This window comes from Amblyraja radiata, chromosome 2 (assembly GCF_010909765.2).
Source record: "Amblyraja radiata isolate CabotCenter1 chromosome 2, sAmbRad1.1.pri, whole genome shotgun sequence".
NCBI lineage: Eukaryota > Metazoa > Chordata > Chondrichthyes > Rajiformes > Rajidae > Amblyraja > Amblyraja radiata.
In genome coordinates, this window is record NC_045957.1 from 106,816,574 (window position 1) to 107,060,366 (window position 243,793).

General features: G+C 42.3%; 3 protein-coding genes across 10 annotated transcripts; 2 read left to right on the plus strand and 1 right to left on the minus strand.

The window, feature by feature from the left end:
• The first annotated feature begins 22,138 nt into the window (after positions 1–22,138).
• rundc3b (RUN domain containing 3B) lies at positions 22,139–118,280 on the plus strand. 6 transcript variants are annotated; one of them, XM_033012946.1, is made up of 11 exons: positions 22,139–22,856; positions 55,564–55,679; positions 83,370–83,503; positions 88,111–88,196; positions 88,471–88,560; positions 90,168–90,248; positions 92,894–93,059; positions 98,237–98,394; positions 111,040–111,186; positions 113,949–114,067; positions 116,444–118,280. In XM_033012946.1, exons 1-11 carry the CDS (start codon positions 22,807–22,809, stop codon positions 116,587–116,589), a joined length of 1,293 nt encoding a protein of 430 aa, XP_032868837.1. In that variant the 5' UTR covers positions 22,139–22,806; the 3' UTR covers positions 116,590–118,280. The 6 variants fall into 6 exon arrangements, with proteins under 6 accessions (XP_032868837.1, XP_032868847.1, XP_032868854.1 ...); XM_033012956.1 differs by having other exon boundaries at positions 113,949–114,061; XM_033012963.1 differs by having other exon boundaries at positions 113,949–114,034.
• A 7,833-nt stretch (positions 118,281–126,113) lies between these two features.
• slc25a40 (solute carrier family 25 member 40) lies at positions 126,114–179,153 on the minus strand. 2 transcript variants are annotated; one of them, XM_033012996.1, is made up of 11 exons: positions 178,864–179,153; positions 174,248–174,355; positions 171,006–171,065; positions 170,519–170,625; positions 162,717–162,784; positions 161,267–161,391; positions 159,677–159,850; positions 134,386–134,495; positions 133,642–133,720; positions 131,785–131,865; positions 126,114–127,012 (listed from the first exon to the last, which is right to left on the minus strand). In XM_033012996.1, the coding sequence occupies exons 2-11, from the start codon at positions 174,342–174,344 to the stop codon at positions 126,858–126,860; spliced, it is 1,056 nt and encodes a 351-aa protein (XP_032868887.1). In that variant the 5' UTR covers positions 174,345–174,355; positions 178,864–179,153; the 3' UTR covers positions 126,114–126,857. The 2 variants fall into 2 exon arrangements, with proteins under 2 accessions (XP_032868887.1, XP_032868888.1); XM_033012997.1 differs by lacking the exon at positions 174,248–174,355.
• An 83-nt stretch (positions 179,154–179,236) lies between these two features.
• Positions 179,237–241,611, plus strand: dbf4 (DBF4 zinc finger). Of its 2 annotated transcripts, none has more exons than XM_033012994.1 (13): positions 179,237–179,845; positions 188,788–188,870; positions 195,682–195,854; positions 198,422–198,616; positions 202,223–202,267; positions 206,980–207,049; positions 212,805–212,875; positions 215,224–215,269; positions 216,230–216,275; positions 218,653–218,784; positions 223,951–224,083; positions 231,374–231,492; positions 240,286–241,611. In XM_033012994.1, exons 2-13 carry the CDS (start codon positions 188,837–188,839, stop codon positions 241,430–241,432), a joined length of 2,211 nt encoding a protein of 736 aa, XP_032868885.1. In that variant the 5' UTR covers positions 179,237–179,845; positions 188,788–188,836; the 3' UTR covers positions 241,433–241,611. The 2 variants fall into 2 exon arrangements, with proteins under 2 accessions (XP_032868885.1, XP_032868886.1); XM_033012995.1 differs by having other exon boundaries at positions 179,726–179,845; positions 195,685–195,854; positions 240,286–241,606.
• Positions 241,612–243,793: the final 2,182 nt, after the last annotated feature.

The window sequence follows — 243,793 nt, forward strand, 5'->3', positions numbered from 1 at the left end:
ATATAAAAAGCTGGAGTAACTCAGCAGGTCAGACGGCATCTCTGGAGAAAAGGAATAGGTGACGTTTCGTGTCAAGACCATTCTTCAGACGGAGAGGGGAAAGGGAATCAAGAGATATAGACGATGATGTAGAGAGATACAGGCAAATGAACGACGCTGATATTACTCACAGTAACAATGAAACTCACCAGGCCGACAGTGAAACTAGTACAATGACAAGCGAAATACGAGGTGTTGTTCCTCCAACTTGCATTGGCCTTATTCTGACAATGGAGGAACCCCAGGACAGAAAGGTCAGAATGGGAATGGGATGGGAGTTAAAGTGTTTGGCAACCAGGAGATCATGTAGGCCCAGGCGAACTGAGCGATATTTCTCATATTTCACTTGTGCAGCTTACAACCCAGCGGTATGGATATTGATTTCTCTAACTTCAAGTAACCCATGCATCCCCTCTCTCTCCATCCCTCCCCCACCCTAGTCGTACTAGTTTCACTGCCATCCTGCTAAGTTTCACTGTTTGTATAAGTCGTTTTGATCCAAGAGTCATAGAGTGATACAGCATGGAAACTTACCCACATTGGCCAACAATGTCCCAGCTACACTAGTCCCACCTGCCTGCGTTTGGTCCATATCCCTCCAAACCTGTCCTATCTATGTACCTGCCGAACTGTTTCTTAAACATTGGGATAGTTCCTGCCTCAACTACCTACTCTGGCAGCTTTTTCCATGCACCCACCACCCTTTGTGTGAAAAAGTTACCCCTCAAATTCCTATTCAATCTTTTCCCCTTCACCTTAAACCTATTGTCCTCTGGTCCTCAATTCTCCTACTCTGGACAAGAGACTCTGTGCATCTACCCAATCTGTACCCTTTCCTGCTTGACATCACTCCTATAACATGGTGCCCAGAACTGAACACAATACTCTAAATGCGGTCTCACCACAGCAAAATATAACTGCACCATGACCTCCCAACTTCTATACTCAATATTCTGACTGATGGAGGCCAATGTACCAAAAGGCTTTTTGACCACTTTATCTACCTAGGACTCGACCAAGGAACCATGCACCTGCACTGCTAGATGCCTCTGCTCTACATCACTTCCAAGAGGCCTACCATTCACTGTGTAGGTCCTGCCCGTGTTAGACTTCCCAAAATGCAACACCTCACACTTCTCTGTATTAAATACCATCAACCATTCTTCAGTCCACCTGGCCAATGATCACGATCCTGCTGCAATTTTTCACAACCATCTTCACTATCTGCAAAACCACTCACTTTTTTTATCATCAGCAAACTTGCTAATCTTGCCATGTATGTTCTCATCCAAATCATTGATGTAGATGACAAATGGTAACGGGGCTCAGCACCAAAGCATGAGGCACACCACTAGTCACAGGCCTTCAGTCCAAGAAGCAACCTTCCACCATCGACCTCTGCTTCCTTCTATGAAGCCAATTTTCTATCCATTCAGCTATCTCCCATTGGATCCCATGCGATCTAACATTCCAGAGCAGCCTACCATGCGGAACCTTGTCGAATGCCTTACTGAAATCCATGTGTACATCTATAGCTCTGCCGTCATCGACCTCTTTGGTCACGTCTTCAAAAAACTCAAATCAGATTTGTGAGACACGACCTCCCATGTACAAAACCATGCTGACTATCCCTAATCTGCCCTTGTCCATCCAAATGCCCAGCCACAACTAACAATGGATCGTTTTCTTTATTATCGTTACTTTTTTGCAGATCTTTAATTCATTTGTTCTATATCTCTACTTCACCGTCTGTATCTCCATTTCCCTTTCCCAACTCTTAGTCTGAAGAAGGGTCTCAACCCGAAACATCACCTATTCCTTTTCTCCAGAGATGCTGTCTGACCCGCAGAGTTACTCCAACGTTTTGTGTTTATCTTTGGTTTAAACCAGCATCTGCAGTTCCTTTCTACACAAATATGCAGATGTTTGCCATGTGCTGCAGATATAAACATCCAACCACCCCCCCCCCCCCCCCCACCCCCTGCAAATGTTTAAATCTTGAGCAAATCACAATGCTGGAGGTCCTCTGCAGGTTAGGCTGCATCTGTGGAGGGCATGGACAGACGGCATTTCAGGTTGTGATGTTCATGGAAGGATCTGAAAAAGGATTCCGATCCAAAAAGTAATCTGTCCATTCCCTTCACAGATGCCGAGTTACTCCAGCACTTTGCAGTTGAACAATTTCTGTACATTTTCTGTACATTTCTCACAGAGAGTGGTGAGTCTATGGAATTCTCTGCCTCAGAGGGCGGTGGAGGCAGGTTCTCTGGATGCTTTCAAGAGAGAGCTAGATAGGGCTCTTTTGGGGATATGGGGAGAAGGCAGGAATGGGGTACTGATTGGGGGTGATCAGCCATGATCACATAGAATGGCGGTGCTGGCTCGAAGGGCCAAATGGCCTACTCCTGCACCTATTGTCTATTGTCTATTGTCTATTTTAAAATGTTTTTGGATGACAGCACCCATCTTTACTGCCATTCGTTTTTTAAGAAGGAACAAGAGCTTTTATGATGATTTATTTACAACATGCTAAAATTTGTAGCTTTCGAGTCATCTGAATTGAATGAGCAGTTACTAATTCCTCAACCCATTAACAGCAAAATGGCAGAATTAGCTACTTTTCACTGTATGTCATGAGTTACTTTTGCATTTGATGCACTTTTGTCAATTTAACATGGTGTTTCTTCTTTTGATGACTCGATAACTTCTAATGTGCGTTCTTATCTAAATAGGTGGAATATGTCAATATACGTTGCGTTTGATCTGACAGCTGCTTTAAAGCGATAAATTGACTTTATATTAATTAAAGAATATGGTTGCATTTCTGTTTTCAGGAATGACTCTGACCAGTAAAGGGGAAACAAAACCACTGCAGTTCCTGGAGATAAACTACTGGAAATAATCAGTAGTTAAGCATGCAGGTACAGCAGGCAGTGAAGAAAGCGAATGGCATGTTGGCCTTTATAACAAGAGGAGTATAGGAGCAAAGAGGTCCTTCTGCAGTTGTACAGAGCCCTAGTGAGACCACACCTGGAGTATTATGTGCAGTTTTGGTCCCCTAATTTGAGGAAGGACATTCTTGCTATTGAGGGAGTGCAGCGTAGGTTTACAAGGTTAATTCCCGGGATGGCGGCACTGTCATATGCTGAGAGAATGGAGCGGCTGGGCTTGTACACTCCCAGTAGGAAGTGTAGAAGGAGTTTAGAAGGATGAGAGGATATCTTATTTGAAACATATAAGATTGTTAAGGGTTTGGACACGCTAGAGGCAGGAAACATGTACCCAATGTTGGGAGAGTCCAGAACCAGGGGCCACAGTTTAAGAATAAGGGGTAAGCCATTTAGAATGGAGAGGCGAATGGCCTACTCCTGACAATTGTCTATTGTCTATTGTCAGTATGTGTAGAAAGGGACTGCAGATGTTGTTATATACCGAAGAAGAGACAAAGTAACACAGCAGGTCTGGCAGCATCTCTAGAGAAAAAGGATGAGTGACGTTTCTGAAGAAGGAGTCCAAGCCGAAAAATCCCCCAGTATCTTTTCTCCTGAGATACTGCCTGACACATCGAGTTACTCCAATTTCAGGTAGTCCTTGCTTTCTCCCTCTTTCCCCTCCCCTTCCCAGCTGTCCCACAGCCCACTGTCTCTGTCTCTGCCTCTTCCTTTCTTGTTCCTGCCCCCATCACTCCCACATCACTCTGAAGAAGGGTCTCGACCCGAAACGTCACCTTTTCCTTCGCTCCATAGATGCTGCCTCACCCGCTGAGTTTCTCCAGCATTTTTATCTTGAGTTACCATTTTACCATTGAGTTACTTCTGCACTTAGAAATAGTCAATAAATTGGACAGAATCTGGGGAGAAAAAAGCATGTCTGATAATCTTTCATCAGAACTTGATAAAATTCATTAAAATGTAAAGTCTTAACTTGTCTCCAAAGTCCGCTGTCTTGGCAGCAGCACTGGGCCAGGCCAACCCCCTGGGCGGGGGTCGGTCTGGCGATGACGTCGGTGTCCTCCACTCGTGCTCTATGCTACTGCAGGCTACGTCCAATCCGCAACTCATTTGACCACTGTGGGTCCTCCAGCAGCGCCTGACCCAAGTGATTACCCTCCCCCCCATCCCCACCCTCCAGCAGCCCAGCCCAAGGACACATAGGTGAGTGGGGGCGCCGTTGAGTATGGCTGCCCAGCCTGCAGCTATCCGTCCTTTCACACTTAAAAAGTGTTGTTTTGGAGGTCTAGTCTTTTTATATAGGGAGTGTGGGGGGGGGGGGGAAGGGGGAAACTGTATTTTTCAGTCCCTACCTGGTCGGAGATGAGGCTTTCCTCCGAGCTGCATCTTCGCCCCTTCCTCACGGCCTACCATCGGGACTGGAACGGCGTTTCCTGCCGGGACAGGCCAGAACTTCAGCTCGGGCGGCGGCGCAGGGTCGCCGTGTGGTATGCTCCGGAGTGCTGCCACCGCCGACTCCCACGTCGCGGAGCTGTGGTCATGGAGCTTCCAGCTGCGGGGCGGCACTGACTCTGAACACCGAGGAGCCTGGGATCTCTCGCCGAGATCGCCAGTAGTGGAGCTCCGTCCAGCGAGGCCTGTGGACTTCGGGAGCCGCGGTCTCGGGTAGGAAGCGGCCGTTCCAGACACTCCAAGCCGCTGAGAGTGTTCTCCCGACGCCGGAGCTCCATCATCGGGCGAGAGGGCCTGGAACATTGGCGACTGCGGCGACTGCAGAGGCCTCAATAGGCCCAACCATGGGTGAACAAGGGGAGAAGACTGGACTTTGTTGCCTTCCCTCACAGTGGGAACCATTGTGGGGGGATGTTTTTATGTTTAATGTTAAATTCTTTAATGTTGTGTTTTACTTTTATTGATGCTGCAAATGGCAACTCAAATTTCATTACACCAATTGGTGTATGTGACAATAAATGTCCTTTGTCCTTGTCCTTGTCAACCTGGACATGCCAATCTGTGACCGTGTCATCCCTTGCCTCTTATTATTACCACTCTGACACCATGCCCTGGGCTACCCCTTGCAGCTGATCTCAGAACACACAGAACACCTCTGAGGGTGTGGGAGGTCAACCCCCAGCCTGCTCACTTACACTGTTCCACTCCTTCATCTGCGCCGCCGCCATTTTGAATATCATACTTTCAGACTACAAGAGACACAAGAGACAGCACATGCTGGAATCTTGAACTCCTGGTGGAATTCAGCATCATCAGCGAAGGGAATGGATGGATGACATTTCTGGTTGGGACCCTTTTTCAGACAATCTGAAGGAAGGCCCTGACCTGAAATATTGTCTATCCATTCCCTCCACAGATGCTGATTGACCTGCTGAATTGCTCCAGCATTTTTTTTTTGCTCAAAGTAACATTATGCCTTGAATCGGAAATATTTTTGACATTCTTTTAGATTTTATAATTACACTGAAATGTTCTGATTCTTTACTTTTATCCTTAACTAGACTAAGTTGGACCTGTTGGGACCCTGACACACTGGAGGCCTGGTCCCCCAACGCAACCCGTTCCCCAAAGCATATTCCACCACTCACCTGCTCTCCCAACGCAAACTGTTCCCCAACGCAATATTTCACCACTCACCCATAGCTCTCAACTGCACAGGCGTGGTTTATTTCCCCTCGTCCCCAGCACTTCTTCCCCCTCCTCTTCATCCTCCCTCTTCTTTCCCCTATCCTCCTCCCCTCCCCAATCCCTCCCTCCCTCCATAACCCCTCTCCCCTCCTATCCCTCTTTCACCCACTCCACACCTTCCCCTATCCCCCCCACTATCCCTCCTCACCTCCCCCAATGCCCTCCTCTCCCTCTATTCCCCACTCCCTACCTCCCCACTCTTATCTATTCCCCCTCCTCCCTCACTCTCCCTCCTCACCTCTCCCACCCCCCCCCCCCCCCCACCTCCCTACCCCCTTCTCTTCCTCAATCCACCCGCTCTTCCTCCTCACCTCCCCAGGATCTCGAGGTTGCTGGTCCTTTCCATCGGAGCAGCAGCTGCTCTGGCTGTGGGCCGCGGCGGCCCTGGCTGTGGCCCACGGCAGCTGTGGCCGTCCCCTCCGGCCGACTGGCTGTATAGCTGTGGCAGTGCAATGCCGGGCAATGCTGGGTGAGGCGGGCAACACCGTTGAATGACAGGACAGGAGACCAATCTGCGTACTTGTCAATGACAGGAGAAGAGATCAATCTGCACATGCACGGTCTTTAAGATATTCAAACCTTAATGACTTTGAAATTATACCATCGATTGGAACAAAACTTGGTGCACTTGAGCACAGGAGGATGGTGAGTAAGGTGGCTAAATATCGTAGTGCTATCGTGTGCCATTTTTGCGCAAAGAGAAAAAAAATGCAAACCGGAAAAGCATAAAATCAGAGTTTTAGTTATGTGTAGAAGATAGATAGATGGATGGGGATACAATATAGGTCATAAGCTTTGGATATCCTCACTGGGTCTGGTAGTCTGCAAGGATGAAGTTAAATAACTTTAACGTTTTCTGATGCATCAAGCTTGATATGATTACTTGGTCTATTATGTAATGTTTGGAATATCTTGAAGTTAAGATTTTCTGTGGCATAATATTCCTTCAGAGCATGGATGGCATAGAGAGAGAAAAAGTGTGGAAAAGACAATGTGCTGGAGGAACTCAGAGGGTCAGGCAGCATCAGACATGATTGAATGGCAGAATAGACTTGATGGGTCGAATGGCGTAATTCTGCTCTTATCACTTATGAACAGATGAATTTATCTGTGGAGAAATGAACAGACAATATTTTGGGTCAGGACCCTTTCTCAAACTGAAGGGTCCTGACCTGAAATGCTGTCTACAGGGGCTTGCAAATTATTGACGGGGTTAGTTTATTTTAAAAAGACTCTTAACAAGCAGTTTGTGAACTCGAGGTTGCAACTGATAAGAACCTAGACAGAACAGATCCCTTAATGGTGCATGCAAGGGTGCTTGGCACATCCTAATCACCCTATATAGATAAGGGGCCTTGTTTTTCAACAGTGTGTTCTGTGTGAAAGTTGTGCGTTGAATGCCCAGTGTCTTTTGTCTGCTAGTTATGTTCAGTCTTTAGTTTTTTAGTTGCAATTCCATGGTATTTTTTGTTTTATTAGTTAGGATATGTTCAGTTTTTCGTTATTCAGCAGATATTTTAATGCTTTGCTCTGATGCCATATAACCATTGTGCCGGGATAAAAAGTTTTTAAGAAAATGCTTGAGAATTCATGATCTTACGCCGCCTATTCATTCCCACCACAGATGCTGTCCACAGTTCTGAGGACTGAGTTTCTCCAGCACTATGATTCTGACAACTGTAGCCTTTTGCATCTTCACTCTTTAAAATAAATTGTACAGTATTTTTTGAACAGCTTGGTGCTTCAAGCTGTACACCACAGAGGTCTCAAACTTGAAATCTTGTGTAGAGTTCCCATTCAGAAAGCAAGGGCTACATAATAGCTTGATATCAATAGTAGGGAAAATATTGAATTCTTTCAAACAGACATAGGAGCAGAATTAGGCCATTCGGGTCACCAAGCCTATTCCACCATGCAATCATAGTTTATCTATTCTCATTTATTTTTGAGTATTTTGAATCCAGTATTTTTGAGCCCTAGCTCCATTCTCCCACCTTCTCCCTGTAACCTTTGATGTTTTTCCTAATCAAGAAGCTATCAATCTCAGCCTTAAAAATACCTGATGACTTGCCCTCCATTAAGAACCTTTCATTACAAAAGTGCTAATAGGGCACTCAGAACATAATAATATTCAGATTAGGCAGTGTCAACATGGATTCATGAATGATATACTTTGGGATCTTGAGGTCATGAAAGTGGAAACACAAGTAGATAAAGTGTTAAAGAAGACATTTGATGGGGAGGGGATCCACCTATTTCCTGGCCAGGCTTTATCCTGTCCCTCCTCTATTACAGGGGAGGGGCGTAAATAGATCTTTAATCTTTAACTGGTCTCTTGTAATATGCCAGTTTAGATAAAGCTGCTCTAGTTCCTTCACTCATACCAATGAGTGGTACATGGAGGAATTCAGCTGCCAGAAGAAGTGGTTGATGCCGTTACACTAACAACATTTAAGAGATAGTTTTCAATTTTAAAATAAACAAAATTCAAAATAAATATGTCCACGAAGAAAAATTCCAAATAAACTATTCCTACATTCTCAGTGTCTATACATTCAATAGGGTCATACTCTGTAGTGTTCATGCCTGTCTTTAAACAAAACACTGTCACGCATGTGCCCCCCCCTCCCCCCGGTGTGATATCCCTTCCCTTGATTGAGGGGTGGCCCCACCAAACTCTACCCCTCAATTTACAACAGTGGAAGGACTCTAGGCTGTGGTCCTCCCCCACAAAGCCTTGGCATTGACTGCACCAAGCTTCAGAGAGTCATAAAGTGATACAGTGTGGAAACAGGCATTTCGGCCCAACTCGCCCACACTGGCCAACAATGTCCCGGCCAACAATCTCCCCTCATCCTCCTGCGCTCCATGGAATAGAGACCCAGCCTACTCAACCTCTCCCTACAGCTCACACCCTCTTGTCCTAGCAACATCCTCATAAATCTTTTCTGAACCCCAAGATTGACAATATCTTTCCTATAACATGGTGCCCAAAACTGAACACAATATTCTAAATGCGGTCTCACCAATATCTTATACAACTGCAACATGACCTCCCAACTCAATACTCTGGCTGATGAAGGCCAAGATGCCAAAAGCCTTTTTGACCACCTTATTTACTCTACTGTTAGAGTGCTTGGATGAACCATGATGAGGATACTTGCATCCTTCTCCAAATGTCCTCCACAAATCCACACTCTACGAAGAGGTGGGAAATAGCCATAGCAGCTGTTCCGAGGGCAGTGTACATTGGTAGTAAGCCACTTGACAGTACAGGAAGGATCTGACTGGGAGGGCTCCTCTCACTGCCAGCCAACGAGGCCTTGTTGCTTTTTAGTGAGATGTACTGTGAAATATTTTGCCAGAAACTAGACAGTCTGCTCATGGACCCATCCTACAGGATATATTAAGTTCTTGTCTTGCAAAGCTTATAGGATGTTCCGTGCTGACCACTGCCCATTGCACTTGTGGTCAAGGCTGTTGGTGTGAAAAATAACTTTTTCACAAAGGACGGATGGTGCGGCAATGCCTGGCTGACTGGCATGAATCACGGCAAGGGTGCCAGGCTCATCCTTCACAACACTGGGGACAAGTAAAACCTCAGTGGTAATAACTCTTGGTGCCCACATGCTTTTCGCTCTCCACACAACCTAATGCAGCCACACACGAAGGTGGCCAGATTTGGACATATACATGTTTAGGAAAGGTTTAGAAGGATATGGGACAAATTTCACAGCCTTTTTTTTAGCGTAACTGGCAGAATAGATAGTGGAGAATTAATGCGTATGGTGTAGTTTGATTTTTGGGCAGTCTTTGATAAGATACCACAAGAGACTGTATTATTGAACAAAGTTAGAGAACAAGCATTTTGAGCAGAACAGATGATATCGATGTTGGGGAAGTCCAGAACAAGGGGTCACAGTTTAAGGATAAGGGGGAAATCTTTTAGGACCGAGATGAGGAAAACTTTTTTCACACAGAGAGTGGTGAATCTCTGGAATTCTCTGCCGCAGAAGGTAGTTGAGGCCAGTTCATTGGCTATATTTAAGAGGGAGTTAGATGTGGCCCTTGTGGCTAAAGGGATCAGGGGGTATGGAGAGAAGGCAGGTACAGGATACTGAGTTGGATGATCAGCCATGATCATATTGAATGGCGGTGCAGGCTCGAAGGGCCGAATGGCCTACTCCTGCACCTATTTTCTATTTTTCTATGTTTCTATCTTATGTTTGGCACTTCATTCAGCACCTCGTTTTCTCACACGACACATAGACATTAATCCAGCAGCAACTCTGAGTGAACTCTCAAGTCAATGCCAAGTGATAAATGACTATAGGTTCTCCATGAAAGCAAATGCATTAGTTATCACTATCCTTGTCTACAAGTGACATTTCCTTGCAGCTTCACGAATGTTCTTCCTGCTATTATTCACATAATGAAAAAAGTAATGGGCTGGAAATTATGTTGCAGACAAGATTTTTCAAGATCAGCATTGCCTGATGGCTGATCTTTATAGTTGTAGGGCTACAATTGATCTTGGTTTAAGGCACTGGTGTAGATGGGTTTTCATGAAAGTTAATTATCTTTGAAACAGAAAAATATCAGTGATGTCATAAGATCAGGCCTTTGGTTGTAATTAGAAAGCTCCAAATCCAAACAAAATTTAGTCTCGTATTACAGCGACATGTACAGGCTCAAAATACTTTTGGGTCAAAGAATAGAGAACAAACAGAAGTACAATTGCTCTCCAACTCTTGCACACTAATTGAATATCAAGAAAAAAAAATAGATAGTTCAATGAGCCTAAATAGCCAGCACCATTTTAAATAACCTTCAGTCTATCCAAACCTCTGCTGCTTGTATCCTACTCTGTACCCTGTCTCGCAACCTTTATTGGCTTACCTTGTACAAACTGTTCACCTTTGTGCTCTGTTGTGCTCCTCGATTCCACAGCCAATAATCACGAGATGGACATGAGGAACTATTCAACGTCAAAAATAATATATAAACAGATTACTGCAGATGCTGGAAATCTTTCATGTGAATAGAAAATAGACCAGGGCAGGTGGCCTCTTTGGAGCTAATATTTATGATTGGTGAGCTTCTGTCAGAACTGTCAAAAGTTGGAGATAAACATGTCTTAACTTACTGGGAATGGAAGAGAGGGGCAGGGAGAAAGAAAAGGCCTTTGACAGGTAGTAACAGGATTGATAGTGGCAGCATTTTTGGTCCCAAAATGTTTGCTTTATTAAGTACCCTTTTTGATCATCAATTTGGACTTTATTGTTTGCGACCCTTTAAATGGGGGGAAATGTCAATTTTAAAGAGAGTAGCAGTGCGATCAAAAGATAGAGTCAGGAAATTGGAAAAATGATTCCAATCTGCATCAAGGAAACCTCTATCAGATCAGTCCCCAAGACAAATAAAGTAACCTTTCTCAATGACTGCTGCCCAGTGGCTCCAATATTGACAATAATAAAGTGCTTTGAAAGACCTTTCAGTTATTATAGATTGAAGCATTCTGAAACAAATATGAAACAATCTTACTTAGATGACTTGAAATTAAAGCATATAATTAGTTAGTTACCTAATTGTAGCTAATTACAAAATTCAATTACTAGATCTAAACATCTATCAATTTCTTAAGAATAGATTAACATTTTTAAATAGCTTGGAAAGTACCTGCTCCAGTTTTTCAAATAATCTAAACCACTTGCAATTTGTGTACAGGAAAAATGTGGCTGAGGAGGATGATGTCCATCTTGCACTCCATTCACTCCTGGATCACCTTGACAATATGAACACCCAAACCACCCCCTCCCCGGGTACTTTCCCCTACAACCGCAGGAAATGCAACACTTGTCCCTACACCTCCCCCCTCAACTCCATCCAAGGACCCAATCAGTAGGTATGTTACAATACTTACCTTCAACGGCGCTGCAATTCTGCCACTGGCTGTGTGCGCGATTTTGGCGCCTTTGAGGGGGGGGGGGGGGGGGGGGGGCGGGGTTAAAACGCGTTTTTTTCTTACCTTGTCCTGGATTATATTTGGTTAAAGTGCAAAGTTTTGCTGAAGAATCGTTCCGACGGGCATTCTGTGTATTTTTTTTTTTTTTAATCGCCCGACTAGTTCAGCGCTGGAGTCATTTTTAAATCAGCTTCTAAAGCCTTCAACGCCGACAATGGGGACGGATTTCAGGTAGGGGACAGGTAAACGAAAGCCGTTTATTTTATGTATAAAAGTGGTCCTTAAGATGCCTTTAGTTCACATTTTAAGTTGCGAAACGGTGATTTAGTCCCCATACGAACCGGCAGTGTTTTTCATGCCGATATGGGACTAAATCACCGCAAACCGCAACGTTCCAAATGATCGCGTTCCAGAAAAACCCACTCGCAAGTTGATTTAAATGGCCATTAATTTACAGACATTAAATTCCTTCCAATTGGCCTATAAATCCATGACAATGAGATTTAAATATTATGTTATATTTTGAATTCTTGTGTGAATGTTATTTGGACACTTAGGCTATTTTAAAATGTTCATCTATTCTTAAGAAATTGATAGATGTTTAGATCTAGTAATTGAATTTTGTAATTAGCTACAATTAGGTAACTAACTAATTATATGCTTTAATTTCAAGTCATCTAAGTAAGATTGTTTCATATTTGTTTCAGAATGCTTCAATCTATAATAACTGAAAATTTCTTTCAGTTCTCTTAATTTTTAAGAAAGATGGCCATTTGACTGTCCTCGATCACAGCTTTTGTGTTAAGTCAATGGAAAAGCAATAGGGAACAAGATGCTAATTGTCGAGTATGAAAATGGCCATAACTTTTTTAATACTGAAGATATGAAAGTGAATTAGGTGTCAAATTAAACTTCTTTGTATGCTTTATCTGATGTAATAAATTACAGACTTGATTTTTAAAATCTCAAAATGTTGTAACATTGCTACAATCAGTCTTTCCAGGTGAGGCAGAGGTTCACCTGCACCTCCTCCAGCCCCATCTACTGCATCCGTTGTTCTACGTGTCAACTTCTCTACATCAGTGAGACCAAGCTTGGCGATCACTTCGCTGAACACCTCCGCTCAGTCCGTGTTAACCAAGCTGATCACCCAGTTACTCAGCACTTCAACACCCCCTCCCATTCCCAATCTGACCTTTCTGTCCTAGTCTCCTCCATTGCCAGAGTGAGGCCCAGAGCAGATTGGAGGAACAACACCTCATATTTTGCTTGGGTAGTTTGCACTCCAGCGGTATGAACGTTGACTTCTCTAATTTTAGATAGCCCTTGCTTTCTCCCTCCTTCCCGTCCCCCTTCCCAGTTCTCCCACTAGTCCTACTGCCTCCGCCTACTTCCTTTCTCTTTCCCGCCGCCCCCCCCCCCGACATCAGTCTGCAGAAGAGTCTCAACCCGAAACGTCGCCTATTCCTCTCCATAGATGCTGCCTCACCCGCTGAGTTTCTCCAGCATTTTTTGTCTACCTTTAATTGTTCCAGCATCTGCAGTTCTTTCTTAAACAACCATGTCATGATGCTATTCATTGACTGCTGTTCAGCTTTCAACATCTTAAAACCAAATAAGCTCATCCCTAAACTTCTGGACCTTGGCCTTGGGATCACCATCTTTAATTGACTTCTAGACCTCTTCACTGGCAGACCAGTCACTTAGAATTGGTCATAATGGTCCTCCATCCTGACCCTTAACATTGGTGCTCTTCAGGGTTGTGCGCTCAGTCCCCTGCTCTACCAGTACACTAATGATTGTGGTCAAGTACAACACCAATTCCATCCTTAAGTTCTCCAATTATACCACCTATGTATAGAAGTTGGGATGTTACAGAACAGTTGTACAAGACTTTGGTGAGACCGCATTTGGAGTACCTTTTGCAGTTTTTGTCATTCTGCTATAGGAAAGATGTTGTTAAGTTGGAAAGAGTGCAGAGAAGACTTTCGGGAATGTTGCCAGGACTTGAGGGCCTGAGCAATTGGGAGAGGTTGGACAGGCAAGGACTTCATTCCTTGGAGCGCAAGATCCTGAGGAGTGATCATATAGAGATGTATGAGATCATGAGGGGAATAGCTAGAGTGAATACACAGAGTAATTTACCCAGAACAAGGGAATCAAAAACCATAGGTTTAAGATGAGAAAGGAAAGATTAATAGGAACCAGAGGGGAAAATATTGTGCGCAGAAGCTGGTGGGTATATGGAACTGCTGCCAGATTAGGTAGTTGAGGGAGGTGCTATAACAACATTTGAAAGATATCTGGATAAGTACATTTTGTAAAAGATTTAGAGGGATACCTGTATAGGCCTAAGATGGACAGGTAGGACTAGTGTAGATGGGGCATCTTGTTTGGCTTATGCAAGTTGGGCCAAAGAGCCTGTTTGCATGCTGTATGGCTCTATTTTTCAGCCAGATCTACAACAACAAGGAAAGTGTGGGAAAGAGATCAAGAATTTGGTATCAGGCCATTAACCTCGCCCTTAGTGTTAGCGAGACAAAGGAGTTAGTTGTTGATTTAAGAAAGCAAGGGGTGAACATAAACCCATCCTCATCGACTGAGCTGCTGTAGATATGGTCAACAACTTCATATTCCAAGGTATCCGTATTACCATCAACAGCCTAGGAGCACAGGAGAATGAGGGGTGATCTTATAGGGGTGTATAAAATCATGAGAGGAATAAATCGGGTAAATGCACAAAGTCTGTTGCCAGATTAAGGGAATCGAGAACTGGAGGACATAGGTTTAAAGTGACGGGAGAAAGATTTAATAGGAACCTGAGAGGTAACTTTTTACACAAAGGGTGGTGGGGAACAAGCTGCCAGAGGGGGTAATTAAGGCAGATACTATCGCAATGTTTAAGAAACATTTATACTGGCACATGGATAGGATAGATTTAACGGGACATGGGCCAAATGAAGCAGGTGGGACTAGTGTAGAAAGGGCGTGTTGTTTGGCGTGGCCAAGTTGGGCCAAAGGGCCTGTTTCCACACTATGACTCCACGTCTCTATAATCTGATTACTTCTACAGATGCACTATAGAAAATATTCTGATGGGAGGCACCTCAGCCTGCGATGACAACTGCGCTGCTCTTGACTGTTTGAACCTGTAGAGAGTGGTGGGCACAGCTCAGTCCATCATAGGCGCATCGTACCCTTCAACCCAGTCCATCCTCATGGTGTGTTGCATCCAGAAGGCTGGAAGTGTCATCAAAGATGCCTGCCATCCTAGTCTCTCCCTTTTCTCTCTTCTACCTTCTGGGAGAAGATCGAGGGTTTTGGCTGCCCAGAAATCCAGATTTAAGAACAGCTTCTTCTCTACTGCAAGCAGAGTCCTTATACAATCACCTCTTTCCTCTTCCTGGAGGCGCTGCCATATACTCATGCTCTTAAATCTATCTGATTGATTATTCTATATAGCATTTCAAATTATTTTAACATTACTTTGTATTTGTCCTACAATCTTGCAGAATTCTGCTGTTTTGCATTTGTTTCTATTGTTGTATTTATCTATATCACTAAATCTCTGATCTTGACCGCTTTTGGCCGACTGTGCTGCAATTTCAGAGAGAACGCCGCCACCTACGGCCGTCATTTTTGACCACCTCGCTCAGAGCCCCCCTCCGCCGTATGAGTGTGGAGGATTTGTTCAGTCGATGAAAAATGAGAGAGATATTAATGTTTTTACAAAATCCCCCATTCTCTCTGCTGCCCCCGCTGGCGGCAGGGGGAGGGACTATAAAACCAGGAAGTGTCGTGCCTCTCTCAGTCTCTGCCAGACCAGGAAGCGAGAAGGTCACGGCTCTCTGAGCTGCGAATAATACTGAACGCACGTCTACTCCACGGTGAGTCCCCTCGATGCGGCTGTAAAGTGGCTGCAGCCCTTTTTAACAAGTTTGTGTTCACAAAATGAATTTTGGTTGTCGGTGTCTGCAGCCCAATTGTTTGCCTTGCCTTTTTTAACAAGTTTGTGTTCACAAAATGAATTTTGGTTGTCGGGTGTCTGCAGCCCAATTGTTTGCCTCGCCTTTTTTTAACAAGTTTGTGTTCACAAAATGAATTTTGGTTGTCGGGTGTCGGGTGTCCTTGGGGGAGTGTTTGCTAGTGCTGTCGGGGAGGATTTAAACTAATGTGGCTGGGGGATGGGTACAAGAGCAGAGAGGCAGGGGGTGTAAAATGAGGGTAGAAGCAATAGGTAGCAAGGTGAAAAGTAAAAGTGGCAGGCAGACAAAACCAGGGCAAAAATCAAAAAGGGCCACTTTTCAACATAATTGTATAAGGGGTAAGAGCATTGTAAAAACAAGCCTGAAGGCTTTGTGTCTCAATGCAAGGAGTATTCGTAATAAGGTGGATGAGTTGAACGTGCAGATAGCCATTAATGATTATGATATAGTTGGGATCACGGAGATATGGCTCCAGGGTGACCAAGGCTGGGAGCTGAACATCCAGGGATATTCAATATTCAGGAGGGATAGAGAGAAAGGAAAAGGTGGGGTAGCGTTGCTGGTTAGAGAGGTGATTAACGCAATGGAAAGGAAGGACATTAGTTTGGAGAATGTGGAATCGGTGTGGGTAGAGCTGCGAAACACTAAGGGGCAGAAAACGCTGGTGGGTGTTGTGTACAGGCCACCTAACAGTAGTAGTGAAGTTGGAGATGGTATCAAACAGGAAATTAGAAATGCGTGTGACAAAGGCAAAACAGTTATAATGGGTGACTTCAATCGACATATAGATTGGGTGAATCAAATTGGCAGGGGTGCTGAAGAAGAGGATTTCTTGGAATGTATGTGGGATAGTTTTCTAAATCAACATGTAGAGGAACCAACGAGAGAGCAGGCTATTTTAGACTGGGTATTGAGTAACGAGGAAGGGTTAGTTTGCAGCCTTGTTGTACGTGCCCCCTTGAGCAAGAGTGACCATAATATGGTTGAGTTCTTCATTAGGATGGAGAGTGACATTGTTAATTCAGAAACAATGGTTCTGAACTTAAAGAAAGGTGACTTTGAGGGTATGAGACGTGAATTGGCCAAGATTGACTGGCAATTAATTCTAAAAGGGTTGACGGTGGATATGCAATGGAAGACATTTAAAGACTGCATGGATGAACTACAAAAATTGTTCATCCCAGTTTGGCAAAAGAATAAATCAGGGAAGGTAGTGCATCCGTGGATAACAAGGGAAATCAGGGATAGTATCAAAGCGAAGGATGATGCGTACAAATTAGCCAGAAAAAGCAGCATACCAGAGGACTGGGAGAAATTCAGAGACCAGCAGAGGAGGACAAAGGGCTTAATTAGGAAAGGAAAAATAGATTATGAAAGAAAACTGGCAGGGAACATAAAAACTGACTGCAAAAGTTTTTATAGATATGTGAAAAGAAAGAGATTAGTTAAAACAAATGTAGGTCCCTTGCAGTCAGAAACAGGTGAGTTGATCATGGGGAACAAGGATATGGCGGACCAATTGAATAACTACTTTGGTTCCATCTTCACTAAGGAAGACATAAATAATCTGCCGGAAATAGCAGGGGACCGCGGGTCAAAGGAGTTGGAGGAATTGAGTGAAATCCAGGTTAATCGGGAAGTGGTGTTGGGTAAATTGAATGGATTAAAGACCGATAAATCCCCAGGGCCAGATAGGCTGCATCCCAGAGTACTTAAGGAAGTAGCTCCAGAAATAGTGGATGCATTAGTAATAATCTTTCAAAACTCTTTAGATTCTGGAGTAGTTCCTGAGGATTGGCAGGTAGCAAATGTGACCCCACTTTTTAAGAAGGGAGGGAGAGGGAAAACGGGGAATTACAGACCAGTTAGTCTAACATCGGTAGTGGGGAAACTGCTAGAGTCAGTTATTAAAGATGGGATAGCAGCACATTTGGAAAGTGGTGAAATCATTGGACAAAGTCAGCATGGATTTACGAAAGGTAAATCATGTCTGACGAATCTTATAGAATTTTTCGAGGATGTAACTAGTAGCGTGGATAGGGGAGAACCAGTGGATGTGGTGTATCTAGACTTCCAGAAGGCTTTCGACAAGGTCCCACATAAGAGATTAGTATACAAACTTAAAGCACACGGCATTGGGGGTTCAGTATTGATGTGGATAGAGAACTGGCTGGCAAGCAGGAAGCAAAGAGTATGAGTAAACGGGTCCTTTTCACAATGGCGGGCAGTGACTAGTGGGGTACCGCAAGGCTCAGTGCTGGGACCCCAGATATTTACAATATATATCAATGATCTGGATGAGGGAATTGAAGGCAATATCTCCAAGTTTGCGGATGACAGTAAGCTGGGGGGCGGTGTTAGCTGTGAGGAGGATGCTAGGAGACTGCAAGGTGACTTGGATAGGCTGGGTGAGTGGGCAAATGTTTGGCAGATGCAGTATAATGTGGATAAATGTGAGGTTATCCATTTTGGTGGCAAAAACAGGAAAGCAGACTATTATCTAAATGGTGGCCGATTAGGAAAAGGGGAGATGCAGCGAGACCTGGGTGTCATGGTACACCAGTCATTGAAAGTAGGCATGCAGGTGCAGCAGGCAGTGAAGAAAGCGAATGGTATGTTAGCATTCATAGCAAAAGGATTTGAGTATAGGAGCAGTGAGGTTGTACAGGGTCTTGGTGAGACCACACCTGGAGTATTGCGTACAGTTTTGGTCTCCAAATCTGAGGAAGGACATTATTGCCATAGAGGGAGTGCAGAGAAGGTTCACCAGACTGATTCCTGGGATGTCAGGACTGTCTTATGAAGAAAGACTGGATAGACTTGGTTTATACTCTCTAGAATTTAGGAGATTGAGAGGGGATCTTATAGAAACTTACAAAATTCTTAAGGGGTTGGACAGGCTAGATGCAGGAAGATTGTTCCCGATGTTGGGGAAGTCCAGGACAAGGGGTCACAGCTTAAGGATAAGGGGGAAATCCTTTAAAACCGAGATGAGAAAAACTTTTTTCACACAAAGTGGTGAATCTCTGGAACGATCTGCCACAGAGGATAGTTGAGGCCAGTTCTTTGGCTATATTTAAGAGGGAGTTAGATGTGGCCCTTGTGGCTAAGGGGATCAGAGGGTATGGAGAGAAGGCAGGTACGGGATACTGGGTTGGATGATCAGCCATGATCATATTGAATGGCGGTGCAGGCTCGAAGGGCCGAATGGCCTACTCCTGCACCTAATTTCTATGTTTCTATGTTTCTATGTCTGCAGCCCAATTGTTTGCCTCGCCTTTTTTTTAACAAGTTTGTGTTCACAAAATGAATTTTGGTTGCCGGGTGTCTGCGGCCCAATTGTTTGCCTCTCCTTTTTGACAAGTTTGTGTTCTCAAAATGAATTTTGGTTGTCGGGTGTCTGAAGCCCAATTGTTTGCCTGTACTTTTTGACAAGTTTGTGTTCTCAAAATGAATTTTGGTTGTCGGGTGGCTGCAGCCCAATTGTTTGCCTTGGCTTGGATTTTAAAATCGTTGCAACAGTTGGATGCCTGCCCAAGCATCCATACGGCCCACAATGTCTATACTAGCCCTCTGGAAACCAGTACCTTCAACCCGCAACACCTATACTAGCGCAACAGACAGCCCCACACCCCCCCCCCCCTCCCGTGTGATGCCGGGACACAACGGGTCCCACTTAGTCTAGTAATTACTGTATGTTCACTTTGTGAGCTTCATGTGAACTGTCCTTGCACACTGACAATAAATGACCTGAATCTGAAATGGGACAACATTTAAATTTGCAATTAGTAGGAGAGAGAGAATAAAAGAAACACAGCTGGAACTATGGTGAGATTCAACAGCCCCTTCATTCCTGCCATCTGGGCCCCAAAAGATTTCAAGTGAAGGTGCAATTTATTTGCACTGCTTCCCACTTAATTAATGGGATTCGGTTTCCACGTTGTCAAATTCTACCCATCCCCCTTTCCCTCCAGATTTAAAGGCCAAGCATTTTTCCTTGTTTTAAAGATTGTTGACTCAAAGCATTAACCCAGTTTCTCCCACCATAATCTGCTATTTCCACCAATTTTTGTTTGACAAAATTAATTCTGATGAATTCATTATTCGTCATTTGGATTTTATTGGTAAAGCGATTCTAATGAGAAATGTATTTGAAATTATGATGTATTATATAATATATAATTCTCATAATTTGACCATATACATTAATATATAAAATCTTAATTTATATATAAGCTTATATATATATATATTAAAACATTATATTAACATTATAATTGTGTGTGTTTAGCCTCACCACTCCCTGACACTCCCTAGAAGCCCCAGTGAACTTCACCTTGACACAAGTCTGTTGTGATTAATTAATGATTTGGTTTCCGAGGTGACCAAGGAGAACATTGTTTTCATCTTAATCCCCACAATATCAGCGTTAGAAAAGAAAACTTTATACACGTGACAATAAGGAACACTTAACGCTGAAGTTGCTGGTTGAATGTGCAACAAAAGAGTGTTGTAAATTGTAAAGTCGGTACAAATAGGAAACAAATAATGAGATGTGGTGTTAATGTGTAATGTGAAGCCAGGCGATCATTTAACACCAGGAGTTGTCAACACTACACCCTCCGCCCCTTCCCCTTCCCCTCCCCCCCTTAACAGAGCGATGTATAAAGATAAAATGCTACACCAACTCAGAGTCGCTGCTTCGCTCACAGAACACTTGCGGCATTTTCTCATTTAACATAGAAACATAGAAACTAGGTGCAGGAGGAGGCCATTCGGCCCTTTGAGCCAGCACCACCATTCTTTGTGATCATGGCTGATCGTCCCCTATCAATAACCCGTGCCTGCCTTCTCCCCATATCCCTTGACTCCACCAGCCCCTAGAGCTCTAGCTAACTCTCTCTTAAATTCATCCAGTGACTTGGCCTCCACTGCCCTCTGTGGCAGGGAATTCCATAAATTCACAACTCTCTGGGTGAAAACATTTTTTCTCACTTCAGTCTTAAATGACCTCCCCTTTATTCTAAGACTGTGGCCCCTGATTCTGGACTCGCCCAACATTGGGAACATTTTTCCTGCATCTAGCTTGTCCAGTCCTTTTATAATTTTATGTTTCTATAAGATCCCCCCTCATCCCAGGGATCAATCTTGTGAACCTACGCTGCACTGCTTCAATCACAAGGATGTCCTTCCTCAAATTAGGAGACCAAAACTGTACACAATACTCCAGATGTGGTCTCACCAGAGCCCTATACAACTGCAGAAGAACCTCTTTACTCCTATACTGAAATCTTCTTGTTATGAAGGCCAACAGAGCTTTCTTCACTGCCTGCTGTACCTGTAAGCCAACTTTCAGTGACCGGTGTACAAGGACGCCCAGGCCTCGCTGCACCTCCCCCTTACCTAACCTAACCCCATTGAGATAATAATCTGCCCCCTTGTTTTTGCCGCCAAAGTGGATAACCTCACATTTATCTATATTATACTGCATCTGCCACGCATCTGCCCATTCACTCAACCTGTCCAGGTCACCCTGAAACCTCCTAACATCCTCTTCACAGTTCACACTGCCACCCAGTTTTGTGTCATCCGCAAACTTGCTAGTGTTGCTCCTAATTCCCTCTTCCAAATCATTAATAGATATGGTAAACAGTTGCGGCCCCAACACCGAGCTTTGCGGCACTCCACTCGCCACTGCCTGCCATTCTGAAAAGGACCCGTTCACTCCTACTCTTTGCTTCCAGTCTGCCAACCAATTTTCTATCCATGTCAACACCCTACCCCCAATACCATGTGCTCTAATTTTAGTCACCAATCTCCCGTGCGGGACCTTATCAAAGGCTTTCCAAAAGTCTAGATACACTACATCCACTGACACCCCTTCATCCATCTTACTTGTCACATCCTCAAAAATTTCAAGAAGATTAGTCAAGCATGATTTCCCTTTTATAAATCCATGTTGACTTGGACTAATCCTTTTACTGCTATCCAAATGCCCCCTTATTACCTATTTAATAAGTGACTCCAGCATCTTTCCCACCACCGAAGTCAGGCTAACTGGTCTGTAATTCCCCATTTTCTCTCTCGCTCCTTTCTTGAAAAGTGGAATAACATTAGCTATCCCAATCCACAGGAACTGATCCTGAATATATTGAACATTGAAAAATGATCACCAATGCGTCCACTATTTCTAGAGCCACCTCCCTGAGGACCCTGGGATGCAGACCATCAGGCCCAGGGGATTTATCATCCTTCAGTCCCAGCATCCGCAGCATTTGATTTTGACATCCACTAACATGAAGCCAATTGTGCGTTTCAGAGCGGATTCATTGCCAATGCCACCGCTGCCCCCGGCTTTCGATTGGGGTTTCCAATTTGCTGAGCTGCAGAAAGTTGGCAGATGGAGGGTGTACGTGCGTGTGTGAACCCGCAGTTCTCCAAGAATGAGGTCATGCTGGCGGGGTCCCTTTAAAGGGAATACAAGCCATAAGCTTCCGGTCCCGTGGTGTGACAGAAGGGAACTGGATGAAGCGGAGCCCGTGACTGTGTTGTTAGCTAGATGTATATGTGCGAGCTGAGTCTTACACGGACCGAGCCGGCTTCACCTCCACTGCAATTCACGACTGCAAGACCACTACACGTCAAACGGAATTAGGAATAAAACTTGTCTTTTACAACAACAACAAAAGGAGGAAATGCAGCAGTTAGCTCCCTCTACATAGATCGCCACAGTATACAACACTGACAGCTACAGATCTGGTGGAAATACGAGCCGACACCAGGACCCGAAAGCACAAGTGCATTTCATCTGGCGACTTCGTTGTCAAGCTCAATTATTGCCCTCTCTGCTGCTGCTGCTGCTGCTGCTGCTGCATGATGTGTGTGCCCGTGTTCGCGTGTGTTTGCAAAACGCCGGTGCTTTTTGTTTCTCGGGAATCCCAGCTGGTTGCGGCTGCTCCCGGCCCACAGCTACACTGATGAGCCGCCAGCGGGGTCCCACAGCCGAGCTGCAGCAGAGATATCCAACACCTTCATACAAACGCCCAGCGTCCCTCCCCACACGCTTCCTCTCCCCGAGCACCTCACTCTGCACGATATTCCGGTTTAAAGACACGGACATGGCATCTCTGAGCCTGTGACTTATTTTTTTCCCCGCAAGAAGACCATGGCGAGGAACGCTGCGGTGGAGCGGAAAAACCTCATTACCGTCTGCAGGTAATTGTTGTCGGACCCAGGAGACGGGGAGCTGCTGCTCTTTGTGTGGCGTCACTTGCTGTCCTTTGATTCCCCGGCACATTAAGGAGAGAATGTGCCTTGTAATCGTCTTCCTTCGCCAATAGTTGTGTCTGTGTAACCGGAAATAGCATTTTAAAATATCTGTGTTATCGGTCAAAGGCAGAACATGCGTGTTTTTAAGAGGGAGTTAGATTTAGCTCTTAGGGTTAAAAGAATCAAGGGATATGGGGGATAAGCCGGAACGGGGTACTGATTTTGGATGATCTGCCATAATCATATTGAATGGCGGCGCTGGTTCGAAGGGCCGAATGGCCTACTGCACCTATTTTCTATGTTTCTATGACTGAGCTGCACGCATTTCTTTTTCGCAGTTTGTTTATTGTTGCAACCTGGTCTTTATTGTCGGGTGCCCGTTGTTTTTGCTGGACGGGGGGGATAGAAACATAGAAAGTAGGTGCGAGAGTAGACCACCAGGTCCGTCGAGCCCGCACCGCCATTCGCTCATGGCTGAACACTAAACAGACACACTTACCCACAAACAGTAGACACAAGACACAGAACACAAGACACTACCCTCCCCTTTATACCGCTATCACCCCTCTCCACCCCAAGAACCTCGTGATCTCCTGGGGGAGGCAAAAAAACGGATAAAAACCCAGGTCCAATTCGGGAAAAAAATCCGGGAAATTCCTCTCCGACCCCAATCCAGGCGATCGACACTTGTCCAGGAGATCACTCAGGTCTTACTATACTAACCATACCTAGGTCCATATCCCTGCCCAACTCGTGTTCCCGGGATGGAGGGGACCGGGAACACGAGTTGTCCCATTGTACTTGTGTCGTGTGCACTCTGTCCAGTGTACCGTTGTCTCGTCTCTTTGTTGTATTTTTGCGATGGGACGCAAGCTTCATCGCTTGTCTCTCTTCCCACTCTCTGATTAAGGTCACCGGGAATGGGATGGTGGGAGTGGACCTACCAGTTTTCACAATTATCTGTAAATCCTCACCAATGTGTTCTACCAAAGAGACTGAATGACTGGCGATGCGGGACATCAGAGCCTCAGTGGGACAATGGACCCTCCCCCCGGGATGGAACAGGGAGATGGGTACAAAATGTTGTACCCAGGGAGATGGGTACAAAATGTTGGAGTAACTCAGCGGGACAGGAAGCATCTCTGGATGGAGGGGGTAGGTGACGTTTCGGGTTCAGACCATTCTTCTCGACCCGAGAAACACCACCCATTCCTTCCATCCAGAGATGTTGCCTGTATCTCTGAGTTACTCCAGCTATATTTAAGAGGGAGTTAGATGTGGCCCTTGTGGTTAAGGGGATCAGAGGGTATGGAGAGAAGGCAGGTACAGGATACTGAGTTGGATGATCAGCCATGATCATATTGAATGGCGGTGCAGGCTCGAAGGGCCGAATGGCCTACTCCTGCACCTAATTTCTATGTTTCTATCTGCAGTTCCTCCACACAGCGAACTGGGAGCATTGACTCCCCGGTTTAATCAAATCCAATCGCATTCAATGGCTGGAAGCGAATGTAGTCCAGTCTGCTCTACATTGGACTGATAATACAGACAGACATCAAAGGATGATATTCCCAGTTACACACAAACGCACGCTGAGCGGTTGTCATAGACGAAGAGATAAATACCGTGTTTTATTTACCGGTAAATATTGCTCTTCTACTGCAAGTGAGATATGTATTATTTTGCGGTCGAGATCGAGTGCATGTTGCCAGGGCTGTACCGATGTTCTTGTTGTAAAGTTGCTTATCGGGAGGTGTAGGGACGAAGCTTCCTGACACATTGAACCACAGCCGACCTCTGGACGCTGTCCTTCGCTGCGGTAGCGAACTACAACTGCCGCTCGATGCACTGCCACTGCTGCCGCGCATCCTTATTATGTATTATTATTATTATTATCTTTTTTTTGTGTGGTTAAAATCATCTGCCGCGGTTCTTTGAATATCAGACCGGTTTCGCACTAACCAAAACGTGAAACGGTCTTCCTATTTGCACAATGCCTGAGGACCGATGATAATGCTCTGCAGGATGAGAAGCGACTTCTGCGGCGGGGAACGATTGAAAAACTGCTGTTTGCCTCCGTGTTTGAACCTCGCCGATCAGATGTCCATCCCGCTAGGCACTAGAAAGGTCAAAAATAAATCTATTCCGAAATAAAACTGTCGGTGTTCTCGGAATTGTGCAAGATTCTCTCCAGACCATGCAGACCTTGTTAGGGAGGGTGAAATGGCCTTAAGTTCACACTGTTCCTTTCTATACCACCCAACCATAGGCGGAGATTTAACAAAGGCACTTTTAACCTTTGCTTTTAACTCGCCACATTTGCTTCTGGGTGGCGAGTTAAAAGTACTTGCAATGTTGCTGTACAGTGGAACACGCAGGACTTTTGACCCATTCTATCCGTTCCGACCATCAAATGCTTATCTATGTTAATCGCATTTGCCAGCAACTGTCCTGTGGTTTTCTATGCCTCAAGTGATATAGATACTTCCTAAAACAGACACAAAAAGCTAGAGTAATTCAGCGGGACAGGCAGTATCTCTGCAGAGAACGAATGGGTGACATTTCGGGTCGAGACCCTTCTTCAGTTTCTCTGTCCTTCTGAGTTACTCCAGTTTTTTGTGTCTATCTTCGGATTAAACCAGCATCTGCAGTTCCCTCCTACACTTCCTAAATGTTTGATGAGCCTCTGCCTCCACCACCCAGATTGCAGCCACCTTCTGGATGGGAAAATCCTACCTACCAATTCCTCTAAATCTTACCTATGCCCACAACTTGTGCCCTTACCTATTAGATGCCCAATGGTCTACCGTTAGTGGCTTCTAGTTCCTTGTTCTACCAGAGATATTATCTATCAATACTACATCATATTCCATTGTATGAAGATGACATCCAGCTCTTGGTCTCTGATAATTCTCTCAATGCCTTGAATTCTCTTTCTGCATATCTATGGTAGTTCTGGTTGAATTGCAGAATCCCTTTGGAAGATTTTGAAGTCATTGAATTTGACATGCACCTCCTTCCTGCCTCATCTCACAAACTCATTTTTCTCTTGAGTGATCTTGTTCCCTCCCTAACAAATGTTTTGGACTCTTGGCAACCTATGTGTCTCATTTGATTGAGTTGACCTTTTCATTGCCTTGGTCCTTTTTATCACAATGACTATTTCTGCCTCCCAAAGTTTCACTGCACTTGTCCTTTAAGGAAGTGTTATTAGGCCATGGTTCTGTCACCGTTGGACTTGATAATGGGACTTGTGAAGCCAGAAAGGGACTCATAAATTTTGCCACATGTAGGACAGTAAGTGCTCAGTCTGGCAAGTAGGTGATTTGGGAGGTGCTGTACCTCCACCATCCACCCTGCCCATAAATGGTCATTGGATCCCAGTGTTATTCCAAATGCCTGTCTAAATTTCTGCTCTTACAAAATTGCTAACTCTTTTCTAATCCTAAAGTTTTGCTTGCAGTTACCTAGTTCATCTGAACCTCTGTTTTAAATGTCTGTTGAATTCAAATCTATCAATAGTCTTGTTTCCTTCTACTCCTCTCACTTCCACAGGCACTGGTGCGTTTGTCCAACTTTGGTCTCTTTATAAATTCTTGGCATCCTTTCTGATCTGCATTGACATCATTATCTGCTTTCAAGATATGGCATTCTTTCCTTAAATATATCCTCTTCTGATACCTTTTAAAGTCATTTCTAAAACCTGCCTTGAACTATGTTTGAATCACCCCATTAGATAATTCCAACCTTAGCACTGTCAGTTTATGCCTGATTACAGGTGTTATGACTGAACATGTTACTGCAATCAGGTGTAAATTGACACTGAAGTAAAGCTTAACAGAAGTGTCATCAAAGCAAATATAATGTTCATTGAGATTTTTTCCGGTGTTTTAAAATTGTGAATTTAATACCCTCTAACATGTTCACAAAAATAAATTATTCTTTTTCACCTTTTACATTGTGGTCATCACAAATTATAAACCAGCAGGAAAAGACAATTCTAAAGTTGTATCCAGACAGACTAAAAAGATCCAAGACCTGATCCTTCATCTCGCTGGATTAACAGATCCCAGCTGAAATAGTGGCAGAAGGCTTCCCTCTACATCAAGTGCGGCACGTTTTCCATTTTGTTAATCATTATTCAGCAACAAACAGTTGGATCTGTCGAATGAGTTGAAGGTGGTGGGGTCAGAATTAATCTTGCATCTGAGGAGGACAGTGAGCCAGCGGTGCACAATACTTGTGTTTAGAGCAAATTGCTTTTTGGATGAGGAATGGACGATTGGCAGCAGCTGACAATGGGGCATAAATCATAGGAAAAGTAGCTGGCCACTTACCCCTTCATGCCTTTCAATTATATCATTGTTGATCTGTGACCTAACTCTCTGTACCTTTTGCCTTTATTTCTTAGCTTTCAATTGCAAAAAAACCCAATAAGTGTTATGACGAGGAGCATCAATTCAGATTTCTAGAAGCAAGTTCAAACTTTCTATTATCCTTCCGTTATGAAAGGCTTTGCTCCACTGTAATATGTAATTATAACTCCTGGGGCCAGCACAAATGAACAGAATGCTGCTTTTTATGTTGATGTTTTTATGTTTTCTCCCATACTAAAAAAAATCACGTTGTTTCTTAAATGCCAAAATTCTAGTGAATGCATACTTTGTTTCCGTAATTCTTGCGGGGACAGTGGACATCAAGAAAACAGTGTATTTCTATATACTCGGAGGCCCTATCGTTCATTATGTATATAAAAAAGAGAGACACAAAGTGCTGGAGTAATTCAACGGGTCAGGCAGCATCTCTGGAGAATATCTATAGGTGACGAATGGCCCTGGGATCTGCAAAAGATGCTGTCGGTCCACGCTCTTCAGAGATGCTGCCTGAAAGACACTGAGATACTCCGGCACTTTGTCTCATTTTGTAAAGCCAGCATCAGCAGCTCCTGGTGTCTACATTTGTTGCTCTTTCAGTTTGTGTGTGATTCTGGCAATGGAGGAGGCCAAGGAACAAAAGGACAGGCAACCAGGAGCTTCAGAGGGTCTTGGCAGACAGAGGCGCAAGTGTTTGGCAAAATGATTGCCGAGTTTATACTTGCATTTACTAATGTAACCGAGGCCACATTGGAGGCACCGACACTTCATCTTACTGATATAAAGAATTCCAGATTGGGAGCACCAAATGGAATATAATGTCCCCTCTATTTCAATCTGGATGAAGGGTCTTGATCCAAAACCTTGACTATCCTAGACAATTTGAGTTTATTGGCATATACACAAATACGGTGAAGTACAGGTGCACTGAAAATCTTTCTTCCTGCAGCCTCTCAGACGCAGTCAAGCGACAGGCAAAACATGTTATGTATAAATTATACATATTACACATGAATTCTGAAAAACAGTAAAAGAAAAAACAAAGACAGACATTATCACGAATCACAATTAGGAACAAAAAAATTCCATGGCAGTGCAAGAGGTAGTCCATAGTGTTCCATTGTCAAGGTAGGATGAGGGTTGTGTGGGTTTGTTCAAGAATCTGATAGCTGATAGAAAAATAGATGTTCCTGAGTATGGTGGTGTTGGTCTTCAGCACCTCCTGCATGATGGAAGCAGCGAGAATAGGACATGGCCCAGATGGTGGGGATTCTTGATGATCGATTTCCCCTTCTTGAGGCAGTGCCTCTTTGGTGGGGAGGGTTGTGCCTGTGGTTATGTTATCTCCAAGTTTGCAGATGACACGAAGCTGGGGGGCAGTGTTAGCTGTGTGGAGGATGCTAGGAGGCTGCAAGGTGACTTGGATAGGCTGGGTGAGTGGGCAAATGCATGGCAGATGCAGTATAATGTGGATAAATGCGAGGTTATCCACTTTGGTGGCAAAAACAGGAAAGTAGATTATTATCTGAATGGTGGCCGATTAGGAAAGGGGGAGATGCAACGAGACCTGGGTGTCATGGTACACCAGTCATTAAAAGTAGGCATGCAGGTGCAGCAGGCAGTGAAGAAGGCGAATGGTATGTTAGCATTCATAGCAAAAGGATTTGAGTATAGGAGCAGGGAGGTTCTACTGCAGTTGTACAGGGTCTTGGTGAGACCACACCTGGAGTATTGCGTACAGTTTTGGTCTCCTAATCTGAGGAAAGACATTCTTGCCATAGAGGGAGTACAGAGAAGGCTCACCAGACTGATTCCTGGGATGTCAGGACTTTCATATGAAGAAAGACTGGATAGACTCGGTTTGTACTCGCTAGAATTTAGAAGATTGAGGGGAGATCTTATAGAAAATTACAAAATTCTTAAGGGGTTGGACAGGCTAGATACAGGAAGATTGTTTCCGATGTTGGGGAAGTCCAGAACAAGGGGTCACAGTTTAAGGATAAGGGGGAAATCTTTTAGGACCGAGATGAGGAAAATATTTTTCACACAGAGAGTGGTGAATCTCTGGAATTCTCTGCCACAGAAGGTAGTTGAGGCCAGTTCATTGGCTATATTTAAGAGGGGGTTAGATGTGGCCCTTGTGGCTAAAGGGATCAGGGGGTATGGAGAGAAGGCAGGTACAGGATACTGAGTTGGATGATCAGCCATGATCATATTGAATGGCGGTGCAGGCTCGAAGGGCCGAATGGCCTACTCCTGCACCTATTTCCTATGTTTCTATGTTGAGGTCACCACTCTCAGCAGCCTCTTGTGTTTGACTTACTGTACCAATTCATGATGCAACCAGTCGGAATACTGTCAACTATACATCTGGAGAAGTTTGTCAGAGTATTTGGTAACATGCTGAATATATTTAAACTTATAAGTAGAGGTGCTATGTATTTGCATCTATGTTCCTAGCCCAGGTCAGGGCATACAAGATATTAATGGCCAGGAATTTGAAGCTGCTAACTGTCTCCATCTTTAACCAACTAATGAAAAATTGGCAGAAAACAAGCTGCTGAAGTAACTCGTGTTCAAGAAGGAACTGCAGATGCTGGAAGATCGAAGGTACACAAAATTGCTGGAGAAACTCAGCGGGTGCAGCAGCATCTATGGAGCGAAGGAAATAGGCGACGTTTCGGGCCGAAACCCTTCTTCAGACTGCTGCTGAAGTAACTCAATGGGTCGGGCAGCATCTCTGGAGGATAGGGATAGGCAATGTTTTGGGTCAGGAACATTCTTCAGTCTGAAGAAGGATCCTGACCCGAAGGGATTAAGTGATATTTAACTAACTTGTCATTCCTAATGCTTTCAATGAAGCTCGGTTAAACTCGTCCTTTGTTACCCAGAGTTGCCAAGGTTCTCATTCTCCAGCAAGATTTTACCAGCTTTTTGCTCTTGTTACAAGGTCATTTGCTCCCATTCCAACTTATTTCATACATCCTTGTAATGTCAATTGTCATCTTTTAGGGAATTGAAACTGTCAGTCTCATCTGCCTGAGGAAATGCAATGAATTGTAGAACTTGCTCCTTGCAGGATCACTGCCACTGCTAAATGCGTAAAACCCTTGCACTTGTCTCCCAAGGATCTCCATAGAGAGACTTTTGTCTGGGCATTCATTTGCTACATTCTACTTTGTCACATAATCCTGAAATATACAGGGGTGGCAGTACAGTTGCTGCCTTGCAGTGGCAGAGAACCATGTCTGATCCAGACTACGGTGGCTGTCTGTATGGAGTTTGTACATTCTCTTTGTGACAGCATGGGTTTTCTCCGGGTGGTCTGTTTTCCTCCCACATTCCAAAGACGTGCAGGCTTGTAGGTTCATTGGCTTCTGTAAATTGTCCCTTATGTGTTCAGTCATCCCTGTTACGTAGGATAGGGTGGCATTGTGGCGAAGCAGTAGTGTTGCTGCCTTACAGTGTCAGAGACCGGGTTCAAATCTGACTATGGGTGCTTGTCTGTATGGAGTTTGTATGTTCTCCCCCTGACCTGTGTGGATTTTCTCTGGGGTCTCTGGTTTCCTTCCACACTCCAAAGATGTACAGGTTTGTGGGCTAATTGGCTTGGTATAATTGTAAATTGTCCCTAATGTGTAGGATAGTGTTGGTGTAATGGGCTTGGGACTGGGCTTGGTAGGCTGATGGGCCTGTTTCTGAGCTGTATCTCTAAACTAAACTAGTGTACAGGTGATCGTGGTTGGTGTGAACTCGATGGGCTAAAGGGCTTTTTTCCACACTGTATCTCTTAAAAACAAAAAAAAAACATCTCACACAGACAGTTATTCAACCACGACAGTAAATAATGATGAAGATTAATCATTAAGATTAATAATCAATTGGTAAATTTATGCAGCACACCTATTGAGGCACAAATATACATTCCATCCAAAATTGTTTGCATTACCACGGCATGCATCCACATTTTTAAAAAAATGAGCGAAAAAATGTGTTTTGATTTTATCCATAAAAATATGGATTTGGAAGGGAATCCTTAATTTAGTTTGAAATGTTGTTTGTAACTATTGAACAATTAAATAAGCTATCAGGTTGCCCAAAACAATCTCACTTCTCCAAAACCTGTTCTTGTTTGCATCGCAGCAATTAAAGCAAACGGAAAAAGGAAGTAAGAAAAAGTAATATGCCCAAGTGTAATCATGTGATGGTGGTAAATGTTGCCCAATCTTTTCGATGTGACATATTTGACCATGATGTAAAAAATATGCAATACAACTCCCTTAAATAGTTTTGCAATAGCTTTAACTGCTCCTTTAATGTCGTGCAATGTGACATCGAGAACACTATGAATGGATCCATATCATCTTCCAAAAATTAACTAAAATGATTGCAGTCAAAAGTCAGTTTCAAAAATTGATTGCATCTTGTGTTGACATTGTCCCAGTTGGGTAGGTATAGTCAGATTGCTTTCTGGAATTTATCCAAACTGAGGACTGGTTCTGGGTCCCAATATTTATGCTATCCAAACTTTATTGGAATTTACTGAGGTCAAATTACCTAGTTTGGAGGTAGATACAAATGCTGGAATAACTCAGCGGGACAGGTAGCATCTCTGGAGAGAAGGAATGGGTGACATTTCGGGTCGAGACTCTTCTTCTAGTTTGAAAATGTTTGTGGGAGTTCATAAGTTCTAGGAGCCGATCGGCCCACCAATCACGGCTCTTTCCCTCTCAACCCTATTCTCCTGCCTTCTCCCGATAACCCCTGACACCCTTACTAATCAATAGAGCCAATAAAATCATGGGAGACCCCTTCCACCCATGCAATGGACTGTTCCAGCTGCTACGGTCAGGCAAACGCCTCCGTTGCCATGCTGTGAGAACGGAGAGGTTGAGAAGGAGTTTCTTCCCAGAGGCCATTCGGACTGTAAACTCCTATCTCACCAGGGACTAACTTTATTGAACGTTTTTCCTTCCAATATTTAATATGTAAAAGAATATGTGTGTGTTTATGATTGTGTTTATAGTTTGTTTGGTTGTTTGTTTGTTTGTCTTTTTGCGCAAAGTCCGCGAGCATTGCCACTTTTCATTTCACTGCACATCTCGTATGTGTATGTGACGAATAAACTTGACTTGACTTGACTAATCAAGTATCTGTCAATATGCACTTTAAAAATACCAATGACTTGGCCTCCAGCCATCTGTGGCAATGGATTCCACAGATTCACTACCCTTTGACGAAAGAAATTCTTCCTCGTATCCTTTCTAAAGGTGTGTCCTTTTATTTTGAGGCTATGTCCTGTGGTCCTAGACTCCCCCACTGGTGGAAACAGCCTATCCACATCCACTCTATGCAGGCCTTTAACTATTCAGTAAATTTCATTGAGGTCTCCTCTCAAGAGTCAAGAGTGTTTTATTGTCATATGTCCCAGATAGAACAATGAAATTCTTACTTGCTGCAACACAACAGAATATGTGAACATAGTACACTGTAAACAATATGATAAACGAGAGAGAAAACAAATCCAGTGTGTATATATACACACACACACACACACGTGTATATATATATGTATATAACAGGCATTCAATGGGTACAGGCATTCAATTTGCTCACTTGTTGACTGAAATTGCAGATGCCTGTTCAAGATTACTTGGCCTTCTGAGCTGCAGCTATTTGCATTTATGTATTGATATTTAATTAAATAAAAAGGACCCATAGTTTTCATCTGGATCTAATATGACAAAATTAACATCAAACTGCATAAGAACAATTGTCAACGAGATAGATTTTGAGAAAGAGAGAAAGGTGAAGAGTTGTTCAGATTTAATGAGGAGATTCTTGAGCTAGTGGTCTAGCCATTAAAGGCAATGTGAAGGAAGAAATCTTGCATAAAATGTCAGGCATGAAAAATGAAGAGTTGCTGGATGTTGTAAGCTTGGTTGAACATAGAACGATACAGACAAGCAAGGTCATGAAATTATTTCCTTGTAAGCATTCGACATTCCGAAAAAATTCAGTCGAGTCTGTGAGACGATCCCTCTTAATAAATTATGGTTGTAATTTAAACTTGGCAAGCTGTGTTCATCATACAGGCTTTAACTCATCTGCGGTTGATTGAGTCTACTGTCCTATTAGCTGATAAACCCTCCATTAGTCATTACGTTCAGTTATAATTAAATGGCTTAACTGTGCATCTTGGTGACTACAGGAAAATTGCTTTGTGCATTCGTTTTTATTTTAAGTCAATCAATTTTGTACCTAGTGTGGGAAAAAATTTTGAATTTATAATGCAAAACATAATGGTGCTGGAAGAAATCAACAGGTCAGGCAACATCCAGATAGGGATTGGACAGGCAACATTTTGAGTCAGGACCCTTCTTCAGACTGAAGAAGGGTTTCGACCCGAAACGTTGCCTATTTCCTTCGCTCCATAGATGCTGCCTCACCCGCTGAGTTTCTCCAGCATTTTTGTCTCCCTTCTTCAGAATGTCTTTTTTGTGCGGTTTTCCCACAAGATCACTCAAGGAAACACGTTAACACAGATAGATAGATTCTTGATTAGTAAGGGTGTCAGGGGTCATGGGGAGAAGGCAGGAGAATGGGGATAGGAGAAAGAGATAGCTCGGCCTTGATTGAATGGCAGTGGACTTGATGGGCCAAATGGCCTAATTCTGCTTCTATCACAAGAACACGTATCGCAAGCACAGGAGACCATTCATTCCGTTGAACTATTCTGCCACATCGTAGCTCATCTGCTAACTCCTTCTGCTTCAGGCCTTTATGGTAGAGTGGCCAGGCAGAAGCCACTCCTCAGTAAATGGCACATGATAGCTTGCTTGGAGTTTGCCAAAAGGCATGAGAAACAAGATTCTCTGGTCTGATGAAACCAAGATTGAACTCTTTGGCCTGCATGCTAAGCATCACATCTGGAGGAAACCAGGCACTGCTCAGCACCGGGCCAATACCATACCTACGGTGAAGAATGATGGTGGCAGCATCATGCCAAGGGGATGTTTTTCAGCGGCAGGAACTGGGAGACTAGTCAGGATCGAGGGAAAGATGAACGGAGCAAAGTACAGAGACACGCTTGATGAAAACCTGCTCCAGAGCATTCTGGACCTCAGACTTGGGCAGAGGTTCACCTTCCATCCGGACAATGACCCTAAGCACACAGCCAAGAGAACACAGGAGTGGCTTCGTGACAAGTCTGTGAAAATCCTTGAGTGGCCCAGCCAGAGGTCGGACTTGAACCCAATCGAACATCTCTGGAGGGACCTAAAAAGTGTGCATCAACGCTCCCCATCCAACCTGACAGAGCTCGAGGGAGAAATTACCCAAATACAGGTGCGCCAAGCTTGTAGCGTCATACCCAAGAAGACTTGAGGCTATAATTGCTGCCAAAGTACTGAATAAAGGGTCTGAATACTTATGTAAATGTGATATTTAAGTTATTTCTTTATAATTACTTTTCAAAAATATCTAAACACTTGTTTTCACTTTTATTATGGGGTATTGTGTGTAGATTGATGATAAAAAAATTAGTTTAATCCATTTTAGAATAAGGCTGTAATGTAACAAAATGTGGGGAAAGTGAAGGTGTCTGAATACTTTCTGAATGCACTGTAGGTTCAGCCTGTCCTCATGTTAAACTGTTCAACCTAGGATTTACTCAATGCATTTTCTCTATAAGTATATCGCTCCTTAAATAAGAAAAAAACAAAACTGTGTGCAGTGCTCAAGGTATGTGCTTGTCAGTCCCCTATAATGTTGTATCAAAGTTTCCATACTTTTGTCCTTCATGCCTCTTTCCAGAAAGACCATTAGTCTTTCCATTAGTCTTCCGAATTACTTACTATATCTGTAGGCCAGTTCCATTTATGTTCAATGCAATGGGATCCCCAGAATCTTTTTATTGCAATATTTTACTTTGCAATTTTCCTGCAATATATTCCATCTCTCATCTTGCAGCCCATTCACTTAGCCTGTATCTGTTCCTTTGTGTCTTTCTCATAATTTGCAAAACTCTTAATTTTTTTTTTATAGCATCAGCAAACTTGGCTGCGATCAGTCTTTTCGACCAAGTCAGACTTGGGGATTATAAATAGTTGTGATCCCAACACTGTCCTTGTGGTGTCCAATAGTTACATTGTCAATCCAAAAATGACCCACTTATTTCGACTGTTAATGGATGCTTTCTGGAAACCCATGTACAATAATTTTCACATCACCCTTTATCCACCCATTTGTTACATCCTCCAGGAACACTGGCAAATTTGTCAGACATATTTTTCCCTTTCATAAAACTGTTTAGTTTATTATTGTCACATGTACCAAGTTACAGCGATAAGGTTTTGGTTATGTGCTATCCAGTCCAAGGAAATACTATACATGATTACAATCAAGCAGTTCACCGGGCACAGATAAAGGATAACGTGCACAATATTTAGTGCAAGTTAAAGTCTGATTAAAGGTTTCCCATGAGGTAGATGGGAGGTCAGGACAGCACTTTAGCTGCTGAGAGGACCATTCTGTTGTCAAATAATGGCTGGGAAGAAACTGTCCCTGAAACTCTTAACTTTGCATGATTATTTCATAATTTTCTAAATGACCTATTATAACCTTTTTAATTTATTTATTATAATGGATTCTGTTATTCTTCAAATGGCAGATGTTTGGTCACCTGGCCTATAGTCTCTCATTGTATTTTATTATTGTGGTTTTCCATTCTCTGGGACCTTTACAAGATCCTCCACTAACTCTGCAGCCACTTCCATCAACATCCGAAGATGCGGTCCACCATGCCCTGGAGATGTGTTTAAACTTTAGTCCTATTAATTCTCCGAGGACTTTTCTCTTAGGGTAGAGACTTTTCAAGATTCCCCTACAGCACGTTCATCTGTTTTTATTATTGGGAGATTCTTAAGTTCTTGTTACATGAAGATTGATCGGGCTGGATCCCAAATGCACTCTTGTAATTTTGTCTGGATTAAAGGAGGTGCCGGATCACCAGATGCTGGAAAATCAGTGGTGGATCTGTACCACACTTCTTTCCCTGTGTATTCCAGTATTTTGGTAATAGAATCCACCATAAACCTAATGGGCCAAATGGCCTTCTGTGCTTTAATAATTCGATGAGATAATCTCCAGGCTTAGATCATTAAATGATTTAATTTTGTGCCTGTACCAGCTTTTAATGATTTAAATTTAAATCACTAAAGGCTGGTAGGCAGGCAGAAAATTACATTTAATCACTTGAAATAAATCCCTGCTCTCCACAGCTCCCAGCATCCAATCTCTCATCAATTAAAATAATAATCACAATATATATTTCTCTGATTCAAATTAATTTACTTCACATTAATATCAGTCTGTCATTATTTTGTCAGCTATATAATTCCTTTGTAAATTTCACTTTTCATCAATGCAAAGTCTAGCGCATCAGAAAGATTTGTAGGTAGCCACAAAATGCTGGAGTAACTCAGCGGGTGAGGCAGCATGTCTGGAGAGAAGAAATGGGCAACACTTTGGGTCGAGACCCTTCTTCAGACATATTAGAACTGAAAGTATACTACAAATGCGGCGGTGTGCGGTTTTCTTGATATATTTTCTGGATTTCACTTGTGTTGGGATGCAATAAATGCCATAGCATTTTATGTGTTGCAAAACAAAATTGGCAACCAGAAAAGCATAACTAAAAAAATTGAGGGAGTTCTAACAAAGGGTCTTCAATTTGAAACATGAATTGGGTTTCTCTTCCCACATGCAGCCAGACCTTCTGAGAATTTTTCAGGATTTTCTATATTTTATTTTAGATTTCCAACATCAAGTTCTTTTTGATTTTCATAATTGTTTTATATTAGATCATTGCAAATGGTTGTGCAGCACAGAAAGAGGCACATTGACCCACCACATCCATCAGGTACCTATCTCTATCGGTATTAATACTACTTACCTGCTCTTTATCCATAGCCTTCCTTTCCTTGTCAATGAAAGTGCTCGTCCAGATACTTTTCAAATGGTGTGAGAGTTTTTGCTTCCACCAGTCATCACTTACCCTTTCTCTAAATCCATCCACTCTAGCCTTAGACAGCTCTGCTCTAGAAACATATAAACATAGAAAATGGGTGCAGGAGGAGGCCATTCGGCCCTTCGAGCCAGCACCACCATCCATTGTGATCATGGCTGATCATCCCCTCTCAATAACCCGTGCCTGGCTTCTCCCCATATCCCTTCTTCACGGGATTCCTATGATCTATCTCATTTAAGCCCCAGGGGAGCGTCTCTCAATCTGAGCTGTGAATACACTGAACACATGTCTACTAAACTGTGAGTGGTTTTACTGACCTTTCAGTGCCCTTAATGTGGTTTGAAAATATAGTTTGGAAATGCTAAAGCTGTGTTGCCTTTGGTTTGGAAATGCTAAAGCTGTGTTGCCTAATTAAAGTTGCCGTGCCTAATTAAAGTTGCCTTGCCTTCTATATAATTAAAAGTCTAATCTTGACCACTTCCTGTTTGCGCTTTATATTGATTTTAGAAAAAACGCTACCACGTAGGGCTGTGATTTTTGGCCATCTTACTCAGTCCCCCTCCGCTCATCAGGCGCCAAGGATTTTTCCCATCGATGAACAATAAAAGAGTTATTAGTGTTTAAAAAATGTTGAGATTCTCTCTCCTTCATGCCATGAAGGAGAGAGAATCTCAACATTTGGTGGGAGGGGGGAGGGACTATAAAACCTTCAACATTTGGTGGGCGTGGCTCAGTCTCTGCAAGATGGAGGAGGGAGAGGTCACGACTCGCAGTCTTTAGTGGCCTTGCACCCTGCTTGAAATGGTCTGAAACTGCACTTGAATTTAATGGCCTTGCACCCTGCTTGAAATGGAATTTCAAGGAATAGCTGTGAGTCAACTGCCAGCCTACTAGCCGTGAGTGAGTGAGCCGCCAGCCCAAGAATCCATTCAGCCCACAATGTCCATACTAGCCCTCTGGAAGACAGTCCCTTCAGCCCTCAACACCCATACTAGTGCTCCAGAAAGCGCCCCCCACCCCCCTCACTGGCCACCAATATTGGAATTGGTGGAGAGGTGGAATATTGCGTTGGGGGACCAGCCCTCCCGTGTGATGCGGGGACCCAACGGGTCCCACTTCATCTAGTAACCTAATAAAAGTCTGATGAAGGAACCCAACCTGAAATATCACCTATCTGTTCTCCAGAGATACTGCCTGACCCGCTGAGTTACTCCTCTTGTGTCCTTTTGTATCAACCAGCATCTGCAGTTCCTTGTTTCTACATATTAAAAGTCCACAGTAATTTGGTGCTGAGATAGGGTTATGCTGGTTGGTTCAAGAGCCTGATAGTTGATGGGAAGAAGCTGTAACATACAGTAAGGATTACGCTAAAATCACCTGGTGTACACCATGGATCACCGGCTTTCTGTCACCTTTCACTGTTTTCTTAAGTCCACTGAGGAAAATAGATAATTTTTGTTGTTTGCTCGTTCTGCATTGGGAGGAAGCCAACGGGAACTATGAAAAGTAACAGGGCCAGCCTACTGGGAAAGCTGATCTCATGAATGAATATCCCACTAAACATGACACTCCATCTGAATTGAAGATAGACACAAAAAGCTGAAGTAACTTAGCGACTCAGACAGCATCTCTGGAGAAAAGAAACAGGCGACGTATCGAATTGAGACCCTTCTTCAGACAGAGACAGGAGAAAGGGAACTTCTGAAGAAGGCTCTTGACCCAAAACTTCACATATTTTACCTCTGATAAATGTTTATTGTACTCTATCTATCCCACCCCATAATTTTATATACCTCAATCGTGTCCTTTCTTAGCATCCAGGGCTCCAGAGAGCTCCAGTCTCCTCTTGTAACTGCTCTATTCCTGGCAATAACTTGATGAATGTATCTTACCCAGCACCATCATCCTTTTGTTTGGTGACCACGACTTCATACAGTACCTCTGCTGCGGTCTGACCGAGATTTTATGAAGTTGAAACATAACCTCCCCACTCCTGTACTCAGTGCCCCAACTAATGAAGGGACATTACCCTCCTGTGATGGACACTAGGGTGCTAATTGCCTCAGTGGCTTTTAACAATGAAATGTATTTTCACAATAATGGAATTGTGCTCTATTGGAATGAATAAACTCGTGATGCAGTGTCTACTGAATAACAGCTGCCATTGTTTTGTTTGCTACTGCCTGATATTTTGCTGGCAGCTATTAGCTGTGTGGTAGGCACTCAGACTATTGTGCTCAGAGTAATGGAATTCAATTTTTCGGATATTCACCAGGAGTCGATTAGAGTTGAACTCTATCCTCTACCTCCGCGTTGCACGCTCTTATGAACGGCCAGTTGTACTATGGGTGCAGTTTATATGTAACATGAGTTTATTGAATATTCAGTAGTCCTTCTGATTTAATGAATACTCTAAACTGAAGCTTTAGGTTTTGAGAACTCCAATCACATGCTCAACCCTATGCACATTATACAGATAACGTGCATTTACCAATTTATTTTACTCTTAATTTGAATTATTTATCTCTCCTGTGCCACTTTTGAAAACTCTATGCTTCATGTACCTGTGCCAAACAGTTTTTATTTTGGAGTGGCAGTGGGCAGATGCATGGCAGATGCAGTTTAATGTGGATAAGTGTGAGGTTATCCACTTTGGTGCAAGTGAAACTTGCATTTTATCCACATAAAGTGCAAGTGAAATGAATTTGCCAGCAGCGGTACAATAAAAAAAGAACACACAAAAACACAATAAAAATGTAACACAAACATCCACCACAGCATTCATCACTGTGGTGGAAGGCTTTATTATCTAAATGGAGTCAAGTTGGGAAAAGGGGAAGTACAACGGGATTTGGAGGTCCTTGTTCATCAGTAAATGAAAGTAAGCATGCAGGTACAGCAGGCAGTGAAGAAAGTGAATGGCATGTTGGCCTTCATAACAAGAGATGTTGAGCATAGGAGTAAAGAGCAGTTATACAGGGCCCTAGTGAGACCACACCTGGAGTATTGTGTGCAGTTTTGTTCTCACAATTTGAGGAAGGACATTCTTGCTATTGAGGGAGTGCAGCGTAGGTTCACCAGGTTAATTCCCGGGATGGCGGGACTGTAATTTGTTGATAGAATAGTGCGGCTGGGCTTGTATACTCTGGAATTTAGAAGGATGAGAGGAAATTTTATTGAAACATAAGATTATTAAAAGTTTGGACACGCTAGAGGCAGGAAACATGTTCCCGATGTTGGGGGTCCGGAACCAGGGGCCGCAGTTTAAGAATAAGGGGTAAGCAATTTAGAATGGAGATGAGGAAAAACTTTTTCACACAGAGTTGTGAGTCTGGGGAATTCTCTGCCTCAGAGGGCAGTGGAGACTGGTTCTATGAATGCTTTCAAGAGAGAGCTAGACAGAGCTCTTAAAGATAGTGGAATCAAGGGATATGGGGAGAAGGCAGGAACAGGGTACTGATTGTGGATGATCAGCCATGATCACATTGAATGGAGGTGCTGGCTCGAAAGGCCGAATGGCCTACTTCTGCACCTATAGTCTATTAAACACATTCTTTATGTGCCTCAGTTTCTTTCTAGAATATTAGAAGCTGTGAGCATTGTGAACTTTTTATCTGACTCCATCAGGTTTATAGAATGCAGAACAAAACAGCACAGGACAGGCCCTTTAGTCTGTGCCGAACATGATGCCAAATGAAACTCGTCCCATCTGCTTGCATGTGAACTATATCCTTTCATTCCCTGCATGTTCATGTGCCTATCTGCAAGCCTCTTTATAAACTCCTACCATATCTGCTTTCACCACCAGCAAGTTCCAGCCAACTACCTCTCTATGTGTAATTCAAAAAGCTACCATGCCCTTCTCCTTTAATTGTTCCCCTCTGACCTTAAAACTATGCTCTCTAGTATTTGACATTTCCACACTGGGGGAAAAAGATTCTGACTGCCCATCAGTGCCTCTCAAAATTTTACAAACTTCTATCAGATCTCTGTTCAGCCTCTGGGGGCTCCAGCAAAAACAATCCAAGTGTGTTGAATTCTCCTTATAGTTAAAGCCCTCTAATCCAGATAGTATACTTGAAAATTTAATGTGTACCCTCTCTAAAGCCTCCACATCTTTCCTGTAATGGGGTGACCAGAACAATACACCATGCTCCAAATGCGGTCTAGCCAAATTTTTATAAAGCTGCAATTTGACCTACTCGCTCTACTGCACAATGCTCCAACCAATGAAGTGGTATTTTGCACAAATTACGGATTGTCATTTTAGAAGTTGCTTTCAAAAGTTCTTATGGTTTCTAATATTACATTGGGAAGGTGCTTTGGTCAGTGTTGGTCAATTAGATGCTACATGTCTGCATTCTTGAAGGTACCTGCTCACGTCCCAAAGCCATTTTGGACACTTCCTGGGCTTTATTTCTATTGAATAATGTGTGAATACAGATACTATGAAATATAAATTACCATGTTAATACTTTAAAACCTCAAATTTAAGTCCATAAAGTTATTGTAATTGGACGTTTGATGTGAAATTGATTATTTTTTGTAAATCCTATTGCTTTTCCCCTCCCCCCTTTTTAAAAAATAATTTCCAAAGGTTGTGTGAAAGTGATCCACAGAGCTTGCTACATCGGTTCTTTGCCTGATATCCTTGTGGTTATATAGATCTGTCACACAGCTCTTTGATATATTAAGCAGCCAAGATTAATGAAGCAAAAATCTTCCTGCGTTGGAATTTGGTCCTGTCATCACTACAAGAAAAGATGTGTTTAAGAATTTCTAGTCAGCTATTTTATTTTGCCCAAATAGTTGAAATATTCTTTAACAACCACTGTGTTTTAGTCTCTTATCTGTTTTAGAAGAGGCACACTTTTATTGCATCAGAAGTGAGATTCATTTGTTTAAAAAAAATTATTACATGTTGATGTTCATGTTAAAAGATTTATCCATTGGTTGTGATAATTGCTCGTTTCTAAGCTTCACCCCAATCTAGTTTCAGTAAATCAACTGAATCAAGCACTTGAAACAACAACATTTTATTTTACAAAAAGCGAGTTACAGATCAACTACTGTACCTATCCCACCGCGGATTTGATCCTCGTGTCTGCCTGTTCAAGCCCTCTAGGCCTCACTCAGACAGAGACACTCCAGATGTTCACGCAGTCCCAAGCGTTCTCCCAGAAGATCGACGCTGAGCCTCATGATCGCGGACTTTTATATGTCCTGGGACCTCGAGGGGCCGAACCACACGGGGGTGGTCTCTTAATAACCCAATTACAGATATCGATTAACCCCATACATAACAGACATTTCCCTGACCCAATGATACAACTGTTCAATACGTTGTATTCAAAACGGACTTTGAGAGGAAGCCAACTTAGAAACATTTACCCTGATTTACAGAAAACCCAGACAAGGCTCAACACCTCATCCAATCAACACTTGGCAAAGTCAAACTCTGCAACATTTCTTACAATTATTTACAAGGTGTATGTCTGGTTTGCAGCCATCCAATCCATTCTATACATTTTGCACCAAATTGACAGGGTTTGCAGATATTCCCATTCTTTGCTTGCAAATTGTATCTAAGCTCCAGACACACTGGCACCTCTTCACAGCTTGTCCCAGCTCTGCAGAGAGCAATTCCAAATTGACCAAATCTCCCAGCAACCCTGAAACTTTACCCCATTTTGAAGTCATAGCTGCTCCAATTTAGCCAGAATTAACATTCTTTCCTTTTATCATAATGATAACCCATCATTAGTGATAACCAAAATGGCTCAATAATCAAGTAACCAATATACATAAGTGTGCTTTACATTTCCCATCTATCAGTAACACAAGATGATGTATCTTCTCAGAATCTTGTCAAGCGTCCCGAGTTTTCATGGGCATAACTTCTCAAGTTCTGTCTGAGGAGTCTTCACCTCCCGAGTTTTCGTGGGTGTGTGTTCCATCCATCCGTGTTCCTGCCCAGTCTTCCATCACCTTCCACAGTCAAGTCTAAACCCTAGAAAATCCTAAGAAGCTTGGGACAAAGCAAGTTACCATCATGCACTCATGCTTTCCCACACATCTGCTATTTCTATTTCACTTGAACCTATTCCTATTCTATTATCTATTGAACCTATTACATTGTGTCCTATTACGATATCACTATTCCTATTCTGTTCCCTAATATATTCTAGGATCGACAGTAATTAGCCTTCTTCATACTCACACAATGTTATATGTATATCTGATGATGGGTAATCATATAAATTTAAGCTGGGTTCAGTCCAGATTCCCCTGCAGGCGTGACTTTAATTTAAACCATGATAAATGTTCCAATTTAACCAAATTCAGCCTTCAATTTACTATTTCAAATTTTAATGCCCATTTCCTCTTTCTCATTCCACAGCATTGTAGCCGATAATACAATTCCATTCCAGTTCCTGTGGAATTCCCAACTGTTCAAGAATAAAAAATCAATTTCCTTTGCTATTAATTTTATCCTAAATCCAATCAAAAATGCCAAATCCAGGGACAATTTCGTTCCACCTTGATAATATGCCTCTTTACCATCAAGGGTTAAACAATTCAAATCCATCGGGCAAATATGCATCGGCTCTGCTATTCTCAATACAATACATGTTTCCCCTACAGTTAACCAAGTCTTTCCTCCAGCATCTCTTCTTATTTATGTATGCACTCCTCACTATGGTAACTCGTAACTATGTTGATTCTCTACTATGCTGGTTCTTTACTCTATTAGTAATAGACAGATGGCACAATGGGCTAAGTGTTCGGCTGGCACCCGGAAGGTAGCCGGTTCGAATCTCGCTTGGAGTGCATACTGTCGTTGTGTCCTTGGGCAAGACACTTCACCGACCTTTGCCTGTATGTGAATGTGTGTGAGTGATTGGTGGTGGTCGGAGGGGCCGTAGGCGCAGATTGGCAGCCACGCTTCCGTCAGTCTGCCCCAGGGCAGCTGTGGCTACAGAAGTAGCTTACCACCACCGAGTGTGACTGAGGAGTGAATGAATAATGCGATGTAAAGCGCCTTGAGTATTAGAAAGGCGCTATATAAATCCCATCCATTATTATTATTATTAGTTCTTACTATGTTGGCTTTTCACTATGTTGGCTTCGTTCTCTGTCTAGGGTTTCTCGCTTTTATTCTATTGGCTTTGTTCTCTAAGTAACTTTTTTAGATGGTTAGTATTGATTTTCCGAGGGGAACTTATAAATTTCAGTCTACCTCATCATTTTATACTACCACCATGCGTTTCCAGGGTATGTCTTAATTCCTAATATCCGCTATGGTCTGTCCCTTCCTTGATGGTAACTTAATAGTCCAGTCCTATTTTTGACTATCTCCTTTGGAGCTCCTTGATTTACAATCTTCTTTGCTCCAAGGGATTTTCTGGGGTAGTCATGAGAGGGTTTATAATTTTCTTCCATAAGATTTTCAGTTTTTACTACAATAGTATATCCATTCACTCATTCTGGTAAATTACTTGAGGGGGATCTAGAGTAGGGGTCATGTCTCCACGCCCATAATTCCAGGGCGGGTTGGTGAGTCAGGACTGAGAAAATGGGTTAGCTTGAGTAAACGGTGTGTGACTCCTCAGTTCCTTACATTTGGACCATCTCTCTCTTTGGTTTCTTGGGTCCTAGTAGTCTCTTGAATTAAAGGACCTCCCATAATTCCTTGGATTTCAGATGTCTCTATATTCTCTAGGATCTCTAAATTCTTCATAATCCTGGAAATCCCTTCTTTGACCCCTCTCTTTCATTATTTCCTTTGTTGGACAGGTCCTATTCCAATGCCCCATCCCTCCACAAGTATAGCATTGGTTAGGCAGCATTGTTGGTTTTATTCTACCCCTGGGTTCCATTGAAATTGGCTCAAAATTGGGAGGATAGCAGTGATAGTAATCTGAATAATCTGAGACCCTAATTTCTCCCAATCCGTAATTTGCTGGTACTCTGGGGATCCATAGTTCAGAGTTAGATTTTAGTAATTCTTCCTTCACTGTGCATTCACTTTCTCTCCAAGTTACAGGATAATGTTTCTGGCTCCTACCTTCCTTTCAATAATATAGTACTAATATTAATATTAATAATTCCAATAATAGCACTCTGGCTATTTGACTGGCTCGGCTCTCAGCTCAATTCCTGTAATTAATTTTAATTAAATCCGCTATTTTAGTGGGGAGGCAATTCAACAAGACAGCACAATATTGAGGGGAATTTATTCCATTCTGATAGTCTAATTCACCTGATTGGTCTATATATAATTTTGAAAAGCGGTCAAGAAATTGATCTGCACCTTCACCCTTCTCTGGTTTTATTTCCAGGACTCGACTTAAATTGCCTAGTTTCTGAAACGTTTTTGCAAGGCCCGTTAAAACGGCCTCTTCTCTTGCACTGTCATCCATGACTGCGTTTGCCAATGTTTCATAAATCGGGTGTCCTAGGGCTACTAGAAATTTGGTATTCTCAGCTGGAGTAATTATGTGTTGTATGGTCTAACACAAATCCCGTGACTCTGCATGATATACACGCATTGTGGTTTGCAAGTACTCTATAAAACCCTCGTTATTACTATGCTGCCAAATGATTAGTTCCATGTATTTTATACCTTTTACTGTTTTAATTCCCCCCCGGCGGCCATAGCTTATTTCCTAATTTCTTATTTAATGCTCCTGATAAATTTCTTAATTTCTCTGCCTAGTGAGGAAACTCATTACACATTAGTTGCAATGGGCTTTTCTCTTCTTCTGTTACATCTGTCTACATTATTCCCCATGCTTCCGAACACCTAAAGCAGAATTTATTTAAATCCTTCCTTTTTATCACTAAATTTACCAAGCTCGCTCCTAGACAATGGCTAATGGTTTAGAGCGATCGCAGCCTTGCAACTCATTACTTCTTCGTTCCACCAGTCCTGTTCTCTTATTCAAATTCCTCTCCTATCTCCTACAAGTCCACACTCTTTCAACCTTATAACTTTCTCAATCAAAACATCTAAAAATGATCTTCGAACACGTAAGTAACACAGTCCACAAACAGGATAACACGCTACCTATCACTATCAGGCACAACCACACTCCTAAATAAACCACAAACATACGTCTATTATAAATCATGCACTCTAAGAAATGTTCCTCATGGCGCAATCAATCGGTGGGATGACTCCTCCCCCAACGCAGCGATTGAAGGAGTACAACCCCTGATCGAACCACCTCGATTCAGATTCATACCAAACAATCTTAAACAAATATGAATATCATAACTTAAACACACTCTCACTTCAAGTTTTAAATCTGTAAACACTTGCACAAGCAGCAACACAAATAACCATATAACAATTACAGCACGGAAACAGGCCATCTCGGCCATACAAGTCCGTGACGAGTACTTATTCTCCCCTAGTCCCATCTACCTGCACTCAGACCATAACCCTCCATTCCTTTCCCATCCATATACCTATCCAATTTATTTTTAAATGATAAAATCGAACCTGCCTCCACCACTTCAACTGGAAGCTCATTCCACACCGCTACCACTCTCTGAGTAAAGAAGTTCCCCCTCATGTTACCCCTAAACTTCTGTCCCTTAATTCTGAAGTCATGTCCACTTGTTTGAATCTTCCCTACTCTCAATGGGATGGTCCGCGGACTTAACACGATCTAAATCTTAACTTTTAATTACTCTTAAGTTTATTTACATACAGAGAATATTTACAAAATCCGGATCCTATGACAATACGGAAAGCTAGATTTTTACAATTTATAAAATGATTTAAACCACTAGCGCACAATTCATGAACACTCGACCTCGAGGCCGCGTCACGCTGTTATCACGCAGTGAACCTCTCCCTCTGTTACTGAACATTTCCCCCTTCCTAGTTTACTCTTTGCTGAGGGGTACTATTCCTTAAATGATTACGTTTCCTCCCGAATGTTACTATCCCTCTGCTAAGATTGGACTTATATAGGGGGACCTCTATCCCTCCTCTCTAAGTTCGACAGAATTAGGGGCACCCTTCGCTATTTGGATTACTTTTCGTCAAGTAGGGAGGCTCCTGTCTCTCAGGTACTCTTCGCTATCAGGTACTAGTCAACAATCGACCAGAGTGTTACTATTCACTGTTGATCAGCCGCTATTCTGAATAGATCACGGACATGCACCAACTTCTAAGTTCTATATACAGGAATTCAAATTCCACCTTACTGGCAGAACACCAATATGAAATCCAGTATTTGAAAATTTGGCTGCAAATATAGACTCAGACTCGAACCCGATCTCCTAATTTTTAGTGCGTATCTACTTACTATGCGGACTCTCGAATCAGCTAATATTGCCCAGTTAAATTCTTGAACAAATTGGAGTATTATACTCTATCTGTCCAAGGCCAGTACCTTCCTGAGACTCTTCGTCCGTTACTTCAGGGAGAGATTCAGATACCTACACACCTCTCCACTAAGTACCGAGGATCCAGTGCCTAACCGCTTCATGCTGTGAATTATCGATGCCGTTTTTCGAAGAGCACCTTTTCAATTCGCGCTCCCAGCAATGATCTGGACAAAGGCGAGATCTGTCTTTTAATACCCCACCGATTCGGATTCGGTAGTCAAAACCTGGGCCACTCCTCGCCCGATGAAGCTCGTTTAGCTCTCGTTAAGGCAGCTGCAGTCTGCCTAACTACGACCAGTTTTGGGCCTCTAACCCAGGAAAGGGCGTCTAACCCAACCCCACCAGGGCCTCTAACCCCAGTCTGATGTTATGGGGGCCCCCCAACCCAAAGGCGTGCTAACCACTCCCCCGTGCTTGCTAGACTGTTCTAATGATCTCGATTAGACACTTTCCCAAGCCCATGAATGATCCATCCGCTCCGACTCATGAAGTGCCGAAAATCAATACGAAAACTGCACCGTGGGCTCGATTTCTGCACTCGTGATCGAAACAGCTCAACACCCTTGATCGCAAACTAGTGTTTGGGGGTCTTTTGAGATCCTGGACGAGCCACCAATGATAATTGCTCGTTTCTAAGCTTCACCCCAGTCTAGTTTCAGTAAAAACACTGAATCAAGCACTTGAAACAACAAATGTTATTTTACCAAAAGCGCATTACAGTTCAACGACTGTACCTATCCCACTGCGGGTTCGATCCTCGTGTCTGCCTGTTCAAGCCCTCTAGTCCTCGCTCAGACAGAGACACTCCAGAAGTTCACGCAGTCCCAAGCGTTCTCCCAGAAGATCGACGCTGAGCCTCATGATCGTGGACTTTTATATATCCTGGGACCTCGCGGGGCCGAAACACATGGGGGTGGTCTCTTAATAACCCAATTACAGATATCGATTTACCCCATACATAACAGGCATTTCCCTAACCCAATGATACAACAGTTCAATACATTTAGAAACAAACTTAGAAACATTTACCCTGATTTACAGAAAACCCATACAAGGCTCATCACCTCATCCAATCAACACTTGGCAAAGTCAAACTCTGCAACATTTCTTACAATTATTTACAAGGTCTAGTTTTCAGCCATCCAATCCATTCTATACATTTTGCACCAAATTGACAGGATTTTCAGATATTCTCATTCTTTCCTTGCAAATTGTATCTAAGCTCCAGACACTCTGGCACCTCCTCGCAGCTTGTCCCAGCTCTGCAGAGAGCAATTCCAAATTGACCAAATCTCCCAGCAACCCTGAAATCCAAAGAAGCGATTTATTTGGATATTTATGAAGTTCATAGTTCATAGGTCATTGAAACAGAATTAGGCTATGCAGCCAATCAAGTTTATTCTGTCATTCAATCATGGCTGATCTATATTTCCCTCTCAACCCCTCTCTATCCCATTGTCTTGCCTTCTTCCCATAACCCCTGACACCTATACTAATCCAGAATTTGTCAGTCTCCGCTTTAAAAATATCCATTGATTTGGCCTCCAGTGAATTCCACATTCACCACCCTCTGACTAACAAAATTCCTTCTTTTCTAAAGGTATGTCCTTTTATTCTGAGTCTTTGATCTCTGATCCTAGACTCTCCCACTAGTGGAATTAAAATGAAATACAAAAGCTTTTTGAATGGGCTGATGATACTATCAGATGTCATAGTTTGATTCAAACAAAAGAAAAAAATGGGAAATAAAACAAAACAAAGTAAAATCAAAAGTGCTCTAGATATGAAACCAAAATCAAAGTTGTAAGAAAAAACCTTATTTTTATGTCCAGTTAAACACTCCTCATTGATAACAGATTGGTATCACACTAATAACATGTGGCAACTAAAAGTAGGATTTAAAACACCTTTAGATTTTATTCTTAGAGCTGATGCATGCAACAAATGCTAAAACAAGGATTTAACCTGCAAATTCCTGCTAAGATTCTCTTTGCTCGAGACTAGTAAGTAAGCAAATTATTTGTTAGATTACAATAAGTAAGCAAATTATTTCCATTCTTAATAACTATTTTTGCTAATGTTTGCTTATCCATTGGATATTGAGTGTACTCTGCAATTCCATTTTGTTGGAATTGGAAACTAGTTTATTTATTCATTTTTCAGGAGATGGGTATTGTTGGCCAAACCATCGCTTATTGCCCATTCCAAATTGCTGTAGGGGTGATTGGCTATTGTAGGGCAATTTTGTGGTGTGATTGTTACTCATCAAGTCTCACTCTATGTAGGCACTACCTGCCCCATTTCCTGAGGAGTTGCAAATGCAACTGAACGTTGAGCAATCAATAGTAAACACCCCACCCCACTTCACATCTTATGAGAGAAGGAATCTCATTAATGAAGTAGCTGGCTATAGTGTCCAGGAACCCGGTTGGGGCTTTATCCTGCCCTGGGTAACTCCTACAATGATGTCTGAAATTTGATGCAAAACCTTCAACAACCACAAATGTTTATCTATGTGAGGTATGATTCTAACCATTGAAGTATCCTCACCTTGACTTCAGTTTTCTCAAGGTTTCTTACTGCCAAAGTCAATAAAGTTTTTTTTGTTTGCCTGGAAGTCGAGGACAATTGCTCTCACCTGAACCAAGGAATTCAGTCTTTGGTCCATATTTGGTTCACTCGATGACTCTATGACTGATTGGATGGTAATTCACCAGATTAATTTGTCTGTTTTTATTTGGGGTTTTTTGTGAACAGCACACCCAGGCAAATTTCCACATCACTGGATATATGTCAGGGTCTGGACCCTTCTTAGTTTTCTTATTTTTTTCAGTTTATCTTCCTCTAGACCTGCTTCACTGCAAATGTTTTTCTGTTGTCCTTATCCCACACCCTGACTCAAACTCCAGTTGGTCGTTCCCTCTGTTCCTAACTTAAGTTTAAAAAAAACACACAGGCATTCACTTTCCTCTTTCTGTTTCCTGCTCTTGTCATTTCCTTGGGCAAGGAGACTGACCACCTGTCCTGTCATCCACCACAGACACCAAGGGCCAGATTTGATTACTTCATTGGCCAACGATTCATTCTGCTGACAATCTGCTACATGAAAATGTTTCAAGCTAAAAGGTGAAGGGAAAATCAGTTTACGGGCTCACCATAAAAGTTCCCATTCTTAATACAGAATCAGCTACAAATAAATATACATTGAATGAAAGAAAAAGCCCAAATGTTCAAACTTGCAAAAATTGTGATTTTAATCAAAGTTACAGCACAGAAACATGCAATAAGGCCCCGCCAGTTTGTACCAACTTTATGTTCTACTTTGGTCTCCTCAACTCTAGATTGCCCTCACCAAAAGGACCACACAAGTTCAAGGTAACTGCTCACAACTGCCTTGTTCAGGGTCATTTGAGATGGATAATAAATACTGACCTTCCCAGATCCTGAAAATTGACTGAAAACAAAAACATTTTTTATTTATTTCACCTTTGGACTTGCAATCAATATTTTTAGCATCCTTTATTACTTTCTTGAAATGTATGTGGCACTCTCTAGAATGGGTGGTATGGGATGCAGTGGTAGGGGCTGCTTGTGCAGTGGTGCCTGTATTTTATCTTCTCCCTGCACCCTGTGTGTTTCTGATAGCTCCAGTCTCTTCCCACATCCAAACATGTGCTGTCTATTACACTAGTTAGCTACTGTGAATTACCCATTGTGTTGGTTAATGTAACAATTTGAGGTTGATGGACATGACAAACTGTTGTGGTGCAGGAAAGGGAGAATGTATCTGAGGGATTATGCTGCTGGCAGCCAGCAGAAATCCAATGGGCCAAATACCCGCCTCCTATGTAATAATCCAAACCAATACGGAACCTCTCCGAATTAACACAGCAATTAACACTTAAAAAAATGCCTAATAATAAAAAAAAAATCCCTGAACTGCTTCATTTTGGCCAGCCACTAACAACACAGTTCCCACTATCATTAAATGAGAGAGATGGCCCCATGCCATAGAGCAAAGGCAAATAGAACATTGTACTGCAAACAGCAATTTTAATCTATTTAAATAAAGTCCCCAAACAAAAGCATCAGCTGGGTTTTTCTGATTCAAATTGCAACGAATCTGTTCTCTGGTCTCCATGGCCTCTTCTCCCATTCCTACCATTAAATTCACCATAGAACATTCATTGAATTTGTCAAAGACATCAATTAGAAGCAAATTATTTCCTAAAGTCAGAAGCTTTAAGTAGTAAAATGCTTTTATTAAATTTGTAAAATTAGTCCCATGGTTTGTTAATTACATTGAGCCAGAAAATCCACGATTTTCCAAAATCAACAGTAAATATATCAACAGTAAATATATCACCAGTAATACTATATCAACAGTAAATACAAATATAAAATGGCAGCCTTTAAGCGTTGGGAAGTAATGACATAGAAAGTGCATTTATTTATAGCCTTTCATCTCCCTTTCAGATATCCTGAAATGCTTTCCAGGAAATAACTCTTGTCAATGTTAATAGAACATAGCACAGCACAAAAACAGGCCCTTCTCCCTGAACATGACGGCAAGTTAAATAATCTGCTCGTCCTGCATGTGATCCCTATCCCTCCATTCCCTGCATATCCAAATGTTGCAAACAGGGGATCAAGAGAGCCAATTTGTTCAGAGCAAGTTGCTACAAACAGTCACATGATAATGACAAGATAATCCGTTTTTACCTTTCCAGAGCAAGAGACAAATGTTGGTCAGGAAACCCATTGGAACCAATTGCTTCTGCAAAATACTGTCAGAGAATCTTTTATATTTACCTAAGAATGCATGTCGGTTATCAAAGAGTTACTTTCAAACAGTGCACCACTCTCTCAACACTGCATTGGAGTACCAGCCTAGTCTTCTGAGTTAAGAACAACTTGTTCAACTATACCACAGGGATGATTGTTACTTTGAAGTGGTGAATTAAAAGTAACAATTTCTGTTATTAGCCCCAACTTTCAAAATCTTTAAATACACAATTGATAAAACTGGTGCAATTCTTTTGGCAAACATGCCCATGTTTCTCTGAAGACCTTGAGAAAACTAAATAATTTAAATCAGTTAATTTTATTCACAATGAAGTTCAAATTATCATTCTGAACATAACCGTAAAACTTGAATTAAAATAATCAGGATTTATCTGCCAAAAACGTTCCTAGATGTTGGAGAACATGTCACATTCACTTGGACAATTCCGCAGTTGCTGGAGGGAATATGGATGACCTTCTGTCAGAATAACGTTGAGGGAATATGTTTGTTGGCTTCAGTAGTTAAGGACGGGCTTAACTCATCAATGAGAAATCTAAGAAATACCATCCAGTTGAAAGAACAGCAATTTAACATGCTTATTGTGAAATATTATCCTCGTGTTCCTTTTAGTTTTTCTGTGACTGTTATTTACTTACTAATTTAAAAGATGTTATTGACTTTTTAAACAGCAATCCAATATTGACCCACCATTGGTGAAAGACAAGGGACATAGCCAGATTAAGTGAAGTAGATAAAATAATCAAAAATGTTTTCTATCTTTGTTGGTCAACCAGAGCTGGCCCAGATAGCAGAGTTGATATTGTTAATGTTACCAGCATCTGCGAATTATGTACAAGAGGTGCACAAAATAATGGTATCCATTCATTCAGAAGTGGTGTGAGGAGGCTGAGGGTCTATCTCGGATCTGCTTTGAATCAGTGGCCTGAAACTTGTTCAAGGCTACTTTGTCCAGCCTGAATGTGTACACCTCGCTTATCATTGGTTTCATCATGAGATGCATTGACGACTGTGTTCCAAGAGTCAAGAGTGTTTAATTGGCATACACACCAAAACTGATCAATTAAATTCTTACTTGCAGCAGCATAACAGATCTGTAAACACAGTATCCACAGAGAGCAAAATGTACAAGCAAAAAAAAGTTTAATAAATTAAAAAAACTAATAATAGTGGCAAAACAAAATAAATGCACAAAGTCTCGAATGCAACCAAAATAGTTCCAAATTTAGTCAGTGTTTGTAGTGTTCAATAGCCTGATGGTTGTTGGGAAGAAGCTGTTCCTGAACCTGGCTGTCATGGTTTTTTAGACTCGTATACATGCTACACTGTGGCAAGGGTGAAATGAGTGGTGTTGGGGCTCTTGCAGGGCATTAGGGTGGATAAATCCCCACAGATAGATCTATCACAAGTTATTGACATGGACCCAAGATCCCTCTGCATATTAATGCTATTAAGGGGTCGTATCATGAACTATATATTTTCCTAATACATTTGTCCCCCCAAAATGCAACAACTAACACTTCCTTGGATTAAACTCCACTTTCCATTTTTCATCAGTTTACTGTAGCCAATCCATATCTGACTGACCACAACCCTCTGACTTCCACTAGTAAGCAAGTTCTGAATCCATATGAAATCACTATGGATCCCATGCATCCTAATCTTTTGGATCAGCCCACCATGAGGGACTTTATCAAATATGTTACTAAAATCCATTGCCCTACCCTCTGCTCACCTTCTCAAAACAATCAATCAAGTTCACAAGATATGACCTACAGACAAAGCCATGCTGACTGTCCCTAACTAGCCCATTCTCTTCCAAATCCTAGTCTATCCTAAAAAGATGCAAGGGAGAATACAGGGGCCTTGATGGAGATCTTTGTAATTTATCTTGCCTGGGGCAATCTCCTTGAGAGTAGCCAATTGTTCCTTTCTTTAAGACAAGAAGTAAAACTAATCCCAATAGTCTATAGTCAATAGTGCTTTATTTGTCAAATATGCAACTACACAGTGAAATTATTTTTGCATATATAACATATGCGGGCGTATAACAAAATGGAGCAATTTTTGTCACCATTATTCAAAGTCCAAAGTCTGGTTGGCTTGCGTGCTCGATGTACTGGAGCAGTTCCCACAAACCAAAGTCCCTCTCCTCACCTGGCCATTTTTGTGCCTCGGGGGCACCTCCTGCAGACAACCTGAAGGCACTGGAGGCAATACCCAGGTCCTTGCTCCTCGCATCTGACTTCTCCAGCTTCCTCCCATTTACACCGTCTGCTGAGCCTTCGGGTGGGTTCCCGAACCCCTGGACCAGTGAGCCTTTGGACGAGAACTTGCCCACTGTGAGCCTACGGGCAGACTCTATCGAGCCTTCGGGTGGGTTCCCGGTCCCACAGGAGACCACGACAGGCGAGCTGGGTCTGCCAGGTGGGCCCTCCGAGTGGGGTTTATGTGTGAGGTGTTGCATTTTGGGAGATTAAACATAAGGGGAAAGTGTACAGTTCAGCATATGACCTCTTAACAACATTGATGTGTAGAGGGATTTTGGTTCCCTGTCCATAACTCCATGAAGGTGGCAACACAAGTTAGAGTGGTAAAGAAGGCATATGGTATGCTTGCTTTCATTGAATCGGTGAATTGAGTGTAAGAGTCAGGATGTTCAGATTTCGAAGACTTTGGTTAGCTGCATTTGGAGTACCCTGTCGGAATCTTCTTTCCCCAGGGTGAAAATGTCAACGACTAGAGGGCATAGCTTTAAAATGAGAAAGGACAAAATTTAAAGCGGATGTGCGGAACAATATTTGAACACACAGTGGTGAGTGCCTGGATCATGCTGCCAGGGGTGGTGTTGAAAACACTGACATTTAAGAGGCTTTTGTGCAGCTAATGGAGGTACATCGATCACATATATGCAGAGGAGGTTTGGTTAACTTGGCATCATGTTCAGCCAGGGCATTGTGGGCCGATGGGCCTAATCCTAATCCTGTGCTCTACTGTTCCATATTCAATGTGTACCTTACTTGCCTAATTTGTATTTTACAGGTTTTCTGTTAAGACTCTAATTGATCGCTCCTGTTTTGAGACCATTGATGATTCGTGCTCGGAATTTACAAATTTTGCAGCCATTTTGGAACAAGTCTTGACACATCGCCTCAAAGGTAATATATAACGTGCTCTGTGATAATTGTGTGAATTCTGCAACTGGTGGACAGATGCATTGCTTTCAACAGAAATAGGGTCAGAACCTAATGCAGAAATCAATACATTTACAAGATATTGTTACGGGGAATATAAATGAAAATTCAAATTTGTGGTGTACAATGCATTGAAAACAATACTGTAATATTGAAAAATTTTTGGGGGGGGGGGGATATTTGAATGATTTTACAGAAATAATGTCAGCAACTTTTGTGAATGTCAGTGAGATCAATGGCACAAGGCAAATAAACATTTAAAAAGCTGAATACTCAATGTTCCATCGGGGAAGTAAAAATGTAAAATTTGGGAATTTATTTCAATTCTACTTTGTGAGTAATGGCATTGATATTTTTTTTTTTGTTTTTTGTGTGTACATCATTGGAACAATACATCCGTCAATAAATTCCCAGTATTGTAAAGTGATTAAGCTGGAAAGAGTAGAGAGTCGTGGAATTATACAGTGCAGTACAGGCCCTTGAGCCCAACTCATCCACCCTGACCAAGATGACCATGTAAGCAGGTACCATTTGCCTGTGTTTGGCCCATATCCCTGTACACCTTTCCTATCCATGAACCAGTCAAACATATTTTACATGTTGTTATCATAGCTCCCTCAATTACTTTCTGTGGCAACTCTGTAAAGAAATTGCCCCTTGGTCCCCATTAAATATTTCTGCTTTCACATTAAAACTCTGCCCTCAAGTTTTTGATTTCCCATATGAAAAATATTGTATGCATTTATCTTATCTCTGGCCCTTGAGATTTTATATATCTCTTTAAGGTCACCCCTCAGTCTCCGATGCTCCTGGCTTGCCGAACCTCTCCGAATAAACTCCTATGTTTGAGTCCTGGCAACACCTTTGCACTTTCCAACTTAATGATTTTTCTATAGCAAAATTGTTCGCGATAGTCCAAGTGCGAAATCACCAAAATCATAAGAGTCGTAGAGCATGGAAACAGGCCTTTTGGCCCAACTTGCCCATGCCAACCACTATGTCCAATCTACATTAGTCCCACCTGCCCATGTTTGGCCCATATTCCTCTAAACCTTTTCTATCCATGTACCTTTCAAATGTCTTTTAAATGTTGTTATAGTACATGCCATAACTACCTCCTGGCAGCTCATTGCATATACTCGCCACTCTCTGTGTATGGGGAAAAAAGTTGCCCCTCAGGTTTCTATTAAATCTTTTCCCTCTACGTCCCTTGGTTTGTGATTCCCCTGCTCTGGGTAAATGATTCTGCATTCACCCCATCTATTCCCCTCATGATCGTATACACATCTATAAGATCATCTTTCATCCTCTTGCGCGCCAAGGAATAAAGTCCTAGCCTACTCAACCATACTCCCGAAAGCTCAAGCCCTCGCATCCTGGCAGCATCCTCATAAATCTTCGCTTTCCAACTTAACTACATCCTTTCTATAGAAGTATGACCTTATCTTTATAGAATACGCACAATGCAGCCTAACCTACATAGCTACACAACTTGTACACTCAATACCCTGGCTGATGAAAGCCAGTGTACCAAAAGCCTTCATGACCACACTTTCCTTGTGAAGACAGTTTCAAGAAACACTGTACCTGCACTCCTAGATCCCTCTACTCTACAACACTTCCCTGATCCCTGTCATACACTGTAAAGGTCCGCCTTGGTTTGACTTCCCTTGCAGTTATCTGCATTAAACTCCATTCACCCATTCTTCGGCCCACTTGTCCAACTGATCATGATCATGCTGTAATTACTGATAACTATCTTCACTATCCACTTATGGTCATCAGCAAACTTACTAATCATGCCTTCTACATTTTCATCCAAATCGTTGATATAAATGACAAACAACAATGGGCTCAGCACAGATCCCTGAGGCACACCACGAGTCACAAGGCTCCAGTGTGAAAAACACCCTTCCACCATCATTTTCTGCTTCCTTCCATGAAATCAATTCCAGTCAGCCAGCTCTCCCTGGAGGTTTCCATAATGACCATAGCATTCCAGTCACACTTGCCTATTGATGCCCTTAGACCTGTCAGGCCTCTAGCATTAAAATAAATATAACATTTAATCCAACAATCTTTTCTCTCTCCCTGCTCATTCTGTCCACTAAACCTGCCTGCCAGTACGTCCATCATCCTCCAGATAAGGTGTAACCCATCCCTTTTGTCCAGGTCACCCCTACCCCAGAAGAGATCCCAGTGGTCAAGAAATCTAAATCCTTGCTCTCTGTACCAGCCCCTCAGTTACACATTCAGATCCCCTATCTCCCTGTTCCTGTGCTCACTAGCACAAGGTACTGGAAGCAATCCAGAGATAACCACCCTAGAAGTCCTGCTTTTCTGTCTTCTTCCCAACTCTCTGAACTCACATTGCAGAACCTCCTTCCTCTTCTTCCCTATGTTGTTTGTGCCCACGTGCACAACTACTGCCGACTGTTCACCTTCCCTCTCGAGGATGTTCTGAATTAGGTGTGTGCCATCTTGCACCCTGGCACCAGGGAGGCAACAGACCATCCTCGTGTCTCGCTTGCCTCCACAGAATCTCCAGTCCGCTCCTTGGACAATGGAGTCACCCACCACTATGGCTCTGCCCGATGTTGATCTCGCCGGTCGAATCCCATCTGTAGGGTTGGAGCCACCAACGTGTCCGCCGCTCGGACTGGAAGCGTCGTCTCCCCCGACAGTTCCCAAGATGGTGTACCTGTTTTCATTAGGCACAGCCACCTGAGTCTTCTGCACTCCACGATTTCCACCCTTTCTCTCAATCTCACACCTTCGTTCTTCCCGAATCCTCGGCGTGACTACCTCACTATAGGTCCTGTCCAGGAAACTCTCATTTTCCTGGATGGCCCTGAGGTCATCCAGCTGCTTCTCCAGTGCCCCAACATGGTCCTTCAGGAGCTGAACCTGGACACACTTGCCATAGTTGTGGCATCCAGAAGCTCCATCCTTGTTCCTGTCCTCCCACATTCTGCAAGGAGAATGTGGAGAACATTTGATTCTGTAAACTGGACTGCTGTTTGTAAGGTAGTTTCTCTAGTGGACCTGACATTTAATTTAACTTTTAACTCTAAATATGTTCTTTTCACAATTAATTCTTGCTGACTGACACCACTGACACTGATTGAATCCATTGATGGATTTAAAAAAGATGAAGCACATATTTATTTTGCACACATTTCCAGGTATGAAAAGTGACATGCATATCAAGAATTGTGTTGACACGTATCCATTCTGTTTTGCCGTCATTCTATTGGCAACAATGTCCCTAAAACTCTGATGTAACAAATGATCATATAATGATTTTTGGTGACAAGGAATATAAAATGATGGAAATACTCAGCAGGTCAGGCAGCATCTGAAGAGAGGACCAGTGTCTGTGAAAGGTGATAAACAATTCTGAAGGGTTAGCTATGTTCCACTCACCACAGATGCTGCTTACTTGTGCAGTATTTCCAACATTTAGTTTCTTTTTCAGCTTTCTTGTATCTGGTATTTTTGGCTTTTAATTAATTTTTTTGTTATCATTGCCACAGGAAGGTTATCTTTCAAGGGATTATATCATCTTATTGTGTCTTTACAATTCACATGCACTTTATCAGAGGTTTTAATCCAAACATCAGATTTGGAGTTGTGTAAACTTTGTGGAAAGGTCTTGTACATTTTGATTACTTCACACCTACAGTCCGATCATCAAAGATGGTGTTTCTGACACTGGAACAATGTACTGTCTTAAATGTGTCAACTTAACGTTCACATTCTAGTGTTTGTCCATACAGTATGTGCCTGTAAGTGTGGACATGATGCACTCCTTCAACTTCGAAAGAACAATTTCTCAATGTGTGGATGAACACACAAAAAAAAGAGGGATGTATCATTTATTTAATCAATCATTAAATGAATTTCAAAATAGATGTGATTTAAAATATGGTTCAGAAGGTTTGTCCAAAAGAAAAATCTATCGCATCCTGTTTTGACATTTTTAAATGATCTAGAAGTATCAGATTTTTGAGGAAATGTCCAGATTATCATTAGCTGTTGTGTGGCAATGAGCTACCTGATATCACTTCTGAACAACATTGTTCCATTTGTAATGTGCCCTGCTTCTTGTTTCCCAGCTGAGGTATTGGATTAACTCCAGCTATCCTATTGATTGATTTAATGTTCCTAAACATCGCAATTAAAGCACCCCTTAATCTTCTATGCATCAGGATACAAGCCTATGCTATCTGTCTTTGTAATGTAATTCATTTAACCTTGGTTATGTTCCAATATAATTGTGTGTCTCACTCTGATTGGATTTGCTGAATGTTCACAGCATCACCACAAATAAGAACAAGAGGAAAGACTGAAAAGACTCAAAATGTCACCTATCCATTTTCTCCGGGGATGATAACCCACTGAGTTATTCCGGCACTTTGTGTCTATATTTTTATAGAGCGTCATATTCAGAACCATAGGTATATTCAAATTGCCTAATTCTGCTTTAATGTCTTATTGTTTTATCGTCTACAAGTTTTTAAGAAGGTCAGAACATCTTGTAAGCTGCAAGTATGTAAAGTGGGAAATGTAAGCCTGAGTCAAATCTTGCATCAATAGCCAATGTGTAACCTTGTTCTGTTTTCTCTCTCAAATTATTCTACACTATTCCACTTAAATTCCACTTAAATTAATTATTTAAACAGTGAGCTGCTGCTTACCACCAAACCACATCATCGCATACATCTATTTTAAAATACATTTGATGATTGATTAAATAAATGATAAATCCCTCAATTTTTTTCTCAACGTCCACAAATTTTGAAATTGTTCTTTGATCCTAGGGTCGAAATTATTAGTACAAATTGTGAAGATCTGTGATCTCAGCATCAAACCCTGTGTGTCACCACTTGTCGCCTTCTGGCAGTTCTTTGATGTGGCAAAAGACTGTGTGTCACCAGGAAGCATAGAATATATTAAAGCATGAAACAGTTTCTTACGTTCTAGACTTCACACAACCCGCAGCTCCGCTCTTGCTCCCCCTCTCCCCAGATAGAGTCCACCGAGTCCTCACCTTTCACCCCATCAGCCCTTGCATACAGCACATAATCCAGTGACATTTTCGCCATCTCCAACGGGATCCCACCACGTCACATCTTCCCATTTCCACCCTTTTCTGCTTTATACAGCGTATGTTCCCTCCGCAACTCCCTGGTTAACTCATCCCTTCCCACCCAAACCATCACCTCCCCAGGTACCTTCCCCTGCAATCTCAGGGGATGCAACACCTATCCTTATACTTCCTGCCTCGACTCTGTCCAGAGACCCCAACAGTCTTTTATTGATACATAGATACATAGACAATAGGTGCAGGAGTAGGCTATTCGGCCCTTTGAACCAGCACTGCCATTCAAAGTGATCATAGCTGATCATTCACAATCAGTGCCCTGTTCTTGCCTTCTCCCCATAGCCCTTGATTCCCGCTTACCCTAAGGAGCTCTAGCTAACTCGTCAAAATGCATCCAGTGAAATGGCCTACACTGCCTTCCCTCTCATCCTTCTAAATTCATTGAATACAAGCCAGTCTTTACCATTCTTTCATCAGATGACAGTCCTTCAATCCAGGAATTCACCTCGTGAACCTACTCTGCACTCACTCAAACAATGTCTCCTCAAATCAAGGTAGGTCAGAGGTTCACTTGCATATCTCCAACCTCATCTACTATATCCGCTGTTACAGGTGTGAACTCTTATTGTCCTGGGCCTCCTCTGTTGTCAGAATGAGACAAAACGCGAATAGGAGGAACAGCACCTTGTGTTTTGCTTGGACAGCTTATAACCCAGCGGTATGAATATATAAATCAGTATCTATGTTCCTTCCTTCACACACTGGCCCGCTGAGTTACTCCAGCATTTTGTGTCTATCTTCAGTATGAATATTGATTTCTCTAACTTCAAATGCATCCACCTCACTCTCCATCCCTCCCCCACCCTTATCATCGTACTAGTTTCACTGTCACCCTGTTGAGTTTGACTCTCTGTATAACTTGTTATCACATAGCCCACAGCCAATAATGGACCATTGTGGGCTCCACCTTTCTTTGATCATCATTCCTTTTTGCATATCTTTCATTCATTTATTCTATATTTCTCTATATCACCGTCTATATCTCTTGTTTCCCTTTCCACCCGCCTCTCAGTCTGAAGAAGAGTCTCGACCCAAAACGTCACCTATTCCTTTTCTCCTGGGATGCTGCCTGACCCGCTGAGTTACTCCAGCTTTTTGTGTCTATCTTCACTTTAAACCTGAATCTGCAGTTCCTTCCTACGCAACTATTAATTTCATTGACCCGGTAAAAACTGACATGCAATGTTTCTATGACATCCAGTAAGTTGTTGTGGGAAATTGAGCAAAGTAATGTGAGTTCACTCGAATCTGGTAGAGCATGTAATTGGACCTTGTTGGGTATTAGTTTAGCATTGGTTTTTTTCTCAATGCTAACATACTCGCTTGATAATGCTGGTATTGAAGCCTCGGGCTAGATTATATTCCCAAGAATTTGGCGTCTGTTTGCCAACTGCTTTTAATTGTTAGTGTCGCTGATAACTGGGGACTGAGATGATAGGAGAGAAGCTACTGCTTATCATGTTGCAAAAGATATGGCTGGATGTCAATATTTATGCTGTCGTGCACTGTTGGCAGTAGTAAGAAAATATCTTGTTAGTTAATACCCTCCACAATATCTCTCTCATATGGAGGATGTAGATCTGCGATTTCTTGGATAGTTTGGTTAATGTAGGAGATTAACTTTGAAAGAGTGGTTCATAGTTGGTGTAATATAAGACCAACGCTGGTTCAAGTTTATTTCAGAACTAGAAAAGAATGCAGGACATTGTGGGCCATAGGGTCTGTTCCTGTGCTGCATTGTTCTATGATCTACATGACAAGTAAAGCATGTAGTGCATATCAGCAAACGGAGATAAAATGTGAAGGTGCCTGCTGAAAGACATGCAATATACTGTAAATTGTAGACTCACATTTAGGATTCCCACAGAGTTGTGCAGCATGGAAACGGGCCCTTTGATCCATCGTGTTTTTACTGGCCATCGAATACGTATTTAGTTTAGTTTAGTGATACCGTGTGGAAACAGGCCCTTCGGCCCAAAGGGGTCTGCGCCGACCAGCGATCTCCACATATTAACACTATCCTTCACGAGGGACAATTTTTACATTTACCAAGCTAAGTAATTTTACATTTACCGTACCAAACCTGTACGTCTTTGGAGTGTGGGAGGAAACAGAAGAACTCAGAAAAAACCCACGCAGGTCACGGGGAGAACGTACAAAATCTGTACAGGCAGCACCCGTAGTCAGGATCGAACCCCGGGTCTCCGGCGCTGCATTCGCTGTAAGGCAGCAACTCTACCGCTGCGCCACCGTGCCGCCCATACCTATCTATAGGGATCCCATTTTCCAACACTCAGCAGTAGCCTTCTATGCCTTGGAGTTTCAATTTCTCATCTAAACACAATGTAAATATATCACGAGAGTACCTACCTACAATACTTTCTCAGAAAGTGGGCAAACACTCTGAATCTTAAATTAATTCTGTCCCTCATTTATTTATTTTTTCCCCAAAATATTTCTCCACCACTGATTTTAGACTCGCTGGCCTGAAATTTCTTGGCTTATTCAAAGATGTGTGTTTGCTGCCCTCCAGTCATCTGGCACTTCGTGGCCAGATGTGATTTGAAAATGTCAATCATTGCCCCTGCATATCCCCTGCATTGTCTCTCAAAGAACCTGGGTTATATTTCATCAGGCTATGAGGATTTATTCCATTTTATACTCACTAAGATATTTAATATCCTCTATCAATAAAAAATATACAAGTTGCTATGGGTTCTTTGTTCATAGGGCAAATGATCAAGATAGATTGCAATGCTGACCTTGAGTGTTCTGTTTGTGCAATTTATGTTCCATCCAAGCTATTGTCTGCACTCCTGTCTCACTCTCAATGGTTGTCCCAATGATCGTTTCTGTAAATTGAAAAGTTGAAGTAAATTAGTCAGTGCTATAATTATGTACATTGATTTTAGTCCCAAAATAACTGCACCAATTTGATTTTTGCTTTCCTTGCTTCTGTCCAGTTCTCGACTGAAGTGAGATGATTTCTGATAACCATAGAACTATCTTTTGAGATGTTTGTCTGATTTTTGTCCCTCAATGCCAGTGCCAGTAGGCGGCTTGGTAGCACAATGGTAGAGTTGCTGCCTTGCAGCACCAGAGATCCGGATTTGATCCTGACTGTGTGTGTTGTCTGTAGGGTTTGTACGTTCTCCACGTGACTGCGTGGGTTTTCTCCAGATGCTTGGGTTTCCTCCCACACTCCAAAGACATACAGGTTTGTGGGGTAATTGGCTTCGGTAAAGATTGTAATTTTTTTTCTAGTTTGTAGGATAGTGGTAGTATATGGGGATAGCTGGTTGGCGTAGACTCGGTGGGTCGAAGGCCTGTTTCCGCACTCTATCTCTAAACTAATCCGAAGGGTCTCCACACCAAGACGAAGGTATTCTGTACTTTTATTTGAACTACTGTTTTATTAATTTTATTAATTGGTGGACAAGGTGACTAACAGAACAATTTTTCAGAATGCATGGGGGGGGGGGCAAGCTTGCTCGAAGAAAACTGATAGTGTGGTTGGATTGCATGACTCAGACTCAGAACTGCTGTAGCTTTGGGAGCAACAACAGCAGCAGCAGGAGGAGATTAGCAAGAGATACGACTGATTGGCTCTAGCCCAAGTGGGAGGAGAGAAGTGAAAACAGTTTAAGTACAGGTCAAGGACAGGCAGACTTGACTCAGAACTGCTGTAGCTTTGGGAGCAACAACAGCAGCAGCAGGAGGAGATTAGCAGGAGATACGACTGATTGGCTCTAGCCCAAGTGGGAGGAGAGAAGTGAGACAGTGCTGGGAAAACAGTTGAAAACTGAGGAATTTGGTTTGTAAATTGGTAAATCAGGCAATTTATCAGTCAATTTAAGTAAGACTGCTCTTAGGGAGCGGCAGTGAGTGAGCGGCCTTGTGAGTGAAGTGCCCTGTGAGAAAAGTGTGAGTCTTTGGCTCGAGAGTCCCTGTGAGAAAAGTGTGAGTCTTTGGCTCGAGAGTCCCTGTGAGTAAAGTGTGAGTCTTTGGCTCGAGAGTCTTCGGAGAGGAGGCTGAGGAGAGGAGACTACGCAAAACACTGCAGAGGGAGAGACGAAAGAAGGAGATGTCAGGCAAGCTGATTCAGTGTGATGCTTGCAGTATGTGGGAGGTCAAGGACACCACTGGTGCCTCTGGCTACTACAAATGCGAAAAGTGCATCCAGGTAGAGCTCCTGAAGGGCCGTGTTGGGGAACTGGAGAAGCAAGTGGATGACCTCCGGTTCGTCCGAGAAACGGAGTCGTTCCTCGACAAGTCTTACAGTACGATTGTTACACCTAAGGTACTGGAAGAGAGAAGGTGGGAGACAGTGAGAACGGGAGGGAAGCATGGAATGCCAACATCCCCGGGTGGTTGTACCTCTTGTGAACAGGTTCACCCACTTAGAAGCTGTCGGGACAGAAGAGGTGTTTACACTGGGCGGCGGACTGGATTGTGATGCGAATAGGGCTGTTGAGCCAAAACCAAAAAGGCCTAAGGCAGGCAACGCCATTGTAGTAGGAGACTCCATTGTGAGAGGTACGGACAGGGGTTTCTGCGGCAACAGACGGGATGCGAGGATGGTGTGCTGCCTTCCTGGTGCCAGGATCCAGGATGTCACGGACAGAGTGCAGAAAATCCTCAAGGGCGAAGGTGAACATCCGGAAGTGGTAGTGCATGTCGGCACAAACGATGTCGGAAAGAAGGGGATGAATATTCTGCAGCGTGACTTTAGAGAGCTCGGAAAAATGCTGAAAAGCAGGACCTCCAGGGTTGTTATCTCCGGTTTGCTTCCAGTTCCTCGTGCTGGCGAGAGCAGGAACAGGGAGATACGGGACCTGAACGTGTGGCTGAGGAACTGGTGCACGGGGCAGGGATTTAGATTCTTAGATCACTGGGATCTGTTTTGGGGTAAGGGGGAACTGTACAAAAGGGACGGATTGCATCTTAACAGGTGTGGGACCAGCATTCTGGCAGGCAGGTTTGCCACTGCTACACGGGTGGTTTTAAACTGAATAAGGGGGGTGGGGTGTCGAATGGGCTAGTGGAGGATGGAGTTAAAGGGAAAGGGTTTCTTAAATGTGTGAGCATAGAGACAGAGGGGTGTAAAATGAGGGTAGAAGCAATAGGTAGCAAGGCGAAAAGTAAAAGTGGCAGGCAGACAAAACCAGGGCAAAAATCAAAAAGGGCCACTTTTCAACAAAATTGTATAAGGGGTAAGAGTGTTGTAAAAACAAGCCTGAAGGCTTTGTGTCTCAATGCAAGGAGCATTCGTAATAAGGTGGATGAGTTGAATGTGCAGATAGCTATTAATGACTATGATATAGTTGGGATCACGGAGACATGGCTCCAGGGTGACCAAGGCTGGGAGCTGAACATCCAGGGATATTCAATATTCAGGAGGGATAGAGAGAAAGGAAAAGGAGGTGGGGTAGCGTTGCTGATTAGAGAGGAGATTAACGCAATGGAAAGGAAGGACATTAGTTTGCAGGATGTGTAATCGGTATGGGTAGAGCTGCGAAACACTAAGGGGCAGAAAACGCTGGTGGGTGTTGTGTACAGGCCACCTAACAGTAGTAGTGAAGTTGGAGATGGTATCAAACAGGAAATTAGAAATGCATGCGACAAAGGCAAAACCGTTATAATGGGTGACTTCAATCTACATATAGATTGGGTGAATCAAATTGGCAGGGGTGCTGAGGAAGAGGATTTTTTGGAATGTATGCGGGATAGTTATCTAAATCAACATGTAGAGGAACCAACGAGAGAGCAGGCTATTTTAGACTGGGTATTGAGTAATGAGGAAGGGTTAGTTAGTAGTCTTGTTGTACGTGCCCCCTTGGGCAAGAGTGACCATAATATGGTTGAGTTCTTCATTAGGATGGAGAGTGACATTGTTAATTCAGAAACAATGGTTCTGAACTTAAAGAAAGGTAACTTTGAGGGTATGAGACGTGAATTGGCCAAGATTGACTGGCAATTAATTCTAAAAGGGTTGACGGTGGATATGCAATGGAAGACATTTAAAGACTGCATGGATGAACTACAAAAATTGCTCATCCCAGTTTGGCAAAAGAATAAATCAGGGAAGGTAGTGCATCCGTGGATAACAAGGGAAATCAGGGATAGTATCAAAGCGAAGGATGATGCGTACAAATTAGCCAGAAAAAGCAGCATACCGGAGGACTGGGAGAAATTCAGAGACCAGCAGAGGAGGACAAAGGGCTTAATTAGGAAAGGAAAAATAGATTATGAAAGAAAACTGGCAGGGAACATAAAAACTGACTGCAAAAGTTTTTATAGATATGTGAAAAGAAAGAGATTAGTTAAAACAAATGTAGGTCCCTTGCAGTCAGAAACGGGTGAGTTGATCATGGGGAACAAGGATATGGCGGACCAATTGAATAACTACTTTGGTTCCGTCTTCACTAAGGAAGACATAAATAATCTGCCGGAAATAGCAGGGGACCGCGGGTCAAAGGAGTTGGAGGAATTGAGTGAAATCCAGGTTAGCCGGGAAGTGGTGTTGGGTAAATTAAATGGATTAAAGGCCGATAAATCCCCAGGGCCAGATAGGCTGCATCCCAGAGTACTTAAGGAAGTAGCTCCAGAAATAGTGGATGCATTAGTAATAATCTTTCAAAACTCTTTAGATTCTGGAGTAGTTCCTGAGGATTGGCGGGTAGCAAACGTAACCCCACTTTTTAAGAAGGGAGGGAGAGAGAAAACGGGGAATTACAGACCAGTTAGTCTAACATCGGTAGTGGGGAAACTGCTAGAGTCAGTTATTAAAGATGGGATAGCAGCACATTTGGAAAGTGGTGAAATCATTGGACAAAGTCAGCATGGATTTACAAAAGGTAAATCATGTCTGACGAATCTTATAGAATATTTCGAGGATGTAACTAGTAGCGTGGATAGGGGAGAACCAGTGGATGTGGTGTATCTGGACTTCCAGAAGGCTTTCGACAAGGTCCCACATAAGAGATTAGTTTACAAACTTAAAGCACACGGCATTGGGGGTTCAGTATTGATGTGGATAGAGAACTGGCTGGCAAACAGGAAGCAAAGAGTAGGAGTAAACGGGTCCTTTTCACAATGGCAGGCAGTGACTAGTGGGGTACCGCAAGGCTCAATGCTGGGACCCCAGCTATTTACAATATATATTAATGATCTGGATGAGGGAATTGAAGGCAATATCTCCAAGTTTGCGGATGACACTAAGCTGGGGGGCAGTGTTAGCTGTGAGGAGGATGCTAGGAGACTGCAAGGTGACTTGGATAGGCTGGGTGAGTGGGCAAATGTTTGGCAGATGCAGTATAATGTGGATAAATGTGAGGTTATCCATTTTGGTGGCAAAAACAGGAAAGCAGACTATTATCTAAATGGTGGCCGACTAGGAAAAGGGGAGATGCAGCGAGACCTGGGTGTCATGGTACACCAGTCATTGAAAGTAGGCATGCAGGTGCAGCAGGCAGTGAAAAAAGCGAATGGTATGTTAGCTTTCATAGCAAAAGGATTTGAGTATAGGAGCAGGGAGGTTCTACTGCAGTTGTACAGGGTCTTGGTGAGACCACACCTGGAGTATTGCGTACAGTTTTGGTCTCCAAATCTGAGGAAGGACATTATTGCCATAGAGGGAGTGCAGAGAAGGTTCACCAGACTGATTCCTGGGATGTCAGGACTGTCTTATGAAGAAAGACAGGATAGACTTGGTTTATACTCTCTAGAATTTAGGAGATTGAGAGGGGATCTTATAGAAACTTACAAAATTCTTAAGGGGTTGGACAGGTTAGATGCAGGAAGATTGCTCCCGATGTTGGGGAAGTCCAGGACAAGGGGTCACAGCTTAAGGATAAGGGGGAAATCCTTTAAAACCGAGATGAGAAGAACTTTTTTCACACAGAGAGTGGTGAATCTCTGGAACTCCCTGCCACAGAGGGTAGTCGAGGCCAGTTCATTGGCTATATTTAAGAGGGAGTTAGATGTGGCCCTTGTGGCTAAGGGGATCAGAGGGTATGGAGAGAAGGCAGGTACGGGATACTGAGTTGGATGATCAGCCATAATCATATTGAATGGCGGTGCAGGCTCGAAGGGCCGAATGGCCTACTCCTGCACCTAATTTCTATGTTTCTATGTTTCTATATGCTTCAACATGGGGTAACATTATTTAATACCACTGGCAAAGATCTTTGTACTGTAATCAAAGAAGTATCATATGACAAGAATCACTAGGTTATGGCCAGGTTTGCTAAATCTAAATGAGTTAATTTCAGCAGGACTCCCATGATGAAAATGATATCTATTTAGGTATAAAAATCTATTATGCTACTTTACTGATGTCCAGGTATATCCTCGGTATCTCCCTCTCTCCTGACTCAGTCTGAAGAAGGGTCTCGACCCGAAACGTCACCCATTCCTTCTATCCAGAGATGTTGCCTGTCCTGCTCAGTTACTCCAGCATTTTTTGTCTATTTACTGATGAATCTGCAAGATGTTTTTTTCAAAACTATAGTTACCCTTTGTATATAGTAGTTACATGAATTCTAGTTACATTATAATTTCCATTGTCTTCTGGAGAGATGGTCCTCTGCATTTATATTTCTGTGCTTTCTAAAATCTGTTAATCATTTGGCAGCTCCAAAGCCAAGTTGTTCTGCCCATCACACTACATCTCTTACCATCTGACCTCCCTTTCCAAACAACATCCAATAGCCCTTTATAATCTGTTTTCATTACTGGAATGGAGGAAGACCATGATTATGATCTAGCCTGGCTTAGAACATAGAACATAGAACATAGACAAATACTGCACAGGAACAGACCTTTTGCCCACAATTTCTGTGCCGAACATCCATCCATTCCCTAAATATCCATGTGTCGATCTCATTGCCTCTTAAACACCACTATCGTATTTGCCTCCACCACCACCCTTGGCAGCATGTTCCAGGCACTCACCACCCTCTGTGTAAAATAATTTGCCTGGCACATCTCCTTTAAACCTGCCCTAACCAATGAAGGCAAGCATACCGTATGCCATTCTTCACCACTCTATCTACTTGTGTTGCCATCTTCAGGGAGTTACGGACTTAGACGTCCAAGATCCCTCTGCATGTCTATGCTGTTAAAGGTCTTGCCATCATTGGATACCTTCTCCTTGCACTTGCCTTTCCAAAGTGCAAGACCTCACAATAGCTCTGATTAAATACTATCTGCCTTTTCTCTGCCTACTTCTGCAGTTGATCTATATCCTGCTGTATATTTTAACAGCCTTACTCACCCTCCACAACTCTAGTAATCTGAGTGTCACCTACAAAGTTACTAATATTTGTATCCGAATCATTTCCATGCAATGGAGACAAACAACAGAGGTCACAGCACAAGTCTCTGCAGAACTTGTGCAGGGACAGGTTCCTCCAGCTAGAATGATGCCTTTCCACTACTTCTAGACTTCAGTCTTCTATCAGCAAACAGTTATGAATCCATAACACCGAGTCATTGTTAAAGACCAAGGCTGACCCCAAACCCATTCTGCTTTCAATTAGGGGTAGCTTGTGTGACTAAGTCTGGAGATGGGTTCCGACACAAGACATCACCCATCCTTTTTCTCTAGAGATGCTGCCCGAACCGCTGAGTTACTCCAGCACTTTGTGTCCAGCTTGTGTGACTAATGAGCCCTCAAAGATTTAAGGAATGAAGCAAATGGGTTTATGGTTGGCAAACCCTGATGCTAGAAGTAGGTGTAGAGGGCCAAAAACCTACGGTGTGTGCAGAAATCTTTACTGCAAGCCCAGAAGACACCGCCTTCCACTACATCAAGTAGTCCCCATCCCAACTCCCCACAGGCAATCTCAAACTTCAGATAGCCCTTGCTTTCTCTCTCTATCCCCTTCCCGGTTCTCCCACTAGTCTTACTGTCTCCCACTACATTCTATCTTTGACCCGCCCCTCTCCTGACATCAATCTGAAGAAGGGTCTCGACCTGAAACTTCGCCATTTCTTCTCTCCAGAGATGCTGCCTCACCCGCTGAGTTACTCCAGCATTATGTGTCTACCAATCTCAAACTCACCTTGCTTTGACCAGTTGCCTTGCTCTCCTGTGTCAGAGTGGCTATCCAGCAGGATTTGGATCTAAAATAACACAATAACGCACCTTGTGATTAATTTCAACTGAGCATTAGGGAAATGCATCCTTTCCATTGTAATTTTACACCAGCCAAATTTCTGGGATGGTGTGAAATGATCAAAATGGTTTACATAACATATCTCTTGAGTGTTCACATAATACAAAAAAAAGTGGTCATGCGGTAGAATGTTGAGGTTGGTGTGCTTTCAATGATCTAATGATGTTATGATTGATCGGAAAATCTCTACTGCAGTGGCTGCAGTCTGACAGAAATAGTACTGTTGATCAAAGTGTACGAAGAAACTGCAGGTGCTGGTTTTTACTGAAGGTAGACACAAAATTCTGGAGCAACTCGGCCGGTCATGTAGCATCTCTGGTGGAAAAGAAACGGGTGACGTATCAGGTCGGAACCTTTCTTCGTGTTTGTATTGGTGCATTTGAGAGTGTTGGTGCAGTAGTGGGTAACCTAGACATGAATATTAAAGGGAGCAGGACACAGGGTACAAACACTGGCCTTTGACTTAGTCAAACAGCACGGAAACTGACCTTTGGTCCAACTCGCCCATGCCAACCAAAATGTCCCATATAAGCTGCATTTGCCCCATCTATGCTCCATTTACCCACATTTGGCCCATATCCTCACAACCTTTTCCTACCCATGTAAATGTCAAAATCAATATCTACACATATCTAAAGCTCAGATCTTGTTATCTTCCGGTTTGCGCGGTCATTGTATTTGCACAAACACGGTACGCGATAGAGCTACGATTTTTCGCCAGCTTACTCACCGTTCTCATGAGCTGCAATTGCACCAAGTTTTATTCCGATCAATGGTCTAATGTAAAAGTTAGCGAGGTTTGAAAAATCGTAAAAACTGCGTGTGCGCAGATCGATCTCATCTCCTGCCGTTCAGAGCCGCATGGATTTCTCTTTTCTCCTGTCACTTCCGCCCCTTCCTGCACCATCGGGTTAGTGGCGGCGCCTAATGGCAGCGGCTCGACTACAGTCATCTGTCTTTTTTTATTTTTGTCTTGTTAAATGTATGTCTTGAGATAGTTTTTATTATTTTTTTTAGCTGTGTATATGTGGGGGGTGGTGGGGGGGCTGTGGGGGAAACCGTTTTAAATCTCTTCCCTGTGCGGGGACCCGACTATTCCCTGTCGGGTCTCGGATGTCGTTGGGCCTAACATCGTGGAGCCGGCGTCAACCTCCAGCCAGGACTAACCTGAGGGCTCCAGTTGCAGAGCCTGCGGAACTGACATCGCGGAGCTGGCCAACTTCGGAGCGGGAAGAGCTGTGGTGGCGCGCGGCTGCGACCCGACTTTTGGAGTTCGGAGGCACCGGCCGCAGACCCGGTGGACGGGAACATCAGGAGCTCGCAGGTCCCTGGTGGGAGACCGCTTTTCTGAGCTCCGCAACGGCGACTTCTCCCGCTGGAATCGCGGGTTTAAGGACATGGAGCCGGGGCCTAACATCGCCCGGCGTGGCTTAAACGGCCTCAGGACTTACCATCGCCCGCCGGGGGCTTTAACATCGGAGCCCCAGTTCGCCTCGACACTGCAGTTGGACTGCTGGACCACGGGAGAAGGAACAAAGGGAAGAGATAAAGACTTTGCCTTCCATCACAGTGAGGAGATGTTGGAGACTCACTGTGATGGATGTTTATGTAAACTATGTTAAGTGTGGGTCTTGGATTGTGTTTGTAATGTAAAAAACTGTAGAAATGATATTTCGTTCAAACCTAGGTTTGAATGACAATAAATTGCATTCTATTCTATTCTATTCTACCATCGCGTCTTTACTGGAGCTTAGGGAGGCTCTGGATGGCCGGCAGATGTCTCCAACCAGACACAATTTTCAGAGGGAGATTGGGTCGGAGACCCGACCCGAAGCAGCCCAGCGTCGGAGACCCAGCCCAGCCCGGAATCGGAGACCCATCCCAGCCCGGAGTCGGAGACCCAGCCCAGCCCAGCGTCGGAGACCCAGCCCGGCCAAGCGTCAGAGACCCAGCCCAGCCCAGCATCAGAGACCCAGCCCAGCCCGGAGTCAGAGATGTCGCCAAACGGAAATCGGAGACTCTGATCCCGGCGGAGGAGCTCCCGCTGTGAGTCCCCATCGCAACGCAAATTCTCTGCCTCAGAAAGCAGTGGAGGCCAATTCTTTGGATGCTTTCAAGAGAGAGTTAGATAGAGCTCTTGAAGATAGTGGAGGCAAGGGATATGGGGAGAAGGCTGGAACAGGGTACTGATTGTGGATGATTAGGCATGACCACAGTGAATGGCGGTGCTGGTTCAAAGGGCCGAATGGCCTACTCCTGCACCCATTGTCTATTGAGACCTGACAACATCCTCATAAACCTTCTCTATGCTCTTTCCAGTTTAATGGATTTTTTCCTGTAGCAGTGACCAAATCTAAACTTAATTCTCCAACTGCGGCATCGCCAACACCTGTACAACTGTCACATAATGTCCCAACTTCCACACTCAATTCCAAGACTGATGAATGCCAGCATTACTTTTATTAGACCCATTATTGTTTAATTTCTTGCATGGCTGGTGCATGCGAATCTGATTGCTTTTATGTTCTCTTGTGGTTTTTATTAGATCATTGTCCCTAAACGAACAGCTATCTGATCTTTGTGTTATAGACCCATAAAAATCAATGTGATTTTGAGGAGCAAATATGTAAGGAGATCGTAGATAGCTATAGATATAATGAGCTAATATATACATATACACACAGTCTGAAGAAGGGTTTCGGTCCGAAACGTTGCCTATTTCCTTCGCTCCATAGATGCTGCTGCACCCGCTGAGTTTCTCCAGCATTTTTGTGTACCTAATATATACATATATGTGATTTTAGCTTCCTGCATATCAACTGGGACTGCCATAGCAATAAGGATTCAAGTGTGTCAATTTTAGGTAACTAACTACAAACATACACCTGCACCTGTGGCCCACCTGGATGAATACCTATTTCTGCTCCCCCCCTTCCACCTGTATTCCTTCCTCTGGCTTCACAATTCATGCCTCATCTCCTTATCTCACACTATTGTTTATTCACCTCTGGCCTTTGTCCAACCGTCTGCCAACCAAAAACCTCCACTCACCATATTCACCTGGAACTTGCCAGACTTTGTCCCACCCCACCTATCTTCCAGCTTTTTTTCCTCTTCTCCCTCCCCTCCCTCACTATAATCAGTCTGAAGACGGGTCCTGAGCCAAAGCGTTGCCAATCCACATAATCCAAAGATGCTGCCTGCCCTGTTAGTTACTCCAGCACTTATTTTGTAAACCAGCATCTGCAGTTCCTTGTCTCTACATTAACTGGTAAAGTGGTTCAAGGAATGGCAAATGGAATTTGACCCAGATAAATGTGAATTAATATATTTTGGGAAGTTGAATCAAGGTTGGACATACAGTGGCTTGCAAAAGTATTCATACCCCTTGAACTTTTCCACATTTTGTCACATTACAACCACAAACGTAAATGTGGTCATTGGGATTTTATGTGATAGTCCAACACAAAGTGGTGCATAATTGTGAAGTGGAAGGAAAATGATACATGGTTTTCACATTTTTTTACAAATAAAAAACTGAAAAGTGTGGCGTGCAACAGCCCCCCCTGAGTCAATACTTTGTAGAACCACCTTTCGCTGCAATTACAGCTGCAAGTCTTTTGGGGTATGTCTCTACCAGCTTTGCACATCTAGAGACTGAAATTTTTGCCCATTCTTCTTTGCAAAATAGCTCAAGCTCAGTCAGATTGGATGGAGAGCGTCTGTGAACAGCAATTTTCAAGTCTTGCCAGAGATTCTCAATTGGATTTAGGTCTGGACTTTGACTGGGCCATTCTAACACATGAATATGCTTTGATCTAAACCATTCCACTGTAGCTCTGGCTGTATGTTTAGGGTCGTTGTCCTGCTGGAAGGTGAACCTCCGCCCCAGTCTCAAGTCTTTTGCAGACTCTAACAGGTTTTCTTCCAAGATTGCCCTGTATTTGGCTCCATCCATCTTCGCATCAACTCTGACCAGCTTCCCTGTCCCTGCTGAAGAAAAGCATCCCCACAGCATGATGCTGCCACCACCATGTTTCACAGTGGGGATGGTGTGTCCAGGGTGATGTGCAGTGTTAGTTTTCCGCCACACATAGCGTTTTGCATTTAGGCCAAAAACATCAATTTTGGTCTCATCTGACCAGAGCACCTTCCTCCACATGTTTGCTGTGTCCCCCACATGGCTTGTGGCAAACTGCAAACGGGACTTCTTATGGCTTTTTTTCAACAATGGCTTTCTTCTTGCCACTCTTCCATAAAGTCCCGATTTGTGGAGTGCACGACTAATAGTTGTCCTGTGGACAGATTCTCCCACCTGAACTGTGGATCTCTGCAGCTCCTCCAGAGTTACCATGGGCCTCTTGGCTGCTTCTCTGATCAATGCTCTCCTTGCCCGGCCTGTCAGTTTAGGTGGACGGCCATGTCTTGGTAGGTTTGCAGTTGTGCCATACTCTTTCCATTTTCGGATGATGGATTGAACAGTGCTCCGTGAGATGTTCAAAGTTTGGGATATTTTTTTATAACCTAACCCTGCTTTAAACTTCTCCACAACTTTATCCCTGACCTGTCTGGTGTGTTCCTTGGGCTTCATGATGCTGTTTGTTCACTAATGTTCTCTAACAAACCTCTGAGGCCTTCACAGAACAGCTGTATTTCTACTGAGATTAGATTACACACAAGTGGACTCTATTTACTAATTAGGTGACTTCTGAAGGCAATTGGTAGCACTGGATTTTATTTAGGGGTATCAGAATAAAGGTGGCTGAATACTTTTGCACGCCACACTTTTCAGTTTTTTATTTGTAAAACAATTTGAAAACCATGTATCATTTTCCTTCCACTTCACAATTATGCGCCACTTTGTGTTGGTCTATCACATAAAATCCCAATAAAATACAGTTACGTTTGTGGTTGTTACGTGACAAAATGTGGAAATGTTCAAGGGGTATGAATACTTTTGCAAGCCATTGTATACAGTGAATGACAGGGACCTGTGAAGTGTTGTAGAACAGAAAGTGGGTAAAGATATTCCTTAAAATTGGTGGCACAGGTAGACAAGGTGGTGAAGAAGATGTATGGCATACTTGCCTTCATCAGACATGGCATTGAGTACAATAGTTTGATGATATGTAACAAGACATTGGTATGCCTGCACCTGAAATATTGTGTGCAGTTCTGATCACCATAGAATCAGAATCAGATTTTATTTGCCAAGTATATTTTGCAGCATATGAGGAATTTCATTGGCCAGGTCAGTCATACAATTAAAAGCAACAGATCATCAAAAAATACATTTTAACATGAACATCCACCACAGTGACCCCTACACATTCCTCACTGTGATGGAAGGCGAAATAAAGTTCAAGTCCTTTCCCTTAACTCTTCCTCTGTTGTGGGCCTCGAGCCCCCGTTGATGGGAATGTCTTGACTCCCGTAGCCGGCAGCGTTCGGGCCCTCCGGGTTGAGGCAATCTGCTCCCGCATCGGGGGGATTTCAGCTCCCCGCGCCGGGCGATCGAACCGCGCGTCGGGGCTGGACGAACCTTCTGCGGCGTTGGAGCTCCCTACTCGGCCTCACCTGAGACTGCGAGCCCTTGATGTTGGTTCTACGGTGGGAGCGAACCAAGGCAAGGGATCAGCTCCGACGGTAAGTCCCGTCCCCCCCCCCCCCCCCACAGTGGGGATCACGACAGTCCGAGGAGGCTTCCAGCTCCATCGATCGAAGGCCGCACAGCCCGGAGAATGTGATCCGAAAATTGATCACATCTCCGGGAAGGTAAGAATTTGAAAAAATGTTTCCCCCGACCCTCTCCCTCCACACAAATCAAACCGAGCAACATTAAAACAACTTTCAACAAACGCTAAAAATAAAAACTGGTAATATAATTAAGCTGGAGAGGGTGCAAAATATTCCAGATGATGTTGCAGGGACTGGAAGGCATGAGTTGTAAGGAGAGAATAGATACGCTGAGACTTTTTTTCCCTGGAGTGAAGGAAGCTGACGGTTGACCTTGGAGAGATTTATAAAATCATGGAGGGTAATGGGTTTTCAGTCTTTTTTCAGAGTAGGGGTCTAAAACGGGAGAGTGTAGGTTTATAGTGAGAGGTGTATGATTTGAAGGGACCTGAGAGGCAATTTTGTTTTACACGGAGGGTCGTGGGTATTTGGATCAAGCTGCCAGGTGAAGTAGGTTTAAGTTTATTATTGTTGCATATACAGCAGTACAGTGAAAAGCTCATGTTTGCATGTTATCCAATCAAATCAGATGATACTACATACCAGTGCAATCAATCAAACTCAGGTACAAAAGGTAAAGCGAAGAGAAAAATGCCAGGGTGTAGAATATACTGTAGTTTCTTGGCAACAGAGGCGAATACAATGACAACGTTTAAAAGTTGTTAAAAAAATGGGTACTTGTATAGGAAAGGTTTAGTGATATGGGCCAAGTACAGGCAAATAGGACTATCAAAAGACATGGACAGGTTGGGCCAAAGGCTTTTTAACTCTAACATCACAAGAACTGTCCGTCAATCTCTCAATTGGCTTTAGATAGACACAACATGCTGGAGGAACTCAGCGGGTCAGACAGCATCTCGGGAGAAAAGGAATAGGTTATGTTTCAGGTCCATACCCTTCTTCACGAGACCCTGATCCAAAACGTCACCTATTCCTTTTCTCCAGAGATGCTGTCAGACCCACTGAGTTACTTCACTTTTTGTGTCTATCTTTGCTTTAAACCAGCGTCTGCAGTTCCTTCCTGCACGCTTCTCAATTGCTTTTGTTTCATGGCTTTAACCAATTAACCCATCTCTGAAATGAATTTTCCAGGTATGCATGTCACATTTTAAATAGTATTTAAATGTTACAATTGTTACATTGATAGAAACATAGTAACATAGAAAATAGGTGCAGGAGTAGGCCATTCGGCCCTTCGAGCCTGCACCGCCATTCAATATGATCATGGCTGATCATTCAACTCAGTATCCTGTACCTGCCTTCTCTCCATACCCCCTGATCCCTTTCGCCACAAGGGCCACATCTAATTCCCTCTTAAATATAGCCAATGAACTGGCCTCAACTACCTTCTGTGGCAGAGAATTCCAGAGATTCATCACTCTCTGTGTGAAAAATGTTTTCCTCATTGATGTGATATAAACTTAGGCTACTCACTTTTTTTTTAACCATGAATGAAAATGTCAATCATGCAGTGGAAGGCTGCCATCTGTGGCCATGACTGGGATTTAATTCCAATAACATTTGAGCACATGCCAAGCATTATGACCAGTATTGAGAGCAGTCGCTGTATGGGGAAAAAACAGCAGCAGGTTCAATAAGAAGCTGCAGAAATCAGACTGCACTGCACAGCACACGAATCAAATGTGTGGAGCAGTGTACAAGCAACTTTGTTTCCTCAGATTTTCAGCACAAGGTTTATGGCTGCTTGTGTTAAACTTTCTTTTCTTCGGTTCAGTTTAGTTTATTGTCACGTGTACTGAGGTACAGTGAAAAGCTTTTGTTGCATGCATGTTTCGTTCTGTCAGCGTGACTTATGAATAAAGTCTTCATAGGTTCTTCTGTACAATTATGTCTCAAATCATGGATCATGGAAGCGGCAAGCACAGGCCCTGTCTACTGGGTGAATAACTATCGTCAATACTTACAATGGCAGCCTTTATTTGTTGAAGATACTGTAACTCAGCAGAATGACTCTACTAATGTAAGCTAGAGAGCAGTCGCTATTTGATTCAGCAATTTGTTCAACTGCAGCCAGTATGATATTGAGCGAGGGAGGTTGAAAAATAAATGGTATTCTCAGTCATCAGCTCATTCCAAAACATACATTTAATATAATGACTTTGATCAATTTATAACGAGAGAAGAAAACGAGAGGTGATAAGCAGAGCAGTTGAGATTGTCTGCTGTTTTCACTTTTCTCCATTGGATAACATTTTGTACATTAAGTGCCAAATTCAATCTTGCTCCTGACTTGCACTCTTATCGATGTGATCCTCACCAGTCATTTCTACATTTGTAATTATCTCAATGGTCTGTTAGAAGATATTTTTGTGCATGATGTATTAAATGTGGAATTAAAAAACAACTTTTCAGAAGCAGTGTAACAGTTAGATTTAGCTCTTAGGGCCAAAGGAATTAAGGGATATGGGGGAAAAGCAGGAATTTAGATGATTTTAGATGATCTACCATGATCATATTGAATGGCTCCAAGGGCCGAAAGGCCTACTCTTGCACCTATTTTTCTATGTTTCTATCTTTCTAAACCATCAATTTGAAAAGAAGAACAAACTAACGTGTATGGCGAAAAGTAACTCCCCCCTGAATGAGTGGGGTTTTGGAGATTAAAAAATAAGTAGGGTTTTGGAGATTAAAAAAATACTGCAATGATTCATAGTATAATGGAAGTGTGAAGATCCTGATTAATATCCATGATCCATTTGGCATTTATTTATCCCATTGCATAATTTCAATAATTTGTGTGGCAGATTAAACATGTTAAATGGTCAGCTCGACATAGATTACAAGACCTACACCAGACCCAAACCAATTAGGAGCAGACGAGGGCATTCGATCCAATTTGTGATCCCAGCTACAAAGACAGATGTGTACAGCAATTTGTTCTTCCCACACACAATTAAAGCATGGAATAATCTCCACCCAACTATAGTTACCCAACCAGATGCAACTAAATTTAAAGTAGCTCTTTCTTCCCAATAATCCTTTCTGGCTTAATCCCTCCCTTCACCACCTCCAGTTTAAATTCCATTTGGAATATTTTGGAGGACCAAGAAACCAAGAACCAAGAACAGTGTAGCATTTTGTTTGAAACACCTCATTCCTACCATATCAGCAGATTAAACATTTATTGTAAAAGAAATAAGATGTCATAACATAGCTGGAAGAAAAGTTTCAGAAAACTGATGAACAACAATATATCATTAGGATAACTTCAGTGCTTCACAAACCAATGTTCTTTCATTTCAGCCTCTGTAAAGTAAATTAATCAGTTAGGATTTCTGAAATTATAACCAAACATCTACAACAATCAATTGCCTGGTCTCCTCTTAATAACTTGTAGGAAGGAACTGCAGATGCTGGTTTAAACCGAAGATAGACACAAAATGCTGGAGTGTCTCAGCGGGACAGGCAGAATCTCTGGATAGAAGGAATGGGTGATATTTCGGACCAAGACCCTTCCTCAGACTGCCAGTCTCCAGTCTGAGAAAGTCTGAGGAAGGGTCTTGTGTATTTGGGTGCTTGGAACAGACTTACAATAACACTCGGACACTGGAGTACACTAACAAGCTTCTTTATTCCAGGACGCCACCTTGAGTCTCCCTTGCGCATGCGTACTTGCCAAAATCATCACATATGCCAATTACTGATTTTTTTTTTTTTTTTAATTTTGCTGTCACATTCTGTTTAAATGCTTTTGCTGCAATCTAATTTCAATTTGTCCAGTTAATTTGAATATTACGGTGAACTTGCTTTACATTGTGCATTTTGCTTTCACCTCTAGCATCAGGATCAAACATAAATTAAAATTGAATACTTGATCTCTGGGTCATAATGTTTTCACATAAAACATTGAGTAAAATTAGTAAAAATTGAGTTAAATTATTTTCTATTTTGCAGAAGAATATGCAGTAAAATTAAATTATCTGCACCCGTCAAAAACAATTTTATACCCAGCTATTTTGATAGCTGGAATCCCGAGGCACTGGATACTAATGAAATGTAATCGTTAAACAAAGTCTGTATTGGTTTGGATCATGATATGCTTCTAATAAAAATATTATTCAAAAAAACAATTTTATTGCTCCTTTCTTGCACTCTACTAACCATTTCATCGACACCAGTATTCTCATATTCTTCTGCATCACGTTTGCAATTTGAGGTTTACTCATCCTCCTTGATGGAATTGAATGTTGTTCTCTGTATTTTCACCATGTACACAGGTATTCTAGGGAACAGTGTTATGTATTGTAATTGATATCCCACCGCAAAATTACACCAGAGCTAAGACTGGATAATCTGAAGTATAAAGCTACCAACATGCAACTCAGACTCCTGCCATGCATTGCTTGATCAGAGTGGAAGGAAAATAAAGAGGCTAATGTAAAATTCTCATCAGTTTTATAGTAGGTTCAGCAGATAACAATTTTGTGGGAAGGACATTGCAGCTAGCTTTCAGGTAAAATAATAGATAACATGAGGAAAATAATCTGCAAAAGGATGGCTAACAATTTTCATTTTGTGTTAGACATTTGAACAAGAGAAAGCTGCCAGGGGAAATAGTGCTTCTTTATAGTGATGCAATTTAATCATCTTAAATTAAATGAATAGATCGGGTAGATGTACAGAATTTCTTGCCCAGAGTAGGGAAATCGAGGGCCAGAGGACATGGGTCCAAGATTTAATAGGAATCTGAGGGGTAGCTTTTTCACACAAAGGGTGGTGGGTGTGTGGAACAAGCTTCCAGAGGAGGTAATTGAGGCTAGAACTATCCCAACATTTAAGAAACAGTTATGGGCCTGTCCCACTTGGCCGACTTTTTAGGTGACTGCAGGAGACTATGCAGTCGCCACATGTTCGCGGGTGGTTGCCGGGGAGTCGCCTTCATGGTCGTAAGGAGTTCCCGCATTCTGGGAACTAGTCGTGGCCTCATTATGGTCATCGTAAATTTTTCAACTGTGGAAAAATTAGCGGCGACTAGAATGAAGCCGCCATGGAGAGTAGCGAGAATTCTCGAGCCGTAGGTGGGTTGCCAGGAGGTCCTAATGGGTTGACAGGAGGTCGAAGGTTCTCGGAGGTTCTCGTAGGTTGTAGCCGGTGCTGACCGTTGAATTTCATTGGCTCATTGGCAAAAAAAAAAAGTAAGCAGTCGTTTTCTGAACCAAGGATAACCGACTGGTAATGTTAAATGTCCGCCGAGCTTCACAGCCGCGTATCTCTGGCTTCTTAAAAGTTCTCTCTTAAAAAAAATTTCAGCGGGTCAGGCAATCTTGCTCTGTGGAATGAGAAACCATTAATGTTTCAGATCAATAATCCTACTGAGGCAAGAAGACTGAAGGCAATAATCCTACTGAGGCAAGATGCCAAGAGCCGCCGTGGCGGTTCTTGGCATACCAGTTCCAGAAGATAAAAAGATTTGGAATTCATTTGGATTTAGTTAAACTAGTAATTTAAGTCGGAACTAGTCAAGTAATGGTCAGGACAGTTCCTAACAGTTTCTTGTCATTAATTGATGCTTTCTTCCAGAGGCTTCAGTATTATATTCCATGCCCTGTGAATGCAGTGATTGGATGTCAATTCAATTGTGATTGTTGGAAGGGAGTGCTACAATTAATTATCTAATCTTGGATTCATTTTGCTATTTGCCACTCCGTAACTAAGAAATCTACTCCCAAACTGCACTCTCAACTTCATGTATAAGGCAGCGACCCGACTTCGGAGCCTCGGGCCCAGTGGATGACAACGTCGGGAGCTCACAGGTCCCAGGTTGGTGACCAGTTTTCTGGAGCTCCCGCAACGACAGCTTCGTCCGCTGAACTGGAGGGTGGCAGCTTCGACCGCCCCGGGTCGCGGAGTTTGAACCAGCCCGTTCGCGGAGCTCGGATGGGGCCCCTACATCGAAAGCTGGATCGCCTCAAAGCAGAGGGATACGAGGAGGGAAGAGACAAGGACTTTAAGACAGTGAGGAGGTGCCTGGTAGACTCACTGTGGTGGATGTTCAACTGTGTTAAGTGTGTGTTTTGTTATCTTATTCTATGTTATGACTGCAAGGTATACCATTTCATTCAGAATGAAATGTCTGAATAACAATAAAGGATACTTTACTTTACTTATAAATCAAAATTGTTTGGAAAGAGTGTACTATTTTGTGAGTTGGATGAAACTGTTAATTGGCCAGCATCTGTTTCTGCACAATTATTATATTGCTGCATCAAGTAGCCGAAGCAATCCACTTTTCCACCTTCCAGACGAGATGTGATCATTGGTGGAGATTTAGAGGATGGGGTAAAAATAATGGGAAGTTCTAAATGATGAGAGAGAACTGATCTTTCGCTTTTACAAGTCTGAAGAAGGGTCTCAACCCGAAACGTTGCCTATTTCCTTCGCTCCATAGATGCTGCCTTACCCGCTGAGTTTCTCCAGGATTTTTGTCTACTTTCACTTTTAAAGAGTCGAGTTTGACATGAAGTCACTCTCAAGTGTGCAAGTTTTACTCAAGAGAGAAGCAACTAATTTTGGAGATTAGTATTATTATTTGCTTTGTTTATGCTGCAGGTCAAGTAAATTGGTTTGGTTTTGAAAGCCCTCGAAGCTTCTGGGACTTCATACGTGTGGCCTGCAGCAAGGTACCCCATAACTGCATCAGCAGCATTGAAAACATGGAGAACGTAAGCTCGTCAAGGGCAAAGGTTAGAAACCAGCTGAATTCCAGATACTGGTTGCAAATGTTAATATTCTACGTTGGCAAAAGCTGCATTTATGTTACACAAGCTCAGGATAATGTTGCAGATTTACTACAGGACATGGGAGCCGGGATATACGTGCAGACGGGAGACATGAAAGCTGGTGGGAGGATGTCCTGGAGGAATTTTAATGAGGGAAAGAATTTTGGACCCCATTTTATGGGGCAAGATAAACCTGATATTCTGGACACTTTAACCAGAGTATTGCATTGAGATTTACGAACCACCCAAGCAATTGAAAATGGTGTCAAGGTTACTGGGAGAGAGATAAAGTAATTGTATCCAGACATCTTCAAAGACGTGTATATGCTCATGTGTCTCGGTATGGAAGGGCATCAATAATCATGTTAGTGTGGCGTTGGACTCATTGGACAGTGATTTTCATGTGTAGGTTTGTGCTGGAGGAGCTGTGTTGTAATTTGCTTTGCTAAATTTTAATGTGAGTCTAGAACTGGTGATCAGCCAGAGAAGGGATAATGTATATTGACGATTTAATTTTAGGCAAAATAAGAGTAGCTGCAAACTTGCCGTTTGTGAAAGAAGAAAGATGGGACACCAAGAAGGAAGAATGCATTCAAAAGAGAGTTAGATAGAGCTCTTAAGGCTCTATGAATGCTTTCAAGAGAGAGCTAGACAGAGCTCTTAAAGATAGTGGAGTCAAGGGATATGGGGAGAAGGCAATAACGGGGTACTGATTGTGGATGATCAGCTATGATCACATTGAATGGCGGTGCTGGTTCAAAGGGCCGAATGGCCTTCTCCTGAATCTATTGTCTATGTAAATCCTGTTTCACTGTACCTCGGTACACATGACAATAAACTAAACTGAACTGTTTCTGGGTGGAAATACAAGAGATAAAAATGTCACTATTGCTCACCTGTCTAGTTTAGCCTAGGTGAATTGTCTGAGAATCAGAAGGGAACAGATACATCATCAATACAAATGTATTGGTGGGTGCTAAAAACAATGGCTTACATCCCTAAATCCAATTGTTATACTTTCATAGAAACATAGAAAATAGGTGCAGGAGGAGGCCATTCAGCCCTTCGAGCCAGCACTGCCATTCATTGTGATCATGGCTGATCGTCCCCAATCAATAACCCGTACCTGCCGTCTCCCCACATCCCTTGATTCCACTAGTCCCTAGAGCTCTATCTAACTCTCTCTTAAATCCATCCAGTGATTTGGCCTCCACTGCCTTCTGTGGCAGGGAATTCCACAAATTCACAACTCTCTGGGTGAAAAAGTTTTGTCTCACCTCAGTCTTAAATGGCCTCCCCTTTATTCTAAGAATGTGGCCCCTGGTTCTGGACTCGTCCAACATTGGGAACATCATGACTTAATGATAGGCAGAATTAAGGCAGAAAAGCATCAGATACCGTCCCATGTCAACTGAATTATTCTAACATTGTACTTTTGCAATGCTCAAGTTTTCTGCTTCCTTTGTTGTCATATAAATGAATTAATCAAATAGCCAAATACTTCAACAGGACTTCATTACAAAATATTGTTTGCCTAGTTCTACATTGAATATATAGCATATCAGTTTTATGGCACAGAAACAAGCCCTTTGGCTCAACTTGTCCATGCCAACCAAAGTGTCTTCCTCAGCTAATCCCAGTTGCCTGCACTTGGGATCTGTAAACCTTATCTTTCCATGTAACTGAACAAATGTCTTTTAATGTGGTAATTGGACCTGGCTCCACAGCTTCCTCTGGCAGCTCACGCCAGAGGAAGATGTTGGTAAGGCTGCATTTAGAGCATTGTGTTCAGTTCTGGGCACCATGTTAAGGGAAAGATGTTGCCAAGCTGGAAAGGGTACAGAGAAGATTTACAAGGATGTTGCCAGGGCTAGAGAGTCTGAGCTATAGGGAGAAGTTGAGTAGGCTGGGAATATATTTCTTGGAGTGCAGGAGGATGGGGGGGGGGGTGATCTTATCGAGGTGTATAAAATCATGAGAGGAATAGATGCACAGTCTCTTGCCCAGAGTAGGTGAATCGAGAACCAGAGGCCATAGGTTTAAGGTGAAGGGGAAAAGATTCAATAGTAATCTGAGGGGTCACTTTTTCACACAAAGGGAGGTGAGTGTATGAAACAAGCTGCCAGAGGAGGTAGTTGAGGCAGGGACTATCCCAACATTTAAGAAACAGTAAGACAGGTACATGGATAGGACAGGTTTGGAGGGACATGGACCAAACACAGGCAGGTCGGACTAGTGTATCTGGGATATGTTGGCCGGTGTGGGCGAGTTGGACCGAAGGACCTGTTTCCACACTGTATGACTCTTTTTCCACACAGAAGGTGGTGGATCATACTTGCATCTCAGGTTTCCTGTATATCTTTCCCCTCTCACATTAAACCTCTTTTAAGGAAGTAATTTTCTTTCCCTTGGGAAATAACTGTGATAATTCATTTTATTCATGCCACATGATTGTATAAACTTACATAAGGTCTCCCCTCAGTCTCCTTCACTCCAGAGAAAGCAATCCCAGCCTATCCAGTTTGTCCTTCTAACTCAAGCCTTCCATTCCAGCAACATCCCTATGAATCTTTTCTGCACCCTTGCTAACTTAATGACATCCTTCCTATACATTGGCACCCAGAACATCACAGACAGGTACATGGGTAGGATGGATTTGGAGGGATATGGGCCAAATGCAGGCTGGTGGGACTAGTATAGATGGGACATGTTGGTCGGTGTGGACAAGTTGGGTCGAAGGGCCTGTTCCCACGCTGCATGACTCTATGACAATATTCCTGAGTTTATCATTTCAGTCAAGATCGACTTCATTAAATGGGTGGGGTTATACTAAAGTTAGTAACGTTGAGAGGCTAGGTATGAGGTTCAGGGGCCAGCACTGGAACAGGCCGGCCATATGCAGTGGGATCCGACTTCTAACTCATCTATGCGTTCCAAATCATTCTGATTTCCATGTTGCAATGATCGGGAATGAAGTTCAGTGATGAGGTTACCCGTAAGAAGAATGTTACCTAGAAATGGTGACAAATGGTAATTATATAGAGGTCCAATGTCACATGCATACACACTCAATCTCCCAGCTTTATCTCACACCAGTTCTCAACCACTCTGCTGTCTCTGATTTGTTCCACTGCTTTGCCCATGTTCAGTGTTAGTTGACCAAAGGTTAACCTCCAAGAAAATACTGGGAAGACTTTATCATTCTCCAACTTCCAAGTGGCAAGTTCTTTTACACAGAGTGGTGGGTGGCTGGAACATGCTGCCAGGGGATGGTGTGGCGACTAATATGATAATGGCATTTAAGAGGCTTTTGGATAGGCATATGGATATGGAGGGTGGTGGATCAAATGCAGGCAGAGGAGATTAGTTGAACTTGGCATCATGATTGGCACAGGCATTGTGGGCTGTAGGGCCTGTTCCAGCACTACTGATCTATGCTTATGAACATGTTTATGTTCGATGTCCCAGGACATGGATAGGGACGATGTCCCAGGTCCCAGGTCACAGGAAACCATGCAAACTCCCCACAGACACCATCCAAGGACAGGATTGAACCCGGGTTTCTGGCACTGAGGTAGCAGCTCTATCTGCTGTGCCACTGTGCTACCCACTATGACACAATGCTGAAGAAGATTTCCAGTTTATCTGTAGCTGGAAACACTCAAGGCTACCTTATTTTTAAGCTCAACATGGCGATTTGAACAGTCTCATCCTGTCCATCATTATCCAGGTATATCCGAACCTCCACTGTCCCCAACTTCTTTCACCAGACACTTGCTCTTTGCCCTAGAATGCGCTGATGAGATGAGATCAGAATACAATTGCTGGTCTCGCTTCGTAAAAAATTCTTATGTTTAGTACTGAGGCCTCCATAACATCACCCTTCCATGTTAATGCTTGCCCTCCAATCATTCAACATCTTTGCACCTCATCCTGACCTCTTGGATATATCCAATTCATATCACGTCAGCACTGCCTGCAGGATCTTTATCTGCGACTTCCTCCCTAAACTTCAGCCTTCTATAGAAAATCTTTGTAAAGATGATCTACAAAACACAGCTCCTTGACTAAGCTTTTGGTCATCTATCCCAATAACTTCTTATTGGCTTTGGTATCAAATTTATTTTGGTGTTGATCCTGCAGAGCATAATGGCCTGTTTGTTAGGTTATATAACCTATGCAAATAGGAGTTTGTTGAAAATATTTAGCAAGTGCATGCACTTTGCTCAAGTTCCTGCAGGTTGATGAAATTTGCATTCAAATGTAATCTGAATCTCTGCCTGAGCATCCACTTGTCATCACAGAAAATGGCAAAAGACACTCCTTACCTCACATTGTGAGAAACCACAAAGAATGTCACGAGGGGCATATTTTTACAGATGCGGTTGTACAATTTGTCAGCAAGCCATAGGAACTGTTTAAATATTTATATACAACAGCAGCTCATTTGAATGAGACTTGCCTTGTAACCATATGCAGCTGTCAGCACTGTAAAAGGGGGATTGGTGTAGCTGTTTGTCTAATGCATTTTAATACAGTGATGCTTCTGTTCTGGTCTTGTAACTTGACAGGGAAGAGCATGGATCCGAGTAGCACTCATGGAAAAGCGTCTGTCCGAGTACATCTCCACTTCTCTAAGGGACATCAAAACAACCAGGTCATAACAAATTATTCAAATCTTGTGACTCAATTCAAAAGCATTAGCAAATGAGATTAAACGTAACATTGTGGTTTTGGGGTAAAAAAAAAACTGTGTGTTAGCAATAGATTTTGCTTTGTGAACTAGAGTTTGATTTGCTCAACGACAATACTGTTCATTGACCAACATGTTTAAGTTAACACAACCAAACTGATTGAGACTATGATAAGTCATATTTTCCCCCCAGTATATTTGAAGCCCTAATTCATTTTTGTTCTTATTTCTCTTGCAGGAGATATTATGAGGATGGGGCCATTGTGCTGGGGGAAGAAGCTAATATGCTTGCTGGAATGTTGCTTGGACTCAATGCTATTGACTTCAGGTCAGTGATCCACTTATATTTTAATGAATTTGATCAAAGTTCAAATATGTACATATTATTCGATTACGACAATTATAGCCTAGCAGGTGAGATGGGCACACATTATTATACTAATCACATACTGCTTATGAGAAATTTATAGCTATTAAATAAAATGGAAAACAACCCAGACATTTGGCAATCACTGAGTGAAAAGCATTTTTTCCCATCCTCTCTTTTCCTTAATTACTTTAACTTGATATCTTCTGATATTTGATCTTCCAGTTACGTGTAATAGATCTTTCCTGGTTCCTTTGTCGAGGACCTAATAATTTTAATCACCTCAATTAACTCTTCACTCAGCTGCTTGTCCTAAAGCCTATCCAATCTTTCCTTACACTAAACATTTTCCAGTGCTCACAACATCCTTATAAATCTCCTTTATGATTTCTCCAATGTAATTGCATCTTTCTTCTGATGTGGTGTCTAGAAATGTACATTTTCTCAAGATTGGCCTCACATGCAGATGCAATTTTAGATTTCCCACAATCATTTTACTTACGCAGTCATTACCTGATGACTGTCTGAAGAAGGGTCTCAATCCAAAATGTTGCCTATACATGTCTTCCAGAGATGCTGCCTGACCTAAGTAACTCCAGCATTTTGTGTCCTTTTTGTATATTAACCAGCATCTGCAGTTCTTTGTTTCTACATTACTCTATCCTGCGACAGGTTGATGGGTCAGCACAATGGCCTCTACTAGTCCTTGTCCAGCTCAGTTTATTCATTTACTCTTTGGTTTCATTCTTGGTTCCTGTGATTGACTACAGTAAAACAATTGTATATGTTTTTGACGATTGCCTTTGGACTACTCTTGGGTTCTGCATTGCTCAAGCTTTCCCTTTCTTGAAACTATATGGATCTATAAAGATCCCTACTTTTAAATCTCCTTTTAAACAGCTGTCAAGACATTCATCATTGGAAAGGGGAAAATATTGCATGTCTTGGTGGGCATAAAGGTGAAAAAATCCGCAGGACCTGATATTATGCATCTGGATAAAAAGACAGAGCTTGAGTAACTCACAAGGTCAGGCAATATCTTTGGAGAACCTGAGAACATTTCGGATTGTGACCCTTCAAACTGATTGCAGTAGGGGCTGAGGGAGAATCTGAAGTTCTTCAGCAGACAATGGTTCAGCAGACAAGCATTTCAGGGTGGTTGGAATCTGGGGCCCATTTCCTGAGATGATAATGGAGGACAAGTACTCTCTCAAAATTTAAGTTGTATTTAGATGAGAATTTGTAACTCCAAGGCATAGAAGCTATGGTTGAGTGCTGGAAAATGGGATTAGTACAGATAGGTACTTGATGGCCAGCACAAATACTGTGGACCCAAAGAGCCTGTTTCCATTCTGTACAATCCTATAGGGGACCTATTTTAGTGGTAAGTTTAAGTGCAACATTTATAGCGCATATATTTCAGCATACAGAAATAAATTATTTACATGGAGGATAAGGCACCTAAGCCTTATAACTTAAACCCAAGAATTAATTATTGAAAAGCTGTATGAGTTGTGATATGTTGAATAACTGGATCAAAAGTAGGAAATAAATGATTTATCTTTCAGCTTCTGTTTAAAGGGTGAGAGTTTGGATGGCAATAGTCATGCTGTTATTGACTATACCCCATATCTGAAGTTCACACAAAGGTAAATTCATATGATATTTGTGTCGTTTTCTCCTTTATGAAAATATTGCCATGAAAAGATATGTTTAAAATTATTTAACATTGGCTTTACTAAAATTCTCAATTTCAGTTTATTCATATTACATAATTTGCCCGAGGGGAGGGGGGGAGGGAATAAAAGTACATACAAAATAATATTTTAGTTTGCTTTCAGACTATAAGCTGTTGTTTCCTTGGAAATTACATGCAATATCTGAGAAAATTCCTCAATAATCCTGGATAGCTGAATACTGAGACAGGATATGCACAAAGCCAACTGTGGGTATTTCTACCGCTTATAGGGTTTCTGACCTGATATGTGGCATGCATGTTTTTAGATATACAGTGTGGAAATGGGCCATTTGGCCCACTGAGTCCGACCAACGATCCCCATACACTAGTTCCATCCTACAGACTAGAGACAATTTACAGAGGCCAATTAACCTGCATGTCTTTGGAAAGTGGGAGGAAATTAGAGCCCCTGGAGAAAACCCACGGGGTCACAGGGAGAATGTACAAACTCCGTCTAGACAGCACCCGTAGTCAGGATTGAACCCGGGTCTCTGGCGCTATAAGGCAGACAATTCTACCGCTGCGCCATTGTGTTGCCTCAGATTTAGATGGACTTGGGTGAACTAATCTGCCATATACTGGCTTCAGCAGAGCCAGTGAGTGAGCTGAGCTGTTTTGAAGAATGCCCTAATGTAATGTCCTAACTTCTGCTGTCATTATGTTAGAGAACAGTTGTGTTGAATTTAACTGTCTAATCAACCTTGAGTTGTAGGAACTGATATGTAATTGAGAACCCCAACTACAACAAACTGAAATTAGGCATTTTAATCTTATTTGCGGTATCAACAATGTTTATGAAAACTAAGAAAAGATTAGGCCATTCAGCTGTGACGAATGTTCCACCATTCAATTAGATCATGGCTACTCTCCATTTTAACTCTGATTGCAATTGTATTCGCTTTCTGTACTCAACTTGCAATTTTTTTTTAAAAGCCTCATTATCGTCAAATCCCTTCACATCCCTGGTTTATTTGTCCATACCTGCATCCACTCTAAAACAGCACCTAGGTCTGTTCACATCACCTCTAAATCTATCGCTGTCTATTCTCTGCAGAACCCATCTTTGTTGAGCATTTCCTCCAGTTACTACCTGCAAACTCTGTGTGTATTTCACTACTGAATGAAAATGAAATTGCTGTTACATGGAAGTGCAAATATTGAAATTTGAATCCACATGCAGCCACATGGCAGCCATTTGAGCAAAGATTTACCATTTGATGCTGATTTGATTTCCACTCATTGCCACTGTAACTGGGACCTGTCTTGAAAGGAAGCAAGAATAGATTTAATCTTGGTAGCTTGGTGTTATTGTGACCCAAAACAGAGTATAACAACCAGCAGAGCTGAGTATCCATTGCAGACATATTGCTCAGTAACAGCCAACATGGAACAACAGACCAGATTTAGATTTTTTTAGATATAGAAATACAGCACGGAAAAGGGCCCTTTGACCCACCGAGTCTGCGTCGACCAGTGATCCCTGTACACTAACGCTATCCTACACACGGGACAATTTACAATATTTTTAACTGAAGCCAATTAACCCATAAACATATACACCTTTGGAATGTGGGAGGAAACCGGAGCTCCCGGAGAAAGCCCATTCAGTCACGGAGAGAACATACAAATTCCATACAGACAGCACCCGTAGTCAGGATCAAACCCGGGTCTCTGGTGCTGTAAGGCAGCAACTCTACCACTGCACAACTGTGTCACACACAGACTAGTTGAAACCATTTGTTGTTGTCTGCCTTGGTTCTGATTAGCATTCAGTTGACTCTGCTCATTTTAAACAAGCATTTGGAAGGCCCAATACAAGCACTGTCTAGGATTACCACAAAATTGATGATATCAGTCTGGTTTGGCACTGGCCCAGCCACCTGGCTAGCTACAAATCTTGCACTTAGTTCAAATTCCCGGTCCAAGCTGCTTTTTTGGCAAACTCAGTATTTCAACTCAGTCCTTCAATTTCAACTAATTTAAATTAATTAAAGTTCATGCTTATTATTTGAACATTTTAAACTTGTAATGAAGTGGTGCAGTGCTAGAGTTGTTGCCTTACCACCCCAGAGACACGGATTCGATCCTGACTACGGGTGCTGTCTGTACGCGTTTGTATTTTCTCCCTATGACCGCGTGCATTTTATCTAGGTGTTCCGGATTTCTCCCACCTCCCAAAGATGTGCAGGTTTGTAGGTTAATTGGGTTCTATAAATTGTCCCTCGTGTGTAGGATAGAACTAGTGCATGGGGTGATCGCTTGTCCTTGCAGACTCAGTGGGCTAATGGCCCTGTTTCCATACTGTTTCTCTAAACTAAAACTAAACTGAAACCACAATGACAGCCATCCTGAAGTGCACCAACTATTTGAATTTGCTGCATATAAACTCAGAGCTTGTCTGGTAATGTGCTCTGCAGGTAATTTGATGCAGGCGTCAGACTGATGTTTTTTCTTTTCTTTTCCCATTCCTGTCTCAGCAGACTGTTAGCTGCAGGATAAATGTATCTCTACCGTTTCAGCTAAATCTAATTCATGAAATGTCCTATTTCATCCAAGCTCTGAGAGTATTAGCAGTGATGAAGAGGAGTTACGGACTCTAGGAAGCGGTAGTGAAGGCAGCACGCCCGAGAATCTTGGTCCACAGTTTATTACTGATGAGCACAGCTGGTACAACAAGTGCAAACGAGTGGAGCAGAAATTCAGACTGGCATTGGAGCAGAAGGTAATTGCAACGGTTTATGTAGTAAGCAGCAGTGTTCTACAGTGGGGAGAAGACCACTGCTGAAAGGGCATTGACTTGAAACGTTAACCTTGTTCCACTCTCCACACATGCTGCCTTGTATTTGCAACATTTCTATTTTTGTTTCATATTTGTAGCATCTGCAGTTCTGCTTTTAAATAATTTTCCATTTTATCATATGGAGATTTCAAATGGTCCTGATCTGGGCGATGGAGAGAGGAATAAGCATTTTCTTCCTCAGTGATAGTACCATCTCACTTTTACTAGTCCCTATACTTTAATCTGCCCCCACTCTGAATTTGAGCTCTTAGAAACATAGAAAAATGGTGCAGGAGGAGGCCATTTGGCCCTTCGAGCCAGCACCGCCATTCATTGTGATCATGGCTGATCATCCACAATTAGTAATCCGTGCCTGCCTTCTCCCCATATCCCTTAATTCCGCTAGCCCCTAGAGCTCTATTTAACTTTTAAACTCATCCAGTGAATTGGCCATTCTACTGCCTTATGTGGCAGAGAATTCCACAAATTCACAACTCTCTGGGTGAAAAAGTTTTTTCTCATCTCAGTTTTAAATGGCTGGAATTCCCTCTCATCCTTCTAAATTCCAGTGAATACAAGCCCAGTCTTTCCAATCTTTCCTCATATGACAGTCCCGCCATCCCAGGGATTAACCTCGTGAACCTACGCTGCACTCCCTCAATAGCAAGGATGTCCTTCCTCAAATGTTATAACAATGTTGTTATACAATGTGCAGGAAGGAGTATTGTTCATGCTATCCTTGTGGAGGCTAAACAATAAGACTTTGAAGCTATCTCATTCTCAGCAAGCCACATGACTCCATCATAAACATATTGCCATCACTTCCCGGGCTTTCTTTGCTTTCCCCTTCTCAGGATTTCCTGTGGTCTCTACGATGTAATTCCTCAACCCAGCATCTACCTCCTTCTAAAGATTCACAAAGAGGACTGCCACAATGGACCCTACATTTCAGGACATTCACACCCTTGGAGCATTTATCATACAGTGTACACTCTTTTTTTGTCCTATCCCATTCCAGATTATTCTCATCTAAACCTAAACTCTTTTGACCTATCCCCTACTTTATTTCATAACACTTTCTACCACCAATGCTGTGAACCTCTAACCTTACCACATCTTCATTCCTGAAGAACAGAGGCACAACCAGTCCCCATTATAAAACAAAACACATGCTGTACTTTTCAAGTACCTTTTTTAATAGTCGAAGATGGTTCAGAGGGTTGTTATAAACACGGGATAGTTGGGAATCTAGGCCAAATCTTCAAAAAGATAGGCTCTCAAGATTATTTTGTTAGAAAATAGAGCGAGAGGCTTGGGGTCTAGACAATTGAAGACAAGATGGTAGAATTTGGGGATGGCCAATAGGCCAGATTTGGAGGAAGAACGAGAGGTGAGATGGGTAGGGGCAGGACCACTTTGAAATTTGGAGAAAAAAAGATGAGGTTTGCATAACTGAGAATCAATATAGATCTACAAGCACAAGTATTGGTGAGAGAATAAGGGTTCAGTGTAAGTTACAGTGTGAGAAACAGTGTTCAATGGCTTGCGTTTGTGGAGGGTCAAATGATTCAGGGCAGGCAGGATCATTAGACAATTTGAATCTCCAGGTGAAAACGTCAGCAGGAGATGAACTAAAATGTGGGTGGAATCTGGCAATAGTGCTGTGGTGGGAATAGGTTGTTAATTGTAGCTCGGGTGTGATGTGCAAAGCTTGTCTCTGGGTAAAATAAATGAATTTTGACCAGTCTTGTTCAGTTTCACATATCTGGGTTTGTTGATCACAGAATAACTTGGATTGAAGGCAATGGCTTCAATTGATCTAATGTTTAAGTGGAGAAAGATTCTGTGTCATTTAAGTGCTCTATTACATCGGACACAATGGGGTTTCTACTTCAGAAAAAAAAATTTGAATTTATTTTTTAAATTAAGGGAAATTTCAAAACTTTTCTCTGAGTTCAGTCAGTGTGAATGCGGGCGATGAGCTCATCACTGAATTGTAGCACTACTTTTGCCAGATTGTAGCCTCTACATAGATTTACCAATAAGTCATTTGAGCAGTTCGTTGAAATGAAACGGTAGAAGATGACATTCGATACAACCACTTGAGTTGTCCCTTTTTTACTCCTCTTCCTCCTCCGTTGTAGGGGGCGTTCTTGACTGTGATCGTCCTATTTCTTGCATTCTTCAGTTTAGTTTAGTTTAGTTTAGAGATACAGCTCGGAAACAGGCCCGTCGGCCTGTTTCCGAGCTGTCGATCCCCGCACATTAACACTGCCCTACACACACTAGGGACAATTTTACATTTATACCAAGCCAATTAACCTACAAATCTGTACGCCTTTGGAGTGTGGGAGGAAACCGAAGATCTCGGAGAAAACCCACACAACTCTGCAATATTTGTTGTGGTCTTGGGCAGATTAGGCATTTTGGTTGGCATGGACAAGTGGGGCCGAAGGGCCTGTTTCCATGCTCTATAATACTATGACTCTAATTGTACATATCCTTCTTCACTGTCTATTACACTAGTCATCCCCAGACCTACTGACCATTCCACCTGCATTCACATCCAAGATATTAATACAAATAATTAACAACTGTGGACCCAGCACATCCTGCCGGCCTGTGCCTTTTGGAGACAAAAGTGTGCCAGTACACTCCCTTTATGTCACATTGCTGTAAAATGAAATAATGACGATTGACTTTAGAGCAGGGCCAGTATGCTGTACCAGTGTGTACCGTCACAAAAGAAGCACTGCCTGTAGCACACCATTTATTGGAGGCCTTCAGCACGAAAAATAACCTGTCTCCAACTTCCAAGCCAATTTTGTGTCCAATTGACTAACTTGCCCTGGATCCCATGCAATCTAACCTTCCAGACCAGCTATGATGTGCTATGTTGCCAAAGGCTCTGTAGTCTTCCTCTACTGCATGGCCTTTAACAATCTTCTTGCTCACCTCTTCAAAAACTCCAATCAAACTTGTGAGACACTATTTCCCAAGCACAAAGCCATACTGACTATCCCTAATCAGATCTAGCCTTTCAAAATGCACGTAGTCTCTTCCTCCCAGGATCCCCTCTAATAAATTGTACACCATTTATGTAAGCCTCACCAGTCTGTTGTTCTTGGACTTTTCCATATAGCATTTCTGTGACAATAGACAATAGGATCAGGAGCAGGCCATTCAGCCCTTCGAGCCAGCACCGTCATTCAATGTGATCATGGCTGATCATCCACAATCAGTACCCCGTTCCTGCCTTCTCTCCATATCCCTTAACTCCGCTATCCTTAAGAGCTCTATCTAACTCTCCTGAAAGCATCCAGAGAACCGGCCTCCACCATCCTCTGAGGCAGATAATTCCACACACTCACAACTCTCTGTGTGGAAAAAGAGGCACAATGCCCATTAAAACTTCTTTTCATGTGGAGATTATAAACCCCCCCAGCAATTTCTTACAAAAGATAGACACTAAATGTTGGAGTTATTCAGTGGATCAGGCAGCATCTCCAGAGGAAATGGATAGGCAACGTTTCTAGTCAGGGCCCTTCTTCAGCAATTTTTTTAATATTCTTGCTTGCATAAATGATATTTAAGTCAAATATTATTGAGGGAAGTTATTACAATTGTAGGTTAATTTAAAGTTATTAGTTATTACTTGGAAATATTTTACTGCTTTGAAATGAACATATGCCAGTAAAAGTGTGGTACCCTTCTTTATCAGTATATATGTCACAAAATATATACTGGTTGTGCTTTTGTTAAGCTTCTTTTATAAATCATTTGATCTATGTTGAAAACTAATGATTCCATCATATTCTTCATATCTTTAACTCTGTACAAATATTTATTAGAGTAAGGGTGAGGAAATTGATTTTATGAAAACGTCAACATTGAACAGTACAGCAGAGAAACTGGCCCTTCAGCCCATGATGAAATGAGCTTCCAAATTTATATATGTCAAGAGTCAAGAGTGTTTTATTGTCATATGTCCCAGATAGAACAATGAAAATCTTACTTGATGCCGCACAACAGAATATGTTAACATAGTACACTGTAAACAATATACGATAAACGTGAGAGGAAAAAAAGTTCAGTATGTATATATACACCTACTCACAAGTACACACACACTCAAAAAAACAAACAATAGTAGTACAATAATAATAATAATAATAATATCTATTGTAGTTCAGAGCTTATTTGAGGTTGGCTGATGGCTGAGGAGAAGAAGCTGTTCCTGAACCTGGATGTTACAGTTTTCAGGCCCCTGTACCTTCTTCCCGATGGCAGGGATGACATGAGTGTGTGACAAGGATGGTGTGGGCCACTGATGATGCTGGCTGCCTTTTTGAGGCAGCGACTCTGATAAATCCCTTTGATGGTGAGGAGGTCAGAGCCAGTGATGGACTGGGCAGTGTTCACAACTTTTTGCAGTCCTTTCCTCGCCTGGGCATTCAAGTTGCCGAATCAGGCCATGGTGCAACCAGTCAAAATGCTCTCTACTGTACACCTGTCAAAGTTCAAGAGAATCCTCTCTGATATACCGAATCTCCATAATCTTCTCAGGAAGTACTTTATTTATTATTGCGTCCAGGAAAGATCTTTGGAAATATGCATTCCCAGGAATTTAAAGTTTTTGACTCTCTCCACCATCGCACTGTTGATATAAACAGGATTGTGGGTCCTCATCCTTCCTCTTCCAAAGTCCACAATCAGTTCATTGGTTTTACTGATATTGAGAGCTACGTTGTTGTGTTGGTACCATTTGGTCAATCGGTCGATCTCAATTCTATACTCTGACTCGTCCAAATTTGTATATACTGCTTGGCTCACTTACAAGTTGGTTTATATTATTGAGAGTGGATGTATTTGTAGCACCTTAAGAAGTTGGAAGAGCTGTACCAGTTTTTTGGTGACGTTTGCTATGTATCAGTATCATACTAAACCAATCACACTCAAAATTTAGCAGTTTTGAGGATGTGTGTTGTCTAAATTCATATTTTCTGTACTGGCAGATTGAAAATAAACAATTGGGCAGCTTGATCTGAAGGTGTGAGCGGGATCGGTATTTGCAATACTTAAAAAACAAGCATTATGATTTATCTTTGATTACTTTCCAGGGCTATTTGGAAGAGTTGGTACGTTTGCGAGAAGCGCAGCTTGCGGAGTCAGTAGCTCAAAACAAAATTGTCCGACAGAGAATGGAGGAGATGGACCTGAACCACAAACTGGAGAAAGAGCAACTGGAGTTTATCATCCTTGAACTGCAGGATCAGCTGTGAGTATCCTAATTGTGCACCAGGGAAGTCTATTTATTAAGCTGAACACATTGAAGCATTATAACCATTGCTGCATTTTATTAATGCAGCATTTAGTGAAGACAGACAGTGCATAAAAAAGATGGCTTACTGCTAGAATTGGGGATTTTGTTAAGCTTCGAACAATAATCAGCAGATTCGGCAGTGGAGAGAAAAATGGTTAATGATTAAGGTTGATCTTTCATTGGAACTGAAATATTAACTGCATAGATGCCACCTGATCAATTGCATAAAGCCAGCATTATTTGGTTTAGGTTTTTTATTGTCATGTGTACTGAGGTAGTGAAAACCTGGTTTTGCATGCAATCCAAACAGATCAGATATACTATACAATCAAGTCAAACTCCAGTACAATAGAGAGAACAAAGGGGAAGAGACGGATTGCAGAATATAATTCTCAGCATTGTAGCACATAGTACCATCGACAAAGTCCAATGTCCAGAATGCGGTAGAGATGAATCGAATAGTACCCTCGCTTATTGAAGGACTGTTTGGAAGCCTGATTATAGACAGAAAGCTGTTCCTGAGTCTGGTGGTGAATGCTTTCAAGTTTCTGTACCTTCTGACGGATGGGATCAGGGAGAAGAAAGAATGACCAGAGTGGGACTGCTTTTCTGAGGCAGTGTGAAGTGTAGATGGAGTTAATGCTGGGAAGTCTGGTCCGTGTGATGGACTGGGTTATATCTACAACTCTGCAATATTTGTTGTGGTCTTGGGCAGAGCTGTTCCTAAACCAAGCTATGATGCAACCCAACAGTATGCTTTCTATGGTACATCTGTAGATGTTAGCAAGTCAATGCAGACATGTCGGATATACTCCGGTCTCCTCAGGAAGTAGAAGCATTAATGTGCCTTCATGGCATCAATTGATCCATGACAAATCGATGATAATGTTAACACCAAGGAACTTGAAGCTCTCAACCATTTTTACTTCAGCACCTTTGATGCTGATTGGAGCATGTGGCCCATCACGCTTCCTGAAGTCAATAACCTGGAGTTTGGAGATGAATTGGATTTAGTTTTCTTCCTCCCAGTTTTCCAGCAATATCAGATTTTTTTATTTTGTATCATCTGTGCAGGTAGATTTATGAGGGTTGGAGATATCTGAAGCTGAGGCACTTTGGAAGTGAACGTGGAGTTTAAACGCAACAGTTAAGGAAATGAAAAATGTAATCTCAGGATTCTCTAAATAATTTAGAAGACGGACAAATGAATATCTCTAAACAATATAGTTAAAAGGCAATTTGTAATTGATCTTGAGGCAAAGAATAGATTTACAAATCGATTAGCGGGGGGAGAAACTTAGAATAATTTAAAATATAATTAAATAATGTATAAGATAATGGGTCACAAAGCAAAAATTGTTTTTGGACAGGTTGATTTATTCTGCTGAATGGTTTTCCTTGGTCAGATCATGTAATCTTCTTCATATAAGAACAAAGTTGCACATCACAATGACTTGGGAATAAATTGCCAGATCTTGATTATCAAAGTTTGCAGCAGGATTTTGATCAGGTGGGCTAAGGAATGTTTGATGGAATTTAATATTTGTGAGGTGTTGCATTTTGGGAAGTCTTACACGGGCAGGACCTACACAGTGAATGGTAGGGAGTGTTGTGGAGCAGAGGGATTTCCAAGAGGTTAGCAATATGTCAAGATAAATATTGTACTTCCAAAAGGTGGGGTGACATTCTTATTTTAAGAAAGTACAGGAGCATTGCTGACTCAAGATAATGGATGGTGATGTGCAATCGGTTTGGGTTGAAATCATGAATTAGAGGGTACAACCAGTTTGAGCAAACTTGGATTATTTTCTCTTGAGTATTTAAAGTTGAGGGGAGTCCTGATAGAAGTATATAAAATTAGAAGAGGCATAGACAAGTTAGGCAGTCAGAACCTTTTCCAAGGTGGAAATGTCAAAGACTAGAGGGTATAGCTTTAAGGCAAAATGGATTAAAGGAGATGTGTGGGTCAAATGTTTTACACCGAGAGTGGTTGGTGCCTGTAACATGCTCCAGGGGTGGTGGTGGCAGCAGATATGATAATGGCATTCATGAGGTTGTTGGATTGGCACACGGAAAGGGAAGGATATGAATTGTGGGCAAGCAGATGAGGTTAGTTTAACTTGGCGTCATGTTCGGCATGGACATCATGGGAAGAAGCGCCTGTTCCTGTGTTAAACTGGTCTATGTTCTTTCCTCTGGCATATCATGGCCTGTCTTGGGAGGTTGGCAGGCAGATGCAAGTTTTTGCAGTGTTAGAATATTAATTTACTGACATACTGTGGAAATGTCCTGTTGCTACATCCATTGATTTGCCATCACTGTTTCTTGTGAAATTGAGCATCATAATGGCGCCAATACAGGAAAGAACGATCAGAATGCAGTGTGCATTGTTACTGGTTACGTCCACTTCTCCAGCAGTGTGACAGCTAACTTTCAGTGTCTTTGGAATTGTTTTTTTCTGTATGGAACCAATGAGGCTGGATGTTGCACTTTCAATATATTCACAGTGATAACTGAGCAAAAAGATTCTGTGATATGATGGTAGAAATTGCTGTACCTGACTCACTGAAGATTGAAGCATGACATTGAGTACAAAGCAATTATTTCTATTTTCTGCAACCCCTTTTCGTACTTAGGGTTTTTAAAAGTGTGTTCAATTAAGTCTGATGTATGAGTGCACATGTTGGAGAGGTCTGCCAGCTACTTTTCTTTTTGAAATGTATAATTTTGATCTGTACTGATGGGAAGAAGCCATGACAACGGATATAAAAAAGACATACACAATAAATTCCCTGAGTGTTATTATAGCCAGAAATACTCTTCATATTATACTCATCTTGTATGAAGTGGATACAGATACCCGCACTTATCATTTCCTTAATTAAAATTCTGGTTTGAAGCATCCATTTATGAAATCCCTGTCGTCTCTCCCCTTTACTTACTTACTGGCATGAAGGGCAGCAACAAAGGTCCTTAACTCCTGTTGATGCCTTCAGTTGCTGTTTCTGTAACATATTTCTTTTACGAGACAGGGTTGTTAGCCCTGTGCCCAACCTCCAACCTGGAGGACCAGTGGATCGCTCTTCGTCTCGCCTCTACCCTTCGACCTGTCCAGCATGGGAGACCCTAACAGGAGACGAATCTCCCACTGGCATAGCTCTAGGGGTCACTGAGCCACACAAGCTCCCTGACCACGACAAGGTTCTCCCCTGTGCAAAAGGTTAATTTTGTAATTTTGAATATTGCAGTTTTCTCAAAAGCAAGTGTCAGCATCCCAGGAGAAGCTGAGGTTTTCAGTTCTACATTTAATTAGTCACAGACATCAACTTGTTTAAGTATTGGTGTGAATGAGCTCGTACTTATTAATGTTGCATGGGTGAGGGAGGAATGGCTAAATGATGTGAGTTGTCAAAATGCATGCAATTGGATATTCTGATTATCGTTTAAGGAAATTGGTTCAATGGTACTTTCAATGGTTCAAATTGGGATTCAAACATCAAATGTGTCATAGAGTCATAGAGTCATAGAGCTGCATGGCATGGAAGCGGGCCTTGTGTCCACTGTGTCCATGTCTATCAAGTTGACATATTGGGCTTGTCCCATTTGCCTGCATTTGGCCCTGAGCCTTGTAAAACCTTCCTGTCCACTAATCTGTCCATATATCTATTGACTGTATCCACTTCTGTACCTTCCTCTGGCAGCTTATTCCAGATATGGACTGAATGAAAAAGTTGTCCTTGACATCCCTCTTAAATCTCTCTCCTCTAACATTAAGGCTATGTCCCCTTGTTTTTGAATCCTTTAATCCTGGATAGTGACCATGCTCCAGTGTCAGACTCTAGGTTTTCTGAATTTCGTGTCTCCAGTATTCTTAAATGCAAAGGGAGGATGGGACAAATGTATAAAAATGGCCTTTAATCAAATCTGACCATGTGTGCTTTACCCACATGTGATTTTTTTTCTATCACAAATCTCAAATTGGGGAGTACAGAGGCAAATAAATAAATGATGGGTCTTTGTCCCAAACATTATGGAGGGCACTGGATGTGGTTTAGCTTTTTAAGGACAGATTCACAAAATGATTATAGCATGGAAAGAGATCATTTGGCCCATCGAGTTGACTTAATGTACAATCAATCTAACTAATCGCATTTTGCTGCCCATTCCCCATAATCTTGCAAATTATTTCTCTTCAGATACTTAGCCAGTTTACGTTTTACTCTTTAAAATAAAATCTGCCTGCACTACCACCACTGATAGTTCACTCCACTCTCGTCACTTTCTGCATTAAAACTATTATACTTGTGCCACCTTGGGCTATTTTGCTATTTACTCTATGTCGCCAGGTTCATAATCTGTAATTGAAAATGCTTTCACTCTTTTCACAGCTTTCAGGATTTTATACATCTCTGATAAGATCTCCTTGCAACTCTGCTGTTCTAACTTCTGTGATCAAACCTCATAATTAAAGTTTATTATCCCTGAAATCATATCAGTAAATATTCTCCTCTCTTAATATTCTTATGTAGACCTTTTTAATACTACAAAGCTGTGCATTTTGTCCCTGAGGATGAAAGTGATGTGTTTCCTCAGTTTTACACGAGGTTTTCAACCTAGTTAATGTCCTGATCAATGTGATTGTACTCTGTCAATGCAGGAAATGGAGAGAGAATGAATGGTGCCAAATATACAATATGGAGTATTGAGTTCAGTATTAATACTGCATTCAATACTTCACAGAGCTCTCCCTGCCCATCCCTGGGGCAATCCGATCACCTCTCACTGTTTCTACTGCCTGCATACAAACCCCTCATCCGCAAGACCAAACCTGCAATAAGGACGGTCAAAATATGGCCCGAGGACGCCACTCTACAACTCCAGGACTACTTTGATCGCACCGACTGGGACCTGTTTGCACAACAGGCTACCAGTGGTACAGAGGTAGACTTGGAGGAGTACACATCCACTGTGCTCTCCTACATCAACTGCTGTGTGGAGACTGTCACAGTGGACAAGCAAATAAAGATCTTCCCAAACCGGAAACCCGGGATGAACAAGGAGGTTCAGGATCTACTAAGGGCACGCAACAATGCCTTTAAATCCAGGGACACTTCTGCCTACAGTGCGGCCAGGTCGAACCTGAACAAAGGTATAAAAAAGGGCAAAGACATCCACAGGCAAAGGGTAGAAGACCACTTCAATACCGCGGACACCAGAAGCATGTGGCAGGGTGTCAGGGACATCACTGACTACAAGAGCAGCCCCGCCTGCCCCCACGGTGATATCACACTGGCCAACGAATTGAACACCTTCTTTGCCCGCTTCGAAACTGGCAACACCACCAGGAGTGGAATAACCCCGGCCATGGCGGAGGGACAGGCCTTAACACTGAGCACTCAGGAGGTACAGTGCGCTCTGCGTAGGATCAATCCACGCAAGGCTGCAGGCCCGGATGGAGTCCAGGGAAGGGTACTAAAGGACTGTGCTGCACAGCTGGCGGAGGTATTCACGAGAATCTTTAATCTATCTCTATCTCTGGCAACGGTCCCCAAGTGCCTGAAAACAGTCACCATAGTGCTGGTGCCGAAAAAGTCCAAAGTCACCAACCTGAACGACTACCGCCCAGTTGCCCTAACTCCAATCCCAATGAAGTGCTTCGAAAGGCTGGTCCTCTCCCATATCAAATCCAGCATCCCTGCCTCACTGGACTCTCATCAATTTGCATACAGGGCAAATAGATCAACAGAGGATGCCATCTCTCTGGCTCTTCACACTGTCCTGACTCACCTGGACAGACAGGGCATGTACGTGAGGATGCCCTTCGTTGACTATAGCTCTGCATTCAATACGGTCGTCCCCACAAAGCTCACCACCAAACTCCACCAGCTAGGCCTCAGCTCACCGATATGCGATTGGATCCTGAACTTTCTGACGGAGTGACCGCAGGCAGTGAGACTGGGCCCGCACCTGTCCTCCACTATCACCCTGAGCACTGGCACACCACAGGGTTGTGTACTAAGCCCCATGCTCTACTCCCTCTTCACTCACGACTGTGTTCCTGCATTCGACACCAACACCATCGTGAAGTTTGCAGACGACACAACAGTGATTGGGCTGATCACCAACGGTGATGAAACAAAATACAGGGCGGAGGTACATAACCTGGCGGACTGGTGCACACGTAACAACTTGTCACTAAATACCTCCAAGACCAAGGAGCTGATTATTGACTTCAGGAGGTCCCATAATGGAGAATACGCCCCAATCTCCATTTACGGGGAAAGTGTGGAGAGAGTGTCCAGCTTTAAGTTTCTGGGCACTCACATTTCAGAGGACCTCACATGGTCCACCAACACCGCTGCGCTGGTCAAGAAGGCACAGCAACGACTGTTCTTCCTGAGGACATTAAAAAAGACTGGTCTGCCCCAACAGCTGCTGACAACGTTCTACCGCTGCACCACAGAGAGCATATTAACGTATGGCATCTCTGTATGGTATCTCAGCTGCACGGAGGCGGAGAGGAGAGCTCTTCAGCGCGTCGTCCACAGAGCGCAGAGGATCATTGGGACAGAGCTACCAGCCTTGGAGGGCATCTACCACACACGGTGCCTCAGGAAGGCCGTCAGCATCCATAAAGACTCCTCACACCCTTGTAACGGACTGTTTGAACTACTTCCCTCCGGCAGACGTTACAAGGCCTTCTACGCCCGTACCTCCAGACTCAGAAACAGCTTTATTCCAAGATCTATAGCAGCTCTGAACCGGCCCTGCTGAGTGCCCCCCATCACACCTGGACTGTCTCCCACGGATGGTCACGTCACACAGCTTATTTTTTTATTTTACTTTTATTTTTCATTGGTTGGAGCTGCATACTAAATCTCGTTGCACTGACGTGCAATGACAATAAGCGATATTATTATTATTATTATTATATGTGGAGCATTGAGTACAGTATTAATCTCCTTATATAAGGAAGGATATGAATGTGATGTCATGATTACTCAATTGTATTAACTGAAAAGAAAACTGCAAAGATTTTTGACTTCTGATCTTCATAATTCATATTAATAGAGATGTTTAGCATGGAAACGGATGTCTTGGCCCAACTTGTTCATACAAACCAAAATGCACTATTTATGCTCATCTGATTTACTTACATTTGGCCGATGCTGCTCTGAACCTTTCCTATCCATATATTTATCCATATGTATTTTGTACTTTGTAATTGTAGCTGCCTCTCCCACCTCATCTTAGCTTGTCCACCAACCTTAACCCGTAGATCCCCTTAAGTCTTTCTCCTCCCAACTTAAATCTATGTCCGCTAGTTTTAATAACAAATATGGACAATGTTTAATGAATAAAACTGCTGACAGAAGAGTATTTCATTTCATTTTTAAGATGTACTATTTTCATTTCTAAAGCCCCTGTCCCACTTTCACAACCTAATTGGCGACCTCTGCCGAGTTTGCCCTTGACTCATACTCGCAGCATGGTCGCCACGAGGTTGTAGGAGGTCTTCGTAACTCTTCCTCGTGCTCGTGAGTGGTCTCCGCGAACACGTGGCCTCAAGTAGGTCTCGGCGTTTTTTTCCAACTTGATAAAAAATATCCACGAGTAAAAAAAAGTCGACATGGAAAAAATTGACCCTTTTTACTCGTAGGTAGGTCGTAGGTACGTCGTAGTAGGTCGTGATGGTAGTCATAGATAGTCGTAGGTTGGTAACTGGCCCGAGAAAAAAAATGCAAACATGACATCATTTTATCATGTGATCATTTTCCACTCGTGGCTAGTCATAGTTGGTCTTAGGTGTGGAAGACTGATGTCGAGGAGCATTGTAGACATAGTCGTAGGAGGTCGTAGATATAGTCGTAGGAGGTCGTAGACATAGTCGTAGGAGGTCTTTTACTTCGGCGAGTCAACACGACCTTGACATTTTTTTGAACTCGTCTACGGTCTTCTAAACTCGTGGATTAGGTCGTCCAAGTGGGACAGGCCCTTAAAGATGTGTAGGAGGTAATGTCATTTGCATCGAGTGAAGATTGACTGGTTGACAGGACACTAAGTGTTGGCATCAATGGAACTCTATCTGATGGGCATGATGCAATAAATGGAGTGCTGCCAGGATCAGTGCAGGGATCTCAACTTTTTACAATTCATTGACCTTGATGAGGGCACCAAAGCCAGGGTTGCTAAGTTTGTTGATAACACAAAGATTGGTCGAGAGGTAACATAGAAACATAGAAAATAGGTGCAGGAGTAGCCCATTTGGCCCTTCGAGGCAGCACCGACATTCAATATGATCATGGCTGATCATCCAAAATCAGTACCCCGTCCCTGCTTTTTCCCCATATCCCTTGATTCTGTTAGCCCTAAGAGCTAAATCTAACTCTCTCTTGAAAACATCCAGTGAATTGGCCTCCACTGCCTTCTGTGGCAGAGAATTCCACAGATTCACAACTCTCTGGTTGAAAATGTTTTTCCTCATCTCAGTCCTAAATGGCCTGCCAATAATTCTTAATAGGTTGTAGCTTGTGATGAGGGCATACGGAAGTTACAAAGGGATGTTAGTAGTTTGTGAGCAGATAAATATCTGACATAAGGAGTTTTAATGTGGGGAAATGTGCTTTTTGGCAGGAAAAACAAGTGCATTATCCAGGTCACATGGTGGCACGGCAGTGGAGATGCTGCTTTGCAGCACTTAAGTCCCGGGTTCAATTCTGACTACGGGTGCTGTCTGTACGGAGTTAGTACATTACCCGTGAACATGTGGGTTTTCCCTGGATGCTCCGGTTTCCCCCAACACACCAAAGACGTACGGGTTTGTAGGTTAATTGGCTTCGGTAAAAATTGTAAATTATCCCTAGTGTGTACGATAGTGCTAGTGTATGGGGATCGTTGGTTAGCACAGACTCGATGGGCTGAAGGGCCTGTTTTACGTTGTAACTCTAAAACTAAACTAAAGTGGTAGAAGATGGCAGATCACTGAAATGTAGTGATCAGTTTGCTCTACTGTATGACTTGCAAATAAGATAGTATGCAGGCAGAACAAGCAGGCAGGGAGGCTAATCATTTATTGGTAAAAGAATTGAATACAAAAGTGGGGAGAATTTTTTATGGGGCATTGTTGTGACCATATCTGGAGTAATAGATACAGTAAGTAGTCTATTTGTCTAAGGAAACATAGAAACATAGAAAATAAGTGCAGGAGTAGGCCATTTGGCTTTTCGAGCCAGCACCACCATTCAATATGATTGTGGCTGATCATCCAAAATCAGTACCCCGTTCTGGCTTTTCCCCATATCCCTTGATTCCCTTAGGCCTAAGAGCTAAATCTAACTCTCTCTTGAAAGGATACAAATGGATTGGAAACAGGTCAGAGAAGGTTAACTAGCGAGATGTAGAACATAGAACAGTACAGCACAAGAACAGATCGGGACTCACAATATCTGTGCCGTCCATGATGTCGTTAAACCTATTTAATTTGTCTGCATGTGGTTCACGCCCATGCATTCGGCCTGTTGATATGCCTGTAATGGGGAGTTTTTTTTAAATGAAAGGTTGAAGAAGCTAAGCTTGTATCTGGTGGGTTTGGAAAAATGTTTGGGGGAGGGGAATCTTTTTTTGAATGCCACGTAAGAAATTGGGGATCTTGATGGGGTCGATATGAGGAGGATCCTTCATCTTGTGAGGAAAATCTAGATCAAGGGACTGCATTTTAAGGCAAAGAGGAAATTAAATCTTTCCTTAGAGGGAGGTATAGCTTTAAATCGCTTTCTCAGAGGGAGATGGAAATGGTCTTTCAATATTGTTAAGGCAGAGGTAGATGGAGATCTGGTAAGCAAGGGAGGAGAAAGGTCACCATCACAAGACAGGAATGCATGTTACAATCAGAATCAACAACTATCTTATTAAACAGCAGAACAAGCCAGAGAGACCCACTCCTGCTTATGAAATGTAATAAGAGGTGTGAGTATTTTCTTTAATACTTTGTTATATTGCCATCTTATTAGAAAATGTTGAAATATTGTTTTATGATGGACCATCCTTAATTTTAGCTGCTTTATGCTTTAAGGCAATTTTGTCTCAATTCACAATATTGTCCTGAATGATTGCAATTAAGCAGCTTGCAGTAAATTGTAAGATCAATTCCATCTGTGACCAAACTCTTCTTTAATGATTTAATGGATCTTTATTATCACGAGTACCAAGTTACAGTGAAATTCTTTTTTTTGCATACAAATCAATAAGATTATTGCCATATACGAGTACAATGTGCATAGAAACAGCTCACTGAATCCATATGCAAGGGTCGTCAGATTTAGGCACCATTTTCTAAGTCCCAGCTGCAGTTGGCCATAAAGGCCCATTGCAGCCGTCGCCGTGATCGGGATTGTCTTGTAGACCTTTGTCCCTCTCCTCGCCTGGCCACCTTCAGCCTTCATGCCCCAGGGGGGGCTCCCGCAGTCAATTTTGAGGGTGCAGAAGATAAGACCACCAGTTGTTTGTTTTTTTTCTGGCCCTTTGTCCAGTGTCCACTGCCATTGCCGACTTCCTGCACCCTCCTCTCTGTTTCCCAGTCTTCGGGGACGAGCACGAGATGACCTCTAGACGAGCCTCCCACTCCATGCAGGTTCCAGTTCCGTGGGGGGGGGGGGGGGTGTGAGCCATTCCTGCTGCCGGGGTATGGCACGGCCCTTCAGGAGCTTCTGTCACGCATGGCCTTTCGGGAGCTGTATAACGGAAGCACGGTAAATAGCAGTTCCATAATTGATTGAGGCTTCCGGTGGTGTTTCCTGTCTGTTAGATTGAGTCTGTGGGCCAGATTTATGGAGCAGCGGTACAAATACAGCCTTCCACATTAGCTTTCCTGAAGTTGCTGAAAGCAAGTTCGTGGAAACGGCAGGTATAGCTCAACATAGACCTATGCAGGCAGACAATTATTCACATCTCCTCACAACCTCCTCTGTTCCAAGGAGGTTAGCACCAACATTCTTTTTTCTCACTTGGATCCATTTGTGTTACTAGTTCCGAAGAACATGAGAAAATAGGGCCAACTGGCCCCTCAAATCAAGACAATTTGCCATTCATTATGATCATGGTTGAGTTACCTCAGATCTCAACTCATGCACAGTGCCAAATTAGCCTCTCAGCCTACAAACCCTGACCTTTCAGAAATTTAAAGAAAAAATACATTACTTTAAATACAGAAAATGAGCTAAGAATTCCAGAGATTTACTGTTTAGGACGAGTCCGCTATTCAGGATAGTATGATTATCATACAATCCTCAGAGACATAGCATTATACAGCATGAAAACAGGTCATTTGGCCCAACTTATCCATGCTGACCATGTTGCCTACCTGAGCTTAGTTCCATTGACTACATTTGGCCATATTGCCCCAAGCCATGTACCTGTCTAAATGTATTTTAAACATCACCATTCTACTTGCTCTCTGTCTCTTTTAAATATTTCCCCTCTCATCTTAAACCTATGCCTTCTAGTTTTAGACTCCCCTACCCTTAGAAAAAGACTGATCAATCAGCTTGGCTTTGCCTCTTGTGATTTTATATATCTCTATAAGGTCATCCCTCAGCCTCCTATACTCCAAGAAAAAATGTTGGTCTATCCAGCATCCTTCTATTATTCAAGCCCTTCAGTCTCAGTGCAGTTGCATCAATGAATTGTGCAGTTATATCATGACATACCAACTCCAATACTCAATGTCCTGACCAAGGATTGCACGTGTGCCAAACACCACCATCAACATCCTGCCTACTTGTGTCGCTACTTTCAGTGCTATGTACTTCTACAACACTCTCCAGGACTACACTATTTAGTTTATTGGCCATTTATTTGATGTGGCTAGTCCAGGACAAATTGCGGGTTATATTTATTCCTAAGAACTTGAAGCTTTCAACCATCTCTACTTCGGTGCCCTCAATGCATATGGAGCCCTTCGCTTCCTGAAGTCAATTACAATTTCCTTTGTCTTGCTGACATTGAGGGTGAGGTTGTTGTCTTGAACCAAAGTACAACAACCAAAGTATTTGTTCACCTGGCCAGCCATTTTCTTTTCCCCACCATTATAAATTCACCTGTTTCTGACTGTAAGGGACCTACATTTGTCTTCACTAATCTTTTCCTCATCACATATCTATAGATTCCTCTTCACATATCTATATGTACCTCTTCGCTTAACTAAGATGAAATAAAACAAGGGTGCTAAGTTAATTGGACATTGTAAATTATCCCAGATAAGTGTTACAATCTGGAGGGAGTTTACAGGAATGTGGGAAGAACATAATGTGATTGATTTAGGATTGTTGTGTGGAAGTGGACTCTGAGGTGAATAGTTTGTTTCCATGCTGTCTGATTATAACCCCAGTTATTTGACTGTTTCAATGTATTGTTGCAGCAATGTTAATGGAAATTATCGGTCTGTGTAAAACCATGTCTGTATCTTTTTTTCCTCATTTAGGCACAGAAGCGGTATTACTGAATATAACACAATAGAATTGAATAATGGGTGCTACTCACCGCTGGGCATAACGATTGGCGGATTTGTTTTGTTACTATCACACTGCACACCTTTTCTTACAGAGCAGTTTTAAAAAATAATGATTTGAGATCACGACAAGAATTAACAGCACACCTTACGAATCAGTGGCCTTCCCCAGGAGCATTGGATGCAGACGCTGTTGCTTTAGATACACTTCTGTACAGAAAGCATTGTGGACAGTGGGATGAGTAGGTTCACATTTCAATTATTTTACAAGTTATGGTTGTCCTATAATACCAGGTTGTGATTTATCCTTCTATCTGCCTTGTGAGTACTTGAATCGCCTGGGCATAGGTTGCGGAGTAGGGGCTGATGAGTGGAATGAGTATAGATGGGTTAATGGACATAGTGGGCCAAAGGGCTTTTTTCTGTACTGTACAACTCGTATCCTGGTCCACTTGAGTTTTTATTTGTTATTAATGTTGGAAAGGTGAGCAGATGGATTATTTTTGTATTTAGATATTTCAGGATTGGATATTGGGTAAGAAAGTATTTTTCTTCCCGTTCAGCATTATCATATACTGGCGGACACAAGGTGAGAGGGAGCAAGTTTAAAGGAGATTTGAGAGGCAAGTTTTTTTTTTTTAGAGTGAGTGGCAGATACATGGAATACACTGCCAAGAAAGGTGGAAGAAGCAGACACGACAGCAACACTTAACAGGCATTTAGACAGACACATGAACGGGAAAGAAATGGAATAATAATCTATATGCAAGCAGATAGGATTACTTTAGATTAGCATCATGGTCGGTGCAGACAAGGTGGGTCAAAGGGCCTCTTCCTATGTTGTACTGTTCAATGTTCTCTATGACCTGAGAAGGATTAAACAAATGTGGGAGAATGGAACAAATTTAAGGAGACGTGGAGAGAACATTTCATTTTATTTGAGAGTTTGTAGCGATTGTGCAGGCAAGCACTTAATGAGTGGAGTGACAGAAGGAGAGCAGAAACAATATCCAAGGAGAATTATTAATATTATCAGCTAAGACGGGGCTAGGGAGAGAAATTGGGTGATCATTGGAGCATTGGTGATTTTTGAATAATCACCTTTGGCAGAGAGGAGAATTTTGCGGATCAGCTCTGGCGGGGAATGGCTAAATTGGTTGTTTGTCACACCCTTGCAAGCCTGTGTCCTTTGGATTTAAACGTGTAGAGTTTTATGCTGTGTTTGAATTTAATGCTGTGTTTGGGGAGCAGTGAGAGAGGGTAATGATTTTAGTGTGGAGCTTAATACAGTAAAAATGGAGCGAGGAAATAGCTAATCAACTCCGTAGCAGAGAAGCATCATGCAAATTGGGCACTTACGGTTAGACATGAAGTATTGACGTGCAGATGTAAGTGAATTGGAAAAGAGCATTTTCCATGGGTGGAGGTTTTGGGAAAGGAAGAGTGCAGAGAATGGTACATTAAGTGATCAGATTGGTCAGGTGGGCAGAGGAATGGTTGATGGAATTTAATACAGAGAAGTCTGAGGTGTTGCATTTTGGGACGTCGAACAAGGGCAGGACCTACACAGTAAATGGTAGGCCTCTAAGTATTGTTGTAGAGCAGAGGGATCTAGGGGTACAAGTGCACGGTTCCATGAAGGCCGAGTCGCAAGTAGATAAGGTGGTCAAAAAGGCTTTTGGCACTTTGACCATCAGTCAGAGTATTGAGTATAGAAATTGGGAGGTCATGTTGCAGTTGTATAAGACATTGGTGAGACAGGCATTTCGAATATTGTGTTCAGTTCTGGGCACCATGATATAGGAAAGATATTGTCAAGTTTGAAAGGGTTCAGAAAAGGTTTATGAGGATGTTGCCAGGACTGGAGGGTGTGAGCTATGGGGAGAGGTTGAGTAGGCTGGGTCTCTATTCCATGGAGCGTAGGGGGATGAGATCTTATAGAAGTATACAAAATCATGAGAGGAATAGATCGGGTAGATGCACAGAGTCTTTTGCCCAGAGTAGGGGAATCGAGGACATAGGTTCAAGGTGAAGGAGGAAAGATTTAATAGGAATCAGAGGAGTAACTTTTTCACACAGAGGTGTATGGAACAAGCTGCCAGAGGAGGTAGTTGAGGCTGGGACTATCTCATTGTTTAAGAAACAGTTGGACAGGTACATGAATAGGACAGGTTTGGAGGCTTATGGACCAAGCGCAGGCAAGTGAGATTTGGGGTAGCTGGGACATTGTTGGCCAGTGTGGGCGAGTTGTGCCGAAGGGCCTGTTTCCACACTGCATTACTCTACGACTCTATGAGAGGGTCCTATCCATCAGTTAGTTGAAGAGATGCCATATGAATGACAAGATCAGGGAGGCAGGATCGTGAATATGGTAGTGAATTTAATATGGGAGAAGGAAGAACAGGCAGGAAATGAACTCCACATGGTTAATTAGGATGAACGTTGATACCACTGAAGATTAGTTTGGTATGGAAGCTGAGGGAGGAAAGCTATGAAGATAGCCGTGAGAATCTATATTTCCAACGTGTTTATTAGTCAGAAGTAATTTATTATATTTGAGTTCAAATAATGTATATTTATTATTATGTGACCAAATCATTGTTTAATGTTTCAGTCACAAATGGCCATTTTCTATCCAATCCAATCATTATTTTTAATCACTGCTTTTTGGAATTTGTTAATAATTGCTAAATCGTCTGATGATTTTGTAACATGAACTTCATTGCATTATGCAATTAACTAAAGATAACCATGTAAAAAAGGGTAGCAGTGTTTGAAGGAGGAAACTAACATTTTAAAAACCAGCGTCATTGCTTCCAAATGCAATTCATCTGGTCATGACTATTGAGCTTTTGAAATCTGCGCATTCATTTGCAATGTATTTTAGTGTTGAAGAGCTGTAATCAGCAGTAATTGTAACAATGTCTGGATCATGTATGCTTTGCACCTACTTTTACAAAGGGTCGTTCAGTTTCCAACAGTTGCAGTGATTTTATTTTTGCAGGCACAGTTTTCAAAGCTTGGAGCAGCTCTCAGCAGAGATCAGTCTTTCTTCAACATCATTAGATCCATTGCACCCACAGAAAGAGGGTGAGGGAAGACATGAAAACTCAAAAAGTGATGGTAACATTTTTACATTTAAAAGCGATGTGCGGACACATGATCAATGTTGTGTGCTGCATTCTGTGCAGTAGTTGTATGGGTATGAGTCTGCTAGCATTCTGTGCAGTAGTTGTATGGGTATGAGTCTGCTAGCATTCAGTTTGTACAGGATGTCATCTGTTCAAAATTTTGTTCCTGAGGAGCAAATATTGGATTAAGTGAAACATGAACTGAAACATAAGTAGTTAGCCTTGTTGATTTATTGGGACTATTGTATGACGATCCCATCACATTCTCTTGATATTTCTTCCCCATTATTTGCAATTGGTGTCAACATGGATGGTATTACCCAGAGCATCAATGTTGGGTTGACAGATATTGGAAAGACCTAAGCACCTCCGCCACAAACTTTGTTTGGATCAGTTCCGATATTTGAAGTTCCGCCACATCTAGTTATGAATGGTGATGGACAATTAAACAACTCCCGGAAGAAGGAGGCTCCACAAGAGTCTCCATTCTCAACGATGGGAATCCAGCATGCCAGAGCAAAACAAAACAGAAAACTCTGCCTACAGCGCCAGAGACCCGGGTTCGATCCTGATTACGGGTGCTTGTCTGTATGGAGTTTGTACGTTCTCCCCGTGACCTGTGGGGTTTTTCTCCGAGATCTTGGTTTTCTCCCACATCCCAGACATACAGGTTTGTAGGTTAATTGGCTTGGTATAAATGCAAAAATTGTCCCTAATGTGTGTAGGGCAGTGTTAATGAGCGGGGATCGGTGCAGACTGGGGATTGAAGGGGCGGTTTCCACGCAGTATCTCTAAATTAAACATTCCAGCAATAGTATTGAAGACTTGTGCTCCTGAAGTTGGCAGACGCTGTTCCAGTATAGCCACAATGCTGGTATCTATGTAACAATATGGAAATTGTTCAGACATAACCCATCCAAAAGAGGCAGAAAAACTCCAAACCAAACAATTGCCATCCCTTCAGAGTACACTCGGGCAAGGTGACGGAAGGGTTAATGAAACCTATCAAGCGGCACTTGCATACTAACCTGCTCATAGAATCTCAGTTTGTGTTCTGGCAAAATCTGCTCCTGATCTCATTACGGCCTTAGTTTAAATAAGGACAAAAGAGCTGAACATTTGAGGTGAAGGGAAAGTAATTGCTGTTGATATCAAGGCAGCATTTGATCGAATATGGCATCAAGGAACTCTGGCTAAACTGGAGTCAATGGAAACTCTGGGGGTGGGAAAGAGGGAATCCTCTGCTGGTTGGAACCTAGCACAAAAGGAGATGGTTGAGGTGGTTGGAGATCAATCATCTCAGCAACAGGAAATCTCTGCAAGTTTCTCAAAGTAATGTCCTGGGCCCTACCATCTTCATATGCTTCATTAATGATCCTCTTCAAATTGTAAGATCAGAAGCAGGGATGTTTGCTGATAATTGCACGATGTTGAGCACTATTTGGATAATGAGGCACTCTACAAACAAATGCAGCAAGACCTGAACAGATAGGTGGCAAGTAACATTCATATCAAACAAGTGCCAGGCAATTATGATATCTAACTAGAGAAAATTCACCAACACCCCCTGACGTTATTGTATTACTATCACTGAATTCCCCCGCTATCAATATCCTGGGAGTTACCATTGACCAGAAACTGCACTGGAATAGCCATGTTTCCAAGAGCAGGTCAAAGGCTAGTAATCCTGCAGTGAAAAACTCACCTACAAACCTCCCAAAGCTTGTCCAGCATCGACAAGGTTCAGGTCAGGACTGTGATGGTGTCACAGTGACACAGCGGTAGAGTTGCTGCCTTACAGCAAAATGTGGCGCCAGAGACCCGGGTTTGATCCCGACTACGGGTGCTGTCTGTATGGAGTTTGTACGTTCTCCCCGTGAGTTTTCTCCAAGATCTTCGGTTTCCTCCCACACTCCAAAGACGTACAGGTTTGTAGTTTAATTGGCTTGATAAAAATGTTAAATTGTCCAAGTTGACGATATGCAGAGTACTGCCCTGCCGACTACAAAATTCAGAAGGTTCAGAAGGTGATGAGATATTCTCCATTTGTCTGGGTGAGTGGAGCCTGATCAACTGTCAGGAAGCTCAATGCTCTACAGGACATAGCAGCCCAATTGACAGGGTGTCCCATCCATAACCTTTCACTCACTCAATCACCAATGCAATGTTGACCCTGTTCCTCTTCCCATAAAAGTGGCGGCTGAGTTTTTCCAGCATTTGTGGATTATTAAAATTTTCATCTCCTGTGCTGTATTTGTTCTCTGGTTGAGATTTAGTTATGATTTATCTATTTTATGTGAATAAAATGGTTTAATTTCCTTCAGGATGTGCTTGAATTTTACGTTATTGTAAAAGATCTTTCTTGTAGGGAAGGAGGACACGCCCTCGTTACTTGGACTCTGTGGATCCCTGACCTCCATGACAAGCTACAAATCTCTTACAAGCTTGAAATCCAGTGAATGTCTTGCAAGTCCAAATGCAGAGATTAACAGCCCGGGGCTCACTCCATTTTAGGAATGGCATCATCTAAGACCGAGTGAACCTGGTATCTTGGTATGCACTAAAATGACATTGCAATCATTCAACGAATCCTGATAACTTGAGACTTTACTAATCGGTTCAACAAGATTTGTAGAAAAATCAACTAAAATGCATTGCTGCTCTGTTTTGTGATAACGTAACCATCTCCAAATGATTATGGCCATTTCATGCAGTACTTTTACTTGAATGCGTTTGCTTTGGGAATTGTTTCAGGCATACAAAATGTCAAATCTACTGGTTGTCTTGTTTATTTTCCCAAACTGCCTGCTTCAAGCTGTCTTTACTTCTGTAAAAGTGTTACTTGTCCACTGCTTATGTCATTTTTCAAAAGGCCCAAACAACTGGTTTATGTACTTTTGGATTGAAGAGGATGTTCAAATGTCAAATTAATTTCTTTACTTAAAATATTGTTACTTTTACTGGAAACGTTTAAGTGCAATTATTCTGTTTTTGTTCTTAATTAAGTTTGCAGATTTCTGGGTATATTTCATTTGATGATGCACTTTAATTTTAAATAATTTCCATCTAGCTGCTTGCATTCTAACTGCTTGGATCAAAGCCATTTTCCACAGATGCAAGTGCAGATGATGTCTAATTGTTGGAACTTGATTAAATTGAAATTAGATATCTTTGACATTACTCCAGGGCTGAATGTATCAATGTTAATTTAAAAGTTTTAGATGCCTACTTCAAAAGAAAGTAAATGGCAGCAAACATATTTGATGGTATTCGTTTTTTTTAATGTAGCGGTCAGATGATGGTGTGTTCACATTGTGACAGGATCTGTCCATTTATTCACATTGGGGAAATCAGTACTGGTTTCCCCAATCAATCTTGCACTGGTTCTAATGCCATATTTCATATTGTAATTATCTAATTTCAGTGTAACAACATCAGACACATGCCGTTTCTGACACATTTCCTTGCACCATAGACAGAAAAAGAACCTGAATTTGGCTACCCCATTAATGGCAATGTTCTGCAGCAAATCGAAGCAAATCACCAATTAAACACATTAGGAATTGGCAGGTAGAATTTGTTTTGATCCATTTAAACATACAGTATAGCAAAAAGAACATTGTCATAAATGAAAGGTACACTGTTGAAATTAAAATTGTGTACCCCAGCTTATTTGTTACCTGTAACCAGGAATTATCCTCAGATTTTCAATTTTAAAGTGAAAGTTCCACTGCAGTCTTTAACCCCATTGCATTTGCAATAATGTCAATGTATTTGACCTTCTGACATGTATGTTCACTGTCGATGTTTTATTCTACATGGCTTAAAATCACAATCATTCCTCACTTTTACTTTGAACTGTTTACACACAAGACTAATCACTGAAGCTTATGGTGAACATGATCCTTTTGCTTATTTTTAAAATTGGCACTCTATTTTTAATGTTTACATTTCAATACAATCTCTGTTTATCAGTAGGCATTTTATTCTGTACTGAACTAGTATTAAACTAGTATTAAGCTGCTGGTAATGTGTACATAGTGCATGATAAGTTTTTCTTTTAGCACCAATGTGCATTCACATATTTACTTTGTTCAGTCTTATCTAAATGAGGAAAAGGCAATGCCAAAATTATATTCTTAATTTTTGGCTTGATAAGTTATGTGAGTCTTAACAACTGCATGTGTAATAAAAGTGAACAAAAATCTGCTGTTTGGTCTTTCCATAGAAGTTGATGACTCTTCTGACTTCAAGTGTAACGTGAAAATTATTCATCCTTGATTTCATCATCTTGAAATATGAACTAATTGGCCTAGGCTTGGAAATAAACAGTAAATGAATTACATTTATTGTTTATTGGAGCTGCCCATGAACATTTGTGGGCTATTTAGCCAGGTGGTGGTGAATATGTGGAATTTATTGCCACAGATTGCTGTGGAGGCCCTCTTTGGGTATTTTTAACGTGGAAATTGACAGATACTTGATTAGTAACGGTGTCAAAGGTTACGGGGGGAAAGCAGCAGAATGAGGTTGAGAGGGAACGATAGATCAGCCATGATTGAATGGCAGAGTAGACTTGATGCATCGAATGGCCTAATTTTGATCCTATGAACATGAACAAAGAGAGGGAGGACAAACATAGAAAATAGGTGCAGGAGTAGGCCATTCGGCCCTTCGAGCCTGCACCGCCATTCAATATGATCATGGCTGATCATCCAACTCAGTATCCTGTACCTGCCTTCTTCTCTCCATACCCCCTGAACCCTTTAGCCACAAGGGCCACATCTAACGCCCTCTTAAATATAGCCAATGAACTGGCCTCAACTACCTTCTGTGGCAGAGAATTCCAGAGATTCACCACTCTCTGTGTGAAAAATGTTTTCCCCATCTCAGTCCTAAAAGATTTCCACCTTATCCTTAAACTGTGACCCCTTGTTCTGGACTTCCCCAACACCGGGAACAATCTTCCTGCATCTAGCCTGTCCAACCCCTTAAGAATTTTGTAAGCTTCTATAAGATCCCCCCTCAATCTTCTAAATTCTAGCGAGTACAAGCCGAGTCTATCCAGTCTTTCTTCATATGAAAGTCCGGACATCCCAGGAATCAGTCTGGTGAACCTTCTCTGTACTACCTATATGGCAAGAATGTCCTTCCTCAGATTAGGAGACCAAAACTGTACGCAATATTCCAGGTGTGGTCTCACCAAGACCCTGTACAACTGCAGTAGAATCTCCCTGCTCCTATACTCAAATCCTTTTGCTATGAATGCTAACATACCATTCGCTTTCTTCACTGCCTGCTGCACCTGCATGCCTACTTTCAATGACTGGTGTACCATGACACCCAGGTCTCGTTGCATCTCCCCTTTTCCTAATCGGCCACCATTCAGATAATACTCTACTTTCCTGTTTTTGCCACCAGTGGATAACCTCACATTTATCCACATTATACTGCATCTGCCATGAATTTGCCCACTCACCCATCCTATCCAAGTCGCCTTGCAGCCTCCTAGCATCCTCCTCACAGCTAACACTGCCCCCCAGCTTTGTGTCATCCGCAAACTTGGAGATGTTGCATTCAATTCCATCGTCCAAATCATTAATATATATTATAAATAGCTGGGGTCCTAGCACTGAGCCTTGCGGTACCCGACTAGTCACTGCCTGCCATTCTGAAAAGGACCCGTTTACTCCTACTCTTTGCTTCCTGTCTGCCAGCCAGTTCTCTATCCACATCAATACTGAACCCCCAAAGATGGAGTAAGATACAGAACTGATGGGCAACTGGAAACCCAGGGTCGCTCTTGCAAAAGGAAAATGGATATTTTACAATGTAATTAGTCACTCTATCCTTGGCTCCTCCAAATAGAGACGACATTGCACGTTAGTAAGTTTGCAGATAATGCTAAGTTTGGTGGTATAATGGACGGTGAAGAAGGCCATCCAAGATTACAATAGAAGTTTGATCAACCAGGTTAATGAGCCGAAGAATAGCAGACAAGAGTTTAATTCAGACATATGTGAGGTGTTGCACTTTAGCAAGACTAAGCAGGGCAGGACTTTCATAGTGAATAGTAAGACCCTGGGGTGTTTTGTGGACGGAGAGACCTAGAGGTGCAGATATACAGATCCATGAAGATGGTGTTTGGCACACTTGCCTTAATCAGACCATGTACTGAGTGCAGGAGTTGGAATGTCATGTTACAGCTGCACAATATATTGGTACGTTCATATTTAGAATACTGTAATGCAGTTCTGCTACAGAACCCTGCTATAAGAAGGATATAATTAAACTGGAAAGGATTAGACAATAGGTGCAGGAGTAGGTCATTTAGCCCTTCGAGCCAGTACCGCCATTCAATGTGATCATGGCTGATCATCCACAATCAGTACCCTGTTCCTGCCTTCGCCCCATATCCCCTAACTCTGCTATCTTTAAGAGCCCTATCTAGCTCTCTCTTGAAAGTATCCTGAGAACCGGCCTCCATCGCCCTCTGAGACAGAGAATTCCACAGACTCACAACTCTGTGTGAAAAAGTGTTTCCTCATCTCAGTTCTAAATGGCTTACCCCTTATTCTTGAACTGTGGCCCCTGGTTCTGGACTCCCCCAACATATAAGGATGTTGCCAGGTTTGAATTATAAAGAAACATTGGCTAGGCTGGGTCTTTTTTTTACCCCCCGTAGCTTAAGAGGCTGAGAAGTGACCTTATGGAGATATATAAAATCTTTAGTGTCAAAAAATGAACAGACTCTAAAGATAGGCGAGTCTAAAACTAGGGGATAGGTTTACAGTAAGAGGGGAAAGATTTACAAGGAACCCAAGGGGCTTTTTTTCCCCCATAGAGCAGATGATAGGTATATGGAACTGCCAGAGGAAGTGGTAAAGATGGGTATAATCGAGACATTTAAAAGACATTTGTATAAGTAAATGGAGAGGAAAGTTTTGAAGGGACATCGGCAAGATGTGGAAATGTGTGTGTAAAGTACCGTTAACACTGAGTCATAGAACTTCATAATGTACTTTAATAAGAATACATACAGAGACCATAACAACCGGTGCTGTAGGCTCAAGGTCGTAGCACAAAACTGAAAGTATAATTGCTTACATTCCACAGGAAGGCATGGTGGAAACCCGACATGGATTAGAGATCGGGTCCTAAATAGCAAAACCAGATGTGGATCAAATCAGCAATAGTGATTGATCTACATCCTCCTTCTTAGGCTTTTGCCCATGGGTTAAATACAAAGCATGCAAAGACATAATATATAAGGATATAAAGTTAACTATCATCTACAGCGAAGCAGCGGAGGATGCAGTATGAGCAATGTCAGTTGTAGTTAGAGTCCACGATCTGCCTCTAGCCAAAGTCTGTATCTTATCACAGGCTTGCAGACCCGTCCTACATGTGTTTGGTACAGCCCCATAGCAATACTCTTTACAAGTGATGCCGCCATAGGAACAACCTTCACAGGGAGTTTCTTAGCAGGCGATGACTCAATCAGCACAGGTTTCACAGCGGACTTCGTCACGGGCCTCACGGGAGATTTTACCATCAGCACATTGCCGGTTTTTTCTCAGGTGTCGAGACAGAGTCCTAATCCCAGGACTGCTCACGGTCTGTTGTCACATGTCCATCGTTTAAACAATCGTATCCATGCTCTGTCCATAGCACATCACCTGGGTCATGCGTACAATTGTATCGAACTTGCTGCGATGGCACCGGCTCGATCACCGGTAGAATATGTTTTTGGGTACGTCTGTAGAGACCTCCATCCGATTGAATCAAATAGAACCTCTTTGACAGTGCCCATCCAGTCATATCCTTTTTGGGGATGTAGTTGGACAGGCTGACCCTCCATCAACGGTTGGAGTGGGCAACTGGAGGCGTGGGTTCATATCCCACTTCTGACACCATGTGTAAAGTACCGTTAACACAGAGTCATAGAACTTCATAATACGCACTTTAACAAGAATACATACAGAGACCATAACGACAGGTACTGTAGGGTCAAAGTCATAGCTCAAAACGGAAAGTGTGATTGCTTACATTCCACAAGATGGGGGAAACCGACATGGATTAGGGATCGGGTCCTAATTAGCAAAACCAGACATGGATCAAATCAGCAATAGTGATTGATCTACAAAGTGCAGTCAGCAAGGCTAGGCAACTTGGTCAGCATGGCCAAGTGTACCGAAGGGGCTGTTTCTGTGCTATTTAGCCCAATGACTATACAATTGAATCATTGCTTCGCTCAGGAATAGCAATAAGTGGTAAAAGTAAGCTGCTACATCTCCAGTTGTGTTCATAATGGTAGGGCGAAAAATCCATTTCAATTAAATGCATTAAATAAAATGAAACTTTATGGTTTTAGCTGATTTATATAATTTTTATGGTTTTGAATGATTAATTTTTATAAATACCGTGACAATTTTCAGCTTGCAAATGCGAGGATATGATTTTATTAGTTTTCAGGAGGACTTCAGGGAACAGAGCATCTCCTGTCCGCTACTCAAGGCTCTGCTATCACTCAGACATTGCTACTGAAAAGGAAGTGGTTCAGGCTAGTCAGAAAGGGCTGCGCTAAGTTCAGCAGGGCACCGGCCTATACCGGCTGAGTTTTTCCAGTAATTTCTCACACTATTGGACAGTATAGCACAAGAACAGCGCTTCGGTCCACCATGTGTGAGCTGACCATGATACCAATTTAAACCGGTCCTATCAGGCTACACATAGTGCACATCCCTCCATCCTCTGACTGCTTATATGCCTGTCTAAATGTGCCTGAAATGGGACTATTGTATCTGCTTCTACCACATACTATGACAGTGCGTTCCAGGCATGTACCACTCTGTGACCTCTCTCACCATAAATTTATGCTCTCTAGGGTTTGACATTTCCATCCTGGGAAAGACTGTCTACCTTATCTATGCCACATTTTAAAATACTTTATCTTTTAAGTTCCTGGAAACCATCATCTTCAAGGACCTTAAATGGGGGGCCACCATCGACTCCACAGTCAAAAAGGCATAACAGAGGATGTGCTTCGTGCGGCAGCTGAGGAAGCACAATCTGCCACAGGCAATGATGGTCCAATTCTACATGGCCATTGTAGAGTCTGTCCTCACTTTCTCCATCATGGTCTAATTTGGCTCGGCCACCAAGTACGACATCCGGAGGCTGCAGCGAATCGTCCGATCAGCTGAGAAGGTTATTGGCTGCAACCCTTCCTCAATTGACGAACTGTACACTGCAAGGGCCAGGAAGCGAGCGGGTAAGATAATCTCTGACCCCTCTCACCCTGGCTACAAACTCTTTGAAACACTTCCCTCTGGAAGGCGACTCCGGACTGTCAAAGCTGCCAGGCATAAAAACAGCTTTTTTTCCCCACAAGTAGTAGCTCTACTCAATAACCAAAAATCTGTAGCCTTCTTTTGCTATGGTATTTTATTTAATTCACATGTTTAATCAATAATGTTTTATAATAATAATAATAATAATACATTTTATTTATGGGCGCCTTTCAAGAGTCTCAAGGACACCTTACAAAAATTTAGCAGGTAGAGGAAAAACATGTAAGGGGAATGAAATAAATAGTAGAGACATGACTAGTACACAAAGTAAAGACAGAATACAGTTCAAAACACAATATGAGGCAATTAATGCACAGATGAAGAGGGAGGGGGACGTGGGGCTAAGGATAGGCAGAGGTGAAGAGATGGGTCTTGAGGCGGGACTGGAAGATGGTGAGGGACACGGAATTGCGGATCAGTTGGGGGAGGGAGTTCCAGAGCCTGGGAGCTGCCCTGGAGAAGGCTCTGTCCCCAAAACTGTGGAGGTTGGACTTGTGGATGGAGAGGAGACCGGCTGATGTGGATCTGAGGGACCGTGAGGGTTGGTAGGGGGAGAGGAGGTCAGTGAGATATGGGGGGGGCCAGATGGTGGAGGGCTTTGTAGGTGAGGATCAGGATTTTGTAGGTGATCCAGTGGGAGATGGGAAGCCAGTGAAGTTGTTTGAGGACTGGAGTGATGTGATGCCAGGATTTGGTGTGGGTGATGAGTCGGGCGGCTGCGTTCTGGACCAGTTGGAGTCGGTTGATGTAGGTGGAGCTGATGCCAAGGAGAAGTGAGTTGCAATAGTCCAGTCGGGAGGAGATGAAGGCATGGATGAGTCTTTCAGCAACGGGAGGTGTGAGAGAGGGTCTGAGTTTGGCGATGTTGCGGAGATGAAAGAAGGAGGTTTTAATGACATGGCGGATGTGAGGCTCAAGGGAGAGGGTGGAATCAAAGATCACGCCAAGGTTGCGGGCCTTGGGAGATGGGGAGACAGTGGTGCCGTCGATGGTGAGAGGGGTTATTGATTTTGCTGAGTGTGGCTTTGGAGCCTATGAGGAGGAATTCTGTCTTATCGCTGTTGAGTTTGAGGAAGTTATGTTGCATCCAGGTTTTTATAGCTGACAAACAGGAGTTGATATGGGAGAGTGGGGGGGGGGTTGTGGGGGGATTTGGTGCCGAGGTAGATCTGGGTGTCATCGGCGTAACAGTGGAAGTCCAGGTTGAAGTGGCGGAGTATCTGACCAAGGGGGAGGATGTAGATGATGAAGAGGAGGGGGCCGAGTACGGAGCCTTGGGGAACGCCTTGAGTGACTGTGGCTGTAGCAGAGGTGTGGTTGTGGAGAGAGATGAAGTGGGATCTGTTGGAAAGGTAGGAACGGAGCCAGCTGAGTGCAGAGCCTTCAATGCCGAGGTCTTTGAGTCTGGTGAGCAGGATGTTGTGGTTCACTGTATCGAAGGCTGCGCTCAGGTCGAGGAGGATGAGGATGTTGAGGGAACCAGTGTCAGCAGAGGTGAGGAGGTCGTTGAGGACTTTGAGGAGAGCAGTTTCTGTGCTATGGAGGGGGCGAAAGCCAGATTGGAGGGGTTCAAGTAGGTTATACGCAAGGAGGTGGGAATGAAGTTGCGACGCAACGATACGCTCCAGGGTTTTTGAAAGAAAGGGGAGGTTTGAGATTGGGCGATAGTTAATGAGAGGAGGGATCAAGACCAGGTTTCTTTAAGATTGGTGTGACAGCAGCAGTTTTGAAAGCGGAGGGGACAATTCCTTGGGACAATGAGGAGTTGAAGAGATTAGTGAGGTAGGGGCAGAGAACGGGGAGGCAGGACTTCAGCAGGGGAGTGGGGAGAGGGTTGAGGGAGCAGGTAGTGGGTTTGGAAGAGCTGATGAGTGATTCATGTGTGATTCATAATTGTCACTGTATGTCATGTTGTCACTTGCGGGCGGAGCACCAAGGCAAATTCCTTGTATGTGAATAGTTGGCCAATAAACTTATTCATTCATTCATTCAAGTCGCCTCTCAGCCACCAACACAACAAAAACAATTCAAGTTTGTCCAACTGCTCTTTATGGGTAATGTTCTCTAATGCAGGTGACATCCTGGTGAATCACTATTGTATCTTCTCCAATACCTCCACATCTTTTCTGATATACGGTGATCAAAGCTACACACCAATACTCTAATTGTGGCCTAACAAAGTTTTATACAGCTACAACTTAACTTGCCATTTTCAATATTCAATGCTGCGATCGATAAAAATGTGCCATACAAATTATTTACCATCTATCTGTGTGTGTTGCAACTTTAAGTGAGCTTTGGACTTGCATCCCAAGATCTCTCTTTAGCATATGTGTAAGTGTCCTGCCATTTAATTTAACACTTTCCTCTAACATTTGACATTACGGTATACAACACCTCAGCCTTGTGCAGATTCAACTCTATCTGCCATTTTTCTACCCACATTGCCAACCTTTGTTTTAATTTCTGATTTCTAGCCCTGTACTTTTTTGTACATTATTATAATTTTGTGATCATTGTTCACTGACTTGTGTACATCCTGTTTACATCTCAACCAGGCAGCAGATTTGATTTAGAAAAAACACAAATCAATCGGGGCTTATGTAAAAGTGACTTTGTTTGACTATATGGAAAATCAAAACTGGCAAATGGTTTCAGATAAAATACTTCCATTCCACACCTCAATAGCTTAATAAAATCAGTTTATTAAGTGTGCACTGCTTGTTTATTTGACATCTAAAGGAGAGAAAAAATCCCACAAACAGAATTTCACAAATTTAAGCTTTACTCAACCCTATTTTCAGGAAATAATCTTCATTGCAATAAATTGAGTGTTCAGATAAACAATCACAACAAATCCGACCAGCCCATTTCATGTTTATTAACTGCACTGGTCTTTCAGTTTGCTGTCATTTTTGTGTAAAATAAAATATAACATTACTATGCATATGGTTAATTAGGACTTCAAAATAATTAACTAAAATACTTTTCAGATTATTTAGCAGTTTATTTTATTTCTAAATATTGGCATTGCGCTTTCAATTTCTACAGCTGCTTTAAACATTAATTATGATGGGATGCAACTTCAGCATTCAATTTATTCCCTTTTTAGGACTGAAGATTTGTTGGTACAATCTACTATATTCGCAATACTAAACAAGTAAATTTTACTCTTGAACTAATTTCCATCTCATCTTTCATGTTATTATATCCAGACTTGGTAAAACACTGACTTTTGAGGCTCAAATTTCAGCAAGTCTAAGCACTTGTACTCACAACTGAACTTGTAAATTCATCTCTGATAATATACGTCCATTTACAAGAAGTTTGTTTTTCCAAGGCTTCACCTCTAATGGTCTTGGTCACATGAGGATATTTGTTCACAGGTTTGGCAAGTAATGAGTCACCATGTTTAGTTTCTTCCACGGCTCAACCTGTATGCATTTTCTCAGATGATGTCTGACTTGGAGCCTTTTTTCTTTCCCGCTCTTTGTTCATTTTACGAAAAAAGGATTTTCCATATTCATAGGAACTGATCATTATCGCACAAGCTGGTGCTACCTTCATTAATCGAGGCAACAAACCTAGGGGTTAAGGCAGTACAAAATTTAGATTAGAAATGTATTCCTGCTTGTTCATTATTTTATGCATACCTTAAAACAATGAATCTGCTTGCAACTGCAGCAGCAACTAAATCACTTTAGTATGTTCTAATCTAAAATTCACATTTACAAATCTGCATAATAAAACACTTAAAGGTATTATTGATGATTGGAAAATATTAAGAGAAACTAGTTCAATTGATTTTTTTTCAGTTGATGCAGGTTTGATTTAGGATTAGATTAGGATGTTGTTTTAGGATTGTGCTAATAAGGAAGGAGACTTTTTTCTGCATGTTTCATTGACATAATGTCAGCCAAGTGCTGAGGCACGTTAAATTGTTGATATATAAAAGACACATCGCCGTAGTTCTTTATTATATAGTATGAAAGTTTATAGATGCAATGCAAGTCTCAATCTAACTCATGGCCCAGATTATGGTATTAACATGTACCAATTGAAGAGGCTGTTGCAGGTTCCACCCTGGACCAAGTGTATATTTTATTTAGTTGCAGAAACTCCCCCAGCAAATGTTAGGTTCTGAGAAGAAATAATAATGAGGGTTGAATGCATTTACTTATGTGCACCATAAACTTACAACATAAAATAAGGTTGGGGAACTGCACCAAATGCAGGTGCAATGAACCAGGTGGGATAAAATGCCTTTGGCAATGACAGGGAAACAAAGGGAAGGAACATGTTCTCAGAATAAGAGTAACAAAAAGTAATGAATTCAAAATATTCCTGCATGCATGAAATTCAGAAAAGATGGAGATGGAAGAAAGAGGGCCAGTGGCAGTTTTGATTAAGGAAAGACAGTGTTCTGCATGGTCAGAATGGGTCGTTGGAAAAACAAAATTCAGTTACAATTCTGGGGTTATTTTGCAGGCTGCCAGCTAGTCAAAGATATTGAGGAACAGATTTGCAGGTAGTGCCAATGCAAATACCACAACAGATGATTGGCAATAAAGTAATATTGGAAATCCACATAACGGGAAGAAGTGGGTGTGGGGAGATTTAAAATAAAAAGTTATTAGTTTAGTCGTTTCTGGACCAACAAGGAAGGCAATATTGGTGCACTTGATTGTTGGAAATGAGTCAAGCCAAGAGAAGCAAATATCAGTGAAGAATCTAGGAAAGTGCGTTTATATTATAAGATTTAAAATGATTGTGGATAAAAATTCTGCTCACTTCGAGTTAAAAAAAAATCAAAATCTTTTTAATTTAGTTTTCAGGACATAACAAAGTGCAAAGTTGTCTATTTGTTACAGACAGAGTGTACGAAAAGAATAAATAAAAAACAACTTATGCTAACATATAACAAGACAACAACAATAAAAGAAAAATGAGATACCAAAAATAACCCCTCCCCAGTCACTGCCAGTGAGCATATGCAAATATCAGCCTGTCACCACAATAATCCACGATAAATGAATGGGTAGACTGTTAAACTGTTAAACTGTGCTTGATGATCAAGCATTTATAAAGTCTGGAATGCATTTCAAAAAGGTCCCTTCAAGTTTTTAAACAAAAACAAGATTCAGTTGGAGAAATGACCATTTCAACGCGATAAGAAGAGACCTGCACCTGGCAAGATGTAATCAAACCTTAGCAGACAATGCTGTTACTCTCCAGTGGATTACCTTTAATGAGGACATTTAGTTGCTGGCTAGGTACATTTACATGAGGGAGAAGAATGAGGAAATAAAAACCAGAGCTCCACCAATAGCCATAGAGCAAGTAAACAGAAATAAAACAAAAATAATGCAAGTGGTATACATCAGGGCTGCCAACTCTCACGCATTGAGCGTGAGACTCACACATTTCATGAAATTCTCATGCACTCACGCTGATGACAGAAGTTCTCGCGCTCAAAAAAATGTCACTTCCACACTCACCAATGAGAATAGTTTTCTGTTGGCGGGTTTCCAGTGAAGAACGACAATTTGATTGGCTTAATCCCATCGCACACTATTTATAATGGCAATGTAGACAAAAATGCTGGAGAAACTCAGCGGGTGAGGCAGCATCTATGTCCGAGTTTGACCCTTCTTCAGACGCAAGCATTTCTGCAGCATTTTTATCTACCGCTCCAGATGCTGCCTCACCTGCATTCACATTCCCGTGCAGATCGTGTGATAGGTGAGACACGGCGGTGGTCCCAGCACCGTCCCCCGAGGCACCGCTCACACCTCCCACCCTCACCTCCGGTGGCCGCTCTGTCCACACCCCATGGAGTTTTAACTCTGGCCCGGAGCCAGGAGCGGACCAGGTGAGTGGGGGCGTCGGTGCCACCTCCGGAGCCGCGGGGATGAATCTCGGGCTAAGGCTCCGCTCCGATGCCCGACCCCTGGGTCACTGTCTCTCAACTCTCCCGGACCCCAGCTGGACACAGACCGCCTGGGCTGGCCCGTATTCCCAGGGGGGGGGGGGGGGGGAAGAGGGAAATGCTCCCCGGACATCACCAAGTCTCCGCTCCGGTGTTGTCGTCGCTTCACTGACACACACAATCTCACACACAACCTAACACGCACCCTTACACACACAAGGTTTAAAGGGATATGGGCAAAATGCAGATAGATCTGCATGGACAAGTTGGGATGAAGGGCCTGTTTCCATGCTGTACGTCTATGACACATTGTAGATAGGGTGCAATTGCTCTGGAGAGGATCTAGGGGCGATTTGTGAACATATTGGTAGGGCTGGATATTTTTTTTCACTTTGAAGAAAGATTTGATAACTGGGATTGTATTCTCTGCAGGAACAGAGGTGAAGAAAATACTTAGTTGATGTGAATAATATAATGAGAATAGGACCTGTTTCGCTTAACAACGAGTGTAGGAAGGAACTACAGATGGTGGTTTAAACTGAAGATAGACACAAAAAGCTGGAATAACTCGGCAGAACAGGCAGCATCTCTGGAGAGAAAGAACAGGTGATGTTTCGGGTCGAGACCTTCAGACTGAAGAGGTTGTAAACCAGCCATAAAACACAATGACTGGAGATGTGTGTTATCCAACTAAGGGCAGAAATCAGAATCATGTGTTCATCTTTATTGACGTGACACCATAATAAATATTACAGACAAAATAATATAACGGGGTGGCACGGTGGCGCAGCCTTACAGCACCACAGACCCAGATTTGATCCTGACTACGGGTGCTGTCTGTACAGTATTTGTACATTCTCCCTATGACCACATGGGTTTTCTCCGGATATTCCGGTTTCTCCCACATCCAAAATAAGTGCAGGTTTGTAGGTTAATTGGCTTCTGTAAATTGTCCCTGGCGTGTAGGATTGAACTGGTGTATGGTACATTGCTGGCCAGTGTGGTCTTGATGGGTATATATATATATTTATATATATATATAATTTTATTGAATCATATACGGTTGAATATGTGGCATTATTTGTGGCAACACCCTTCCATACCCTCCCCCCCTCTGTCGCTACGCTCCCTCGTAATTTCTCACTCTCAACTCTCACCAAATGTTGGCAGCCCTGTATACATTGGAGTGAAAACAAAAGCGAAAACACAGTTGATTACATAAAGTTCAGAGGGCATGTCAAAAATTAAAGAAAAGTGGCACTGATGGTATAAGGAAAGACCGGGAACAAATATAAAAGGAAATCCAAAGATATTCCATGGGGATTGTAAAACAGACAGTAGCCCTGATCAGAGGAGTTTGCAATGCCATCTGGTATATGTATTTAAAACTAGATACATCACAGAAAACGGTGATTCTCCTGTACATCGGCGAGACCACTCGCAAGCTTGGCGATTGTTTCGCTGAACACCTCTGCTCAGTCTGCCTTAACCTACCTGATCTCCCGGTTGCTCAGCACTTTAACTCCCCCTCCCATTCACTATCTGACCTTTCTGTCCTGGGCCTCCTCCATTGTCAGAGTGAGGCCCAGCGCAAATTGGAGGAACAGCACCTTATATTTCACTTGGGTAGCTTTCACCCCAGCGATATGAACATTGACTTCTCTAACTTCAAATAGCCCTTGCTTCCTCTCTCTCCATCCCCTCCCAGTTCTCCCACCTGTCTTATTGTCTCCGACTACATTCTATATCTGTCCCACCCACTCCCCTGACATCAGTCTGAAGAAGGGTCTCGACCCAAAACCTCTCCCATTCCTTCTCTCCAGAGATGCTGCCTGTCCCTCTGAGTTACTCCAGCATTTTGTGTCTACCTTCGATTTAAACCAGCATCTGCAGTTCTTTCCCACACAGAAACCAGTGCTTTTGCCTATTGCATCCACACAAAAACATCAGCTGCTAATGTACACTAACCTAACTGTTGTTCCAACTTTTATTTGTGCTTTCCATAGGTTCTATCATTTATTAGGGATATATTATAGCAGCTTATTAACCTACGCATCCATTTTTGGAATGTGGTAGGAAACTGGAACACTTCGGAAAACCCACGCAAAGTCCACACCGACATGATGCAAAGTGAAGTTTGAATGCAGGTCTCCAGCTGTGAAGCAATGGCTCTACCAGTTGCACCACATATAGCCTCATTCATGCTATAACCATTCTGTGAAACTTATACAGGAGTCCTTTCCAATGAAGATGACAAAATTATAAAATAAATTAAAACAAGAATGAAAATTGAAGTTTCTTTTCTGCACTGTGAAACCACAGGAATTTATCTCCAAGTGGTAAAATGAATTATAAAGGCACACTGTAAGTTGATATTGTCAAGAATCTGGTGGAAAGCAAGTGGAATTTTAAAATGGTTTTACTTACCAACAAATAAACCTCTAAATCCTGATTGTCTAACAATTCTCTCCATTATTATCCATGTAGAGGACAATTTCTTTGGTGACCCTAGAAAATAGTCACAGGACATGTTGATTGTCAATTAAGTCAAGAGTGTTTTATTGTCATATGTACTTAAATGGAATAACAAAATTCTTACTTGCAGCAACATAACAGACTTGTAAACACAATACTTAATAGATAATATAATAAACAAAAATAAAGAGTTCAATATATAATAATATAGTGGAAAAAAACTAAACAAGACCTCAAGGCCTTAGTGCCTCCAACAAAGGCAATTCATAGTTCGGAGTTTAGTCGAAGTTTGTAGTGTTCAATAGCATGATGGATATTGGAAAAAGCTGTTCCTGACGTTAGTTTTCAGACTCTCATACCTTATTTCCAAAGGCAGGAGTGAAACGAGATGGTGGTCAGGGTGGTATGGGTCCTTGATGATGCTGGCTGACTATGAGACAGCGCCACATATAGATCCCATTGGTGGTGAGGTCAGTATCTGTGATGGACTGGGCAGTGTTCATCACTTTTTATACAGTACAATCAGTTATTAATGCTATAAGATACATATATGTCCCCCCCATAGTAAGAAAATCAATAGATTCCAGCTATGTGATAGTAACATGAGAATATTGCAAGCCATGGTAGCAACAGAAGTGTAGTCGCAGAGTACAAAATTGAAGCTATTAGCAATAAGTATATTTGCATGATACAATTGAGAGCATGCCTCCAAGTTATATAATTTCAAACCGCCCTAGTTAATTTGGGCCTGTAGTCGAGAATTGAATGTAAATGCAAGTGTCATCTCTCCAATAAGAAACAAAACAAAATATTTCTCATTGCTCTTGTAATTCAGATTTCAACAACTTTTCTTGGCAAACATTTTCCGGATCATATCACCAAAATAATTACCAAGACCTACTGATTAAGATAGGCGAGGGGTGAAAACCAGGGAATTATAAAACAGTTACCCCAAGTTCTATAGTTGGAAAAATAAAACCTAGAAATGATGTCTCAACCACTTCTGGCGCATTAAACCTTTGTTATGAAGGGTAGGTAAAACACTTAGAAATATGCACTAAATCAGGTTCAATATTAAGGAAGTAAAAAACTCCCACTGATACTATATTGTTTTTACAAATACCCTTCAAATCTGCTTCTCCAATTTATGACGACTATCGGATTTACATGGATACAGCCCCAAAGTGATAATTTCCGTCCTGTTTTCAAGTTCTACCCATTGAGCCTCAGTTGTGAATGGCTTGATTGTACTCATGTATAATATGATCTGATTTAATTGGATAGCACACAAACAAAAGCTTTTCACTGTATCTTGATACACATGCCCGACCCGTCTGCTAATCTTGCTCTCTTTGACTACTTTGTATTTGCCTCCAACTTTTCATCTGCCTCCTTTCTGCTCCGGGACCTCTCTCCCCATGTTGTCCTGTTTAAACCCTCCCATTTAAATAAAAATGCAGGCTATAAGAAGAATTATGCCAAAAGTATCATCTGCACAACTTCGCAGGCACAGGGTCTTCTGGTGCTTGATCTTTTAATTCTTTCACGCAAAGTAAATGAAACTAGAAATCGATCGCGAAACAGGGTGAAGAGCTTCTACATAGTGACTCAATTCTCAATTTTCTGGGATAGCTTTTTCAAAGATACAGGGAGAATGGGATGAATGAGGGCCTCCTCTGCTACATCATCCATGATTGATATGTCAAGACTGCCCCAAAGTCTGCTTTGGCATATAGTGTAATGAGCATTTATAACATTTGTTGAACATTAATCACTACAATTTTAAATACAATTCTAAAAAATACATACTCATTGCATCCAGCTCTCCAATTTCAATTTGTCTGCGAGTTTTCACAACATCAAATGGCAAAGTCAATACAGCTGCAATCTGAAAGTAATGGCACAACAAAATTGCACTTTAGTGTTTTTATTCACCTCAAACAATATTTAAATTATTTTACGGAGAAAACCCAAGAAAAATCTTTATTTATCCAAATATATATTATTCTCATTTACTGATGGTAAATGGTGTTGAGCCATTTTTCCCCCAATGGTCTAATTCCTTTTGTACATAATCATATACTATGAGAAAATGCACTCAGATTCAAGAAGGGTCTCAACCCGAAATGTCGCCTATTCCTTCTCTCCATAGATGGTGCCTCACCCACTGAGTTTCTCCTGCATTTTTGTCTACCTCTGCTCAGTTTGCAATAACCATCCTGATCTCCCGGTGGCTCAGCACTTCAACTTCCCCTCCCATTACGAATCCGATCTTTCTGTCCTGTGCCTCCTCCATTGACAGAGTGAGGCCAATCCCAAATTGGAGGAACAGCACCTCATATTTTGCTTGGGTAGTTTACACCCCAGCGGTATGAACATTGACTTCTCCAATTTCAGATAGTCCTTGCTTTCTCCCTCCTTCCCCTCCCCAGCTCTCCCACAAGCCTAATGTCTCCGCCCCTTCCTTGCTATAATACATTTGGTTTCAATGTGCTACCTAGAATCACCCATTTTAGTCAGTAGAATTACTTACAAAACTAGAGTCAAACTTACTGTGCCCGATGATGCTCCTGAGGAAAAACTGATCAGCAATGTGGGTTCGCTGACATTGTACTTCTTGCACAACAGCTTCTTCAACAGTTCATAGTTGTACCAGTAAATTGCTGTGAGATAGATAGCTGAATTAAAACCCTGTTGTATAACTCTTACAGTTCCAAGCAAAATGCCTCATTGCAAACCAAGAAATATACAAGTAGGACAATGAGGACCAATTGCCTTTGATTCAGCAGCTAGATTTTCAAAATCCTACTCTATTCAGCTTAATTGTTAAAGACAAACTAAAACGTTCCTGTGTCTTTCTATACATGACTACGAATTGGTTGGTTACACAGATTTATTGGTCTAATCCTCAACTCTCTTAGCTAAAGTGGACATCTCATCATGTAATGAAATTAATGCAGCAGTTTATAGTCAAGAGTTATACAGCACAAACCCCTTCAGTCCACCTCATATGTGTCGGCCAAGTTGTATAATGGAACTAGTCCCGCTTGCCTGCACCTGGCCGATATCCCTCCAAATCTTTCCTATCCAAAAACTTGTCTAATAATGTTTTAGATGTCATAATAGAACCCACCTCTATCATTCTCTGACAGTATGTTCTTTATACACTACCATCTGTGTGAAAACACTGCCTCAGGTCCCTTTTAAATCTTTCCCCTCACCTTAAATCAATGTCCCCTAGTCTTAAGGGCCTATCCCACCAGCATGCGCGGCAAGCGCGATCTAACGTGGTCGCTTGAGCTGTACGGCCTCGCGGGGCCGGTCCCACTTCGATCGCCGGAGCCGTATGGAGTTGTGCGGGGCTGGTCCCGACATCGCGCGGGGCTCCGAAAAACTGACACTGTCCAGAAATTCCGCGCGGCAACGGCCTACCGGCCCGCAGCCGCATTGAGGCCGTACGCAGTGCCTCGACGGGCGTACTCAGCGTCTCGACGCCGTACTCAGCGTCTTGACGGCATACGCCTAGCGGGTGGCGTTGTGCGATGACATCACCGCCCGGCGTGCCGTTGCGTGATGTATTAACCGCCCGACGCCGTGCGACGTCCAAATTCAGTCGGCCCGCGTCCTGCCCAGCTGATTGGCGAGTATGATGTCGGGACCAGCCCCGCACAACTCCAGACGGCTCCGCGGGTCGAAGTGGAACCGGCCCCGCGAGGCCGTACGCCTCAAGCCACCACGTTTGGTCGCACTAGACGCATGCAATCGCATGCTAGTGGGACGGGCCCTTTAAACTCTCCCATCTCTGGTTAAAGAGTGGCTATTCACCTTAGCTATGCCCTTCATGAGTTTATATATCTCTACAAGGTGCTAAGCCAGGGAAAATAGATGCAGCCTGTCTTTGTAACTCTCCAGACCTGGTACCATCCTCGTTATCTCTTTGTTTTTTTTACACCTTTCCAGTTTTAAATGACATCTTAAAACCGATCAACTCCAAACCATTCTAAAGGGGCTGTCCCACTTGGGCGACCTAATCTGCGAGTTTAGAAGAGTGTCTTCGACCTTCAAACTCGCAGCACGGTCGACACGTGGACCTAGGAGGTCCAATGAGGTCGCTGGAACTCTCCTTCATGCTCGAGGGAAGTTCCCGAATACTCGTGGTCTCAGCCAGGTCGCAGAAAATTTATCAGCATGTTGAAATTTGGACGGCGTGGTTCTTTTTTACTCTTAGTGCAGTGGAGTGGGGTCGCTATTTAGTTACAGGCAGTCGAGGGCAGCCATGGGCAATCTCCTTCGCTGACCTGGCATTTTGTTTGACTCATTGGAGTTTTCAGGACCAAGGAAAACTTACCGGTAGGTAAAATGCCCGCTAAACTTTATTTTTATCATATTATCATATCTATATCTATACACTTTTAAAACTGTATGTGTGTGTGTGTCATTTTGCCTTTGAAACGTATTTCTTCGAAAACCAGACGCAAAACCGCGGAGATTATTACACATTTCGCTAGGGATTTACCTTATGAGTTCAGAAATCCACTCCTTGGTTAATTATTTCCCCAGATTTTGAAAAAAATTGTTCACAAAACTCACTTAAAAAAAAAAAAAATCGCCGCTTGCCAGCGGCTGACGTCACAATGCCCACCAATCGAGGCCAAGTACTTGGTCAAGTACTTCTTAAAAGTGTCTCCATGCCTTCTCTCGCCCATCTCCACCCCCTTCTCTCTCCCTCTCTCCCCCCCCCCCCCTCAGCGCTCTCTAAAGGACTTACCGTACACTGTGGCAGTTGTTTACCTTCCTCTCCATCGCGCAGACAGCGCTCCCCCGCTTTCCCTGGCTGTGTGTGTGTGTGTGTGTGTGTGTGTGCGCGCGCGCGCGGTCGATCCGGTCGCGGTTTCAACGCGGACGGTCGATGCAGCTCGAGACTATCCAGGCGAGTGCCCTCGAGCTTGAAGGTCGAAGACACTCTTCTTAACGCGCAGATTAGGTCGCCCAAGTGGGACAGCCCCTTTATGCAATCAGACATTTTCTTATACATTATGAAAAGCATTGTCAGTATCTTATGGTGATACAGATGAATCAATTATAAAGCAATGGAGGCACAAAATAGAGATTGGACGTTTTTGCACCGAAGATAACAAGCAAATGAATGACACTGACTGCAGCAAACACCAGAATGAAAGGACAGAAAAAAGAAAGAATATCAGAGCCCGAGGCAGCTGTCAGGGAAGCTGAAAGCAGTGCATGAATGTGCCTCCAAGCCAAGTTTTGCTTACATGACCACTGATACCATGTGGGAGTAATGCAACAATGTATTAGTGTCTTCATACTGGTTAGAGAAGGCGGTAACAGTGGTTGAATCAAAAGTACAAGACAAAAATCTATTTATATCAACATACACATGGAATGGATTCCCATACCAATAATTAAGGATAAAAGCTTCAACCTATTGAATAAATACTAATGAATTGGGCTTAGTAATCTCATCATGATAGTTAGGTCCAGATGAGGTTGATTCATGTTGAGTATTTTTGCAAACAATATCAGTTTGAGAGGGATGGATTTAGTCAAATAGGTCAAATCCAAGACAACAAATACAGTGTAGACATTTTTTTAAATAGTGAACTTCTTTTTGTTGTTTATTATGTTGTCTATTGAGTACTATGCTTACATATCTGTTGTGCTGCTGCAAGTAAGAATTTAATTGTTCCTTTTCAGGACATAAGGCAATAAAATATACTTGAACTTGTGCCACGTGGTACCACAGACTCAATGCTGATATTTCTTTCACTCAAGCTCTTTCCCTGTTCACATCATTATGTCTTTGGCCATGATAACATTGACTGAGTGGCTATAGCAGAAGATTTCAGCATTCAATTCATAAACTGTCACTAGATTCTAGACCAAAAGGGCACGTACAAGAAAATAGAAAGGTAGAAGAGTAGACTGAAAGTGGAATCTTTGGAAGGGAAGGGAACAGAGAATAGTAAATTAGAAAAAACAAATTGACTTTAGCACATAAGATGCTGAAGAAAGACAGTTTGGGTATGATACCTGGGTCCCGATGATGGGAGGGGAAGAGCAGGCTAAGGAGAAATGCTGAGTGATAGTTCTCATATTTCCAAAAACTTTTTTTCCACAAAGGAACAAATTTATTCTTTTTGAGTTAGCAGGCGGTAACTAGCCAGTACCACTAGGATTGGTGCTCAGATGTTATTTCAAAACATCTGTGGCAATGACTTCCAAATGTTAATGTAAAATTGGAAAGAACAAGGAACACAAAGAGGCTAATAAGGTATCTAATAAATTATACAGACAAGTCATTACAGATTGGATATATTGTGTCAAAGTCTGAAGGTATATAGAGAAGGTGACCTGGAAATTTTGCTATTTAAGTCATCTGGTTTTCCTTGCATGCATAATGGGGCTGTTGGGCATGTTGCAAGAAGAACAAATTATTCAAGACAGATAATCGTGAAATTCCGTGATATCTCTTCAGTGGAATTTATATTGAGAAAGATTACCCATGGGAAGAAGCTGTCATACCGTGTGGATAATCTTCCGCGATTACCCACCCAAGGTTGTCCGGAGAATGAGATTGTTCACACCGGCAAGACACACTCTGAAGGATGTCCCCGGAATTAGATATGTGGTAATTTTTCCCGGAAGAATGAAGGTATCTTATAACAGCACTGAACGCTCATTTACAGATCCCGGAAAAGCTTTAAAGTATGCAGAGGATATCGTTAAGAAAACATCGGGGGGAAGCTGTCGACGAGGAAGAAGATTGAACTTTTTAATTCTTATGATAGTTTTGAACTGGTTAAAATGGCCAAGCTTTCCAGACAATTATAAAGCTTATCTCTCTGGAATGTGTTTTTGGAGAGCCAGGGCCATATTTCACCTTGAACGAAAAGCTCAAAGTTTAACCCCTTGGTACCTGCTTGTATGGTAGTTAACCCTTTGGTACCTGCTTGTACGGTGTTGGTACCTGCTTGTATGGTAGTTAAAGGCGAAGTGGATAGGCCAAACATACTACTCCTCATTTACTTCTAAATCTAGGGGTACGGCTATTCTTATTCGAAAAGGTATTTTAAATTAAAGAATGCTATATCAGATAAAGAGGGAAGATATATTATAGTTTCGGGAGAAATTTATGCAACCCCACTAACTATGATAAATATTTACGCTCCGAATTTTGACAACCCCCAATTTTTTGATAAAATTATTGATATAATATCAGAGTTTAATTACCAAAATGTGATAATAGGGGGGGGGGGGGGGGGGGGGGGGGGACACTTCAACTGTGTTTTAGATTCATATCTAGATAAATCAGCAAAACAAAGGAGGAGTAATTTAAAATCTAAGACTAGTGAACTTCTAAATACATATATAAAAAATACTGATATAATCGATGTATGGAGATCTGCTAATTCAGTTGGAAGGGAATACTCGTTTTACTCTTCGGTACATAAAACTTATTCAAGAATTTATTATTTTTTAGTGGATATGAAATTAATGCCATATACAAACAATCCAACATACCACATTAGTAGTATCTCAGATCACTCTCCGTTGACATTTTCAGAAAAATCTGAGGGAATGCCAGGTAAAAAATCTTTTTGGAGGTTTAATACACATATTTTAAATGACTTGCAATATTTAAAACAACAAATGAAACTTTTTTTTGATACAAATGATACACCAGGTACTTCGCCTTCTTTATTATGGGAAACTTTTAAGGCATTTATTAGAGGAATTATAATTTCATATCAAAGTTTTCAAAATAAAAAGAAGACAGAACAAATGTTGTTAGAACAAGAAATCGGACAGTTAGTTAGATAATGCTAAAGATTCCACGACAGATAAACACAATAAGATAATATTACTGAAATTTAAGCTTAATCGAATTTTATCGGCAAGCGTAATAAGACTATTCCAAATTACAAAACAGGAACATTTTGAGTTCGGTGACAAACCACATAAGCTTTTAGCTCGCCAATTGAAAAAACAAGAAAAGGAAAATACTATAACTAAAATTAAATCAGAGAAAGGTGAATTATTAATACTACCTAAAGATATTAATAATAGATTTGCTCAATTTTACCAAAATGTATACACATCTAAAATTAAAATCGAAGATAGTAAAATTAAAAAATGTTTAGATAACTGTAATCTTCCAAAACTGGACCTTTTGCAACAAGAGGAACTTTGAGCTCAAATTACAATTAAAGAAATAGGTGAAACAATAAAATCGTTGAAAAATGGTAGGACACCGGGACCAGATGGTTTTAGTAATGAATTTTATAAAAGATTTCATGAGATAACGACCCCTTATTTATTTAATTTATACTCCCATGCTTTTAAAGAAAACAAACTACCTGAAACACTAACAGAATAAACTATTACGCTTATTCCAAAAAAAGATAAAGATTTAGAAGATCCGGGCTCATACAGAGCTATATCACTTTTAAATACAGATCAGAAAATCTTAGCAAAGACTTTAGCAAGAAGATTAAGCAAATATATTAGTAAATTGATAAACCCTGATCAAACGGGGTTTATACCCAAAAGATACTCATTTAATAATTTGAGACACCTGTTTAATATAATGTACTCGCATAAAGTAGAGGAAGAAAATATATCAATTATTTCTTTGGATGCAGAGAAAGCATTTGATCAGGTAGAGTGGCAATACTTATATAAAGTACTGCAAAAATTTAATATGGGAGAGAATTTTATAACATGGTTAAAATTATTGTATGATAAACCAATGGCAAGAATTTTAACTAACAACATGTTATCTCAAAATTTTCAACTATCAAGGGGTAATAGGCAGGGATGTGCGTTACCACCCCTGCTATTTGCCCTCATGATAGAACCCCTGGCTGAAAGTATAAGAATTCATCCAAATATTCAGGGGTATAATACCAGGGACTCAAAGAATAAAATCTCATTATATGCAGACGATATACTTTTATATATTGCAAAGTCACAAACGAGCATACCAAATTTATTAAATTTAATAGAGGAATTTGGGTCTTTTTCTGGATATAGAATAAACTGGAATAAAAGTGAAATCATGACATTAAAACCTCAAGAACCTACACATTTATTGAAGTTCCCCTTTAAAATCGCAACAGAAAAATTTAAATATTTGGGTATTCAGATTACCAGAAAATATAAAGCATTATTCAACGCTAATTTTAAACCTTTATTAAATAAACTTAATACGCTGATTACATTTTGGAAAACACTTCCTTTATCATTATTAGGTAGAATAAATGCAATAAAAATGATCTTCCTACCACAATTACTATACCTATTTCAGTCTATACCGGTATATATACCAAAATACTAAAAAAAAAAATTAGACTCTAATATTACTAATTTTATTTGGAACTATAGATCACATAGAATTACAAAAAAACACTTATGTAAACCAAAAGAGGTCGGGGGACTTTCACTTCCGAATTTTATGTATTATTACTGGGCAGTGCATATTAAAAATATAATTTATTGGCTGGATAGTTCTACCCAACAGACAGAATGGATAAAAATGGAGAAAGAGGATTGTCATCCTTGTAATATAGGAACGATCCTCTTCTCCCCGAAAAAACTGAATAACACAATATATAAGAAGAACCCAATTATATATGGTACAATAAGAATTTGGAAACAAATAAAATTATCTTTAAAATTAAGAAATTTATCATTGTTAATGCCAATAGCGAATAACCCTTTAATTAAACCATCTCTTATTGATAAGTCATATAACCAATGGGAAAATCTCAGAATTAGGATCGGGGATATGTACGAAAAGGGAAACCTATTATCATTCCAACAATTACAATTAAAGTTTAAACTGAAAAACAACCAATATTTTAAATATCTTCAGATTTGCGATTTCATGAAAAAATATATACCTGTACAAGGATAACAAAAAATAACTCCAGAATTATTGGAAGAAGCAATGAATATTGAAGCTGACTCACAAAAATTAATATCATATTTATATAATAGTATTCTAAATATAGACCTACCATCGACAGAGGTACTTAGAGAAGAGTGGGAACGGGAACTAATGATAAAAATTACGAAGATTACATGGGAAAAGTACTTGATATATATTCACAAATGTTCGATTATGTAAGATATAATCTAATTCAATGTAAGATTTTACATAGATTATATTATTCAAAAACAAGATTGAACAAATTTTATCCAAATATATCCGCCATTTGTGATAAATGTCTATCCCAAAATGCAACTATAATGCACTCTTTTGTTTCCTGCATAAAACTTTATAGATTTTGGAGTGATATTTTCGAAATATTTACAAAATTATTTAAGATAAGAATGGAACCTAATACTGAAATGATTATATTTGGCGTAATGGAAGATGGGAATAAATTGAACACATCTCAAATTTTATTTTTTAACTATGGTTTAATAATAGCAAAAAAATTAATACTTAAATATTGGAAAAATACATCAATACCAACGCTTAAAATGTGGATTGCAAGTATGTTGGACACCGCACATCTTGAGGAAATGCGATTCCTCCTAATGGATAAATCAGACCAATTCATAACGAGTTGATCTCCATTTGTCGTCTTTTTAGAATCATATGGTGTAACACAATTGTAAAAAATAACTGTTTCAGGACTGGACGAGGGATGGTCAAGATTATAAACAATGATCTCCTTACTTTTTTTTTTTTTTTTTTTAAATGTTTTATTCTCTTTTTTCTATTTTCTTTCTCTCAACTTTCTTCACTCATTCGTCTTTTATCTTTTTCTTCACACATTATATATGTCACGTCTTTCTATCCTTTACTATCTAATTTATTTTTATTATTCTAATCCTTCTTTAATATAACACAAAAAAAAAGCTGTACATAAAATGTATTATGAAAATATATATTAGGCACTTTGCCATATGATTGTACTTCTAATAAAATAAAATATTAAAAAAAATAATGGGGCTGTCCCACTGTACGAGCTAATTCAAGAGTTCTCCCGAGTTTCCCCTGATTCGAACACGGAGAATTACGGTAATAGCCGCTCGTAGGTACTCGGGGCTCTCGTGGACATTTTTCAACATGTTGAAAAATCTTCCCGAGTCTTCCCGAGCTTACCGTGTACCTGCTGTTAGTGTTACGAGCGTTCTCCCAAGCTCCGACGTACCCGCAACGTATTTTCTACGTCCTTACCATGGGTTTGATTTTTTTTTTTAACTCGGGGGAGCACTTGAATTAGCTCATACAGTGGGACAAACCCATTAAGCTAACAGTAGGCACAAGCAATCATAAAATCAAATAATGTGTTAGCCTTTATTGCTAGAAGTACAGTTGGATTAATAGCAGTTCATTTGCACAAAAGGGAAAGCAGTAAAAATGTAACATTTTCAGGTAATTCCACCCCCTACTCCACAAATATATCTGTACCTTTGTTTCAATTTATCTCCATCATTTAGACAATAGAAAATAGGTGCAGGAGTAGGTCATTCGGCCCTTCGAGCCAGCACCGCCATTCAATGTGACCATGGCTGATCACCCACCATCAGTACCCCGTTCCTGCCTTCTCCCCACATCCCTTGACTCCGTTATCTCCGCTCAAAGGCTGCGAAAAAGCTGGCGGGGGAGAACCGCGGAGTTGCGGGCAGCCAGCAGCGGCCAACGGTACACCAATCTCCCGTAATGGGAACAGCTGTGCCCGCGGCCAAATCAACACCACGGCCGGGCGGTAAATCGAAGCAAAAAACTGACAGAGTCGTTGACTCCGATGAGTCTGACTTTGAACAGCCGCGAGCGGCCAGCGCCCGTGAGCATTGGGGCCGGTTGGAGCGGCTTGAGGAGCAGCCGCGAGCGGCCAGTGCCCGAGAGCATTGGAGTCGGTTGGAGCGGCTTGAGGAACAGGAGCAGCTGCGAGCGGCCAGTGCCCGAGAGCATTGGAGCCGGTTGGAGCGGCTTGAGGAACAGGAGCAGCCGCGAGTGGCCAGTGCCCGAGAGCATTGGAGCCAGTTGGAGCGGCTGTTGGAGCAAATACTCCAAAGTGGCAGGCTCCGGGAGATGGAGACTAGTCACAGTGGGCAGCTAGTAAGTCCTACAGCAGTACCTCTTGTAGGGCTGCACAGTGCTTCTCCCTCATCAGAGAGGAGTACGGGGGGTCAATTCTGGGCTGATCCTGAAGAGGAGTGTGCAGAACATACTCCTCTGTGTGCATGGGGTGCAAGAAAACCTATTGGATATGGTGTCCCAGTTCATTCAACCGGACCAAACTGGCCAAAACCTGGAACCTAAAATAGCTGCAAGTATCGACTACATGTCATTCAATCAGCTACAAGGACAGGCATTATTGGACACCACAGCAAGACACTTACCACCAGGGAACTGCAAATCACTGAATGTTCCCAGTGTCAACCAGTGTATTTAGAAATATGTCGGAGCATCAATCAGAGCCAGGGACTTGAAACTACAGAAAGTTCTGAAAGTCCTAACAGCGGGAATTACGGCTTTCGCCCGCACAATCAACGAAAAAGACATGACACAAGATCACCAGGATGCACTGGCTTTATTTTGCAACTCCCAATACGAGTTAAATAGTATTAGGAAGAGTGCCATCCAACCGGCTTTAGACCCCAAAATTTGCAGGCCTGTGCAAACCTGGAACCTCCAAACCACCAATATTACTATTTGGAGGTGACTTATCCAAACAGGTAAAAGAACTTGACGCAGAGACTAAAACCCTGGGGCTCATTAAAGCAACGTCTAAAAACTACTTCGGCCAGAAACAGCACCCCTACGCACCCACCAGTCGGACAAGACAAACTGGTGAAAGCTCGAAGGCCAGGTACACTCAACATCGGTCTTTTTTAGGCCATGGCCCAGACCGGCCTTCCTGGAAAATGCACAAACCCCCAACACCGACTACAGACCCAGACACCGACGCCTCAACGTCCACGGAGGATACCGAAAAAGTAATAAACCTACCACTGGTAACCATGGAGGTAGGTGGGTCTGGTTCCTTACGAATTGAAGGGAGCATGGAGGTTGGTGGGAGATTACACTTCTATCTGGATGCATGGAATAAGTTAACTACCGACACTTATATTTTAAGCAGTGTCCAGGGTTATACCATAGAATTTATACAAAAACATAACCCTCCAGTTCAGCATGTTCGTAACCGAATGTTCGTGCTTACAGGCAAAGAAAAATCAAAACCACACGCTGAACTAAAGCGGCTTTATAAAAAAGGAGTAATTGAGAAAACCCAACACGAATCACAGGAATTTGTGTCCAATATCTTTATCAAAAACAAGAAAGATGGTGGTTGCCGCATCATCATAGATTTGACTAATTTGAATACTTTCGTACAATATATTCATTTCAAGATGGAAACCTTTGTTACTGCTAAGCAATTGATTTCCAAAGGTTACTACATGGCAAGCATCGATTTAAAAGATGCTTACTATACAGTACCCATAAGAGGTGACCACAGATGTTATTTAAAATTCAACTGGATGGGTCAGCTCTGACAGTACAGGGCACTATCTAATGGGCTAACATCAGCTCCCAGGCTGTTCACTAAAATTTTGAAACCAGCCCCTAGCGTTTCTGCGGAAACAAAAACACATGGTAATGGCATATCTAGATGACATACTTATTGTGGGCAAAACTTTGGAATTGGCTACACAAACGGTAACAGCCACAAAACAATTATTTGAAAAACTGGGGTTTATCATCCATCCAGTTAAATCTAAATTAACGCCTTCAACCACAATGGATTATCTGGGATTCACCATTAACTCAGTTCACATGTCAGTGACTTTGCCGAAAGAAAAGGTTACAGCCTTAATAGAGGCTTGCAGCAAAATCATTGACATCACTAAACCATCCATCAGACTGGTAGCAAGGATAATTGGCAAAATAGTGGCTGCGTTTCCAGCCACACAATTCGGACCTTTACATCATCAAAATTTACAAAGGGCTAAAATACGAGCTCTCAAAATTAATGGTGGTCATTTTGACAGACCAATGAAGCTACCAACAGAGGCCATAATGGAACTAAAATGGTGGAACTAAAATTGTTCCAATCCAATCATTATCAGCAAACCGTCTATGGTACTACAAACTGATGCCAGTACACTTGGTTGGGGTGCTACCAATTCCATCTCCAGCTGTGGAGGGAGATGGAATGCACAGGAGGCATCATTATTACAAACACTGGGCATAAACTACCTGGAAATGTTAAATTAAATTTCTTTATTTATATAGCACATTTTTAGTCAACTTGCATTGACCCCAAAGTGCTTCACATAATTACATCCACACACAGGCAAAGGTGGGTGAAGTGTCTTTCCCAAGGACACACACAGGCAAAGGTGGGTGAAGTGTCTTGCCCAAGGACACAACGACAGTATGCACTCCAAGCGGGATTCGAACCAGCTACCTTCCGGTTGCCAGCCGAACACTTAGCCCATTGTGCCATCTGTCGTCCCTGACTTAAGGCATTCCATGGCCTTAAGTCATATTGTTCTGGGTTATATCACCAGCATGTTAGACTACAAATTGACAACACCACTGTGGTAGCATATATCAACCGTATGGGTGGAAACAAATCGACATCATGTGACAATCTGGCCAACACAATTTGGCAATGGTGTATCCAGAGAGATATTTGATCCTGGTGGCGGCGCGACTCGTTGCAGCGGCTCCTACAGCCTGTCTGTCTTTTTTTTATTTTTTGTCTAGTTAAATGTAGTGTTTGGTGTTTATTTGTTTTTTTTAATACTGGTTTTTAAATGTGTATATGTGGGGGGCGGGGGAGGGGGAAACCGTTTAAAATCTCTTCCCTGTCCGGGAGACCCGACCTTTTCCCTGTCGGGTCTCCGTTGTCGTTGGGGCCTAGCACCGTGGAGCGGCCTCCAACCTGAACGACCCGGGGGCTCGGGAGACTGCGGAGGTGCGGACTACTCACCATCGTGGGGCTGGCCGGCCTCGGACCGTGGGGAGCGGTGGTGACTCGCTGCTGCGACTCGACTCCTGGGGCTCGGAGGCTCCAGCAACGCAGCCGCAGGTCCGGTGAACTGGGACATCGGGAGCCCGCGGGTCCGGGGGGAGAGAGAGACCACTTCCCGGAGCTCCTGCAACGCGACTTCTCCAGCCCGTGTCGCGGGGTTGGAACGACCCGGAGCGGGGACGTACATAGTCCGGCGCGGCTTCGTGGCCGTGGGACATTCCAGCGCCCGCCGGGGGCTCCAACTTCGAGACTTCTAGACCGGGAGCGGGGCCGTAAATCGCCCGGCACTGCCTAAAATTGCCGTGGGACTTATCATCGCCCGCCTGGGGCTTGGACATCGGGAGAGACATGGAGAGCAGGGGAGAGAAAAGACTTTTGCCTTCCATCACAGTGGGTTCACTGTGATGGATGTTTGTGTGAACTTAATTGTGTGTATGTCTGTAGGACATTGTTTTTGTTTGTATGGCTGTGGAAACAAAATTTCGTTTGAGTCTCACTGGGGCTCAAATGACAATAAATTTGTATTGTATTGTATTGTATTTGGATATCAGCTACCTACTTACCAGATAAACTAAATTTAGTGGCAGACACCAGGTCACACAAATTCAATGAAAACACCGAATGGATGTTGGATAAAAATGTATTTGCTGAAATTACAGCACAGTATGGAACACCAGATATCGATCTATTCGCATCCAGGCTCAATCACCAGTTATCGAACTATGTTTCATGGGAACCAGACCCTGCGGCAGCGGCAACAGATGCATTTTCGCTGCATTGGGGGAAATTGTTTATTTATGCATTCCCTCCTTTCTGCCTCATCAGTCGGGTATTAAGGAAAATACAGCAAGACTCTGCGTCTGGTATTTTGATAGTACCCGATTGGCCTACTCAACCATGGTTCCCGGTGATACTCAACATGGTATTAGAACCATGCATCACCATCCATCATAGACCTAATTTACTGGTTCATCCCGTAACAAGGGAAAGTCACCCATGTCATAATTATATAAACCTATTAATTTGTAGAGTTTGAAAGCACCTCTACTACACCTGGGACTGACGGACCGAACAGTGGATATTATTTCAGCGGCCCACAGACAGTCCACCAAAAAACAGTACTTGGTGTACATCAAGAAATGGGAAATGTACTGTCACAACAATAACATCACCCTCAGATCTATGAACATCCCGTCTGTTCTGGAATTCCTGGCAAGCCTCCATTACGATGAGGGGCTCAGTTATAGTGTCATCAACTGCGCCAGAAGTGCTCTGTCAACATACCTGTGGCAAGGAACAGAGCGGCATTCTGTTGGGACACACCCCCTGGTAACTAAACTCATGAGGGGCATTTTTAATGTTAATCCCCCAAGAACCAAGTACTCCCAAATATGGGATGTGAGCATTGTACTGACCATGTTAAGAAACTGGTCTCCAGCTACAGCTCTGTCCCTACAGAAACTGACTATGAAAACAGTCATGCTGATGGCCTTGGTCACGGCACAAAGGGTCCAGTCGCTACAGAAACTAAGGCTGGACAACATGACTACTTCATCTGGAAATTTAACTTTTCACATCAATGAATTAGTCAAACAGAACAGACAGGGGTCAGCAGGCCTAAAAATAGAATTCAGGGCCTACCCGACAGATGATCGTCTCTGTATTGTAACACACTTACTATTATATATGGAGTATACCAAGATCATCAGAGGCAAAGAAATGGCACTTTTAATCAGCTACAAACAGCCACACAAAAAGGTGACAGTCAGACCATCTCGAGATGGCTAAAACAGGTCCTAATAAAGGCTGGAGTAGACACTAACATTTTAAAATCTCACTCCACCAGGGCTGCAGCTACATCGGCAGCTATGAAGTTGGATGTTCCTATGGACCAAATCCTCAAGACAGCAGGATGGTCAACGGAGAAAACTTTCCAACGATTTTATAACAAACCAGTAATTGAACCTGGAACATTTGCAGAAACAATTTTAAGTTCTGTAATATAATTTTACCCCATAAATAGGGGCTATAATTTTGTGTTAATAAATTTATCGTTGGTTTTTCAATATCGTATTGATGTCTAATGATGTTAACACTATTCTCCCCATAATCAAGGCAGATGTGATGCATGGACTCATTTCCACGGCATGGAATCACAGAGCTTTAAAATCTTCACGTAGTCACTCACGTGACTCCGAAGTAAAATAGTAAGATTAAACGAGAACTTACCAGTTCGAAGTTTGATCGTTATTTTATGAGGAGTAACGTTGAGGGAATACGTGCCCTCCGCTCCCACCCTTGATCATATACTCAACTAGTATCTTCTTCTCTAATCTTACTATGTTTAGTCATTACAGTTATCTGTGATTTCACACCGCTGCTTTGAAGAATGACACGCATGCGTCCTGGCGGGGTTCTTCTTCACGTATTCCCTCAACGTTACTCCTCATAAAATAACGATCAAACTTCGAACTGGTAAGTTCTCGTTTAATCTTACTATTTCTGTTCACACTGCTGCATTTTAAAATAATTGTTACCTTGACAACTCTGATTATACAGAAATTACCCATTCTCTCCACTTCAGCCTTTAAACAGAGAGTTCTTGACCCGAAAATGTCAGCTGCTTCCCTCCCAACTGGGGCTGCCTGACTAATTGTGTGCTTCCTGCAACCTCTGTTTTTGCTTTAGATTTATGCATTTGTAGTTGTTTACACCAAATAAAGTTTTAGATATTGGATGAGGTCAATGATATGCTATAATTTTCTAGTGACAAAGCAGTCTCAAGGGAAAACATGGCCTATTGCTGCTCTGTCTTTTGTTAGGAGAATACAAATTGGTCCCATTAAAATTATCTATTCTTGGCATTCTAGGGAAAAATACTTACTACAAGCTAACAAAATACAAAAACTATTGAATCACAAAAGTATAATCTGAAAAGTATCATTTGGTGCTCTAGGCACCAAACTACTTGCTTATTGTTTTTAATTTTCTAAAAGTAGAAAGATTGCATGGAAAAACATGTGCATATAATTTAATGCTTCAGCATATTTAAAAAAAAGATTTGTTAAAAGATGCACCTTAACATTATTTCCATAGTCAGAAAAGCCTTCAGCTTAAAGCTGGATTTGCATGCAGAAATCGGAGGTTTAGAGGCACTTGGGAGTGCTAGTGCAGGATTTCCATGAGTTAATTTGCAAGTTGAATTGGTAGTAAGGAAGGCAAATGCAATGTTAGCATTCATTTTGAGAGGACTAGGGTATAAAAACAGGGATATAATGCTGATGCTTTATAAGGCACTGGTCAAACTGCATTTGTAGTATTGTGAGCAGTTTTGGGGCCCATATCTGAGGAAGAATGTGCTGGCATTGGAGAGGCTCCAGAGGAAGTTTACGAGAATAATCCCGGGGACTATTGGGTATATTGGACGTATGATGACCCTTTGAAGGCACTGGGTCTGTACTTGCTAGAAGATGAGGAGGGACCTCATTGAAACTTACCGAATAGTGAAAGGCCTGGATAGAGTAGATGCGGAGAGGATGTTTTCACTAGAGTCTAGGACCAGAGGGCATAGCGTCACAATAAAAGGCCGTACCTTTTGAAAGGAGGTGAGAAGGAATTTCTTTAGTCAGAGGGTGGTGAATCTGTGGTATTTAGTGCCAAGTCAATGGGTATTATTAAGGTGGAGATTGACAGATTCTTGATTAGTAAGGGTATCAAGGGCTATGGGGAAAAGGCAAGAGAATGGGGTTGCCAGGAATAGATCGATCAGCCATGATTGAATGGCGGAGAAGACTTGATCGGCCGAATAACTCAATTCTGCCCCTATGACATAACATATGAACCGAGTTATGGTAGCATAATGACACATAAAAGAGGATTCATTTTAGAATGAACAATAGCATGCTTTTATTCAAATTGAGGACAAAGTTTGTAAATAATTAAACTGAAGGAATTAATTACTGCTAAATAAGTCTGTTGATTAATGGTCCAATAGTATATCCAACTAAAATGGAGACATTTGAGCAACAATCTAGGTTTTCCAGCATGATTGAACAAGTAAAGTTTTAATATCTGCATCTACCTAAACATTGGAACAATTAAGAGCAGATTTGTGCGAGCAGAGAAATGATACTGAAGCAGATTCCAGAATATCTGCTATGAAAAACAGAAACGGAATAAAAGTCTTCTGTCATATAACACAGTTATTTTTACTGTAAGAGTTGTCAGGGAATTGTGGTATATAATGAAAACAATAAATTGCTTAAAATTCAAAGGTTAAACAATATATTTGGCCTCTTGAGTGATAGACTCTTTCTCCTGCCATGGAAGCTTAATTGTAAAGAGTTGTGTCCAACAATTGAAATACCCTAATCACAGTTACACCAACCACATTAATTATCAAACTTGCAACACTTTTACCCTGCTGTTTTGTAATTTTGGGACATAACTGCTATCAATAGATAATAGACAATAGGTGCAGGGGTAGGCCATTTGGCCCTTCAATGTGATCATGGCTGATCATCCCCAATCAGTACCCCGTTCCTGCCTTCTCCCCAAATCCCCTGACTCCGCTATTTTTAAGAACCCTATCTAGCTCTCTCTCTCTTGAAAGCATCCAGAGAACCTGCCTCCACCGCCCTCTGAGGCAGAGAATTCCAGAGAGAAAAAGTGTTTCCCAGTCTCCGTTCTAAATGGCTTACTCCTTATTCTTAAACTGTGACCCCTGGTTCTGGACTCCCCCAACATCGGGAACATGTTTCCTGCCTCTAGTGTGTCCAAGCCCTTAACAATCTTATATGTTTCAATGAGATGCCCTCTCATCCTTCTAAACTCCAGAGAGTACACGCCCAGCTGCTCCATTCTCTCAGCATGACAATTAACCTTGTAAACCTACACTGCACTCCCTCAATAGCAAGAATGTCCTTCCTCAAATTAGGGGACCAAAACTGCACACAATACTCCAGGTGTGGTCTCACTAGGGCTCTGTACAACTGCAGAAGGACCTCTTTGCTCCTATATTCGATTCCTCTTGTTATAAAGGCCAACATGCCATTCGCTTTCTTCACTGCCTGCTGTACCTGCATGCTTGCTTTCATAGAATGATGTACAAGGACCCCCAGATCCCGTTGTAATTCCCCTTTTCCCAACGACGCCATTTAGATAGTAATCTGCCTTCCTGTTTTTGCTACCAAGTGGATAACCTCACATTTATCTGCATTAAACTTCATCTGCCATGCATCTGCCCACTCCCCCAACCTGTCCAAGTCACCCTGCATTATCATCTAAAATGAAAAGGACATGCTATTAAGGCAATATGTACATGTAGTCAAACACTCAAGAATCTCATTAACACAATTTTTCTTGTAAGAAGAGGTTGGACACAACTCATTACAATAAAGCTTCCACGACAAAAGAGTCTATCACTTCATCTACTGCCCGAACCATCATAAAGGGCAGAATAGAAGTTGTGGCCACTGAAGATGTTGAAATATATCAAGGCTAAACATCCAATGGACATCCCCAATGGCACAGAACGGGTAAGAATTTCAAAGACTGAGAGACAGCCAGCTCCTGCTGGGAGAACTTTGAAGAACTCCACAACTGTAAATGTCTTGACAAGTGTCCTGAGCTCCATCTCAGTGCCACTACAGGCAGACAAGCCAAAAGGTCTTTGTGGGCTGAAAAACAAGAACTTGGAAGCCGATGGTATCATTACCCATGTCCTTGAAGAGGAAATTTCAGACATTCACTTCCCAAATCTGTGTGTGAGGAACATGCAGACTTGATGATCATAACCATCTTCAAGAAAGGAGGCAGGTCTATCTGCAGGAGGCAGGACTGCTGCATTAACCACAGCTTTTTCCAAGTTGTCTATCTCATCATTTAATGCTAGGAACATTGTAAGAAAGGTGGATGAACTTAGAGCCTGGATTGACACCTGGAAGTATGATGTTGTGGCGATCAGTGAAACATGGTTGCAGGAGGGCTGTGATTGGAAACTAAATATTCCAGGATTTTGTTGCTTCAGGTGTGATAGAATTGGAGGGGCAAGAGGTGGAGGTGTTGCATTGCTTATCAGGGAAGATATTACAGCAGTGCTTTGGCAGGATAGATTAGAGGGCTCGTCTAGGGAGGCTATTTGGGTGGAACTGAGAAATGGGAAAGGTGTAGCAACACTTATAGGGGTGTATCATAGACCGCCAAATGGGGAACAAGAATTGGAAGAGCAAATATGTAAGGAGATTGCAGATATTAGTAGTAAGCACAAGGTAGTGATTGTGGGAGATTTCAATTTTCCACACATAGACTGGGAAACACATTCTGTAAATGGGCTGGATGGGTTGGAGTTTGTAAAATGTGTGCAGGATAGTTTTTTGCAGCAATACATACAAGTACCTACTAGAGAAGGGGCGGTGCTGGACCTGCTGTTAGGAAATGAGACGGGCCAGGTGGGAGAGGTATGCGTTGGGGAGCACTTCTGGTCCAGTGATCACAATACCATTAGTTTCAATATAATTATGGAGACGGTCAGAACTGGACCTAGGGTTGAGATTTTTGATTGGAGAAAGGCTAACTTTGAGGAGATGCGAAAGGATTTAAAAGGAGTAAATTGGGACAGTTTGTTTTATGGGAAAGATGTGGTAGAGAAATGGAGGACATTTAAAGGTGACATTTTAAGAGTACAGAATCTTTATGTCCCTGTTCGGTTGAAAGGAAATAGTAAAAATTGGAAAGAGCCATGGTTTTCAAGGGAAATTGGACACTTGGTTCGGAAAAAGAGAGAGATCTACAATAATTATAGGCAGCATGGAGTAAATGAGGTGCTTGAGGAGTATAAAGAATGTAAAAAGAATCTTAAGAAAGAAATTAGAAAAGCTAAAAGAAGATATGAGGTTGCTTTGGCAAGTAAGGTGAAAGTAAATCCAAAGGGTTTCTACAGCTATATTAATAGCAAAAGGATAACAAGGGATAAAATTGGTCCATTAGAGAGTCAGAGTGGACAGCTATCTGCAGAGCCAAAAGAGATGGGGGAGACATTGAACAATTTATTTTCTTCGGTATTCACCAAGGAGAAGGATATTGAATTATGTGAGGTAAGAGAAACAAGTAGGGTAGCTATGGAAACTATGAGATTCAAAGAAGAGGAAGTACTGACACTTTTGAGAAATATAAAAGTGGATAAGTCTCCAGGTCCGGACAGGATATTCCCTAGGACATTGAGGGAAGTTAGTGTAGAAATAGCAGGGGCTATGACAGAAATATTTCAAATGTCATTAGAAACGGGAATAGTACCTGAGGATTGGCGTACTGCGCATGTTGTTCCATTGTTTAAAAAGGGGTCTAAGAGTAAACCTAGCAATTATAGACCTGTTAGTTTGATGTCAGTGGTGGGCAAATTAATGGAAAGGATACTTAGAGATAATATATATATATAAGCATCTGGATAAACAGGGGCTGATTAGGAACAGTCAACATGGATTTGTGCCTGGAAGGTCATGTTTGACTAATCTTCTTGAATTTTTTGAAGAGGTTACTCGGGAAATTGATAAGGGTAAAGCAGTGGATGTTGTATATATGGACTTCAGTAAGGCCTTTGACAAGGTTCCTCACGGAAGGTTGGTTAAGAAGGTTCAATGGTTGGGTATTAATGGTGGAGTAGCAAGATGGATTCAACAGTGGCTGAATGGGAGATGCCAGAGAGTAATGGTGGATGGTTGTTTGTCAGGTTGGAGGCCAGTGACTAGTGGGGTGCCACAGGGATCTGTGTTGGGTCCACTGTTGTTTGTCATGTACATCAATGATCTGGATGGTGGTGTGGTAAATTGGATTAGTAAGTATGCAGATGATACTAAAATAGGTGGGGTTGTGGATAATGAAGTAGATTTTCAAAGTCTAGAGAGATTTATGCCAGTTGGAAGAGTGGGCTGCAAGATGGCAGATGGAGTTTAATGCTGATAAGTGTGAGGTGCTACATCTTGGCAGGACAAATCAAAATAGGACATACATGGTAAATGGTAGGGAATTGAAGAATGCAGGTGAATAGAGGGATCTGGGAATAACTGTGCACAGTTCCCTGAAAGTGGAATCTCATGTGGATAGGTTGGTGAAGAAGGCTTTTGGTGTGCTGGCCTTTATAAATCAGAGCATTGAGTATAGAAGTTGTGATGCAATGTTAAAATTGTACAAGGCATTGGTGAGGCCAATTCTGGAGTATGGTGTACAATTTTGGTCGCCTAATTATAGGAAGGATGTCAACAAAATAGAAAGAGTACAGAGGAGATTTACTAGAATGTTGCCTGGGTTTCAGCAACTAAGTTACAGAGAAAGGTTGAACAAGTTAGGGCTTTATTCTTTGGAGCGCAGAAGGTTAAGGAGGGACTTGATAGAGGTCTTTAAAATGATGAGAGGGATAGACAGAGTTGACGTGGATAAGCTTTTCCCCACTGAGAGTAGGGAAGATTCAAACAAGGGGACATGACTTGAGAATTAAGGGACAGAAGTTTAGGGGTAACATGAGGGGGAACTTCTTTACTCAGAGTGGTGGCTGTGTGGAATGAGCTTCCAGTGAAGGTGGTGGTTTGTTTTTATCATTTAAAAATAAATGGGATAGTTATATGGACGGGAAAGGAATGGAGGGTTATGGTCTGAGCGCAGGTATATGGGACTAGGGGAGAATACGTGTTCGGCACGGACTAGAAGGGTCGAGATGGCCTGTTTCCGTGCTGTAATTGTTATATGGTTATATGGTTATCACAAGGATTCATCTTGATTGCCTCTTCTCACCAGTCAAACATTTGTTCCCTAACCGTGGCATGGATTCATTCTATCCATCTAGAACCACAATAGGCATTATTTCTGGCTCACAGCAACTTCATAAGCATTTCAGAAAGCCATATCATTATACACATCCTATTTAAATATAAAACCTTTGATTATCAACTAAGAGACACCGTAATGTATTCTGATTTGGCTACCCTCAGTAATTTATCACCATACTACTTTGCTGCAAGAATACGATAATGTTACCCAATAGGTCCACAACGGGCCTAATCTCAGTGCAGCCTAAATATCAAGCGAGGCTATGTCTGCCCCCAGATTTCCTCATTTCCTTGAACCTCATCCCCCACAGAAAGAAATATCCTCAGAAAAAGCCTTCCACCATCCTCTTCTACTGTGTAACGCTGCTATGACAGCAAACGTCCAGGATGAGATAACAAAAGTCCATGGTGAGACAGCAAAAATGTGCATAATCTCAGGAGACACCCAACACACCATGAAAGCAGATAACGATGACATTTACTTTGGGACGACAGCTTTTGGCAGTCTGAGAAAACAGGTTTAAAGATCAAGACCTCAAAGACAGCACAAAGCTCACGTCATGTGACAACAGTGAACACTAGCTCCTGTATCTTTTGGAGACAGGAACAATCTCCAGCAAGCACTTTAAAGCAGTGGAGAGGTACCATCAACCCATATCACAGAACCCTGCAAATCCAGAAAAAAAACAATGTTAGCATTCTTTCCCAAGCCCAACATACCCAGCTCTAATTGCACGCAGCTGGGTCAGTCAGGCGAGCCCCAAAATTTGCATGCCTAATATCAGAATTGCAAAGCACTCAACGGCGAGTCTGTCTTACCAAATTACCAGGAGATACTCAAAGCCTTCTTGAAAAAAGTAACATTCCTCAAATTGCTGGGATTCTCTCACCTTTGTCCATTCTAAACAAATTTCAGAACCTTGATTCACTTTACAAGAACGTTGATGCCCAATAGAAACACTGTTAATATACCACTCTTAACTACCTGCCTCCCAGTTCAGTCAAGTGCTTCCTGCCTCATCTGTGGTAAAATCTACTTGTCGCATATTAATCTTATCAGCCACCTCAGAACCCACAGATTGGAGCAGACGTTATCCTTGAATCAAGGCACTGCCTAATAAGAGGTTTACCTCAACCAACATTACAAACTGTAAATATATATCCTTGATAGCTCATTTGTCAATACTCTAATATGTGTAACTAACCACTGTTTGTTCCTTTTATCTCAGTTATTGTGAATATTAACCTCAGCTAATGGAGGAAGAAGACCAGTTTTCCTGTCCGGAAACAATCTCCGAATTGGAGTCAAAACCAAACATCAGCGTAGAGACCACCATCACATAGACATTAGAAGCTCAAATTAGATGACCAATTAGTCATCAGGGCATGGAGATAGAAATGTGAAGTCTGCTGCAGAGAACTTAGATGTTAGCTTTGAAGGAATAGATTATTTTAAAAGTGTCATTAACATATTGCTATATGCACTGGAAAGTTCTGCCAGAGAATATGTACACAATTTCATGGAGCAAAGAAGGCAAACTCACCGTAAGGTTTTGTGCAGAGCACAAGCGACCATTCAGTTTAATATAAAGTATGGTGACCGTAATTCTATTAGCTTTAAAAAAAATTATAGAAAAGGATAGGATTATGGCAAGTCTATTTTTGATGGTATCAGACAGGAACTTTCATAGAAACATAGAAAATAGGTGCAGGAGTAGGCCATTCGAGCCTGCACCGCCATTTAATATAATCATGGCTGATCATCCAACTCAGTATCCTGTACCTGCCTTCTCTCCACAAGGGCCACATCTAACTCCTTCTTAAATATAGCCAATGAATTAGCCTCAACTACATTCTGTGGCAGAGAATTCCAGAGATTCACCACTCTCTGTGTGAAAAATGTTTTTCTCATCTCAGTCCTAAAAGACTTCCCCCTTATCCTTAAACTGTGACCCCGTGTTCTGTACTTCCCCAACATCGGGAACAATCTTCCTGCATCTAGCCTGTCCAACACCTTAAGAATTTTGTAAGTTTCTATAAGATCCCCCCTCAATCATAAGTGGGAGACTACAGGTAAAGGAACATCTGGGTAAGTGGGAGGCTTGTAAAAGAGAGAGAGAGAGAGAGTTCAGGGCTATCATGTTCCTGTTAGAGTGAAGAACAAGGCTTGCAGAAGTATGGATCCTTGGATGTCAAGAGATCAGGAAATCTAGAGGGCAAAATGGGGGCATTAGATGTCCTTGGCAGAAAGGTGAAGGAGACTCCAAAGAGATTCTACAGGTAAATCAAGAACAAAAGAGTAACTAGTGAGAGAACAGGGCCCCGTAAAGATCACAAGATTGCCTACATCTGGAATCAAGAGATGTGCGATGTCCAAATCAAATATTTCTAAATGTTGTGGCCATATTTCAAGACAAACACTGCCTCTGTAATCATAGAAAAGTGCCATCATCAAAAATTAAATCTATATTCATTGTGGGATCCAAGACTACTTTGTATAAATGACATTTACTTCCATCAGATTTGACCTTGTTGATTTAAAGCATCTTAGAATAATTTACAGACATCATCGATATTTGCAAACTATTTTTAATGCTCTCAAAATAACCCTAAGCATAAATGGATAATTTAATGAGAGTCTTCCTTCTTGCCAACTGAATGCTGTGGTTGCCTGACAAACAACAAAATGTAAGTGTAATTTCCTAGCTTCAAAGCCAGTGTTCTTTAACAAAATAAGAACTGGGTCTCTGCTCTGCAATTGGATCCTCGACTTCCTCATCCACAAACCAGTCTGTTCAAATTGGCAGAAATACTTCATCCTTGAAGGCCTGTGTGCTCAGCTCTATACCCATGACTGTGTAGCCGGACATAGTACGAACTCCATCATCAAGTTCACCGACGACACTACTGTTGTTGGGCGAATTACAGATGGTGATGAGTCAGAGTATAGAAGTGAGATCGACCAATTAACCAAATGGTGCCAGCACAACAACCTGGCTCTCAACATCAATAAAACCATGGAACTGATTGTGGACCTTGGAAGGGGAAGGATGAGGACCCACAATCCTGTTTATATCAATGGGACGATGGTGAAGAAGGTCAAAAACTTCAAATTCCTGGGCGTGCATAGTTCCGAAGATCTTTCCTGGACCCAGCACACTGATGCAATTATAAAGAAGGCACATCAGCACCTCTACTTCCTGAGAAGATTACGGAGAGTCGGTATGTCAAAGAGGATTCTCTTGAACTTCTACAGGTGCACAGTAGAGAGCATACTGACTGGCTGCATCGTGGCCTGGTTCGGCAACTTGAACGCCCAGGAGCGGAAAAGACAGCAAAATGTTGTGCCCACTGCCCAGTCCATCACCGGCTCTGACCTCCCAACCATCGAAGGGATCAATCGACATCGCTGCCTCAAAAAAGGCAGCCAACATCATCAAAGACCCACACCATCCTGGCCGCACACTCATTTCACCATTGCCATCGGGAAGAAGGTACAGGAGCCTGAAAACTGTAACGTCCAGGTTCAGGAACAGCTTCTTCCCTACAGCCATCAGGCTATGAAACACGACAACAAATAAGCTCTCAACTACAACAGACTATTATTATTATTGCACTACATTTGTTTATTTATTATGTGAGCACGCGTATATATACACACACACTGAACTTTTTACTCCCGTTATGTACTATGTTTACATATTCTGTTGTGCTGCAGCAAGCAAGAATTTCATTGTCCTGGGACATAGGACACTCTTGAAGACCATTGAGCTTTTTTTGGAAGTAGTGGATCATGATGTAATGTAGAACTATTTACTTTAACATCACCGTATTCTGGTTGTAACTTGCTTTTTAATTCTAACATTACCCAATTTCTACTTTCTTAAGATAATTTATTTTATGATTCCAAAGCTTATACAAAATTTAAAGCATTCAATCTACCACTTCATTAAACAGATCTACTTAGAAAAAAATTGAAGATATATACACTTTAAACTGACTAACCTGAGAATGGCACATCTCGAAGCACTGATGGACCCCAGCCTCTCCAAAGAGATAGCCAACCGCCGTGAGCTACTGCAGTCCGAATCACAACTCTCAGTTCTCTATATGTCAGCCTACGAGACTGACTCTTTGTTCTGATAAGTTCCAAAGGGCTTATGACAGTAACTGCGCCCACTGAAACAGAAAAAAATGTGAAAGCTACAACAAAACTGGAGATGCTGGAAACCTGATATAAAAATGGCAACAAAGCAGGCAGCAACTATGGAGAGAAACAGACTTACTTCGATGTTCACGTCATGGGAACAGAATTTGGACAGTTGGTTCAGAGTCTACTCCGCTATTCAATCATGGCTAATCTGTCTTTTGCTCTGTCACATTTTCCTGACTTCTTTCTGTAACCTTTGACACCCTTAGTAATCAAGAACTTGTCAATCTCTGCAGCCAGCCTGTTTCTCTCTGTGACCTACTTTCTCAATCAAGTACACATTTGTTTCCTTTTATTTGCTACTCTGCTTCTTGCTCAGCCAATCTGACGTCTGCTTCTCTCTATGTTCCGCCTTCTCAATCAAGTACACACCAAATGATTCGGATACTTCATTAACTCATGTTCCTAGGTACACTGAAATGATTTATTTTGGGCAGGGCCTTCAGACTAAATGTCACCTATCCATGTTCTCCAAAGATGCTGCCTGACCCACTAAGTTACTCCGGCACTTTTGTGTCCTTTTATGTTTTGCTACAAGCTGCCTCTGATGTCTAGTGGGAACAATGGGAAACCATAGTAGCCAATTCTCTTTTGGGGCAAGGAGGATTTCATGCTTAGCACTGTAATAAAAAGAGGAAGAAGATTGGACTTTATTGCTTTCCATCAGTGAGGAACGCGGGGAATCCGCTGTAGTGGTTGTTTATGTTAACTTTTATGTAGTTTTGTGTCTTGTTATACATGTATGGCAATTCAAATTTCACTATACCTTAATTGGTACACGACAATAAACTGACCTTGAAACCTTTTCCTTAATTGGAGTTCAACTCAATGTATATTTGACAACAATGCACAACGTGAACTTCTGGACTAGACTTTATTTGGTATATAAATCTAACAGCTATCAAAACTGTCAGCTTTACTGTTCAGTAAAAGAATCCTACAGTTAATTGACTTGCACAAAAGGGAAGCGATGTTATGGTCAGACTATGCCAATTTCTGTCCAATCATAGGTGGTAAACACAGAGATATAAACAGAACTTCAGGAATGGCCATCAGAGTCTGCAAATGCTGGAAACTTAAGCAAGAAACAAAGTGCTGGAGGAACTCAGCAGGATAGGTAGCATCTGTGGAGGGAATGGATGGGTGACATTTCAGGTCAGGATTCTTCTTCAGACTGATGGGGTAGGAGAAAGCTCGATAAGAGAAGTAGAGGTGGGGCGAAGCCCAGGAAGTGGTCGGCAGAAGGGTGGAGATAGTGACAAAGACTAGAGGTGAAAGGGAGATAAAACGGTATTGGATAAGGAAAGAAGAGGAGGAATAAAATGAAGTGCTAGAGGGAGGAATATAGGTGGAGGGCACAGGAGGGAGGGGAGAGAGAGGGGTACCTCGAGCTGTAGCACCGGCTATCATTGGAATAAAGCTGTGATCGTATCCTAGATAAGACCTCATGAGATTCCGCAACTGATCATAACTCGTGAAATAAATAACTGTCGCAGGCACTGCCATTATTCTGTAAAAAAAAAACACCATAAGGAATTTAAAGCACATTGATTTGAGGTAGGGTAATGTAATACATGTTGCAGTTCTAATTTCATGTTGCAATATTAGGTTGCACCTTTTTGTTAATTAGAGAAATAAAGTTTTCTAATTGCAGCATTTTAAAATAGTTGCAGTCTGCAATAATTCCAAGAGGCTACTAGTCAGCTCTTAGACTGAGACTGCCCTTTATATCTAAGATGAAGTGACCCGTTTATTGAGAAAAGCTTAATTCTCCTACTTCCCCAGTGCTAATAAAGGGTCTTCTACCAAAAATATTTACTCTGTTTCTCCTCCTAGATATGGCCTGGCTTACTGAGTTTTGCAAGCATGGCAGTTTTTAAAATCACAGGAAAGGTTTGTGTGTATTTCATAAAATTGTTTCTGGTTACAAATGCCTTATAAACATAAGCTAAGTGAGTCATTAATTATGTTTCATGTACTGATGTTTTCCCCAAAGTGATGTGTATGAATAATACAAGACGCGTATGAATTTCTGAGCTCATGATTACAATGACTTTACAATCAAACCAGCACATGAAACATAATGAATGAGTTTATTGAAGTGTATCAATTTATAAGGCAACTAGAAACAAACATGCAAGCGAGTTGGGAACCTTTTCTATGATAAAAGCAGAAAATGCTGGAAATTTTCTGTCTCTATCTCCACCCTTCCAAGCAGGCCATATCTATGGGAGGAGAATCAAAGGTGACATTTTGGGTAGTGAACCTTCAACAGAACTGCGAAGGAGAATACAAAAAATCACGTTACATTGCAGGTAGGGTGGTGTTGTCGATTTTCATCTCTGGAAGTGGAAGTTATGCCAGATCTTAACCTGCTGATCAAGTCTTCGCAACTGTTAAAGTATTTAATCTATGTTCTTACTCTCTAACTGCACCCAGTCACTTACTGAGCAGATAACAATATTTACTTATCCTCATGGACACCCCAGTTTTACAACACCACCAGACAACCCCACCCACCCCAAGCAATGCTGCTTTCCAAGATATTTCTGCCTCCTTCCCAGGTTCTGGCAAAGGTTCCTTGGCCTAACATATCTGTTCCCCTCCCACAGATGCAGCCTTAATATTTCCAGTTTTTATTTTAGATTTACAGCATCTAGATTAAAAAAAATCATTTTTCTGATCTGGAAATACACTTGTAACTTGTTGAAGAATTGGAAAAGTGACAAAGGTCTTAATTGCCCAAACAAAAATGTTTTGATTTTTTTAATGCAGAATGACAGATCAATATTGGAAGTTTCTAACCTTAAGGCAGCATTATTTAAATGATCTTACAATGTTGGAGGAAGTCCACTCCAGAGTGATCTTATACCCTCATTACGAGAAATTTGAAAAAATGCATCCTGGAATATAGAAATGGAAAAATTATTGCATTATTTCATTATTCTTACATTATTTCAATGATGTAAAACCACCACTTTCAAAAGGGCAGATCCATTACAGCAAATGGGAGTTTACTGTCCTTCCAGAAGTTTGATGTGCTGCAGTACACTTTCAACATATAGATGCACAACTTGTATATTGTTAAACTAAAACAAAACCATGACATTCAGATGTATAAATAATTGTTTATAGTTACGATAAATTGTGATTCAGGACATTGCAAAGCACTTTAGAGATAATGAAGCGCAGAACTTAAAAAACCCAACAGAAAACGCTGAAAAATCCTACATCTGAAATATGAAGATAAAATATTAATTTGATCTGATGAGTTTTCCAGCATTTTCTGTTTTTATTTCAGGTTACCAGTGGATGCTGTTTCTTTAAAAAAAAAAAGGCACTAAATTTGTTTTCACAATGTACAGTAGCAAATTGTTTGCAGAATGGTACAACAATCAGTAATTCAACAGCAAGATCAAATATTTCAGCTTTGCAGCCTTCAAATAATCGGATTTTATGTTCTCCAAGGATGTTCATGGCTTTAGAGCCACAATCTCACAATTTAGAAACTTGCTCTAACCCCCATTGTATCCATGTCTGCACTAATCCACGGCAGCATTTCTCTATGCCTTGCTGAGCATAACAATCAAGTACCCATCTACATGTTTATTAACATAAGGGTCTGATGAAGGGTCTCGACACAAAACGTCACCCATTCCTTTGCTCTGTAGATGCTGCTTCGCCCACTCTTTCTCCAGCTTTGTCTAGCTTCGATTTTTCCAGCATCTGCAGTTCTTTCTTAAACATACATGTTTATTAAAACATCATTATTGTTCCCGCCTCCACCGGCAGCTCATTCCAAATACTAACCACTCTGTGAAAAAGTTACCCATCAGATTCCCGTTAAACCACTCCCCCCTCACAGATAGTCCCTAGTTTTATACTCCCCTACCATGGAAAACAGCCATAAGCTATCTATCCTACTTTTCTATACCACAATCATGGAGTTCCAATTCCAGAAACAATGCGCAAGTACCTGTAGTACTAGTACTTCAGCAGAGGCCTTGCCTTTGTTCCCCTCCGCCCCAACCTCAACAAGTTCTAGGTCCGACACGATGTAGAGCTCTTCTTCCGTCGCCTCCACCTACGTGCCTTTTTCCTATGGGAAGGAGTCCTCACCACCCCTTCTCCCGTCTCCACTGGACCCCCTGCTCTTGGACTCCCCCGGATGGCCCTCTACATTCTTTAGACCTTTTCATTTCCAACTCCCGGCAGGCCATCAACCACCTCAACTTTTCCACTCCCTTACTTACTCTAACCCAGGGGTGGGGAACCTTCTAGGCCATTAAGTGCGGCCTTTTGAATGAATCGAAATTTTGTAGAACAAATCCTTTTATTTTTTATTAAGATGTTTTTGTTCATCTTTTATTATTTTTATTTTAATCTTAAAATGAACGTATTTAAAATACCAAAGAGTAAAAGAAGATTCATCTAAATAATCCTCCCCGACTGACGGCCACAATGAAAACATTATTAAGCCATGAGGGCTATTTTAACACCTGTTATGCTCATGATTTAGTGCTAATGTGACTCTAGAATGTATGTTAACCTCCCTGCCTGACTGAGGTACACCACTGCCTGAAGCTGGTTGACGAGAGGGAATATGTCGGGGAGAAGTCCACGGGCCATCCATCAACTTTTGATAGCAGTGCACATGGCTTTCCATTTGAAGTTGAATTTGAGAATAGTTAAACAGTGTATTTGTTTGACTTTTTTTTATTTTGTCTGCTTAACAGCCCATCATGTCACAAAATAATATACATTTTGAAGTACAGGTACACAACCTTTTATCCGAAAGCCTTGGGACCAGACACTTCTCGGATTTCGGAATTTTTCGGATTTCGTAATGGAAGATTTTTAGCATAGATTAGGTAGGTAGCGCGGGCGGCTTGGAAAGTCTGGAGCGGCTGCCTCCTCCCCGGAGACCGAGGAATCATTGTAAATCATTGCTTAAATGTTAGTCAGTTAGTTTGGAGGGCTTTTATGTGGGGGGGGGGTGAAGAGGGTGGAGGGGGTGAAGAGGGAAACTTTAATTCTTAGTCCCCTACCTGGTCGGAGAGGCGGGGAGCGGGCGATGCCTTACCGGGTCGCTGTGCGGTAAGCTCCGGAGCGCTGTGGCCGCCGACTCCCAACATCGCGGAGCTGGGGCTGCGGGCATCCGACCGCGGGCGGTACCGATTGGAGCTCCGACCCCGGCGAACTCGATCCCTGACTCCGCGGCGCTCCAAATCCAAATCCAGCGCCGCCCGCGGCCGGACGCCCGCAGCCCCAGCTCCGCGATGTTGGGAGTCGGCGGCGACGCAGCGCTGGGATACCAGCGGGGTGCGGGCAATGCCTTACCGGGTCGCCGTGCGGTAAAGCTCCGGAGCGCTGTGGCCGTCGACTCCCAACATTGCGGAGCTGGGGCTGCGGGCGTCCGGCCGCGGGCGGCGCTGGATTTGGATTTGGAGCGCCGCGGAGTCAGGGATCGAGTTTGCCAGGGTCGGAGCTTCAACCGGCGCCGCCCGCGGCCCCAGCTCCGCGATGTTGGGAGTCGGCGGCCACAGCGCTCCGGAGCTTTACCGCACGGCGACCCGGTAAGGCATTGCCCGCTCCCCGCCTCTCCGACCAGGTAAGGGACTAAGAATTAAAGTTTCCCCCTTCACCCCCCCCCCCCCTCACATAAAAGCCCTCCAAACTAACTGACTAACATTTAAGCAATGATTTACAGATGTTTAAGTGTCTCCCCGGTCTCCGGGGAGGAGGCAGCCGCTACAGTAGTACAGACCTGGGTTGACCGTGGGTCGTTTCGGGTCAAGTTTGGCGCCAAACGCAAGCTTTGGTGTGCAGACGACATCCTGGAAAAAATGTCCGGTTTTCGGAGCTTTTTGGTTTCCGGAATTTCGGATAAAAGGTTGTGTACCTGTATATCTAATTGCAGTTTCTTGGATGCGGCCTTATTCTATTACAGCTAACTTAATGCGGCATTCCAACATGAAAAGGTTCCCCACCCCTGCTCTAACCTCTCTCCCCACCGAATGTACAGCCCTCCTCTTACTCTGTAGCAACCCCACTTGATAATCAAACCCGCGACAAGGGAGGTGCCGTGGTAGTCTGGAACGCTGACAACTATCAGCCACCTCCTCCTATTTATCCTTGGACCATGACCCCACAGACGAGCATCAGACTGTAATATCACACACCATTTCTGATTCTATTACTTCCGGCTGTCTGCCTTCCAAAGCCTCCAACCTTATTGTTCCCCAGCCTCACATGGCCCGATTTTATCTTCTCCCCAAAATCCAAACAGAACTGTCCTGGCAGACAGTTGTTTCTGCTTGTTCAAGTCCCTAATTAGTTTTCCAAGCCCCCACTTCCTCATCTTTACAATGGATGTCCAGTCACTCTACACCTCCATTCCCCACCAGGAAGGTCTTAAAGCCCTCCGTTTGTTCTTCGACCGCAGAAGCAGCCAATTTCCATCTACTAATACTCTCCTCCGCCCAGCAGAGCTGATCCTTACACTCAACAACTTCTTCGACTCCTCCTGCTTCCTTCAAATCCAAGGCGTCGCTTTTGGCACTGGCATGGGCCCCAGCTATGCCTGCCTCTTTGTAGGGTACGTCGAACAATCCTCGTTCCAGGCATACGCTGGCCCATATCCCCGAACTCTACTTCTGCTACATTGACAACTGCATCAGTGCTACCTCCTGCACCCATGCAGAACTCACTGACCTCATCTTCACGATTAATTTCCATCCTGCACTCAAATTCACTTGGACCATTTCCGACATCTCCCTAGTTTCTAGATCTCACAGTCTCCATCACAGGAGACCGACTATTGACCGACATCTATTACAAACCCACTGACTCCCATAGCTATCTGCACTACACTTCTTCCCACCCTGCTTCCTGTAAAGACTCTATCCCCTATTCCCAATTCCTCCATCTACGCCGCATCTGTGCCCAGGATGAAGTGTTCCATACCAGGTCATCGGAGATGTCCTCATTCTTTAGCAAACAGGGGTTCCCCTCTTCCATTATAGACGAGGCTCTCACTAGGGTTTCCTCGATATCCCGCAAGTCCACTCTTGCTCCCCCTCCCCCCATTCTTAACAAGGACAGAGTCCCCCTTGTCCTCACCTTCCACCCTATCTGCCATCGCATACAGCATTTAATCCTCCAACATTTTCGCCACCTCCAACGGATCCCACTAGTGGCCACATCTTCCCATCTCCACCCTTTTCTGCTTTTCGCAGAGACTGGTCCCTCTGCAACTCCTGGGCAACTCGTCCCTTTCCACCCAAACCCAGGTACTGTCCCCTGCAAGGACCATGACAATCTTTCCAGGTGAGGCAGAGTTTCACTTGCACCTCCTCCAACCTCATCTACTGTATCCGATTTGCCAGGTGTCAACTCCTGTACATCGGCGAGACCAAGCACTGGCTCGGCGATCGTTTCGCTAAATTCCTCCGCTCAGTCCGCCTTAACCCAACTGATCTCCCGGTTGCTCAGCACTTTAACTCCTCCCATTCCCAATCTGACCTTTCTGTCCTGGGCCTCCTCCATTATCAGTGAGGCCCAGTGCAAATTAGAGGAACTGTATCTCATAAGGTAGCTTACACCCCAGCGGTATGGGTAGTACCCATAGGGTAGCTTACACCCCAGCGGTATGAACATTAACTTATCTAACCCCTGCTTTCCCTCTCTCTCCTTCCCCTCGCCCTTCCCAGTTCTCCCACCAGTCTTACTGTCTCCGACTACATTCTATCTCTGTCCCGCCCACTCCCCTGACATCAGTCTGAAGAAGGGTCTTGAACTAAAACGTCACCCATTCCTTCTCTCCAGAGATGCTGCCTGTCCCGCTGAGTTACTCCAGCATTTTGTGTCTACCCACTAACCTATAGGTCTCTCTGTTAAATATCACCACCCTGGTCCCTGCTGTTCACTCTGTACTCCCTACATTGGTTTACTTCGCAAAAATACATCACCTCGTGCTTGGTTTACCATCTTATCAAATGGATGGATTCATCATCACCATAGCAGTTTTATAATAATCCATAAGACTGTCAGTCTAGATGATGTTCAAAATTCCAGTTACATGGCTGTCTTGAATCATAGTCACTAGATGCAGCTTCGAAACAGGTCCGTATGTCCAAGTCCATATAAAGAAACCATCAAGAATCAGGTTTTGTTTTACATTAACTCTATTCTAACCAATATTATCCTCCCCAGGATAGGCAATAGTTAACAGCCAAAGTGATGTTGCATCACTTTTGATTAAGTGAGAAAATCTAGGATTACGATCCAGTGATTATTCCAACTGTTTGCTGATTCCCCTTTCTGAAGGTCACAATTTGGGAGATTTTGTCAAAAGTACATGAGGAATAATAGGAGAAGCTCGCTTTGTGTTTAAGATCTTCAACTTCAAGGATACACTTTTTTCTGGGTTAGGGGTGTATAAACAAGAGGACATAGGTTTAGGGTGAGAGGGGAAAGATTAGAGGCTCTTGGGAAACCTGTTCCACAGAGGGTGGTGGGTATATGGAATGAGCTGCCAAAGGTAGCTGTAGAGGTTTGCAAATTACAATGTTTAAAATACATTTAGACAGGTACATGGAAAGGAATATGGACCTAACACAGGCAAACGTGATTCACTCCATCAGACAACGTGACGGCATGTATAAGTTGGCCTGAAGAACCTGTTTGTGCAACAATAACTATAACGGAATGATATTTTCCAAAACTATCACATCTCTTGATTCTCTTAAATATCTAAAAATCTATTGATCTAAGCTGAGCATTCATGATCGTCTGCAATTGAAAATGACAAAGATTCACCACCCTCTGCATGAAGAAATTAGTCCTCATCTCAGTCCCCAATAATCTATCCTATTTTAATACCATGTCTCCTAGTCTGAGATTCATCAGAAAGGGGAAAGATAATTCTAGAACCTTGCTTGCCAATGCCGTTAAGAATGTTGTTTCGATGCTATTTCATTCAACACAATTCAAGCCTCCTCAAACTTTACTGTAAACCAACCATCCCTGGAACCTGCAGTTCACACTGCAATATTATTGCAGCAAATACATCGTTTTCAAGGCAAAAAATACACCATATAATACTCTAGGTGCAATGCAAAGCCCCTCAAATTAACAAAGTGACTTCCTTACTTGTGTATTCTAATCCTCTAACATTAAGGACCAACATACTATTTGCCCTCTTAATCATTTGCTGCACCTACATTTAGTCTTTCAGAAACATGTGTACAGCTACACCTAGATCTCTTTAAGAGAGGTTAATCACAACCTGCCAACCCAAGGGATTCCCTTATACCACCTGTTGCTTGCTGTATGATAGCCAATTCTCAATCGACGTCCATGTTACCCCAAAATCCGTAGTCTCTGATCTTGTTGATAAATAAATGTATCAAATGCCTTCTAAAAGATATTAAATTATTTTTCTAAAATATTTTTCTGTGTTTTTAAAATTTAGATGCTTAAAATAAAAATTTCAATTAAAATGACAAAGTATATTTTACTTAAATGCATCTTCACATTGAGGATAAATATTCCATTGTTGCATTTATTGTTAATTTCTACATTGAGGAATTAATAATCCCCCCCCCCCCCCCCCCCGAGTGCTCCCATTTTCTCCCACATTCCAAGAACTGCTGGTAAATCACAATCAATCACAATAATACTTTATTAACCAAGTATGTTTTGCAACATACGAGGAATTTCATTTGCCAAGTCAGTCATACAAATAAAAAGCAACAGAACACACAAAACACATTTTAACATAAACATCCATCACAGAGACTCCACATCCCTCTCTGTGATGGAAGGTAAAATAGTTCAATCTCCTTCCTTTGCTCTCCTGTGGTCGGGGGCCTCGAGCCCTCTGTTGACGGGATGATCTTGACTCCAGTAGCCGGCGGCAGGCCCTCAGCGTCAAGGCGATCAGCTCCTGCATCGAGCGAATGTCAGCTCCCCCGCGCTGGACAATCGAACCCCGCTTCGGGGCTGGTCGAACCTTCCGCGACATTGGAGCTCCCAACACCCACGCCTCTCCGGAGACTGCGAGCTCCCGATGTAAAGTCCGCAGGCCACAGTTGGAGCGACCCCAGGCAAGGGATTGACTCCGATGCAAGTCCACGCCCCGCGATGAGGCCCAAGTTCAGTCCGAGGAGGCCTCCAGCTCCATCAATGGTAGGCCGCAGAGTACCCGATGGATGCGATCCAAAAATTAATCGCATCTCTGGCAAGGTATGAAACTGCAAGAAAAGTTTCCCCCGACCTCTGCCCACATAAAACAAACCAGAGAACATTTACACAAACTTTTAACATACACTAAAAATTTAAAAGAAGACGAAAATAAATAGACTGTTGGCGGGGCTGCCAATCATGGGGTGCCCCTGGTGGTACATGTAATGACTACTATAAATTATCCCTTATGTGCTTTAATGGCAAAATAATATCCAAGTGAGTTAGTATCTCTGGAAGGGAATATGTTCGGGAAAATAAAAAGGGCAATGGCACAAATGGGACCTGATAAATCAAATGAACTATTTATAATAGAATATCAATAAGTAATTATTAACAAGCAGGCAAATCTGTTTCAGAAGTGAATTCCAAAAAGTTAATCAGGTTCTTACCACCGTTCCTCTAAATTGTCCAGGGGCTTTATACCAAGCACGGGTATTTCCATTCACGCAGACACATAAATGGTCCATCAGGCCATTGCAATACAGAAAGCATTTTCCTAGAATTTAAATAATTGAAATCATGATGAACAAAAACAAGCACAAACTATTTGTGATAGTTTTGTGACTATTTGTAATAAGAGAAAATAAGGATTAGTGAACACCAAACAGAAAATCAAAATCAAATTGGGAAGTTGGTGTAAACAAAAAACTATGGAGACAAATGTTATTCTCTCGGCAGAATACACATTTCAACAACTTGCTACATTAAATATTATTTTGGTTACAGACATTGAATTATGCCTCACTCTGCCACTCAACAGAATTAAATGGCAAATGGTTACCAGCTGAGATCTTTGAAGTTTATATTTTGATGTGGAAAATAATCACATTGGTTTGCCTCAAGTCACATATCTCTTGCAGTTATTTTAGTAATCACCTTTATGAAATGGAGTCTTCTGTGCTTGTAGTCGTATTTTCACAACATCAAATGGAGTAACTGAAAAAGCAGAACATTTTCAAAGTATGCCCTGTTAATTAATGCTAAACATATTTCAAAGTGTAAAGGTCTAATTTTAGATGTTATTTAAATAAGGGAAGGCTCACAGCCATATTCAACCAATTATTTGGCAGAAAATCCTGTTTACACAATACAATTGTTTACTTGATATGTTACCATATTACAATACCATATTTCCTTAGAACAGAGAAGACCTTCTCATCCCATTGAATTTAGAGGGATATGGGCCTTATGCAAGCAGGTGGGACTAGTGTTAAGGGGGCATCTTGTTAGGCATGGGCAAGTTGGGATGAAGGGCCTGTTTGCATACTGTGAGGTGTTGCACTTTGGGACGTCAAATGGAAGGGGGAAAATATATAATTAACAGCATAGATTGTGGTAAAGAGGCATATTTGCATTCGTAGATTGGAGCATTGTATTAGAGTAATGAAGTCATGATACAGGTTCATGGGACTTTGATTAAGCTGCATATGGAAAGTTGCTTGCAGTTCTGGTCGCCCCTTTACAGGATGGGTCTGGAGGCTTTGGATAGAGTGCAAAGAAAATTACCAGAATTACAGTGCATTCAGAAAGCATTTAGACCCCTTCACTTTTTCCATTTTGTTACGTTAGCCTTATTTTAAAATTGATTAAATTCAATTTTTTTAAATCATCAATCTACACACAATACCTCAGAATTAAGAAGCGAAACCAGGTGTTTAGAAATTTTTGCAAAGTAATTAAAAAGAAATAACTGAAATATCACATTTACAAGTATTCAGACCCTTTGCTATGACACTCAAAATTGAGCTTCGGTTCATCCTGTTTCCATTGATTATCCTCGAGATGTTTCTACAACTTTATTGGAGTCCACCAGTGCTAAATTAATTAATTGGACATGACTTGGCACATCTGTCTATACAAGGTTCTTTAGTTGACAGTGCATGTCAGAGCAAAAACCAAGCCATGAAGATAAAGGAATTGGGCAGAGACCTCCGAGACAGGATTGTGTCGAAACACAGATCTAGGGAAGGGTATAAAACAATTTCTGCAGCATTGCAGGTCCCGAAGAGCACAGTGGCCTCCGTCATTCTTAAATGGAAGAACTTTGGAAGCACCAGGACTCTTCATAGAGCTGGCCGCCCAGGCAGAAGGGCTTTGGTCAGGGAGGTGACCAAGAACCCGATGGTCACTCTGACAGAGCTCCTATGTGGAGATGGGAGAACCTTCCAGAAGGACAATTGTATCTGCAGCACTCCACCAATCACTCCACCAGTGGCCAGACAGTGACAAGGTTAATTCCCCGGATGGCGGGACTGTCATATGCTGAGAGAATGGAGCAGCTGGGCTTGTACACTCTGGAGTTTAGAAGGATGAGAGGGAATCTCTTTGAAACATATAAGATTGTTAAGGGCTTGGACACACTAGAGGCAGGAAACATGTTCCCAATGTTTGGGGAGTCCAGAACCAGGGGACACAGTTTAAGAATAAGGAGTAAGCCATTTAGAACGGAGACGATGAAACACTTTCTCACAGAGAGTGGTGAGTCTGTGGAATTCTCAGAGGTTCTCTGGATGCTTTCAAGAGAGAGCTAGATCGGGCTCTTAAAAATAGCGGAGTCAGGGGATATGGGGAGAAGGCAGGAACGGGGTACTGATTGGGGATAATCAGCCATGATCACATTGAATGGCAGTGCTGGCTCGAAGGGCCAAATGGCCTACTCCTGCACCTATTGTCTAAGCCACTCCTCAGTAAAAGGCAAATGACAGCCTGCTTGGAGTTTGCCAAAAGGCACCTAAAGGACTCTCAGACCATGAGAAACAAGATTCTCTGGTCTGACGAAACCAAGATTGAACTCTTTGGCCTGAATGCCAAGCGTCACGTCTGGAGGAAACCAGGCCATCACCTAGCCAATACCATACCTACGGTGAAGCATGGTGGTGGCATCATGCTGTGGGGATGCTTTTCAGCAGCAGGAACTGGGAGACTAGTCAGGATTGAGGGAAAGATGAATGGAGCAAAGTACAAGAGATCCATGATAAAAAACCTGCTCCAGAGCTTCAGACTGGGGCAGAGGTTCACCTTCCAACAGGACAACGACCCTAAGCACACAGCCAAGACATTGCAGGAGTGGCTTTGTGACAAGTCTGTGAATGTCCTCGAGTGGCCCAGTCAGAGCCCGGACTTGAACCCGATCGAACATCTCTGGAGGGACCTGAAAATAGCTGTGCATCAATGCTCCCCATCGAACCTTACAGAGCTTGAGAAGATCTGCAGAGAAGAATGGGAGAAATTACCCAATACAGGTGTGCCAAGCTTGTAGCATCATACCCAAGAAGACTTGAGGCAGTAATCGCTGCCAAAGGTGCCTCGACAAAGTACTGAGTAAAGGGTCTGAATACATATGTAAATGTGATATTTCAGTTATTTATTTTTAATTACTTTATAAAAATTTCTAAACACCTGTTTTCACTTTTTTATTATGCGGTATTGTGTGTAGATTGATGATAAAAAAAATAATTTAATCCATTTTAGAATAAGGCTGTAACGTAACAAAATGTGGAAAAAGTGAAGGGGTCTGAATACTTCCTGAATGCACCGTATGCCTAGAATAGGGGGTATTATCTACGGGGTGAGGTTGGATATACTTGGATTGTTTTCTCTGGAATGCTGGAGATTGCAGGGGGATTTCATAAAAGTACATAAAATGAGGCATAAAAAAAGTGTAGACAGTCAGAACCTTTTTCCCCAGAATGGAAAAATCAAATACTCGAGGGCATAGCTTTATGGTGAGAGGGGCAAAGTTTAAAGGAGATGTGTGGGACAATTTATTTTTAAAACAGGATGGTGGGTGCCTGGAACATGCTGCTGTGGTGGTGGTAGAAGCATTTAAAGACTTTTGGATGGGCTTATGCATGAGAATGGAGGGATATGGATTATGTGTACGTATAAGAGATGGTCTTGTCATCATGTTTGGCGCGGACATTGGGGGCCAAAGGGACGGTTGCTGTGCTGTATTTCTGTGTTCCATGTTGTAATATAATCAAGCCAAACTAAAGTACAATAGATGGGAAGAAAAAGATAAGAGTGCAGAACATAGTTCTCAGCATTACAGCGTAACAATTCCAGAGAAAAAGGCCCAAAGATTCCCCAATTTCCTTTTTAAAAAGGCATGTTCATACCAATCAGTGAAGTCAAAAGTGCACCAGAACACGATGCCATCATTTGTTGGGTAGGTGTGATTCCATTCAACCTAGTGATCGTCTGAGCGCCTGGCATTTTGTTTTATTCTATAGTAGACAAGATATTGAATTAATACTTTAAAGAAAATAGTAATTCCAATTTTAAAAATTACATTTGAAAGCAAATTATTTACGATCGTTATGTCAATGTCTTGCAATTAATGGCATTCATATATTACAAGACGTGCCAAAAACCGTTTAGTATTTCTGGTGGGGACAAAAAAATTGTGATTCTTTCATTTTCTTTAACATAACTCCCATGCGCCACACAAAGTCACCACACAGATAGTGGAATGTGGCTGAGCAAGATAAACAAAAATCTAATTACTCCTGCACAAAATATTTTTTTCTAGTTAAACAGCAAGGTGCAGCTCCGAGTTATACGTCACATTAACTGTAAAGGCAAATTAATGTGACCTTGTTGATAGGAAGCTATCTGTATCATACCATATGCACATCACCATACATCTCCCCCCCCCCCAATGAAATTATTCTGCTCCATTGCTCTTAAGGGAATTTAAAAAAACCCAATATGGTTAAGGTATGTGACTCCAGCTGAAATTATGTTTTCTTATTTCCATTGATATCAGGGCAGGGGGATGGAACCCAATGTAAGGAGAGAGAGCCATAAAAAAAGGAGGACAGAATCAAAAGCTAGAAGGGAGATAAGAAAAACAAACCCGAAAGCTTTGTGCCTTAACGCGATGAGGATTCGAAATAAGGTGGATGAATTGAATGCGCAGTTAGTAGTTAAGGGATATGATATAGTTGGAATTACAGAGACATGGCTCCAGGGTGACCAAGGCTCGGAGCTAAACATGCAGGGGTATTCAATATTCAGGAAGGATACAGAAAGGAGAGGTGGGGTGGCATTGCTAATTAAAGAGGAGATTAATACAATAGCAAGGAGAGACATTAGCCTGGATGCTAAAGAATTGGTATGGGTAGAACTGCGAAATAGCCAAGGGCAGAAAACGCTTGTAGGAGTTGTATACATACCACCAAACAGCAGTAGGGAGGTTGGGGATAGCATCAAGCCGGAAATTAGGGATGTGTGTAGCAAAGGTACAGCAGTTATCATGGTTGACTTTCATCTACATATAGATTGGGCCAACCAAATTGGTAAGGTGCAGTGCCGAGTCGGAGAATTTCCTGGAATGTATACGGGATGTGTTTTTAAACCAATATGTAGAGGAATCAACTAAAGGACAGACCGTCCTAGACTGGGTATCATGTAATGAGGAAGGATTAGTTAGCGATCTTGTTGTGCAAGGCCCGTTGGGCAACAGTGACAATAATATGGTGGAATTCTGCATTAGGATGGAGAGTGACACAGTTAATTCAGAGTCTAGGGTCCTACACTTGAATAAAGGAGACTTAAGGTATGAGACGGGAATTGGCTAGGAGAGGGGTGGGGGAGGAGAGGGGGTGGGGGGGCACAAACGGCAACCTATTTTTAGTCGAGGCCGGTTTTGATTATGTTGAAATAATCGAAGCAACCTAGAAGAAGCCTCGACCACGCGGAAACCACTTTCGACCATTAAGGAGAGTAACCAAAACCTCCGGCGACCTCATGGAAACCTTGGGTCGCAGGCAAGGCCACCAGAGGTTTCTGTTCAGGTTTCCTAACTGGGACAGGGGCATTAGCCAAACCTTAGGCTTACCAAAATCAACTGTTCGGGACATCATTAAGAAGAGAGCACTGGTGAGCTTACTAATCGCAAAGGGACTGGCAGGCCAAGGAAGACCTCCACAGCTGATGACAGAAGAATTCTATAATAAAGAAAAAAACCCAAACACCTTGTTAGGTATGTAATAGAAATGGTGTTGCCTTCCTCCAAGTTAAAGGGGGAGGAGTGTTAGGTATGTGATATAATTAGCATATATAATTAGTATATGTGATGTCTTGTGCAAGTACGCATGTGCGGGGGAGACTGAAGGTGGCGTCCTGGAATAAAGAAGCTTGTTAGTGTACTCCCGTGTCCGAGCCTTATTTAAGTCTGTTCCAAGCATCCAAATACACAACACACCTGTCCAACAGATCAGAAACACTCTTCAGGAGTCAGTTGCGAATTTGTCAATGACCACTGTCCGCAGAAGACTTCATGAACAGAAATACAGAGGCTACACTGCAAGATGAAAATCACTGGTTAGCCGCAAAAATAGGATGGCCAGGTTACAGTTTGCCAAGAAGTACTTAAAAGAGCAACCACAGTTCTGGAAAAAGGTCTTATGGACAGATGAGATGAAGATTAACTTATATCAGATTGATAGCAAGAGCAGAGTATTGAGGAGAAAAGGAATTGCCCAAGATCCAAAACATACCACCTCATCTGTGAAACACGGTGGTAGGGGTGTTATGGCCTGGACATGTATGGCTGCTGAAGGTACTGGCTCACTTATCTTAATTGATGATGCAACTGCTGATGGTAGTAGCATAATGAATTCTGAAGTGTATAGACACATCCTATCTGCTCAAGTTCAAACAAATGCCTCAAAACTCATTGGTCAGCAGTTCATTCTACAGCAAAACAATGATCCCAAACATACAGCATCAAAGGAGTTTTTCAAAGCTAAAAAATTGTCAATTCTTGAGTGGTCGTTAATCACCTCATCTGAACCCAATTGAGCGGGACTGACATGATGAAAGAATGGGTCGACTGGGCTTGAATCCACTGGAATTTAGAAGGATAGAAACATAGAAAATAGGTGCGGGAGTAGGCCATTCGGCCCTTCGAGCCTGCACCGCCATTCAATATGATCATGGCTGATCATCCAACAGTATCCTGTACCTGCCTTCTCTCCATACCCCCTGATCCCTTTAGCCACATCTAACTCCCTCTTAAATATAGCCAATGAACTGGCCTCAACTACCTTCTGTGGCAGAGAATTCCAGAGATTCACCACTCTCTGTGTGAAAAATGTTTTCCTCATCTCGGTTCTAAAAGATTTCCCCCTTATCCTTAAACTGTGACCCCTTGTTCTGGACTTCCCCAACATCGGGAACAATCTTCCTGCATCTAGCCTGTCCAACCCCTTAAGAATTTTGCAAGTTTCTATAAGATACCCCCTCAATCTTCTAAATTCTAGCGAGTACAAGTCAAGTCTATCCAGTCTTTCTTCATATGAAAGTCCTGACACCCCAGAAATCAGTCTGGTGAACCTTCTCTGTACTCCCTCTATGGCAAGAATGTCTTTCCTCAGAGAGACATAAGATGAGAGGCGATCTTACAATTCTTAGAGGGAGATTCTTACAGGGTAGATGCAGGAAAAATGTTCCCGATGTTGGGGGAGTCCAGAACCAGGGGTTACAGTTTAAGAATAAGGGGTAGGCCATTTAGGACTGTTTTCCCCCAGTGAGTTGTGAATCTGTGGAATTCTCTGCCACAGAAGGCAGTGGAGGCCAATTCACTGGATGTTTTCAAGAGAGTTAGATTTAGCTCTTAGGGCTAAGGGGATCAAGGGATATGGGGTAAAAGCCAGGACGGGGTACTGATTTTGGATGATCAGCCATGATCGTATTGAATGGCGGTGCTGGCTCAAAGGACTCCTGTACTTATTTTCTATGTTACTAATTTCAACTCTCCAGATCAGCCCCGGATTTCGAAATTCTCTCCCATTCCTTCCTTTCTGCTTGGTTAAAATTTCACAACATTCCAAAACATACCCCTGCACCTCCTCAAAAAAAAACCTGATCATTAATCAGTTTTATTCGAGCACCCGTCCACAGTCCAAGCTTTAAGCTGTAGATTGCTACACCGTTGGGACAGTCAAGGTGTTGCAACAATTGGTTCGCCTTCGTGCAAAGAATCATTCACCAAATGGCTCCAAAAAAATATAATTAATTAACATTACACAGCGCCTGATATACCATATACTACACAATGTACATGTAATAAACTGCCATGTTCTGAACGAAGTGATCACTCGCTCAACAAGAGTACGTTTTTTCCACAATATCGAAGTGCTCCATCTATTACACTCGAAACACCCAAGGTAAAATTCGCAGTTACCACGCAAAAATAATTGGTGACATTTCGAATTGAGACCCTTATTCAGAAGGTCACCCATTCGTTCTCTCCAGAGATGCTACCTGTCCCGCTGAGTTACTCCAGCTTTTTGCATGTTTCATTATAATACATTCACTAATCACACGCTCAATTTCGCATTTCTAGGTATCCTAGTCTCTGTTCAGTGAAACAATGTATTCACAATGATTTTAATTATGATTGTAGAACTACATATATAATTCATTGAAATATAAGGAACACAAAAGGCATTTACACCATTCAATACTGTATCTAAAACTACTGTGAAGCAAATATACTAATTTCAATACAGCTACATATCAGCGTTACGTTATTAATATTATTCAGATTGAAAGGTATGAGTTTAAAAGGCATAGATGTGAGATGGAGTGTCCTCATAAGAAAGACACAAAAGTAACGTCATTAATATTATCCAAGTAGAATTTTGTAAGACAGATTTCGCAAATTCTTAATTGTAATTAAATGTTTACGGTCAACAACCTTGAGGAAAAAGTTTGCTGCACTCACTTTTAACTGCTGAAACGTTTGAACCAGTTATCAAGGCACGTCTCTTTAGTCAGATAATTAACTTGAATAATCCACTGAACGATCTAGAAATTTTACGAGTTGCGTGGAGTTTTGAAAACTCAAAATGTCATAAGCTTGCACAACAGCTGAGTGCTCTTGCTTTCACGTGGGCCGCCGAGTTAGTTTTCAATGACTCCTGGAGGCCAAGATGGTTGTGAGGGGGCGGCGGGTGCAACGTGCGGAGTTACCAGAGGAGGTTGAACATCGCCCGCCGCAGGGGAAGGGGAGGGGGCGACGGGGCGACGGGGCGACGGGGCGACCGGCCGGGGTGAGGGGGTGAGGGGGTGAGGTGGCGACGGATCGACCGGGCGACCGACCCTCCCTTTCCTCTCTCTCGCCCTCTATCGCCTGGCGTGGCAGCTCTTACTCCGTTTCAAACGCCCCACGCTTTCTTTTAGCAGCGCCCTTCTCCACACAGTTTCTAATCTCGGCACACGCACGTTTAAATTGGCTCATCGTGAGTGTAGTTTTATTCCCATAACGACACGACGTGGGTGAAGAAGCTAAAGCGTCTTTCCTCCCGCGACGCTGTCACTGTCACCGTCACCGCCACCACCATCTCAGCGCCAGGCGGCCGCAACCAACGCTCGCAGCTACTCGGCACATTCGTCATGTGTAGCCGGGGAGAAACCCTCTTTAGGCAGCGTTAATAATACAGTTAATATGCATCATTCATTTTTATTCCGAATTAGGTTGTTCTAAAATTTTAAAAAAAACCAACGTCGGAGATCACAGTTCGTCAGCTGTGCGGAAAGTGCGGGAGCCAGGTTAGTTTTGCCTCAGCGGTGAGGACCTGCGCGAGAGGCGGGAAAAAAGAAAAGAAAGAAAGGAGAAAAAGTGGAAAAAGTGAAGGTGAGGGAACGACTAGGACCACGGACACGGACACGGACACGGCCGGCTGCAGGGAGGGGGACACAGAGAGGTAGGGGCCCGGCGCATCAGCGACAGAGAGAAGGGAAGAGGGGTGAGCAAGTCGTGGGCTCGGGCCGGCAGCGGCAGCGGCGGTTTCCAAACAACCAGCGCGGTCTCGGTTTAAATGGCCGGGAGAGCCTCCGCTCAATTCCGGCCCTCGCACATTTAGGAGCATTTTAGATGTGTGTTTATTGGTATTTGCTTTAAAGTGATCAGAAGGTCATGTGATAGGAGCAGAACTAGCCCATTCGGCCCATCAAGTCCACTCCGCCATTCAGTCATGGCTGATCTATCTCTACCTCCCAATCCCATTCTCCTGCTTTCTCCCCATTACCCCTGACACCCGACAAGGGTGATGGCGGGGAATTGGGATATCCTGTGGAGGACAGTCGGCCCAGCGGGCCTGTACCAGCTCCGGTCACCATCCATTTAATCTGACACCCCCACATTTCCTTGCACTTTTATTGTATTTGAACATTATTCTGTGAAAATACCTTCTGAATCTGCGTCCACTGTTACCTTTATTGCTACTCGTCGTACCTTTTGTGTTTAATTTGGTATGGCAAATCAGGTCAGCACTTGCACAGTAAATCATAGGCCCGGGTATAGGAACATGGTTTCATGAAAGTGGTGACACAGGTGAAGCAGGGTCTCGACTCGAAACGTCGTCCAAACATTTTTCACACAGTGGTGGATCTGTGGAATTCTCTGACACAGAAGGTAGTTAAGGCCAGTTCATTGGCTATATTTAAGAGGGAGTTAGATGTGGCTAAAGGGATCAAGGGGTATGGAGAGAAGCAGGTACAGGATACTGAGTTGGATGATCAGCCATGATCATATTGAATGGCGGTGCAGGCTCGAAGGGCCGAATGGGCTACTCCTGCACCTATTTTCTATGTTTCTATGGTTCTCTCCAAAGTCCCGCTGAGTTACTCCAACTTATTGTGTCTATCTTTGGTGAAGAAGATGTTTGGCTTGATTGCCTTCATTGATCAGGCATTGAGTAGGAGTTTGTATGTCGTATTACAGATGTATGAAATGTTCATAAGGCCACATTTGAGTACTGTGTCGCTTTACAATGGGAAGGATATCATTAAACTGTAGAGGGTTTAAAAAAGATTTGTGAGGCAATTACTGGGTCTGCATGTTTTGAGTTATAAGGTGAGGCAGGAGAGGCTGAGTCTTTTTTTTACCCTGGGGCATTGGAGGCTGAGGGTAAAGATGTTTAAATCAGTAGGAGCATAGATAAGGTGAATAGCCACAGTCTTTTCCCAGGATAAGGCAGGGGCATAGGTTTAAGATGAGAGGGTAAAGATTTCAAAGGGACTTGAGGGGTAACATTTTAACATAAAGGGTGGGGCATATAATAACGAGCTGCCAGAGGAAATGGTAGATGCGGGTAAAAATATGACATTTACTTATGATCTATCACATGACCTTAAGTGTATACATCCTGAGGTTTGCAGAGATGGGGCCAGGCATATGCATGAGGGACCATCTTGTTTGGCATGGATGAGTTGGTCCAAATGGCATGTTTCCCAGCTCTATGACCACAAATACACAAATTTACTCATGCAGCCTCGATTATTTGCTGATCAATGATAAACATGATCAATGCCATTGAATCTTAAGCCAATGGTCTTAAGACTGGTCATTGAATCTTAAGCCAATGGAGATAATTTGTCATTAGTGAAACCTTTCAAACACTCTAAGCAAATTTCCTTTTCCCCTTCTCGCAATGGAGTGAACAATTCCAAGTTCTAACGCCACAACATTGCAAAAGGGGATTAATCTAGATAGCTCTTTTTGAGTAGCATGGTCATATGCCTCCCTGTATCTGGTGTTTATGAAAACTGAAATCCCATATGTTTCGATCAGTCAAGTAACTATAGAAGGTCTTTACTGTGTTGTACATGAAGCATTTATTGGTAGCACAGTGGTGCAGCCAATGAAGCTGCTAACAGTGCTGATGACCCCTCACAGTCCTGACATCAAGTGCTGTGTGTGTAGCGTTTGTACATTCCTCCTGTGTCCACGTGGGTTTTCTCCGGGTGTTGCTCTTTCCTCCCACATCCTGAAGGGCCTGTCCCACTTGGGAGACCTAATCTGCGAGTTCTGGCGAGTTTGCCCTCGACTCGTACTCGCAGCATGGTGGACACGAGGTCGTAGGAGGTCTTCGTAACTCTCCTTCATGCTCGAGAGTGGTCTTCAAGTACTCGAGGCCTTAGCTAGGTCGCGGCGTTTTTTTCAATATGTTAAAAAAAATGCCCTAGAGTAAAAAAAGGTCGCCATGGAAAAAATCAATACTTTTTTTACTCGTAGTAGGTCGGCATGTTAGTCGTAGGTTGTCAAAAGTAGTTGTAGATAGTCTAAATCATAGTTGAAGGGAGATCAAAGGAGGTCGCCTTCCCTCTCCGCTATTCGGTGTCCAATTTTCCCGAAGTTAGTCGCAGCTAGTTGTAGCTAGTCGAAGGAGGTCTTCAACATGTCATTTTTTCAAACTCTTCTAAACTCGCCAATTAGGTCACCCAAGTGGGACAGCTCCTTAAAACGTGTGAGATGGTTGTTGCAAATTGGCCCTTATGTGTAAGTGAGTGGTAAAATTTTGGAAAATGGGACAAATAAGAGATGGGTTATTAGTGTAGCTGCTCAGTGGGTCGAAAACTGTTCTATACTCGCGTCTCTTAAGAAATTTTAGTCTAATTCCTTACTTTTGTGCTTTTTGTTTCTATAAATCTGATGTATACATGTATACTTTTCCCATTCTCTTCTATCACTTCAAATAGAGTCATACAGTTTGGAATCAGGGCCTATGGAACAACCTGCTCACACTGACCAACATGTCCCATCTAAACTAGTCCCACTTGCCTGCGTTTGGTCCATATCCCACTAAACCTGTCCTATCCATGTACCTGTCTAACTGCTTCTTAGACATTGTGATAGTCCCTGCCCCCAGCTACCTCCTCCATACATTGCTTGTTCCATACATCCACCACCCTTTGTGTGAAAAAGTTACCCCTCAGATTCCCCTAATATCTTTCCCCCTTCACCTTAAACATATGCCCTCTGGCTCTCTATTTCCCTACTCTGGGCAGGCGACTGTGTGTTTACCCGATCTATTCTTATGATTTTATACACATCTTTAAGATCATCCCTCGCTTTCTTGCGCTTCAGAGAATAGAGTCCCAGCCTGCTCAGCCTCTCCCTATAACTCAGACTCTTGAGTGCTGGCAACATCCTTGTACATCCTTGTAGATAGATACAGAATGCTGGAGTAACTCAGCAGGACAGGCAGCATCTCTGGATAGAAGGAATGGGTGACGTTTTTGGTCAAGATCCTTCTTCAGACTGAAGAGTCAGGGGAGAGGGAGACACAGAGATCGGGAAGGGTAAAGTGTGTTAAAACAAGACATCAAAAGAGATGGAGTTCAAGGAAATTGTTAGCTTGGAGAAGGTGACAACAAAACAAATTTTCTCTGCATCCTTTCCAACTTAACATCTTTCACAATTACCCTCTGCTTTTTTCTATGAAGCCAATTTTCAATCCATTCATATGCGGGGAAAAAACTGCAGATGCTGGTTTAAATTGAAGGTAGACACAAAATGCTGGTGGAGTAACTGAGCAGGACAGGCAGCATCTCTGGAGAGAAGGAATGGGTGACGGTTTGGGTTGAGACCCATCGAGACAGTTCGAAGAAGGATCTTGACCCAAAACATAATCCATTCCTTCTCTCCAGAGATGCTGGCTGTCCCTCTGAGTTTCAATCCATTCAGCTATCTCCTTTGATCCCATGCGATCTAATCTTCCGGCCTACCTTTGCTGAAATACATATATGCAACATCTACAGCTTTGCCCTCGATCTTTGTGGTCACATCTTCAAAACAACGCAATCGGATTTGTGAGACACGACCTCCCACGTACAAAACTATGCTGGCATATTCCATGTTGGGTTATTTCACCTAGCATTCTTCTCCCTCCGTTAATATTTGTACATTGCCTTTGAAACTGCACCATTAAATCAATATTTTAATGAAAACATTTTACCACAAATGATTACCACCAGTACTAATTTCATCAGTTCAGCAAAGTTTTCCTATTGTTTCCTTTTGTTGACTTCTTACATTTTGAGTTTAGTGTTGATGATTATAAACTTTGGAAATTATACATTGTTAACATTATAGATTTCTGTTGACCCTTGACACTTATTTGCACTGCATTTCTTGTATCTTTTACTTTACAAGGAGATAATATTTTTAGCCTTTAGTGCTGCAATTCTCCTAGTGTCTACAGCCTTTAGGGGGAAAAAAAATCCAGATTTCTATTGTTCCTAATTGAAGGAAAAACTGCCTTTTCATTTTCTTCCTGAATGGCCTTGCCTCAATATTGAGATTATTCCCCCTCATTTCTCCTTCTGATTTCAAATCTTCATGTTGATCATGCATGCATAACTATTTTGGCTTGTTCTAAATGTATACATGGTTTCTCATTCAAAATCAAATGTATGTTGTCATCAGGCTGACTCATTTCATTTCTCCCCGTTATTTTCCGATATTAAAGTAGTCAATATTGTTTGAGTATTAGAATGTATTTGGCCATTAAAACACTAAAAAGTACAAATGGCTCTTCTTGAAAATCAGAAGAAATGGTTGCAGGTCAGTGGAAATGGATCAAGTGAAAATTGGTCCTGAGACCTGATTACCCTGCCTTCTCTTTCCCTACTTTGTTAACCATTGGGTTACATTTACAACCTTTCAGTCTGTGGTAACTGGGCTGATTCCAGTGGAGACGGTGTAATGTTCAAGAAGTAATTGCAGATGCTGGAGAATCAGTCTGAAGAAGGGTTTCGGCACGAAACGTTGCCTCTTTCCTTCGCGCCAGAGATGCTGCCGCACCCGCTGAGTTTCTCCAGCAATTTTGTCTACCTGAGAAGGTGTAATCCTGTGAGGAAACACTTTGAGAGATTGGTTTAAATCTGTTGAAATTTTAAAGAAGTTGAAAAATTCTACAGCAAGATAATTATCCCAAACATACTGCTAAAGCAACAAAGGAGTTTTTCAAAGCTAAAAATGGTCAGTTCTTAAGTGGCCAAGTCAATCATCCGATCTGAACTCAAATGAGCATGCCTTATATATGCTGAATAGAAAACTGAAGGGGACTAGCTTCCAAAACAAGCATAAGCTAAATATGACTGCAATACAGGCCTGGCAGAGCATCACCAGAGAAGTCACCCAGCAACTGATGATGCCCATGAATTGCAGACTTCAAGCTGTCATTGCATGCAAAGGATATGCAACAAAATACTAAACATGACTACTTTCATTTACATGACATTGCTGTGTCCCAAACATTATGGTGCCCTGAAAGGGGGGTCTATGTATAAACACTGCTGTAATTTCTACATGGTGAAACCAAAGTTGAGGAGGGATCTTATAAAAAAACTTACAAAATTCTTAAGGGGTTGGACAGGCTAGATGCAGGAAGATTATTCCCGATGTTGGGGAAGTCCAGAACAAGGGGTCACAGTTTAAGCATAAGGGGGAAGTCTTTTAGGACCGAGATGAGAAAATCATTTTTTACACAGAGAGTGGTGAATCTATGGAATTCTCTGCTACAGAAGGTAGTTGAGGCCGGTTCATTGGCTATATTTAAGAGGGAGTTAGATGTGGCCCTTGTGGCTAAAGGGATCAGGGGGTATGGAGAGAAGGCAGGTACAGGATACTGAGTTGAATGATCAGCCATGATCATATTGAATGGCGGTGCAGGCTCGAAGGGCCGAATGGCCTACTCCTGCACCTATTTTCTGTGTTTCTATGTTTCTAAAATGTATTAAAATGGCCTTTATTAAAATCTGACAATGTGCACTTTCACCACATGTGATCTTTTTCTATTACAAATCTCAAATTGTTGAGGCAAATAAATAAATGATGGTTTTTTGTCCCAAACATTATGGAGGGTACTGTACTACACTGCTGTCAGGGATGTGTGCTGCAGGTTCACCATTCTCTCAACTTTGTTTATTCAGTATTAAAAAAAATATTGGTACATTGGATAATCTAAATATATTCCCCATCCAACAACCACTCTTGCCCTAATTTATAGACCAATACATTTTCTTTGTAATAGCATTTACACTTTTTCACCGTAGGTTTGAATATTGAGACGCACAATTAACTTTTTTTATTTCCCAACCAACATTTGTTTATTTAGTAACTGGCTGATACTCGCATGATCCAACAAAAAATAAACATCTGAGTGAATAAACAATCTGAATTTGCTTTCTTTCATATCCATGAGCACAGCAGATTTATTTTTAGGCATTGACATGAACTAAAGAATAAATATGGGTGTGACTAAATTCACCCAATCTTAATTGCACATTAGTTAATATTTAATCTGTATCTTGGTCCTGTGCATATGCTGTGTTGGAGCTGGATTTTAAATGCAACATGTTTAAAAATATGACTTCTGGGATTTGGCCATCACAACTAAGATTGCATTTTTTCTCGTGGTCAGTTGCTGTGAGAGGGTGAGGGTCAGCCACCACTTTGAACTAAAAGTGGATTGATTCAACTAAGTATGTTAGGCTATTTTAGGGGGAATTTTACAGAGACAGGTTAACCTACAAAGTCTTTGAGATGTGGGAGGAAACCCACACGCTTGCAGAGAGAATGGGCAAATTCAACACAGACAGTGCCCGAGGACAGGATCGAACACAAATCTCTGGCTTGTGAGGCCCTAACCTGTAAGTTGCACTCCAAATCGCCCATCAACCTGTCTTGGAAATATATTGCCATTTCTTCATTGTTGCTGAGTCAAAATCTAGGAAAACACTTCCTTAGAGCATAACAGTTGTGCCCACTCCTCATGGATTGCAGCTCTCTCGTTCTTCTCAAGAACAATTAGGGATGGGAATTTGAAGAAGGGTCTTGACCCGAAACTTCCCCATTACTTCTATCTGGAGATGATGCCTGTCCCACTGAGTTACTCCAGTTTTTTTGTGTCTACTGTTCCTTCCCATACATGGAAATTTAAATCTTGGATCAGCAAGCCAACCCTATAAACCTTTATGAAAAAAATATTTGCAACCTAGCTGACTTTCGAAGTCTTCCTTACAAACATCTGGATACGAGTGTCTAAATTGATATTATTGCCCCCATTGTTTGGTCTAACTAGTTAAGCATTGATCTGATGTGGTTTCTTCATAGAATTATTTGCACACAATGTATTTTACGACTCCATTATAAACCCTGGATACACTGTGCCACAGCAGCTGGACAGGCCCACCAGAAACATTGGCATAATGGTATAAAGGTAGAAGAAAGTGTCATTGGAAGATCGAAACATTGACTCATGACCTCATGAAACGTTATGATAAACATTGACAAGGATACCTCCTCCTGAAGGCGGCAAACTATCCTCCGTCAGTCAGACTAATTTATTCTCCATTTTCAAACTTTTGTTGCTCTCTCTCAAACCGTATCATTAAACTATGTGTTTCATTTCCAGTATGGCTCTTCTCCCTTTTGAGTCAAGACAAGAAAGTTTTATGGTCATGTGTCCCAGATAATATCACCTCTTTGCAAACCCTCCTAAACAGCACAAGCAAACCTGCGGGTGAGTATATTTTGAGTTGCAACTTATCTGTATTATCCAAGTTTAATTTACCCTACGATTGGATGTGGTGCTTCAAGAATCAAAAGCCCACTTTTGGTTGACATCTCTTCAGCACTCATCTGCAACATCACTCTATTTCTGTACTCACAAAGCATATGGAATAACCCAAAGATTACTACCTTTGAGGTTCTTATTCTTGAATTATTTTATAACTACTTTTCTACCAGGTCATTGGTAACTCCTTGCCAGTGTTCTGCAGCCACATAATTATATCCTCGACTGGCGACAGAGGCAATACGTCATTCTGAAATCACATAGGCAATTACAGAATTTATAAAATCTATAGTTTAGTTTAGAGATACAGCGTGGAAACAGGCCCTTCGGCCCACCGAGTTTACTCCGACCAGCGATCCCTGCACATTAACACTATCCTACACACACTAGGGACAATTTATACTAACACCAAGACAACCCACGCAGGTCACAAGGAGAACGTAAAGCTCCGTGCAGACAGCACCCGTAGTCAGGATCGAACCCGGGTTCTGGCGCTACATGCGTGGTAAGGCAAAACTCTACCGCTGCGCCACCGTGCTGCCACAATCTTTTACAACAATTATTTACTTCACCCTCCGTGAACTACTGATGCATCGTTGATGGTCTTTACTCTAGCTACATTGCTCAGAGCACCTCTTTGATGCCAACTGTTGTTCAAGCTCAAATTCCGAGGGTATCCTTCAATTTCTGTCAAAGTCTACTGCACCTGTGATTGTTCCATACATAGAATGGACTTAGAGTGTCTGCCTGGACATATTGATGCACAAGGCGAGAATGAGATTTAGTATACATTTGTAATGTGGAGATTTTATATTTAGAAAGATTTTAATTTCAGTTGGCAAGATAAAAGACTGAAGAGACAAGGCACAATAAATGTATTTACATTTATTAAATAATGAGAAGTTTTCCTATACATTTCCTTTGAGTTGTGATAAAGATTATGTGCAAAGAAAATGTAGATAATTTTTCAAAGTAGGGTAATAGATAAAGCGTATTGGACGAGTCGATCACTGAGCAGATAAAAAGGGCCAGATGATGGATTTCTAAGTTGAGATCCTGCAGCTCTGCCATTAAAAAGTCAGTACTACTTGACTTTTTAATTCTATTAGCATTCGGACTGCCATTAGAATTAATTTCTGCTCAATGGGATGTTGTGTGTGGTCATTACTAAAATAAGAACTGATCTGTTATTAACTACTATTGAATGTTAAGTGCTCTGTAGTTAATTGCAAGAATAATATATCAAATATATTTGAATTAGCTTCCTTGTTAATCCTTTTCAGATACTTCATGAGCGGAGATGGTATAGGAAGAATGTGATTTTTCTTGAAAATGAAACCTCGCACCAACAAATTATTATTAAACCGTAAGTTTACCACCGGGTGGCGCTAGCAATGGTTGCCTCGCCAACAGTCTGTCTGTCCTTTCCTTCTTTGTGTTTTAATTGTATGTGTTAAATGTAAGTTTTTAGTGTTCTTTAGCTTGTTTTATGTAGGGGGTGGGTGAAACATTTTCTAATCTCTTACCTCGACTGAGATGCAATTATTTTCGGTATTGTATCTTCGTCCTAACCGAGGAGTTGGTGGCCTTTGCTCAAGACCGATTTTGCGAGCTCCACCGGGGTCGCCTGCGGACTAAAGGGCCTGTCCCACTGTATGAGGTAATTCAAGAGTTCTCCCGAGTTTCCCCTGATTCGAACTCGGAGAATTACGGTAATAACCGCTCGTAGGTACCCGGGGCTCTTGTGGACATTTTAAAACATGTTTCAACAGCAGGTTCACAAGCTTTCCGCGTTTCCCGAGTACCTGCCGTTAGCGTTACGAGCAGCTAAGAGACGTCCCGAGCTCCGACGTACCCGCTACGTACATTCTACGTGCTTACCACAAGTTTGATTTTTTTTTTAACGCGGGAGAGCTCTTGAATTACCTTGTACAGTGGGACAGGCCCTTTACCAGCTCGCAATCTCTTTGCCAGGAGTTGACCTCGGAGTTCCAACTGTGGGTGCTTGCGGACTTAACGTCACGGGGCCCGCAGTCTGGTCAGAGACCGACTTCGGGAACTCCAAGCCGCGGGAGTTTGGATCGCCCTGATGTGGGGGTTTTGACTGCCAGCTGCGGGAGCTTTGATCGCCCCAACGGATGGTTCGACTGCCCCGACCGTGGGAGAATAACGAGGAAGATGATTGGACTTTTTTGCCTTCCATCACAGTGAGGAATGTGGGGAATCCGCTGTGGTAGATGTTTATGTTAACTTTTATGTAGTTGTGTGCCTTACTTTTTTTATCGTATTGCTGTATGGTAATTCACATATCACGGTACCTTAATTGGTTCATGTGACAATAAATGACCTTTGAAACCTTTTATACAGTTTAGATGGGAAAATCAGAATTCAAATGTGCGACATTTAGATATTACTAGACTAAGTGGGACCCGTTGGGTCCCAGCATCACACAGGAGAGCTGGTCTCCAAACGCAATATTCCACCTCTCCACCAATTCCAATATTGGTGGCCAGTAGGGGGGGGGGGGGGGGCTTTCTGGAGCGCTAGTATGTGTGTTGTGGGCTGAAGGGACTGGTTTCCAAAGGGCTATTTGGATTCTTGGGCTGGCAGCTCAGTCACTCAAGCCTGTTGTGCTAGCAGCTCACTCACTCACGGCTAGTGGGCTGGCAGTTGACTCACAGCTATTCCTTGAAATTCCATTTCAAGAAAGGTGCAAGGTCACCAAATTCAAGTGCAGTTTCTTATCACTTCAAGCAGGGTGCAAGGCCACCAAATTCAAGTGCAGTTTCATACCATTTCAAGCAGGGTGCAAGGCCTCTAAAGATAGCGAGTCGTGACCTCTCCCTCCTCCATCTTGTAGAGACTGAGCCACACCCACACTTCTGGGTTTTATAGTCCCTCCCCCCCCCCCCCCCCCCCCCCCACTCCCTCCCACCAGAAGCGGCATGGCCTTCATGCAGTGATTGACAGGAGAGAGAATCTCAACTTTTTAAAACACTAATAACTCTTTTATTTTTCATCGATGAGCGGCACCTGATGAGCGGAGGGGGACTCTGAGTGAGATGGCCAAAAATCACAGCCGTACGTGGTAGCATTTCTTCTAAAATCATTATAAAGCGCAAACAGGAAGTGATCAAGATTAGACTTTTAATTGTGTAGAAGGCAAGGCAACTTTAATTGGGCAAGGCAACTTTAATTGGGCAAGGCAACTTTAATTAGGCAACACAGCTTTAGCATTTCCAAAACAAAGGCCAACACAGCTTTGGCATTTCCAAACCAAAGGCAACTCAGCTTTAGCATTTCCAAACTATTATTTTAAACCACATTAAGGGCACTGACAGGTCAGTAAAACCACTGACAGTTTAGTAGACATGTGTTCAGTGTTATTCACAGCTCAGACTGAGAGACGTGACCCTCTCGCTCCCCATCTTGCAGAGACTGACTAAGGCACTCACACGTCCGGGTTTTATAGTCCCTCTGGAAGGGGCGTGGCCTTCAGGAGAGAGAATCAACATTTTTTAAAACACTAATAACTCTTTTATTTTTCGTCGATGGGATATCCTCTTGTCCTGCACAGCGGAGGGGAACTCTGAGTAAGATGGCCAAAAATCACAGCCGTAAGTGGCAGCGTTCTTTCTAAAAATCAATACATAGTACAATAGGAAGTGGTCAAGATCAGACTTTTACTAACATAGATTGGGTTTTTTTGGGTGGCTAGGTAGGTGGAAAATGAACAATATGAACATGTTATTACTAATAATATGCAAAAGTGTGTGTCAATGTAAAGCTCGATTTAATCTGTTGAACTGTTTACAAAGATATAACCTTAAAAAGTGATAGGTCGATTTAATAATAATAATAATAATACATTTTATTTATGGGCGCCTTTCAAGAGTCTCAAGGACACCTTACAAAAATTTAGCAGGTAGAGGAAAAACATGTAAGGGGAATGAAATAAATAGTAGAGACATGACTAGTACACAAAGTAAAGACAGAATTCAATACAAAACACAATATGAGGCAATTAATGCACAGATGAAAAGGGAGGGGGACGTGGGGCTAAGGATAGGCAGAGGTGAAGAGATGGGTCTTGAGGCGGGACTGGAAGATGGTGAGGGACACAGAATTGCGGATCAGTTGGGGGAGGAAGTTCCAGAGCCTGGGAGCTGCCCTGGAGAAGGCTCTGTCCCCAAAACTGCGGAGGTTGGACTTGTGGATGGAGAGGAGACCGGCTGATGTGGATCTGAGGGACCGTGAGGGTTGATAGGGGGAGAGGAGGTCAGTGAGATATGGGGGGGCCAGATGGTGGAGGGCTTTGTAGGTGAGGATCAGGATTTTGTAGTTGATCCGGTGGGAGATGGGAAGCCAGTGAAGTTGTTTGAGGACTGAAGTGATGTGATGCCAGGATTTGGTGTGGGTAATGAGTCGGGCGGCTGCGTTCTGGACCAGTTGGAGTCAGTTGATGTAGGTGGAGCTGATGCCAAGGAGAAGTGAGTTGCAGTCGTCCAGTCGGGAGGAGATGAAGGCATGGATGAGTCTTTCAGCAGTGGGAGGTGTGAGAGAGGGTCTGAGTTTGGCGATGTTGCGGAGATGAAAGAAGGAGGTTTTAATGACATGGCGGATGTGAGGCTCATGGGAGAGGGTGGAATCAAAGATCACGCCAAGGTTGCGGGCCTGGGGAGATGGGGAGACAGTGGTGCGTCGATGGTGAGAGTGGGGTTATTGATTTTGCTGAGTGTGGCTTTGGAGCCTATGAGGAGGAATTCTGTCTTATCGCTGTTGAGTTTGAGGAAATTATGTTGCATCCAGGTTTTTATAGATGACAAACAGGAGTGCTTTAGTGCTTTGGTGTCAGTTTATATAGGCAAATCCCTTGACTGATTCACACCAACCAGTCTCCAAGCAATCAACAAGTCTAACAGCATCCTAAAAATGAGGCATTTAGTCATTAATAAAACGCTTGATTTTGGTTTTTGAGAAAATTATTTCATTTCCTAGCTTATTAGCAACTTTAATAATTTTCAACAATTTTTGAAACCCTAATGTTCAATTACGAAATGTTTTCCATGGTAAAATGTTTTTTTTTTTAAATGTGCCAGGTCGGGGTAAAATGTTTTTTTTTAATGTGCCAGGTCGGGGTAAAATGTTTTTTTTTAATGTGCCAGGTCAGCATGGGTGAATTTGGACAAAGGGATTCCAATTCAGAGATGTCAGTGCTGTTTGATTTTATGACTATTTTCCTTCACCAACATACCAGTGGTAGAATTGCTTTTCGTTTTCCATCTCTTTATCAAACTATGACATTTTAGATAATTTTGTTCATCATAAATTCAAAATAATCATGCTCTCATTTGAAATGTATAAGCCATTCTACCCTTCAAGTCTATACCAACATTCAGTTAGTATTGTTAATATGTGCCTTAATTCTTTTATAAAATCACGGGACGCTTAGCATCGCTGCCTGGGTAATCATTTATTGTTCATCCCTAATTTTCCCCACTGAATCAACGGTTGAGCAAATTCAGAGGACAACTAAAAGCAGTCACTCTGCCCTCTTCAATCCTCTTGGTCGTCTCTTCAAAAAGTTAATTCACATTTGTGAGATATCCATAAAGCCATGCTGACTATCTGTAATCCGTTATTGCATTTCCAAATACAAATAAATCCTGTCTCTCAGTATCCCTTCCAATAACTTTCTCATCACTGATATGAAGCTCACTGGCTCGTAGTTCCTTAGCTTGTCCTTGCAGCTATCCTCCAGTCTCACCTGTGGCAAAGAAAGATACCTAAGATCTCCCCTAAGGAATCTTCTCTCTTGTTTCTCATACTTTCCTGGGATATACCTGGCCTGGCATCGGAGATTTATTGACCGTGATGCATTTCGTCCTCCAGCATCTTCAGTGTAATGTTGATATGCTCCAAGATGTCACAGGTCCCTCTCCTGAACTCATCAGATTTTGTGTCCTTCTCTATGGTAAATATAGATAAGCATTAATTTAAGGCCACCTGCTTCCTGTCGTTCGACCCATTGTTTTGTTTACTATTGTCTCGAGTACCGAGGTTCAGTGAAAGGATTTGTTGTCTGCTATCCAGTATAAAAAAACTTTACAAGATTACAATCAAGCCACTCGCAGTGTACAGATAAAGAATAAAAGGTACAAGTTAGTGCAAGGTAAAGTCCACTAAAAAATTGTTCAAAGGTCCAATGAGATAGATGGGAGGTTAGGATTGCACATTAGCTGGTGAAAGGATGGTCAGTTGGCTGATAACAGCTAGGAAAAGACTGTTCCTGAATCAGAAAGTATGTACTTTCAAACTTCTGTATCTCTTGCCTGATGGGTGAGGGGAGTAAAGGGAGTGACCAAGGTGAGACTAGTCCTTGATTGTGCTGACAGCCTTGCCAAGGCAGTGTGAATTATACATGGAGTCAATGGAAGGAAGGTTAGTTTGTGTGATGTTCTGGACTACGTCCACAACTATCTGCAATGTCTTGTGTTCATGGATCGAACTGTTCCCAAACCATGCCATGACATACTGATGAAATGCCTTCTACAGACTGATTCCTGGGATGGCAGGACTTTCATATGAAGAAAGACTGGATAGACTTGGTTTGTACTCGCTAGAATTTAGAAGATTGAGGGGGGATTGAGGGGAGGCAGGCTCGAAGGGCCGAATGGCCTACTCCTGCACCTATTTTCTATGTTTCTACAGTGTAACTGAACAAGATGTGAGGATTGTTGGGGACATGCTGAACTTCCAAAGTCTTCTAAGGAAGTAGAGATGCTAGCGTGCTTCGATTTGGCTGGTCCAGGACAAATTGCTGGTGTTATTTATCTCTATATACCTAAAAGTTTTTGTCTTGTTTGTACCCACGATGTGTCACTGTGTCAATCTGTTGTTTCTATCTTCTTCCAAACACTAGGCCACAGCCTTCCCATTTTCACACACCTAACTCACATTTTTCCCCTGGTGGTGATAAACATCTTCCCATCATATTTCCACCGATATTTCCAAAGTTACAGCATTTTAAAAATACCCAAAACCAAGTTTTTAAACGGAAAATCTTTCAACCCACTTCCAAAGTGACAATGCCCTGCAACATGGGGGGGGGGGGGGACTTGCTTCGAGTGACATCAGGGGGAGGGCCACGTTTAAATAGGTGGGTTGCACGGAAGGTCATAAGGTCAATGGGCATGGCGCACAGTGTTGCTCAAGCCTGCAGTACCACACACGCAACACGTACGTTCTTAACTGGTAAAAACCACCAACATCACTGCTGCTCATGGACATAGATGATACAAATGTTTTCGTGACTGACTTGCGAGTGCCAGCAGGTTGAGGGCAAGTCCCGGCCCACAACCACCCAGGGCTGGAGGGTGACTGAGCTCTGAACCTGAGCACGAAGGGACACGCAGACACCCGGTGTAAGTGGCAGAAGGAGCCGATCCCTCTGGACAGCCCCCACTCTCCCCCTGGGGTCAGTGCTGTCCGTTCAGGGCTGCCCTCCGCCCTGTCTCCCCCCTGTGCGGCCGCACTGTGACGGACTGTGGATCGGCAGTGCCCACACACAGGGCCGGGTGGAGCAGGGCCGCGGCTCCGGGCAGCGGACACACGGAGACACAAAACCCGGCAACGTCCCTAAACGACCACCAACTTCCGGATCAACAGATCACAGCCAATTGCCCAGCCTTCTTTGCTAATTAAATTTAAAATGTTGATTGCTATTTTTCCTGTCTGCCAATTTTTTAATTAATTTACTAAGTGGCCCTCTGCTGCAACATAAAACTGAATATGATTTATATCTTTTTGGGGAAGGGGTTGGGCTGTGAAATTAATTGTTTATTAGTCACCTTTGAGCAAACCATACCATATTTGCTTTTATTTATGGAATGAGTCTCCTTTGTAAAATACAAAATACTGAGTATCTCTGGAGGAAATAGAAAGGCGATGTTCCATCGTTACCCAAGTCTGAGTCCTTGTAAGTGAATTATTCCTTTTTTTTAGGTTTTCAGAAATATGTGGTATGAATAATGCAAACTTTCAGCTAAACAAATATGTGTCTTATTTTATTTTGGGATTTACGACAGACCTGTCAAAATTTAAACCAACGCTATTGTTTTTTAATTGCATTTTTTAATTACAGTGATTTAATTGTAGAATCTTTATTATCTGATCAGCAGCACGTGGATTATCAGGAAGAAGTAAAGGAACGCTAAAAGCATTTCAGCGAGGTGGTAACAAAGCTGCTGAAGTCAAATTGAAACCTTTTACTGGAAAAATCTTTTACCTTGATCTGCCTTCCAATAAGCATACAGAAACCTTAGAAAAGGATTTACAGGATCTAGGAGGGGTATGTAAACAATTTCAAGAATAATCAATTTATTGAATTGCTTGCAAACTTTAACATACATAGTTATGCCACTTCCAAGCTTGTGCTGTAAATGTTTGGGGTGCTGCTTTTGTCAAGTCAAGATAATATTGTACTTTTTTTTTGGTAAAGCGACAAGTCTTTGTTTATGTCATATAATATAGATTAAATTAGTGTGGTTTTCTTCCAGGAACTTTTAGTTCCTACTGTGTTGTTTACTGGTGTACTCTGCTATAAAGTTTTTAATGATGAGTTATATGGAAATCAGTCAAAATTTCAGGACTAATATACTAGTGCAAGTGACATTTGTTGTGATAGATTATAAATGGCATTTCAAGGCACATTTGGCAGCTGTTTACAAGAGTCTCGACAATGCCAATTTTAATTGAATTCAAACATAAAACAGTGCGGCAAAGGATTGGGTCCTTCGACGCGTCTGTTAAATGTGATGCCTACTTAAACTAATCCCTTTTGCCCGCCTTTCCATAACTCCCCATTCCTTGCATATTTGCATGTCTTTCTAAAAGCCTCTTAAATGATCACATATGCTTCGACCACGATCACCCCTGGCATCATACTCCAAGCAAGTCCATTGTGCAGTGGGGATAAAAGCTTCTCCCACACAGCTCCTTTAAATTCTGCTCCTTTCACTTTAAAGTCATGTCCTCTCCCATATATGCCTCTCATAATTTAATATACCTCTGTTAGGTCGCCCCTCAGCCTCTGATGCTCCAGAGAAAATAATCAATTTTTCCTTTTAGCGAATAGCCTCATATCAGCTTCATGATAAATCTCCTGCAATCTCTCAAACGTTCCACCTCCTTCTTAGAACGGGACAACGACAACTGCACACAATACCCTGAATGCAGTATAACTAAAGTTATATGAAGCTGCAACATGACTCTTATACTCAATGCCCAGACTGATGAAGGCACTTGAGTTGCTACTTTCAACTTATTGACCTATAGTTTTATAGTATTGCACTAAGCAATGATGCATTCAAAAATCAAATATATTTTTCAACTTCTGATGCCTTTTCTGTCTCTCGTTCATTCTGTTAAAGTTTGATTTCATTATTGTCGTCTGTGATTGATAGCTGAAATCACATATAGATGTGTCTTTGAGATTGTCAGCATCGGTTTGCTCCTGACTATTTGATGATATAATGTGCCAAAGTGTATTAGGCCGTTGGCCGAGCATCGAAAATGTGTCTAGAATTTAACTTTCGTGACCCATGTCTGGTATCTACTTGAAATTTGGCACAGATTTAGATAACACTAGACCAAGGGGGACCCATTGGGTCCCGTCCCCTCAACGCACGGCTGCAGGGGGGAGAGGGGGCGGCCTGCGGCGTCACACGCACACTAATCACCCCCCCTTGATATTATATTAATATTATTCATTGTCTCCGTTTACCCCATCCCCGCTCTATCCACTGATGCATTGCAGGCGCGTCTAGAGAGGCTGGGGGAATAAAGAGAGAGAGGGGGGGCAGAGTCAGAAGAGCAGAGACAGAGAGAGGGAGGGGGCAGAGAGAGAGAGAGAGAGAGAGGGGGGGGGGAAGCCGGTTTGGAGAGAGGGAGGAGAGGATCGGGGAGAAGAGAGGGGGGAGAGAGGGGGGTGTAGTAGGAGGGGAGGGAGAGAGGGGTAGAGGGAGAGGAGTGGGAGGGGGGTTGAGAGAGGGGGGCGGGGAGGGGAAGGGGGGAGGGGGAGAGGAGGCCTCGGAAACCCAGCCAAATTACTGCGTGTTCAATCCAGAGCCCTCTGGGGACCAAATTTATAGAGGATTGGATTTTTTAAATCATAAGGAAAACTTCTACAAGAAGATGTAAAAATTTCACTGTTATTGTAACGTCAGCAGCTGGGCAGCGGTCAGATTTTTTTTTTAAAGGTCAGATTTGTGAACAATTTTAATTAAAAAGTCGGGAAAATAATGTAGCAAATGTACAGAGTAGTGGATTTCTAAAATCACAAGGAAAATCTCAACTGAAAAATGTAAAAGTTTTGGCGTCTGGTTTTCGAGGACACACGCACACGCGTTGGACCCCCCACCTTGATGTGGTCTCCCTGCCTAGCTGGCCTATAACTAAGCGCGTGATTGGTCACTTGGCGTCCGACCCAATGTCAAACATGCTTAGATTGGGCAATTGCTACTTGGAAATTTTGAGCTTTTTCTCATCTTTTAAAAATATGTGCCGGATTTGTTCTTGACGAGTTTCAGATATGATTTCTATAATATTTTTACACAATAGGTTATAAATACAGGTAGATACGTGATTTGGTCACGAAATGAAACAAAAAAGCACCTCAGCCCACTGTCTATATGTCCTACCAAAACTGTTTGCTTTTTTTATGATTTTAAGATGGTCCTGGTTTCGATAAGCAAATATTTCAAAAAGCTTAGAATGCTCTTTCTGAAAATGTTCATCAGTAATGCATTATTTCTTCTGTGTTCATGCTGAATTATATGCTGCTAAGAGGTGTGCTTATGCACATTTAACGAAAAATATCACTTCCTAATGTCTTGCTTTTGTGTTTTATTTTAATAGACAATTGAAAAGTTTCTTAGCAAAGATATTAATTACATCGTTTCAAATAGAAGTGAGGCCAAATTTGCCCAAACGCAAGGCAAAAACTCTCCAGTTCCAAGCCCCGATTCTGTTCAGAATACTGGTAACACATCTCCTCATCCAAGCAGTCGGAGAGAAAGCAATGAAGGGAGTTCACATAGAACATTGGAAATGGTATGTAAAATCACAAATTTATTAAACATGATAGTGGTAATTAAATGTTTGTTCAGGCAAAAATCTGGAGAATTTCAGGCACCAATATGGAAAGTGTATTTCAAAGTTAATAATATGACAGTCCTATAAAGATAAGCTATGTGCAAATACTGGGGTCTTTAAGTAGAACTATGCACAAGTTAATGACGGGGAGAGGGAAAAAAACAGACATGAGCTCAGATGTTGCTGTGATTGGCAAACTAATGATATTAGCGATTCATCATACTTACAAGTCCTTGGCGATCCTAAAAGTGGAAGGCCACTGCATGCCCGGTTAATTCAAGTTTTGCTTCACTTTCCAAACTCAATATAGTCAGCATTTTTGGTGAATTCAGTGTAGTACAGACATTGTAGATCATGTGCAGATCATGTAGTGAATTCACTCAGACTTCACTTCCAATTGCAATTAATAGAATACTGAATGCAAAATCAGATCTCCATCCTTTAGGTCTTTTTGGCTTAATTGCTAAAGAAAAATCCACATCATCGTGGATAGGTCAACAAAATTACCCTGAGGCAGGATTTGCCATGGGGAAGGTGGAGCATTAATTCTGTAAACTCCCACAAAATGGTGCCTTTGCAGGGGTACTGACTTTTAGCAGAGCTACCACATCAACCTGTAGTGGAGACTGTGAGATGATGCAATGGGTGGAAGATTACCTTGCATTAACAAAGTTCAGCATGCAGAGAGGGAACAACAGAATCAATGCTTTGTGAAATTGGGTGTTAAGTAGTTCAGAGGAGGCACACACTTCTGCTGAGCCACTGTACTTTCAACACATAACAGTCAGTGCAGTTCATCACTTGCAGAAGTCAATTGGGAGAGTCTGTGCACGGGTATGGGGATTGTTTTGGAGATGGCAATTTGGATAATCCACCCCAATTTGGTTGATTAATGAGGTAGATAGGGTAAGAACAACTGAGTGCAATTTGGAATGGTTCAATGTTAAATTTTAAATAGTACACCAAAAAAAGAGCAAAGTCTATTTTGGATTGAATTAAGAAAGAAAGGGGAAAGTATTGAAAATATGTAGTGATATTTGACATAATAACATTTCTTAGTCATAAATATGAAATGTCAGTGTTGGGTAGATTGTTTGGCTGTAGTAAGGTATACCTTGGTATTAAACATTTACTTAGACTGGAACAGAAATGGCCTCACGTTTGTGATTAGCAAAATCACTATAGTAACACAACTTTTCACAGCTTTCTATATGTTTTGGTGCTGAGTACTTTAGCATGATGTTTTCTTAACACTAATTCCAGAGATGCATGACAACTCCAATTTCAGTGTTGCACTAGATATTCCTGTATTTGATTTCTTCAGTGTACTGCACTATTTACACTTCTCTTGATCTCAATTACCTAAATCTGACGTATGGCTTCGTTTTCCTGACTGGAACCTCTTGTCAACCATGGTTCCCTAAATGCGTCGTCTTTGCACTTCAGCCTAATAGGAACAGTTTCAGTTTAGTCTCTTGTCACGTGTACCGAGGTACAGTGAAAAGCTTTTGTTGTGTGCTAACCAGTCAGCAGAAAGACAATACATGATTACAATCAGTTTACAGTGTATAGATACACGATAAAGAATAACAGTTAGTGCAAGGTAAAGCCAGCAAAGTCCGATCAAGGATAGTCCAAGGGTCATCAAAGATAGTAGTTCAGCACTGATTGTGGTAGGATGATTCAGTAACCTGATAACAGCTGGGAAGAAACTTTCCCTGGATCTGGTGGTGTGTGTTTTCACACCTATACTTTTTGCCTGAGGGGAGAAGAGTGAGTGGCCACAGCGCGACTCATCCTTGATTATGCTGCTGGCCTTGCCGAGGCAGCGTGAGGTATAAATGAATCAATAGAAGGGAGGTTGGTTTCAAAATTTCTTGAGGTCCTGGATGGAGCTGTTCCCAAACCAAGCTGTGATGCATCCTTGTAAAATGCTTTCTATGGTGCATCTAGAAGTTGGTGAGAGATGTAGGAGACATACCAAACTTGCTAAGCCTTCTGCCTTTGCTGCCTTTGTACATGCTGCCTTTCAACCCGTGCTCACTTAGACCCAATGTCAACCTGTAAACAGACTCTCCCGATCGACCTCTGCCAGTTTCTGCCTAATGACTCCAAAATTGGCGTTTTCCCAATTTAGGACCTTAATTTGTCAGCCAGTCCTATGCTTCTCTATAACTACATTGAAACTAATATAATTATGGTCACTGGTTGCCAAATACCCCTCCCCCACTGACACTTCATTCACTTGCCATACCTCATTCCCAAAGTGAAGGTCAAGTATTGCACCTGCCTGTAGTGCTCCCCATATGCTAATTAAGGAAGCTTTCTTGGACACATTTAACAAATTCCACTCAGTCCAAGTCCTTTGCACTATGGGAGACTCAGTCAATATAAGGGAAGATAAAATCCCCGCTAATACTATCCTATTATTTTTATATCTGCTAACTCCCTCCACATCTGTCCCTCTAATTTGCGCTAACTATTAGAGAGACTATAATATGGTCCCATGAAAGTGATTATTTCATTCCTATTTTATGTTCTAACGATATATCCTCACTGGATAATCCCCAAGAATATCCTCTCTCAGTACTTTGATCATCCACATTTAAACACTGCACTGTTATTAATCATCAACTGCAAAGTACCGAAACTCAGGAATTTCCAAGGTAACGGTTTTCTGCACTTCTTCTTGTTCATTTCTGCATTATTACCATCTTTTGTGATTATCATCTCCATCGGAAGAGCTTGTAGCACCTCCTCCAACCTCATCTACTGTATCCGCTGTTCCAGGTGTCAACTTCTCTACAATGGTGAGACCAAGCGCAGGTTTGGCAATAGTTTCGCTGAACGCCACCGCTCAGTCCGTCTTAACCTACCTGATCTCCCGGTGGCTCAGCACTTCAACTCCTCCTCCCATTCCCAATCTGATCTTTCTGTCCTGGGCCTCCTCCATTGTCAGAGTGAGGCCCCGTGCAAATTGGAGGAACAGCACCTCATATGTCGCTTGAGTAGTTTACACCCCAGTGGTATGAACATTGACTTCTCTAACTTTAGATAACCCTTGCTTTCCCTATCTATCCCCTCCCCCTCCCCAGTTTTCCCACTAGTCTTACTGTATCCGACTATGTTCTTTGTCCTGCCCCCTCCCTTGACATCAGACTGAAGAAGGGTCTCGACCCGAAACGTCACCCATTCCTTCTCTCCAGAGATGCTGCCTGACCCGCTGAGTTACTCCAGCATTTTGTGTCTACCTTTGTGGCTGCACAACTTTGATCCTAAATCCTCCATCTCTTGAGTGTCAAAATAATATTTTTTACTGCTTTCAGTTACCTCTATATTTCTTGGCATCTTTCCTTTTATGTCTATTTTACTTTTATCTTCCAACCTCTGTTCCTCCCAGTGCACAATGAAAATTATTCTACAGAAATACTAGTTGGTATTATTTTGATGCAAAAGTTCTTTAATTTGACAATGATTGAAGTAGAATTCGCCATTAAATTTGTTTTACACTTATTAACTTTTAGAATCATTTGCAATTGATGTGTTTTTGTTTCCATTTTACAGATTAGCCGAGGAAAAAGTTTAGTAAAAAAGGTTATTAAGGAACAGGTAAGTGCTTCACCAAGAGAGCACATGAACATAGTAAATGATTTTCCAAATTGTACTTTAGTTCTAGAAGGGACCCAATTTGAAAGTAAATGTTGAAGTTTTGAATGATCACCTTTTTGAATTTATTGTTAAATGTTAGCTAATAATTTATAGTTATTAGTGATTTTTGAATTTGCGCTCCAAATTTAGTTTTACTTACTACCCACAAGATTAGAGGTTGATGTGCAACCTACTGTGAGGAAATCAGTTTGTTATTGATGATGAGATACAATAGGCAAGAAATTGACTGAAATTTTTATGAAATTTAATATGCAAGCAAATATTGAATACAAATATTTAATTGGAAAAAATGCAGTTTCTAGATTAAACTTTTTTCAAAAATGCTGATGCAGGTGACAAGAACCTGTAAACCAAAGATAATCTTTGTTTATGCATGCCTGAGCTGTGAACAAGCACAGGCTGCAATACTAGGTTCATGCATAATTAGATTAGATCAGATTAGATCCTTTATTTGTCATTCAGACCTTACGGTCTGAACGAAATGTCGTTACCTGCAGCCATGCATACAATAATAAACAACAGAACAGACAGTAAACACAAATTAACATCCACCACAGTGAGTCCACCAAGCACCTCCTCACTGTGATGGAGGCAAAAATCTTAGGGTTGCTGTCTCTTCCCTCCTCTTCTCCCTCTGCGCTGAGGCGATACCCCACCAGGCGATGGTAAGTCAGTCCCGCGGCTCACCGAGCTCCGCGAACGGGCCGGTTCAAACTCCGCGGCCCGGGGGTGGTCGAAGCTGCCGCCCTCCAGTCCAGCGGACGCAGCTGTTGACGATGTCGTCCACTGGTCCGCGGCCGAACCCCGGACTCAGGCTGCCGTCGCCAGAACGCCGTCTCAGCCATCGGAGCACCGTTCCAGCCCCGCGCCAGGCCGCCCTCACGGGAGCGCCGTTTCCCTCGAGCTGGGCCGCCCTCACGGGAGCGCTGTTACCCTCGAGCCAGGCCGCCCTCACGGGAGCGTCTCAGCCCCTCACGGGAGCGCCGTTACCCTCGAGCTGGGCCGCCCTCATGGGAGCGCCGTTACCCTCGAGCCGGGCAGCCCTCACGGGAGTGCCGTTACCCTCGAGCCAGACAGCCCTCACGGGAGTGCCGTTACCCTCGAGCCAGGCCGCCCTCACGGGAGCGTCTCAGCCCCTCACGGGAGCGCCGTTCCAGCCCCGAGCCGGGCCGCCCTCACGGGAACGAGCCCAGGGCGAGTCCTGACAGGAGCCTCCAGAGCCTCGAGGTCGCCAGCTCCGCCATTAGGCCTCAGCGCAGACGGAGGCAGAGAAAGTCGCATTCCCCCGAAGGGAGAGACAGAAAGCCCTGTTTCAACCCCCCACACCCCCCCCCCCCCCCCCCCCCCCCCACACACATAACACAAACCTAAAAACCAAAAACTTAACTAAACAAGACGGAAAAAAACAACACAAAAAAGTAAAAACAAACGGACTGCAGGCGAGCTGCAGCCGTTCACCAGTGCCGCCACTTCCGGATCAATCTGTGCAAATGGCATTTGCCCAAAATATGCAATGGTTAACTATGAGACTTCGTTGAAATGTCCACTGACAGTTATAGATTCATGTATTAGACCAAATCTGGCTTGATAATGATGCTGCAATTGAACAGAATCAATGTTTTTAAACTATTTAAATGGAATTAGTTCAGGATTTCTGAACATGTACAGTCACAGTGCCCTCCATAATGTTTGGGACAAAGAACCATCATTTATTTATTTGCCTCTGTACTCCCCAATTTGAGGTTTGTAATAGAAAAAAATTACATGTTAAAGTGCACGTTGTCAGATTTTATTAAAGGCCATTTTTATACATTTGGTTTCACCATGTAGAAATTACAGCTGTGTTTATACATAGTCCCCCCATTTCAGGGCACCATAATGTTTGGGACACATGGCTTCACTGGTATTTGTAATTGCTCAGGGTTGTTTAAATGCCTCCTTAATGCAGGTATAAGAGAGCTCTCAGCACCTAGTCTTTCCTCCAGTCTTTCCATCACCTTTGGAAACTTATTGCTGTTTATCAACATGAGGACCAAAGTTGCCGCAATGAAAGTTAAAGAAGCCATTATGAGATTGAGAAACAAGAATAAAACTGTTGGAGCCATCAGCCAAACAGGCTTACCAAAATCAACTGTTTGGAACATCATTAAGAAGAAAGAGAGAACTGGTGAGCTTAATAATCGCAAAGGGACTGGCAGGCCAAGGAAGACCTCCACAGCTGATGACAGAAGAATTCTCTCTAGAATAAAGAAAGATCCCCAAACACCTGTCCGACAGATCAGAAAGACTCTTCAGGTGTGGATTTGTTAATGACCACTGTCCGCAGAAGACTTCATGAACAGAAATACAGAGGCTACACTGCAAGATGTAAACCACTGGTTAGCCGCAAAAATAGGATGGCCACGTTACAGTTTGCCAAGAGGTACTTGCCAAGAAGCAACCACAGTTCTGGAAGGTAGCCAAAAATGCTGGAGAAACTCAGCGGGTGAGGCAGCATCTATGGAGCGAAGGAATAGGTGATGTTTCGGGTCGAGACCCTTCTCAGACTGATGTGGGGGTGGGGGGGGGCGGGAAGAAGAAAGGAAGAGGCGGAGACAGTGGGCTGTGAGAGTGAGCTGGGAAGGGGAGGGGAAGGAGGGAGAAAGCAAGGACTGCCTGAAATTGGAGGTCAATGTTCATACTGCTAGGGTGTAAACTACCCAAGCGAAATATGAGATGCTGTTCCTCCAATTTGCGGTGGGACTCACTATGGCCATGGAGGAGGCCCAGGACAGAAAGAACGGATTTGGAATGGGAGGGGGAAGTGCTGAGCCACCGGGGGATCAGGTTGGTTAATGCGAACTGTGCGGAGGTGTTGGGCGAAGCGATTGCCAAGCCTGCGTTTGGTCTCACCGATGTACAGCAGTTGACACCTTGGGCGGCCGATGCAATAGATGAGGTTGGAGGAGGTGCAGATGAAACTCTTCCTCACCTGGAAAGACTGCTTGGGTCCTTGGATGGAGTCGAGGGGGGAGGTAAAGCGACAAGTGTAGCATTTCCTGCGGTTGCAAGGGAAAGTACCGGGGAAGGGGTGGTTTGGGTGGGAAGGGACGTTGACCAGGGAGTTTCGAAGGGAACGGTCTCTGCGGAAAACAGAAAGGGATGGAGATGGGAAGATGTGGTCAGTAGTGGGATCCCGTTGGTGGTGGCGAAAATGTTGGAGGATTATATGCTGTATGCGACGGCTGAAGGCGTGGAAGGTGAGGACAAGGTAGACTCTGTCCTTGTTACGAATAGGGCAAGTAAGAGCAGAGCTGCAGGACATCGAGGAGACCCTTGTGAGAGAGTCATATATAATGGAAGAGAGGAACCCCCGTTCCCTAAAGATTGAGGACATCTCCGATGCCCTGGTATGGAAAACCTCGTCCTGGGCGCAGGTGTGGCGTAGACGGAGGAATTGGGAGTAGAGTACTGGCTCACTTATCTTCATTGATAATACAACTGCTGATGGTAGAAGCATAATGAATTTTGAAGTGTATAGACACATCCTACCTGCTCGTTCAAACAAATGCCTCAAAACTCATTGGCCGGCGGTTCATTCTACAGCAAGACAATGATCCAACACATACTGCTAAAACAACAAAGGAGTTTTTCAAAGCGAAAAAATTGTGGATTCTTGAGTGGCCAAATCAGTCACCCGATCTGAACCCAATTGAGCATGCCTTTTATATGCTGAAGAGAAAACTGAAGGGGACTAGCCCCCAAATCAAGCATAAGCTAAAGATAGCTGCAATACAGGCCTGGCAGAGCATCACCAGAGAAGACACCCAGCAACTGGTGATGTCCATGAATCGCAGACTTCAAGCAGTATGCAAAGGATATGCAACAAAATACTAAACATGACTACTTTCATTTACATGACATTGCTGTGTCCCAAACATTATGGTGCCCTGAAATGGGGGGGGGGGGGGGAGACTATGTATAAACACTGCTGTAATTTCTACATGGTGAAACCAAAATGCGTAAAAATGGCCTTTTAAAAATCTGACAGTGCACTTTCACCACATGTGATTTTTTATTTTCTATTACAAATCTCAAATTGTGGAGTAGAGAGGCAAATAAATAAATGATGGGTCTTTGTCCCAAACATTATGAAGGGCACTGTAGATATGAAAGTCCTGGACACATTTAAGCTGGTGAGCTTACTTTGGAGAAAGATCTAGCAGCATAGCCGCTAGCGTTTCCACAGTATTAATGTTGGGAAATGACTTCTTGGGTTACACACCAGGTTCGATTTAATTGGGGATTGTGGAGGTGTAGATTTTAAATGCAAGGACGAAACAAATTGTTTTAAAAAATATTTCTGTTTAATGTTTTTTTTAATGTGTTTATGTAGTATGAATTTATCTTTGTCAAATTTAACTTTGATTATCATTGTAACTTTAGTGGATGAGAACGTGGGTAGGTTTTGTCAAAACTTTCAAGCGTAGGACTTCCACAATACATAGCTGGTAAATGTTTATAGATATGTCCCAGCAATATTTCTGATTGTCATTTAGATGACGTTTGAAAATTAATATTTAAATTGTTTTAATATTACTGTTAAATTAATTGTGTTGTTTGTATATTTAAGAAAGTTATTTTCCAAATCTATTCCTACCTTTCTACATTAGGAATTTGTTCCCAGAAACAGTATCCTGTCGAATGCTGTAGCTTGGGGAGTACGAATACTCTACGTGGATGGTATCCTTGCATTATGTTTTGTTCTGGATCTCTGGCTTTCATGAGTTACAAATTCTTTCTTGTGCATTTCCAGTTTTGATAATACTGATTGTGACTTCAGCTTCCTCTGTCCTAAGCTTTAGTATTCTCTCTATATAATATGTTTTTAAACATATTATTTCCTCTATGTTTTAAGACAGTCCTTAAAACTATGCCTCTTTGCAAGTTTTTGGTAAAGTTCCCAAGTATGAGTCTGTACAGTGGTGTAAAATTTTGTTGATAATGCTGTTATTAACAACTTTATTTCACTATATTAAGAGTACTTCTTAAATGTCAACCTTTTTATTGCATTCGTTGCTTTTGTTTGCATATCTTAAATTAATCCAGTTGCCTGGTAGTGCAGAAATTGGTTTCGTTTTTTTTAAATGTTTTATAGATACAGTGCGGAAACGGGCCATTCGGCTCACTGTGCCGACCATCAATCCTTGATGGTACACTAGTTCTATCCTACACACTAGGGACAATTTACAATTTTTACCAAAGCCAATTAACCTATAAACTAGCAGGTCATTGGAAGAAACCAAAGCACCCGGAGAAAGCCTTCGCAGTCGCAGGGAGAACGTGCAAACTCCATACAGACAGCACCTGCAGTCTTGATCGAACCCGAATTGCTGGCACTGTAAGGCAGCAACTCTATTGCTGCGCCACGGTGCTGACTGTTAACCGATTTGGTGTATTTCATTCTGTAGATGTGGCCCTTTAATAAATATTCTATAGGAAGTTGCTTGGAACCAATTATAATCTGTTGCCATGTTGCGTCAGTTTGCCATAGCTATTATAGACAATAGGTGCAAGAGTAGGCCATTCGGTCCTTCTGTTAAACTGAGTTCTTTTGTCAATCCAATTCAAGAAAACTTGATTCAAACTCTTGCTGTTGAAATCGATTCTTTATTCTGACAGTGCTGGATAATTCTTTAAACCTTCCAACACAGAGCTAGAAAATCTGGGGCAGGTCGAAAGAACTAGTGACTTTGGTACAAACATAACACATTATGTGGGTATTAGACAATTATGGTACAGAAGGAGTGGCAAACTATTAACCAATCATTATGGTTTACCATACATTTAGCTTATTTGCATTAACTAATCAACTAAATCCTTCCCAGTGATTGACAACACATGATTTTCCCTTTACTGGCCTCTTTACATCCCTTTTCCCCTCTGTGGTTTTCTTTAACCTCCTTCCTCAAAATCATTTTATTTCAATGAGGTAAAACCACAGAAATATAAAATTAATTCTCAGAGACCACCTCTCAGAATATATAATACACATCATACAGCAATCACACAAGACATACACACAAAACATATATTTTCACTTTTGGAAAAGAAAGTTATTTCTAAAACTTCAGATTTAAACAAAGTCTGATACTTACAATCCTAATTAAAACACAATACATTTCACAAATAATTTCCCTACAACTTCATAGTTAAAATACAGTTACTTATGGATTAAATATGAGTTTTGCCCCATTCTTACAAAGTGGTAAGGACTTAAGTTATTTCTACAATCCCCAACCACACAAAGACCACTAATTGTCACACTTGATAAATTATAATTGCTTCTTCCCAAGCTCGGGTCTAGTTTCATTCTGAATTACAATCTCCCCTTCTATCTCTGGACGAAAGGAATGCAAGGCCTCCTCACTAATAGCATTCCACTCAGCAAATGGAAGATTATCAAAACAGAGTTACTTTCTCAGTTTTCTATAAACATAAGAAACTACCCTTATACAAAGGTCACACAACCATCACTTACAGTGGCTTGCAAAAGTATTCATACCCCTTGAACTTTTCCACATTTTGTCACGTTACAACCACAAACGTAAATGTATTTTATTGGGATTTTATGTGATAGACCAACACAAATTGGTACATAATTGTGAAGTGGAAGGAAAATGATACATGGTCTTCAAATTTTTTTACAAATAAAAAACTGAAAAGTGTGGCGTGCAAAGGTATTCAGCCCCCCTGAGTCAATACTTTGTAGAACCACCTTTCGCTGCAATTACAGCTGCAAGTCTTTTGGGGTATGTCTCTACCAGCTTTGCACATCTAGAGACTGAAATTTTTGCCCATTCTTCTTTGCAAAATAGCTCAAGCTCAGTCAGATTGGATGGAGAGCGTCTGTGAACAGCATTTTTCAAGTCTTGCCAGAGATTCTCAATTGGATTTAGGTCTGGACTTTGACTGGGCCATTCTAACACATGAATATGCTTTGATCTAAACCATTCCATTGTAGCTCTGGCTGTATGTTTAGGGTCGTTGTCCTGCTGGAAGGCGAACCTCTGCCCCAGTCTCAAGTCTTTTGCAGACTCTAACAGGTTTTCTTCCAAGATTGCCCTGTATTTGGCTCCATCCATCTTCCCATCAACTCTGACCAGCTTCCCTGTCCCTGCTGAAGAAAAGCATCCCCACAGCATGATGCTGCCACCACCATGTTTCACAGTGGGGATGGTGTGTCCAGGGTGATGTGCCGTGTTAGTTTTCCGCCACACATAGCGTTTTGCATTTAGGCCAAAAACTTCAATTTTGGTCTCATCTGACCAGCGCACCTTCCTCCACATGTTTGCTGTGTCCCCCACATGGCTTGTGGCAAACTGCAAACGGGACTTCTTATGGCTTTTTTTCAACAATGGCTTTCTTCTTGCCACTCTTCCATAAAGGCCCGATTTGTGGAGTGCACGACTAATAGTTGTCCTGTGGACAGATTCTCCCACCTGAGCTGTGGATCTCTGCAGCTCCTCCAGAGTTACCATGGGCCTCTTGGCTGCTTCTCTGATCAATGCTCTCCTTGCCCGGCCTGTCAGTTTAGGTGGACGGCCATGTCTTGGTAGGTTTGCAGTTGTGCCATACTCTTTCCATTTTCGGATGATGGATTGAACAGTGCTCCGTGAGATGTTCAAAGCTTGGGATATTTTTTTATAACCTAACCCTGCTTTAAACTTCTTCACAACTTTATCCCTGACCTGTCTGGTGTGTTCCTTGGGCTTCATGATGCTGTTTGTTCACTAATGTTCTCTAACAAACCTCTGAGGCCTTCACAGAACAGCTGTATTTCTACTGAGATTAGATTACACACAAGTGGACTCTATTTACTAATTAGGTGACTTCTGAAGGCAATTGGTTGCACTGTATTTTATTTAGGGGTATCAGAGTAAAGGGGGCTGAATACTTTTGCACGCCACACTTTTCAGTTTTTTATTTGTAAAAAAATGTGAAAACCATGAATCATTTTCCTTCCACTTCACAATTATGCGCCATTTTGTGTTGGTCTATCACATAAAATCCCAATAAAATACATTTACGTTTGGTTGTAACGTGTCAAAATGTGGGAAAGTTCAAGGGGTATGAATACTTTTGCAAGCCACTGTATGCCTTATCTCTTATCTCAACATAAATACATTTAAACAGCACAAACCAGATCACAGAAACCTATCAATAACCTATACTCTAAACACCAAACTAAACCAAATACAACTTCTGACAGCGTTATAGCTGCTTCAAAGCAAACAAAGCTATGCCTATTCAGATCAACATTTCCATGTTATGATAAGCCATTGTTCTCCTATGTGTGTATGTTCTTTGCACTTTATTTCTTTGTGGAGACGTGTATTTCTGAAAACTTCAGCACCGTCCTTCTCTTGCAACTTAACATAGGTTCCTCACACAAAAGTTATCATCTGAGCAATTCTATTGTATACTATTTTCCTCACTTCGAGTGTGATCATGGCTGATCATCCCCAATCAGTACTCCTTTCCTGTCTTCTCCCCATCGGGAACATGTTTCCTGCCTCTAGCTTGTCCAAACCCTTAATAGTATAGTATAGTATATCTTTATTGTCATTTTCCTACAAGTACTCACATACCCAGAGGAAACAAAAAAACGTTGCTCAACCAGTGTCCATTCAGTGTGCAGTAAAAATTAAATAGAAATAAAAATACATATATCATGAACAAATTAAACACTCTACTCTCTACTAAACATCAACAGGCGTTCCGATCGGCAGCGGCACGACAGTGGCTCTGCTGCAGTGTGTCCAGGTTGGTGGTTGGTGCGCGATACTTTGGCAGGGGGCAAAGTCCGTTTATCAGTCTTATAGCCTGCGGGAAGAAGCTGAGGAGCATCCTGCTGGTTTTGCAGCTAATGCTCCTGTACCTCTTCCCAGATGGCAGGATGGAGAATATGTGATGCGATGGGTGGTAGGGGTCTTTGATGATGGAGATGGCTCTGCTGATACATCTCTTCCTGTATATGTCCAGCAGGAAAGGGAGTGGAGCACCAATAATCCTGCTGGCGGTCTTCACAATCCTGTCTAGTTGGTGCCGTTCGTACGCCTTGCAGCTCCCGAACCAGGAAGTGATGCCGTAGGTTAATGTGCTCTCGATTGTCCCCCTATAAAAAGTTCGTAGGTGTGTAGTGGAGAGACATGTTTCAATAAGATTCCCTCTCATCCTTCTAAACTTCAGAGTATACAAGCCCAGCCGCTCCATTCTCTCAGCATATGACAGTCCCGCCATCCCGGGAATTAACCTTGTAAACCTACGCTGCACTCCCTCAATAGCAAGAATGTCCTTCCTCAAATTAGGGGACCAAAAATGTGCACAATACTCCAGGTGTGGTCTCACTAGGGCCCAATACAACTGCAGAAGGACCTCTTTGCTCCTGTACTCAACTCCTCTTGTTATAAAGACCAACATGTCATTTGCTTTCTTCACTGCCTGCTGTACCTGCTTACTTTCATTGACTGATGAACAAGGACCCCCAGATCCCTTAACACTTCCCCTTTTCCCAACTTGACACCATTTATATAATCTGTTTAGGTAATCTGCCTTCCTGTTATTGCTACCAAAGTGGATAACCTCACATTTATCCACATTAAACTGCATCTGTCCACTCATCCAACCCGTACAAGTCACCCTGCATTCTCATAGCATCCTCCTCATAGTTCACACTGCCACCCAGCTTCATTGTGTGGGATTATACATTTGACATGCATTGTGATGCATAGGGAAAACTGGCTTTTGCTTAAATTGACCAAAGATATCAGCTGCTAGTTTTTATACTTCTGTTTTCAGGTCTTTTTCTCTTTTTATTGTCGCAATTTTTTTTGGTATAATTTATGTTTCTACACGCTTGCTGTTTATGTGCCAACGATATTGCTGCAAGTTTTGTATTTTATCTGTAACTTGCTGAACGTGGGGCGGGAGGGTGGGTGTTGGAGAGAATGCAGATGGAATTATTTTTAGGATTGGTATAAAGTGCTCTATTCTGCATGACTAAATTGAAGAAGTGCGTGAGGATGAAAGTAGAAAAAAGAGAAACTGAGTATTTCAACTAGAAGTTTTAATGGAGGTTTGCTTTATTTTTTCCCCATATATGTCTAAACCTTGTCAGCCTTTTAAATCTCATTAATCTTGTTATTGTGCAGAGGTAAGGATCTGCAACCTGCCCTAATTTAAGAATGAAACAGGTTTATTCTCTCTGCTTAACTCACTTTAAAGATATATAAATATTAAATACCGCATAGAGAATACTGCAATGTTGTGTTGTAGTATGCCAGTTGACTGACCATTATTCAGATCTTTAAATTAGGACAATTTGTATATATTTGTAACGTGCATTTCCATAATTGGTTCCGACTTTTGTTACTATATATATGTTTTCCGTTCAAAATATGTTTTATATTTTGGATAACCTTAACGTTATTTTTAGACATAACAGCTTACATTGCAAGAAAGAAGGAGACTTCCATAAACATAAAACCTGAGAGTGTTGTCACTGGGGTAGGTATAAAATATTGGCGACCCCCGCAATATAGAAGCTCGGCTAGTGGAAATTTGCTCTTACCGATTCATAATCGCACCCAAAAAATCTGGGATGTAGAATAAAAGTACACATTTATGCACTTACATTTATGTGGGGGGAAAAAAAGATAAATATAAAATTTTATTTTTTCAACACTCCATTCTTGATACATGCACGGATGATGTGGCTTTGCATTATTGAAAATGTCGATATGGACTGTTTTCATAAGTTCATATGTGATAGGAACAGAATTAGGCTATTCGGACCATCAAGTCTACGCCGCCATTCAATCATGGCTGATCTATCCCTCCCTCCTAACCCCATTCACCTGCCTTCTCCCCACAACCCCTGACACTAACACTAATCAAGAATCTGTCTGCCTTAAAAATATCTATTGACTGGGCCTTCACAGCCTTCTGTGGCAATGAATTCCACAGATTCACCACCCTCTGACTAAAGAAATTCCTCCTCATCTCCTTCCTAAAGGAACGTCCTTTAATTCTGAGGCTATGACATCTGGTCCTAGACTCCCCACTAGTGGAAACATCCTATCCACATCCACTCTATCCAGGGCTTTCACTATTCGTGTTTCAATGAGATCTCCCCCTCATCTTTCTAAACTCTAGCGAGTAGAGGCCCAGTGCCGTCAAATACTCATCATATGTTAACCCACTCATTTCTGGGATCATTCTCGTAAATCACTGGACCCTCTCCAAATCCAGCACATCTTCCGCAGATATTAGGCCCACAACTTGCTCACAATACTCCAAATGCGGCCTGATCAGTGCCTCAGCATTACATCCCTATTTTTGTATAGAAGCCCTCTTTAAATAAATGCTGGCATTGCGTTTGCTTTCTTTACTACCGATTTGACTTACAGATTAACTTTTTGGGAATCCTGCACCAGCACTGCCAGGTCCCTTTTCATCTCTGATTTCTGGATACTCTCCCCATTTAGAAAATGGTCTATGCCTTTATTCCTACCACCAAAATGCATGACTCCGCATTTTGCTTCACTGTATTCCATCTGCCACTTCTCTGCCCACTCTCCCAACCTGTCCAAGTCCTTCTACTGAGTTCCTGCTTTTTCTACACTACCTGCCCCTCTACCTATTTTTGTATCATCTGCAAATTTGGCCACAAAGCCTTCAATTCCCTCATCCAAATTATTAATATACAACATTAAGAATAGCGGCCCCAGCAACGACCTCTGCAGAACTCCGCTAATGATTATATGCCAACCAGAAAAACCTTTATTGCCACTCTTTGCCTTCTGCCATCCAGCCAAAGATTCCAGGATTGCAACCTCACCCAACAACACGAGAGTCATCTGTACTCTTTGAACAACATTAAACTTTGTGCTTAACAGACTGTTTCTTGTAGAGTTGTGCACTGATGAATAAATACAGTATTCAGATGCCATGATTTGCTGGCATTAGCAGTTTAGTTATATGGGAAACAGTTTAATCTTTACAATAAACCAAGGGTTCTGGTATTCACCTAGTCTTGCTATTGAGGGAGTGCAGCGCAGGTTCACCAGGTAATTCCCGAGATGGCGGGACTGTCATATGTTGATAGAATTGAGTGGCTGGGCTTGTATACTCTGGAATTTAGAAGGATGAGAGGGAATCTTATTGAAACATATAAGAAGATTATTAAGAGTTTGGACACGGCTAGAGGCAGGAAACATGTTCCCGATATTGGGGGAGCCCAGAACCAGGGCCCACAGTTTAAGAATAAGAGGTACGCCATTTAGAACGGAGATGAGGAAATACTTTTTCACACAGTGAGTTGTGAGTGTGGAATTCTCTGCCTCAGAGGGCAGTGGAGGTTGATTCTCAGGATGCTTTCAAGAGAGAGTTAGATAGAGCTCTTTAAGATAGCGGAGTCAAGGGATATGGGGAGAAGGCAGGAACGGGGAACTGATTGGGGATGATCAGCCATGATCACATTGAATGACGGTGCTGGCTCGAAGGGCCGAATGGCCTACTCCTGCACCTATTGTCTATCTCTAAACTTATAAAACTCTGATCTTGGATGTGGGTGTATTTGTGTGATGTTCGTGTGCGTTTTTCATTTCGATGAACGGTGAAATTTTTACATATTCGAATAGAGATTTACACTGATGTCAAAAATCGGCGTATCTTAAAATTTCATGCATTATTTCTCGAGTTATTTATGAAAATGTTCAAAAAATTTAAATAACTTGTAAAATAAACGAGATGATCTCGTTGATGACGTCACAATGGGTCTGCTCCTCGTGGACTACTTTGATAGTTCTATTATTTTGGAAAACAATATTTATCAAGTGCTTTCTTTTATTTAGGAAAAAAACAATCGAATTGTCCATTCTAATGGTCATATAACAAAAGGTAGGTGTTATATACTAAATATATCTTGTTTGCCCAATATGTACAGTTCTTATTTGAGAGATAGAAAGGAGACAAAGCCTTAGTTAAGAGGCAGTTTAAGAGACATGATTATAAAAATTGAGTGAGGGGTTCGTGGAACTGAGGCAAACAGCAGTACTGAGGAGCCAAAGGTGAAAGCTGGGCTGCACTGCAGGAGAATAGTACTTAGATGGAATTAAATTATATCATGGAGTAACAAAACATGGGCCAAGAACTCAAGGACATTGAAACTTTTCCTGGAATGGGTTGATTATGATAAGCAAAATAACTTGGCTTTGTAAAGATTTCCTAATTGTGATGCATGAAGAGGAGTCGGCACTAGCTAAATCTAATTGACCACCTTTTCCTCTTTCCCAATACTACAATCCCATGTAACTATCTCCAGGTAGTGCAGATAACAAAACATCTAAATTTAGTTTTAACAATGATAATTGATAAAAGTTAAATAGACAAAGGAATATATGAAAATACATGTCTTTCATGTGCAGCTTTTACTGTATAATAGATGAAGTTGCGGAACTTAGTTTCATAGACATAAGTAAAGATGCCAGTTACATAAAATGTATTTGTTATTCATCGCTATCCCATGGCATCACACATGTATTGCTTAAATTTATGTCTCATTTTCAGTGACTGAGCTTGTATACTCATTTTTTTAAATTCAATTCGCCACATGTGTTTCAATTACCTATTTGATAACAACTTCTCCAGTTAATTAATGCAAGATTTATTTATTTTTCTTGCTGAACTCCACTTTATTTTGTAAATGTAAAAAATAAGTAAAATTATAGTACGGGACAATGTAATAAAACCTAGTGTACTCTGTTTGAATTTTGCCATTGTTATCTCAAATATTAAAGGGAATAATGTTTAACATTTTGTGGCTCTATTTCACTTATCAAAACTATGTTTAATTATTAGCAGGAAGACTGAAGAAACCTTTTATCAAAGTTGAAGCAATTAACCGGTAAGCCAATAGTATTTAAATTAAAATATGCTGCTATAACATTAATTATACTCTGAAAAGGTAAAACATTGCAAATGCTGGAAATCTAAACTACAAGCAAAATACTGGAAACGGATTAGAAACATAGAAAAATAGGTGCAGGAGTAGGCCATTCGGCCCTTCGAGCCAGCACCGCCATTCATTATGATCATTGCTGATCATCTAAAATCAGTACACCTTTCCTGCTTTTTCCCCATATCCCTTGATTCCTTTGTCCCTAAGAGCAAAATCTAACTCTTGAAAACCTCCAGTGAATTGGCTTCCACTGCCTTCTGTGGCCGAGAATTCCACAAATTCACAATTCTCTGGGTGAAGAAGTTTTTCCTCATATCAGTCCTAAATGGTGTATCCGTTACTCTTAAACTGTGACCCCTGGTTCGGGTCTCCCCAACATCGGGAACATTTTTCCTGCATCTAGCCTGTCCAATCCTTTAAGAATTTTATAATGTTACTATAAGATTCCCTCTCATCCCTCGAAAATTCCAGTGCATTCAAGCCCAGTCGACCCATTCTTTCATCATTAGTCAGTCCCGCCATCCCGTGAATTAACCGAGGGAACCTACACTGCACTCCCTTAAATGTCCTAACAATAATGTCCTTCCTCAAATTAGGAGATCAAAATTGCACACAATACTCCAGGTGCGATCTCACCAGGGCTCTGTACAACTGCAGTAGGACCTCCTTGCTCCTAAATTCAAATCCTCTCGGAATGAGGGCCAACATGCCATTAGCTTTCTACACTGCCTGCTATAACCCGCATGCTTGCTTTCAGTGACTGATGTACATGCACACCCAGGTCTCATTGCACCTTCCCGTTTCCTAATCTGACACCATTCAGATAAAAATCTGCCTTGTTCTTGCCACCAAAATGGATAACCTCATATTTATCCACATGTGAGGCAGCGTCTATGGGGAAACCAGAGCAGTGTTCCAGTTTATGATCTTTCATCAGATGCTTAGCACCACAACTTCCCTTCAACCCATCACTGAGATGTTGTCTATTTGGGTGAGGGCGCAGGTAGTTAGATCCATTCTTCTCTGCATAATCACCAGCAATGGTTACACTGATACATCTTCTGTATCTTCCATGTATCATTGGTTTCTTCCTGTTTCGCAATTATTGTTGCTCCTTGGCGACAGGATCTGATCCACATATGTGCTGATGTTACCTAGATCTGCCTCACCACTCTCACTCTGTCTATTGTCTGACATCCAAAATTACTTGAGTATAAATTTCCAGCTACAATTATTAAGAAGACTGATATTGTCTTTGGCCCTCATTATAAGCTTCAGTCTCCAGTCACTCCTTTTCTTTTTCCCTCGGCAATGTTCTGCCGTCTTTGTGTAACACATGACTCGGAGATTAAATCTCTGGAATATTCTAACACACTACCTCATTCCACTCTATAAACTTGAAACCATCCAAAATTCTGCTGTGCTTGGCCTAACCAATGCACCTCTAATTCTGGCGTGTGATGCATTCCAAGATGCTTCAACTTTGGAATCTGTAATTCTCGCTTTCTTTATCTCTACTTCATTACTGTTCCTCTATGATGATCTTGCAGAGGTTTGAAACCATTCCTCTTCCTGTATTCCTTTGACTCTTGAGCAGACCCCTCCACACACCCCCCTCCCCCCCCCCCACCCCACCACCACTAAACACCTCTCCATGTCTGCAATTTAGAGGAGCCATGTCCAAGTCCTGCTTTATTATTGTTAATATTGGCCGCCTGAATCCAAATAGTTAAAAGCAGGACTGCAGTATTCAAAATTGGAACCCCCTCTTCTGAATCAATCATGTCAATTAAAAGTAAAAGTCTATAGCATCCTAAAAATGCACGAGGCTGTTCTGCTCATCGTGTCCATGTTGTCTCTTTTAAAAATCGTCTAATTTGTCACATTATCCCGTAAGCTTTCCTCAAATACATGTTCAGCTTTCCTTTGAAAATGTCCATCTTTTCAAGCAATGCATTCCAAATCATCATAACTTGCAGTAAGAAAAATAAAAATCTTCTCTCCTCCCCCCTGGTTCTTCTACCAACTATTTTAAATCTATACCCTCTATTTATTGACACACTTGCAATGGAAATAGACATTTTCAAAAAATAATCAATTCAAACACATCTATTTAACTTTCTTTAAATGTTCCCATTTAAAAGAAACATTGCATGACAGCAAATAACTAACTCATGGCAACTGTTAAATTTCTGCTGCAACTATTAGGACAATGTATAGAAGAGATATTTTAGTGTTCCATGAACTGTTGTTGGTTGCTAATTATTAAAACACTATTTATCTTTTATCAAAAAATAATTTGGGTTTATTTTGCTTCATTCAGTCATTACAGACCTCTATATATACAGTTGGATTGCTACCCAGAGGTGAACTACTACAGTGCAAATCCCTGCAGTCCTTTTGATATTGACAAGAAAAGTAAAAGCATTGATAGACAAAATAAAGTAAAGTCCAGGTATGTAGATCATTGCCTTGTGTTTTCAATTAATTTAATACAAAGACATATACAAATAACAATTTTAATGTAAGGAATGAACATTGAATAAAACTGATGGTGGAAATCTCACCAATATACTGTTTTGGAGACTGCAGGGGGATGGCCTCTCAGGAGAAAGCACCAACCGTGGCACCACAGCTGGCAGGATAGGTCAAAATCTAGGTGAGCAGTAGTGATAGGGGACTTCATAGTCAAGGATATACATAAGTGGTGGGTAAGGAAGCCATAAGAATAAGAAGGATGCATGGGACAGGTATACACAGCTGGGATCAAGTGTATCCCTGGAGGAGTTTCGAGAACTAAGGAGCAAAGTAAAAATGGGGAAAAAAGGGGCCAGGAGATAGCTCTGGTGGGTAGCATTAAGTACGATCCTAAGAGATTATATAAATACATAAGGGGGAAAGGGTAACTAGAGAGAGTGGAACCCCTCAGGAATCAAAGTGGTCAACTGTTTGAAGCCACGAGAGATGTGCAAGGTCCTTAATTAGTATTTCTCCACTGTATTTACTGAGAAGAAAGACAGGAGGATGGAGGAACTTGGGGCAGTCAATGGAAGTGTCTTGAGAGCTGTCAGTGTTACGGTCGAAGAGGTGCTGAAGGTACTTACATGTATGATGGTGGACAAATCTTCAGGGCCTGATCAGGTATATCTGAGGACATTGTGGGAAACCAGAGAGGAAATTGCGGGAGCCCTGATTGACATTTACGAGACGTCTTTAAATACAGGAGAGGTGTTGGAAGACTGGTGGGTGGCAAATGTTGTGCCTCTATTCAAGAAGGGCTGCAGGGAAAATGCTGGGAAATATAAACCAGTGAGTTTAACATCTATATTTTGCAAGTTACTGGAGTGTAATCTGAGGGATAGGATATACACAGAGCAGCAAAGTAGTAAGGATTTTCCGTTTTTTTTGGACGGAAATGCGATAAGAATACTGATGTACGATTTTGCGTTGTTAAATACGGATTTTTTTTAAATCGGCCCGACTTCCTGTTTCAGTAACATACCACTCGCCAATGGAAAAGTAATAACTTAAAAATAATTAACTTAAGACCTTACTGCTTAAAAAAAATGCAAGGATATAAAAAGTCATATTGTACCTCTAAAAATTATAGCAGATTAAATCTATTAGTATTTTAAATTTGGAGAGGGAGGGAGAGAGAGGAGGGAGGGAGGGAGAGAGGAAGGAGGGAGATAGAGAGAGGGAGCGAGGGAGGGAGAGGGAGGCTTCCAAAATGGCTTCTACATCATCATCTGGTGCTAAACGCAGGAAACATCCGTTCAAACAGCAGTATACAAAGAGATGGCAATGAATGCACAGTCAAATAAGGTGCATAGAAGACATGTCAATTGGTACTAAAGTTATGCATTCTTGTACTTACATGGGTATGACCGCACATAATTTTTTTTTTTTAAATCAGCAAAATGGCAGCGTAAAAATACTGATTTCCTCAACAAAATACTGATTTTCAGGTACTAGAATACTGAAAAGCTCTGATAAAACTTGGCAGCTCTGTATACAGGCATTCGGACAGACAAGGGCTGATTAGTGATAGTCAGCATGGTTTTGTACCTGTGAGGTCGTGTTTCACAAATCTGAGTATTTTGAAGACGTGACCAAAAAGGTCGATGAAGGCAGAGCTGTAGATATTGTATATAGGGACTTCAGCAAAGCATTCGATTAGGTTCTGCATGGTAAGCTGCTTTGGAAGGTTAGATTGCATGGGATCCAAGGAGAGATAGCTAAATGAATAGAAAATTGGCTTCATGGAAGGAAGCAGAGGGTGATGTGGAAGGTTGCTTCTCGGACTGGAAGGCTGTGACTAGTGGTGTGCCTCAGGGTTCAGTGCTGGGCCTGTTATTGTTTTTCATCTATATCAATGATTTGGATGAGCACATGCACGGCAAGATTAGCAGGCTTGCAGATGATACAAAAGTTAATGGTTTTGCAGATAGTGAAGATGGTTCTGAAAAATTGCAGCGGGATCTTAATCAATTGGCCAGGTGGGCTGAGGAATGCTTGATGGAATTTAAAGCAGAGAAATGTGAGGTATTGCATTTTGGGAAGTCTAATATGGGCAGGACCGACACAGTGGATGGTAGGGCTCTGGGTAGTGTCGTAGAACGGAGGGGGTCTAAGAGTGCAGGTGCATGGTTTCTTGAAGGTGGAGTCGCTGATAGATTGAGTGGTCAAAAAGGCTTTTGGCACATTCACCTTCATCAGCCAGAGCATTGAGTATAGAAGTTGGGAGGACATGTTACAGTTGAATAAGATGATTGGGGGGGCCACATTTAGAGTATTGTGTTCAGTTCTGGGCACCGTGTTATAGGAAACATATTGTCAAGCTGAAAGGGTGCAGAGAAGATTTACGAGGATGTTGCCAGGACTAGAGGGTCTGAGCTCTTGGCAGAGATTGAGTAGGCTGGGACTCTATTCCTTGGAGAGCAGGAGGATGGGTGATCTTATAGAAGTATATAGATCACGAGAGGAATAGATTGGGTAAATGCACCGAGTCTCTTGCCCAGAGTAGGTGAATCGAGAACCAGAGGACATAGGTTTAAGGTGAAGGGGGAAAGATTTAATAGGAAGCTGAGGGGTAACTTTTTCACACAAAGGGTGGTGGATGTATGGAACAAGCTGCCAGAGGAGGTAGTTGAGGCAGGGACTATCTCAATATTTATGAAACAGATAGATAGGTACATGGATAAGACAGGTTTTGATGGATATGGACCAAATGCGGGCAGGTGGGACTAGTGTAGCTGGGACATGTTGGCAAGTTGGGCCGACACTGTATCGCTCTATGACTATGTGCTTTTATGGCCATGAGTGAGATACTCCAGGATAGATGTCGCCTCACTGGTGCCTTGGACAAGATGTCTCTGAGCAGGCACCAGATATTCTGAAAGGGGAGGATGGGCAGCCTGTGATGGGGTCAATATTGGTCCAAATGACATCGGCAGAAACAGGGATGAGGCCCTACAAAGTGAATATAAGGAATTAGGCAGAAGGTTAAACAGCAGAACCTCTTGTATTTTTATAGAACAATACAGTACAGGAATAGGCCCCTCTCCCCACAATATGTGTGCCGAATATGCCAAAATAAACTAATCTCATCTGCCTGCACATCCTCCATATCCCAATTATCTCAGGATTACTCCCTATGTGCTAGTGAGGATAGGAATAAGAGTTCTGTTTAGTTTATTGTTGCAGTGAAAAGCCTTTGTTGCGTGCTAACTAGTCAGCAGAAAGACAAAACATGATTTCATTCGAGCCATTTACAGTGTATAGATACATTATAAGGGAAGATAGACACAAAATGCTGTCAGCGGGACAGGCAGCATCTCTGGAGAGAAGGAATGGGTGACGTTTTGTGCCGAGGCCCTTCATTATAAGAGAATAATGCTTAGTGCAAGGTAAAGCCAGCAAAGTAAGTCCGAGGGTCACCAATGAGAGTAGATAGCAGTTTAGCATTGCTCTCGGCTTGTGGTAGGATAATTTAGTTGCCTAATATAAGCTGGGAAGAAACTGTCCCTGAATCTGGAGGTGTGCGTTTTCACACTTCTGCACCATTTGCCTGTTGGGAGAGAGGAGAAGAGGGTGCAACCTCCTATCCTTGATTATGGTGCTGGCTTTGCTGAGGCAGCATGAGGTATAAATTGAGTCAATTGAAGGGAGTTTGGTTTGTGTGAAGCTTTCTATGGTGCAGGATGTAACAAGTAAAATAGACATGGGAGAGCCAGTGGATGTAATGTACATGGACTTTCAGAAAGCCTTTGATTAAGTCCCACACAGGAAATTAGTGTGCAAAATTAGAGCTCGTGGTATTGCGGGTAGTGTATGATATGGATAGAAAATTGGTTGGCAGACATGCAACAAAGGGTAGGGATCAACGGGTCCCTTTCAGAATGGCAGGCAGTAACTAGTGGGGTGCCGCAGGGCTCGATGCTGGGACCGCAGCTATTTACAATATACATTAATGATTTAGATGACGGAATTAAAAGTAACATTAGCAAATTTGCAGATGACACAAAGCTGGGTGGAAGTGTGAACTGTGAAGAGGATGCTATGAGGAAACAGGCTGATTTGGACAGGTTGGGTGAGTGGACAGATGTGTGGCAGATGCAGTATAATGTGGATAAATGTGAGGTTATCCACTTTGGTGGCAAGAACGGGAAGGCAGATTATTAACTGAATGGTGTCAGGTTAGGAAAAGGGGAAGTACAACGAGACCTGGGTGTCCTTGTACATCAGTCACTGAAAGTAAGCATGCAGGTACAATAGGCAGTGAAGAAAGCTTATGGCATGTTGGCCTTCATACCAAATGGAGTTGAGTGTAGGAGCAAAGAGGTCCTTCTGCAGTTGTACAGGGCCCAGGTAAGACCACACCTGGAATATTTTGTGCAGTTTTGGCCTTCTAATTTGAGGAAGGACATTCTTGCTATTGAGGGAGTGCAGCGTAGGTTCACGAGTTTAATTCCCGGGATGGTGGGACTGTCATATGATGAAAGAATGGAGCGGCTGGGCTTGTATTCACTGGATTGGGGATCTTATAGAAACCTGTAAAATTATTAAGGGATTGGACATGCTAGATGCAGGAAACATGTTCCCGATGTTGGGTTAGTCAGAACTGGGGGCCACAGTTTAAGAATAAGGGGTAGACCAATTAGAACTGAGATGAGGAAAAACTTTTTCACGCAGACTTGTGAATTTGTGGAATTCTCTCCCTCAGAAGATAGTGGGGGCCAATTCACTGGATGCATTCAAAAGAGAGTTAGATAGAGCTCTTAGGGCTAGTGGAATCAAGGGGTGTGGAGAGAAGGCAGGAACGGGGTACTGATTGTGGATGATCAGCCATGATCAAGTCAAGTCAAGTCAATTTTTATTCGTCACTCGCACATAAAGTGGAGTGAAATGAATTTGCCAGCAGCGGTACAATAAAAAAAAGAACACAATACACAATAAAAATTTAACACAAACATCCAACACAGCATTCATCACTGGTGGAAGGCACAAAGTTTGCCTTTTATTGTAAACCATTTTCTACAGCTCCTTGTTTCAACATAGTTTTATTATTTGAAATATGGCACAGATTATCTCAATCAAATTTTTTTTTTGCATACACCAGAAGTAAAGGCCAGAAAATGACCTGCAGTGAGAAAACTTGCAATATCGATACAAAAACCATGGAAACGCTAAAGGAGAAAAAAAAGAAGGGTTACTGTGAATGCTGCATGATGAAGTACGAAGATTTAAAAATTGTAAGTGTTGCGGGGGGAGGGCGAATGTAAGTACAGGTGCACAACCTTTTATCCGAAGATCCAAATAACGAAAACCTCCGAATAGCGGACATTTTTTCGGTCCTTGAAGAAAGGTCCTTGAAAACGTTCACCGAGGGCGGCCCGCAGAGGTGACAGCGGAACCTCCGGTCGGTCCTCCAACAAAGGGGAACTAAATCCCCATTCATAAAAGAGAAGGTGAGAGTATATTGGGTGAGTGTATATTGCGCGGGAGGGTAGGAATCATTGTAAATCATTGCTTAAATGTTAGTCAGTCAGTTTGGTGGGCTTTTGGGGGGAACTTTAATTCTTAGTCCCCTACCTGGTCGGAGAAGCGGGGAGCGGGCAATGCCTTACCGGGTCGCCGTGCAGTAAGCTCCGGACCGCTGTGCCGCGGCTCCCAACATCGTGGAGCTGGGGCTGTGGCCGGCCGCGCTGGATTTGGATTTGTAGCGCCGCGCAGCCAGGGGTAGAGTTCGCCGTGGTCGGAGCTACAACCGGCGCCGCCCGTGGCCGGACCACCGCAGCCCCAGCTCCACGATGTTGGGAGCCGCGGCCCACAGCGGTCCGGGCTGCGGTGGTCCAGCCACGGGCGGCGCCGGTTGTAGCTCCGACCACGGCGAACTCTACCCCTGGCTGCGCGGCGCTACAAATCCAAATCCAGCGCAGCCGGCCACAGCCCCAGCTCTGTGATGTGGGAGCCGCGGCACAATACTGCACGGCGACCCGGTAAGGCATTGCCCGCTCCCCGCCTCTCTGACCAGGTAGGGGACTAAGAATTAAAGTTCACCCCCACCACATAAAATCCCTCCAAACTAACTGACTAACATTTAAGCAATGATTTACAATGATTCCCCGGTCTCCGGGGAGGAGGCAGCCGCTCCAGACTTTCCAAGCCGCCAGCGCTACCTACCTAATCTACGCTAAAAATCTTCCATTCCGAAACCCGAAAATGTCCGATATCCGAAATGTGTCTGGTCCCAAGGCTTTCGGATAAAAGGTTGTGCACCTGTAGTAAAATAAAACAAAACCAAAAGTGATTGAAAACTATTTTACGTATCAAATTTATGTGCCAAAACTATTGTTATAATTAAATGACTGGATTTTCAGACCATTGAAAGGGTGCGGCACGTGAGGTTGCTAAAGATGAGACCCCATAGTATCAGGGGAAAGATACTAGCCTGGATAGCAGGTTGACTGGATGGCAAAAGGCAAAGAGTAGCAATAAAGGGAGCTTTTTCTGGTTGGCTGCCAGTGACAAGTGATGTTCAGCGGGAGTCGTTGCTGGGGTGCTACTCTTCACATTGTATATCAATGATTTGAATAAGGGAATTGAAGACTTTGTGGGCAAGTTTGCAGGTGACATAAAGATGGGTGGAGGGGCAGGTTGTGTAGAGAAAGCAGGTACTCTGCAGGATGGGAGAGTGGGCTGAGAAATGGCAGATTGAATATAGTAGGAATAAAGACGCAGATTATTTTCTAAATGGGGAGAGAATTTGGAAATCAGAGGTGCAAACGGACTTGGGAGTGCTGGTGCAGGATTACCAAAAAGTTAATTTGCAAGTCGAATCGGTCGTAAAGAAAGGCAAATGCAATGCTTGCATTTATTTCAAGAGGGTTAGAGTGCATAAAAACAAGGATGTAGTGCTGAGGCCTTATAAGACACTGGCCAGACTGCTTTTAGAGTACTGTGAACAGTTTTGGGCCCCATATCTGAGGAAGGATGTGCTGGCGTTGGAGAGAGTCCAGAGAGGTTTACGAGAATTATCCCAGGAATGATTAAGTTAACCTATGATGAGGGTTTGATGGCATTGGGCCTGCACTCACAGCAGTTTATAAAGATGAGGTGGGGACCTCATTGAAACTTACTGATAGTGAGAGGCCTGGATAGAGTGGATGTGAAAAAGATTTCCACTAGTGGGAGATTCTAGCCTCAAAATAAAAGGACTTGCCGAAGGCTTATTGAATGACAACACTTGTTCAAGTAACCAATTGGGGGGAGAGTTCCTTTCACAGCGTGTGGAGAGTCTGACCAGGTGTAAAGTTGCGGGGAGGGCAGGAGTGTTGAGAAGGAGGAGGTCAGGGATAATGCCATTAACTCACTCACTGCTGCCGTGGCGCTCTGGACGCTGAGCCACCGCAATGTGGCCGGGGAGGGAAGCAGCTCGGGTGGCTACGAGCGACCGCTGGGACCCGACAGCAGAACTGGCCGCCACTTCAGCGCCTTCTGCCGGCCCTGCTCACCTTTGGCAGTGCTCTCCGTCTGAACACCTTTCAACTGGCGCTCGCCGACTTCGCTCATGTTAGCCGCTTCCCGCAAATCCTTAAATTCCCACAGCCGAGTAACCTCAATTGCGCAGTCGGAATTTAAGGATTTGCGGGAAGTGGCTGACATGAATGAGGCCGGCGAGCGGCAGGAGAGAGGTTTTCAGACGGAGAGATGCCAGAGGTGAGCGGGGGCCGCCAGAAGGAGCTGAGGTAGCGGCTGATTCCGCTGTCCGGCCCGGCGGCCACTCGCAGCCACCCGAGCTACTTCCCTCAATGCGGTGGCTCCATGCAAGGAGCGTTGCAAGTGGGTTACTGGCATGAACCCGATCCTCTCCTTCACAACGCTCCTGCCCTCCCCGCAACTTTACCCCGGGCCAGACTTCCCAAACACTGTGAAAGGAGCTCTCCCTTTCCGGGCCCCACCCGGGAAATACCGTATTTAAAAACATAAAGCACCAAGAAATGTACTTACCATGTTATTGGTACACGAACTCCATTCTTCTCTCTTTGTTTCTTAAAATACGGTTAAGATAATGGCAATCCATATTTGAAAACCCCGCCAAGAAACATGTGCTGCGCCTGCCCAGTACTGCAAAGGCAGAATTTCAGCTGCCTTCAGCCCAGCTTGTCATTTACGGCTTCAAGCAGCGCTGACGCCACGTGGGCTGCACAAACCTTTGCGTGTTGCAAGTATTGCAGATCAAAGGCACGGAGAATTATGCCTACCTAAGAGATCGATCTCTTAGATAGGCATAATTCTCCCATGCCTTTACCATTTATATTTAGTAATTACCATGTTATAATTTTAGTCGGCGTAGGCAGTGATCTAAAATCAGTAACCAGTTCCTGTTTTTCGGTACGTGCAATTGGGAGTGCTGGCTGAACAGATAAATTAGTGGCATTTAAAAGACTTTTGGGATAGGCATATGGATATGCAAGGAATGGGGGGATATGTGTTATGTGCGGGTAGATAAATGATGGTCTTGGCATCATGTTTGGTGAAGACTTTGTGAGCCTAAAGGCCATTTCTTGTGCTGTACTGTTCTATGTTCTATAACAATAAGACTTTCAAATCTATTTAGCAGAGAAATAACTTTTTTTTAACTCTTTTCTTTTAATAAATGAGGTTTTGCTTATATACCCAATATTTAAAATGCTTCTGCTCAATCCTTCATAATTATGTTGAGTACTGACAGTTCTCTCTCTCCTAAGTCCAACTAAGGTTGAGTGGTGCCTTTAACAAGTGTCTATTGCAGTGTTTCTTATTTCAGTGTCATTCACCCTTGAGTCTTTTATCACAAACTTTTATTCACCCTCGACTAAATTTTCTTATGTTTTTTTGGTAATTTTCATCTTATTCTCCCTTGTGTATAGTTTTGTATATAATTTATTTTGTCACATGAGCAAAAAACATAAATAAACTAATTTCTTAAGTGTTTATTTTATTCAACCTTTTGAACATCCTAAAAATATGTAAAGAAAACTAGAAGTGGAAAAAAAAGTTTAATTACCACTGGAGTTGGAAAATCATTCTATTAGAATGATAAAAAAAAACATTCCAACGTCTAAACACTGGGCTTTAGCCCCATCCTACCCTTTCGAGCTTTGATTACAGCAGTTTTTTTTCTTGGAAAACTAGCTCAAAAAACCATGGAGTATGTGATTTAATATATTAAACTAATATAACTTTCTAAACTCTCCCCTGACGAAACCTCACAATACCACCAAATATCAAATTTGGTAGCTAAATTGCTACACAAAGTAATGGGCCTGTCCCACTTAGGCGACTGCACAAGACTATGCGGTCGCCACATGTTCGCGGGTGGTTGCCGGGTAGTCGCCTTCGTGGTCGCGAGGAGTTCCATCAATCTGGGAACTATTCGCGGCCTCATTATGGGGAGGACCAGAATGAAGCCGCCATGGAGAGTAGCGAGATTTCTCGTGCCTTAGGTGCAGTGGTAGTGGGTTGCCAGGATGTCGAAGGTTGTTGTAGGTTCACGTAGGTTGTAGCCAGTGCTGACCGGTGAATTTCATTGGCTCATTGGGGGGGAAAAACGTAAGCAGTAGTTTTCAGAACCAAGGATAACCGACCAGTAATGCTAATGTCAGCCGAGCTTCACAGCCGTGTATCTCTGGCTTCTTAAAATCTCTATTTTCAGGTAACCTGTGCCTTTTTGTTTCCCTCTCACCTCCAGTGCCCTCCGTAATGATTGGGACAAAGGCCCATAATTTATTTATTTGCCTCTATACTCCACAATTTTAGATTTGTAATAGAAAAAAATCACATATGGTGCATATTGTCAGATTTTAATAAAGACCATTTTTACACATTTTGGTTTCACCATGTAGAAATTACAGCAGTGTTTATACATAGTTCCCCCATATCAGGGCACCATAATGTTTATTACACAGCATTGTCATGTAAATGAAAGTAGTCATGTTTAGTATTTTGTTGCATATCCTTTGCATGCAATGACTGCTTGAAGTCTGCGATTCATGGACATCACCAGTTGCTGGGTGTCTTCTCTGGTGATGCTCTGCCAGGCCTGCATTGCAAACATCTTTAGCTTATGCTTGTTTTGGTAGTCCCCTTCAGTTTTCTCTTCAGCATACAAAAGGTATGCTCAATTGGGTTCAGATCGGGTGATTGACTTGGCCATTCAAGAATTTACCAATTTTTAGCTTTGAAAAACTCCTTTGGTGCTTTAACAGTATGTTTGGGATCATTGTCTTGCTGTAGATTGAACCGCTGGCCAATGAATTTTGAGGAGTTTGTTTGAACTTGAGCACATTGGATGTGTCTATACACTTCAGAATTCACTATGTTACTACCATCAGCAGTTGTATCATCAATGAAGATAAGTGAGCCAGTACCTTCAGCAGCCATACATGCCCAGGCCATAACACCCCCACCACCGTGTTTCACAGATGAGGTGGTATGCTTTGGATCTTGGGCAGCTCCTACTCTCCTCCATACTTTGCTCTTGCCATCACTCTGATATGTTAATATTTGTCTCATCTGTCCACAAGACCTTTTTCCAGAACTGTGGTTGCTCTTTTAAGTACTTCTTGGCAAACTATAACCCGGCCATCATATTTTTGCGGCTAACTAGTGGTTTGCATCTTGCAGTGTCGCCTCAGTATTTCTGTTCATGAAGTCTTCTGTGGACAGTGGTCATTGACAAATCCACACATGACTCCTGAATAGTGGTACTGATCTGTCGGACAGGTGTATGGGGATTTTCCTTTATTACAGAGAGAATTCTTGTCATCAGCTGTGAGGTCTTCCTTGGCCTGCCAGTCCCTTTGCGATTAGTAAGCTCACCAGTGCTCTCTTTCTTCTTAATGATGTTCCAAACAGTTGATTTTGGTAAGCCTAAGGTTTGGCTGATGTCTCTAACAGTTTTATTCGTGTTTCTCAGTCTCATAATGGCTTATTTGACTTTCATGGCACAACTTTGGTCCTCATGTTGATATGAGAGTTCTCATATACCTGCATTAATAAGGCAATTAAACACACCTGAGCAATTCCAAACACCCGTGAAGCCATGTGTCCCAAACATTATGGTGCCCTGAAATGGGGGGGACTATGTATAAACACAGCTGTAATTTCTACATGGTGAAACCAAAATGTATAAAAATACCCTTTAATAAAATCTGACAATGTGCACTTTAACCACATGTGATTTTTTCTATTGCAAATCTCAAATTGTGGAGTACAGAGGCAAATAAATAAATGATGGGTCTTTGTCCCAAACATTATGAAGGGCACTGTATTTACCCTGGGACTCTTATGCACACCCTTCTTCCCACAATACCTCAAAGCCCGTTGTCAGAGATCCTGACCCGTTCATTCCCTCCACAGATGCTGCCTGATCCATTGTTCCTTCAGTACCTTTGTTCTTTGCTCTTGATTCTAGCATCTGCAGTTTCTTGTGCCCATTCGCTCTGTTGCTTTCAACTCTCTCCACTACTCTTTCCACTTGATCCCACTCCCACCCTCTAATGCTCTTCCCTCCGTTGTTCCCATCTTGAGATCACCCTTCATTAGCAAAAAAAGAACAGCTGGGTCTGTGGAACTCATGGTCTTGACGCAAAACATCGACTATCTATTTCCTCCTCAGATGCTGCCTGACCAGCTGAATTCTGCCAACTGCTCTTATTTTCTTTTGCTACAGATTCCAACATGTACAGTCTCTTATGCCACCATCTCTCCTTATTTGGTTCACTATCCTGTCTTATCAGATTCCAGAATCTGCTGCCATTTCTTCATTCATCGCTCCCCAGCATCTGTTGCCATCTCCACCATTCCCTCTCCCAGCCGATTATCTGCCAATCAACCCTTCCTCGTATATATCCACCCATCACTTGCGAGCTCTTGCTATTTAAATTTTTAAAATCTCTATCTATCCCATTTCCCCCACTTTGTTATACTGGATACTTCTCCTCTACTCTTTCAGTCCAGATCAAGGGTCTCAAAATGAAACGTCAACTGTCCATTTCCCTCCAAAGATGTGCTGCGTTCCTCCAGCAACTCTCCAGATAATCTTTTTTCTCCAGATTCCAGCATCTGTAGTCATATGTACCTCATGAATAGATGTGTACTCTTTTCAAAAAGTAGCAACGTTATAAAAATAGAAATGTGTGAACAGAGCATTTGTTTGTTTCGCAATTGTTCACCAGTCTCCTCACCTCTTCAACCAGAACCTTAAAAGATATATTAGATGATCTGGTAGCTACCAACTTCTCTTTCAGTTGGCAACATTAATTTAAAAATTAAAGAGACATCGTGTCAATGATTTGAATGCTGTTTCACTTTCAAATGCAATTGCAATTGGAGTAACTCTGCAGAATTTGCTCGGTTTTGAAATGGTAATATTGAATGATTGAACTGCCTACTGCTTGATGGGGCAGATTCAACGGGTCAAATGGCATTCTTCAGATTCTGTTCTGCCACTGTTCTATTATTTTTTATCTGATTTTGTATTTCTTTAAATTTTTTAGCATCTCAAAAGTGAGCATCATAAAAAGTTTTCAGAGAGCACGGAATTTAAAGTTGTGGATAAAATAATTTCTCAGTTTGACTGTGATTTTGTAGAATTCCAAAGAGATACGATGAAACGGTAAGAAATATTGTTCGTGCTTTACAATAGACAATAGACAACAGGTGCAGGAGTAGGGCATTCGGCCCTTCGAGCCAGCACCGCCATTTAATGTGATCATTGGGTGATCTTCCCCAATCAGTACCCCGTTTCTGCCTTCTCCCCATATCCCCTGACTCTGCTATCTTTAGGAGCCCTATCTAGCTCTCTCTTGAAAGTATCCAGAGAACTGACCTCCACCGCCCTCTGGGGCAGAGAATTCCACAGACTCGCAACTCTCTGTGAAAAAAAGTGTTTCCTCGTCTACGTTCTAAATGGCTTACCCATTATTCTGAAACTGTGGCCCCTGGTTCTGGACTCTCCCAACATATAAGGATGTTGCCAGGTTTAAGGATGTTGCCAGGTTTGAATTATAAAGAAACATTGGATAGGCTGGGTCTTTTTTTACCCCCCGTAGCTTAAGAGGCTGAGAAGTGACCTTATGGAGATATATAAAATCTTTAGTGGTAAAAAATGAACAGACTCTCAAGATAGGCGAGTCTAAACCTAGGTGCTAGTGTGTCCAAGCCCTTAATAATCTTATATGTTTCAATAAGATCCCCTCTCGTCCTTCTAAATTCCAGAGTATACAAGCCCAGCCGCTCCATTCTCTCAGCATATGACGGTCCCGCCATCCCGGGAATTAACCTTTAAACCTACGCTGCACTCCCTCAATAGCAAGAATGTCCTTCCTCAAATTAGGGGACCAAAACTGCACACGATACTCCAGGTGTGGTCTCACTAGGGCCCTATACAACTGCAGAAGGACCTCTTTGCTCGTATACTCAACTCCTCTTGTTATAAAGGCCAACACGCCATTCGCTTTCTTCACTGCCTGCCGAACCTGCATGCTTACTTTCATTGACTGATGAACAAGAACCCCCAGATCTTGTTGTACTTCCCCTTTTCCCAACTTGACACCATTTGGATAGTAATCTGCCTTCCTGTTTTTGCTACCAAAGTGGATAACCTCACATTTATCCACATTAAACTGCATCTGCCATGCACCTGCCCACTCACCCAACCTATCCAAGTCACCCTGCATTCTCATAGCATCCTCCTCGCAGTTCACACTGCCACCCAGCTTGTGGCATCTGCAAGTTTGCTAATGTTACTTTGAATCCCTTCATCTAAAGCATTGATGTGTAATGTAAATAGCTACGGTCCCAGCAACGAGCCTTGCGGCACCCCACTAGTCACTGCCTGCCATTCTGAAAGGGACCGTTAATCCCTACTCTTTGTTTCCTGTCTGCCAACCAATTTTCTATCCATGTCAGCACTCTACCCCCAATACCATTTTCCCTAATTTTGCCCACTAATCTCCTATTGGGACCTCATCAAATGCTTTCTGGAAGTCCAGGTACACTACATCCACTGGCTCTCCCTTGTCCATTTTCCTAGTTACATCCTCAAAAAATTCCAGAAGATTAGTCGAGCATAATTTTCCCTTCGTAAATCCATGCTGACTCGGACCGATCCTGTTACTGCTATCCAAATGTTTGGCTATCTCATCTTTTATAATTGACTCCAGCATCTTCCCCACCGCGGATGTCAGGATAACTGGTCTATAATTCCCTGTTTTCTCTCTCCCGCCTTTCTTAAAAAGTGGGATAACATTAGCTGCCCTCCAATCCACAGCAACTGATCTTGAATCTATAGAACATTGGAAAATTATCACCAATGCATCCACAATTTCTAGAGCCACTTCCTTAAGTACCCTGGGATGCAGACCATCAGGCCCTGGGGATTTATCAGCCTTCAGTCCCATCATTTTACCCAACACCATTTCCTGCTTAATGTGGATTTCCTTCAGTTCCTCCGTCACCCCAGATCCTCTGGCCATGAGTATATCAGAAAGATTGTTTGTGTCCTCCTTAGTGAAGACGGATCCAAAGTACCTGTTCAACTCATCTGCCATTTCCTTATTCCCCATAATAAATTCACCTTTTTCAGTCTTAAAGGGTCCAACTTTGGTCTTAACTATTTTTTTTCCTCTTCACATACCTAAAGAAGCTTTTACTATCCTCCTTTATATTATATTTATATTTATATTACCCATATTGCCTTTTTGGTTCTCTTCTGTTCTTTAAACATTACCAAATCCTCTTGCTTCCTGCTCATCTTTGCTACGTTGTATTTCTTCTCTTTTATTTTCATACTGTCCCTGATCCCTTGTCAGCCACGGTCGCCCCTTACTCCCCTTGGAATCTTTCTTCCTCTTTACATAATGTAAGAAAAAGTATCAGTCTTAGAATCAGGCCATGGCTTCTTCTTCTTCTTTCGTGTGGCGTGCACAGCCTAAAGTTGTTGGACAACTTGTTCTATTTGATCTTCCGTTTGTGCACGTCGAGTTGATTGCATTTGTCGAAACAGGCCGGACCACGTAAAGGTTGCAATCTTCCACCCCAGGCCATGTCGAGTTATTGCCATATGCATAAATATGATGAGGTTAAATGTACAATAAAAATCTTGCTTGCAATCATCACAAGCACATATAGTTGCAGTTTTGTTTATTGTCACGTGTACAGAGGTGCAGAGAAAAGCTTTTGTTGCATGCTATCCAGTCAGCAGAAAGACAATACATGACTACAATTGAGCCATTTACAGTGTATAGATACTTAATAAGGGAATAATGTTTAGTGCAAGGTAAAGCCAGCAAAGTCTGATCAAGGATGGTCCTAGTATCACCATAGATACATAGACAATAGGTGCCGGAGTAGGCCATTCGGCCCTTCGAGCCATTTAATGTGATCATGGCTGATCATCCACAATCAGTAACCCGTTCCTGCCTTCTCCCCATAACCCTTGATTCTGCTAGCCCAAAGAGCTCTATCTAACTCTCTTTTGAATACATCCAGTGAATTGGTCTCCACTGCCTTCCACATAGAAAATAGGTGCAGGAGTAGGCCATTCGGCCCTTCGAGCCTGCACCGCCATTCAATATGATCATGGGTGATCATCCAAATCAGTATCCTGTACCTGCCTTCTCTCCATACCCCCTGATCCCTTTAGCCACAAGGGCCACATCTAACTCCCTCTTAAATATAGCCAATGAACTGGCCTCAACTACCTTCTGTGGCAGAGAATTCCAGAGATTCACCACTCTCTGTGTGAAAAATGTTTTCCTCATCTCGGTCCTAAAAGATTTTCCCCTTATCCTTAAACTGTGACCCCTTGTTCTGGACCTCCCCAACATCGGGAACAATCTTCCTGCATCTAGCCTATCCAACCCCTTAAGAATTTTGTAAGTTTCTATAAGATCCCCCCTTAATCTTCTAAATTCTAGCGAGTACAAGCCGAGTCTATCCAGTCTTTCTTCATATGAAAGTCCTGACATCCCAGGAATCAGTCTGGTGAACCTTCTCTTTACTCCCTCTATGGCAAGAATGTCTTTCCTCAGATTAGGAGACCAAAATTGTACGCAATACTCCAGGTGTGGTCTCATCAAGACCCTGTACAACTGCAGTAGAACCTCCCTGTTCCTATACTCAAATCCTTTTGCTATGAATGCTAACATACCATTCGCTTTCTTCACTGCCTGCTGCACCTGCATGCCTACTTTTAATGACTGGTGTACCATGACACCCAGGTCTCGTTGCATCTCCTCTTTTCCTAATCGGCCACCATTCAGATAATAGGCTACTTTCCTGTTTTTGCCACCAAAGTGGATAACCGCACATTTATCCACATTATACTGCATCTGCCATGCATTTGCCCACTCACCCAGCCTATCCAAGTCACCTTGCAGCCTGCTAGCATCCTCCTCACAGCTAACACTGCCCCCCAGCTTCGTGTCATCCGCAAACTTGGCGATGTTGCATTCAATTCCCTTGTCCAAATCATTAATATATATTGTAAATAGCTGGGGTCCCAGCACTGAGCCTTGCGGTACCCCACTAGTCACTGCCTGCCATTGTGAAAAGGACCCGTTTACTCCTACTCTTTGCTCCCTGTCTGCCAGCCAGTTCTCTATCCACATCAATACTGAACCCCCAATACCGTGTGCTTTAAGTTTGTATACTAATCTCTTATGTGGGACCTTGTCGAAAGCCTTCTGAAAGTCCAGATATAAGATCCACTGGTTCTCCCTTATCCACTCTACTAGTTACATCCTCGAAAAATTCTATAAGATTCGTCAGACATGATTTACCTTTCATAAATCCATGCTGACTTTGTCCAATGATTTCACCACTTCTCCGAGGGAGAATTCCACAAATTCACAACTCTCTGTGTGCAAACGTTTTTCCTCATCTCAGTTCTAAATGGCATACCACTTATTCTTAAACTGTGGCCCCTGGTTCTGGACTCCCCCAACATCGAGAACATGATTCCTGCATCTAGCGTGTCCGATCCCTTAATAATTTTATATGTTTCTATGAGATCCCCTTGCATTCTTCTAAATTCCAGTGAATACAAGCTCAGTCGCTCCATTCTTTCATCACATGACAGTCCCGCCATCCCGGGAATTAACCTGGTGAACCTACCCTGCACTCCCTCAATAGCAAGAATGTCCTTCCTCAAATTAGAGACCAAAACTGCACAAAATACTCCAGGTGTGGTCTTCCCAGGGCCCTGTACAACTGCAGAAGGACCTCTGCTCCTGGTGGTGGTGAATCTATGGAATTCTCTGTCACAGAAGGTAGGTGAGGTCAGTTCATTGGCTAGATTTATGAGGGAGTTAGATGTGGCCCTTGTGGCTAAAAAGGGGTCAGGGGGTATGGAGAGAAAGCAGGTATGGGATATGGGACATATGGGATATTGATTTGGATGATCAGCCATGATCATATTGAATGGAGGTGCAGGCTCGAAGGGCCGAATGGCCTACTCCTGCACCTATTTTCTATGTTTCTATACTCCTCTCGTTATGAAGGCCAAAATGTAATTAGCTTTCTTCACTGCCTATTGTACCTGCAGACTTACTTTCGGTGACTGATGTACAAGGACACCCAGATTTGTTGTACTTCCCCTTTTCCTAACCTCACACCATTCAGATAATAATATGCCTTCCCGTTCTTGCCACCAAAGTGGATAACCTCACATTTATCCACATTATACTGCATCTGCACACTCACCCAACCTGTCCAAATCACCCTGCATCCTCATAGCATCCTCTTTACACTGCCACCCAGCTTTGTGTCATCTGCAAATTTGCTAATGTTACTTTTAATTCCGTCATCTAAATCATTAATGTATATTGTAAATAGCTGCAGTCCCAGCACCGAGCCTTGCGGCACCCCAGTCGTCAGGTCCTGCCTTTCTGGAAGGGACCCGTTAATCTCTACTCTTTGTTTCCTGTCTGCCAACCAATTTTCTATCCATGTCAATACCCTATCCCCAATACCATGTGCTCTAATTTTGCCCAGTAATCTCTCCTGTGTGGGACCTTATCAAAGGCTTTCTGAAAGTCCAGGTACACTACATCCACTGGCTCTCCCTTGCCCATTTTACTTGTAACCTCCTCAAATAATTCCAGAAGATTTGTCAAGCATGATTTCCCCTTCGTAAATCCATGCTGATTTGGACCGATCCTGTTACTGCTATCCAAATGCGCCGCTATTACATATTTGATAATCGACTTCTGCATCTTCCCCACCACCGATGTCAGGCTAACTGGTCTATAATTCCCTGCTTTCTCCCTCCCTCCTTTCTTGAAAAGTGGGATAACATTAGCTACCCTCCAATCCACAGGAACTGATCCAGAATCGATAGAACATTGGAAAATGATCACCAATGCGTCCACAATTTCTATCGCCACCTCCTTGAGTACCCTGGGATGCAGACCATCAGGCCCTGGGGATTTATTAGCCTTCAGTCCCATCAGTCTACCCAACACCATTTCCTGACTAATGTGAATTTTCTTCAGTTCGCCATCACCTGAGGTCCTCTGTCCCCTAGTACATATGGGAGATTGTTTGTGTCCTCCTTAGTGAAGACAGAACCAAAGTACCTGTTCAACTCGTCTGCCATTTCCTTGTTCCCCATAATAAATTCACCTGTTTCTGGGACCCACATTTGTCCTAACTAATTTTTTTCTCTTTACATACCTAAAGAAACTTTTACTCTCCTCCTTTATATTCTTGTCTAGCTTACCTTCATACTTCATCTTTTCTCCCTGTATTGCCTTTTTAGTTACCTTCTGTTGATTTTTAAAAGTTTCCCAATCCTCTGGCTTCCTGTTCATCTTTGCTATGTTATACGTCTTCTCTTTTATTTTTATACTGTCCTTGACTTCCCTTGTTAGCCACGGTCGCCTCTTTAAGGGCCTGTCCCACTTAGGCGATTTTTTGGGCGTAGCAGGTCGCCGAAAAACCGGCAACTGGTTCCGCTACGCCAAGCTACAACAACCTACCACCATAGTCGACGGCCAGCTACCGGCAACCGGCGATCCATTAGGATATCCACCTACGACAACCTACGACCACACAGGCAACCGAAGTCAACCCGTGACAAGCTGACCCTGTCGGCGATAACTGAAGACCAATCACTCGCCAGTACTTGTCGCTGGTTGACGTAGGTAGTCACCAATGGAATTCACCAAAGTCAGCACCGGCAACAACTTATGTCACCTGGAGACAACTTACGACAGCACCTACGTCAGGAGAAGCCAAGCTGCGCTCATTAGCGTCAACCCCCTGTCGCTGCAAATTTTTGAACATGTTGAAAATCTAGCGGCGACCAGAATCCAGTTACGACTCTTTGGGCGACTGAGGAGACTGCTCACGACCATACAGGCGACCATGTGGTGACAGCCTAGTCACCTGTAGTCGCCTAAATATTAGCCTAAATAGGACAGACCCTTTCCTCCCCTTAGAATCTTTATTCCTCTTTGGAATGAAATGACCCTGCGTCTTCTGGATTATTCCCAGAAACACGTGCCATTGCTGTTCCACCGTCATCCCTGCTAGAGTCCCTTTCCAGTCTACTTTAGCCAGCTCTTCCCTCATGCCAACATAGTCCCCTTTGTTCAATTGCAATACTGACACTTCTGATTTTACCTTATCCCTCTCAAATTGCAGATTAAAACTTATCATGTTATGGTCACTACCTCCTAATGGTTCCTTTACCTTGACTTCCCTTATCAAATCCAGTTCATTACACAACAGAATTACCTTCCCCCTGGTAGGCTCCAGTACAAGCTGCTCTAAGAATCCATCTCAGAGGCACTCTACAAACTCCCTTTCTTGGGATCCAGTACCAACCTGATTTTCCCATTTTACCTGCATGTTAAAATCTCCCATAACCATCGTAGCATTACCTTTGTTACATGCTAATTTTAACTCCTGATGCAACTTGCACCCTATATCCAGGCTACTGTTTGGGGGCCTGTAGATAAATCCCATTTGGGTTTTTTTACCCTTACAATTTATCAGTTCTATCCACAATGACTGCATCTTCTGAATCTGTCATCCCTCACAAGGGACTGAATTTAATTCCTTACCAACAGTGCCACCCCACCCCCTCTGCCCACCTGTCTGTCTTTTCGATAGGACATATATCCCTGAATATTCAGTTCCCAGCTCCGATCCTCTTGCAGCCATGTCTCTGTAATTCCCACAACATCATACATACCAATTTCTAACTGAGCCTACTCTATTTCTACTTTATTTTCTACTTATTTTCTATTTCTACTCATCTACTTTATTTCTTATACTTCGCGCATTCATATATAACACTTTAAATTCGGTATTCACCTCCCCTCTCACACCAGTTCCTATTTCACCTGACCTTACTATCTTATCCCTTCTTCAACTTTCCGTCCCATCAATTTGAGTGTCCTTCATAACTTTTCCTGTACTCTCTTCCCCTTTAACTACATCCTTATACTCCTCCCCCCCCCCCCCCCCCCCCCCAACTATTTAGTTTAAACCCACCGGTGTAGCACCAGCAAACCTGCCTGCCAGAATGTTTGTACCCCTCCAGTTAAGGTGTAACCCGTCCATTTTGTACAGATCACCCCTACCCCTGAAGAGATCCCATTGGCCAATAAATCTAAATCCCTGTTCCCTGCACCAGTCCCTCAGCCACCCATTCAGATCTCATATTTAATGGGAGACAAACTGATCTGAATAGAAAAAAGGTGAGGAAAGCAAGGGGAAAAGGACTAGATGATATTCCATTCTTGCTCTTCCTCACTTTGATGTTACCACTCTTTGATAAGATCCTCAGACATGGGTCAATTTTGACTGCCCATCTCTCTGCCCAATAGCTTCCTTGAATTCTAGCATCAACTCCTGTTAGCAGATTGTTATGGACGACAATAAACATATCAAATTTACTTATAATGTTTAAGAAAGAACTGCAGATGCTGGAAAAATCGAAGGTAGACAACAATGTTGGAGAAACTCAGCGGGTGAGGCAGCATCTATGGAGAGAAGAAAAAAGCGACATTTCAGGTCGAGACCCTTCTTCAGACTGATGTCGGGGGGCACCAAGCCAATTTACTTATAACATTGTTTCATATTTATAAAGTGTCACTTGTCAAATATAACATTTTCTCATGTATTACCCACATTTTTTTGGAATGGCATTTTTTAAACAAGCCTTTTTGATCCAGCAATAAAAACTTTTTTAAGGCTAACCCATTAGATGGTTATCTTCATGCAATCTGCTTTAAATTAAACTGTTACTCCTTATTCATCTCTTCTGCATTTTTGTCCAGTAACAGTTACTGGAGAAAATCAGTAACAGTATTAGAAGTATGTAACCTATTGCTTGATAATTAAGGGATTGGAAAATTGAAATCTGATGTTAATGGAAGTTTTTGTTTCTGCTTAGAACAAAGTGCACAATTGGTGTGCACACACAAGCATTCACGAAGATAAATACTACCGAGCTACTTAATGAATTTCAAAGACCGAATGAAGAGCATACGGAAGGAAATAAATCTGCAGTGTCGTGGAGGGTAAAGAATAATGAACGAGTTAGTGGATGGGAAAATAATCCAAGTAGTTTGTCTTTTCATTTAAAGGAAATTGTATCTTCAGGCACCCTAAATTCACCAAGTCAATTGTTGGCTTTGTCTACACAAAGTCATGTTAGCATTTCTGACATGGGGGATAAATCCATTTTTGCTAATAGCAAATCTTTCAATGAGAACAAAGGTATTTGTGAAAATCCGACAAAAAGCAAGACTCTCCCTAGTACGTCCTTGTGCCAAACCCAGGAAGTTAGTTCCATGATATCAAAGCACTGTACTTCAGACGAGTTGCATCATTTTGGAAGATTGCCAGACAAAGACAAATCACCATCCATTGCTGAAGAATTCTCGCATAAGCATCCATTTGACATACAAGGAAGTATGTCACAGCCAGATTTCATTGCCTGTGACAGTGACAAAAACATAAAGCTGCAGAAATCATCAAAGGATAATGTACTGCAAATGTGCATGGAGCAGAAAAATGCACAATCTATTCCTGAATATTACGGGGTAACTGATTGTGGTTCACCTTTCATTGCAACCACTTCTGTAAAAAATCCATCCGACCCTTTCCAAAAACAATTATTTTTTGGCAAAGACAGGAATGAAGATCTGACGGAAGGATTGATGCAAGAAATAATATCTCCATGTAATGCCATTGACCACAAAAATACTGAAGTTCATTCTGTGCATTCTTCACCCTGCATGAAATTGCACAGGAAAGTGAGATTTTCAGCTGGTTATGGAAGAAGCAAAAATAAACCTCAGCATCACAGAATAAAAGAAAATAGTTTAGCAGATGAAGATAAGCCTCCTAGTTTGCCACTGAAAGGTTTACTGGAATTATTTCAAACCAGTGAAGACAGTGGTTCTGAGTTTGGAGGCTTTACAGAACATTCATCACAAAAAATGTCAGAAATAGACTTGTGGGATAATGATCAGTCAAAGAACCTCCTGGCACTATTTACCCATTCATCATCTTTATCGTCCTTTCTTGGTTTCTAAAGAAATATCAAATGGCAATATTTGTTTCCAGGAGTGAATATGTATGGTCAGACTTTTGCTTCTGTTCGTTTGGCAAAAATTTCAGTATCGTTATTGTTTTTTCCACTTCATCACTTTAATGTACCTGTGTGGTTTTAGAATGAAAAATAAATGCTGCCTCCCTATTGGTTTAAGAACAACGAGTCAATTAAGATTTTTTTTCCATTTCTCTTCATATTATACTCAAATTTCAATTCAAGATAAAATATCCCCTTCAAATAACAGAATGGTTGGTAAACGCATTAAAATGTTTTATTTATTATATTTGGTTACCACAAAATAAATTTGTATTTTTATTACACAAAGCTCAAACGCATAGTTTTCAGCTTGATTACATGTAAATCCTTGTAACACTATGCAAATGAATGCTTCACATAAAACGATCTCTCCCAGGACCAGAGAATAGTAAAGCAGTTTGCTGAGATTGGCCACTCCCCGTTAATAGAACTAGTTTGGGTACTATCAAAGGCTATCCCAGAACGAACTTACAGCATGGAAACAGGCCCTTTGGCCCAACTTGCCCCATCTAAGCTAGTCCCATTTACCCGTGTTTACCCCATATCCTTCAAAATCTTTCCTATTCATGTTTGTCCAAACGTCTTTTCAAGGTTATTATTGCACCTGCCACAATTACTTACTTTGACTGCCTGTTCCATATACGCACCACCCTCTGTGTGAAAATATTGACCCTCTGTTTCCTATTAAATCATTCCCTTCTCACCATAAACCTATGCCTTTTTGCTCTTGATTCCCTTACCCCAGGAAAATAGACTTTCACCTTATCTATTCGTCTCATGATATTATATACATCTATAAGATCACCTTCAGCCTCCTGCGGTCCAAAGAATAAAATCCGATCATGCCCCACACCTCCCAACAGCCCAGGCCCTCAACTCCTAGCAACATCCTCATCAATCTTTTCTGCACCCTTCCCGGCATAATGACATCTTTCGTGTAGCAGGTTGACTGAAACCAGCCACAATACTCCCAAGTGCGACCACACCACCGTTGTGTACAACTGAAGCATAACCTCCCAAAGTCTACTCCCTAATTAATGGAAGGCCAGCATACCAAACGCCTACTTCATCATTCTATCTACCTGCAATGCCACTTTCATGCTACTATGTATATACTCCTAGATCACTCTGATCTACAATACTCCCCTAGGTCCTACTGTTCACTGTGAAGGTTCTGCCCTGGTTTGACGTCCTAAAATGCAGCACCACACATTTATCTGCATTGAACTCCTTTAACCCCTCCTCAGCCCACTTCCCAGCTAATTAAGTTCCCTCTATTAATTCCTGATAATTCTGATGCCACTTATTTTAGCATCATCTGCAAACTTACTATTCATGCGTTTTCCATTTTTATCCAAATAGTTGATATAGATGACAAACTGCAATGCGCCCAGCACCGATTCTTGAGTCACAGGCCTCCAGTGCGAGAAACAACCTCCACCACCATCTTCTGTTTCCTACCATAAAGTCGATTTTGTATCCAGTTAGCTAGCTCTCCCTGGATCCCATGAAATGTAACCTTCCAGAGCAACCTACCATGTGGAATCTTGATGAATCAAGAGCAAAATGAATGCTCAAGATTGTGTGGTGATCACGAGAAAATGGATGATACAGATTGGTGTTAACTCAGGGTGGTGTCTTGCAAAAGACAACTATTCTATCTGCAGGAGTTGCAAATGGAGGGAGAAGAGGAGAGCGATAAAAAGAAGAAAAAATCCATGATGGAACTCCCACGATACAGAACATGGCAATCACTGGTACTCTCAACTGTACGAGAAAGCTGAGAAACTACAGAATGTCAGGCAATGTTTAATTTTAGAGATACAGCATGGAAAGAAGCCACTTGGCTAACCAAATCCATGCTGAGCAACTGAGTTACAGTGACCTCCTATCACTTATGACCTTATTAATCTTAAAAAGTAGAGACAAGAAATTGCAAATGCTGGAATCTTGAGCAAAACACAAGAGAAACACTGGAGAAACTCAGTGGGCCAGGCAGCATCTGTGGAGGGAAAAAGTATTCGGATGAATACTTGAGGAGCCATGGACAGCAGGGCTAGGGTTCGTGCTGAAAAGTGGGATTAGATAGGGGTTGCTCTTTTTCAATCAGCATGGGCAGGATTTACGTAATACAATACAACTTTATTTATCCCAGGAGGGAAATTGGAAATTTGTCTGCCCAAGACAATATGACTCCTTCTATGCCACTGGTCATAAGTAGCCAGTCAGCATCCACTTGATTCTTAAGTAACATCTGACATAGCCTAGCATACTACTTAGTTGAAGCAATCCACTTTCAGTTCAA

Coding starts and splice junctions, on each gene's coding strand:
- slc25a40 (XM_033012996.1), bottom strand. CDS start 174,344: ATGCCAGGCGCTCAGACGATCACTAGGTTGAATGGAATCACACCTACC. Junction 134,496..159,676: donor TCGAGATGTGCCATTCTCAG/GTTAGTCAGTTT, acceptor TCTATCTCACAG/CAATTTACTGGTACAACTAT. Junction 127,013..131,784: donor ATTTAGAGGTTTATTTGTTG/GTAAGTAAAACC, acceptor CTTAACCCCTAG/GTTTGTTGCCTCGATTAATG.
- dbf4 (XM_033012994.1), top strand. CDS start 188,837: ATGAAACCTCGCACCAACAAATTATTATTAAACC. Junction 198,617..202,222: donor CACATAGAACATTGGAAATG/GTATGTAAAATC, acceptor TCCATTTTACAG/ATTAGCCGAGGAAAAAGTTT. Junction 218,785..223,950: donor CAAAATAAAGTAAAGTCCAG/GTATGTAGATCA, acceptor TGCATACACCAG/AAGTAAAGGCCAGAAAATGA.
- rundc3b (XM_033012946.1), top strand. CDS start 22,807: ATGGCGAGGAACGCTGCGGTGGAGCGGAAAAACCTCATTACCGTCTGC. Junction 88,561..90,167: donor CTCAATGCTATTGACTTCAG/GTCAGTGATCCA, acceptor TTTATCTTTCAG/CTTCTGTTTAAAGGGTGAGA. Junction 98,395..111,039: donor CTTGAACTGCAGGATCAGCT/GTGAGTATCCTA, acceptor CTTTTCTTACAG/AGCAGTTTTAAAAAATAATG.